The sequence below is a fragment of the Ochotona princeps genome, chromosome 7, assembly GCF_030435755.1.
Source record: "Ochotona princeps isolate mOchPri1 chromosome 7, mOchPri1.hap1, whole genome shotgun sequence".
Classification (NCBI taxonomy): Eukaryota; Metazoa; Chordata; class Mammalia; order Lagomorpha; family Ochotonidae; genus Ochotona; species Ochotona princeps.
This window is the reverse complement of record NC_080838.1, coordinates 84,476,177-84,764,534: the sequence shown is the minus strand read 5'-3', so window position 1 is coordinate 84,764,534 and position 288,358 is coordinate 84,476,177.

Here is a 288,358-nt window from a genome sequence, read left to right as displayed (position 1 = left end):
GAGGGCATATCTGGAGTCTCTGTTTCCCCCTGTCTACAGCAGCCAGGGCTGGGCCAGGTCAAAGCTGGAATCCCTAAGGGCGAGATCTCAGGGAAGCAGATAACAATGAAATGCTTCTCTGCTTTACATCTTCTTCCATTTTTGTATCATGTATTGCAGATACAGTCTATTACTTACAAATCCAGGCTACGTGTGTGATTTATTTTTGGAAAGAAACTGAATTTCAATGTGTTTTGCACCATGGATATAAACTTCCAGAATAAGGGGTCTCTTTCTTTTAAGGCTAAGAAATTCATTTTAACCAAAAAGCTATAATGAATTTTCTTCACATTTTCCTGTATTAGATTAACAGTTTTACATTTAAAGCAAGCATAGCACTAATTTTACACTGAATGTAGTTATTACTGATCCATTGAACTTTCATTGAATGTGTATGCTGTAGCAATTCTGTTAAAATTCACCTTGAGGAGCGGACTTGCCTGTTTAACTTGCCATTTCCTCAGGTTGTTCAAGGATTCCTAAGCTGAGTCATCCACGGTCAGCTGGGATGTGTACTCAGCTACCTCGCATGCCTCCACATTTCCCTACCTTACACTATGCTGAGTCTTCACTGATCTCATTATAAAAATCACCTTTACTATTTATGTATTTTAGGATACAGACACAAAAATATACATTTTAGCATCATAAATATATTAGTATTATTTTCAAAATTTTAAGAACATTTCATTGCAGATATTTCCATTGAAATAGCTAGCAGCAAATTTACATATTGCTATGATTGCAGCTGCTCTAATTTACATGCATTACTTCTAATATTTTTAAGAAATTTAAATTTCTTCCCATAGATGAAAAATGCCTACTGTATAGTACCAATTTTTCAGCTATTTTCCAAGCTTTTATGAAAGGCTATTTCCTTCCCAATGCATGTTCTAGGATAGATTGTGACCTTGTAGATCAATTTCATTTCTAAAAGTTTTACCTAATTTTTAGTTTATAGATCAGTTACATCGTAATATCTTGTTAATTTTAATCAACACTAGTTTCATTTCCATTCCTACTGCTCCGGTTAGTATTTCTGAATCTATATTGAAAGTTCTCTAGTTCATTACTCTTGACCTTTTCTTGAAAATTTCATGGAAAGGTTGACTCTTACGTTTCCGTATTCTGTATGGACAGAGGGCAGGTGTTCACCCTGAAAGTAAGCTGTTCACATTTCATATTTCAAAACCTAAGTTTGATGTCTTAATTCAATTCCTAATTGCTGCCCCCAGTTTTAGCTACCTGCTGCTTATAACCCTGAAAGGTAGTAACGATCACTCACGGAGCAGTTCCTGTCACCCTCGAGGGAGACCTGCACTGGCCTCCTGGCCCTGTTTTAGCCACTGCCCGGTCCTGCATCGTTGCATTTATTGTAAGCATTTGGACAGCAAATCATCAGGGCTGTTGTCCCTTTCTCTGTCCCCTCCCTCGCCCATCTGTAAACAGATTTAAGAATCATTGGGCCCGGCATGGTGGCCTAGCAGCTAAAGTCCTCACCTTGAACGCTCCGGGATTCCATATAGACACTGGTTTTAATCCCAGCAGCTCCACTTTCCATCCAGCTCCCTGCTTGTGGCCTGGGAAGGCAGTCAAGGATGGCCCAATGCTTTGGGATCCTGCACCCTTGTGGGAGATCTGGAGGAAGTTCCTGGTTTCCCGGCTTCAGATCAGCACAACACTGGCCGTTGTGGTCACTTGTGGAGTGAATCATTGGATGGAAGATCTTCCTCTCTGTCTCTCCTCCTCTCTGTATATCTGACTTTGTAATAAAAATAAATAAATCTTAAAAAAGAAATCATTGCAAACTCTTTGCTGGATAATATATGATACTAGAGAAACTATCTTCAGTTATTTACCTGACAATAAATTTATGAAATTTGATTTTCAGGATCATTTTTAATTTCTGATGATTAATTTTATCTCTCATTGTGTATTTCTGATAAGCTTTCCTAAATTTTGAAAATCAAAGAGGGTATCAATTGTTGTTTCAATGTGTATCAAAAGAACTGTGTCATTTTTGTTACATTTTGTTACATTATAGTACTTTTTGATGCATAATTCTAGTTATTTATTTGAGTTGTCGAGTTATAATCTTGATATATTACATTTTAATTTATAAATTATGCCCATTATAAGTATGTCATTATCATATTACACTTTGCCTTCTTTTTTTTCTTCAGCAATCTGAAATTCCACAGAAAGGAAGAGCTGAAGAAAATGATACCCCCAGAGCCTATGAAACTGTGTCACATAATGCAATGGAATTAATATATATATATATATACATATATATATATGACATATATATATATGTATATATTAAAAAAGAAAAGAAAATGATTGCATGAGGGTCTCAACATACCTACATGTGTTTATTAAATCTTCAACACTCCAAGTCTCCCTGAAGAAGTCTCACGGTCTCTCACACTGTAAGTTTTCTCACTGGACCAACAGTGGGCTCAGAGCAGCGGCTCATTCTCAAAAGCTTTGGAAAAGAAGATTGCGATGTCACTTTGTGAGTCCTCACCAACTTGGCAAATGTTTATGTCTCCTCATTCTAACCTAAGGACAGCTTAGAGGAATAGTAATTGTTTGCCAAAAGGCAATTGGAAAATTGTGACTTCGAAACAGGCTATTTCTATGCAAAGTGTTTTGGCCTTTTTAGGAGGCGCTGAATCAGGACTCCCTAATTAACTTCAATTTGCAAATCATAGTTGACTTTAATTTGCAAATTTTATATATTAATGTGAATCAAGCAAAGTTAATATTAAATGTGGCCTAATCAGGCTACAAAAATAACAGACAAGTCAACAGCCTGATACCTGTATTAATACAAAGAGCAGCTGTACCCTGGGCAGTCCCTGGGACGCACACCACGGGGGCACTGGGCACTGTGTACGGGAACAGTGCCTGCAGTCCTCTTGCAACCAATCCGCTTCACACCTGACCACCAGCCTGTCCTCTAGGGCACCTTAGGATGTGAGCCATGTTCGGTGACCATTTGTGTAATGCCTTAGCCCAATCTCTCATGAGAAGAAGTGACAGTCTCACCTTATCATCAAAATGTCATTTATATCATGAAAATGGCTTTGCCTTTCGTCAAAGTCATCTGGTACCTTTAGATAGTCAGGTTTTTCCATGGTAATAGGCAGGATTAACTATTATCCAATTATGAATATTTATGGAATAATGGGTATTTGTTAGTTTCAGGGTTGGGAATGGGAAAACACACACTAACTTGAAATGTATTTTTTTTCCTTTTTTTCTCTTGTTAAAATTATTTTTATCATTTTCTATGACAGAGCTTTGCAGAAATAGATTCCCCCCCTTTCTACCTCCCTATTTCTCTCCAGCCACCATTGTTATTAGAGTTGTATAACCCTTCAGTAACAGCTACAAGTTTAACATTCTGTTTAAGTGCATCATGGCTTATAGGCATAGACAAAGTTTTTTTTTAAAAAAATCTAGTATCGTATTGTCCAGACGTATTTCACAGTTTCATTGTGAGTCCTTTTAACTGGGAGGAGAGATACCTACTATAATGTATCTTCATTTCCTAGTATGCTGGACTCCATTATACAGTTCATCTGTGGGGACATACGTGTAAACTTATTCACTATGTATCTGTTTGTTTTGCATTTTGCATGAACTTTTCCTCATATCTGAGAAAACATGCTATTTGCCCTTTAGGGTCTAGCTTCTTCTTTTTGAAATGATGTGCTGATGAGAAAGGCCCTGCATGACGGAGGCTGTTTGGTTCTTTACTGGAATCTCTTGGATATAGCGAAGGTTTGGGGAAGTCTTGTGAAAAGGAAAACAACAGCGAAAACCCACCGAGAGGACCATGAATGAAGCACTGGAGGAAGTGCTAGGAGAAACTTTGATTAAGAACCCTGGTTACATGGGGCAGGGCACCAGCGTCAGGAGCAAAGCCCAAGGCCACAGGTGGGCAAAGGAAAAACAAAAAGTCACACTTTTAATTGGATTTAAGGTTTTCCCCAAATAGATTACAATTCCTTCATTCTGAACTCTCATAAAACTGCCTGACTCTGTCAAATAATGTGCAGTGTAGACTTCTAGGGACCAACAGCTTTAACTTCATCACAGGATCTAGTGTAATGTGCAATTTGGCAAACCACCGAATGTATGGTATTTAATCTCTGTGGAATCTCAAAGACTTAAAGTCTTATCAATAAGAAAAAAAGCACTAAACATACAGTTCGCCCTTAACTGAGAATTTTGCACTTTTATTAAAATTATATGGGGGATAGAAGCTATTCTTAGCTAAGGAACAAATGTAACCAATATCCACCTAAAACAAGACATTCTTACAGATTTATAAGGAGCTACCCAGAAGCAGAGCTCCTATGGCAGTAACAATCCGTTCAGAGTTCAAGTGAGTGCTGTGATGGGACAAGCTGTGAGGAAAAATACAAGTTGCACTCATGCATTGATTAGAAATGCGTTGTTCTTTCAAGGACCAATCTTGTCCCTGGAGACCACTAGGCCTTGGCAGTATTGGGACATCCCTCTGCTGTTTATCTCCTTCTTGGAACTGCCTGTGCCAGGGAAGAAGCTCCTCAGGGGAACAGAGACCCACACCAGGTGTGAAGCTGCATCTAGCTTACCTAAGTATATCCACATTCCAGGTCAATGTTTTCTGCTGTTAACTCATCTCCCACACGTCTACACTATATGAAAAACTAAGGATTTGATGGTATTCTGGATCATCTGAGGCTTTTATTTGCAACAAATCAAGGTTGGAGGGAATTTTGATATCTATACCTACCTATAAAACAACTCTCTCTCTCTTTCTCTCTCTCGATAGCCAAGGATGTCCTAAGAACAACGGCTTAGTTTTCAAAAACAAAGCAGGTGGGTGTTGCAGCATAGTGAGTTAACCTCCCACTTGTGCTGTAGCATCCCATATGGGCACAGTTTGGTGTCCCTGTTGCTCCACTTCTGACCCATGTCTCTGATAATATACTTGGTAAAGCAGTGGAAAACACTCCAAGCTTTTGGGCCCCTGCCACTCACATAGCAGCTCTGAAAGATGCTCTGGCTCCTGGTGTCTGGATTCAGTCTGAATTAGCCTAAATAACTAAAGCCATTTAGGTGAGTGGAGTGAACCACTAGATGGAAGACCTCTTCATTTCTGTCTCATTCTGTTTCTGTAACTTTGCCTTTCAAATAATTGTTTAAAAATTTAAAATACCTGTATTTCTTATGCCTGAAATAAGTGTTTTTGTATTTTTATTCAAGGGGGAGGTAATCCCGTAGCATATGAAACTGTATCATAAAATGAATACATTTTAAATAATTTAAAATAAATAAATAATTTCATATTTGCCCTTGCTGAATGAGTTCTTAACTTTCACTTCAATCAATATATTAACCATGAGCTATTGATAGCAAGATACTGATAACTTACAACATTAAATTCCAGTAATAACATCATGATAAAGAATGAATATAGTGCTGAATGTTGCCAGTAAGAAATGGCATTCCATGTTCTTACCACCAATTGATTATCTGGCTATTGTAAGTAGAGTAACGAAAACCCATTAAAATTGATTTAAACATGCCATGTCCTGCCTAAATAGTGTTAACTTCTGTTAAAGTTTAAGAAGAGTCTGAAAGAATTAATCACATTATTTAATAATTTTCCTGAAGATTGTTTTTTTAACTTTTCCCATTTTTTTTAAATTATACTTTTGACAATCTTTACATAGTTACTTAGGGCAAAAAGGTTCAAGGGCTACAGGAAAGTGGGTAAGACTATTATTTCCACATTTTTTTTTCCTGTATCTGTGGTAAAAGGAGAGATAAAGGGTCTCCCACCCACCCCAGGTCCCTGATATGGGGCATGCTCTGAGGGTCCTGCTCACATGGTTTTGACAGTTCAACAGTTGTGAATTGCTGCCAATCTCACACTCCAAGCACGATGAGGTTGTTGAAGAATCCACTGTTTGATGTAGTCCATCACAGAGTCTGCATTTGCCCAGTTTTTCACTGCTAGCATATGGCTGGGGTAGTGACTCACTTGTTCTGTCCTCTGTCTTTTCATGGTCAGGGTTCTGAGTCCAGCATTTTGATTGGGGGAATTCCCAAAGAAATTTTGTCTGAGGTATTCCCAGACCAGATTCTTGTATGTACTAGCAAGTACAGGGCCCAGCACAGTCCATTGCCCTGATCAGCTGGTGGTTGCAATTGCTGGATCAGCTGGTGGTTGCAATTGCTGGGTTGGTTCTGTTTCCAGCCCTGTCTTTGACTGGAACCAGTGGGTGTTGCAGTCCCAGCCTGGTTCTGCCCAGCACACACTCGGCCCTCACATAAACTAGTGGAAGCTGAAGCCTAGTTGGAGCCACCCACAATAACCCCCACCAGGCCCCCTCCATCCTGGTTTGCCAGTATGTGTGGCAGACTAGTCCAGTCTGTCCCACATCCCATTCAGCTCTCATACATGTCAATGAGTACTAAAGCCTAATTCCATCTAACCAGCTCAACTATCCAACCCTCACAGATGTTGTTGGGTGCCTCTCTGTCCAGTCACTCCTGTCCCTGTCCTAGTTTTCATGCCCTCCTGTGGGAGTGGTAACCCAAGAGGGAGGAGCCCACTGCTTCCCTCCCAGGCCACTCCCACTTCCGGATTATGCACTCTCCCCGTGGTTCTGTGGTTTAACTTAACAGAATTAGCCCCCAGTGCCAGCCTCTGTCAGCTGATGTTGCAACTAAGCCCAACCAACCCTCACCCACTCTAATTTTTGTTTGCACCAGTAGGAACAATCAGCCCACCCTGGCTTTTCCCTAGTCTAGTCCACATGAGGCACACAGGTATTGTAGCCCTGCCTAGTCTGGTCTGCCCCCATCCAGGCTCATGCTCTCTAGTGGGAGTAGCTGTCCAGCAAGGGAAACCCCCATATTCCCCCTGCCGGCCCCGCCCCCTCCCTTCCTGGTTCTCATGTGTGCTGTTGGGCGATGAGGTCACATCCGGTGCAGGTAACCTCACCTTAGCATTCCGTATTGTGCACTAGTTTTTGTTGTGACCGAACCTGGCTTGACCCACACTCTGTTCTGGTGCTCAGATTCGCCAGTGGATGACGTGAGCTGATCCAGCCTAGTCTGTCCCCGACCAATGTCAAATGTATGCCAGTGGGAAACTTTCCATGGCCTGTTCAAGGCTGTTTCCTATCATACTTCTTGCGGTTATCTGCCGGGTCTGTGTCCTGACAGAGGAGTTGCCCAGGCTCCTCCATCAGAACCTCCCCCAATGCTAGATTTTGCATATACCAGTGGTTCCATGAGCCAGCCCTACTCAGTTCACCTCCTGTCCTAGCAGGAACAGTGGTTTTTCCTGACTGGCTTTCAACCCAATCTGGTTCTTACTGTTGGATGTTTCAGCCTAACCACGGTTCGTCCATACCCACATATGGCTCACACAAGGCTCAGTAGGAAAGGCTCACCTTGCCTAATCCATCCCACAGCTACCCTGATCCTCCAGAGCACCAGACGGTGTTGGAGTCTGGCCCAGCTTGGTGCATCCAATCCCAGTCCACACTTGTGCCAAGGGAAACTACAACCATATCCTGATCAGAATGTAGCCCCTGTTCCAGCCCACATACCCCTTGGTGGGAACCTCAACCCAGCTAGGGTGTCCCCTTAGCTCCCCAACCGGGCCTGTTCCCAGCCATAGATCATGCGCATGCCAGTTGCTCTGACTCAGCTTGGCACAGCCCCTCATCTGTCCCGACCTCTGCCTTAGACACTGTAGCTTAGCATCCCTGGCTCATGCAGACCAGTAAGTGCAAGATCCTAGTTCGGTTTGACCTGTGCTCCATCCTGGTTTCTAATTTTACTTATGGGCTAAGGTTTGCTCAGTCCTGCCCGGTACATCCCATTTCATTACCAATTCACACATCGGCCAGCTGTTGGATCTACTTTGCCCATCTTGTCTGACCCAGAGTTCTGGACCACATGTTCACCAGCAGGAGCTATGACTCACCAGGGGAGTTTCCCAAATTCTTCCACTTGATCCACTCCCAGACCCAGTTCTCATTCATGCCATTGGGTTTTAGGCCAGTGCCTGGCATAGTCTGGTCTTCCAATTGGCCTTGTATGAGCTGGTGAATGTTGTAGCCCGGCCCACCCCATACCCTATTCAGGATGCACATTTGGGTGCTGCTGCCTGACCAATCCAGACTGTTGTCGGTTCCTTCACCTGTGAGTGATGTCAGGCTCCATGGTCACACCTAGCTTAGTCCATCACCACCCCATCCCTCGAACTAACCAGTGGGGCTAGAATTTCCACAGGGTTTGGCCCACACACCCCCACAGAATCTACCCCCGGATATGGTTCTCTGGCATGCTGGTTAATGTCCTGGCCTTGCCTAATGTGACCCGTCTCCTGACCCACCATCATCTCAGGTAGTAGGATATGCTCCTACTAGACAAGCCCCCAGTCTTAGGTTTTGCATGGACTGATGTGTGGTGGTCAGCATTGTTCAGTGATTACAAGTTCTTCAAACAAAAAGTTACTGTCATTGGGAAACTTTAGGATTGATTCACATCCCAGAAGCACAGTGGGTTCAACATGGAGCTAAATAAGCAGCGATTCAAAGAACCAAAACTCCAGAGCTCCCCGGCTGGGCAGTCAGCAGGCAGAGCCTGGCGCCAATTGGCATGCTGGCTGCCCAGAAACAGCTCACCACATGCACGCAATGGCTGGAGTCAGGGATCCGAGCACGGAGACGCCCCGGCCTGGGATCCACCAGCAGGCAGCAGGCTGCCCGAAGTAATCATTTTCCTGAAGATTTTAAACAAGTAATCTGAACATAGAGAATTAAGATATATGTGCACCAAATGTAGAAACACAATTATAATTCATTCCTGATTGTATTATTATATCACTTAGGTCATAATTTGGATTTTGCTCTTCACTTCCCCCAAAAAGAAGCTCTGTTCAGATCCTGACTCCTAGAAGGCAGTTCTGATCCTGACATCAGAAGTGACTCTCTTGCCAGAAGGATTTGCAGTCTCACCAGTTACAGTGAAGACACGATGAAGAAGTGAGCATCTGTTCTAATGTGTTTGGTGCCTTTCTAAGAAGCTGGTCACAGTAAGCAGAGACACCCACGCGGAGTCTCAGGTGGCAGTCAAGGCAGACTGCAGCAGCAAGGCGATCCAGGTCCGCCACTGCAAGGAACACACACAGGTCCCAGGGTGAGGGCACACTTCAGCGCGAGCATCAGAGCCCGCCCGGCCCCTCCAGCGTCTTGGTTTCAGAGCTGCTGCTTAAGCAATCATGAGCACTCCGAGTGCTGCAATCCACTCCTAGTGCTGTAATCCACCAGCTGGGATGTTTCCTTACAGCAATCCTAGCAAACTAATACATCCCCAAATCGAGAAAACCTATTTCTGCATGTATTAGCTGCTATCGATCCACTGCAGCTCATCTTCCCCTGACCGCCATTCCCACTGCTACTGCTATGAGAACACTACACTGTGTGATCTATTTTTACGGAGTACTTTTAATCCGTTAATCCTGCTAATAACCCAATCATAAACATGCTCTAACACCTCAAATCACAGGTAAGAAAACTAATGAATTATTTAAAATAAGTGAGAAAATTTAAAGCAGATTTTAATGTATATTTTATGTATAGTAATCATTGGATTTTAGTATGCCCAATTCAATTAAATAATAAAATCAACACTCTTACAATACAATGACACCAGTTTCATAAAATACTAAAATGGAGTTTATGGTAAAGCAGGAAATTAAAATATCTGGAAATGAAAATCTTAGAGGTGCAAGGACTATGAGAAAAAAATTACAAACTAATATTGAGATTAAAAAAATAATCCGAATGGTTGGAAGGAATGGTGTACAATTTTCCTCACCAATTAGCAATTTCATTAACAGATGTTTTGAGAATTTCCTGAGAACAAAATAAGTTAAACTTGGCTGAGACAATTTTCTGTACAAAGGTTTATTAGTAGAACTTGCAGTCTACTTATACAAAATTGCTAAAACTTAAAATATCTTCTAAAAAATGACCGTGTGTGGTCTTGCACACATACAGAAGTGGGTCAATAAACCAGACAGGAATATCCTCACAGGCTTAAATGTGTGTGGAAGTTCATTCGCTGGAAAAGTCTGTGGTTCAACCCAGTGGAGCGATGATAATGAAGTGCTTAGAACTTGGCGAGAATATATATATATATATCCCAGAGGGATGAAACCTAAGGACATGAGAAAGAAACCGTAGCCATTCAGATCAATGCAGGGAACGTATGCATAGTGTGTGATTTTATTTATTTATCTGCTTAAGCGGTGGAGCAGCAGAGCACAGCAGAAGGGACTGCCTCCTGCTGGTTCCTACTTCACATGTCTCCAACATACCTAGGGCTGAAGCCAGGAGCCTGAAGCTCCATGTCGGTGGCAGCAACGCAGGTACTTGAGCTATCAGCATTGCCTCCAGAACTTACATCAGAAGGGAATGGGGTTAGAATATTGCATGTGGGTGTTCCAGCAATGCCATTACCACTAGGAAATTCTCTGTAATGGTGAAATTACAGTCAAGCTGTAAATTCAGCTGTGGATATTTGGTACCTCAACTGGGATGCTGCTCTTAAGGAGGCCGCAATGCAGAGCAGAGTCCCTGGACTGAATCCATCCCCACTCTGTTTTAGAATTCTGGCTTCCTGCTCAAGTGAACCCTTAGAGGCAGCAAATGATGGATCCAGTAGTTAGATTAACACCAACCACATGGGAGGTCCAAGTGGAGGCCTAGTTTGTGATCATTTGAGGAGTGTGTGTGTGTGTGTGTGTGTGAGAGAGAGAGAGAGAGAGAGACTTGTCCTGTGAACCAATGCAAAATAAAACTTTTTTTCAAAAATAGATCTAGTAAATATGGAAAAGAGGGAATATCAGAATGCATTTTTAGTGTCACAGTGATATCCATATATATTTATTTTCTCATTATGTTAAAAATTACTCTTAGACAATCCATCATACATTATCCCAACGGTAATCTATATAACTGTTTTTCATGTTTATAGACAGTATGTCAAATGGTTGATTAATAGTTATTAAAGATTTATATCTGCTAAATGGTAGATTATAAATAACAATTGCATTTAATACATAGTAGATTAACAGTTGAGAAACTATTTTTGTTTATTAAGTATGAGGAATACTTTTATTCAGAATATTCTAGTAAGAAACTAGAAAATTTTCCCAAAAGTGCTTAAAAAACAAAAGCAATTCAAAAAGGCCAAAATTAAGGCTTTTTAATGAAAAGACATAGTCCAATTCTTGAAACCAGGGGCTTTGGGCTATATATTTGGGAGCTTACTAGCAAGGGACAGAATTCATGATCAATTAATGAAGAGATTCTAGCCTTGTTTGGCTCTCACAGTGACCAGTCACTGGGTTTCTGCTGGTGTCATCTAAATCAAGTCAGAGTCCAACAGAGTCGCCACATGTCCATGGCAGGTCTGAGCCAGAGCGCAGCAAGTGATACAAGCACAGTCCTAGGACCTCCTTGGGACTTGGGTCAGGGTTCACAGAAGCTCTCCTTGGTAAAGCTACATTGATGGATTTCCAACACTCAGCAACAACGATTCAGTAAGCTTCATGGCTGGGGGCACTACACACTCTCAACCTGCCTCATCAGTGCCAACTGATGGGACCTCCCTAAATCTCACACAATGATCTACACATGAACATGACTTCTCAGAACAAAGGCTTTTCTTCCTTTATTTTGTGGTGTTCCTGGGAAAAGGTCATACATTTATTCTGAATCCCGAGAATCATAGGGAGAAATTTCCCAAACTGAAGAGAGTCTCAGAGAGAATCCAAATGAAACAAAATGAATCATCTGTTCAGTGACCATCCCAAACTGGAATACAGTATTTGTGTCATGAAAGTTTTCCCTGAGCTTGTTAGGTAAATACAGATGGAAAAACTGAAAAATCTGTCATCCCACAAGGGAAGAGCAGCCGTAAGTTGATTTTCTCTCCAGTGGGTTATTCTGAGAGCATTTGGGGCCCTTGAGTTGGGCCCTGTGAGGTCTAATGAGGGCTTCGTAGTCCATTCAGCCCACAGTCCAGGAGGACAGGTAAGTGTTAAGTGAGTAATTTGAAATCTATTTAAATCCTACCAATTTCCATAGCCAGAGAGAGAGAGAGAGAGAGAGAGAGAGAGAGAGAGATGTCAATGGGCAGATACAGCTTGAGTGGAGTTCCACAAGTAAAGGTACACAGTCTTGTACATGGATTTGTGATGCGTTTACAGCTCCCGAGCTCTGTTGTAGTTAAGGGAAGAGAGCAAACATGGAAGGGTCATGACATTCTGGGAATATCTGTGAGTGCTTCACAGAATACAGGTGAAAAGCATAGAATCTCACCATGGGTAGAAATTTCTTGTATCGCAAAAGAACTCAACAGTTCAGAAAAACATGATGATTGCAATGATATAAAGTGAAGGTGGAAAAGCCAGCCAAAGGGGCGTTACTTGGATTGATGTTTTGCTTTCCTTTCTGTCCCTGGAGAATTTGTAGAGTTAATCAGCAGATAAGATCTCTCTCTCTCTCTCTCTCTCTCTCTCTGTCCCCCACTCCCTCAACAAACAAGAGCCTTACAGAGATTGGTTTAAGGCATTTGACCTACCATGGTGATCTCTCAGTAGGGGAGAAGGGAAAGGCTTAACCAGGCAGCAGGTGATGCTGGCTCACAGGGAACACATATGATCCCACATGTCTCTCATATTTATAGTTTCTGTGTTTGGCAAAAATGACAGAGAACAGGATTTGTGCTGAGATCTTCTCTGTGTTGGAAAACAGCAGAAATAAAAAAGTGGCTTTCTAAAATAAAGGGACAATATCTTAAGCAAAATATTTTATCTCCAGGATGAAGTGAGTTTAATCAATTGTTCAGAGCAGAAGCTTTTGGGATTGGTTTATTTCACTGAGCATAATGGCCTGTAGATGGGACCATTTTGTTGCAAATGGTAAAATTTCATTAATTTTTATGGCATATGCTCTATCTGATATAAGATAACCTTCATGGAAAATACTAGATCAACAGACAAGTAGGTAAACATGTATATAAATGTATTCATCCAGAGGAACTCTATAACTGTCATACTGAGATGTGAGGATGCTTTGCTGTATGCATCTCTACTCCCAATAGAGATGGACTCCAAATGAAAAGTTAACGGGATAACATGACTCTGCACTGTCTACCATTGTCTATAGCTACAGTGTCAGGGCGCACTTCAATAGAACGGACTCACAACTTTTGGAGGATATGCTATTATATATAATATAGGGGATCTCAGTGGGGGTTAAGTGATGGAGAGCATGGAGGGGAAATCTTCAAGCCTATGGAATTGTATTGTAAAAACTAAAGAGTAAAAAAAAGAGAGTAGGGCCTGTTGCAATAATCTAGTAGCTAAAGTCCTCACTTTGCTCACACTGGGATCTCATATAAGCGCTAGTTCGAGTCCCGGCAACCCTGCTTCACATCCAGCTCCCTGCTTGTGGCTGGGGAAAGCAGTCGAGGATAGCCCAAAGCCTTGGAATCCTGCACTTGTGTGGGAGATCTGGAAGAAGCTCCTGGCTCCTGGCTTCCAATCGGCGCAGCACCTGCTGTTGCAGTCAGTTGGGGAGTGAATAATCTGACCGAAGATTTTGCTCTGTCTTTCCTCCTCTCTATATATCTGCCTTTCCAATTAAAATAAAATAAATCTTAAAATAATAGAAGCCACAAAGATGAATGGGGTCCATGTTGACAATCTAGTGGTTTATATTACAGGTGATTTTATAAACAGTGGTATAACAGAGAGGGGTCAAAGGCTCCCATCAATGTAACAAGGTTGTTCCATTGATGCCAGTAGGGAGACAATAGAGCTGCTTCTGGATCAGGGCATCACAAGGACCCTCCCTGCCTTTCCAGATGCCCGTCTCAGTCCTAGAATCCCAAGGCTGAATTACTCTGCTTAGAGTAAGAATAAAGTTGGTCTTGAAGCAGCAAAGACTCAATTATGCTTTGCAGATTCTAAAACATTTTGTTTATTCAAACGTTTATCTTCAAATAAAATTGAAAAACAATACCAACCCACATTACAAAATAATTTGAATTGTAACTTGATGAGACCCAAAAGATCGAAAGTTTCTATCTCTCACCCCATCCAATTATCAAACACCAAACACCCCAAATAGTAATGGCACTATTAGGATAGGCACTGTTAGGATGGCCAAAGTGATTAACAAAGAGTTTCCTTATTTGCAAATTTTTATGGTTTATAAAATAATCAAAGTACAAAACCGTGGGAGATGGCCCTGGATCTCTGTCTGCTTGGTCCATGTGGGCGGTCGTAAGGACACGGCACAACATGTCCCCGAGACAGCCCTCCTGTATGGGGTGCTTGCACAGCAGGCCAATATAGCATGGGCCCCTTTCTCAACGTTTTTACAAAGAAGCTCACGTTTAATAACTTAGATCAGTCACTACTTCTCTTTAAGTCTGACTTATTTCAGTTTCACTGTGATGTCTTCCGGGGTCACTGGTGTCACAATGGCCAGAACTCCCGTAGTCTGATTGGAAACTACAATGCTGATTTTAGGAAGATATGGACTCTGTTCTTGTCCCAAGAGGAGATATTGGAGAATTACTGGCTGAGCTGCCATCATAAACCATCCTACCTGCTGCTTACCCCATGCCCTGCCAATCAAGCCAAGGCAATTCCAGAAGTTTTTGTAACAGTGGGGAAGGTGATTCTGTTCCAATGATCATTAAGAGGATTGGCAGAAATAGCTCCTCAATTGCAGCTATTTGAAAAGCTGAAGTCACTGACACCTTGCCAAACTAGGTATTAAGAGATACCACAGGCCTCTAACAAGCAGGGCCAAATGACCCAGGAAGGACTGGAGAGAGGTGTGAATCACAGGTGTATATGTGATACATGTTTGCATATGTGGGGATATGGTATATATATCTCGTGGGAGCTGCCTCTGCCTCTCACCTTAGGCTTTGTAAATTCCTGATAATGAGGTTGTTTCTGGGCTTCCTTGGATCAGCTTCAGAATTTTCATTAGCATTGCCATGGCCTGTTATAATGAAATCGATCTAGGGTTACAAGCACGCCCATTAATAAACCTAGGCTGACATGAAAAGACACCTCTACCCCATGCTGCCAAAAAGTATACTTTCTCAGTGTACATAGTGATTTCATTTGGAAAAACAAATGCAAAAGCATCTCTTTTGATCACTGGGGATGAAAAACCCTACCAAATGTCAAGCAACAGGAGTGTCACGAGACTAGAAATAAATACCATTAACTCTAGCGTTTATAGAGCTTTTCTCTGTTTCCATGGAATATTTCATTTGGCTCTTACTTGTTAGATCACATTCTCCAATCAGTCGTTAATGCTGAAGAAATGCTATCCTGGCCAGTGTGTGTGGCCAGGATAGCCAGAGGGAGTGTTCTGTGCTACGGAAGACAGTGGCTGCAGCGATGTGATGCCCTCATATTTATTGCATATTAAATATGAGAAAAGTGTTATTCTTTTATTTTACATCATATGCTGTTGTTGATTTGTGTTGAGGTTTTCATGGAATTGTGATACTCTTCAGGTCTTTGACATCCAGTTGTGGTTGTATCACATCAGGTGGGATTGTGGAATTAAGAATACATCCTTAGGTGTGGGCATTTGACACAGCCTCATGATGCCACTTGGGAGCTGGCATGGTCTGTTGGAGAGCCTGATTTCAGCTCAGCTCCTCCACTCTCAATTCCAGTGTCCTGCTGATGCGCACCCTGGGGGCAGCAGAGACTTCAAGTGGCTGGATCCCTGACACTCACATGAAAGACCCGGGCTGAGTTCCAGGCTTCTGCCTGGTCCAGCCTGGGCTTTATGGGGATTCACTGAGTGAACTGCAAAATGGGAGGTCTCCCTTGATGTCTGCCCATCTCTGTTTCTCAAAGAAATAAGTAACAGAATTCGGAAGGATGACACTGCCCGTCCCCCAGAAGCTTGTCAGCCTTCTGTGGCAGGCTGGGGGGAGGCTGACACCTGACTCCTTGATTCGTATTTCCTCAGCTTAGAATTAGGATCAACACAACATCACTATTAGAGACATTTGCCTTCATGTTAGCACTTTTGGTCTAATGTTTGCACGTAATTTATCATGAAATGTTTGAAATATCTCTAAATATCTCTAATATCACCCCCACCTCCCCACACACTCTTTACTGCTTGGTAATTGTGCATAGTTGAAAGACTTGTGAATCAATTTGCTTAGAGTTGACTCCAGTCCAGGCAGAATTGGCATCTCCCTGTGTTTGCATGAGTCCTGGAGTTCATGGCCCCGTCTCCTGCAAATGCCGCGGTGGCAAAACCATCGCTCCATGCAAGTTACAGCAAGGTGCTTGGTGACTCATCATGAGATGAAAAGAGAATCCTCCTTGGTGTCCTGTTCTTGTATTCTACAGGAGAGCATGTCAATTAGTAACATTTCCATTTTGTAACCAATAGCTTCCAACTTGCTGGAGAACGGTAAACAGGCAGCCTACAGTTGTGCAGTGTAAATCCCAGAACCCTGTGACCTTTGCCGTGGGAAAGCAAGTGTGCTGTTACATCAGCCACAGTCATCATGGCAGAGGAATTGATGTGAGGACCCGTCTCTGACACATATTCTCAGCACACATTCAGAAACACCTTTTTTTTTTTAAGATTTATGTTATTTTTATTGCAAAGTCAGTTATACAGAGAGGAGATGAGATAGAGAAGAGGATCTTCCATTAGATGATTCACTCTCCAAGTGGCTGCAATGGCCAGAGTTGAGCAGATCCAAAGCCAGGAGCCAGGAACCTCTTCCGGGTCTCCTACGCGGGTGCAGGGTTCCAAGGCTTTGGGCCGTCCTTGACTGCTTTCCCAGGCCACAAGCAGGGAGCTGGATGGGAAGTGGAGCTGCCCGGATGAGAACCGGTGTCCATATGGGATCCTGGCGTTCAAGATGAGGACTTTAGCTGCCAAGCCACTGCGCTGGGGGCACCACCTGTGTTTTGAATCACTTTGCGCAGTTAGTCCAGTTTTCCTCTAATCACTGGGTTTAACCCATTTGTGTTAGTTGGAAAGTCTAATATGAGGTTGTGCTGATCCACCCCAATCAATGCAGTTTGATTTCTTAAATGTTAAATTAGCATTTTCATACATTTCCACTTGTATGCATTCAGGCAGGAAAACAGTTCTCTCCTAGTAAACCTATGATTATTTTTCAGTTCCTTTATATCATTAATAGAAAACAATGACAGTTATTAAGTCTCTTCCTTCTCAGTCTAAAATAGTACGAATTGCACAACTCTTCTGCCATTGCGTCTTTGCTCACACATTTCCTCAGTCTTAAAATATCTTTTCTGGACATCATGGGTTTAAAATAAGCCTGCCTTGATTTCATCTGCAGTGTCCACAAATCAAATCCTTATATTCCCAAAGGGATTTACGTTACTGGGGGCAAAACTTGTAAACAAACAAAAACCAGTACTTTATCTTTCCTATTAAGTAATAACACTCACTCGATTGATTGATGCTTTTAAAATGTATATTCATAACAGTCTGGAGTCCACAGTTGAGTTTTACAATTCTAAGTATCACTGAGCCTAGTGTGTCATTCTCTCAGTTAACCCATAGATGCCGAAATCATAATTCAGAAAATCCACGGCAGGCCCCAGCCTGCGTGAGTCCTGAAAACCATTCCTTCCTCCTTCTGAATGTCTTGTTATTTCATCTATTTGAGAAAGAATTTACAATCTGGAAGGATCGTGATAAAAGGCTGTAAGGTTGAGAACTTACCTGACTCCCAAGGCATTTCCTGCCAGTTTTCAACAGAGTCAGAGACTCCAGTCCTGCCCCTCAGTGCTTCCCCACCCCGTCTTCGGAAGCAGCTTTGCTGCTCCACCAAGGCTGCCCTGGGCAACTACTGCATTACCGTGCATGAGCTCATAGGCAGGCCTGCCCCTCATTCATTTGTGCCATATCTCCTTTGGCTTCAAAGTAGACACCCGAACCTAGTCCATGTCTGCATTTCTTAGCTTCCCTGTCTTCTAAGGATATCACTTTTTAACCTTTCTGTCACCAGAATTCATCTTCAGGAAGGTACACCTGGAAAAAGAAAACAAAAAAAAGGAAAGAAAAAAGAAAAGAGAAGAAAAGGAAAGAAAAGAGGAAGAAGAGAAAAGAAAAAAGGAAGAAGAGGAGGAGGAGGAGAACGAGAAAGAAGAGGACGAAGAAGAAGAAAAACCCAACATGTATTTTAATGTAGCAGGATTTTCTATGCATTAAACCAAGACTGGTGTTTTCAGCTCACTGTGAAAGAACCAGGCTGTGGGAATTAGCTGTGCTTAAGAACTAGAACTTTAACTGTTTTAAATAACTAACAACAGGCCAATCCGAAAGTACAATATATGCTTTTTTTCCTATTTTATAAATGTATTAGACTTATATGGAAGTGATCTTAACAGAGTAGCAGCACAATAGAAAACATGAACATAACTGCAACAGGAATACTAGCACTGTGCCTAAAGTCTTCTCATGATCAATTCAGAAAAAAAAAAAAAAAAAAAAACAGATCTGCTGGCAATAAATCCCTTTGAAGGGAAGGAAAGTAAATGAGGTATTTGTAATGTGAAATATGTTTGGAAAAACAGGTTAATAAAGAATGTAATAAAACCCAAATGTTGCACTACTACATGAAACCAAAATCAGTTCACAATTCTGTTCCCAAAGGTTTTCATTAGAAACTGCTTTTGCTCAGTTCTTCTGACGATTCATTGCTTTCCTCGAGCACTGCTAGTCCCCATAAACAGGTTACTGCTCTACAACTCACAGCGGCTTTCAGCAGCAGATCCTTCCGCCGGTTTTGAGATGTGTAAATATGGACAAATGACGTATCTGAGGTATGCACAGCATTCCTGGCTCATCTGCATGGTTACCCATTTTATCACCGTTCCCTGATGCTGTTTATCCAATCATCCACCAACTGGTTTCTCTCATGTCTTCACAGTGGGACACTTTCAGGGCTCATCTACACTCTCAGGATTACTGACACCTGCAGTGGCCTAGTTGCCCACGGTTTCTGAGGACTCTACAGGTGGAGCTGTAACACAGCACCCGGGACTTCTGTCCCCTGTCCACTGCCTCCCATCCACACAGAACATCTCGGGTGCTGCGACTCTGTTCATCTCAGTCCTGGGTCCTTGTTGGATTCTTCCTCCATTGTAATACCTTTCTCCACCAGCTCCACAGGGCCAGCCTGCCTGCTCTCCGCCACCCTCTCAGTAGCTACTCAGGTGGCAGGCAGGAGCCTTCTCTTCCACAGGAATTCTCTCTTCACTGCCTCATATCATCTCCTCCAAGTTCTCCAATTAAAAAGTTGTACACCATATCTCCATCACCAGCACCTATGGTTATCTTTTGCCTAAGTTTCTAAGTCTCCTTGGAGGCAGTTCCATGCCTGATTTATTTCTTCATGACCAGCAATGTCCAAAGTGTTTAACAGACTATAAATAAGCACCTTTCATGCTGTAACAATACCTTCAACCAGTAGAATGTTTTAAGAATTCACACTAATTGCATATTGTAAAACTGAAACAGAATTGTTATTTGACTTTCCCAAGATTACAGAAAAAAAAAACTTGGAATGAAGCTTATAGTTAATCTCTACTTTGAAAGTGTAACTTGATATAGCCTCTCTGAATGCCCTAATTCTGAGGCATGCTGAGTATGGTGCTCAGGGCTCCTCAGCCAGTTGAGCTCTCTGCAATGCCCAGGACCCTGAGCTCTGGGACGGAACAACGTGCTACCTCATTGCACTAATTCTGACGCATGCTGAGTATGGTGCTGGCTCTGGGACAGAACAACGTGCTATGTCATTGCACTAATTTTGACGCATGCTGAGTATGGTGCTCAGTGCTCCTGTCAGTTGAGCTCCCTGCAATGCCCAGGACCCTGAGCTCTGGGACAGAACAACATGTTATGTCATCTTTCTCTGTGCTGTTTTGGATCTCCTCTTCTTCTGAGTTATTTCTGAGACTTCATAAGCTTTTATCTACTTATGCTTTAAGGGAAAGAGTTTGGGCTTGTAAAATTATAGCAAACATAGACACCTTTATTATAGAGAGCCTTTTGAAAGTGTGAGTGACCCCACGAAGTATTGCTAAAAGCTGACCATTAATACATTAAATCTCGCTGCAATGTTTCTTAACTTTACATATCCCTCTTGCCTTCCCTTCCTCTTTCCTTTTCCTTTTAGCATGCTCCGTTCAAATCAAAATATGCATGCACAAAGCAACACCTTGGTAAACCTTCAATTCAGTGATTCTTCCTGAGCAAACAATGTCATAATAGATTCTGGGAACAAATAGACAAGCAAATGGCAAGCTCTGCCCCTGTGGGTGGCACCATGTGCTGAGTGTTATCACAAAGCTTAGTGCAGTGAGTGAGCCCTTCACTCACTCTGCCACACAAGAGTCAGGGAGGGCTTCTAGCAGGACTGAAAATGATCTCTTCTGTAGGTCGTTTCTGGATGGGAGTCTGTTGGAGGGTGGATTTTCCGTAGTGGAAACTTAGGGAAAGTGTATTGGTTCAAAGCAAACAGCAAGCCCACAGAATAGCCTGTGGTAAGAGCTCCTTGAATAATTAATATGCAATGTCACAATGTTTCCGTGTGCTGTCTAACCTTCCTGGAGGATAGCGCGCATGTCAAGCAGGAGGAAGAGGATGGGAGACGGGGCGTGAGAAATGCTCACAGTACAGCATCAGATTTAATAACAGGTGTGAAGGAGAAAGGTGGCTCCTCGGGGGCCCAGGGAGGATGCAGGCACGGCCAGACATACAGAATAGCAGCTGCACGTAGATGGGGTAGGGAGAGCAGGGTTCCTGAGTCCCGGTCAACCTCAGGCTGCGTAGCTGTACTGCTATGTGAATTCCTTAGACCGCGGCGATGTTTTTATAGGAATTATTCCAGCTCCAAGTGGTTAGTCACCTCTATGTGCACATATGATTAAATGTTTCAAATGGAGATACATACAGCTCCTGACTAATCCTCTGGAGATGGATGTGAAATGTTCCACACAGCAGGAAATTCTCAGAGTGAAAAATAAGCTAAGTTCTTTAATTCCCTCAATTTTCCATTGACTTAGAGCACACAGCGCAGACAAATGTGGAAAATTAAAGCTGCAAAAGGAAAATCGCAGCAGAGGTCCTGGAGCGAGATGATGTCTCAGGAGGACTGTGTTCCTGGCGTGCACGGGATGACAGCTGTGGAGCTCATCGCATGAGCACACAGCGTTCAGGCAGGTCCTGCGCTCCCCCAGCAGCTGCAAGACCTGAGCTGTTCCTCCAGGCCCCTCTGTGCAGCTCTTGGTCAGCAAGACGCCCACCTCTTAGGTGCCACCAGAAGGAAAACAGCGCACACGAAATTTGGATAATGATGGCTAGGTCATAGTAGCTCCAGAAATGCTGAGTACTCCCCTCACTGGAGGTGGCCAGGCCGGTAATCCACACTTTCTTACGAGGGATAATGCACACAGTCTTGTGCACCCAACCTGTATTGGGTGGAACCAAATAAGCTAAGGGGAATGGAATCTGCTCACCAGGACAAAATAATATCCAGTATTAAATTACATAAAAAGTCATGAGCCACCAAAATGTCTTGCTTGGTAACTTGGAAGTAAAAATGTCTTTATACTGCAGGTACTTCCAGTATGGAAAAATCGAAAGGTCCAGGACATTCACAACAGTGTCAGCCCTTGCTAGCAAGTTTGGCTGCAGCAGCCAATTGTTTTCCAACATGAGTTTGCAGATTGCTGCAAAAAAAAAAAAAAAGATGGAAGATGAATAATATTATCAAGCAGGGACGCACAGAGAGCAGTGCACTTTCGTCTACTCGTTGTTTAATTTCTGATAAAGCATTTCTGTTTTCAGTGCTGACAGCTCCATTTCTACCGGCTCTCGCTGTGAGCTCAGAGTGCTTAAAATTGCTTTGGATTGACACTTCAAGCAGCTGAGGGAAGGCAGCCCCACAGGCAGGGGACCTTGAGAAGGTGGAGGGAGGAGTCCACAGCTGCCGAGAGCCCTCCTCGCTGCCCCCACCCACCCCTGAGTGCCTGAAAATGTCTGTGCTTTCAAATTCACCTGCACTGAATTTGAAAATCTGAAGCGATAGGCAAGCACACCATTCTCCATGATGCGGGACCACCTGTTGTAGCCATTCCCTATCCAGAGCCTCACCCACAACCACTTCTCTTCCCTCACGGACTTGTCAGGAGTGGAAACTCCCGTGATGCCTGAAAGTAGATGTGCAACTTGCTGGAGGTTACTGCTGTGTAGAGAGCCGTGGTATTCTCTCTCAACTGCATAAATTAGAGCTGCCACAGAAAGTCTACCCAGTTGAGCTCTCACATTCCAGCATGGCCTATTTTTACAATCACTTCCAGAAGGAAGAGATCCCAGGTGACTTAGGAAAAAGCCTCTTTCCCTTTGAGGAGAAATGCAAATAACATAGATATCAAGGCATGTGTGGACGTCTGTCTCATTCCCCGTGCCGATCCTGTCCAGGACGGTCTCAGGGAATCACCACTAAGCTGTACCCGCCTCTCCAAAGTACCTTCCCTACCAAGACGTCCTAGAATGTTCAGGGTCTCCTCTGGGAGAAAAAGCAGGCAGCATGATACTTTAACAGGATCTCCGAGAGAGCTGGTCAGCTTTGCTCCCTCCAGGGCCGTGCACACTGCATGTCAGTCCAGTCTAGTATTCCTGCATATCGGCACTATCGTTTCTCAGGCTCTTAAGAAAATAGTTAACAATGGCTCCCTTCAGAAAGGTAATGTTGGAGCCTACTTTAAGGTCACCACCATGCTGCTTGTGCAAACCCAAGGAGGAAAAAAGTGTAAAACTGTCAATCTGTGTGGGAAGAGATGAGGTCGGTAGCCGAAGCCTCAGGAATGGTAACTGGAGAAGGCTGTCCGTACTTGCCCCTCTAAAACAGCAACCTGGCAGACATTAAAAGTCTAAAGTCATGAGCCTCAGCCATGAACAAGGGCAAAGAAACCCAGTCTCCAGGCTGCATGTCTGACTGTGGTTTAAAAAAAAGCCAGAAACAGACCTGTAGCCTTACCTCTGCTGACTGTTCAGCACATGGCGCTCAGCACGGCAGCTGACCACTAGTGCATGCTGAATGAGAAAGGGTGTTAAACGGCGCAAAGAGGGCCTCTATGATGTCACTGCTTTTTTTTTTTAAGATTTATTTATTTTTATTGCAAAATCAGGTATACAGAGAGGAGGAGAGACAGAGAGGAAGATCTTATGTCCGTTGATTCACTCTCCAAGAGGCTGCAATGGCTGGAGCTGAACCAGTCCGAAGCCAGAAACTTCTTTCCGGGTCTCCTATGCGGGTTCAGGTTCCCAAGGCTTTGGTCCATCCTCAATTACTTTCCCAGGCCTTAGGTAGGGAGCTGGATGGGAAACAGAGCTGCCAGGATTAGAACCAGTGCCTATATGGGATTCCAGCTCATTCAAGGTGAGGACTTTAGCTGCTAGGCTATTGTGCTGGGCTCTGATGTCACTGTTGATGAACAGCTGGAATCTGCATCCCCTGAGAGTGTATATTAGGTATGCCACATGGATTTTGCGATAATAAGTTTGTCATGAATACCCCCTAGTTCCACATTACGGCCAATGTAGCATATATATACTCCACCCATAAGTTAGAGAGATTAAATTAACAAGGCATTATTTGGGAAAAGCAGCTAATATTCCTAACAATTAATATATCATTATTCCAAATCTTTGGCTATCTAACCTGAAGGTGGTAGCTCCTTAAAGAGAGCATGTTCTGTAAATATACGGCAAATGATAATCACTGATACTTGGTGAGTCTTCTTTGCAAGCTAGCTATTTTATTTATTTTAAATTATTGCAGCACCAAATCATCTTTCGATCCGGGCTGTTAGGAAAAGTGAGTAAAAATGAGTTGCTTAAAATGTGTCCAAAGGTTACTCAGAAATCCCTGCTTACCAAAGGAAAAAAAAAAAGGATATTAGCAGTGAAAGTCACTGATGTACTAAGATACAAGCAAAGAGCAGAAAGAACGCTACTCCTGGGTTTTTTATTGGGGAGCAAAGACAAGTGGGATGACAGTAGTTGATGTCACTTATGTTTTTCTTAGAGCAGACAAGGGCAATAATTTTGATTTCTACTTCACAGACAGAATAATGAGATTAATTAGCTTCTGCATTATCTTGGTTTAGAAAAAGTAACTGGGGATCTTTTTAAGTGTTCTCTAATTTAGATAATAAATAAATGGCTTTTTCAATGAAAGTATAACTTCTGTTAATAATACCTAATAATTTCAAGATGATTCAGAAACCACTGATTTTTGTTTTAATGAACATAGATATTCTTTTCATTTTTACACTGGAGAACTATTATATGCCATTTAATTTCCTTTTTTATCCAGACAGAATGCACACTGAGGGCCCAGTGGCATGGCCTAGCGGCTAAAGTCCTTGCCTTGAACACCCCGGGATCCCATACGGGCGCAGGTTCTAATCCCGACAGCTCTACTTCCCATCCAGCTCCCTGCTTGTGGCCCTGGGAAAGCAGTCGAGGACGGCCCAAAGCTTTGGGACCCTGCACCCGCGTGGGAGACCTGGAAGAGGTTCCAGGTTCCGGGCTCCAGATCGACACAGCACCGGCCGTTGCGCTCACTTGGGGAGTGAATCATCGGACGGAAGATCTTCCTCTCTGTCTCTCCTCCTTTGTATATCTGACTTTGTAATAAAAATAAATAAATCTTTTAAAAAAAGAATGCACATTGAAGCAAGATTTTAAAATGTATCAGAAGGAGCTGTAACGCAAAAGATCCTGGCCAATGCTGAATTCCCTCAGAATTTGACCCACAGTCAAGTGAGGCTGGTGGCTGTCAGTTTCCCGAATGTCGGGGTGCACCAGGCTTTTAGGTAAGCAGAAGTTTTGCCTCAGCGTGCCTGGGTTGGCCCCGAGAGATTCCAGCCTATTCCAAGCAGGCTTGCTACTGCTATCCAGGAACATCAAGTCAGCGATGACTGAATGAGGAGATGCAATGGTTTGCAAACCACAATCCACACAGGGAGCTTCATCAGCGATGCTGACTCCTGATCCCAGCGTGGGGACTACATAGGCAAACTTGTCAAAGTGTGGGGTCTAGTCATTCACACTGGTTTTTGGCTTGCCAGCAGCGGAATGGAATGCTCCACGCCTGGTGTGTTCAGGATCACTGCCTTGCTAGTGGACGGCCCCTTCAGCCCCACAGCATGCCGCAGTTTCTTGGAAGACTGTAATTTTCACTTCTGTGGAAAGGTGTTTTATAATTTCAACTGTTATTATTGTTACTAATCTGAGAGTCAAGGGAAGCTGGGCAGGGGGGCTCCTTTCCGCAGAGCCACTCCTCCAAATGCCATCAAGCAGGCCTGATGGGGCGGACATACAGGTCTGCAAGTCTCGCCAGATCTCTCACGTGAGCAACAGAGTCCCAAGTACTTAAGCCAGCCTGCTCTCTCCGAGGGTGCACTTCACACGGGGCGACCCTGGAAGCAGGACAGGAGTCAAGCCCAGGTGCTCCCACTTGGGAGCAGGTGTCTCAATCAGCGCTTCACTGCCCTTACCAAATGCCCTCTCTTGAAGACGTTTTTGGGTTACTGGTTCTTTCTGAAGCACAGCAAGCATTCAAAAGGCATAGTGGCACAGCTGGCTGCCACTGGCAATCCTGCCAACAGCAGGCAAAGCTTCTAAAGCTAAGGCTGGTTTCTCTTCTATACAGTGGATGACACCCATAACTTTCCAGGAAGAATTTTTTTAAGTATTAAATTAGTTAAAATGTTTCAAGTGCCTAGATTTAGCCTGACATATTTTAAATGAATGGACACTTTAAAAATGTTTGCTCAAGAGGATTTTAGATCAATACACATTGGCAACCTTGCAAAAACAAAACTCATTTTGAAAAGATTTTTATTTATTTAAAAGGTAGGGGCAAAAAGAGGGAGAGGGAAAGAGAGGAAGAGGGTAAGAGGGTGAGAGAAGAGAGAGAGAGAGAGTCTTACATTTGTTACTTCATTTCCCAAATAGCTACATTGGCCAGGACTGAGTCAGGCCAATGAATCAGGCAGAAGCCAGGAGCTTCTTTTGGGTCTGCCAGGAGAATGTAGGGTCATCCTCTCTATTGCTTTCCCAAACATCTTAGCAGAGAGTTGGTGTGGAAGTGGAGCAACCAGGACATGGGCTTGGCTTGCTACACCATATAGATAGATACAGATACAGGTACAGATGTAGATGCAGATACACAGATACAGAAATAGAGATAGAGACAGAGATAGACTTGTTTGAAAGGCAGAGTTACATAGAGGGGGAGAGACAGAGACAGAAAGCAGTCTTCTATCCACAGGATCAATCCCACATGACTGAAGCAGCTGGATCTGCGTTGAGCCAATGTTCCGTAAAGACAGGGCAGCCTCTGCATCAGGCTTTGTAGGTGATGTCTGTGAGTGGAGGTGGTCAGTACAACATGTCACCAATGCAGATCCCAGATAAATGCCTGGGGGCTGTTATTATATCCTTGACTTCCCTGGGCTTTTGCCTCCATGCTGTTGGAACCTCTGTCCACTGCACACAGAACCAACAGGAAAGGACACGTGGGGAGACTCGGCTGCTGCACACTCTGCCTACAGATACCTGTAAGGCCGCATTGCCTATACCCTCTACCTGCTTATTGAAACACAAGTGGTACCCTGAAATAAAGGGTCACCCTTCAGTGATCCTTCATCCTTGTAGACAGAGTCTTCAGAGGCTTTCAAATCTGAAAGCACTAAACCTTGTATGCTCTGGTGAGTTCTAAAAGCAGGGCATGGGAGATTTGGGAAATGGAAGGGGTCTGAGAATAATAACATAGGTTTGAAATCTGATTTCACAGTTTTTGTCCCCATAAGCAATATTATTATAATTTTAGCTCAAGTATAACTTTTGAATGCAATTTTTTATTTTGGAAACTAGAAAATCAGGCAAATTAAATATTGCATCATAACTACAAAAATAAATGCTCTAATATAATATGATTTCTTTTGCTCTGCAACAATACTAAACATATTTTTTCAATGTCCTCTTTTCACAAGTATATGAAAACAAAAAAGAAGCTTACCCTCACAAAACGGAGTCAAAATCCAGAGGACATCTGACTATCTGTTCACAAACCTTGCAAACTAGATATTTGAGTTCTAGAAATCTATTTAAGGCAATAATAATGGCTTGTGTAATGTAATGTGTCATGTTCTAGCATTTTTAGTAAAGATGGATCAATGGCTCATGAAAAATTAAAAGCTATTTTTTCTGGTGCAGCAAAGATTTGAAAACCATTTATATACTGGGTCTTCAAAAAATTCATGGAAGATGCATAAAATTAAAAAAATCATGGATTTCAAAAATTTCTTGTACCAAAATAAAGGTGCCTTTTAAGTCATTTTCCATAAAATGTTGAAGTTTGTACTAAAATCCAAATGCCCAATAATTAGAATTTTGGTTTGACACGCAAGAATTTATGCCTTTATTAGAATATTGAATCAATTAGTGAATAAAATTTTAAATAGCTTGAAATCATATTGAACTATGAAATATATTATGGAACTCAATCTTTTCAAATGATGTATTTAAAGTAGAAAGAGTTTTGGGGGAAATGTTTGTGTCTTTTCTGTATATATGTCTTTTCCATATATTCTGAAAAAAACAAGGATTTTATGAGGAACATAAGCTTTACAGGGCTGGCAAGAGGCTGTACGTGTTGACACAATTGTCTAAAGCCCACCTTTGCACCATTCTTTCTGTAAATTGAGTACAGCCATTGACTCCATAACTGTTTAGGTTCCCACTTAGCTCCTCTCAGAGAAGTGTGTGTGTGTGTCCTTGCATCTGCATCTTCTGTGCTTTGAACTGTCAGAAAGAGAGACCACATTCCCTCATATTGGCATCAGCACAATCATAGAAGGCCCTGGTGCACTTCTTGCACAAGAGTTACCTTAGTCAACCAGTGCTGATTCACAGGTCTACAAATGTTTCCTAAATTTCTCACTCATTCTGCATTGAGAGCAAAATATGTCACAGCCAATATATCCTGGACGTCAAAAACCATGTGCATCTATTTTGGTGACGTGATCTGGCTAGTTTAGCCTACATTATTTACATGCCCAATGTTTGATAACACAGGCAACATCTGTGCTCATTGGCAGGTGCGTGTAGGCACCTCGAAGACAGACAGGTTCTAATTTGAGGTGTTGAAGCATGCGATCAATGAACCCTTCTTCTGGAAGAGTGCCACGATCTGTGCTAGCAGAGGCATTGCCAATGACAGAGTCCCTGGACAGCAAGCAGGTGCTGACAAGCCGAGTGGTTGACATGACAGATCCTTGAAAACATTGGCTCACAGTTAGCCACACTAGTATATGTTTAATCATGGTCAGACAATGAAGATGGCCTGCTCTCAGTCCTGGTTTCACTTACTCACCTAATGAGTGGATGCATTATGCTGCCCTTGCTCCTTCACTGGCTGGACCTTTCTCTCAAAGCCACAGACTCTGGAAGAGCTACCATCACCGCTGGCTGGAAACTGCTCTGATTAAACACTCCAAGCTGACTAAGATACGTCTTATCATATTACCTGCAGATGTCAATTCTGGGCATTGTATTCATTAAGGAACATTTCCTTAAAGCTCTCAGAGAAGATGGGTATATGTGGTAAGCCCAAGCAGAATGACCTAGACTTAGGAACATGGCTGCCACTGGCCTGGGTATGGAGTTAGAACTGCCAGTTTGAGGGACCAATGTTATGGCACAACAGGTCAAGCCACTGACCCTGTACTGTCATCTCACAAGGAGGCCAGTTTGAGTGCTGTCTGCAGTCCAGTTCTGAACCAGTTCCCTGCTAATGGCTTGCAAACGCAGCAAAAGGTGGTCCAAGTAGTTTGGCCCCTGCCAGCCACGTGGGAGACCAGGATGAGGCTCTTGGTCCTGGCTTTGTCCTAGCTCATCCCAGTCTGCGGTGCTTATCTGGGGAATCAGCAGATACAGGATCTCCCTCTCTCTCTCTCTCTCTCTCACATTGTCTTTCAGGTTAATAAATAGATTTCTAGAAATTAAAAGAAAGAAAGAAAGAAAGAAAGAAAGAAAGAAAGAAAGAAAGAAAGAAAGAAAGAAAGAAAGAAAGAAAGGAAGGAAGAAAACCTACATTACTTCAGTCCAGGCTTGGCCCCTAGACCTTTGCTTGCTGACATGGTTGTCAGAACTGAAGATATTACAATCTGTCTGCCTTTCCTCACTTCCAATCTTGATTGAACCAGAGGCATTCAACATCCAGTGTCTCATAGCACAGGGCACGTTGTGAACAAGCTCTGCGCACCACCCTGGAGAGGTGGTATTTAAGCCCACTATCATATTTACAAGCAGTCTTACTTATCTAGCACGCCACAGCCAGCCATGGAAGGGTTCTCTTCCTCTTCTACGGAGTCTCTGGAACCCTAGCTGCCTCCCCCTCCAACAGACAATGGCCTAAGGCATACGCTACAAAGAGGTCCTTGAAAGCAAAATACAATTAGTGGGGCTCTGCCTGACTTAGGAGACTCTGCATGGCACAGCCACATAGTACACACTAGGTTGTCGGTCAGCACAAAGACAGGGCATGCGAGGTGTTGCAAAGGCTAGGCCAGCTCTGTGAACAGCTTTCCCAAAATCTGGGTAAGGAACAACTGTGAAGTGAAAAGTGTTCACCTGTCTGAGCAATAATTGCAACAGGGAAATCAGAAGTTCAGGGTTTCTTATTTCCCTTAAACTTTCAAGCTCTTTATTTAAAAAAAAAATGTGTATCAATTATCCCTGCTCAGACCTGGTTTTCAAACTGCTCCTTCATGGAATACACTAATATCACTGTAGTTTCAGAAAAGACTTGGTAACTGTTGTTAAAAATCTCTCCCAGGAAATACATGATGTGTGTATGACAATGCTTCCTTTTTATTTTTCCAAATGCTATTATCTACATTAGAGAAGTAAAGATTTGCCAAGGAACTGAATCGAAGCCCAGATAAATAGTGATTTTTTTTAAAAGACACTAAAAATACCATCTTAGGCATGCACAGTGTGAAGTGCACGGCTTCACTGCACAGAACCTCGCTCCCACTTCCTCATGGCTGTCCTACACACATCTCTGGAAGAGCCACAGCTTCAAGGATGTAATTCCCAGGCACACATCCCGGTTCTGGACAGTTACTAATGGTGGATCCTCACTGAAGGGCTATCCTGAGCAAGGCTGAAGTTTGTGAGCTTCTATCATCTGCTAGAACACAAAATGGATCACCTGCAAGGAACCGAGGGCCAGGCGCTGTGCTCTAGTGCCTTAAGTGCACCAGGACCCCATGTGGGTGCGGGTTCTAATCCCAGAAGCCCTGCTTCCCATCCAGCTCCCCGCTTGTGGCCTGGGAAAGCAGTTGAGGACGGCCCAAAGTTTGGGACCCTGCACCCGCTTGGGAGACCTGTAGGAAGTCCCTGACTCCTGGCTTCGGATCGGCACAGCACCAGCCATTGTGGTCACTTGGGGAGTGAATCATTGGATGGAGGATCCTTCCCTCTGTATCTCCTCCTTTCTGCATATCTGACTTTGCAATAAAAAGAAATAAATCTTTTCTTAAAAAAAGTTACCAAACAATCAAATCAAGTGCCTATGTTTCTTTGTTGGCCCAGCATATTTTCATTGTTTATAAATTAGTGAGTTCATTTAGTTATTATTTATTTAATAAGATGATTTTTCAAATTCTAGAATAAAATAAAGCAGAAATCTTTAAGACTAAAAAAAAAACCACATGGCCCTTGTATGTCTAAAATTAAGCCCTTTCTTTCAGGTTTACTTTAATCTTCCACAAAATTAGGCATCAACCAGATTTCTAAGACTTTTAATTTCACAGGCTGTGAGACTGAAAGATACTAAGTAGCCATTGACCTGTTCTTCCTAAATCATCTCTACCCACATGTCTCCATGCAGGTGCACAGGCGTGTGTGTGCATCTTTCTGCGTATAGATCATCTATTGACTATGTATATGTATTTATGTACATGGCAGGGATGCTAGCAGCTGTGTGTGTCTATGCATCAACGTGTATCTTTAGCCCTCATATTTGGTTTTACTCACAAATATAGTGTCACAACATCCAAATTTAGTCTGTAAGACCAATTCCTCAGAATACATTGCTCTTTCATTTTCTAGAACTATGGCAGTTTTGTGTAATTGTAGATTTGTTGGTATTGATATTGGGAGAATCTATTGGCTGACATGTGTGTTTAGCTAGAGGAAATCCCCCTCCTCTCTGGATTGGTATTATCTGATTTGTTCTTAGGCTTGGGTTCTATGATGCCTACATTTTCACCTCAGACTGTCTGTATACCCAGCATGTTTTATCCTAATCTTAAACCATAGACTTCAACTCCTTATTTAGGAACCAAGTAATATTCAAGGAAATTTTGAGTTATAAAATAATTTTCAGGTTATTATTATTCTTTCAAAATTTTCCTCATAGCTTGCTGGTTGTTTGTGACTTAGAGGAGGTGGCTGGCAATTTGTTCCTTAAGACCTAAGACAAGAAGGGACCTCTGAGAGAAACACTGTGTAGACTTAGGGCTGTGAGAAATTCTACATCCCACAACTGCCCCATCGCAAAAATGAACCATTTGGATCACATGGTACCCAAGATCTTTTTATGTGCTATGGTCTAAGACAACAAAGGGTTTTATCCAACCTATCAGTAAGCTGCCAACTGGAATGCACACATTTGACTCCTGAAGAGAGACTCCCAACCTCCAGCACCGAAGCAGATTTGAACCACACGAAGGGTACTTCATGACATTCATGGAAAATGAAACCTAAAGCTAGGTTTATTTTGACACACGCAAACGTAATTTTCAAATCTACTTATAGTTTCTCTGATAATACACATACATAGTGAATTTTGGAAAAGTCTTCTTGTTCCCATAGTAAGAGTGAAGACAATTCCAAAGATATCAGCACTGTTAGTAATTGGGACTTGCTGAGGACTGGGCTGGGGGATGGGGATAACTCTTCCACGGCCCAGAGCTGCTTGTTAACAGATACATCTACTTTGTGATCATCATACCCCCTCTGCTATGCTCTGGTTTGACCCTAATCCTTTCAGGGAAAGTGCACAGAAAGGAAGTGTCCCCATAAGAAGTCCCCAGTTGCCCCAGTAACCAGGAAGCATTAGTCCCTGTTGTTCAAACAAAAGCACTTGCTTTCTCAAATTTTCTCAAGATTCCTCCTGATTCCTGAAACATCCACCAAAATCTGAAATTTCACCATTCTGTCTCCTCTGCCACCTGAGAATGAGTCTGCCTGAGACCCTAGATCTCCACATACCAACTTCTAACTTCAGATGAGGTAAGGTGCCACAGTGTGAGGTCTGGAATGTGCCATTGCCATTCCCAGATGTCCTTGACAGATCACAATCTAGAAACCAACATGGCAGGGGAATCAGATCCCCCAGGGTGACAGATACGAGGACATCAGGGACTTCCAGTACCCCTTCTGCAGTCATGGCTCTGTAAGCTCTGCAAAGCAGCACACTCAGAGAGTCACTAAGGATCTCTTCCTGTTAGCGAATCAGTGATCAACCCAATGGCAATAGAGCCTTTGGCAAGCATATTGTGAACACATCAGTGTTTCTCTTGGAGTGCTGCTTTTCAGAAAGAAGCTCCAGGCTCAGACTATCGGTGCTTTGGAAGTGTCTCTAAAAAGCACACCCTCAGGAGAGAAGGTGGCAGTGAAATTGCTCATCTGTTGGAAAGCAATGGGTCAAGGCAAGGAAGCCGCTGTCTTCTGTGAAACCTGTTAGCTTCCCCCAGTGACAAAGTGAGATAAAGAATAGACTGAAACTGAATTCTTGCAAGCAAAAAAGACTTTGTGGATTGTACCAGAGGACACTGAGTGTGCAGAATGCGGTTGTCTCTGACAGGTGACTCCCAGTCTGAACTCTGCGGCATCTGGATACAAAGACCTGAGGGCTGAGTGCCAGATCCACCCTGCAGAAGGTGCAGGTGACACCTCGACCAAACATATGCAACACATGCCAGCTTTGAAGTTTCGCAGGAGGTGAAGTCTTTGTCAGAAGGAAGGAAGGGGGAACCTGAAAAATTAGGTAGGAGATATTTGGGTTAAATTAGCTGCAAAATATTCAACCCAAACATTCCTTGTGCCATTCAGGCCAATGGAATCAGCCTTTCCCACTGGACAGAGGAAAAAGACTTCTCTGCTTGGAGATCCTATAGTAATGCCATCTAAACCAGGGGATTTGTGATTTAATGTAATGTCAAGTGTGAGTTCAGTCATGCCTATAGTAAGCAGACTTGTAGTGATTTTCTTCATTTACTGTAACAGGAGGGATCAGAGGGCTGGAGGGAGCGAAGTGAGATCCGGGTTTGTAATGTATGATCCGAAGAGTACTGCACTAGGAAAGTGGGGAAGTTCAAGCAAAACTCTATTTTATTTTTCAAAGTTGCTCTTCCAGCCAGAGTTGGCTGAGCCATCGTCATGGGCCTGGGATTCCCGTTGGTCCCCGGTGATGATGGCACTACAGCGAGGCAGAAGCTAGAGGCAGACCCAGCCATCCGATAAGTGATCCAATCAACAGAACAGCAGAATGAAAGCCATAGCGCATGTGTGAGAGAACGAATCACAGACAGTGGTCTTGCTAGGAGTCGAGCAATGGACAGCTAGGGAAACAGGAGATTTTCCTGCTCACCAGGATGGGATAGCTGATGCACAAAAGGTTGTTGCCACGAGGAGCTGCTCCTGGATCAGGGACATCCACTGAAACAACAGGATACAAATGTCCTACTGGTCCTTCTCTAAGGTACCACCTGCTCTTCTCCAGAGAATTTGTGCAAAAGCAGCCCTCTAGACTTCTTCATGATACCAAGAATGGAATGTGAATAGGTGCTGGCCACTGAGAACTGCAAATGCCACCACAAACAGTAGATTTGATTTGGGAGTTTAGAATCGCCAGTGATGAAACAAAAAAAAAGAAAAGCAATTTGGGCCCAAATCAATACCACAGTGGGGCCAGATGACTGGGAATGATAGGATCTCAAAAACAAAATAAGAGAGTCATGTCCACCACTATCACAGTGTCTACTGATGCATTTTCAAGATTTGATCTTCCTGTAACAACAGTCCAAAACCCTGCTGATCATTGCTCTAACTCCAGGGCAACAGAGTCTGAATCATATTAAAGTACAAGCCACAGTTGTCTCTTAAATACTTGTCACTATGCCTGGCAACGTGTCATTGAGCACAATGGGTGTAACCCTCACACTGTGAACACAGAGGAACACGGAGCATCGAGGAGCACCACTGGCAAGGTGTAACCCTCACACTGTGAACACAGAGGAACACAGAGCATCAGGGAGTCCCACTGGCAAGGTGTAACCCTCACACTGTGAACACGGAGCATCAGGGAGCACCACTGGCAAGGTGTAACCCTCACACTGTGAACACAGAGGAACACAGAGCATTAGGGAGTCCCACTGGCAAGGTGTAACCCTCACACTGTGAACACAGAGGAACACAGAGCATCAGAGAGTCCCACTGGCAAGGTGTAACCCTCACACTGTGAACACAGAGGAACACAGAGCATCAGGGAGTCCCACTGGCAAGGTGTAACCCTCACACTGTGAACACAGAGCATTAGGGAGCACCACTGGCAAGGTGTAACCCTCACACTGTGAACACAGAGCATCAGGGAGCCCCACTGGCAAGGTGTAACCCTCACACTGTGAACACAGAGGAACACAGAGCATCAGAGAGTCCCACTGGCAAGGTGTAACCCTCACACTGTGAACACAGAGGAACATAGAGCATCAGGGAGCACCACTGGACACAACACAGATTGCCTTCTGTACACCTGTGGACTGGCCAGGCCAGCACTGTGGAATTCCAAAAACTAGAACCCCACTAAGGGAGACAGATCAAAGTCAGAGTATGATAAGTCATAAAAGGTTAGAACAGGAAAGAGGAGATGAATAGCAATTGTGATTTCAGGGCACCAACAGCAGTGGAAATTATGGCTGAATCACTGGATCACTAATTCTTTCGCCAAAGCTTTCTAAGAGCTGATGAATAGTTGTGAGCTTCAGCGAGGAAAGAGCCTAGTACTTGAGTAGACTTAAAACCACCTCCTTAGGGAGGGTTTGAAGTTGTTTTCATTCTAAAGGAAAAGTAAAAGAAGGATCATTATCGCAGCATGGCAACCAGAAATACGGAGCATAGAAAGTCCACACGTGGCTCCACAGGACACCTGCTGACTTCTGAGGTAACCTGGTCTTTCTCTCCTCTGCCTCTTTCAACACTGCGCTATGGCCACCACCATCCATGCCCCTTTCAGTTTTCTGAGCTTTTATATACACTAATCCCTGCCAACTCCAAACCTCCCTTCACTTCTGGTCTTTGTGATGTGCAAGCATGCCTTCTGAATTCTTGGTATCTGCTATGGGGCTGAGGAAAACAACACAGAAATTCAGGAGAGTTGGTTCCCATGGAGCCAGGGAGTGGGTGGATCCTTCTCGAGGCAGCTCCATGTTTCAGTTCTCCTTAACCAATCGGGGCTCCTAGGGCACCTGCGATCTGCGTTTGCAGCAGCTGTGTGCCCTTGGATAGAGGCAGAGCTCTTCTCATCTGATTCCTGGCTTTTTCCTGTCCTCATGTCTGATTTCCTCACCAGGGCCCCAGACACTAACCCCCCAACATGCCATCAGCTCTTCAGTCTGTTCGCAGAAGCAGCCGAGCAAGACAGCCAATTTAAAACTAAGCATATCACACACACACAATGTAACTGGAAACACTGTAAATGGTATCAATAATGGGAAGGGGACAGGAGAAAGTTTGTAAAATCTGGACAAGGAAAGGCCCTTAGGGCTGAGAACTTGGGCACTGGAAGCACCCTTGGAACTCACTAAGATCAGCTCCACAATTTCAGAGATGAGGAAAGTAAAACTCAGTGCAATCCCATAGCTTCTGCATTATATAACTGCTGAGCAGCACAGCTGAGACGAGAACTTGTATCTCCAGAGGGTTAAACCAGAATTCTCTACACAGCGCCATTTTCTGTATAACTAGGGTTGTTCAATTTCTTCACTGGGCCTATGAGGCTAGTTTCCAGAGACTGGTTATTTGAATCTCAACATCCCCAAAGAACATATGGATATTTTATTAGAATTTAACTTTAAAAGTATTAGACTGTGCTAGACTGTTAACAACAAATGGAATCATTACATTCGTTGTTCTCAGACTGATTCCCGTGCCTGAAATTCCACATGCTTCGTGAATTACACACACATGGAAGTCAACTGTCAGTGCACAAACATGATGGGATTTATGATTCATAAGTAACCTCAGCAATCCTCCATTTCCCAAAGGCCTGACCACAGGATAAATGATCAAAATGAAATTTCTGAAGCTCCTGATTTGAGTATCCTGCTTCCGGACTGCTCTGGGTAATTCCTAAAGCCCAGCTTAATTTCTACATAGTCTGATAGCCTCTCAACCCAAGATTACTATGGGGAAATTACTGCTTTAAAGCACCCAGGAGGATCCAAGTAGCCTAAAAATGAATAAGACATTCACAAATGCCCAACACTCTCCCAGAAGCCTCGAACACAGAGGAGAAATCTGAGTTAGGATGATGTTCTGTAACCTTACGTAATACCTGCAGAGCTCACATGCCCATCCCTAAAGTACAGTCTGGAGCAAATCATCTCCGAGGACTGCCCACACTCACATGCCACAGTGCACAGGATTTTCTCCTCAATGTATTTTCCTCTCTAGTTTCATTAAATTCAGTCTCCCACTCTTTATTACTTTTGTTTACAAATCTATTTTTAAAATCATCATACGCTGTTTTTCGCTCAAGAAACATTGGCAAGTTTAATTAACTTCTTTGAAGTATTCTGGTATGAGTCGCAGCAGAAGGGGCTGTGTGCATGGCCATGGCACGACAGGTGCGTTTCTTGTCTCCTGGGAGGATCTGCTGCAGTGTCTCTCCACCTGCGTGGCAGATACGATGTGCAGGATTCTCAACGTTTACTCTTGGCTCTCAGCTGTTACATAATGCATGAGAGCTTTATATTAATAGGAGCAATTTGATAAGTATAGCAAAAACAAAATAATATGTTCTTAATCACAGAATATTTGCAATTCAGCTGTATTTTACATAAATGATGAAAAGCTTATAGATAGTTGAGAGTGTATACAAATAAAACAATTCAACCAGTCTTGCATCTTAGCTGTTTGCATATATATTCTAAAGAAATGAGGAAGGGAGCAAATTGGAGAATACGGTCAGAGAAGATGAACAAGCAGAAATGAAAAGTTAGAAAACTAAGGGTGGGAATTCACTAAAAGCATCTGATCTCATTCTTCTGTCCAAAAAGAAAAGGTAAAAAGGAAATGCATCTTCACAAGCAATAAGAACGTTAAAATTATAACTTTTTCTCATGTTTAGACTCCAATGGAGATGGATATCTGATCTAATTATCTCTTGTTTGTTCAGAGTTGACACTTGAGTGATTGTCCATAAGCGAATTTGACAAGGGGCAGCCTGGACTTGCTCATTTTCCTCTCTGAACTCTGGGAGATCCCAAAGCCTTCCAACTCTGCTGCCCTCTAATTAGCTAAATTTGCCTCCTGAAGTGTCCCATCTTCCTTCAGAGCCCGTCCCCTCAGGACACTAAAATGCAATGAGACAGTCCCCAGGAGAGATGAGATCCAGAAATTGGTTGGCCGAGGCATGGTGGAAGTGTGTTTTGTGAAAGGGGAGAAGACTGAGCGTTGTCGGCTCCTGAGTCTTCACCGTGGGGAAAAGCATGGGTGTGCTAACTTCGAAGGGGTGTCAATTCCTGACGTAGACAAATCATTGTTAAGGTGTCCATGTTTCCAATTGAAAAATTAGAAGGAAAAGAAGTGAAGGAAAGAGAGGGTTGTTAGGAATGGGGCAGGAGGGAGGCATAGTGGGAAGCTGTCATGTTCAGCTGCGTCTCAACCACCAAGCCCGATGCGTGACACAGTGTTCGTTATCACTATTATTATGGTGTTCCAGTTGGATACTGTCTCTTCTGATTGTCCTGGTAGTTTTGATGCAAATCTTCATTTTCCAGGGTCTGGTGAAATACATTTGCTTCGTTCTATCAAGAGAGAGGATACTACAGTCATATCACACCAGTAGCATTGACAAAGTCCATTTTGAGAAACACTCGAGTGGGTCTCATTTATTCATTGTAGAATTCATCACAGAATCTGGGCTGCAGCTTGTGCGCAGCAGATGTCCTGTAAGAGCAGGGAGGATGAGTGATGAATGAGTGGCAATTAATTGTCCACCTGCCATTTCTTTTCACTGAGATGACTCACTTTTTCCATCACAAGTTCAGACAATGTTTTCAGAAATCAAGACACCCTGATCTTTTGCTTGTTTTTAGAGATTTATTCTATTTATTTGACAGGGAGAATGTGAGAGAGGGAGAGGAAGAAAGACAGAGATATTCCATCCTCTAATTTACTCCTCAATTTGCTGCAAAGTCTGGGGTTGTGGCAGGCAGACTCCAGGAGCCTGTCTTGTTGATGATTGGGTGGAGTGGCCCAGGTTTTGGGGCCACCCTGCACAGTTTTCTCAGGCACCTCAATAGGGACGTGGGTGGGAAGCCGAGTAGGAAGCCCTGGAACTAGAACCCATATGAGATGCCTAACCTGTGTACCACACCACCAGGCCAGGTGGACACTTAACCTACAGGCCCACATTGATTTCTGTGTTTCATGGAATGTATTTCTTTCCACGAGCATCTGTAATGTAGACAAACTTGAAAGAAAGAAAAACCCTGCAATCTGGAAAACTTTCAAGAGCCCTTTAGAGAGTGACGGATGTCAGTAGCAGCCCAACCAGATGCAACAAATGTGACCACATCCCCATTGCCACTCTAGGATAGGAGACAGATTTTAATTTAATTTTAAAGGAAATCCATCCCAAGTCCACCTGAGCCAGAGCCACAACATGCCCCTCAGCCTGGAGTGCCAGAGCCCGAGTTCTCACCTGCGGTTCTGTAATTGTGAGAAGAAATTTCAATTCCAGCCTCGGCAGGGGCAAGAGAACTGTTTGGAAGTTTCTATCTTGGTAGTCCATACAAAGGCAGAAAATTCCTTACAAGGGGTTGGATTTCGATTTCTCATTACAAATGGGCTCCCTTGTGATAATTCCTCCGTGTAAAATGAAGACCTCTTGCAGTTTAACGTTAGAAACAGAAAAAGCATATTTTCCTGTCTCTGAAGGAAGCATCCCCTAAGACTCTCCAAGGGTTTCTCTTTCCTTTGGTTAAATGGTTTCTGTTTTCAATAAGCCTTGTTTCTCCCTTACCTCTGTTTCTGGCCTGATTATCATTTTAACAGGAAAAACACAAGTATTTCTTTGTGAAAGCAAAGAGGCATACAGCATAGATAGCTTATTCTAACAGGTGTGCTGTACCACACAATAAGAGAAACCAAATAATAATTTACTTTCAAGGAAAACCGAATCCTTTAAAAATGTCATTGACATGCCCCAGCAGTTGCTTTTGCTATATGAAAGAAGGTTTATTTGTTTAGCAGTTGCTTTTGCTATATGAAGGAAGGTTTATTTGTTGTTTATCATTACAACAGGGCACTGGGTAAGTATTATATTCCAAACGGGTAAAAAATGATTACTGGCTACTAGAAGGCATGAAATTGTTTTGTGTACAACTAAGCAGAGGTTATGTGGAAATGTATATCCTTATCTTTCTGTTTGTCTTTTTGTTGAACAGTCTTCAGAGCTAGCCTGGTCCATGTGCAAAGTGTTAGATTCCAATCACATGTAGTTGTTGAAGCCAGAGGACTTCGTAAACATCTCCAATGTTGTAAGATCTAACTGCTGACTCAGTTCTGGAAGCAAGCAAACAGACAAAAGGACTTTGTTCTTCCTTTTGGCCAACAAGTAATGATGGATGTTATTTCCATAGATAACTCTCCTTGAGGATATTTTACACAACCTGCAAAATAAGCCATTTTCTTTCTTGGTGTCCTTGAATCCCATGGTATGGTAATCACTACACTGGTATTTGCTCTAAAAACTTGGAAAAATGATCTGTATTAATGATCAATAAGCATGTGCTACACTTTTCTATCTTATTGATGAATGGCTTGCATCTGTATGAGAAACTGGAGTCAAAGAAATAAAACCAAAAGTGATATTTCTGAGTGGTCCAAGACACATCCCAGTAAGACTGGAGGAGGACACCAGTTGCTGGGCAGTGTAGCAAACAGATGATGAGGAGATCCTCGTTTCGTTCACATTTGTCAAGGTTAATCTCATATTTGCCAATTACTCTCCTCTGGCTCACATATTCAGAATGGGACAGGATGGACAGAGAGAAATTCTACATACATTCCACTAGGGTCTCTTCGTTGGGCTGCCCCAGCAGTCTAGGAGTTCAAGCCTCAGTAGCTGGCTTCAACAGTCATTAGCAAGTTCAGTAGGTGTTCTTTCTTGATAAAATAAGGTTGTGTTTCAGTCTTGTATGTAGAAAGATAATGTTCAAACACCTAAGGCAGTAATGTGCAATTAGGAAATCTAGCTACCCAATCAGCCAAAAATCAGCTCCGTAGCTGCTAAGTGACTGAAACCAGTCCTAATAAATAAGCCTGCTAGTTTAGTGTTTACAATACATTGCACTTCAGGGTCTGTCCAAAGCAATCATTACTTGATGAGTGAATTGCTATTTGCATCTTTTACTGTCCACCAAAGAGTACTTCAGTGAACATTCTGTGACAGTAATTTGCCAAAAACACTATTTGGCAACCATGAGCAAAGAGCCTGTAGTTCCCCAAAAAGTGCATTCTTCTAGTCTCTGTTGGGGAGTTCAGCACATTTTATCAGAGGATGTTTGATCACCATGTCTCACCTAATAATACCAGCCATTAGGAGCCCTAATTCGCTGCAAAGAGCTCTCAAATCACACATCGCAATAAATGGGCCCAGCTCAGGGTCTGTGGTTTAGTATCTCATTAATAAACATCTGAAGAGGCAATTGTAACCTTTAGGGAAGTGACCTGAATGGATGGCCATCTGCCAGTCAGAATGCAGGCACCATATTTTGCTTCTGGAAACCAGCTCTGCAGAACAAAATACACCATTCCCTGATCCTCACAGCAGCTGTACAGCTTTTGCTGATGCCCAGTTCTAAATGGGACCTAATAAGAAGGATGGGATGGTAGCTTTGTTTTATTTTGTGTTTGTGAAAATTAACCTACCAAAGGAAGCATCTGCTGAGGCCCTCAGAGAGCTTCTTGTGCTCAGAAATGCCCTCTGAGCGCCCCAGGTTCCTGCCTGTCATCACTTTGCCCTCCTCATCCCTCCAGCCAGTTCTTTCTGTCCGCAGTCTGAAAATAGGCAAGTGATTTGCATGTTTGGTCTTTTTGTCTACAATCAGTGGACTAGCACGTTGATAATAATGTTGCAGTGCAAGATTTTCTGCTTGCCATCTCAGAATAACTTTTCATGAACTAATCTAAGAAAGGTACAAGGGAGACATTTATGTAACACATATAATGAAACTGATACTACAGGACTGAAAGGGAAGAAGGATTTTATACTTAAAATTATCTCTAGATATATTTTATAATTTAGCTTAATGAGAATATTGCACTGTAAGTTAATATTAGAATCCATATAATGCATCTGCAAGAAGGCTCAGCTACTACAAATCATCCCAGACAGGACACTCATCAGTTTAGAAATGAGTTCGCTTCTTTGCTACAAAGCTCCAGTGATTCAGTGCAGAGCTGCAAATGGACACTCACACACAATGCTGAGTATCCCTCCTTGTCAGGCAGAACATGATCCCTACTGTTCTCTACAGAAATAATACCTGGTATCCAATGACTTGATGGAGAGTTCCAAGGTTCAAACAAAGACTTAGGAAAAAGGTCAAATTGGGTTGTTCTCTCTCAGAACTTAAAGCAGAAACGTGGGCTTCATTCAAACTTGAAGACAACCAGGCCCCCAGCTCCACTTGCAAGCACAACTGGAAGCCTCTCTAGGCTGTGAGCTCCCACAAGCTCGGTTGGTAACCAGGAGGAAGCCGTTTCCTTCAACTGGCATCACCTAGCAACTTGTCTTGCTAGAGTTTGTTATGATGAGCACCTTGAAATTTTCTCCAGGCAAAGTAGATGTCAGCATGTACTTGGCGATCTGGTGTGACCTTTCCTCTGCTGTCTTAGGCTTGCCTCTTCATCTCTGCGCTTTGACACGGACACCAGCAGGGACTGCCTTCAAGTGTCTTTCTCATTCTATTCACGTCCAACGTCTCAAATGCTGCAATGACTGTGATGTGAATACTTACGAGCATGTTTACCTGCAGCATGGAAATGTTACAGTTATGACCTATTCTTCATTTTACAAATGACGAAACTGAGGTCTAGAGAGCAGCATATTCTTAATGCAATGCAAATGCTTCCTGTAGGAATGGCCCCTCAGACCAATGTCCCATTTCCTACATATCACACACACTAGCACCTATGTTGCAGGACTCATGATGGTCAAAGCAATCCCAGCATGACTTCGTGGACTAATGTAGAGGCCAAGAACACCAGTGGGCATGACCTCTTTTTCTATATAAAGACAATTCTCTCTTGAGAAGGGGCAGGTAGTGGTGACAAGTGACTGCAGAGCTCTATTTAATCCCTGTTCGCTCACCTGTGAGCTCTGAGACCTTGGACTAGTTACTTAGCTCCTCTGGGTTTTGCTTTTCTTATCCAAGAGAAATAAGGCCTGAGAAGAGTGAAAACCTATCAGAGAGGATTATTGTAAGGATTAAATTAAGTGAAATGAACTGTCCCATGATAATCCTTTAATAGGTGGAAACAATTAATTCTAAATCATACCAGCTGTATTCTGTCACTTCTCAGAGAATGCCTTATTATATTCTGACCATAATGCATCTCTCCCCTGCACCATCTACCAGACAGAAGTCTGTACCCCACACATACTGAGCACCTAAGAGATCCTGAAACACCCTGAAGGAGACACTCCACAGGGACACCGGTGAACTGGTCTCTTTTTGGCAGTGGAGGTATGAGAGAGAAATGGAGGGAGGAGGCCAGGAGAGACAAGAAGGATCAAAATAATAAAGATGATAATCAGTGCATATTTGCCACTAATCATTAAGGTTTCATAAACTAGAAAATTCAGTTTGAAACTAAGACAAATTTAAACATACACATGTCATCACCCAGAAGCTAACATTAAGAAAAGAAACACCTGTAAAATATATTCTGGTCAATATAGACATTCATCTAGAGTAAAATTGTGAAAGGATTCTAAACACTGTTGGATAAACAAACCTACACTCACACATATGAGAGCCCAGATTCTCAGGGCACCCCTACTGCTGCCCTCTGCAGACACCCCTACTGCTGCCCTCTGTACATCCCTACTGCTGCCCTCTGCACACCCCTACTGCTGCCTCTGCACACCCCTACTGCTGCCCTCTGTACACACCTACTGCTGCCCTCTGCTCACCCCTACTGCTGCCCTCTGCACACCCCTACTGCTGCCCTCTGTACATCCCTACTGCTGCCCTCTGCACACCCCTACGGCTGCCTCTGCACACCCCTACTGCTGCCCTCTGTACACACCTACTGCTGCCCTCTGCTCACCCCTACTGCTGCCCTCTGCAGACACCCCTACTGCTGCCCTCTGCACACCCCTACTGCTGCCCTCTGTACACACCTACTGCTGCCCTCTGCACACCCCTACTGCTGCCCTCTGTACATCCCTACTGCTGCCCTCTGTACACACCTACTGCTGCCCTCTGCACACCCCTACTGCTGCCCTCTGCACACCCCTACTGCTGCCTCTGCACACCCCTACTGCTGCCCTCTGTATACCCCTACTGCTGCCCTCTGCACACCCCTACTGCTGTCCTCTGTACACCCCTACTGCTGCCCTCTGTACACCCCTAGTGCTGTCCTCTGCACACCCCTACTGCTGCCCTCTGTACACACCTACTGCTGTCCTCTGCACACCCCTACTGCTGTCCTCTGTACACCCCTACTGCTGCCCTCTGCACACCCCTACTGCTGCCCTCTGTACACACCTACTGCTGTCCTCTGCACACGCCTACTGCTGCCCTCTGCACACCCCTACTGCTGTCCTCTGTACACCCCTACTGCTGCCCTCTGTACACCCCTACTGCTGTCCTCTGCACACCCCTACTGCTGCCCTCTGCACACCCCTACTGCTGTCCTCTGCACAACCCTACTGCTGTCCTCTGCACACCCCTACTGTTGCCTCTGTACACCCCTACTGCTGCCCTCTGCACACCCCTACTGAAGCCCTCTGCACACCCCTAATGCTGCCCTCTGTACACACCTACTGTTGTCCTCTGCACACCCCTACTGCTGCCCTCTGCACACCCCTAATGCTGCCCTCTGTACACCCCTACTGCTGTCCTCTGCACACCCCTACTGAAGCCCTCTGCACACCCCTAATGCTGCCCTCTGTACACCCCTACTGCTGCCTCTGCACACCCCTACTGCTGCCCTCTGCACACCCCTACTGAAGCCCTCTGCACACCCCTAATGCTGCCCTCTGTACACCCCTACGGCTGCCTCTGCACACCCCTACTGCTGCCCTCTGCACACCCCTACTGAAGCCCTCTGCACACCCCTACTGCTGCCCTCTGCACACCCCTACTGCTGCCCTCTGTACACCCCTACTGCTGTCCTCTGCACACCCCTACTGCTGCCCTCTGTACACCCCTACTGCTGTCCTCTGTACACCCCTACTGCTGTCCTCTGTACACACCTACTGCTGCCCTCTGTACACCCCTACTGCTGCTCTCTGTACACAACTAGTGCTGCCTCTGCTCACCCCTATTGCTGCCCTCTTGCTCACCCCTACTGCTGCCCTCTGCACAGCCCTACTGCTGACTCTGCACACCCCTAATGCTGCCTCTGCTCACCCCTACTGCTGTCCTCTGCACACCCCTACTGCTGCCCTCTGCACACCCCTACTGCTGCCCTCTGTACACACCTACTGCTGCCCTCTGCACACCCCTACTGCTGCCCTCTGTACACACCTACTGCTGCCCTCTGCACACCCCTACTGCTGCCCTCTGCACACCCCTACTGCTGCCTCTGCACACCCCTACTGCTGCCCTCTGCACACCCCTACTGAAGCCCTCTGCACATCCCTACTGCTGCCCTCTGCACACCCCTACTGCTGCCCTCTGTACACACCTACTGCTGCCCTCTGTACACCCCTACTGCTGCCCTCTGTACACACCTACTGAAGCCCTCTGCACACCCCTACTGCTGCCCTCTGCACACACCTACTGCTGCCCTCTGTACACCCCTACTGAAGCCCTCTGCAGACACCTACTGCTGCCGCTGCACACCCCTACTGCTGCCCTGTATAGAGCATCACAAAGGAACAGTATGAGAAATCCTTTTTAATTGTATTTACCATGTGGAATCCCAGGGTGACACACAACTAGTTACCTTCTAGAACAACAGGATATTTTGCTAGTATATCCAACTCAAGGGATATATTTTGGCTATTCCTTCCTAAGCAGGTAGATCAGGTGCAATAAAGAGCTTATATTATGGTGTTTTGGGCCTCAGTAATTGTTGCTACCCAATCTAACAGCGGCAATCACTACAGGCCCCATGTCAACTCATGTTGGGGAATAAAGCATGCCCAGGCACCATCCTTCTCAACCAAGATCGTAGAATCTGAGATTCCCCACATCTTGATTTAGAGAAAAAACACGGTGCATGATAAGAAGTCTGGCTCAAGAAGACAAATGCTTTCTTTGACTTTGTTTTGCTTTGTTTGCCCCAGAATCACAGGCAGAGAGAGACAAACTCATCATCTACGAGCTTAACAGTTTCACGGACCTCAATGGCACATCTCTGGTACTGAGGGTTTTTTTAAAGATGCATTTATTGTTATTAGAAAGGCACATCAGATTTATGGAGAAAATGAGAGATGAAGAGAGATTCTCCATCTGCTGGCTCACTCCCCAAATGGATGCAGCAGCTGAAGCTGAGCCAATCTGAAGCCAGGAGCATCTTCCAGGTCTCCCACAGTGGTTCAGGGTCTCAAGGCTTTGGGCTGCCCTCTACTGCCTGTCTGGGCAATAAACAGTAAGTGGGGCTGCCAGAACACAAACTGCAGCCCAAATGGGATCCTAGTGCTTGCAAGGTGAGCACTGAGACTTTGAGCCATGGTGCCAGGCATTCTGCTGTTCACAGTGGTTACCAAGAACATGAGTGTCTTCAGGCTATCCTAGGGGTTTCTGGCAATGACAGATTCCTGGCCTTGCTCACTTACGCAGTGCTGAGGCATCTTACTTCTGTGTGGATACAGACCTGAGCTAGAATAAGAGTCATTCATCGATGTCCATGTTCCTCCTCTTCTGTAAGTTGCTGGATAGCAGGATTGGCTAAGTACTGGATATGTGCCATGAAGTATGGTGAATAGTTCGCATCACCTCCTTCAACCAATAGCCCATAAATAAGCTACTGGGTAAAGAAAGGGGGATATAAAGATAATAAACTTATGAAGGTGCCCAACTGAATTTTCCCCTTTTCTTTGCATCCAAATTTGTGTGAACCTTACACAACCAGCCCCCATCATTTCGTCTTCTCCTCCTGCAACCTGGAGATAAATATCATTCCTACGTTGATATAATCACTAGGTTCAAGGAACTTTGAACAATTTAGTAGTTATGACAATTCAAGATGTGCTTGTTTTGAACTGTTAAGTGACTGACTCTATTAAGACAACTTGTCTGACTATACTGTGTTTTGGTACACATTTTTAAATTGATGTATTTACTTGAAACCCAGAGTTTCAGAGAAAGGAACACACACACACACACACACACACACACACACACACACACGAGAGAGAGAGAGAGAGAGAGAGAGAGAGAGATATCTTAAAGCCATTGGTTCACTCCCCAAATAACTGTGATGGTCAGGGCTGGGCCAAACCAAAGCCATGAGAATGGATTTTCATCTAGCTCTCCTATATGGGTGAGAGGAGCCAAATATTTGGACGATCTTCTGCTGCTTTCTCAAGGCATGTTAACAGGAAGCTGGATTGGAAGCAGAGTACTCAGGACTTGAATCAACACCCATATGGGATACCGTCATTGTAGGGATAGCTTAACACACTTTGCCAAAATGCTGGCCCTCTGGTGCACAATAATCGAATTGGCAGGAAAGCAAGTTTAATTGTTTAGCACAGCATGTGTTAAACAGCACAGCCCAAAGAGGATACCTGGAAATCACACAATGCCAAAGTGGTTGCAAATCTAAAGAGACCAAGCAGTCACACTAGTAAGTTACAGGTGTAGTAAGTTAAGGTATAGAGCATCTGTGAGGTTCACTCTTAAATAAACATACTCTCAATTCCCAATCAGGAGTCAGTTCTGACTTGCAGGCAAAGATGAATCTGCGCACTGCCAATCAAGCTTGCTCTGTACCTAGTACTAACAAGCACTGTGTCCTTCCATTATGTCTGCCTGGGAAAAGAGCATTGTTGCTTCTTACCCAGAGCTGGGCTTTAATTTCCTGGAGAAATAGTGAGAGAGATAACAGGACAAAGAGATAATAAGAGAGAGAGACAAGAACAGACAATTCAAATTTTGGGTATCTGAATTTTTTTTTTGACATCTCCACTTTGACTGTATACTAACATGTTTTATAGTGGTTTAGAACGTTCAAAGTGCTATCAGATTATCAAAATCATGACATCCCAAATATACATCATCAGAGGGACAGATAATAATATGCAAAGCCTAAAGCTAAGAGTTTTGCAGAGGCTTCCTGGGTGTGGCACAGCTGTTCAAAGGCAAAGTACCAAGGGAAGCCAGGCATTTGGGCTGCTGATGTAGTGTTTCCTCTGTCACATCTCTTGTGTGGGCACAAACAGGGTATAAATGCTCTCAGCTCACAACCGTGCCACTTGAGTTCTTTGGCATAGGGGCAGTGTCAGTTCTGTGACCTCCCCATGCTCTGCCAAGTGTCGGATTAACAGAGGTAAGAACAGTGGACCCCTGCCTGTCCACCAGGAAGTCCAGGAGGTAGAGGCCCAGGCAGAGCACAGCAAGTAGCATGACGGGCCCACAGCTAGGAAAAGGTAAAGCACCAGCCAAGCATGCAGGCAGCTCAGAACTAGAAAAAGCTGCTTCACCATGACCTTGACTTGTTAGCTGCCATGAATCTAGGGAAAAGTGAGTTCTCTGGGCTGAGAAGACCTGACATAAGGACAGTGGAGTAGAGAGAGAAAGACCCTTGAGACTGGAATCAGAAGATACTCAACAGAGCCAAGGGAAAAGTGAGTTCTCTGGGCTGAGAAGACCTGACATAGGACAGTGGAGTAGAGAGAGAAAGACCCTTGAGACTGGAATCAGAAGATACTCAACAGAGCCAACAGAAGAGGGATTCAGGACTCTGAAGGGAGAAGAGAAAGAGCACGGTTGAAAAGGCGGAAGTTCTTAAAGAGAGAAACACAACTCGACTTGTGATTCACAGTAGAGTTTCTAGAGGCAGTAGGAAAGAAGAACAAATTGTAGATGGAGAGAGAGAGACTCGGGGAGGGGGATGCAAAGAGGATCGTGTGAAGAGGGCAGGCCTTGGGCTGAGATGCTGAGACCAGACCAGACAGGTGATAATGCAGGAAAGAGCCCCCTGCCTTTGGCTGTCTTCCCCTCCCATCCTGAACTTCTGTCCTTCATCTGCAACACTGCTTCAACTTTGTGTTCCTCTGTCAGTCACAGAAAGCTGCATGGCTGCTCCATTTCCCATTTATAGGTGGGCATTTCTGAGTGTCTCTCCTTGGCCAGCTGTAGAGACAGGAAAGCTCTGGGCAGTTCTACAAAAGGATTCCCTGCTGGTCAGTGTGGATTAGCTCTGGACTGCATCACGTGAGTGTTGGTTGCTCATCAAGCTCGGAGCATGCACTGTGGACACAGAGATTGTGTGCGAACAGAACAACCCTTTCCTGCACCATGCTCTCCTGAGGACATCGCAACTGGAGTTTTCTATTTCCAAGTGTGAAAGAGTTTTTCAATAAATAATCATGTAAATTTGGGAGGAAAGAAATACTGTATCTCCAGACAGAATATGGTTTATAATTCTTCATTTTCCCCAGGATTTGACTTTTGGTCCAAGTCCATTCTCTGCTTCTATAAGCACTTCCTCAAATAGATATGTTGCTGTCACCTAAACTCACCTCACATGACATAGACGACAGAAAATCTGTAAGGCATTGTGCTGGGTCATGAGGACTAAGGGTAAAACAAAGCAAAACTAAACAAAACAACAGAGAACCCCAAACAGGCATAAGCCAACAGAGAACCCCAAAGAACCCCAAAATGGTACAAACCAACAGAGTACCCCAAACCAACACTAGTCAACACAGAACCCTGAATTGATACAAACGCTTCTCCGCCTGGGTGGTGGGGAGAGAGGCTGCTGCTTTGTAGATTTCAGTTTGTAACTTCTGAATCCAGGCTCCACACAGGCAAACATGTCTTCAGTAACTTTGTGTTTGCACCTCTAAACTAACCAATGAGAACACCTAAGCTAAAACTGCTTAGCAAATTTGTTTTTGCTCTTTTTAGCTTATGAAATAGGACCAGTGCTGTGGCATACCAGGTTAAACCACTGTGTGGGATCCTGACATCCCAAATGTGCACTGGCTTGGGTCCTAGCTGCCACTAGATGTCAGAGACAGAATTGAGCTCCCTATAAATACACTGTGTAGATGTGTCAAGCCTGCATTTGGAGAGCAGTGCTCCAATGCAGCGGCACACCAACTCCAGACTCAGAGATCATGCCTTTGTCCTCCCTGTCCAGCTCAAGTGTGTGTTTTTTCAGAATGTCGGCTGGAGTTTTGCCATCCACTTTCCGAATCACCTAGCTGTCACTTTCCGCTAGTCGGTTTTACCTTGCGTTCTGTTCTCCTCCAGCACCTTTAATTATCTGCCCTGACTTGCTTGCTTGTTCCACTGTCACCTGAAATTCAGCCTGCTCAAAATCTAACCTGGTATTTTAAAAAAAAGGTTCCATGCTGTGTAACCCTACTCCTTTCAGGGCATGGCACTCTCTTGACACCTTTTCCTCTGCGTGCCACAGGGGCTGAACCCCTCATCCCTCCTGTCCTGCTAAGCCTGTCCAAGGTGTCCTTTGTTCATTTCCTCCCACACAGAAGCACTGCTTCATTCCTTGGATGCCAGGTTCTCTTCCTCCACCCTCACCCTAGCTGTTTTCCCACAGAAGCACCATCTTAGCATTGTAGTTGCCCTTGGGTTCCATGGGGGTTTTTCCATGGTTCTCATGCAGATACCAAAATCTTCAAAAGTTCCTCTATATAAAACAATGTTGTATTTGAATAGTATATATGCACATGCTCCTGTATATTTTAAATACTCTTTGCATGACTTAGAAAACCTAATACAAGGTAAATGCTGTTAATAGCCATGTGATTAGTAGAGGGACTAGTGCATTTATTCGAGTTATTGTGGGACCACCATATTTGCATCAAGACTAGCTTCATCTGACTCATTTTGCTCAGTGTTGATCCAACTCGCTTGCCTTCCTTTTTCAGAAACACTCAATAGTACAGGCTGCTCTAAGTTGCCTTGATTGAGCGGATAAATGATGAATTACTGTCAACATTTAGTTTTAAAATTTGGGATACTTTTTTCCCAAGATGTACGTGTGTGTTACTATGATTTCCCATGATAACTGATTCTATAGGTGGAGGGGATTCCCCTCTCCACCTCTCATTCTCCTCTCTCCATTCTCTGCTTCCACCACTGCTTCCCCAATATTATTACAGTAGTATTGTCTTCATCAACAGTCACTAGTCCAACATTCTACTGAAGTGTATCTTGGTATTGTAGGCAGAGTCGGTGGCAGGAAGTCCAGCATTCTATTGTCAAGTTATATTTAGCAGTTTCATAGGGAGTCCTCTTTTATTAGGGAGTAGAGATTCATACTAATATGTATAGTCACTTCTCAGTATGCTAGTCTATAGTATACAGTTCGTCTATGAGAACATAGGTATATACATGTTTACTTATATGTCCATTAATTTTGTATTGTACATGAAGTTTACCTTACATTAGAGAGAACATACGATATTTGTCTTTAGAGGGTTGGCTTATTTCAGTGAGCATAATGGTTTCTTGGGGGACCATTTTGCTGCAAATTGTAGAGTTTTATTCTATTCAGTGGCTAAGTAGTATTCTGTGGAGTAGATGTACCACTTTTTTTACCCATTCCTCTTTTGACAGGCATCTGGTTTGTTTCATGTTTTGCTACTGTGGATTATGCTGTCATAACTATAGGGTCACAGGTCACTTTTTTACATGCAGATTTCATTTGCTTTGGCTGTACTTCCAGAAGCTGAACTTGCCTCCATACTGTTCTTTCTGATAGCATAGACTTTAAAGTTAAATATCATTTTCAAATTTAGAACAGAATAATAGTTAAGCAGATCCAGAAGCAGATACTAACAATAACTTAACATTCATGCTTGTTTGGTGAACATTAGACTTCTACTGCCACCTTCTAAACTGGCAGATATGAGCATCTGAAAAAGTTTAAAAATCTGATGGAGAATATACCCTGTTTTCCTGGCACATGTTTGAATGCTGAAAGAAGTGGCAAATTGGCTCTCCAGTGCATTACATGGTGAATTCAGCTTTTTGATTGTTTCCCTTCTGTGGCAAGAGATGTCTTCCAATACTGACATTCTTTCTCATGCCTCATTCATCCTATTGTTTAGGCTTTCCACTGAATTTTTATTTACTCCGTTGTGTCCTTCCCTTATAGTAACTCTGCTTGATTTTCAGTGTTGCTGTTTCCTGTGGGACGTATTCCTTACATTTCTGCATGTGCTGCTCATTGTTGATGAGAAGCTTTCTAGCAAGTTGTTTAAGTTCCTTATCCCCAATTTCCTTGATGTATTCCTCTGTATAACTCTGAAGTTGACAAAGGCTTTTGCTCCTTTGCAGAAGAGTTTTCAGTAATATTCACTGTGCCTCTGTCTCTTCTTTTACTCTTGATCATTTCACTTGGTTAGCAGATTCTTCTCCTTAGGGCAAGTTGTTGGTGGTGCTGATCTTGCCAGAACCTGCTGGCTGACAGGTCTGAGGGTCACTGTGTCTATTTTGGGTGGGACCCATAGGATGCCAAAGTCAGCCCTATTTAACCCGTGGGACCAGTGCAACACATTGAGCTGGAAGTAAGTTTTCTCCCAGCTTAGCACATGCACAGCTCACTGCTGTCCCTCCAGGCTCACAGCGTTGGTCACACTGTACAAATTGGTGCCAATCATGGCACTGGTGGAGTTCTTTGTGTGCAGGCTGTGAGGTGTGGGGGCTACTGGAAACTATTTTTGATGGCACCTGTTGGATATCACATGAATACTGTTTTAACTCTGGGGCTAGTGCAATGCATGGAACAAGAAATGAGTTTGCTCTGGGGTTAGTGCATGCTTAGCTTCCTCTTGTCAAACTAGTTCCACAGCCTTTGCCACACTACACAATATGGAGCTCATTGTAGCACTGCTGGGGTCTGGGCTGTGAAATCCACACTGTTCTATGCTGCCTGCTTAAGGTCTGCTGCTCTGTCTCTGCCATCAGTTGGATCAAACAAATCGGCAGGGTGGTCAATCCTTTATCTTGGTTCATCTGCTGAGATAGCAGTGAACCCCCCTTCCCACCTGGCTACCAGTGGAGCTCTGGCTGCTGGTGGAGCTCAGACCATCACTTGTCCGCTGCTGCTGGGGTATCCGATTACTGCAACACCAGTCCCTTGTCTATGCTGTTTCACTGTATCCAAAATGCTCAAGGTACCCTCCACTGTTGGAACATCCTTAAATATTTCCTGGAATGTGCTATGTCTACTTCACCCTGGCTAATGATACCCAGCCTGTTTAAATATGTCCTTACCATATTCCACCATCTTAGTTCTCAAAAGAATAAAAAAAGGGAATCCAGACTGTAAAAGACTTGGTCTGAATTCTGTAGGGAGTGGCCACAGCTGACAATTAAACTGGTCCACAGCCCAAGTGAGTAACCGTGATCACAAGAGAAATTTATTCACTCAGGTTCATTATTATGACTGCTAATTAAGTTCAAGGTTTTCTTCTGTTCAACATGCTTATTTTCCTAAAGTTTGTTTCATTAGTTAAAAAGGCAGAGAGACATGGAGAAAGACAGGCAGACAGACAGAGAATGCTTCCATAGGTAACTCATCTACCAAATGCTTTCACAGCATGGCTTGAGTCAGGCTAAAGTCATGAGCCAGGAAGTCCATATGAGTTTCCCATGTAGGTGGCAGGGGGCCCAGATGCTTGGGCCTTCTTCAGCTGCCTTCCCTGGTGCATTAGCAGGGTGCCAAATCAGAGGAAAAGATGGGATTTAGAGAATCAAGATGGCAGAATAGGGTAAGGACATGTTTAAATGGATGGAAAAACATTTAATCAGGATGAAGCAGAGAGGACATATTCCAGGAAATAGGAAAGGACAGAACAGCAGCAGAGGGGTAGATGGAAACTGACAGACACAGGAAAGCAGTGGACACAACGGTGTGGTGTTGCAGTGACTGATACTCCAGTTGCATTCATTTAACAGCAATCTGAACTCTACCAGCAACCAGGTGGGAAGGGACTTTCACTAGGACCTTGGGAGGTGAACCCAGACAAAGAACTGTCCATTCTGCTGGTCCATTTAATTTGATCAGGAGCAGAGACAGAGCAGCAGATCTCAGACGGACAGTGTGAGAACAGGGTGGATTTCACAGCCCAGTCAGCCCCCTAGAGCTGACTTGGGCACCATTTTGTGTAAGGAGGCAAAGGCAAGGGAAAGGAATGAGCATACGCTGAGCTGGGACTGAACCCATTTCTGACTCAGTGAACTGCAGCAATGTGGCATTCTAAAGGTTCCACCCAAGACAGGTCTGGGTAGCCCTAAGACCTGATGGCCAGCAGATCAAGAACTCTAGTAGTGGTATGTCAGCCGCCATTTTGCACACTATAGCAATAGCTTTAGGACTGCAGGGGACAACAGTGAATTGCGCATGTGCTGAGCTCACAAAAACTCACTGAGTTCCATGGATTGCACTGGTCCTGCAGGAAAATAATACCGACTGTGGCATCGTATGGGTCAAAATAGGTCCGTGTGGCACCCAGACCTAATGTCCCACAGGTTCCAACAATATCAGCGCCACCAACAACCTAGATATATAGGACACCTGATGTCTCTCTAATCCTGGGACCTGCTCCAACCGGATGTGGGAGAAAGGTTGCAGAGACAACGGTGCAGCCTCAGCATGGTATCACAGGAGGTGGAGAATGGTGAGCCAGGAGCTGGGGCTATGGAGACCACGGTGGGAATCTGACATAAGAACCCAGACCTGGAACACGCTGGAGGTTGTGGCACAAGTGGCTGCAAGCAAAAAGTTGTGTACCAACGGCAATAAGTAAAATCGCATTGTAGACTTGTAGGTGACACAGCTTAGAAACCTGCCCCAAGAAGAAGACTCTGCTAACCAGAAGTGCAATGACCAAGAGCAAAAGAAGAAAAAAAGCACAATGAACATTACCAAAAACTCTCCTGCAAAGGAACAAAACCCTGTGCCAACCTCAGAGTTAACGGAGGAAGACATCGAGAAAATGGGGGATACAGAATTAATAAAACTCATTTTAAAGCTTCTGTTCAACAATGAGAAGCACATACAAGAGTTCAAAGAATTTAAGGAAGCAATAAAGCAAATCAAGGCTGGTATATCAGAAATTAAGAACACAGTAGAGCAAATTAAAAGTACAATGGAGAGTCTCCAAAATAGAATGAAGCAAGCAGAAGAAAGAATCTCAGAATTGGAAGATATTTCCTGTCACTAGGGGGAAGCAAACAAAAAGCTGGAAGCAGAGCTGGATCAGGCCAAAAAAAGGTATTCAAGAATTGAAAGACACTATTAAGAGACCAAATATAAGAGTTATGGGAGTCCCAGAAGGTGCAGAAAGAGAAGCTGAGTTTGCAAATGTATTTAATGAAATAATAAAGGAAAATTTCCCTAATCTAGAGAAAGAATTGGGAAACAAGATTCAGGAGGGGCGCAGAACTCCCAAAGGGCTTGATCAAAAGATATATGATAATCAAGCTCTCTTCAACTGAACATAAGGAAAAGATCCTTAAATGTGCATGTAAAAAAAAAAATCAATTGACATATAAAGGAATAAAGGAATGCCAATTAAACTCACAGGACACCTCTCACAGGAAACTCTACAGGCAAGAAGAGAATGGAGTGACATATTCCAGATTCTAAAAGAAAAAATTGTCAGCCTAGGATAACATATCCAGGAAAGCTTTCTTTGTCTTTGAAAATGAAATAAAATTCTTCCACTGTAAAGAAAAGTTAAAAGAATTTGCCTCTTTCAAACCTGCCTTACAAAGGATACTTCAAGATGTTCTCTTGACAGAGAAGAGGAATTTCAACTACCAAAACCAAAGACAAATGCAAAGAACATCCCAGTAAAATGACAACAGAAGACTAAACCAATGAACAATCCATTCCTAAAATGACAGGACCAAAGTACCATCCATACATATTAAATCCTGAATGTAAATGGCTTAAGCTCAATCAATGTCATGGATTAGTAGACCGAATTAAAAAAACAAATCCCATCTATTTATTGTCTAGAAGAGACAAACTTCACCAACAAAAATCAGTGGAAACTATATCGCATGGGTTTTGTTGTTTTCTGTTAGTTTCATCTCTTCAAAACACTTTCTTCTGATTAAGTCATTGAATGACTTGTAGATCATATAGTAGCATCATTTTCTTCAAGAAGGTTCTTGATTTTCATTTCTTCAGCTACACATTAGTCATTTAGTAGCATGTTATTTTACTTCATGGTGTTGTTAATTTCTTTTTTCTCCCTGATGTTGATTTTGTTTTGTGGCTTTTCATTTAAGGGGATATATAATAGCTGTGTAATGGAGACTGTCATATCTAGTAACATGTTATTTAACTTCATGGCATTGTAAATTTCTATTTTTCTTTCTATTGTTGATTTTGTATTATGATTTTTCATTTAAGGGGATGTACAGTAGCTCTGAAATGGAGACTAACATCCAGATGTGAGGACACAATGTAGTATGCATTTCTACCTCCAGACAAAGATGGACTTACAATGAAACTGTTTGCCATATCTTGACAATAGGATGCTGGACTCTCTGCCATTGTCCATGCCCGCAATGATGGACATATGACTGTGTATGAAGAACTATTTTTTAGTAAAGATATAGAGGAACTAGGTGGGAGGATGAAATTGGGGAGGGGGTAAGGGAAATGCCAGGAGCCTATGGAACTGTATCATAAGATGATAATAATAACAATAAAGGGAAAGAAAAAAGATGGGATTTAAATAGGGCTTTGACGTAGGATAGCTTAATCTTCTGCACTACAATGCTGGCCAATTTTTAAAATCTTTTAAAAAATCTTTTTGTAACATTTCATTTTATGACATCGTTTCATAGGCTCTGAGGTTTCCCCAACCCCTCCCCATACTCTCCCCACCATGGTGGATTACTCCACCTTATTGCAGTATTACAGTCAAATCCAGTCTTGCTTCTTTCATTGCAAGCATGTACCATACATAGAGTCCAGCATCTTATTGTCCAGATAAATTCAACAGTTTCTTGGGAAGACCATCTTGGTGTAAAAGCAGAGCTTGCAGAATATCACCCCGACCAATTAAATGCCATAACATAACATCAACTACAGTTTACAACATTATGGAGTTAATTGGCATGCTATTGAGTGACCGATATGTTTGAAAATGCAAGTTCTTAACCACATCCTGTGACTACTTCATTGACATTTCAATTTTAGTTAATACACAACCAGCTGCTATACCCTTTAAAATGGCTATAGGGTACTATTCAGCTGTCTCGTGTCTATTTTCTATACTATTCAGCTATCTTGTGTCTATTTTCATTTTTATATTTAGCAGTTTATAGTATTGAAGCATAATTTCTACTGAACTTGGCAGATTTTAGGATAGTCCAAACTGGCTTATAACTTTAACAAGGTATATGTCAGCAGTTGAGGCATAGAACAGTTTTAGGAGGGGTGTGCAGAGAAATCTTCAATACCCCAGTGAGGAGTAACTCCTTTTTGCTTCTTATTTGTCACCATCCACACCCTCATCTCTTTCTATGTGGGAATCTTAACTTATGGGGTTGGACTTGAAGTATATTTTTTAAAGCCTGGTTGTTCTTCCATGTGTGTGGCCAGCTATTGATTTCTGCTTCAGATGAGCTTGATTGAAAAGTGATTCTAGTTACTACCATTGGGCAGAAAAGCCCTTAAGGGAGTACTTCTGTTAGTTCCTTAATTGTGGCCAATTTGGTGGATGAAAGTAACTGATGTTGTAAAAGTGATAAAGCATAAAAATTGCACAACTTCTTTTTTAGGAATCGTGGTTTTCAGTGTTGTTATTGTTGCTTGTTCCCCTTCCACTCACGACACAACGTTCTCACTAACATTGCCTTCCCTGGGTGAGCGAACACCCAAAACAGCTCCAATGCACAAACACGGAGACATTTCTGCCTTAAATGTTGATATTTACAGCATACTTACATTGGTGTGTTTGCAGGAGGAGGGGGGGAAATAAAGTCAAGTCTTCCTTCTTGTTGAGGCTCTCAGCACAGTCCATAGTCATTGTTTACATCCATCTTCATTCATTCTCCCTTCTGAATCTACTACACCACTAAAGAACAGACTCTATGAGAGATACTGAAGTGTGTAGAAAGAAAAAAGAGGGAGACATGAAGGGAAGAGCATAAGGAAGGGAGTGATTTAGGGGAGGAAAAGCGGGAAGAAGGAAGGTAGGACGGAGGCATGGAGGCAGGAGGCAGGAAAAAAAGAAAGAATAAAGGGAGGGTGGGAGAGATAGAGAGACAAGAAGACGGGGAAATGGAAAGGGAGGAAAGGAATTAGAGATGAGAGAGAGAGAGAGATTGACTGAAAGACATCTTTTTCAGACAAGTATGCCTGAATAATATTGTTTTCTTAAGCTTCTCTTTCTCCCTGTCTTAATCTTGGAGGATGCTGTATCAGAGGCTCAAAGTTGCCTACTGCCAACTTTGATCAACTCCTTGCCTCTTGAGTAGGACTGCAGAACCACTTGACTGTGTGGCTCCTCAAATGCCACACGGCCGCAATGCCTCTCCTCCTCAAGATTAGTTGTAATAACACCATGACAGGTACTCATTATATTTCCTGTACTCAAGTCCCAAAACTACAGGGAAAAAGCAGGGAGAATTGGTTTCTGTTCATCACCAACATTATGCTCCTCTCTCAAGCTGTTAAGCATGCCTGGGTTCTCATGTTAACGCTTGCACTACAGAAAGATGAATGTAAAGTTTGGGGCTCTATTTTGAATTTTGTGAATCCATGTTTTTTCCTAAATAAGGAACGTCACACCTATTTGCACCAAAGTATTGTTTTAGGAATACCTGACCTTCTTTGGTATAGCACACCAACCCTAATCAGGGAATCAGAAACCAGAATTTCTTGTTTTTATTCAGTTGTGACATTTTTTAATGGATATATTTGTTTACTTAATTATGTTTGGTGATCTGATCCTATTCTAGGTAGAACCCTTCTAGCTTTTCATTTTCCTATAACAACATTAAAACTATTAACTGAAAGTTAATTCTTTTCGCTTTATTAAAGTCTTCAAATGCTGATGGTTGTCCAAGTGACAGTGTGATGAAAAGCGTTGCTATGGCAATGTAATGCTTTTGTTGCATTGACGGGAGGGTGTGAGAGAAAGGAGGTCCCTGCAGCCATCAGGAAGCACCGAGTTTTGAGTGCTCTCTGCGTTCGAAGGCAGGAAGCAACACTGCTCTTGCGTGTCCCTGGTTATCTCACCTTGGACTGCGGAGTAGCATCTTCGCTCCTACGCACAGATACACGTTTCGTTCACTGCAGAGTTTGAGCAGCCTTTCTTGCTGTTCCAGGTACTTTCCTAAGTATTAAAAAAAAACTAGGTGATCGTGTGTTCCCAGTTGATCACCCGACTTCCAGCATCTGCAGTGAGAAAATTACTATCAGGTAAATCTGACGGTGAAAAGGCACCATTTCCTCTTCACAATAACTAAAACAACAGTGGTTTCTTTTGAATGTGATGTATCTTGAAAGCCAAAATATCATTGGTTCCTATTTAATAGATTCTAACACAATAATAAAAGTTTTGTGTACAAAAATTTCTTTATTTTCCAAGTCTGGTAAAAAGAAAAAAAAAAAAACTGAACAAAAGGCAGGCATTGCAATGCTGTGTTTCCATCCATCACAGGAGAGCGTGTAACCTGTATGTGAGAATACACCACCATGCAGGTTCCAGCTGCTGTGCTTCCTAGCCATCCCAGGAGAGCGTGTAACCTGTGTCGGAGAATATACCACCATGCAGGTTCCAGTTGCTCTGGTTCTTCTCGTGTTTAACACTGGTGCGTCCTGGATTGAAACATGTGAGAGCTCAGGTACTTGAGCCCATGTCACTCAGATGGGAGACCAGGATGGAATTTCTGGCTCCTGGCTTCAGCCTGGCTCATCCTTAGCAGTTGAAAAATTAGGAGATAAATCAACATATGGAAGATCTCTCTCTGTCTCTCTTTCCCACACATTTCTCCATCACTCGTCCCTTGAAATGAATAGATACATCTTTTATTATATAACTGAAAGAGGAATGGGAAGGCAAAACATATGAACTCTTCAAAGAAATTCCAGAGTTATGACTGATCTGACATCACTTTTATGCTCCAACTCCTAAAGTCAACAGTGAACTTGCTTTCTGATTCCTTTCCACCCTGAAACCAAGACTGTTATATTGCAGGAAGTTTCAAGTCCTCAAACATGTGCTAGACCACACCTACTTGAGGATAAGCAGTGTCATCACTAAAGCTGAATAGGAAGCATGCTACTTAAAGAACCACTTTAGCAGCTTGACAATTTCAGGCTCCGGATTGCAGCTTTCTGCTGAGGCAGGTCTTGGGTGCAGAGGTGATGACTCAATATTCTACCAAGTAAAATAAAATGCTGATTCTTCTCTCTCTCTCTTTCTCTCTCTCTCTGTCTCTCAAATAACCAAGCAAATAATTATATTTAAAAATATTTCTTTTTCTGAAAAAAATGAAATCACATATATGCAGAATTCCAAAAAGTTTATGCAAAATGTGTATTATTAATAATCCATGCATGGATTTCAAAAATCTTTGTAAGAAAACAAATGTGTCTCTTAATTCCATTTGCAAGTACTTTTGAAGCACCCTCTTACTTGAAGTTTAATAAATGCTACTTGACAAAGGAAAAGAGAGTGAAAGGTATGTATATTCAGGAGTTAGCAAACGGATTACCAGGCCACACCACAAGAACCTTGCTATACCCGCCTTATCTCCTTTGCTAAAATGAAGATCAAACAGTGGGAAATGCTCTGCTTGCTGATAGAAATACAGATCTCATTCAGCAGATGAAGCAGCAATCTCAAAATGCCTTTCTTCCAATTAAGAAATATTATGTAACTAATTAATGTGTTTTCTCTTTTTAGGCATGGATAATAGGGCAGGAAGACCTGCACTGTGGTACAAGTTAAGCCACCACCTGAGGTGTTGGCATCCCATATTACCGTATTGGTTGAAGCCCAGATGCTCCGCTTACGAAGCAGTTCCCTGCTACTATGCCTGGAAAAGAAGCAGAAAACAGTACAAGTGCTTGGCCCGCCGCCATCGACCTTGGAGACCCGGATGCAGTTCCTTGCTCATGACTTCAGCCTAGCCCAGACATGACTAAGGCAGCCCTTTGGCTGATGAAACAGATGGTGAAAGAGCTCCTTCTTCCTCTCCCTCATCTCCACCTCTCTCTCTCTCTCTCTCTCTCTCTCTCTGCACCCTCTCTCTATATATATACATCCATCATATATGCACAATTTGAAAATATATGCGCTGACTGCTCTAACAATGAGTGACAAGGTGTTCCCAATGTTAAAGCAGAGCTAATCAAGTGCAAGTAAACCTTGTCATCGGTGTTGACCTACTTTCACCTTACTGCAGATCAGCCGGAATTGACAGTTTCTATTCCTCTCCTTTATACCAAACTGTCTCAGGTTTAGAACTCCCTCCACACACTGCCCTGCATTTGCAAACAATTTAATATTGCACCATGATGTCACTAGCTCACCTAATGAGAAATAAAACAATGTTTAGGTTCAGCAAGGTACCCTAAAGTTTACAGTACTCCCCTTGCACACAACAGACCCCTTTCTCATATGCAGTTTTCATTTCCTTTGGATATATTCCTAGCAGTGGGATAGCTGGATCGAATGGCAGGTTTATTTGAAATTATCTAAGCACTCTCCAAACTGATTTCCACAGGGGTTGGACTAGCCCACTCTTCCACCAGCAGTGAAGGAGGTTACATTTCTCCTCACATCCAAGCCATCAGGCGTTGTTAGTAGAGTTCTGAATGTGGGCCCACCTCACTGCAGTCAGGTGGAACCTCAGTGTGGTTTTCATTTGTGTCTCCCTGATGGCTAGGGAGCCTGAGATCTTTTCATATGTTTATTAGCCATTTAAAACTGGTCTTTTGAAAAATGTCTGTTCATTTTCTTCACTCCTTTCTTCACAGGGTTGTTTATTTCTGTCCTTGGGTTTCTAATGCTCTTTGTAAATTCTGGATATTAGCCCCTATCACTTGTGTAGTGTGCAAAGATTGTCTCCCATTCTGTTGGTTGCTTCTTCACATTTTTAGTTGTTTCCTTTGCTTTACAGAGTTTATTTTAATTTTTGTTTGTCTTTTAGTATGCAGTTCCACTTGTTTCTGTTGTCATCTGCTGATCACACTTTTGGTGTCTTTTGCAATAAGTCTTTCCGCATTCCTACATCTTGAAGAGTGCTTCCTATGTTTTCCTTTAATGAGTTTATGGTTTCTGTGTGTATATTTAGGTCCTTAATCAATTTAGAGCTCATTTTTGCATAACGTGACAGGTATGGATCTTGTTTCTTACTTCTGCAGGCTGCTATCCATTTTTTCCAACAGCATTTGTTGAAGAGATCAGACTTTTTTCCTGGACTGCTTTTGGTTCTCTTGTCAAAGAATAGTTTTCTGTCCATGTGTGGGCTCCCTTCTGGGGTTTCTATTCTGTTCCACTGATCTTTTCTTTTCTGTACCAGAGTCTTGTGATGACCACTGCTCTGCAGTATGTCTTGAGGTCTGGAATTGTGATCCTCCAACTTGGCTTCATCTTTCAGGAGAGCTTTTGCTATTTGTAGTCGCTTGTGTTTTTAGAAAAGCTTTTGCATGTTTTCTATTTCTGAGAAGAATGATTTTGGGATTTTCATTGGGATTATATTGACTCTATATATTTCTTTTGGTATTATGGACATTTTGATGGTATTGATCCTGCCAATCCAGGAACATGGCAAGTTTCTCCATTTTTCAATGTATTCTTCTATTTATTTTTTTGCTGTTTTTTTTTGTTTTGTTTTTAATGTTTTACAGTTTTCATGATTGAGGTCTTCCACATATTTAGTTAAATTAATTCTTAGGTATTTAAGATTCCTTTCCACTATTTTTAAAGTAGAATTTCTTTCTTTTAAACATTTTTAATAATACCACAATTTCTTTCTCAGCCATGGAATTATTTATGTACACTAGTCATGTGATTTGCAGGTGGGAAGAAAGGGTTACATAGATGGGGTAGGCATGGTTTCCAAGATCATGACCCTGAACTAACTGCCTAAGAATGGAAAAGAACAGAAGAGAATATACCTTAAAACAAGATTGTAGGTATTGAAGTTTTGTTTTCTATTCAGAAATCAATTTTTGGAGCAATTCAAAGTTAAAGCAATAATACCTCAAGGACAGAGGAAAGATAACTTTAATTAATATTATAAAAAGGTATACATTATTGAATACAAAGGGATTAATATTTAACTTTAATCTACCAATGAATTCATTTTCTTTCATTTTCTGTATTTTCTGGGTAATATATCTGACTCTTGAATATCTTGAAGCACAAACAGTGTGTATGGAGCTGTATGTACATGTTTGTTCTTTCACTTCTGTGATCTCAAATGCAATGCATTTGTACTATACAGTGATTTGTAGAGAAGTTACTTACGTCTTAAAATGATAATTATTAAAATACTTTTTAAAAATTTTAATTTTTATTGGAAAGACAAATTTATAGACAGAAGGAGAGGCAGATGGAAAGATCTTGCATCCGCTGGTTGGCTACCTTAGTGGCCACAATGGCCAGAGTTGAGAAGATCTAAAGCCAGGAGCCAGAAGCTTCTTCCAGGTCTCCCATGCAGATTCAGGGTTCCAAGGCACTTGGCCATCATATACTACTTTCCTAAGACACAAGCAGATTGCTGGATTGGAACTGGAGCAGCTGGAACATGAACTTGCACCCACATGGGATCCCGGCATATGGAAGGTGAGGATTTAACCACTGAGCCATAAGCCCTAAATACTTTTGTAGAAATGGAAAAGATGCTTAAATGAAATACATATATATTGTGTCAACTCATTTTTGTTGGAAAGGCAGATTTAAAGAGAGAAAGGAAAGACAAAGACAGAAAGGTCTTCCATCAGTTGACGTACACCCCAAAATGGCAGCAACAGCCAGCGCTGAGCCACTATGAAGGCAGGATTCGGTAGCCTCTTGTTGTTGCCTCAGTGACTACAGGGTCCCAAGGCTTTGGTCCCTCCTCTCTGGTCTTTCTCTAGGCCATAAACAAAGAGTTGGATGGGGAGTGGAAAAGTCAGGACACAAATCAGCACCCATATGTAATGTTGGCACTTGCAGGAGAAGATTAGACAATTAAGCCATTGTGCCAGCCCCCAAAATTGATATTTTAAGAAAATGAAAATAAAGGTCATACTGAAGTATCTTTAAACTTTCTGTGTCAGTTCTGAATGTCATTCATGCCATGGAAACTGTATAGTAATATAAGACAAGTTTTATGGCACACAAATTATGGTTGCTTCATGATTGCAGTAATTTTCAAGCCATCCTTGAAAAATACCCATTTATTTTTTGAAACAGAGTGCATGGGGCTTTAGTTCTTGGGCAAGGTAATACCCCATTTTGTCTGACAGCCTCTTATTTGGGATTATGTAGCACCGTGGGTACACGACTTAAATACATGTGCTTATTCGTATGGGAAAACAGTTTGTAAGCTATTAATGTTATAGTCTGCACTGTGATAAGACCTCTCCACATACCTGAGAAAAGAGCATATTTGGAAATTACCTGGAGGACTTTTCTTTGTATGTAATCTTTGTAGGCAGGCGATTAGTTTGTGCTGTTCACTCTGCAGGCACCTAGAGCAGTCTAGGCAGTGGGGTTTCAGGCCAGAACTCCAGCTCCAGGTTCCACGCAGATGTCTCCAGTGACCTTGGTGAAGGCAGGAGACAGTCACCACTTCTTCCTGTATTCTCAAAGGATCCTCAAATGACCAAACTGCCACCCACAGAGGACGCTAGGAATGCAGGTGCAGCCAGGACCAGAGTTTTTTGTGTGTGTCTGGATCAGGGATATTAAGTGTCTTCTCACAAGTAGGACAGATTTACTCTCACATGCAAGCAGAGAGATGTAACACTAAGGGCATTTCTTGCTCTGAGAAGTCTCTTGGTTCAAAGTTGCATATTAGAACTACATTTATGTGGCTGTCTGTATACTGGGTGGGATATTGTGTTTTTATTTCTGTGTTTGAATTTTTAATAAATATGTATTATTAAAATAAAAAAAGAACTACATGTATTTCCATCACTCTTCATATCTCCTTTCCTCAATTCCGGTAGGAATGCTGTCAGAAACCAAAGAGAATTAGTGAACCTTTATATTCAGAGTCCTGCCAGAATTTGCTACCCAGAGTTCTTCTATTGATTTTTATCAGAAACATCTTTAAAGCCATTTTATTCAATTATATAATCATGTTTCCCCAAGGCTGGGCATGCTCATCTGACTGTTACGATACCCATCCCACACTGGAGTGCTTGCTCCAGGTCCTGACTGCAGACTCCTCCCAACAGCAGCCCTAGGAAGCAGTCACAGTGGTTCACATAATTGGGTCACTGTCATGTCCGTGGGAGAGCAAGACAGCTCAGGCTGTGTCACACAGGCTAATACGCACTTAGCGTCTCTAGTTGCCAGTGAAGTTACCTTTCAAAATACAAAATCTTTCTTCTTCTCATTGCAAGAGCACTTTCTCCCTAGGTTTGTCCCTCGGTCCCCCTGAGGGAGGAAAAGGGACAAAGTCAGGATACCAATTTTCATCGCTTTGGATTTTTATGGTGACAAAATCAAGGAGATATAGCCTATACCACACCCCAACTCTGAGTTGCTGTCAGAGATGGTGCCTGCTTCTCTGCTTCTCATCAGAACGGGAGCAAGCCACCAGTCACAGCCTTCTGATGTCTGCCATTGTGAATGAGCTCCTCCCTCCCTTATTTTTTTTCTTTTTTTGCCATTTGAGTGATTCATTTGTTCTCCCTGCCACAGATAGTGCTTAAAAACTTCAACCCTCAGGAATGTCTGTCTGCTCTCCTGTTTCTATGGCAGGAGACCACTTCCTCACTTTCTCTTAAATAAATCTTGCTTTGCACACTGAAATTGCATGAAAATTTTTCCTTCTTGTGAGCGAAAGAGTAAGGTTGCTGTCATCCTTCACATCAAATTCTCCCAGCAGCTTTACCTCTACTGCTTTTTATAGGCACTGAATCAGCAACCAGCAGATAGAATAAATCTCTCTCTCTCTCTCCTAACTCTCTCACTGTCTCCTCTCTCCCATAAATTTACAAGGTTGCCCCAATAGAGTTGACTTTTCATTCCAAAAATGGCAAAGAATATTAGGGTTTCGCTTTGTTTTGTTTTGCAGAGCATTCAATCTTGTTCGGAGCTAATTACATGTAAAACTTCATGGATGAACATGTCATCATGAGAGTCAATCCATCTCACGGGCATAGTAAGGAAATTGTTCGGAAAAAGGTGACAGTGGTCAATACATACCATACCTGACATCCTTCTTCACCAACCCCTCACTACACCTCCGCCTGGTCCTCACCCACCACTGAACCTACTAATCCGCTAGAAGCTCAAGTCACGCCCACCAATCCCAGTGGCTCGCCCATGGCCCTACCTACCAATCTCTCATGGCTCACTCACGGCCCTTTCCACCAATCCCTGTGGCAAGCCCACGGCCCTATCCACCGATTCATCACACTCCTGTGACGCTTGCCCCAGTCCATAAAAAACAAAGTCCACTCCCGTGTGTGCAACCCTTTCCCCAACCTCCGTTGTCTTGCTATCCCCTCCTGAACTCCATTCCCTTGGACTCCCTTCCTGCCACTATGGCAAGGGATATCTCTCTCCCTCTCTCTGCCTCTGTTCCCGTTCCTGGGGTCCTCATCCCTGTTACAATAAAACCCTTCTGCATGACTTGCTGCATCTGATGTTCCGGCTCCTCAGTTTGGTGGAGCCCAGAAGGAAAAGAAGATGCTTTGCTTAGATTCACTGTGCCGAGGCTCCAAACACACAAACCCACAGGGTAGGGGAAAGAGGGGAGAAAGAGAACAAAATACTACAAATCCTAAATTAAATGAAATTACAGTAGTTGCAAAGAAAAGCAAATATTTAAAGTTCCTATGTTTGGTTTTCATGTTTGAGATATAAATGTTGGTAAATCATTCACCATAGAAAACAAATGTAAAAGCTTACCTCCTCTCTTCCTTTTCAACCAAATACTTTCTCACCGTTTGAACTTCAATTCCGAGAAACCAGGACACTGTAACTACGTGACAGATGTGGCCACAGAGTTACCTTTGGTATTGCAAACAGAAGCATTGTTCATTTACCATGGTAAATACACAATAGATATCAAGAGAGGAAGAACCTTGATGGCTAAGTGATTCTACCGCATAAGAACATCTTCTCAACCTTGTGCAGAGCTTTGCACATGTCCTAGGGTAGCGTATTTGACCCTCCCTCCAATTTCTTCTTGCTGAATGACACTGCTGCTGCTTTTGCTGTGACAATACTTGTTTGAAGTGTCCTAAGTAGTAGTGACTGGTGGTGCTGAGTTCTACAGTTTAATTATAACACATCTCATTAGCCACATTCAGCCTTTTCACACATGATTCCTTTGTGTTGCAGTTGATATATCTTCAAAAGGAAGCTGCCACAAAAGTTTTCAGGGACCAACACATTAGAGAATTTTGTAGGATAAGCCTGTGGTGCTTCGAGATAGCCAGCAACCTAATGACAGAACAATAGATATAGGCACACGTGAGTCCTTTGCATGTGAGAAAGACCACAGGCTGAGTGTTACTGGACAGGCTGTGTAGATTATCATCCCATGTCCTAGGGCCTCGTTACCCAGGCATCTGGTCCTGGCACTCAGGCTGACTGACATAGATTTCTGGGAGCACAACTTTTCACTTTTGACAAGCATGATTTACATGCTTCTTAGTTAGCCATTCACCACACCACTTAATCTTTAGAGATCACCTACAGATAATATTCCCAAAGCAACACCATAGGATTTTCCAAGGCCAGATGATTGAAACAATTACAGAAAAGACTTCTGCTCTGGGGTACTACTCTGTGCTTTTTTATCTCCAAACGTCATTGATACAAAAAACATATATCTCTTTTCTCCCACCTGGACTGAATTTTTTTCACATTTAGACAACTTGAATGATTAAATAATTTGAATAGTTTGGTTGAAAGACGGAATGAAGGAAAATGAAAAGACAGAGCACAGCCTCCAACTATCATATCTTACTTGGAGAAGTCTGCGTCATGTCCCAAGCCTCAGATTTATTCTGATGTGCTAAGTAAAGATGACCAGAATGCCTACTTGGTAGTGTGTTCTAAGTGTCTTAGGCCATTTTTTTTTCTTGCTGCAGCAGAATGAGGCACCTGTGCAGTTCAGATGTGTTGGAAGTCCAAGGTCAATATACTGGCTTCTGGTGAAGGTCTTCTTGGAGCATCTGAAAGAGATCTGAACTCATCTTCTTAAAAAGGCTTTGTTCCTGACACTACAGTTCATCACATTTACCGGAGCAAAGTCCCTTAAAGTTTCCACCTCCCAACACCATTGACTGGAGGTTTACGTATTCCACACATGAAGTTTGGAAGAACAGCTTCCAACCTCTGCAGTGAGATCATCCATTTGACAGTAATACAGTGTGCCTGGCAGACAGGCAATCTTGTCAGTTGTAATAATCATAATTTACAATCATTTTCCTGTAAACTGCCATAACAAATCCAAGTTACCAAGAACCATAACTGTGCATCTTACAAGTTCTTTGACATCTCTCTGCTCTGTAATTTTTTAATTCAGATTCCTTTCCAAAGTGTATTCCTTTCTAACATTTCGCCACTTACAACTAACAGATTCTTAGTGACACAATAGCATAAACTGATATGTTGAAATAAAAGGCCAAAGAAGATCCTCATGTAGGATTGTACAAAGCCTTGTCTGCAAGGTGCCATCTGGACTTGAGAATGGATTCAAGAAACGGCTAAGCAGGAACAAAGGGCATGTGGAACACCCAGACACACACTGTGAGTGTGCATTTACTAAAATACTGATCCTAAAATATCAAAAATTTGATGGACTATGTTTTATGTATCTCTCAACTGTTCTCCAGAAAAGCTTGCAGTCTTCTAATCTATGCTTCCTCACTGACTGCAGTGAGATTAGAGATCTTTCTTTGAACCTCTTTTGTTATATCACTAAAATATTAGTTAAAGAAATCAAGAAATCTTGACATGCATTTCATCAGGAACGCGGAGAGTGACCCAACCCTGCTTGCTCTTTCTAACAACGGCGCTGGACCGACACCTGTCTGGTGCCACAGAGGGGCTTGCATTCATATGGAAGTTCCTGGGTTCAAGTCCCTGTTCCTCTCCCAATTGCAACCTCTCACTAACAGGCACCTGAAAAGACAGCAGAGCCCCTGCTATCTTAGCAGCAGACCTCATTGCAGTTTAAATTTTGGGTTCTGAGATTTGGCCTGGTGCAGCTCTAGTTATTGCTTGCTTTTGAGGAGTGAATTTGTAAATAGATCTCTCTGAAATGAAAGACCATCTTTTTCTTTTTTTTTCCCTTTCTCTTTCTTTCTTCTTTATATCTCTTTACCTTTCGAAGAGAATTCAAATAAAACTAATAAAACTAAAACAGAAAAAAGTTAATGAAGTTTGAGCAGACTAATTTGAAATGTCTGCATGTGTTTGGTCAACTTCTAACAACATGTTGTTAGTTCCATGACAGAGTGCAAAGGTACTCATGTGTGTTTACTCATCCATTCATTCAAATTCTTAGCACCTCAAGTGTCTAAACACTAAGTTGAATAATGGAGTGCCTATCAGATCTTAATGCCTAGTGTTGAATAAATTAATAGAAATATAAAATATCATTAAAGTGTAAATATTTTGACATTGTAAGATATAATGCTGTAAGAATAGAGAATCATACTAATTGTCCTATTCAGGATTCATGGCATGCTGACCTCAGAGTGGATTAAGTAGAGATTATAACAAACATTGATATGAATAAGCTAGACAGATGGTAGTAGAGAAAGTTCCAGACAGAATAAGGAAGCATGGCTAGAACTAGGTTTTATCTCTGCGACTCAGTGGGAAACACTGGAGGATTTTAGGCATGACTGATGAGTCTGGCTTCCTTGTGGAGAACAAAGTTGGATCGGTGACAAAAAAAGCAAGACAGATACCGTTTGGCATGATAATACTCTACTCCTGGTGAGAGCTAGTGGCACCTTGAGTAATTGCAGTGCCTGTAGATCCAGCAGAAGCAGTCACAAGAATTTAATAAAAATATTTAATGATTCCCAAATTCTGGCTTCCTCTAATGAATCCTGGTTTTATTCATAGTGATGTAAAATTTCTCCAAAAAAAGTCTGCATAAGAAGATCCTGAATTCATGGATCCAGTCAATTCAGCACCAAATTTAATTCTATGAAAACAAAGTATCACCTTTACCTATGTCCTTGTGATCTGTTATCTGGGAGGAAGTCAGAGTCCCAAGTTGCTGAAGATGCTGTGAGTGGTCCCAGCGTTGTAAGCAGAAATGTGAAGATGAGAGAGCTGTTTATGCTTACCTTATCTCACCCCTACCACGTGTGTGCTATAGTCAGAGGGGCAGGTTCAACCCTGTGTGAGTTCCTGGGATTGTAAACCAAGAGCTCAACAAGGAACTCAACATGGGACTTGGGGAGCTAATGAATGGTGTTTGATGCCTGCATTATTTCATGGAGTCTCCAGAGGGGAATCGGACAACAGTTCTTGGCAGTTGGGTCCCTTCTCCATATTCATAGCCAGCCGTATTCCATTTCTGTGAATGTTCTACCAGAATCAACATCTCCCTCCAACTACAACCAGGCAGGCTTTTTGCTTTTGTTTTTGTTTTTGTTTTTGTGTTTGTTGGTTGTTTTTTTGTATTTTAAGAACCCTTACAATTGAGTGAGTCTCACTGAATGGCCAAGTTCTTAATCACCTTAATCATCAGGGTCATTAATCACACCTGCAAATTCCATTTTGCCATAGTAAGTAGGAAAAATGTAAACTCCAGGGACTGGAGTGTGGAAATCCATGAGGGAAGGATGTTTGATATTCCTACCACAGTTTCATGTACTACATCGGTGCTATCAGATAATCCTCTTCCCTGCCTCATCAAACTTTCTAGGGTTGCAATGAGGAGTAGGTTAGTAGTGTCAACTGATAACCATCTACAAAACATCCAACATCAATTTTATCCTCTTCCTCACCTTTAATGCAATAGATCCAGAATCAAAAACATGATTCTTCTAGTATTTTGTCTATTCAGTACCTAGACCATACTTTTTAATTTTTTAGATAACACATTTTCTAAATAAACTAATCCCTTTATATTATCTAAGTCTTTATCAGTATCAAATTATTCAACTCTTTCATAATTTCAAAATCAAATATTACACTTTTACTGTCTCCATTTTCTGATCTCATGTTTATTTATGTCATTAATGAAATATTACATAAATACAAACTTCACCCATTATGCTACCATGCCTTCATTTGCCATTCATGCCTCTCTTAGCTTGAATTCTAAGGAATACAACAATGAAATACAAACTCTAAGATCATCACCCTACACACTGATGTTCTTGCTGGCTACACTTCAATCCTCTTTTAAACAACTTTTCTGACATTTTGTGACAATATTAGTACAGCTGTACACGAATGCAGACAACTACACTCCATGTTGCCATGTCCTACTTGATCACAATCAATCTTCCACAGGCTCATGACAATGTGTGTTATGGGAGAACCATGCATGGATTTGAAATATCGTACACTGAAACAAACTTAGCTTTAATTCTATTCTCTGCACACTGTGAAGCCTTTCACGATGACTTCAGTGAATCTCTGGAGTACTCCTCATCACTCAAAGCCATCAGCAGAAACCCTCCAGAAATCCATTCCTCGTCAGTTCATCTCATCCTTCTTCACTCCCGTTGTCAAAGGGTCACTCCACACCTCCATTCCTAGTTAGAGGAAACACCTGCATTTGAGAAATGAATCTAGCCTTTATTTAGGATTCTTCAGAAAAAGGGAAAAAAAGAAAAAAAAAAAAAACCAAAACCAACAGAATACGTGCTTGGTAAGGGGCACAGTGTACACAAAGGGAGGTTTTTGAAGGATTATAATCAGTGGGGAATAGTCTAGTGGCAAAAATCTTCTCTTAGTGTCTTCAATTGATTTGATGAACAAACTACAGGCATGAGGAGTTTACTCAAAGTCAGCAGACAGTGTAAAAACATCTGAGTGTCTCACCAAATGCCTAGGGTCCAAAATTAGCCAAATCAACACATTACATTGACAATGACCTGAGTTGTCAAAAAGAGATCTGAGTATTCTTTCAGTTTTTCATAAGTTGTCTTTCCACTGGTGATGTATTAAACCTTTTAGTGTAATGTAAATCTAAACATATTGTCTCAAAACTTAAAAGTATAAGAGATAAAGGGATAAGGAAGTGGAAAGGTGGGAGGGAGGAAGAGAACATCACTATGTTGTTAGAATTATATCTATAAATCATATTGAATCTATAAAATACTACCTAGAAATTTAAATAAATGTAAAATAAATCTGTCAGCTGCACCTTCTCCTCTTCCTAATGATGTTGATTTCTCATATTCTTTCTCCCACTTCATTCAGTTTTTTGCCCCCAACTCTACATCACATTTTTTGTTGTCATGGTTACTGATAACTCAAACTCTGGAGTTCCCTTTATTTCCCTGGGATTTAACAGGAATTCAGCTCAGAATTACTATTATTCTCTCATTTCCAGTACGAGCAAGCATACTCCTCTGACTTTCCTCTATCTTCACCCTTCTTGGAGCCAAAGGCCCCGGCCCTCGGCCCTTTGCCTTCTCTGTTTGGTGAGCTCATCTCCTTGCTAGGTCTTAGAAACCAATTATACAATGATGATTCCCCAGTTTGCATTGCCATCCCATATTTCTCCTTGTATTCTACATGCCTAACAACAAGCACAAATCGATTCCTTTCCAGAAGTAGCACTTCCCTGACCGCACAGAAACTTAAAATCTGAGCAAACATTTAAAACACTGCTAATATTTGCCACTCTTGCACAAAGTAAAAATGTTACACATTGATGAAGCAAAAAGCATATCCCCCATGACAAAAACACAATGTAGTGATTATAAAGACACTTGGAGGGTGAATATTTGGTCTAGGAGGGATGCCCAAGCCTTACACTACAGTGCCTGGGTTCAAATCCCAACTTTGCTTCTGATGCTAACTTCCTGTTAATGCACACCATAAGAGGAGCCATGAAAGGGCTTATTTAGTCATGTCTCTGTCACTGATGTGGGAGACCTGGATTGAGGATTTCTGGCTTGAGGCTGAAGCCTGGCCAGCACCAACTGGAATGAACCTTTGGAAAAGATTCTTTGTGTATCTGTTTCTCTTTCTTTGACTCAAATTAATTCACTAATGTCAAAAAACTTTTTGGGATTTGGATGAACTTGAATAGGAGAGAGTATTGTGTCATCAGTGGCAATTTTCTTGTTTGTGGTGTGCATTGGTATTGATGTTGATAGGCAACTCCTTTATCTCAGAGGATACAAAAATACTGTAGCACTTACAAACTACAGGGACATGATTCATGTGTATATTTGTGTTGAAATGCACTTGTTCATTGACAAGACATGAAAAACTATTCAACAAGATGTTAAGACTTGGTGAATATAGGAAAGGTATGTCCTCATAACCATCATAACATTGTTTTCCCTGCTTTCAAAATGCTCTTTTCCAAAATGAGGATTTATAGAAAAGAATGTGCAGAATACAATCATTTCCCGTACTCAGTAGAGGTTCCTTTAGCTCTGCTTCACTCATGATGAAGTTTCCAACATCTTCCTCCTACTGCCCTGGCCTCTTTTTCTACTTTATAATTCAATCCTAGTAGTGACCTTTTCAAAAGTGTGAGTCACATCATGGTGTAAACTGCCTCTGCTACAATTATAAGACAAAGTAGACCTGACCACCAGCAAATATCTCCCTCAATCCCCACCAGCCCTACCTCTGCTGCCAATCTCTCTCATGTTCATTACACCCAACCCAAACCAGACACAATTTCTTTTTTCAAAAAAGCATGAGGCAGACTTATTCCCAAGTCGAAAGATTTCCTAAATTTGTCTAGGGCATCCCCTGGTAACAGCAGTGCTCTTCTCTGTTCTTAGCTCTTTCCATAAGCACTTTCTTCTCATTATGCCCTCCTTGTCCATCTGTTGGAAGGCACACTTCTTTCCCAGGTTCCTCTGAGCCTGGTTTTCCATTCTTTCCTCCCTGAGTTCCCACCATCAATTGAAACTTTCCATTTATGCTCTTTCTACTGCTTCTGCTACAGGAGACATCACATCAGGACTGCAAGCCCTAGAACTGTGCCTGGGATCTGAAGAAGCAGTAAGTGTTTGGGAAAGATCAATGGAACAACTAAGTGTTTCTACATTATGCTCAAGTCTACTTAGGCTGAGAAAGATTTAATAAAAGCGAGCACAGCCATGGACAGACTCTTGGCATCTCACTTAAGGCAGATGCGTTTACAATTACATGTTCCCAGGGCTCAGAGTTTCCGGGAATCTAATGGCTACAGCATCTTCATCAAGGTCAGAAAGTCCCAAGTTAATGATCTTCCAATGACTTTAGATGATGCCAGGGTTGCTTTCAGTCCATCTGTGGTCCTCAGACTCAAGATTGCTGACCATCTCATGCCCAAGTCTTCAGGAAGAGCTAGACTTTAACAAAACACAGAAGTGCACAGGGAGCCCTGTGATGCCACATTCCTCCCCATGTGCCAGATGCACATGTATGTACACATACACACACTTACACTTTTACTACACATATACATCACACACACAAATCACACACATACACACACATCAGACAAGCATCACTCTGACACACACATAACACCCTTACACAGAAGACACATCCACAGCAGTCACACACATCACTCTGACACACACACATCACCACCCTCCTCATCACACACACAAATCACATACATACCACACACATAACCAAGTATCACTCATACACACTCATACACACTCATACAGAGGCACAAATCACAACACCCATACACAGAAATCACATACATTGGGCCCGGCAGCGTGGCCTAGCGGCTAAAGTTCTCGCCTTGAATGCCAGGATCCCATATGGGCGCCGGTTCTAATCCCGGCAGCTCCACTTCCCATCCAGCTCCCTGCTTGTGCCCTGGGAAAGCAGTCGAGGACGGCCCAATGCATTGGGACACTGCACCCGCGTGGGAGATCCGGAAGAGGTTCCTGGTTCCCGGCATCAGATCAGCGCGCATCGGCCCTTTGCTGCTCACTTGGGGAGTGAATCATCAGACGGAAGATCTTCCTCTCTGTCTCTCCTCCTCTCTGTATATCTGACTTTGTAATAAAAATAAATCTTTAAAAAAAAAAAAGAAAAGAAAACACATACATACCACACACACATCAGACAAGTATCACTCACACGCATTTCACAACACAAATCAATGCACCCATAAATAGCAGACATGTACATACTACACACATATCCACAAGTATCACTCACATCCATCCATCATGGCAGCCATAAACAGAAGACACATATATACCACACACATCGCACAAGTACTCACAAGGATGCCACATTCGCACACAAATCCCACATATACCACACACAGTATGCACACACATCACACAGATCACAAAAGTGCCTCCTCACACACATATCACACACCAAGCACATTATGTCGTATAAGTGTCTCCTACAGACACACACAGACACCATCTCTCTCTTTCATGCATGCACAGACACCTACATCTGAAAACACACCTCCACTGCTTCTGCACATACGATACACACACACTTACCCCCTGAGCTCTCAGACACCCTGGGAGAGGACTGTGCTTTGCTGATTTCCGAGCCTTTCTCCACGGTAAAGCAGGGCCACCAGCAGCTCAGGCCCCTGGGAGGGTTCATGCCACAGGGAGGGGTGCTACTGTACAGGCAAGCACTTCCCGTCTGTTCCACATGGGGATATGGTTTCTGTGGGTGGGGATTTGGTTCAGAGGATGACAACGGATAATGAGGCATCAGAACCACTGAACTCCCTGAAGAGTTCCCTGAAACTGTGCTGTGGGAGGTTCTGATGGAATCTGCTGCAGAGCTGACCCTTAGCAGGGGCCTCTTCTCCTCATCAGCTGCCTCTGTTCCCCATGGGACACCAGATTCTTGCAGAATTGCTCTGCAAAGCTCCCATCAACATTCTAGGAAAACTGGTTTCCACCACACTGGGAAATGCCAATGTAATTGAAATGTCCACTGAGTTCACTAAAAGTTAAAAAGAGAAGCATTTTCTGCAAGTCCCTTCATGTCCCCAGATTTCTCTCCTCATGGCATGTCCAGACTAGGTCACAGAAATGCCCAATTTAATTGATACAGAACAATCCAGTTTTGCGCCAACACTTGTGTGGTGCAAGGGCCTATATTTCTGCCTCATGACCCTTTGTATGCATTAGGACAAACACATTATACTCTTCAAGAACAGAGGCAAGTGATTCACCCTGCAGTAGGGTGCAGGAGATCTGATCAGTGAGAACCAGTGGCAAACACAGACTGCTCATCAACGAGGTGCCTGGGGGCAGGATGGAAGTGGCAGTTCGGCCCTATAGCGAGTTCCCCGGTGCCTGAGCTGCAGTGCATTAAGCTGCTGCATCAACCTGACGCTATTTAACCTTAGAGTAAATATCTTATTCCAGGGCCACTCACCTTGCTACATGACAGCAAAGGACAAAATGAGGGCCGCGTGGGAGAATTTAGGTCCTCATTCATTATAACCACTTCCCAATCTGGAAAAAGATATTATCCACCAAAGTGCAGCTCCACTTTGGGTCTAGGATTTTGAATAGCTGAGATTCCTTTACCCTGACCTCCTGAAGTTCTTGGCTTCATGGCTTATTCATGGAATGTTTCCTAAGTGGGTTCAACATGCTGGACAGGGGCGGTCTGCTACCAGGAGGAAGTGTCAATGGCTGGTGTTTGTTTGTTTGTCTTTTCTCCCTGATGTCTAGTAAATCTACAGGACTCTTTCCTGAAGTTACATTTGTGGAAAGCTTGCCCATTGCAATGTTTTTTCTTCTCAGAAGCTTTGCTGCTATAGTTGTTTCAATCTCTCTCTCTCTCTCTCACGCACGCGCTGTATGTGAGTGTGTGTGTGTTTCCTCACTCCTGTATCTTATTCTATTACTTAAAGGAAAGAGGACTTAAAAGAGTTCCAAGCATAAATTTTACCAATTGCAAGACTCCCTTGTATCTTCCTCAACTTCAGGCCTTAGTTCAGGGAAACTGAATAATTCAGGGTGACTTGATAGACAACACTGCATCACCCTTCCTAATGGACTATTTAAAGAGATCTTGGATATCTGCTTACATCAGAGGATTTTTATTAAACAAAAATAAGAAACCAGACTTTCAGTATTAGTTATTTTTGGCTTCTATAGCTTCATTATAAAAGAATACGTTTTATGACTTTGGAGAAAGAATAAGAATACATGAAAACATTAACCTCATTCTCACTGACTCCATTTACACACATGTTGCAGGGAGGTGTACCTCCTTTGGGGCCTTGCAACACCTTGATTCTCATGCTCCTGGATGGACAGGACAGCATATGGTGACCCACAACCTCACAAACCTTCCTCTAAACAGAGGAGAAAGGCCAGTGTGTGGACGGACTGTACGGATAATAGAGCCACATTCATTCAGAATTGCTTCTCTCACCATCTCAGAACCTCAGGCACCTTCTGTTCTGCGCATTCCCTCTAGTAGCTGTGTTGAAACTGTAAGATCAACTGCCGAGCTGTCGCTTAAGCCGCTTGTCCCCTGAGCCAGAGAAGAAGAAAGCGGATGACTGCAGGAGACTGTGGTGACAGTAGAAATCATCACAACATTTTGTTTTCTTCAGGGATGGAAGAAGAACTAATGTTACTCAGAATGAATAAATAAATATAATGTCTGATCTAATAAGTGCTCTCACCTGCAGAAAGATTTTTATGTGAGGAAATGCTTAACTTTGCTCTGGGCTATTGTAAGATATAAACCAACTTTAAGGTGAAAAATTAAATTCATTTGATGAATGAACGAAAAGTATCTACTATTGGACTAATTCCCAATGGGCAGGTGTAGTGGCTGCTTCTCAAAATGGATAGTAGAGATAAAATGAGAAATTGCTGGTGGGAATCTTGTAGCAACTATTCCCAGAGTAATCAATCTAGGAAAACATTTACATCAGAAGACATGTGTCCTGAGACTTCCGAACCCCAGGCCTTCAAGTCCTCCATAGCATCCTGTTATTTGCTCTTTATTTGAGAAGGAGGGAAAGACAGAAAATTAGAGAGAGAGAGAGAGATATCTCATCCACTAGCTCATTTTCCGAATACTACATGGCTTTGGAGCTAGGAATCCAATCTGGACCATCATGTGGGTGGATGGAGACCAAAATTCAAGTATTAAAGACATCACCTACTGTGAGAGTGCTGCCAGAACTCAAGCTCAGGCAGAGCAACAGGAGCCGTGGGCACTCCCATGGTGTTCACTCTCAGGCAGAGCAACAGGAGCCGTGGGCACTCTGTGGTGTTCACTCTCAGGCAGAGCTACAGGAGCCATGGGCACTCTGTGGTGTTCACTCTGAGAGCAACAGAAGCCGTGGGCAATCCGTGGTGTTCTCTCAAGCATGCTAAAATATTTGCTGGAATTTCATGCCACTGCACCAGCACCAGCACAAATGCACATGACCCTCCATCTGCACTGATCTTCCTTTCTTCCACCCATGCTCCCCTACAAAGGCTTCTGTTACTCCTGTATGACGCTTCTCCAGCTCTCCGACCTCCAAGTTGGAAGCCATTCCAGGGAACCCAACAGTACATAGTGTGGATTATAGTTATACATGGAATCATTAAGTGTTGAGTTATTTTGGTACTTCCTGCTGGAGAATAAATGCCTCAAAATAAGGATTTTGACTTGCCTTTATCTATCTATGTATCTATCTATCTATCATCTATCTATCCATTAGATATCTATCAGATATTTCTATAAGGTAAATAGTTGGCATCTGCATAAGCTAGAGAGAGAGAGAGAGAGAGAGAGAGAGAGAGAGAGAGAGATTCAAATGCTTAAACTACAAGGAGACCCAGATAAGTATCTTTTATTTCTGGTTCACCACTTCAATTTTGCAACAGCTAGACTAAAACAAGCAGTTTGGACCTCAGTTTGACTTTCCAGCATGGAAAATAGATACCTACATTCTTAAGTAAAAATCTGGTGTCTTCCAGGGTATATGTTAAACAGAAGCTTAATAGAATATAAAGCAGAGTATAATTGAACCCAGATACTACAATCTGGGATTCAAATATCCCAAGGATATCTTGTCAATTTGTTTAATTTTCTACCCTTGTTACACAGTAAACACTCAGTCTGCTTAGGAAATAAGATGTATTTTTGTGAACATTTATCTTCACCCAGAAAACAGGGAGCATGATACCTGCTTTGGCGATAATAGCATATGCATACGACAAAGCACTACATGCAATGATTCTTAGTACCACTCTGGACACATAAGGAATGCACTGTGACTATGACACAGCACCACACGCGACAGTTCTTAGTACTGCTCTGCCAAATAAGGAATGCACTGTGAATATTGATTGCATGTTCTTTCTGAAGCTCTCCCTGAGCTTTCTCAAAGTCACCTTGCAACTCTTTCACCTCTTCTGTCCATCTTGTGTCCACATCAGGTTTGCTGCCTAGCTGACTGTTTTCCTCAGACACACTGCGGCTGCAGGGCACCGTGCTTGCTCATTGTCATCTCCAGGATGACAAGAGGTCCCAGTGCCAACCTCTTCTGGCATCTTTCTGCTGCAAAACCACCCCTTCTGATTTTAGCCTTTTCTATGTAGAGTCAATATGCTCTAAAAAGGCACTCGAGTTAGACTGTGGTACGTCAAGGCTGGGATGGAAAAGCAGTGCTGCCAGGGCATTGCTGAGAGGTGAGTTGGTGGTACCCTGAGCAGTGCCAGTGTCAGCAAACCCACACTCCTGTCGATGGGGAGCTATTCAAAACACACACCCTATACCAGCATTCCAGCACGTGATAGTTTGGAGCTGTCCCTCAGAAGGCTGTTTCCAGCATTTACAAAACTAAAGAAGATTTCTACCATAAGCTACATGTGAATTTGAAAAATGAAATTAGATTTTCTTAAAATAGGATCTTTCTCACTAGAAATTAACTATTGTTTTAAAGAAAGTGGTCCTGGTGCAATGACTCAATTGGCTAATCCTCCCCCAATATTCTCTGGGATCCCATATGGGTGCTGATTCATGTCTCAGATGCCCCACAATTCACCCATTGCCCTGCTCATGGTCCGAGAAAGCAGTAGAGAATGACCAAAAACTTGGGACACTGCTCACATGAAGGAGACCTGGAAGAAGCTCCTGGCTCCTGGCTTTAGATCGGCTCAGCTCCAGCCATTACAGCCATTGGGGGAGTGAACCAGCAGATGGCAGATCATTCTCTCTCCTTCTCTCTGTTAATCTAACTTTCCAATAAAAAGCAATTTTTAGTAAATAAATAAAAATGGAAGTTAGAACAATAATTTCCATAATAGGAAATGACAAAACCCGAATTATGCATCATGAGGAAATGTCAGTGGTAATGAGGCTGCATGAGCTTAGACGACAGGAATATAGAGCCAGACAGGTCTGGGACGCGGGCAGAGGAAGCACCAGCACCCTATTGTAAGAGGTGGGCCATGAGTTGAAACATAAGTCAGCAGTCTGAGTGAAATACTGAGATTAACATAAAACACCTGAAATGGAAGCAAATGTGTTTGTCCAAATAGGATGAACAATAGCAAAGCTAATTAGGCAAAATGAGTGTGTCCATGAGAAATTTCTGAAGCACTTTAAGTAATGACCCCTTGGGAGAAGAAAAGGACGCAGTAGAACCAACAGACAAGAGCTGAGTGAGACTGCGGACATGGACTATTCAGCAGCTCTCTTCTGATTTCTGCATGGCATTTGCATGGAATTTGCATGGAATTTGCGTGGCACCTGCCTGTGGATTTCCACACGAGTGAACCTTCAGATGATAACACATCTGTGGTTTGGGAGATGGACTTTGTGGGAAAGTCACTACAGCAGCCCACAGGGTAGTTGCAATAATGTGTTGGGTCAATCAGAGCACTGAATATATCTTAAAATTTTCTACAAAATCTAGTATATATCTTTTAGCCATTTACTAAGCATTTTTTTAACCCTGGGAACCTTGGCTTCTTCAGTGAGTTGTCTTCATTTGTTTCCAACTGGTATATTTGTTGAGATCATGAAAATGTAGCTTATTCGCCTCTGTTTTTAAACTGATTGATCTATTCATTATTCTAAAATGTCATAATCATTTGCTAATCACGTACCATAGGGCTAGTCCACTATTCATCTTAATGCCCTGAGGCTTGCTTTCATGATTCTAAAGCTCTGGGAAGAAAAGTAGGAGGAACATTGCACAGGGGCTGTGGTGGGGGCACCAGGACTGTCTTGCTCTCTGGAACCCCAGGGTCTCAGCTGTGCTCTGTGCACCTGATTCAGAGAAAATGCCATTCTTACAACAGTAGTTTTTATTACAAAAAAAGTAAGATAGGATCTGATATTTGACTAAAAACCATCGGCTTCTGCTCCAGCCCTGCTGCTTAATGTACCTGTGAGCTTTGTGCAATTGTTCAGGCTCTCAGAGCCTTGGTTTCTCATATAGCAAAGAGAGTTTACTCTTATTTAACAGGACTTACAGCATGTGGAGGGACTTCTTCACATTGGCCTGTTTTTGTTGCACCTACATTAGTCCACATTTAAATTCCCATTAGTCAGACTTATCCACCTTCCTTCTCCACTAGCTAATTGGGACTGGGAAGCTGGTCCTTTGCATTCCTGAGCTCTCTCTCCCCTCCTAAACCCATTTTGTGACCCAGTGCACCTATGTAGGTCTGGCAGAGAAAGTAGAAACACTTCTATCTGGGGTGTACTTGAGGCCCATGACACTCACTTCTTCACACCCCCCAAGTGGTGTCTCTTTAAGCATTACTAGTTGCAAAAGCTTTCCAGGAGTTGGGGCTAGGAGGGGCTCTCAGCCAGCATGTCTACCCAACATTTTCAAGATAAGGTGCAGCCTGAATCATGTTAGAGTCAATTCATTGGCATCCTGTGAGCACCGGATACGTACCTGCCCTCTCTTCTATTCTATTCTTGCAAAGACCAGAAGTGCTGGTGGCAGCTGGACAGTCCTGCATCAGGACCATGGCATCTCATGCAGCACTTTACAACCAGATACCAAGGAACACTTCGGAGGTGTTCTGACTCAGTGTGACTCATCCACTTTATGGTAGGGTAAAAGTGCTGAGCATCCAATCAAAACTCTTAGAACTAAATGTGTTATAATCCAGGCCACTACTCTGAGATATGCTCCCCCAGGCAGTGTGAGGCAGTGGCATACACAGTGCTCTGGCAGCCCTGCAGTCACAGATGCGACAGGTTGCTGTGCTGGGATGCACTTCAAGTTAGGGTTATTACATGCATTTTTATATGCAATGGTTTCAATTGAAGATGGGCTTATTGGGATGGGACTCCCTTAAAATTTAGAAGTGCCTATATTCATTTTTCTTTTTTTAAGATTTATTAATTTTTATTTGCAGTTCTTAATTTTTTGTGTGCAGCAAAGAGACTCACAGAGTTAGAGAGATAATGAGAGGACTCCAATCAAATGGTTCGATCTCTAAATTTTGACCAGGCGCCAAGAACTCAGTGCAATTCTCCCATATCAGATGGCAGAAATTCAAGAACATGACTTATGCTGACTTCTAGGGTCTGCCTCAACAGGAAGCTGGAGTTGGAAACTGAAATTGGAGCCAAGCCAAGTGCTGTTATACAGGGCACAGGTGTCTGAGCATCACCTTAACCACTATCCAAAATGCCCTCCGCTGTGTTTAAGGTTCATATGCTCCATATGAAGGCAAGCAGGGCAATGTGTTCAATAGCAAATTACAGATTTATTCATTTTTATTGGAAATGCAGATAGACAGGGAGAAGGATTAACAGAGATAAACAGAGAGAAAGATCTTCTGTCTGCTGGTTCAATCCTGGCATGTCTCCAATGTCCACAGCTAAGCCTGTTCAAAGCCAGGATGCAGGAACTTCTTCTAGGTCCCCCACGTGGGTGCAGAGTCCCAAGGCTTTGAGCTGTTCTCGATTGCCTTCCCAGACCATAAGCAGGGAACTGGATGGTAAGTGGTGCATCTGGACCATGAACTGGCATCCCGGGATCCCGGGTGTGCAGGGTAAGGATTTAGCCACCAGGCTATCATGAGAAATCATGGCAATATGTTTAAAACAAAATTTCCTTAAGTGAAAATATCCTCTAATTTATGTTTTAAAGAAATTATCTACTTTAAGAGAAATATTGCAAGAATGTGGCTAGGAGAAAAACCAATTGGATTTCTTAAGACAATGGAATGACATGGATAAGTATTTATTTTGCATACACTTGGTACGTTCAAGTATTCTGAGCGCCTTCTCTGTGCTAATCATTCAGTTCCACACAGATGCTTTGGAGGTAAGAAAACAAAAACAACAGTATGCTGTGGTGCACACAGAGAGATAAACAGGTGCAGTGTGCCTCAGTGCTTGAGGACAGCAGCCCCTCCTCCTGGAAAGAGGAAGGACTTCCCCCAGGGTGTAGCAGGCACTGATGCTGGAATTGTGTCTCTGACACAGTAGATGCTGCACAGGTAAATGGGGAAGGAAAATCCAAGGTGACACTACCGCATGCTGACTCTGTGCACACACACACACACAAGCACACACACACACAAGCATGCACATGTACCTATGCATATACATGCTTGCCTGTAAGCTTTTCAGCTGTGTGGCACAGTGAATGCTAAAATGGTTCCGAACCCACCTTTGAAGATGCAGTGTGTGCAAGGCAGAGCCTTTTTAAAAATTTTTTGGCTGCGTGATTGTCTACATTCTTCAAGCTATACCCCTGAAGGAGTCCTCGCCTAGCGTCAACAACAGCATGTCAACACCCACCTCTGGGGTGTGAGCAAAGTCGGAGTGGCTCTTCGGGGCTGTCATTCTTGGGAAGCAAACACACACCTGCCAGCAGATAACTTGTAGTGGCTCCTGCTAACTTGACAGCGCTCGCTGGAGACCCAGGACGCACCATCAAGATGTTGTGTAAGCCGAAATCCCTTCAGAAGCATGAAGAGCACAGATGCCTGCCCCTTCCGCCACCAGTCCTCCAGATGCCCCTAGTACCAAAGACAAAAGGGCAGGGAAATTTTATTTTTAAGCTTTCGTCAGTTGGAGCTCTGTCTGTAACAGTCCCATGGCTTGCACTTAGGTTTATGAACATTTGAAAAAAAAATGTGAAGAGGCTATGCCTCTTAGGGAATTTTGTGACTTTCTAAACATAATTCTTCAGGTAGCTTAGAATATATTTGAACTCAGAAAAGAGCAGATAACAATGAGGACTGGGGCCCTGCAGCATGGCCTGGCGGCTAAAGTCCTCGCCTTCAACGCGCCGGGATCCCATGTGGGCGCCGGTTCTGGTCCCGGCAGCTCCACTTCCCATCCAGCTCCCTGCTTGTGCCCTGGGAAAGCAGTCGAGGACGGCCCAATGCATTGGGACACTGCACCCGCGTGGGAGACCCGGAAGAGGTTCCTGGTTCCCGGCATCGGATCGGTGCGCATCGGCCCGTTGTGGCTCGCTTGGGGAGTGAATCATCAGACGAAAGATCTTCCTCTCTGTCTCTCCTCCTCTCTGTGTATCTGACTTTGTAATAAAATGAATAAATCTTAAAAAAAAAAAAAAAAGCCAATGAGGACTGAGTTTATGTTCAGGTTTGCCTGCCTTCCCTCTGCCTTCCAACCACCGGGACTCTGGTTTGTCTTGGGAAGTACTGACTCTTCATTGTCAGACCCTGTTTCTGGGGCCTGCTTTTGGCATCTGACAGAGTGGAGAGTATTCCCACTTGACTCGATCACAGAGTGACATGAGGACTGGCTGAGCATGGCACGCTCTGATTCTGGAGCCATTTGGAGTAGGTAGGACAAGTTCTGGCCATAGAGACCAGCTACTGTGGGGCATGAGCAAGGCTAAGCAAGGCAAGATGGCACAACGTTATTGTCAGATAAAGGAGGTATTTTTTCTGAAGTTTGTCCTTCTCAGTCCAGCGTGAGTGAATTATTTTTTATAGTTTTGCCTACCACCCTGTATTGTAGCACTTGGCCTCAGCCACAGCGCCTCCTGCCTGCAGGTGTGATTAGCAGATGGGTACCAAGACACCCATCATAGCGCTAATTTAAAACAGGAAGTCGACACACCCTGGGTTGTCCAGGAGAACCCAGGTGAAGGCCATGCATGGCCTGTTCCAAGCTGAGGGGAAGGGCATACTGACGAGCAGTGATGTCACACAGGGAAGGGCTTATGCCCCACAGTGGCTGGATCTGAAATAGCAGGGATACATGAAAAGACAGGGTAGCAGCCTCCTGGATACAGGGATACAGGAAATGACAGGACAGCAGCCTCCCAGATATGGCAGGCCATTCCATCCCAAAAGGAAAATCAGTATATAAGCCCCAGGCCCTCGTAAATTTTAATTCTTTCATTCACTGAATGAGCCAGTAAACTTGATTTTTCCTTAACGTGTCGTGAAAGGAACAGAGCCTGCACACAGCTGATCCCCACCCTGCAGAACCAGAGAAAACAGTTCCTGCCACACCGTTCAGACCCACAGTGTCCATGGAGCTTTAACATCTCTGTGTTGTCACACCAAGCCACCATCCTGTAAATTGGGAAGAGATGTAAGGACATTTGATATCCACAGAACATTTCATCCTACTGCTGTACAATGTACATTCTTTTCATAAGTGTTGTTGAACTTTCTTTCAGATCAACCATATGTTATTTCATAAAGAATGTGTCAACAAATCTGAGAAAACTGAAATCATATCTTGTATCTTTTCTGGAGGTAATAGAATGAAAGCTTGAATTCTGTAACATAAGAAATTCTACAAAATATGCAAATACCTGGAAACCAAAATCATTTGCTAATCAATGAATGGTGTATTTTAGAAGAAACAAAAAATGAAATAAAAATCCTAGAAATGAATGTAGCTGACAGCACAGTGTATCAAAATTTATGGAATGCAGCAAAAGCAGTCTTTGGAGGGAAATTCATAGCACTTGGTGCCTGTGAAAGTGACCCACAGCCACCACTTTAAGCCGCACGCCATTTTACCTTCCCCTAGTCCTGTCTTCTTCAGGGCTTACTGCTTCCCGCCCCTGCCTCATGCACTTTTTGCTTAAAATTTACTCCTTCATAATCAAATACAACCCTATGAAATCTCATTCCTAATCCTACAGGCTGGCTACCTCCAGCAACCAATGCCATGGGCTGACTGCCTCCAGTGACCCATTCCGTAGGCTAGCCACCTCTGCCAATCCCCTGGTATTTCACTGATCAGTTTGCTAGGATGACGGTCATTCCCTTTTTCTACTTGGTTTATATTAAATTTATTTTATTTCTTTTAAAACATTATTTCTGTCATCTCTTAGACATGAAATTTATTAACGTTCAATTTTATGTGTGTTCATCGTATTCCCTTCTGGTCACCAGAAACTGTGAAAGAAGCCTTCCATGTCATATGCATGGATGTGCATGTGTGTGCAGGGACATATGAACAGGTATGTATGCATGACATAAACATGTATGCAAGTATGTATTTATACCCAGTGGGCACACAGGGCACTCCAGGAAATCTCCTCTGCACTCAGGCTTTCTAAGAAAACAAGGGAAAATACAGCAGGATAACAGCATAGAACACAAAGGTCACACAGCACAGCAAGAGGGAACTTTGGTCGCTGTGTTACTTTTCTGAGCGCATTAGTCAGAATCCTCCCTAGAAGCAACTCATGGGAGATCAAAGTCTGGGACCTGCCACCTGCTAGCTGGAGGTACAGGAAGACCAGTGCCAGGACTCAGTCCATGCCTGCAGGCCTGGGGACCTCTTGTGCAAGTCCCATCTCAAGCAGAAGCAGAATGCCTTTCTTCCATGAGTCACTGAGGATGACAGAGGCTCAGAGTCCCCCGTGGTCTCATGACTAGAAGCCCTCACGCTCTGAGGGCTCAGCACCCACTCTCCACCCCCGGAAACATGTTAGAACGCTGCAGATGACACTTCTTACCCAGTGGACACACATTGCCTGGCCAATCTGACACCTAAAGTTAACTGCCAGCCAATGGGAGATAGAGACCCACCCTCGAGCAGTGGTACAAGATGCACCATCAGAGAATCAAGGTGGAGTCAGAAACAATCAGCTGCTCTCCTACTCTGTGATCTTGACGTCCATTAACCTAAGTTTCCCTTTGACCAAAACTTTGATCATATTTTCAGGAAGATTACATATTATGGAAGTTCAAAAAATTCTGGGAAAATGAAATTAAAAGAGAAGCTCATTTGGTACACACAATATTTTTCTAATAGGCGTACTGTATGCACTTATTGAAGGCTTTTGGTATTTAAATAAACTGCAAAGTATTCTTCCAGCCTTTTCTGCCTGGAGTGGGGGTCTGCCTGCCTCTCTGCCTGCTGATAACTTTTCACCAGAAAGTACATGGACACTATGAGACCCTCCAGCAACCACACACACACACACACACACACACACACAGCATGCAAGAGACAAGTCTCATTTTCTTGTATAGAAACTCTAAAAGTGTGTTTTTTCTATAATGCAGTGAAAGATTTCTGAAAGTGAGAGTTAAAGAATTAAAAGCAACTCTCTAAAGAACAATGAGTGAGAAAGTGACTGCTTTCACCCCAGGTCCCAGAATACTAAGGTCTGGCCCAGTGAGCCTGCAGGTGCAGAATTGCCATGCAGCTCACGGGAGAACAGGAACTTCTGGAGCAGAAGCAGGAGGTGTAATAGAGAAAAGAGGATGCTAAAATTCCATGTAGAACTCCAGCAGGATTCATTCTGTGAAAATCCAGCTCCTTCAACTCCTTAAAAGCGTTTCGGGTCAATCTTTGGTAAACCAAGGCTTCTGCTGGACACATGCCACAGGATGTACATAGCAGTGCAGACACTGTTGTGAACAGCTCACAGTACTGAGTACTTGCAGACAGGACCAAAAACATAGATTTGCAAGGTAGCATTTATAGCCAGTATTCACCCAGTTATTTGTTGGCATCTTGCTTCATTCGTAACAACAGTGCTGTATGTGTATCTTCATTCATTCTCTCACTGAACCAAGAACACCTGAAAAACATCATACCAGAGATAGTTACAGAATAATATTCAGCATTAAGACAACACTGAAATAGGAGTTCAGTATTAGATGAAATGTACCTAGGTATTAATTCCTTGATTCTCAAATTTAAATCTAAATAATAAGCAGCAAAACTTGGCATCTGAGTTCTTGGCTCAAATGCGAACGGGCACATCAGGACAATGGGTGACACAGAGCACACAGCCAGTCTCCTTTGCTCACCAGACGCAGTTTCTCTGATGAAGGTCCAGGCTACGTTGTGTGACTTCAGGTGGGAATTAACAACATGTGTCATTTCTACAGACAGGACACTGAAAAGGTCAAAAGCAGGTGTTCGGCTGAGCAGAGAAGATGCTGAAGCAGACCCCCACTTTCCACATGAGAGTACCTGAGTTCAGTCATGAGCTCCCAACCTCACATCCCTGCCAGTAGCTCTCCTCCAACTCATGAAGTAACAGCTCAAGTGCTGAAGTCTCTGCCACTTGCATGGGCTACACTGCAGTGCTGGATCCTGGCTTTGACCTTGCTCATCCCAGATATTGTAGATATCTGAAGAGTGAACCAATGGATGGACTCTCAAAACATTTTCAAAGGACGTGCCTCTGTGATAAGTTTGGCTGTCTATGAGATCTATTTTGGGGGAAGGGTCTCAGTTTTTATTTATCCTTAGCGGTTTTAAACTAATGATCAAATTTAAGCCAATGGAATTCTTTCTGTAATATGCCTCCAGTCTAACATTCATGGAGCCACTTTTAATGAGCTGTGATGATATGCTCTGTCACATTAAAGTTAAAGATGCAGATTCAGAAAGTTGCTAGGCAAAAAAAAAAAAGTCTTGCTTTCATTTACATTTCCTTGATTACAAAGAGCAACTCAATACAGCTTATTCCAAATGTTGGCTGCCTCTGCATGTGTGCACTGTATGCTTTTAATTAATCCATAAACTATGAGATATTTGATTCTGAGAATGAGTCCTTTTTCTCTTCCAAACAGCCAATGCTTAGCAAACTGTATAGTGTATAAAAATCAGTTGGAAAATTATTTGCTGACTATTCTACATTGTCTTTTTTAATTAGGTGATAAAAAAGAAAGAGAGTCCTCAGTAACTTTCCTGAAGACCAGCCTGTGAGAATGTGCTGCGTCAGCTGCCTCTGTGTGAATGCAGTCACCCAACTCTCCCACGTTCATTCTTGAGCTTTGCTAAAAGAAGACGACCCTGTCACTGTGGCCAGTTCATTTAACACCTCAAGGAGAAAACAAATTAAACAGAGCACTTGCGATTTTTCATTTTTAAACTTTTTTGAAAAATCCCATGTATTTTTTCCCGCAATCTATTCTCTGTTAAAACTAAGATCCAAACAACCACCAGTCAGTTTATTACACTAGAACAAGGAGCATGTATTGCTTTGATGACCCAATTTGCAAGTGGTGTGTCCACCTTAAGAAACTTTTGCAATGGGAACTGAGAACTAGCTAAGCCAGTAACAAAACTGCTTTTAACTAAGCATTGTCACCCCCAAAAGTATCAAGTAATGGTAGTAATCAAGGTTGTGCGGCTTTTGCTAGCTGCTGAACACAAGTGAAAGCTGATGGCTAGGACGAGGGTTGCCCAGGTCCTTGCTGTACACCTGGCTCTCTGGGATCCTTCCACCAGACGTCGAGTTGCAGTCATCTCATCTTCCCTCACTGATGCCCCACTGGTACAGCCACAGTTCCCCCCACAGTGTGATGATGACCACATCAGGGCAGTGGCCCAAGGATGGCCTGGTCACTGCCCTCTTCCTAGTGCTACCCTGAGGGTCTCCTCTTAGAAGGTTATTGTCTTTGTTTGAGCCATATGGGAGGTGCACCGAGTGCTTGTGTCTCTACGGGATCTGCTTGCTGCACACTGAGTGCTTGTGTCTCTACGGGATCTGCTTGCTGCACACCGAGTGCTTGTGTCTCCACGGGATCCACTTGCTGCACACTGAGTGCTTGTGTCTCCACGGGATCCACTTGCTGGGTCACAGTGACCATTTCACACCTGCTTTTGCAGGTCAAAAGATGCAGTCATGGAGCATCACCAAAGAGAATTCTCTGATTAGAGTGCGACTTCAAACTGTGACCTGGGCCTAGACGATTTGCTTTTGGGTGGTGGTCTCAAATGATATTTTTGTTATCTGCATGTTTAAATTTGATTTTTAGAGTGAGTTAAGTAGGACTGAAGCACAGCATAAGAAAAGACCCAACTCATGAACCCCAGTTTTCCTCAGATTTCTAGGTACCTGACTAATTTGTGTTTCAACATCACATACTATTGGCATGATCTGTAAAGTGGGAATGGACGAACTCAAGGGTGATTTTCAGGCTCATATCTACAGGTAGGGCCTTACTATTTACAAGTTCACTTATTTCTCCAGCTGTACATGATAAATAAACATTAAGGAGAACTTTTTTTTTCCTCAACAAGAAAGGATAGCTTCAAGCCATGGTTCAGTTGGTCAGGTTGACACCCCGATTGTTTGCCCCCCTTTTCTGCCTCCACGACTCCTTCTTCTGGGTCCCAAGTTTCATCCCTGGTGGCAGTCTGTTAGTTAACCTTGACTACCTCTGAAATAAGTAGAAATGAGGAGAACAAAGCAATGAGGCTTGGAAAACAAAAGAAAGAAGAGTGAGAGCAGGCCATGCAGCAAATATAACCAAAGAAACCTTTGAATCTTTTCTCCTGTGGACTTCCTCTCCTGCCTTCTCAGTGCCGTCACCATGCTGTTGCACTTCTCAAATTAGCCCAGGAAGGATATGCTGTCTCAGTGCAGAAATGACACCTCTAATATTTATTTTATACCCATCCACATGTCATGCTTCTGTCTGTTGAGCTAACTAAACTAGACATGCAGAGTTTCCAGCAGCTTTACTCTCAGTCTCCATCTCCTTCCAAAAAATCAAGGATGTTCAACTAAGCAGAGGAGAGTTAAAAATAAAGTCATGGAATCAGACTAAGAACCCGTTGGCCCTTGGTGGTTCCACCTGTCTTAAGTCCTGGTGATAAACCACAAGTTCCTGCATGAAATGGCTCTTGAACTGTGTCTCCTCTCAAACTTCTCAAAAACTCTGTTCTTGTTTCAGTTTCTTAGAGCCAGGCTCTTCCCCATGATACCCTAGTGGTGTAAGGTGATCGCCCTGCTCAGAACGCTTGGAGTCTCTCTTGATTCTGCACGTGGGCTGTTCTCTGTAGCCACCCCCAATCATTGGATTGCTGCAGCATGCCCAGCTCCTTGAAATCCCAGGATCAGACAGTCCAAGGCTGTGACTGTCTTCCTAGACATTGATGGCCTTGTAGGTATCAATGAATGGAATACAACAGGCACTCATTTCATACTAGCTAAGGTATTGTGGCATCCTGTTTTCCTTCAATATCAAGGTAGGTTTTACGAAGGTAGCTGATTTGCATAAGCCTGCATGCTTCAGTGCCAAGTCTTCGGCTTTCAAATGAAGTGGTCCTACACAGTCTAATGCTGTAACACAGTAAGTACATTGGTTCAACATATTTCTGTGTTACTTGTGTATATGTTAATGGTACAATTTGTATTTTCTGATTGATAATACCTATCATTTGTTCCTGAGCTCTAATTCTCTGATAGATTCTGATTCTTGGATCTTTCTTCCAAACTTTCTAATTAACTTTCATGCAGGTGATGACAAGGATTCTGTGGCTTCCAAGCAATTCTCAATTCAAATTTAAGACATGACTAATGCTGTAAGTAGTCTACAGGAATAAGGATAGGAGGTTCCATTTAAAACTGCTAGACTCTACCTCTGATAGGTTGTCAGTGCCAGGAGTAATCAGATAAAACAAGGTCAACAGTTATGCATTTAGAAATCACCCATGAAGCGAAGCGTAGCTTTGAGTCCCATGCCATTTAGTGGACGGAAATACTGAGTCTCTGATGCTGTGACTAACTGAATAAAAAAAACATTATTTTGAATAACAAACGCTAGGAAAAAATCCTGATCTTTTAACTGTGTATGATTTTCACAGAAAATAACAATTTCCAGAGAAGGAGTAAAGGCAAAAAAGAATGATAGGTAAGGCCCAGCACCATAGCATAACAGCTAAAGCCCTTGTCTTGCAGATGCGGGGACCCCATATGGGCACTGGTTTGTGTCCTGGCAGCCCTGCTTCCAATCCAGCTCCCTGCTTGTGGCCTGGGAAAGCAGTCAAGGATGGCCCAAGACTTTGTGACCCTGCAGTTGTGTGGGAGACCTGGAAGAAGCTCCAAGCTCCTAGCTTTGGATCATCTCAGCTCCAACTGTTGCAGGCGGAATCTTTCTTTGTCTCTCCTCGTCTCTCTATGTCTGACTTTCCAATAAACATGGAATTAATCTTTAAAAAAAAGAGTGAGCGATGCCCTTCTGTTCTCTCCTGTCAGCCTTGCCTGAGACCGAGTTCCAACCTTCAGCAGTACACAGCCCAGACAAGCCGACTCTGTGTAGACCACAGGCTGACATGAAGCCTCCATTCTCTCTGCTCTGCTCATCCCTATACCACCTCCTGACTCTCACTGTGCTGGAAAAATTCAGCCTTTACCTTAGTGGATGTTGCATATGTGTGGACACTTACGCAGCACATACTTTGTATCAGACAGCATTCCATGCACACCGTAAACAGCAAACCCAGTCTTCCATCAGCACTACGGCCTCTCACAACAGGCACCAAATTCAAAATCCTCCTGTTGCAGACATCCATCGTGTCATTCCTGTTTGTGTCCCAGTTGCCTTACTTCTCATCTAATGCCCTGCTGGTGGCCTGGAAAAGCAGTCAAGGACGGCCCAAGACCTTGGGACCCTGCACCCACACGGGAGACCTGGAAGAATCTCCTGGCTCCTGGCTTCGGATCAGCTCAGGTCCAGTCATTGAACCAGCAGATGGAAGATTTTTCTCTGTGTCCCCTTCTCTCTGTAAATATTATGTTCCAAATAAAAAATAAATCTTTAATAAATTACTTGAAAAGAGAAAATTACACATGTACTAAACATGTACAGACTCTTTCTTTTTAAAATTATTTATTTGTTTTTTTATTCATTATTTACTTGAAAGGCACAGCAGAGTGAGAGAGAACACGTGAAGGGACTGGGGGAGTGACAGATAAACCTTTCATTAGCAAATTCACTTTCCAAATACCTGTAATAGACAGAGTTAGTCCAGGAGAAAACCAAGAACTGGAAGTACCATCCCAGACTCTCACATGGGTGGCAGGGCCCCAATTGCTCCATCCCTCATCCTCTGCCTTCCCCGTGCACAGTAAGGAGGCTGACTCACAAGGTTAGGTAGAACCATATCCAAGCCATGCCAATTCAGATTGTCAAGTGTCTCACAGGGCAGCTTAAGTGGTTATGCCACAGCATCCTCCCTATATGAGCAACTTCTTTAGTCATGTGTCCCAACCAACATGCTGTAACGATGATTTACACAGCATTTGAATTATGTAGCATCTTATAAGGAATCCAGAGATGCAATAAATACAGGAGAATTGCACGGTTCTTTGCAAATACCGTTCCATTTGACTGAGGGGATCTGAGCATCTGAGCATGCCTTGGAGGTCCAAGCAACATCCTGGACCCATCTTCTTCACACTGCACAGGATGACCACATTTCATTGGATAACTAGGTGGCCACAAACACTGCAACATCTCTCCACAAGCTTTCAAACACTGCTTGCTTAGCACAGTGTAGACAGCAAAGTACCTGGAATGCAGGAGGCTGCTAAAAATAACAGGCGATGGCACCATGGATCCATTTCCATCATCTTCACTAATTGTGTACGTTTAGTTTTGAAGGACAACCTGCTCTCTAGCATTTACTCTTTTCTGTACTTCGGCATTTAAAATTTAACACAGGATATGTCCCAGAATAGCAATGCACTTTCTAAGGAGAGATATAAAATTCCAAGCAGTGCATTTTAACATGTCACTTCACAAAAAGCACATTACTGGAAAATCGAAAGAGAAAAACAAATCATATTCAACCTGAGGCCGCATTCCTGAAGCAAACATCTTTAGTATGCAATGCAGCACAGATTCAACTTATTATCGACTTTTTCTGTACAGGTACTTTTTTTTCTTCAACAGGGTTCTTCTGACACTGGGACTTTTCTTTCTGGCAATGAACCCTGTTCCGTAAGGGCTCAAGGTTCTTCCTGGCTACAAACGGCATGGCTTTGGGAACGACTGGACACTGGAAGTATCTGGTTCGATGTGCAGGGATTCTTCTCACATGGATTTCGGGGAGGCTGTAAGTGTTATTTGGACTGCTCCAGGCACAAACTTGCATCTATTTCTGTGTCATTTTTCAAACATATTTGTGTGATGACAGTTTGAATCCTCCGACATACCCAAGGGTAAGACTGTGATTTTTACTTAAAAAGTCATTTTGGTATATTATGTGGTTAGATTATTTCAGTTACTTTAGCACTTCTGTCCCTTTCCTCATCGTTTGTGTTCATTTTGAAGGTTTGAAGGAAATGTCTTTTGAAACAGAAAATGTGATGAATCTTCTGCTTGTCAAGCCATACACACACAGGGAGGGAGTCAGAGAGGGAGAGAGGGAGAGAGAGAGAGAGATCAGTAAACCATTATTTATTATATAATGAATTAATTACTTAGAATTGGATTTTTCCAGCTCAAAGTCTTACTTGGAGCTACTAATATCAAATGATTGATTTCCAGCTGTTGGAGAGCATGGGGGAGGGAGAGTGGTTATACACTCTACTTTTTGTATTGGATATTACATCACTCTTTAAAAGATAATGCAAGGTATAGTCAGCAAAAACAAATATATGACTTTTATCTGTGTTCCCACTGAGGAAGACTTTTGCAAATGTTACAAGTATCACTGAGTTATAAGATCATGGCAATTTAGGCAATCACATATTAGAGAGGGCAAAAATGAAGAAAAGCCACTTTTCTTGCTATGCAAGCAGTGGTCATTGTGCAGAAGTATCAGCAAAATCATGAAGAGCTGGTAGACTGTGTGAGGTGAGAGACTAGGTCCGCGCAAATGAGCAAGAATCATGGCCCTGCTGCCATTTTACTCGCCAACCAGAGGCTCATACTCTAAGTGGTATCAACATGGAGCTTCAGTTTTTTCTAGGCAAGCATCCTTCATCCCATGCCCCCTTCCTTCAGTTCCTATTTGTCTCTTTGTTTTCCCCTTTGGAGTGCCACATTAGGAAACCTGGAAACTCCATTTCCAAGACTTCTGGGTAGAAGCAGCAGGAAGAAGGACTGTGAATCTGGAGGCTGTGTGTTTTACCAGAATGTCAGGCAGGACTTCTTTCAGAAGGTACCCACACTGTTGCTATAGGAAACTGAAGTCAACTGTTGTTCTATCCAGACTACCCTGAAATGACCTCCACAAGCTACTCCCCATTTTTCATGACTGCCAGGCTTCCAGCCCTTTGGAAGGTTTTTGGGACTAATTCATGCTTAATATTCAGAGTGGGTTTAGCTCTCTTTTGTTGTTTTCTTCTAAAATTATCGGGGCCAGTATTACAGTTTAGTGGTTGAAGCCACAACTTGAGAAACCGCCATCCCAGCTGTGCAGTGATTTGTGTGCCAGCTGCATCACTTCTAACCCAGATCCTGCTACCGGTCTAAGCAGAACAGTGAAGGATTACACATGTGTCTGGCTGCACAGCAGCTACATAGGAAACCTGGATGGAGCTCCTGGCTGCTAGTTTTGGCCTGGTACAGCCCTGACCTTTATGGCAATATGTGGAATAAATGAGTTGATGGAAGGTCTCTCCTTATCTCTCTGTAATTCTAATTTTCAAACAATTAAACAAAATTTTACAATAGGATAATAAATTAACCATGCATTTGTTTATTTTAAACGCAGAATAATTAAATTTTCTATCTACTGGTTCATTCCAAAAATGCTTCAAACTTTCAGGGATGGACTTGGCCAAATGCAGAAACCAGAAACTCCATGAAGCTCTTCCACATGGACGGCAGGCATGCAAGTATGTGATCTATCAACTGCTGCCTCCCAGCATGCACTAGCTGGAGAAGAAGAGAAACGGGACTTAAACTGGCACTCCTATAGAGAAGGAAGTCATCCCAAGGGGTGCTTCAATGCCCTCCGTGCGTTAACTCCCTTGACTCACTCCTAAGAACAATGAGAGACAAACCTACAATTTTACATCCATATGTCATCGACTGAATGACCCAAAGAATTGAAAACCCTTAAGATCACTTCTTGAAGATTCCTGGATTTGTAGAATAATTCACCTCTGCCTAGTGGCAGGAAATAATTAAAACCAGTGTCATCACACTCGAATTATTTATGATAATTATTTTTCAAAATCAGAGCACAGAGATATTCAAGAACAAGAAAACAAGCTCCACGTCTTAGAATAATGAGAACCAAACCACAAACAACAATGACATAAAAAAGGCACACAAGTCATTAGTTTACTATGCTAGAATTACTATTTTTTAAAGATTTATTTATTTTTATTACAAAGTCAGATATACAGAGAGGAGGAGAGACAGAGAGGAAGATCTTCCGTCCGATGATTCACTCCCCAAGTGACCGCAACGTCCGGTGCTGCGCCTATCTGAAGCCAGGAACCTGGAACCTCTTTGGAACCTCCTCCAGGTCTCCCACACGCGGGTGCAGGGTCCCAAGGCTTTGGGCCGTCCTCGACTGCTTTCCCAGGCCACAAGCAGGGAGCTGGATGGGAAGTGGAGCTGCCGGGATTAGAACCGGCGCCCATATAGGATCCTGGCATTCAAGGCGAGAATTTTAGCCAGTAGGCCACGCTGCCGGGCCCTGGAATTACTATTCAAACATAAACGCTGGGCCAGCATGGTGGCTCAATTGACTAAATACTCACCTAATGTGAGCCAGGATCCCATATGGGCACCATTTCCAATCCAGGTTGCACTACTTCCCATCCAGCTCTGTTTGCGGCCTGGGAAAGCAGTCAATGATGGCCCAAAACCTTGGGGCCGTGCATCCAAGTGGGATACCCAGAGGACCTGCCTCCTTGCTTTGGATTGGCTCAGCTCTGGTTGTTGTGGCCACCTGGACAGTGAACCAGCAGACAGAAGTTCTTTCTCTCCGTCTCACCTTCTCTCTGTAAATATCTGCCTCTCCAATAAAAATAAATATATCTTTAAAAAAATACATGCTGTGCGGAAAAAGTTAGAAGACAAGCATAAATATCCAGGGGAACAGAAACTATAAAATGATTTCATGGATTCAGAAAGGGAAGCTGAAAGTAAAATATACAGTCCTGGAAATTAATAACTAAATACAGGAGTTAGACTTTCTAGATACAGTTAGAGAAAAAAGATTGTACAGTTAAAGAAAAAAAATAAACAATAATATACATCAGGAGTGAAACCAGAATATAGGATAAAAATAATTAAAGAGAGAATATTTGGGAACATTACAAAATAGATAACATTACCACATAGATTCAGGATGTCCACTTAATTCCACAAAGAAGGCATCGATACATCACACTGCAATCATGAAAAGCCGAAGAAACAGCAAAAATCCCTTCAAAGGAGTCATTGTTGGGTTGATGACTAATGTTTCAAAACCAAGGAGAGCCACATTATGCAGAGGGGACAGAATCAATGTTCCAGGGTCAAAAAACTGGTCACATCAAAGCTTTGTAGGCACAAGAACTTCCTGGAAAGATAAAGAGAGAACAAAAACACTTTCAGTCCAAAACAAAGAAAAATAAGAAAATGCACCTGCAGCAGCAGCTTTTTCACCAGTACACAAACTCTGACAAAAATGTTGAAAGCTACAGACTTGGATCTCAGTGACAAACAAAACAGACAAACAGGACAGGGGGTGGAAACTTGGGGTTCCACGAAATAAATGGTTCTCACACATAAAAGTAACAATGACTGCATCTGTGTTTTAAATATATGTTTACTTACAGCATAATCACCAAAAGCTCTGGGGAGTGTGTGCGTTTTGTGGCATGTGAATGGTGTGGTATGCGTTGTGATATCACAAGACGTTTGTGTGATTTTTGTGTTCAAGTGTGTGATGTGTGCATTCTTTATGACGAGGGGCTGTGTTGTTTCTGTCGGGAGAGTGTGATGTGTGCACTCTGCGATGCAGGTTGTGCGAGGAGGATCACATGGTTTATCTGCGGTGTGCATTTTCTGGGGTGTGGTATATGACATGCTAGGAGTGGTTTGCCGCAGCCATCTTTTATGGTGTGGTATTTGGGATGTGTGTGTGTTTTGTGGTGCTTATAGTATTTGGTGACATTATGTGAGATGTGGTTATGTGTTTGGCTATATGTGTCTGATATGTGTGTTCTATGCTTTGTGGCAAGTTGTGTGTATGTATGTGTGTGTGCACAAGGTATCTGCTAAGGGAAGTGACATTTGTGTATGGGTAGTACATGTGTCTGATTTGTGTGCTTTGCGGAATTGTGACACATGGTATCATGCCTGTGTGTCTTTCCACAAGCCTCAGTTCAGCATGTGCAATTCTATCTAACCATCCAATGATTTACAGACACAAAAATAAACATGAACTTCATAATTTTTTCTTAAATTTTCTTCTAATGAATCGACTGTTTTGTTAAGGAATAAAAGCTTCTTTTCAAAGCAAACATCACAGACAGATGTTAGGAATCTAAAGAAAATTAGTTCAAATTATTATTTTTGAGGATTTATTCATTTACTTCAAAGGTGTAATTACAGAGAGATGGTGGCTAAGAAAAAGAGAAAAGGAGAGAGAGAGAGAGAGAGAGATGAGAGAGATCTTCCACTACCCAAATGGCTGAAGTGAGGAAGCTGGGCCAGTCTGAAGCCAGCAGTCAAGAGCTTCTTCTAGGTTTCCCATATGGCAACAGGGACCAAAAACTGGGGCTGTCTTCTGCTGCTTTTCCAAGCACATTAGCAGGGAACTCAAGCAAAATTAGAATATTTGCAAGTAGAACCCATATACATATGGGTTGCCATCTCTACAAGTGACAGCTTTACTTACTAAGCCACAGCACCAGCCCCGTTGAAATTATTTTTTAAAATCAATGATATAGAAGAACACATGCACGTATTTCAAGATATGGACAAATCTACAAAGACAAAAAGAAAACAGTCTCAGCTGCAGTAAAACATAATGCATTTTGACAATGCTTCTCATAAAAAACTCAAAAAATAAGCAAACACAGAACACATTGGATCATCTTGGTTAGCATATGTGCTAACCCCCAAAGACAATTATTGCATACAACTGAGAAATAAATTTCTTTATAAAGCATAGGTAAAAATAAAGTGTTTTCTTATTCTTTTTGAAAACATGCATAAATCAATGCACTCAAGCAAAAAAAATGAGTACAAATAAAAACTTTGAAGACATACATACATGAACGCATTGGCAATGGAAAGCTAAGAAGTAATAAATAAAGCATTTAGATCAAGAAACCAGAAAAAAATAAATAAACATGTTGGAAAATAAAAAAATTGAAAATGGAACACTACGGAAGCAACATTGCACGGTTGATTTTTAATAAATATCACACTGCCACTACTACAAAAAACAAAACAGGGAAGGGAGTGTTAAATCAGAAACTTAAAAGTATAGTATCTAGACATTTTGTAGGAATGAAAGGGAGAAAACTCCAGGAGGACTGTTACTAAAGAGGCCTGCCTCTTTCTACAGAAGAGTGCTGCTTTTACATCAATGAATACAGCCTAGTGAAAGAAAACCTAAGCAGCCTCTGACAACTCCAGGAGAAATGAAGAAACAAAGACACTATAAAGTTTCCCTTCCCATTGAATGGTGACAGTCTTCCCTGTGTGTGTGGCTGGCCCCACATTGGGACCTGTATGTATTACAAGCCTTTTCCTCACATTTGCACCCTGTCCCCTCAACTCCTCAGCCTAGTAGAAAGCAACCAAGAGATCAACAACACCCCTAGTCCTAGAAAAAGGTTGGAATGTAAGGCTCAGCTGGTGGTGGAGGGGTGGCCTGCAGGAAGGAGGCAGATAGTGGTGGGGAGGACTGGCTGACACAATCAGGCCAGAGAACTACAATACCCAGAAGGCCCTGCCTGGACCGGAACAGATATATGAGTCTAACCAGGCCCGAGTGAACCTATCAGCACTCATATTACCTTATAAGGAAAAGTTCTTTTCCCAGGTCACTTCCTGTTTTGACCTGAGTATAAAAGCCCTGGTTCACTTTCCCCAGGTGTGAGTTTCCTTACCATGCATCTGTGCTGGCCACGTGGACCTAGCCCAGGAATGCTCCCAAAAAAGCTCACTTTGAGCCAAATCTTCCTTCTGTGTGGATTGTTTTAACTAGAGCTTGGATTAAACTTTATACAACCCATCTCCTGAGATAAATAAAGCTCATGTAAACACACTGAAGACACAAATCTCACCAATCCAGAAGTGGATAATTTGATCCTGAGTTTATGAGTTGCAAGAAAGTTCCTGGAACAGTGGTGACATGAACTCACGTCCCCTCTGGTGTTAAGACATAAAGACTGCACACTTCTTGCAAGGTAGTAGTATCAAACAGAAAATCTGAAATCAATCCAGGATTATGTGCTTTTATTTTTTTTTATTTCTTTTCTTTTTTTTTTAAAGATTTATTTATTTTATTACAAAGTCAGATATACAGAGAGGAAGATAATTATTTTCTTAAATAACATAAATGGCAGAGAGAAAGAGAGAAAGATAAATCTTCTGTTAGCTAGTTCACTTCCTAGTGGCCAACAGCTGCTGAGGCTGGGCCATTCTAGAAAGCTGGAGTCAGGATTGCAATCCAGGTATGCCTAACCCCTCAGGCACACAACAGCATGAAACTGGGAAAGGAAGTGGGAACAAAACTCTAACTCCAGGAAGTCCAACAAGGGATGCCATAGCACAAGTGGGAGTTTGTTTCCTCCACCTTGAAATCTAGTGTACATCAAAGGAAGTATCTCAGAGTTGGATGTATGAGAATGATAACACGACAGTCAGACCCTGTGAGCAGTCTGACAGGTGCAGAACCAGTCCTACCAGTTTTCCAAGTACACCTGGCAGGATTTATTTTCAGGACACTAAGCATAAACTGTTAAGGCAAGGTATGAGGAAGTGGAATAGATTCAAGAGATCCAAAAAAATCAATCATCTCTATATTTGTAACACTGCACATACATGGACACATACACACAAAGAATTCTAAAAGAAATTGGAAAAAAGGTACCTGGGCTAACCTTTGTTCCGAATAACAGAAAAACAAAAACTGAGGTCAAAAGTCATGAACAGGTTTGTAAAAGTAAAGAAACAAATAGCAGAGTGACATTCCTGTGGAAGTATGACAAAATGCAGACATGCATGGTTTAAAAACAGCAAAATAATTAATACTACTTCTCAAATATCAGTACATTTAAATGATGATGTGAAATGTGAAAACAGAATTACATGAGAGAATTTATAAAAGTGAAGAAGAGAAAGACTCAACGAAATGAGATGCAAAAACAAGTTATTAATGTGCCAGCACTGTGGCATGGCAGGCTGGGCTGTCAGCTGCCAGATCGGTTCATCTGCACTGCTCCACTTCTGGTCTGGTTCCCCGCCAACGCAGCTGAGCAGACAGCAAGACGGTCCACATGCAAGGAAACACGCCTCAGCATGGGAGCGCCCACCCCCAGGGTCCAGCTTCCTGCTACTACTCACCCTGAGTTCATGTTTGAGCCTCCCATCCACGCAGGAGACCCACAGTGACTTTCAGTTTCCTGGCTTTGGCCTGCCAAGCCCTATAGACCATGAGGGTCTAAACGTGATCCATTGAATATAAGCTCTCACCTGTTTTTCTGTATGTTTTTTTCTGTCTGCCTCAAGCAAGTGAAAATAAATACTCAGAACAATCTAAGAGCAAAGTGCATGAGAAGGAGACAACACAGGAGAAAAAGAAGTTCTTGAAGAGAATAAACAAATATAGCAAGGGAGCGAGAGTGCTGAAAGTCTAACACATAGAACGTTTTCTGGAAGAGAGTCAAAAATACACACGAACATAGCACAACTTGTACCTAATGAAATTAAAGGAGAGAATTAAGTCAAGACATATTCTAGTAAAATAGCTGCCCTTTGGAGGAGTCTTAGGGAACCCATTCACGCCGCATCATATGCAGACTGTTCTATACCAATTCGTTTAGGAGCAAATAGAGGATCTTTTACAAGATGCTCAGGGGGAGAAAATCTGAAGCAGGGTTTCACCACCAACAAAACCTATCCCTAAGCACATGAGAAGGTAAGCACTCGCAAATAGATCACAGTCGATGCACGTGCGGGATGGCAAGCGCTGGTGCCCGCCAGGCAGGACCCAGCACACCTCGAGCTGCCCGAGGCTGATGAATGCTGGGATGCCAACTGCCTCCCCTGCCTCGGGAGCTTACAGTCCCCGGATGCTGCAGGAGCTTCTTTTGCAAGCCACCTGAGTGTCTCCAGATCCTGCCAGCCTTGTTTATGTCCAGCTCTTCCACGATGCATGGCTAATGTGTCCCCTGGTCTTCCTTTGATCCTGGAGTTTAATTACCCGCTTTATGACACATCTCTCCTCTGTAACGACACTGAGTCTTCTTGTACAAGCCAGAAAAAGCACATCTGAGATAGATAAACAACGGTGCAGGATGGCTGCATCAGGTGAAAGCAGACATGCATTTGCACATGATTCGTTTAAGTTTGAACTTTATGTTTACTATTTTTTTAAAGTTTGGAATTTTCCAAATTACAATGTTGAGAGAAGACAGTGTATTTTCTAAACACACAAAACAGTGAAGGAAAGCATTCATAACAGAAGGAACTGCCGTGTGAATACCTGGAAAACAAAAGAGCTCCATTCTTCAGGGGACTTAGCAAGGACGCTCATAAGCAGAACAAACATCTTACGCAGACGCATGAAAAAGGCCAGGAAGAGTATAGAAAAGTAAGGGAAAGACGTGAGAAGCCCCTGGAGACATTTAAGATTCAAGCAAGGATATGGTGCTGTTACAGCCGCTTATAGCACCCTCCAGGAAGAGCCTGGAACTTCTTCCCCATGTAGATGCATGTGCACAAGCACTTTGGGACCTCTGCTGTGTAAGAAAAAGGTTGGCGCTTCCAGAGAAGAGGCACCTGTGGGTGACCCCGCAGGGGCTTCGGAGAAAGCCATGACAGCCAAGAACCTAGAAATGACTCTCTAAGGAAAGAAACCCAGGAGCGACACACCATACCAGTGCCTCTGTAGATGGGACTGGCAGTGAGTGCAAGAGGCGGCTGTGGGTGGCAGGAGCGAGGCGTGTGCTGCTTGCCTGCTGCTGCAGCAGGATCACTCGCTGAGACTCAAGACAGGGCCAGTCAGGAAGCGAGGAGCCACTGCTCACTGCTGAGCGCGTCATGCCCAGTCCTTACGATACATTGTTAATATTCAAGACCACAAAATTGGCCCTGCTTTATAAATGAGGTAGCTAAAATTCCAGCTGAGTCCAAGATGAGGGCGAGACACCCATTTATGTGTTATATCTGCTTGAGTTCTAAAATCATTGTTCCCAACCGCCATGCTAAGCTGTTTCCCTAGGAAATGGTGCTAATTGAGCACAAATGTGCTTACATAGCCTGCAACTTTGATAAAGCTGAGAACCCCCAAGCACGTGCTACATGTGATTTAAGAGCCAAAGCAGGATGCAGAGAGAACGCAAAGGGAGTAAGACAAGCCTTCCTTTCACAGGTTTAAACCTCTGGACTCCATGGTGAAAGGTAAGTGTAAAAGATGGACACAAGCCATGTGCCCGGGGTTCCAAGTGTTTTCGTCACAGAGCTGTCTAGGCCAGGTTCTCAGCCGAAGAAGCCAAGGGCTGATGCTAGCTATGGCAACAGAGCACTGCTTGCTGTAACAACCTGAGGCGTCCCAACTCTCTCCCACCACTGTGAAACCATGCATTCTTGTGTTCTCAGAAATACAAAACTTCCTTGGTTTAAAAGTGGATTGTTCTTTTTGTGTCTCAAGGTACATAAAACTTGTAGCTTTCTTTTTTAAAGAGTGTTTTCAGTTTCCATGCAGAAACACTTAGCTATTTACACACAGTAAGGCCAGATCTTTCCATAAATTGAAAACCACTAGCTTTCCCCATGCAAAACCTACTATAGCCCTCCCTAAAATGCAAACAAAAGCATTTAACCAAACAATACCTCTGATTATACTGCAATAATAGATGCAATTATGTCATCTCTAACTGAGGTTGGAAATTGGGATCCTTAAGATGTTGATTATTTTCACACACAACAGAAAGCAATACAACCGTGTGAAACCATGAAATATTGTGGAGACCAGTTTAGGATTGTTTACAGCTAATGGAACTATTCAGCAATATGTACACAGTGCATATTAAATGTGCAAGACCACTGCAGGCCTGTCACACAATTTCACAAATCATAACATGACTTGACACAGAAAACAGGAAGTTCAATATGTGAAAGGGTGAGAAATCACTTCGTCAGGTTTATATCTAAAAATGTGTAAGCATAAATACATTCCAACACTTCCACCTGAAGTATAAAAAGTGTGTGAAAGACAGAAGTGTGCTTTTTAGCAATATTTTTAGAATCAAGACAGAAAAAAAAAAACTACTTCGGACCAAAAGAATGAATCATTGTCAACCAATTCATGAGAGAATTAAAATTGGGGAACTAAATATGGTCACAAAACATGAAAACAATCGGTAAGTTGCACTTTGTTGTGGTTCGTCGGGATACTGCGTAACTCTGCAGTCATTTCTTCTGCACTGTAATACTCTATGGGTTAAGGATTTTCTTTTTAACATAAACATCTGAGACTTGGATAAAGGTCTGTGGAGTTCATGGCCGACTCAGCAATATCCCTGTTATCAGGAGATGCCACCAATGGAGGAGACATGTACACACATTAAAGTGCTTGATTATTAAGCCCAGAAAGGGCCCCTCTTATGCCCAGTCTTGTATCTCACAGAAACACACTGTGAAGCACAGAAGGGTTGGGGTACTGTTCATGTAGAATCAAAATAATAATAATAATAATAATAATAATAACAACAACAACGTGCAGGAATAGAGCAAGCATCTTGTGATTTGAATGTTGCTTCATAGCTCTATCTACATTCCTGTGGAACTGTGGTCTTTCAACTTGTTAACTGATGAATGCTATGGCAAGTGGCGCTTTGGGCTTGTGACTGGAGGGCATGGTTTTCCAAAATTAGACGAAAAGAAAGGTGGTGGGGGCAGGGAGGAAAAAGAAGTGGTTTGAGGAATGGAGACAGAAATGGATGGATTTTGGTTGCCTTCTCAGAATTGTACCTGTGAAATATCTGAAAACCATTCTCTTTACATTAATGAAAGTTTAATTGATTTAACTGATTTAGTTCACTTGATATGATCCACATTTATTCCATTGTTTTCTGTAGCTCAATAGTTCATTTGTTTCCAGCACTAAACATCATTCTATTGTCTATATTCTATTGTCCATATTCTATTGTCTATTGCCTATCGATCTGTTCATTGACTGAAGGAATTGTCAATAGCTTCTAAGTTGTTTTCAATCAAGAATCAATACCTATGCTTAAGTTTCTGAGTGGACATTAAGTTTTCAACTCCTTTGTACAAATACCAGGAGTCATTGCGGACATAGGGTGATAGTGTGTTCAGTTCTCAATGAAGTGGCCAGATCTATTGCAAAGCAACTGTGCATTTTACCTTTTTAAAGCAGAGAAAAGGAGCTCCTGCACTCCAGCCTTGTCAGCAGCTGGTGTTGTCAAGGATGTCAATTTCGTAATTCTAACATACATATTCAGATATCTGATTGATATTGTAATTTGAATTTCCACAAGGACATGTCTAGTGGAACATTTTTACTATAAAGTGCCCATTATATCACTTGGCTCACTTAAAAAATAAAAAGTGGGGTACCAGCATGATGACGCGGGGCTATATCCTTGCCTTGCATACTGGGGCCCCATATGGGTGCCAGTTTGTGTCCCTGCTACTCCGCTTCTCTTCCAACTCATTGCTTGTGGCGTGGAAAAGCAGTGGACAATAGCCCAAAGCCTTGGACCCTGGACCCTGGACCCACCCCTGGCTCCTGGCTTTGGTTCAGCTCAGTCTGTCTCTTATAGCCACTTGAGGAGTGACCCAGTGGATGGAAGATCTTTCTCCCTGTCTCTTCTCTCTGTAAATTTTCTTTGCTAAGATAAATAAATAAATCTCTAAAGAAATAAATGAAGTTTTCCCTGTTTTTTGTTTGTTTGTTTTCTCAATATACCTACAGAATTTGGTTGGATTTCCAGGATTTGTGAGAAAAGAGAGAAAGATATATAATTAGAGCCATTGTTTATGGAGGTGTCTTTATGCACAACAGCAACACTTGATATGTCCTAACCTCAGCCATCCTGTGTCAATTCTATGCATTTCAAATGGCACACGAAGAAAACAACACCAAAACTCAGAGGAGGTAAGGAACCCACCAGTGTTCATATGGAAGCAGCTGTCAGACTTTTAATTGAATTTGTTACCTTTACTTGAGCCACCATTCAGACCCTTTTAACTGAAATTTCCTCTAACGCAAATTTAAAACCGATGCTTAGTTGTGTCCAATAGTCAGTCATAACAGGAATACTCCTAATGGTCAAAGGGAAAACAAGTGTCCCTAAGTGATCAATAGATAAATTAAATGTAACGTACAGTAGGTTCTTATAACTTAACAAAAAGTAAAGAAGTGTTAGCACATATTAGAACATGAAAAGCATCTCAGAAATGTCCCAGAGACCTCATAATCCTTGACCCTATTTCTCTGAAGGTTGCAGAATAGCCAGTCCAGAGAGACAGATTTGCTAGTTGTCTAGAGCTGAGTGAAGCAATGAGGGATGATCACGAAGGAGTGTGAAGTCCTTTCAAAAACTATGAAATATTCAAAATCAGATGATGCTGATGGCTGCACAATCCTGTAAATAGGCTTTGATGCATGCTAATTATATCTTGATAAAGCTGTTAAAGAATCAATACTTCGGATTAGTAAGTCATGTAATCAAGCACTTAACATAGCTAAATTCCCCAAGAAAAATTTGAGCCAATCAGCCTTCTTCCAACACGGTCCCTGAGCAGAAGGAGGCTTGAAAAGTCTGAGTACTAGATTGTATCTCTGAAGTTTATGCAGTCCATTTTTCTCTTATTGTTGGTACTTTTGTGTTTCAAATAAAATGTTGCTTTCTCTAAAGCCAATGCAGACATTTACATTTAAGAAACCACATAACTTTGGCTCAATTTTAAAAATTGCGGTCCATTTCCATTTAAATCAAGTGGTACATGTAACAAGTTTTCACTAGCTTATTTTCCCTTAAGGACAATCACAATTGATGGGACATTTACTTGAGGTGAAATCAATATTTCTTTCCATCGTCTAATGTCATGACTTGACCTCGTTTTCGGGATCTGAAGCTTTGCATGTGCTGTGTCTTTCTAGGTCATGTGTCTGCATGGACACGGATTACTGGGACTTGCTTTCTGTACGCAATTTATTATCAAAGTGCCTGCACTTGATAAAGATGTTAATTCAATAGTATTCAATGCAACTGTTGATAGATATTGGTTGATGTTCATCATCCTAATGTTGGTTTTCCTGATTTGCTGTATATTTCAATTTTCTTCGGTGCTAAATTTAGGATTTAATTATAATTTATATTATTTTTAGCAATGCCTTTCTATTTGTTTTAGGCATTATAACTTTATTTTCCAAGAAACCACTGTAACATAGTCATAATACCACATAGAAGCATAATAGCCTTTAAATCTCATAATTCTTTTGTCTTAATTTTCATGCAATTGTTTTTGCTTTTAACATATTTATCTCCATATAACTTATAAAATTTCAATAAAATATTTTGCATTAGTTGTCTTTCAAAAAAAATCTTTGCTATTTGACCATTCATTTACCATTTTTCCATCATGCTCATTTCTCTTTTCAATGTGAATTTCCAGTTGGTAGCATTTTCTTTTATACCAAAAAAAAAAAAAATTTAGCTTTTATTCCAGTATCAGTACACTGGCAACAAGCATTCTCAAGTTTTCCTTTTAATCTAATAAACACTTATTTTCCCTGCCTTTTGTTGGTGTTTCATTACACAGTCGTTTGCTTTTTCTTTCTAGGCCTGCGCATGAATCCTTTGGTAGCCATTGAACCTGACAGGAAATCATCCATTGTTCACCTCATTTCTCTTCTATATGAAATGAGTAAATTATCTGTACTGATAAGATGATTACATCTTTGTCCTTTACTTTCAGATTTGGCTGTAATATACCTCGGTGACGTTTTTTGTTTTTGTTTTGCTTGAGGTCCATAAAGCTGCTTGGTTTTCTCAATTTTGAAATTTATATGAATGTGCTTCTCCTCATTGTCAGTTACACTTTTGTCTCGACCTACTCTCTTTCTTTGCCTCCTTACCTCTTTACTTTCAGTTAATCAATTGTTAGCTGCTAGATAGTGTCCACATCAGTACCAACATCTTGTCTTTTCTTTCAGTTTTGTTTTTCTCCTCTGTGTTCTCAATGGGCGAGTTCACTCATCAGTGTTCATATTCCCCAGTGAATCATTCATCAATATCAAATCTGAAGTTAGGCTCACCCACTGTACTTTCCAACACAGTTTATTTAATCTTAGAGTATGTATTTCTTAATAGTTATTATTTCTCATCTGTGGTTCCATGTAACATTTCTAATAATGGTTATATATTTTTATTCAGTTTCGCTACACAGTATAAAAGCTTCAGACACAGTGAAAAGGTCTTCTTTTTTGTTTTTTTCCATTTTATTATGATTATTATCATTTTTTCATTTATTATTATGATCACTTTATGATACGGTTCCCTAGGCCCTGGGGTTTTTCCTACTCCCTCCCCAAATTTCCCCCAACAATGAACTCCCCTTTATGAGCACAACACTATAGTCCTTCATAAACAGTCATAAGTCTATCACTGCAGGCAAGGACAATGGAAGAGCGTTCAGCAGCCTATTTTCAAGACATATCCAATAGTTTCACTAGGAGTCCATCCTTGATCCAGAAGTAGATATGCACACTGCACTGTAGTCTCACATTTGGACATGACAGTCTCCAATACACAGTCATTATATACACCCCTCCCAACTGAAAAGACATGAAACAAAATCAACAACAGGAGGAAAAACAGAAATTTACAAAACCATGAAGTTAAACAACATGTCACTGGATATGTAGTCTCCATTACAGTTATTAGACATCCCCTTAAATGAAAAGCCACAAACCAAAATCAACAACATATAAAAAAAGAAATTTACAAAGCCATCAAGTTAAATAACATGCTACTGAATTACTAATGCATTGCTGAAAAAATGAAAAATAGAATCAAGAAGCTTCTTCAATAAAATGATGCTAGTGTATGATCCAAGAGTCAGTGAAGAATTTAGTGAGAAAAAAGGTGTTTTGAAGAAATGAAACTAAAAATAAAGCATCAAAATCTGTGAGATCAGTTGCTGCTGATCTTTGTTGGTGATATTTATTTCCTGTAGTCAACAAATGGATAGCTTTGGTTTTTTTTTTTTTAAGCCAGTCTACAAATCTATGACATTTCATTGACGAGTTTAAGCCATGCAGGGTTAACAAGAATAGGTCTTAATTTGGTCCTGTCACTTAACAATGGGTTGTTCATTGATGTGGTCTTCTGTTGTTATTTTACTGGAATGTTCTTCACATTTGCCTTTGGTTTTAGTGGGTGTTATTTTTCTCTGTCAAGAGAACATCTTGAAGTATCCTTTGTAGGGCAGGTTTGGAAGAGGCATATTCTTTTTTAATTTTTTTTATTAATTACATTGCATTATGTGACACAGTTTTATAGGTACTGGGATTCCCCCCACCCTTCCCCAAAACCCCCCATGGTGGGTTCCTACACCTTGTTGCATTACCACAGTTCAAGTTCACATGAGATTCTTTCATTGCAAGCGTATACCAAGCATAGAGTCCAGCATCTTATTGTCCAGATAAGTTCAACGGCTTGTTGGGGAGACTATCTCTGGTCTGAAGGTAGAGCCGGCAGAGTATCATCCCGATCAATAAAAAGCCCCAACATAACATCAGTAACAATTTATAACGTTATGGAATTAGTTGACATAGTATTGAGTAACCACCATGTTAAAAAAAAAAAGGCAAGTTCTTTAACACATCTTGTGACTCCTTCATTGACATTTCAATTTTAGTTTATATACAACCGGGTTCTATACACCTTAAAATGGCTATAGATTGCTATTCAGCTGTCTCGTGTCTATTTTCATTTTTCTATTTAGTAGTTTATAGTGTTGAAGCATAATTTTGCTGAACTTGGCTTTTTCAGGTAGTCTAGACTGGCTTATAACTCTAACAAGGCATATGTCAACAGTTTAGGTGCAGAACAGTTTTAGGAGGGGTGTGCAGAGAAATCTTCAATACCCTAGTGAGGAGTAACCAATCTTTGTGTCCCATTTAGTAAGATATAAGCGAATCCACGCTGACCATTTCCTGTCTGATTCTAAGCTTTCCTTGTTGTTCTCTATCTGTTCTTGATTTTTTGTTTGTTTGTTTGGTTGGTTTTTTGTTTGTTTTGAGGGGTTTCTGGAGCGATCCTGATGGTCATTGCAAGAGAGGGTGGGGGCCCCAAGTTGAACCAATCAAGGACCAGAGAGCTCACCTCTCAAGTCCAGAAGGAAGTTTACTGTTCTGTTTCTGCGGACTGTTCAGGGCTCCTGGCTGTTGTTCTGAGGCCCTTGGATCCTACGAGGAAGGATTTGGACTTCTTTCATCCCATGTGGTAGATCCAAGTGGGAGTGGATGACCTCAGAGTTCTTGGCCTCCGAAGGCACTCCAATTCCCCGTAGTCTCCTCAGCAGTTGTGATATAGCCCTTGGTGCCTGTCCTGATAGTCCTTGGTGAGGATCTGGGAGTCTTCAGTGTTGGGATACAAGCCTCCTCCTGTCCACCTGCTCCACTCTGGGGTCCCCCCCTGCTCTGTGCATATGACCTCCTGTTAAAAGGTTGTCAGAATGTATAAGGAAGACATGAATTAAGAGGCATATTCTTTTAACTTTTCTTTATTGTGGAAGAATTTTATTTCATTTTCAATGTCAAAGGAAAGCTTTGCCGGTTATGTTATTCTGGGCCGGCAATTTTTTTCTTTCTCTTCTGGCCTATAGAGTTTCCTATGAGAGGTCAGCTGTGAATTTAACTGCCATTGCTCTACATATCAATTGTTTTTTTCACAAGCACATTTTAGTATCCTTTCCTTACGTTCTATTGGAGAGAACTTGATTGTCATATATTATGATGAAGGTTGCTTTTGGTCAGCCTCGTTGGGAGTTCTGTGCCCCTCCTGGATGTTGTTAAAATGTCTTCTATTTTCATTAATTGCTGTTGAATCTATTTCCATTTATTTCTTAATTGATGACATTTTGCTTCCATTAAAATTAACTGTTCGCTTTCAACTACATTTCAACATTGATAGTGTTTCTTACTTCTTGGCGAGTACCTGCGAGTCATGCCAATCCACACTACCTGTGACTGCTCTGTATGGAGACTGGCTTGTTTGGAGTTATTTCCCAGGAAGTGAGTTGAATTACTGGTGGGTCCTTTGATTTTACTGCAACCTATTTGGGTTTTGGCCTTAGATAAGGGGTATTCAAGGACTTTCTGGGATCTCATCTGAGTGTTTGGCATGACCAGAGAAGCATATCCAGGGAATCTACCCTGGAAGTATCTATCAACATTACAAGCTTTGGTATGACACTCAAATGCAGGGCTTTTGACTAAGTGCCAGTGAGTCTATGTTTAAATGAGTCTTGCATCGACCCAATCCAGAGGCCACCCACAGATGCCTGTGCCTCACAGATAGCAGCCAATTAGTAGACTGCAACTTGTGTCTAATCCTCTCTAGTGAGACCACCAAGTGGCCTGAGATCAAATCGTCTCTGCTCTCACAGGGTCATGCACACACCAGCATGCCAGGTGGTTAGAGATGATCTGCCCTGCTTGCTGTTCAATGGCCAACATTTGCTGAATGGTTTTGATCTAGTTATACGCTTATTGTGGTAGGAGACTAGGTCTAGCTCCATGTAACCTACTATGGCTAGAAAGAGAAGTCCATGAATATGGGGTTTTTTTGATAGTCATATCTTGTTCTTGCACACAAGTCCACGATATTAAAAAAATACAGCAAGGAGTTTAAATTATACATACAGGCATACTTGGTTCATACTGATGGAATACAAGGTCATGTGATTCTGGCACTTATATTTAGGGCTGGGGTTGGGGGGCCCTTTCATCCTGAAGCAATATTGGGTATTTCCGGCTGGCTCTGGTTCTAAGTCTGCCACACTATGGAACTTCAAGTTTCTGTTAATACTTATCTCGAGTGGTGGAGGTTGTACCTTGGTGTGCATGGAAGGTAAATATTAGCAGTGCAGGCGAGGAGAAGGTTTTTGAGTGCACAAAAAGAAAAGGGAGTCTGAATTTTTCACAGAATGTAGATTTAGATGGTACTGATGTGTGGGGAGCCATGCAGCTGTGTCGGATGGCATGGGTGTGTGATGAGTACTGCTCCTCGGTTAGCAAGGCTACAAGGAGTTTCTGGCTGTGAGGCAAGGCCTGGCGGAATGTCTCTGGTTACCTCATTGCCGCCTCACCCCATTGTATGGACACTCAATCACCTCCATGATGTTTCATAGAATTCTCCTGAGGGTGTTGTTGTTGTTTTTCTGCTAATGTGAAGTGATTCCTCTAACTGGTATGACACCTCAAATTGATCAATCATGTTATGATGAAAACACAGCTGTAAGTATAAAATAGTACAATTGAGCCCACAATGTCTCCAAACATCCTGTTGTGTGCCCACTTTTGTCCTGAAGTTTGCCCTAGTATAAGTAATGATTTCTGTAAGAAATGGCTTGATAATATCTTGGAACAGATGGCAATCATGAAGGTACAAAGAGTTTGTTCACCATGTGCCTTGAACTGTTACAACACATGATATGACGCATTTTAGTTTCTCACCACAGAAAGCAAAAGTATATGGGACATCTTCTAAAGGGAAACAAATGTGAAACCCCTCAAAAGGGCTTAAAATCTCAATCTTATACTGGCACTTATGTTTAGGGAAGGAAAACAGTTCATAAAAACTTCTATCTTATATTGGTACTCATATTTAGGGAAAGAAAACAGTTTATAAAGATAAAAGGAAGTTGCTTGTAAAGGCCCTCTGTAGATTGGCTGAGCTGCCTTGATCCCTTTCACTGCCCTTTAACAAAAGGACAAAAAACAATTGAATCAGCACTCGGTGAAGGTGACGGTAATTAATGCATAATTTGATTATAAGATTAAGCAAAGAATCTATGTTATATGCTTTTATAAGATCCTTTTATGATCTTTTAATTCTGTAATCTTAGTATTCTAAGCAATATTAGTTTCTTTGTGTTTAGTGAAAATTGATTTTAAGTATAAGTAAATCATTTGTCACTATGTAACCACATACACTGCCAACCATGGAGTTCCTGGCTTCAGCCAGGTGACTCCAGGTTTCAATGAGTAATGATTGTTGAAAATGTTTTCCTTAGAATTGTTTTTTGTATTCTCTTAACCATGAAGTAAAAATGAAACAATTGGATATTGTGCAAAAGCTTGCGATGAATTGTGTATAAATAAAGAAGGCAGCTTTTCTGAGTTGTCCATTATGAGCATCAAACCATAGTGTTGCATGTCTTATCTTTTCCTCTTATAGTCTCACCGATCCACGCATCCTTTGCAAGCTCTCAGTCAGCCGGAGCTGGTCTCCAGCATGATGGGGCTATGCTGCAAGCCAGGCTGGGCTGTCTTGTGACTGCTACAGCTGCTGTGTCATTTGATCAAAGCTCTTTGGAAGGCTGGTTGGAGCTGTCCAGTAGGAGACATCATGTGGCAGGTCATGACACTGCATAGGTCATCAGAGCTGTTAACAGCGGCTCAGTCCTGGCTGTCTAACCACGCTCCTGGCTCCTGGCTTTGAATTGGCTCAGCTCCAGCTGTTGCTGCAGCTTGGGGAGTGAACCATTGGATGGAAGATCTTCCTCTCTGTCTCTTCACCTCTGTATATCTGCCTTTCCAATAAAAATAAAATCTTTTAAAAGGAAATTATTTTAAAATTAAATTTTAGCATAATTAAATAAATTAGAAGTATACATGCTTATAAATGTGGATCTCTGACCTGCTTAGCACTTCAAGTCATCCATTTGCATAGTCCTATACCACAAACTAGAGGCTAAAAAATGAAGCAAAAAGGAAAACAAAGATGGTTTTGCATGTACAGTAGAAAATAAAATACTAGTACTGACACATTTGACATGCAGTCAATCTTAAACAATTTTGTTCATTCCTAAAATGTCTATGATTAGTTCTTAATTTGCTCATCTTGTTTGAGCAATGTATCTTAGGAATTGTTTTCTAATTTTTGGATTGAAATTCCATACATCATTATTCAGATGGAAAGCTGTCTTGACGTTTTGCTGCTTTCCACACAAACTAACCCATTTCTTTCAATAGAATAAAGGTATTAAACATGATGTGAAATAAATAAAACATGCAATAATTGCCTTTTGGGGAATACAATAATTCACTAAACTTAATCATTTTTGGTTGTATCCATTTTGTTGCAAAAGACAGGATTTCTTTCTTTTGATTGCTGAGTGGTATTTCAGTGTGTGTATGTGTGGTGTATACCACATTTTAGTTATTCAGATATAAGCTGATGAATCATCTTTGTCTTTCAAAACCTTTACAATTCTGGAACTTCCTGGCAAGAGTTTTGTGGAAAACCCACACTTTGTGTGTGCCTGATGTTTCTTTGTTATTTGTCTGAATGGAAGCCACCCGCCCACGTCTCTCATTACTTTGATTTTGGGGTAAGCTGGAAGCTGACTCTTTCATTGGAAGTTTGGTCTTTTTTATTTTCGCAGAACTGATGAGCTTTTGTGGGGTGTCTTTTATAGCTATGTAAATATCCAATTTCACCTTTTATTTCACCCACTAATTTTTAACAGTCATTGGCAACTCTGTTCTTCAGCAATTATTACCTTGCTATCTGAAATAAAACTCATTTTTATGTATAATATGCTTCTTTCTAGTACTTAAATATAGATAGTATTTCTAATTTGTTACCTGACACTGAAGTAAGCAACCACAGTACCTCTCCTGAGAAACAAAATTGGTAGCAAGACTTAGTTTCTTATAACACCTGAGCTTTACATTGTTAGTTAAAAGGAAAACTATTGAAATTCTGGTATTGTGTTGTGGGCATCCATTGATTTATAAGAATGATACATGTCACGATTCTCCTTTGAGAGCTATTCCTATTCTTTAATGATACGTTATCATTTCTTTTGTTTTGTCTTAAGCCATATGCCTTAATTGAAACATTTTCTCATTGGATATTTACTTTCATATTTACTGCTGTAGGTAAGACTTGTCTCATTTCACATATTACACATGTCAATCATTGCTTTCAAAATTTCTAAAGAATCTGTTGAATACTGTGTAACATTTGCACAACATTCCAACACCTGTTCACAGCATTACCTGATCAGATCAGGTAGTTAGCATTTTCATTTTGATAACTTTTCTTCAGAGTTGAATCCACAGACTGCTCTCTTCCCGTTCCTCGGCTAACATGTAGCACATCACTATAGACATAGTCACCTACTGTGCTTCAGAGCATCGGAATGCGAAAGTACACATGGTTTAAATATTTACTTATTTTTATTGGAAAAGTAGACTTACAGAAAGAAAGAGAGGGAGAGAGAAAAAAAGGAAAAGAGCTTCCATCCACTGACTCACTCCCGAAATGACCACAATTGTCACAACTATGCCAGCCTGAAGCCAAGAACCAGGAGATTCCTTCAGGTTTCCCACATAGATGCAAGGTCCAAAGACTTGAGTTATTCTGTGTTGCTTTTCCAGACCATAAGCAGGGAGCTGGATCAGAAGTGGAGCAATTGGGATTCGAACTGGTGCCCATATAAGATGCCTACCCCACTGACTAGGTATTAACCTGCTAGGCCACTACAGCAGCCCCTGAATTAAAAACTTGTAGAATATCACATATTTTCTTCACATTAAGCAAATTAATTAAATGGGCTCCAGCGTGGAGGGCTAGGTGCACAAACAGGACCCCCTCTTCCCGTCAGCCACTTCTGGCTGGTCGGGTTGGAGGTACATGGCCTAGCCTGACTGCTTCAGAGTGGCTGGGGCCATCTTGGCTCGGACCCCTAGTACACCCATCAGGCACCGGGAACCAACCGCTGGTCATCAGCCAAAGAGCTCTGGAGATTTTGGGGTGACAAATTATAACCTCAGAACATCTACGGATAAGGCCACAGTACATGTAGGTAAGAAATGAGTCCTGAGGGACACCTAACAACAGGACCACTGTACTTGCAGGTAAACAAAGGGACTGAGACCTGGTGGTTTGGAGGGGAGAAATTGGAAGATCTATATGGGTCAGACTGAATCACCAGCCCAAATGGGAGTCCTGAGATGGGCTTGTTAACACAGATCATAGCTGGCCACCCAACATTAAAGCTATGGCTGGGGCCTATCTAGCAGAGCTAGATTCTAGTACATGACTGAGTGTCTAAACGGGATGGGTACATTAGGCAGGCCACGGCACTCACTAATATATGAGAGAATCAGGTTTAGGGGTAGAATCTGAGGAGAAGTGGGCCCAACCCTGTGGAAATACAAGTCCTGTTGGTTAGCTCAAGAGTCGTGGTGGTAACGGGCTGGACTAGGTGTGAACATGGAAGCTGCCAACACTTACAGGTACTGGGGCTGAGAATAGGCTAGGAAGGTCCAAGCAGCAGCACCTGCATGTGCATCCTAAAACAGGGTGTGGGGCAGGCCAGCCCGCAACATCCTCCAGTTCATGCAAAGGCCAAGATGGAGGAGCAGGCTATGCTGGACAAGTGCCTAGCACCTGCTGGCTCATGTGATCTCTGTTTCTAGGAGTCAGCCAAGTGGAAAAATTTTGGAAACTCCCCTACGTGGTCATAGCTCCCACTGGTGAGCATGTGGTCCAGGCCTAGGGGTTGGACAAGCTGGGCAAGGTAGCCCCATCCATTGGCAAATGTGTGAGTTGGTTTTGGTAGGGGGCAGACCTGGCAGGGCCGAGTAAACCTTAGCCCATTGGCATGTCATGCTGGGCTAGGATAGCACATCCACTGGTTTACATGAGCCAGGGATGGGAGCAGACTGATCAGGGCCCGGTTGTAGCACTCGCCAATGAGAGTAGGGATCGGGGAATGGTTAGGTCAGGCCACTCTGTAGCATCTAGGGCAAGGGCTAAGACAGATGAGGGGTTATACCAGGCCAAGTTAGAACGACCGCTGAAATGCTCGAGACCTGTGGATGGGAACAGGTCTGGTTGGGGAGCAAGGAGAAACCCCAGCCAGGGTGTGATTCCCATTGGTGAGCATGAGGGCCAGGGTGGGGAGTGTGGTCTGTTCTGAATATGGCTGCAGTCTCCCTCAGCACAAGTGGGGACTAGGTCTGGGATGTGCTGGACTGGGCTAGACTCCAGCACCCATTGGTGTTCGTGAGAATCGGGGTGGGTGTAGGGTAGGCTAGGCTAGGTCCCCACCCCTGCTGAGCCATGCATGAACTGTGCCTGGGTGTGGACCAGGTTTGGCTGGGCTGTAGCACCTAACAACAAGAACTGGAATGGGTGAGGGCCAGCCAGGAAAGGCTACTGTTCCTGTTGGACAGGAGGTGGACTAAGTAGGGCTGGCCCATGAACTCACTCATGTTCACTAGATCTGGCATTGGGAGGGATCCTGATGGAAGAGCTTAGGTAACTCCTCTGTTGGGACACACTCCCTGCAGGTAAGTACAAGAACCAAGATGGAGAACAGCCCAGGTCAGGCCAAAATACAGTATCCACTGGCATACATTTGGAGCAGGTCAGGGCAGGCTAAGCTGGGTCAGCTCATATCACCTGCTGGCAAATCTGAGCATCAGAATGGAGTGTGGGTCGGGCCGAGTCGGGACACAATACCAGCCAGTTCACATTAGGACTGGGACTGGGGCCTGGCAGGGCTGGGCTAGGCTGTCGCCCCCACCAGCATGAGCTGGAATTGGGGGTGGGTCGGACCTAGCCAGGCTGCAGCACTCACTGGCAAATGCTGAGGTGATGCAGGCTGTGCCAGACTAGGCTACAGCACCCAACCAGCACACGTGAAACCCCAGGGTGGTGGAGATGAACCCAGTAGGGGGCTGCAGGGACCACCCTACTTGGCCACTACTCCCACTGGTGAGCGTGAGAGCTGGGATGGGGGCAGACCAGGCCAGGCAGGGCCACAACATCTGATGGCCTACATGTGAGCTGGATCAGGGAAATGCCAGGCTGGGCTGACTGTACCTTCTGGTACATGCATAAGACAGAGTGGGTGTGGGTGGGTTGGGCTTTGCTGCAGTATCAGCTAGCAGATGCTGGCATGGGGTCACATTCACTCAGGTGCAGGCATGGCTAGACAGATGGTGGCACCCGCTGGCACCAGTGTGGACTGGATAGTTCAGCTGGTTGAGATGAACTTGGCTTTAACGCCTGTTAAGATGTAAGAGCCGATTGGGCTATGGGACAGACGGGACCAGTCAGCTGTACATACTGGCAAGCACGGGAACCAGGGTAAGAAGCAAGTCTAGTGGGGGTTAGTGTGGGTTGATCCAGCTAGGCCGCAGCTCCCATTGGTTTGCGTGAAGACTGAGTATGTGGTGGGCAGGATCAGGCGGGACTCCAACAGTCATCAATTTGCATAAAACACAGGGCTGGAGACAGAACTGACCCAGCAATTGCAACCACCAGTGTGTAGGCTGATTTGGGTGATGGACTGTGCTGGACCCTGTATTGGCAAACACACAAGAATCAGGTCTGGGATGGCCTCAGATGAGGTTTCTTGGGCGATTCCCTACCAACTGAACTGCTGGACCCAGAACCCTAACCATGGAGAGAATTGCAGTTTCCATGGGCTGACTGTGGTGTGCATGTGTCAGAACTGGGCCTCCTCAGTGTCTCAGTGGACAGCATATCCAAATGCAAATGGAGGATAAGGCAGCACACTGGAGCCTACAGAGGACTCCTGGTACTATGGCAGAGGATGGAGGCCAGAACAAATGGACCAGCTACTCCAACCAAGTATTTGCAGTGAATTTCGGGGCCAACAGAGACTCTCAGGTGGATCATAGAAGCCAGTGGATTCTGGAGAAAAATCATCACAATTGGGAGTGGCGGGATTGATAGCAATCCAGAATTGTTGAACTATCAAAACCTCTTGAGACCTTTATGGCATCATAAATTTCTATTTTTCTTCCCGTTGTTGATTTTTATATTGTGGCTTTTCATTTATGGGGATGTATAGTAACTGTGTAATGGAGATTATCATATTCAAATGTGAGGATACAATACAGTATGCATTTCTACTTCCAGACCAAAGATGGACTCCCAATGAAGCTATTAACTATCTTGACAGTAGGATGCTCGACTCTCTGCTGGACATATGACTGTTTATGAAGAACCATATTATAATAACATAGGGGAACTCAGTGGAGGGGAGGAGATTTTTGGTGGAATAAGGGAAAACCCAATGTCTATGGAACTGTAACCTAAAATGATAATAATAATAAAAAAAATTGCAAACAAAAAATTAAATGGTATTATTAATCTTTTCCAGTTTCGTTTATTCATTATGAACTTCCAGCTGCCTATAAATTTTTAAATCAAATATTTGTAATTTTTGCTCCACTTCTGTCATAATATACTCACACTGACTATTGCATGTCCAATTGCACTAACAAAATCCTCTTGAACAATCTTAAATGGAGCAGAATCTTTGACATTTCTGATTTTAACACATACATGTCTAACCATTCCACTTTTAAGTATGCATTTGACTATTTGGATAAGACAACATGCTTTATCATGAAGTGAAATCTTGTAACCTAGATAATACCCAACATTTTATTGGCAGCTTAGCTTGCAAAAGTCACCTCTGGCTTTGAGGACCAGGACTGTGTAAGTTGCAGTAGAAGGACGACTCCAGCTCTCACTGCAGAGTATAAATTAGCATACCTCCTCAGTCTATTCAGAAGCAAAGACCCTGGCATAGGACTATTGATCAACTGTACCCGCTTCAGTTCAAGACTCCATGAGTGGTGAAAAGCTGAGGACTGTGACCTGCCTTGTATGGGATGAGGGTCCTGCATGAATGGCCGTTGCAATCCAGACAATTCAAAGGCACACGGAGAAAGGAGATGAGGTTGGGCATGGGCAAGGCAAAGCTATGACCTGAGGGAGCAGAGGATCCATACGTCTGAACTGGGTGGAGAGGTCACCCACCCCATGAAACTGATGGCTCTCTCTTCTCCTACAAAGGGCCAGGCAGAACGGCTGCTCTTGAATTCAATCACTATTCTCTGCCTTAGATATTGAGTCCTTGTTGGCAGCATCTGCTGAGTCATACCATCTGTTTATTTTGCATTGGGGCAGTGATCCCTAAATGGAATGCTTCCCTACTCTTTATGCATTGCCATGAGCCAACCATCCAAGAGAATTTATCAAAATCACTATTATTTATCACTTATTGTCAAGGATACCATCACTCACAAACTGAAGATCCATTCCAGATGAATAATTCAAGCCATATAATCCACATTTTGCATAGTTTATAACTGACTACAGTTTTATTGGCTGTCATATAGCAGCCATTTCAGTGCAGGCATGCTTACCTTACAAGTTTTGTTATGTCGGATAGATCCTCAGATCCTTACACTGTGTGGAAAACTACAAAACCTTAAGTATCACAGTTCAGTGGGAAGAGAAAAATCCTCCAAATCCAAAGACCATAACCCTGAGCCCAGCCTGCACAGAGCTTGCACTGTGTTATATTACACTACATATGTATTTTGCAGAAAGCCAGAGGCGTGGAGCTGGGTGATCAATCACAGGACCCAGAGTTGAGCAACAGGGAGAGAAAGAAAAGGGAAAAAAAATGGAGCTCAACAGCAGCAACAAGCAGGAAACTGGAATCATACCTCTGCAGGGAATATTCATGACCTCTAAAATGGACCAGAGCATCCAAATGCTGATTCAATCCTGGTAACCATCCTAGTACAATGCCAAAGAAACAGGTGATACGAGGTTTGCCAACTGGGGAAGGGAAACTAACGGGGTGTGAGATCCCCATTCTACCGTGATTCAAGATATTGCATTTTAAAAGAGAATGCATTATCTAAAACTCAGAAAAACAGAGAAAGGAAGATATTCCATTTGCTGGATCACTGCTCAGTTGCTTGCAACAGCCAGATCATGCCCAAACTAAAATCAGCAACCAGGAACTCCATCTAGGTCAGCCACTAGAGGGCAGAAGATCAAGTACTGGAGTAATCACCCGTGGCTTTCCCAGGACCATTCAAAGGAATCTGAACGGGCAGCACAGTAGCCAGGACTGGATCTGGCATTACAGTGTGGGGCATCATCACTACAAGCCATGGCTTAACCTCCTATACCGCAGCCCTGGCTTCTGCCCATTATATAACTGCAATTCTATCTTCTACTAAATTCTGAAGTAATATGACTGACTGTAATTAAAAACCTAACACTTTGATAAAAATTCAGTAACTCACCATCCACTATCAAGTAACAGTGAGTTTTAACCTTACTGACATTACTGAACCTCCACTCACGTTCTAGATTGTAACGAGAATGCAAATTCCATCGTGCTTCATCTTGCACTGTATTCTTCAATGGCCTTTAAATGAGACTCCCGTACCATATCAGAGCTGCATCATCCAAGCCTGTTTTCTTTTGGAGAAATCTTCTATCATGCAAGACTTCAGGTAACCACATGGTCTCCCTAAGGAAGGCACGAGGATCCTTGACAGACCATTTTGTTGTAGTGCTTCTTGAGATTCAAGCCAAGTTTTGGCTGTTGGTCAAGTCCAGGAAAAGACGCTGAACACATGCTCCAGGAGGGGTGGTTATTGGACCCGAACCATGTGAGTGCTCAGCTGTGGCTCAGTAGCAATGTGGGGCGATTCTTTTATGTTAGCTTTATTGAGGTGTAATTAACAAATGAAAATCATCCATGTTTAGAGTTTATAGAATGATGGCTTGATGTATTATGCACAGTGAAATGATTAAAATAAGATTATGAGGGATTATGTGTGTGTCCCTCACCCCGCACAGTGACTTATGTGGGTATGGGAAAGAATTCTATCTTGTTGGCTCTGCTGTAGTCATGCCACATGGCTGCCTTTGGTTCCTTACCCAACGGTGTGCCTTGTTCTGGAATTCCTTGAAATTGTATGAGTTACATGGACAGTAAACTTCTTCATCCTCTAAGACTATCAAGAGCTCTCAGTGACCTTCAGTCATTACTTGTTACACATTTTCATGTGGAGATAACAGAAATATGTTGATTTTATTAGAGTCTAACCATCATCACGTTGTTTACATTAGAAAAACTTGATACTCTCACATGAGATTTTATGATCAAAGGGTTAAGTTAAAACTGGCTAGTGTAAGGTAAACAATTGCTTAACATTTTTAAAGAGAAGGAAAATGTTGATGTTGATAAAAGTGTCAGTTTCGTGTAGGTGATAGAAGTGTTAGTGAAATTGTGGTGATCATTTCACAATGTGCACATGAAACATCACTTTGTACATCTTGAGGTATATAATTTTTATCTGTCAGTCAAGCATCAATCAAACTAACAAATTAAGTGTAAGCATGTAAATGAAATCCCATGACTGAGGATACTCTGATATAGAGACCTCAGTGCACATTCGGACAGGAGCAAATTTGGGAACATAATTTAAATGAATGAAATACAAGTCTTCCTATAGAATTTAACACATATTTAACTCTATGAAGAATGCCCTCCTTTCTTTTAATTTGAGTAGACTCTCCTTCCTTAACCTCATCCTCAATAGGTTCGCATTAATCTTTTAGTTCCTCGCTGTCACTCACAAGGAGTTCTCTGATAACAGATTCCCTGTTTAATGCCTCCAATGCAAACATCTCCACAGGACACTACCCTGCCTACTGTGTGGGACACATGGTGTAGGCACTCAGTTCTGAAAGTTCACCACCAAGCTCACATGTAAGGGAACAAAATTAAAAAGATTTCCCATACTCAGTGTTGAGGTGCATCTGTCCTGTCTGGCTCTTGCCACTGCTATCCAGTGTTCCTGACATGGTATCCTTGTCCCCGTTGGTGAGTGTGAAGTTCTTCTTGCAAACTACCTCTCTCTTCCTCTCGAGACAATTTTAACTGACTCAACACAACCTCTCACCCTGAACTCAAGGGCATTTTGTCAGTGAAAGGAAACCAGGACCAGTTTCTTAACATCTTCTTCGTAAAGCCCAAAAGTCTCCTTTAAGTTTCAGAGAGGATCAGCAGCCATTTCTCTGTTACCTCAAGGCATCTTCAAATCATGATCAGGTCTCATCTTTACTTTGAGACTTCTCTATGACCACGTATTCCAGAATGCACTTCCACCAGCCTTCTCTAAAGGAAGCATGCGGGGTCTGGCCTACTCATCAGCTGTCACACAGACCTCACTCTTCCGCTTGGTAGTTGCCATGCTGATGTCTGTTCACCAGGAGACCCAAGGAAGGAGCTAGATGTCCCCAATAGGTACCAACCAGTAGACTATCCATCCTAGTAGAACGATCATACTGAAGAAGATATATTATTTCAGAGATAATGAACAGACTGCAAATTAAATTATAGCAGATAAAACACTGCTCTTAGACAAAGGAAGCAATTTCCTTGGAAGAAAATGCGGACAGGCAGTTGGCCATAAATCCAGCTGCCAATGTAAGACACTGTGAAGTTAAAAGGACTTTCCAGAAGAACTTGTCACTGTGTCTTGATATAGCAAAATTCCTCTGATAATGTGGTGCTTAAATGCATTTCAGTGGTTTATTTCTTCCCTAAAACAACCACATTTACAGTTCTGCTAAGAAAATGCCAAGGTAGACAAGTGTAGTATTGTAGCTGGGTGACTCCTTCCTTTTGGACATAAGGAAAATTACAGCCACGGAACTGCTGACTCAGAAAGAAAGAGCGTATTTGAATAAATCTATGTCCACTGGCAGAACTCAGTCAGTAATTATATAAAACATCCCACACATTGTCTGATGGATTTGCAGATGGATTGAGTACTCAGAGGAATAGGAAGTTCCAAATATAAATGAAATTAAGTCTTTTTCCTTTTTTACTAAGTGAGTTAACTACACTGAAAAATTTTGAAGGTGTTGGCCATTTGTGTTAGTGAGCATGGCATGTGGAAGGTGTCAGTACACACCAGGATCTGCTCATGTCCACGTGTCAATCGACTAGACCTTCCCTTTCCTAATCTTTGGCTCCATGGCAGAAGGAAAAAACATCCATAAGTGTCATGTATAGATTTCAGCTTTATAAACTATATTTTTCATCATGAATATTATGCTATCATAGCTTGTACATAAGTTTATACATAGATTTAAGTGCTCAATTTTGAAGATTTTTTCCATTTAAGTGCTTTGTTTTAAACCATAGTTTTAAGCACATGCACAGCCTCATTTTATTATAAAATGACCACTTCTGCTGAGTTATTATTTATCTAGCCACAGCTATTTTTGTATCTGTTTATTTGTGTTTACCTGATATGTGTCTCCCAAACCATTATTGTGATTCTTTGTGAATTATTGTGGCTTCAGTGTGTCTCATAAGGGTCCATTTGCATTTATTTATACATCCTGTCAGCATTACAACATGTATATCATTACTTTAAGTTTTCTGCTCCAAAGATTTTAGAAATGGCAGGTTGTTCCATTTGTGGTATCATATTTATGTGTGTGTGTGTGCGCGCATGTGTGTAGACATTAGAGATTTCCATCTTTATATCAGTAAGAATGTTATCTTGCACATAAGTCCTATTCATCTTTCATTGAAACTGAGTGATCTCTGTTTTCTGTTTCTCAATAATGTCTTTATTGCTCTTGTTCATCACATATTTCCTTCTACCACATTCCTGAGCTTTGAAACCTCAAGTTTGATTTCTACCCACTGTGTGGCCATCTCTTTCCTGCATTCTTGCATTCATACCTTGTGTTTCTTCTTCGTATACGTATCCATTTTACGTTAGTATATTTTTACCCATTTGACAAGCAGAGGCACAAATTAAAATTGCTTGTGAGTAATCTTTTTCCAGTGAGAACACGTTCTTGGTCCTATGTGTGTTTTGTTATTTCTCTTCTTCTTCAGTGTTTCTTGTAAGGTCCTGTTGGCATGGTGACTGGGTAGTATTCCGTGTGTGGTTCCTCTGTGAACATTGCAAGAGACTTGTCATCCTCAGACCTGCCTTCACCCAAATCCTCACACTTATCGCCAGGCATGGAATCTCCTTTGGCACAAGTGCATGCCCTGTTAATAATTGGCATTGAAAGCAATTAGTTTTCCTTTACAAATATTCACAAAACAATGATTTGGTGGACAAGCTAGAAGCCTCGAGCTAATGGAACTAGGTCTGTAAATTTGCTAAACCTTGAATTCTCCCCTCCTGATATTCATAAGATGGCAGACGGGGTTTGAAAGGCGATGAATTCCCTTCACTTCACAGAGGTCCTGTCTGTGTGATCCTTAATTCTCAGGCCCACCAAGGGAAGTCTGAGAATTCTCAGCCCACAGCTGGGGCTGCCATTGGCTCTCTTACAGAGGAAGAGTTACTTTACTATCTCACTTCAAGTCTTTGCCTTGGAGACATGTGATGTAACTGGCTGTCTCTGAGAGCTTCAGTCACTCCAACATCCCTACACACTAAATGGTCTCTGCCTATTGTTTTTTTCCCTACAAGTCTTTGTTCTCAGATTCTAGAGCTTTGTCCATTTTGTTTACACTCAGGTGCATTTGAGATTTTAACCATTTACTCTGGGAAATAAAATGCAATTTACATAATGGTGGTTTGTGAATTCATCCTGAATGTTTTGAGTAAATACTGACTGTGTTTCCTAGTGTGGGTTACCCCCTAGATGCATTGCATGGAGCTGTGAAGTTGGTGTCACTGGGGGCCTAATGTGTTCCCTTCCACTTGACTTTGACATCTGTCACATAACCTGCTGTATGCCAGTGCAGTTATCAGAAGTGATAATCTTCCAGGTTTTCACACGTACCTCAAAAGTTGTCTCTTGCTTCTGCTTGGTCTCCTGTGCCCAGCAAGGCTTGGGGTCACCCGAGTTCCAGGCTGCCCCCCCTCAGAATGAGTTCATGTGGCGGCAAGTGAACACAATGGTCAGTGAGGAGCCAGTGTCAGCTGATCTCAGAAGCAGAGGCAGAAACACTTTGATCAACAAGCCTGACTTACGGGGTGATATCCAGTAACGCACCATACCCAACTTTTCCTTGAAATCTGCTTTAGTGCATCAAATGTCCCTTTCCTGCAGATGCTCCCTTTGGAATGGATACAGAGAACCTTAACATTATCAGGAAGAGAACCCCTGATTTACTCCACCAAAGCCTGCTCTGCTTATGTGAGTTCTTTCCTCATACTCTGAGTGCCAGCTGGGCATTCCTACATACTCAGGCTCCAGTGTTTCTGACTCTTCTCTTTCGATCCGTTGTCTTTCCTGCACTGGTCATTCAACATTAGTGCTAACTGAAAACATATAGTTTTCCATACAACAGTCAATAGCATTCCAGTATTTATACTTGAGAAAATATCTGATTCGGAACACCATGGAAATATCTGCAAGAATATTCAAGAAATGCATGTATTCTCCACAAAATATACATTTATGAAAACATCAGAGCAATGGGATTAGTGGCAACAAAGCACAAATAAAATCATTTTAGAAAGAGAGATCCTTACCCTGCATGGGAAAATACAGATCTGAAATTGGAGACCGGAGAATTCAGTTCTGTGGGAGAGGAAAGAATGGAGATAGGTTTAAAATAGCATGTGTTTTCTGAGAAAGACAAAATCCCCACTGGAATTAGTGACTTGGAAAGAAGGGGAGTAGCAGGCAGCTTACGACAAACATGGGAAGGGCAGAAGGCAAAGGGTGCCCTCCAGAAAGGAAGGAGGGGTGATAAAGTCAGAGCACACACTCACTAATTCCATGTAAATAACCATTCTCACTGACCACACTGATTCTGCTGATGCACCAATACAGAGGGAATTGTTCATTCACAGAGAAGAAAGGCCCCCAATTCTTGAACTTAAGATTCATACAAATTCCTGTGCTTGGGAGATACATCATGATATCATGAGAAATACTTCAAATAACAGAAAAAAACACCTTTCCAAATCCAGAGAACTTGTACATCGTCATTAAATGAGGAACTGAGTCTGACGAAATCACTCCAAAATATCAGAGAACAGAGGAAGCATATACAATATGTCTGGGCTTAATCGAGCATCCATAAACAACCAATTATTGATATAAAAATAAAGAAATGTGCTAAATTAGAAATTTAACTTTTGATAAAACAAGGTCTGAATTGAAAGATATGTGAACTCAATGAAAAATTGAAGAGAAAATATCATTTTTAATATAAACAAACTACAAAGTTGCCCAAGAGGAGGCTACAAATAGATCATAAAATACACATAAAAATAAATGTGCATAAAAGATTAGGGAAGATGTGTACAGAAGAGAACAGTAAGAGGAAGATTTACTTAGAACCACATAAGTTAAAAAAAGAGTAGTAATCTGCTTACAACAATAATCCAGCAGTTTTCAGAAATTATAGAATACATGAGTTTCAGTATTGAAATGATCCACAGATATCTAGGACACTGTCTCAAAATGGTCAGTTGCAGGCCTGGCGGGATGGCCTAGTGGCAAAGTCCTAGGTTCGCATCTACTGGGACCCCATATGAGCACTGGCTCATGTCCCAGTGCTTGTGGCCTGAGGAAGCAGTGGAGACAATCACCGCCTTGGGGCCCTGAAGCCGTTTGGGAGACTCAGAAGAAACTCCTGGCTCCTGGCTTCAGATCTGCTGAGCCCAGGTGTTTCAGTCACTTGGGGAGTAAAGCAGCAGTCAGATCTTTCTCTGCCTCTCCTTTTCTTTTTAAATCTGCTTTTCCAATACAAATAAATACATCTTTTAAAAACTGGCCAGTTCCCCACGCAGATACAGCCAAATAATCTTGGACAAAAAAACAAAAACAAAAACAAAAACAAAAACAAAAACAAAACAAAACAAAACAGAACAGACGACAATCCAGACAAATGGAAGTTCTCTTCAATAAATGCTGTTGGGACAACTGGCTAATAGCCTGCAGAAACCAAAAGATAGACCCACATCTTTCACCATACACCAAGATAAAATATAAATGGTTAAAAGACCATTTGGCTGGTATTTTCTAATTACTGTATAATATTTTGGGAATGCAAACTTTATTTGAATGTCAACTACAGTTAAGCATGTGCCGTTTGTTTTTCTTGCTCAGGTTTTGTAATTTGATGGAATGTTTTTATTATAGTTTAATAAATGTTTGCTTTATTAAAAAAAAAAAAGACCTAAACCTACATCCAGAAACCTTCAAACTTTTGGAAGAAAACGTGGGAAATACCCTGCAAGATTTAGGAGTAGGCCTTGACTTTCTAAGAGAAACACCAAAAGCACTAGCAATCAAGACCAAAATAAACAAATGGAAATACACCAAACCAAGAAGCTTCTGCACAGCAAAGGAAACAATCAACACAGTAAAAAAGCAACCCACAGAAAGGGAGATCTTGGCACACCACATAGGTGATAGAGGGCTAATCTCCAGAGTATACAAAGATCTCCAGAACAACCAAAACACTGAAACAAATAAACCACTCAAGAAACGGGTACAGGAAATGGGAAGACACTTCACAAAGGAAACCCAAATGGCAAACAAACATATGAAAAAATGCTCAAGTTCCTTGGCAATAAGGGAAATCCAAATTAAGACATCAATGAGGAACCACCTAACGCCAGTAAGAATGGCTCACATACAAAAAAAGCACCAACAACACTTGCTGGCGAGGATGTGGGGAAAAGTGAACCCTTCTCCACTGCTGGTGGGACTGCAGGTTGGTGCAGCCTTTATGGAAATCAGTGTGGAGAACACTCAAACAACTGAAAATCTGCATACCATACAATCCAGTAATAGCACTCCTAGGAATATATCCAGAACACATGTTACACGAGAAACCAACATGCACCCCTATGTTCATAGCAGCACAATCAATAATTGCAAAAACCTGGAAGCAACCAAAGTGCCCATCAACAGAAGACTGGATAAGAAAGCTATGGTTCATTACTCCATGGAATACTACTCAGATTTTAAATAAACGAAATGCAGTCCTTTGTGGCCAAATGGGCCAAACTGGAAACCATAATGCTAAGGGAAATGAGCCAATCCCAAAAGTTCAGATGCCACATGTTTGCCTTAAGATGAAATGATATCAAGCCGAAAAATAGTAACTGTAAATTATAAGATTATTTCAACCTCAAACAGCCTGTATCACATGCAGTAAGATATTGTGATGTAAGCACAATGAACCAATAATCAATGTAAGTCTGACTGCTAAAGATCTACATCAAAGAACCGTAAAGCCTAATGCACTTTTAATACCCTGTGTTATTCTGTAATGGGGCGGGACAGCAGAAAAATCTTCGACCTCCTCAGAATGTATGAGGAAGACGCTAAGTATAACCTATTTGCCTTAATTTAAGATGATATGATGTTATGTATAACATGTTATGTTATGAATGTTATATGTTGTATATAAACTAAAATTGAAATGTAAGTGAGGTGGTCACAGAAGGTGGCTAGGAACTCGCATTTACTTTTAACATATTGGTTACTCATTACTATGTCAATTAATTCCATAATGATGTAAATTTTTGCTGATGGTATGTTGGAGCTTTTAATTGATCAGGATGATACTCTGCTGGCTCTGTCTTCAGACCAGACAGGGTATACCTAAGAAGCCGTTGAACTTGACTGGACAATAAGATGCTGGTCTCTATGTTTGGTATATGCTTGCAGTGGGGGAATCTCAACTGAACTTGAGCTGTGGGTATGCAACAAGGTGGAGGAATCCACCATGGTGGGAGGGTTTGGGGAGGGGTGGGGAGAATCCCAGTATCTATGAAACTGTGTCACATAATACAATGTAATTAATGAGTTAAAAAAATTTTTAAAAAAAGAAACTGTAGAACAATTAAAAAAATAAAATAAAAAAAAGAATATATCAGGTAACTGATAGATAACAGACTCAAATCAGCATTAGACATTAGCAAAACTATAAATACATATGGGGGAATCAAGAGTGATCCTGACAACCTCTTAACAGGTGGTCATATGCACAGAGCAGGGGGAACCCCACAGGGGAGCAGGAGGACAGGAGGAAGCTTGTATCCCAACCCCGGAGACTCCCAGATCCTCACCAAGGACTATCAGGACAGGCACCAAGGGCTATATCCCAACTGCTGAGGAGACTACAGGGAATTGGAGTGCCTTTGGAGGTCATCCACTCCCACTTGGATCTACCACATGGGATGGAAGAAGCCCAGATCCTTCCTCACAGGATCTAATGTCATCAGAACAACAGCCAGGAGCGCCAAGCAGACCTCTGAAACAGAAGAAAGTAAACTTCCTTCTGGACTTGGGAGGGGCGCTTTCTCTGGTCCTTACTTAGTTCCAACTTTGGATCCCCACCCTCTCTTGCAATGACCATCAGGGTTGCTCCGGAGGCCCCCCCACCACAAAAAAAAATTAGATTAGATAGACAGAAACCAATAAGCAAAGCTTAGAACCACACAGGAAACAGTCAGTTTGGACTCACATATACCTTACGAGGTAGGACACAAAGATTAGTTACTCCTCATTAAGGTATTGAAGATTTGTCTGCACACCTCTCCTAAAACTGTTCAGCTCCTCATCTGTTGACGTATGCCTTGTTAGAGTTATTAGCCAATTCGGACTAGCCTAAAATGCCCCAAGTTCAGTAAAAATTATGCTTCAATACTATAAACTGCTAAATAGAAAAATGAAAATAGACGCGAGACAGCTGAATACTACCCTATAGCCATTTTAAGGCATATAGCAGCTGGTTGTATGTAAACTAAAACTGAAATGTCAATGAAGTAGTCACAGGATATGGTTAAGAACTTGCATTTTCTAACATATTGGTCACTCAATACCATGCCGATTAACTCCATAGTGTTGTAAATTGTTGTGGATGTTATGTTGTGGCTTTTCACTGGACGGGATGATATTCTGCCAGCTCTGCTCTCAGACCAGAGATGGTCTCCCCAAGAAACTGTTGAATTCATCTGGACAATAAGATGCTGGACTCTATGCTCGGTACATGCTTGCAATGAAGAAACCATGACTGGATTTGAACTATAATACTGTAACAAGGTGGAGGAATCCACCATGATGGGGAGGGTATGAGGAGGGGTTGGGGGAAATCCCAGAGACTATGAAATTGTGCCATAAAATGAAACGAAATTTAAAAAAAAAATGGCCAGTTCCAAGATACAATCTTGACAACTTGATTTTTAAGTCAAAAAGCATTTTTTTAAACCTCCAGGCAAAATAACTAAGTCACTTACAAAGGAAATGGAATCAAGCTGTCATGAAACTCAGCGAAAGCAACATGGAAAGGAAGACACAAGGAAAGCAATATTTTGGAGAAATTCAATAAAAGCATGAATTATTAAATTTAGTCAAGTTATCTGTCAAGCAAGAATCTGTAAAAAAACAGTTTGGAAAATGTAAGATCTTAGGAAACATCAGACCCCAGACCTTCTCCTGTGGGGTTTGCTGGAAATGAGCCCCTGCCCATATGACTCCGTTGGAGATCCTGTGAGAGCAGGGAGGATGCCATGGGGCACTGCCTACCTGGAGCAGGGAGGACGCCATGGGGCACTGCCAACCTGGAGCAGGGAGGGCGCCGTGGGGCACTGCCTAACCGGAGCAGGGAGGACGCCGTGGGGCACTGCCTAACCGGAGCAGGGAGGACGCCGTAGGGCACTGCCTAACTGGAGCAGGGAGGACGCCGTGGGGCACTGCCAACCTGGAGCAGGGAGGACGCCGTGGGGCACTGCCTACCTGGAGCAGGTCCATGGAGCGGCAGGAGTGGAAGCCCAGTCTGTCCAAGGAAACTGGCCACATGAAAGAAGGACTGGAAGGAATAGCACATTCACCTGTTGATTACTGAGTAACGGTCAGAGACTAGACAAAGCACAGAGCTAGCTGTCAAGACTAGGAAACTGAGGCAGTCAGGTAGAACAATCTTATGAAAGAACCCACTGGAACAAAAATGCATAATTCCCTAAATACAGTGAGTCATGACAATAAGTAAATAAGACCCCATAGAAAAAACAAGCAAACAAGTAAAACAATAAAAATATACAATAAAGAGTGTATAAAAGTATGTTATATATAAATAAATATAAATGAACATAACAATTTTGTAAAGGTTTTTATAGGTTATTTTGTGTACAGAAGATACTGTAGAGATGAGATACACCTAAAAGCAATGCAATCTGGAAAAACTAAAAGTAAAGGAATGGGCATATCTATTGCAGAGCAAATAGAAATGGTAACCAAGCAGGACAGCACTCCCCAGATGGAATACAAGGCAAAAACAAATAAAAAATAAAACGTTCAATGAGTGAAGATAAGGAATACTTGATGAGAGGGATCCAGAAACATTTGAAGAAACATGCTATTATTTCATTCTACTTTTACATGAACATTTTGAAGCTTCATCACATTTTAAAATCTCCAATTCATAATAAGTCAATATAAACCATTGGTGAGTATCTATGCCCCACATCCTATAGAGATCACCACACTAAAGCAGAGACTTTGAGAAGACAGAGGGTAAAGCAAACATCTCAACCCAATACAAATCAAGAAACGCAGAACAGGGTGAGACGACGGGGCGCATAAATTCCCAAATAAATTCAGTATCGTCTGTGGGGATGTGTCTAACTTTATCCTCTGAAAATAGAGACTGTAACTTCCCAAATATCTGTGCAACACATAAAAACACAGCCAGACATATATTAGGGCAAAGAAAACATGATTAAGTTCCATCAGGTTGAAGGGTAGCTAGAATTCTGTGACAACTGTTTCAGGCTATAATATTGGCTTCGTGCTCTGAGCACCAAGTAGCAGAACAGATGATGAAACCCACTGACCTCAAAGGTTTGTAGTAATATTCTTGAATTCTGAGTTCATCTTCTAACCTCTCAAGGAAGCATACACAAACACGTGTGCACATATACAGAAAGCAGATCTGTAATGTTTGAAAGGCAGACACAGACACTGAGAGATCATGTATCCTCTGCTTTCAATCCCCAGTGCCCGTAACAGCCAATGTGGCTCACAGGTTCACAGGCAAGCCAGGCACTCAGTCCCTGTCTCCCATCCAGGTAGCAGGGACTCAAGCACTCCAGCTATCCTACGCTGAACCCGGGATGCACAGCAAGCCAGGAATGGAGAACACAGCCAGGACTACAGTCTGGTCCGTGCAGCCACCCCAAGCAGCACCCTAAGTGCTATACAATGCACGATCACCTGTTACATCTAACAGCACATCCTGCTGAATCCTACAAATATCTCAAGTCTATCTCTGCTCTCCCTTTCAGACTTTCCTTTGCAGGCTAGGGTCAGACTAAAAGCTTCTCTTTATTCAAAGTTAAAGAGGTCCTCCTTCAAATATTTCCTGCATTATTCAAATTGAAGTGCTTACCTGTTTTAATAATTCCCCAAGAGGATCCCTTTCAACAAAGCACAAAACTGTTGAAAGGTTTAGCATATTGTATGCTCTATTTTACATTTTATCTTGCATGCAATTTATTTACAATTTTACGCAAGTCAGTGGTAGTTTTATTATGTTTCATTGGGAAACTAATACCACCTCATTGTGGTTTAAGTGAAAGGCCATCTTTTGGTAAATCTGAAGAACTTTGGACACCCCACCCTCAGCTGCAGGAGGGCATTAGAAAAGTGCAGTCTTGCTTGGATTCAAACATTGCAGAATCGCGGGACTCAGGCTGAGCAGACATGCAGCTCCCTTCTCCCTAGACCCCTTACTTGTCTCTCCCTCTTGAACAGTTGGCACAGTCCAGCAGCTAGCAGACAGACATTATCATCTCCCTACACATCCAGGCGTCTTCCCTTTTGTTTTAATTTTGATCAAACCAAGTTGTCAGAATTATTTCCTAAACGTATTATTAGCTTTGTTTCCCATCCTGGCTGGAACCATAAGCACAAAATCAAGAATTCAGTTCCCAAGCCTCTCTTCTAATCTATCCCTGAGAAAAATCACTCCTGGCCTGGTCTTGGAGAAGAAATTCTGCTTAGACTTCCAGAAACTCACTCAGGTCCTTAACCTGCCACCTAAAAACAGCAGAATGCATATTTTAAACTGAGCTCGATGGCTTTCCATGAAGTGCAGAGATCTTAATGTAAGCAATTTATAATTTCTGACAATTGCCAAGTCACCCAAGCTGTCATCAGATGTCAGAGCACTGCGGTCCTTTCTGGATGAAGTGAGTGTTCCTAACTCTGCACTGTGTCAGGGGACCCAGCTTCACTCAGACTCAGCCACTTGCTGCTTATCAGTTCCATTGCTGTTCTTAAACTTCACATTCTTAATTGGCTCATTGCAATATTACCCTGCTTCAGCAAGTGTACCCACAGCTGCTCTCCCTTACTGTGATGCTGGGTTTGTTAGATAGATAGGTGATAGATAGATAGATAGATGTTTGATTTAACTAATTTCCTGCTACATGACATATGTGTTGTTTCCATGACACGGCTTTTATTTAAAAAAAAAACTCATATTTGAGTTTTGGTTGTATATATGATCAAATTTGAGGGGAGCAAATAAATACATGTGGAATGTTTGATTCATATGTTAGGTGTATGACTTGCTAAGAGCAGTGAGTACCATTGATTTCCTCTGTGTTTGTGACACTCCAAACTTGCACACACAGTGTGCACAAATCATCCTTGCCCATATGTAACATTTTTCTCTGTTTCTAAAATTCAGCCACACTAATGGAAGTTTTATGTCTTGTGGTTTTTGTTTATATTGAACAAATAAACAATGGTTTTGAACACTTTTAATCTGTTTATTAGTGATTGGTATATCCACTCTTCTGGAGTGAATTTCTAAGGCTTATTTTCAAGAGGTTAATAGTTGTTGGTTAGCATGAGTTGTAGATTCTTAATCAAAGTAGTTAGTTGATCCTTTTTTCCCTCTTTGCCACAGTCCACCTAAGAATTCTGCTTGCCTCAGTGTTGTCATGAGCTTGAAAGTTTTAGTATTTTTTAAGATTTATTTATTTTTATTAGAAAGATTTATAGAGAGACATAGACACAGGAAGAAAGATCTTCACATCTGTGGCCACAACAGCCAGAGCTGAGGTGATCCAGAGCCAGGAGCTTCTTCTGGGTCTCCCACGCAGGTGCAGGGTCCCAAGGCTTTGGGTCATCCTGGACTGCTTTCCCAGGCCACACAAAGCTAACTAAAAGGGAAGTGAGGCAGCCAGCATATGAGCCAATGCCTGTATGGGATTGCATACATGCAAAGCGAGGACTTCAGTCGCTAGGCTACTGTACTGGGCCCTAAATATTCAGTTTTAAAGTTAGGTTAATAATAAATCTAGGACTAGTTTTTAGCTATGAAGTATGAAGACATCTGGGAACTTTCTATATGAATATCTAGCTTTCAGATAGTTTTTTTTTTAATCTATTTTTCTTTATTTAAAATGCAGACATAGGGAGAAAATAAGAGAGAGATTGAGACAGACACCTTCCACCCACTGGTTCACTGGACTGAGTTAAGAACCTGCAGCCCAGAACCCAAGCTGGATTTCCCCACGGGAGTGACAGAGATGTAATGACTAGGACTATCAGCTGCTGCACTGAGGAATAAGTCTTACCAGGAAAACGAAATTGGGAACACACCAGGAACTCAGCGACAGGTGTCCGATGTGGGCTGTGAGCGTCTGAGCAGCACCTTCAGAGCCCTGCGTGGAATGCCTGGCCCAGCTGGACACCTACCTGCTCAAAAGGTTCCTCTTTGCTCTCTGAAACCCACAGTTGTCATTATCCCTTCCTCTATTTTTCTCCTTCATCACACTAGAGCTTCATCCATTTTAATAAAATCTGAGATAGCCAAGCTTTGGCTGTCGATTTATCTCTAAACTTTATCTGTTTGCTGCCTCATTTTTCTGCTACACTTATTAACTCCTTTCTTCTACTTATTTCGGGTTTATTTTGTTCTGATTTTAATAGTTCTCTCAGGTAGAAAATTAGATCTTTCAAAATTTTGAACTGTTCTTATTTTATAATACAAGCATTTACAGCTATAAATACCTTTTTAGAACTGCTAAAGATACACCTCATGAATCTTGAAATGTTATGATGGTGTTATGAACTTCAGAATCTCTAATTATCTCTATTAATTTTCAAAGTGGAAGCTATTTTCCATTACACTCTGGAATGCTCAAACATTTTGAGTTATTTTAGTTATCTTGTGTTACCAGCTGAGTCATATTACGCCTAAGATTTGTGTGTCGAAGTACTAATCCCTGAACCTTGGAACATGCCTATGTTTGGAGAAAGGTCTTTGGAAAAGTAATTCAGTTAAAATGAGCCCAAGAAGGTGGGCCCTGTTCCAGTATGATTAGTGTTCTGTTAAGAAGATGAAATTTGCACTGAGAGGTATGTAGGGAAGTACAGGGAAGAAATAGCCTTCTGAAAGCCCAGGACTAGATTTGATGATATAAGAGACACATTTTATATTAATTGCTCTGTCATGCAACTTCATTTGCTTTATCTTCAACATAATTCTATGTTCAGCAACAAACTAATAAAGTCTGATTTTATAATCTGGTAGATTCCACAGCAGTGCTTTCCAATAGGTAAAATACTTCAATAGAGAAAGAATGACATTTACTTTTGAATGACACACTTATTCTAATTCCATACCTACCAATATTGGACTTAGAGATGTCTCTATGTTCAATATCCATATAGCATTCTTAAGTTTTGCAATACTGCTAGAATTAACATGTAGAAAATCTCTGGAAAGCAAGAAACAAATATGTGAAACAAATAAACAAACAAAAAAAACACACTTGCTTGTGTGGATGTGGGGGGAAGGTACACTAATTCATACTTGGTGTGAACGCAGGCCAGTACAATCACTACAGAAGTCAGTATGGGAGTGCTAAGAGAACTGAAAATTGAACTGCCGTACAACCCAGCTATCCTACTCATGGGTCTGTATCCAAAGGAAATGAATCCTGCATATGAGAAAGTGACCTGTACTCCTATATTTATAGCAGAACAATCTGCAATAGCAAAGATACGAAACAACCCAGATATCTGCCAAAACAGAAATGGATAAAGAAACTGTGGCACATATACTGTATGCCATACTACTTGGAAAACTTTTTAAAAATGAAAATTTAAGCTCAGTACAGTAGCCTACCAGCTAAAGTCCTCGCATTGCATGCACCAGGATCCCATACGGGTACCAGTTCATGTCCCAGGAGCCCCGCTTCCCATCCAGCTCCCTGCTTGTGGCCTGGGAAAGCAGTCAAAGACGGCCCAAAGCTATGGGATCCTGCACCCAAGTGGGAGACCCATAGGAATTTCCTGGCTCCTGGCTTCGGATCGGCTCTGTTCTGGCCATTACAGCTGCTTGGGGAGTGAATCAGTGGATGGAAGATATTTCTTTCTGTCTCTCTTCCTTTCCGTATAGCTCATCTTCCAATAAAAATAGATAAATCTTTTTAAAAAATGAAAATTTAGTGCTTGCAACAAAATGGTCCCAACAAGAGACCATCATGTCAGTGAAATAAACTCATTCCAAAAGGACGAATAGCATGCATTCTGTCTGACATAAGACAAACTTCATACAGAATACAAAATCAATACATATATAGGCAAACATACATACAACTATTTATCTAAACAAATTATATAATGTACATAAGTATATTATGAAGTTTTAATATGTTGCAGTATGCATCCATACTTATGAAATTTTTTTTAAAAAAATGAACTCCAAATGAAACTTAAATGCATCTTAACAATAGAATGCTGGATCATGACCTGGAACAATGAAGAATAATGGAGTACTTGCTCTAAAATTCTCTGCAGGAACTTGGAGATTCTAACACTTACAGTTGCCATGTCCATAAGTATATTGAGAGATCAGCTTTTGCTAGCTTGTTTTATAGCAGCACACCTCACTGGCTTGGACTGGCAGATGTTTATTTCACGCCTACATTGCTGTTGCTTCAGCAGAAATGCTGCTGCACATCTTTCTATCCCAGGCTGAAGGGAAGATCCCGTCGGATTCACACTGACTTTGAAAGAGGGACTGGGGCATAGAGGCTCACGCAGTGTCTGTCTAGACATATTAAACGTGGCCCTTCCCGAAGTCCACAGGAAAAAGAATTAAAAGCTGGATTTGTTTTGGTGCAGGGAACTTTGAGATATACACAGTGTTTTTCACAATATGCCTTCTTCATGACTTTTCTTGTTTTTGTTTTTGTTTTTCTTAAGACCCTTGTACAGGTTGAGACCTGAGACTGATGGGAACATGAACATATCATGAATATAACATAACATAATGTCCATGCCACCACTGGACATTGCCATGTGTCACTGACGGGCAACTTTTTTTGATAAAATAAAGAACTAGATAAATTCTCTCCCATCCCTCCATCCTGTACCCTCAAATTAATGCTAAGTGAAGTGTCCAGCACCCTGGATTGGGAACGAATGACATGGCTGCTTTAGGAACTAAGGCTGTAGTATTTTATTATGGAAAGCATTGGCTGATTGATACAAATTTGAGTGCTAGTATTAGAGTGATGCTTCAACTAATGCCTAAAATGTGAAAGTGAATTAGGAACTGGGTGATGGATAGAGATTAGAGGAGTTTTGGCAGCACATGCTAGGGAAGGGTCAGGTTATTTCAGTGGGACTGTAGGTAGAAACATGGAGAGAAAGCACCATCTTTGTTTAGATACAAAATAGGCATGGACAGAACAATGGTAGGCGCCAGGTTCAAAGATCATTCCTGTGAGGTCTAAAAGGGCATTGAGGGAGATGTTATTCCAAGCTGGAGCAATGGTGATCCCTGATACAAAGTAACAAAGAGCTTGGCTGGATTTTCTTGTGGAAGGTTGAACCTACAGACAAGGAATGGGGATCTTTAGGTGCAGAGCTAACTCACAAAGTAGTGGTGGTGAGCGGCTTGTGCTCTTTTCTGTATGATTATCCTGGAAGGAGAAGAAACTGCAGGGGCTGTTGAGCAAAATGGAGCCAGAATGTGAAAATCAGGCACCTCTCAGCCTACCAATGCTTGAAAACTGACCATGTGTTAAGAAGAGATTATCAAGTGTGTGTCTGAAAATATTTGATCAGAAGAATCCAATCGGCGTGAATCCAAATTGCTAAATCAGCAACAGATTGGGGGAGCTTGCAAACACATTGCTAGGCTTGACCTAAGGGAACAGACAAGAGAAACTGAAGAAAACCTTTCGGATTTCTGGAGTTCAAAAGAACAGCTGTAAACATTCATACTTTCTTTTCTTTATATTTTATTTTTAATTGTATGGTACAATTTCATAAGCTCTGGGATTCCTGTTATCCCCTCCCCAAATTCCCCTCCCCTAGCTGATTTGCCCCATATTGTTATAATAGTATAGTCCTTTGGAAAAGGACAGACTCATTCTCAAAAAAAAAAATATATATATATATATATCCAAGATCATCTAAGCTGCCTCCTTGACTTCAGGGCATGAGACCATTACCCCTACCTCATCAGGCCAGACTGCTGCCTATAGCCTCGACAGGGTGCCACCCAGCAGTGCCACCAGGACTACCATTGGCACTCAGCATGAAAGACCCTCACCAAAAACCATGAACTTTAACAGCAGAAATGCCATTTTGCAAGGCTTTAACTAAAAATAACAGGATCTCTGAGAAGAAAGCAGGCGAGGTCAGGACTAGCTTGTCACACGCTTGTCACACATTTGTGGTCTAACATCTGGCCCCAAAAGAGGGAAGAAACGTTAAGAAAGAGAGCCAACTCAGCGCCAACTCAGCGCCAATTCAGCGCCAACTTAGCTATTATTAGACTTCGCCTATCAAACTCCTGTAACTATGCACCTCGCTTCTGTACTGTGCTTTTTTGCCTCCCTACCCTATAAAAACCCCTAGACCCCAACCTAAGGCGCGCAAGTCTTCCAAGAGACTTTGTCGCCCCAGGTACCTGTGTATCTGAATAAACCTCTTGCTATTTGCATCCGTACAAGTGGTCTCGCTGTTCCTTGGGAGGGGCCTCCCCAGAAGGAAAGCACCCTTCGGGGGTCTTTCAAGCAGAGACAGGCCATGGCGTGATACCATCACCCCTGGAAACCCAGATGGGTGAGCATCCAAAGAGCGTGTTTCCAGAGCCCGAAGACACAATGCAGTTAATTTTGCCAGGCTTTGCCACGGCCTGGGAGGTGCATCTTCTCCTTCCTTCCTATTTCTCTCTTTCAAAGTGGAAATGTCTGTTATATACCTCACCCATCTTTTCAACATCCCAGGTTTCTTGTGGTCACAGCTGAGGAGGATCCCCTTCAGGATGAATTACACTTTTAGCGTCAGTACCATTTGATTTAGATGATATTTTGAATTGGTGCCTGAATAAATTAAGACTTATGTTGTGATGGAATGAACACACTTTTTCTTTGAGAAAAATATGCTGGGAGTAGGGACAGGAGCAAAAATATGCTGGGAGTAGGGACAGGAGCAAAATCTGTGGGAGAAATAGCAGGCTCTCACAATTCATGTTGAAAACCAAACAAAATGTGACTGGGTTTGTGGAAAGAGTTCACAAGAGGTAATTTAGGTCAAATGAGGTCATCATAGTGGTATTGTCAACCTTACAAGAAGAGAAAGACACACACTCGTGCGCACACACACACACACACACGGAAATAAGGCACCACAAGGACAAAGTACCTTCTGCAAACCAGGCTGAGAGGCTTTGCCACGAATGGGATTAGTTGACACTTTGATCTAGGACACCCAGAACCCAGGACTGTGAGAAATCCACTTGTTTGAGCAGTGAGCACTGTCAGTTCAGGTTGACCAGTAAAACAGGGCAGTGTGGTTTGCTTTAGCCAAAGAAACTGTGTTGCTTCTGAAAAGTATCGTTTACTTGTCATTGCAAAGAGCACCACGACTCCTTTCCATCTGGCAGTCAGTTGCGTATAAATGAGAGGAGAGTGGATTTAATAGCCAATCTGTAGGGTTATCAGAGGCTTAATTTGGAAAAGGCCAGAAGGCTGGACAGAAACAGGATTAAGAACTAAAAGAACTGATGGAAAAGTTCAAGTGGATTCTGACAACTTGATCAAGGAAAAGCCTTAAAAGAAAAAAAAAAGAACAAGATGACGTGCAGGCTTGGGAGAGGAGATGGTGAGTTCTGTTTTCAACAGCTGGGGTCAGCAGGGTTCCAGCTGAGGACCAAAGCCGCACAAAAAAGTACCGTCTTCATGGGACTCACACGGAAGCAATAGAAATATCAGGAAGACAGATGGGGTTGGTAATAGGTGAGACAATGAAATGAGAAAAGGTGGCATTGGTTCAAGGGTGTAGGAATCTTTCTGACAAGAACAGGAACACAGACTGATGGGATGTCATAGAATGAGAAAGAGGGAAACTCCAGAAGTTAAAAGATCAAAAATACAACTTGTGGTTATGCCACAATCATCAAATAATGTTCTACTCTATTGTAAAGGAGGATACATTATGCATTTATTAATGTTTACTTTGGTCTTAAAAGGGAATCAGAACAAAAGGGACCATCATGAAATATATCCAACTACTTGCCTTTAAAAATCAGTGTGAATGACTTAGTGCATTCGTACTTGTTTAGGTAACCTGAACACCAAACTTTGCATTTCTAAGCTGCCATAAAGCAAAGGAAACAGTTTTCATAAAGTCATTCAAAAGAAAAGTAATCAGTCACCTGGAAACAGCATAACGGTTATCAACTTAACTAATAATAAATTCTTCCCATGGGTCTTCTTTTCCAAAATATTGTGTATTCTAAACATATTATAAAACAAGTATAGTCAGTTTTACAGCTCTGATTCTCTTATCAACCTTCATTATAAACTTACAGAGCCCCAAGAAATCGCGCAATGCAGAAAAAGCATTATGTCAGTAACAGAATATTTACTGGCTGTTCATTTCTATATGTTCTTATATTTTAATGCATTCCATGTTTTGTCTGTTTGCTTGTTTTTAAGAATAAGACAGAATGTGTATTTGGGGAAGGAGGGTGTACTGACAGCCTAGAGGAGAGGGGAGATTATAAATGTAAGACAGAGACTGAATTGCTGTATCCCAAGTAGTCACTACAAAATGGTCTTAGAAAATTGGGTTGTTCATTCTTTCACCGCAAAGGAGAAATGGGTGTCTGGTGATATAAACAATGGCATTTTAGAGACACAAAAAAACGCTGGAGTAAAGCAAATCAAGTGGACTGAATGCCTCAACAAATTATTTATACTCAACTGTAGGTACCTTGTAACTGTCCAATGAACAAAATGCACAATTGCGCTCCACTTCTAAGAAATACATTGTATGGACTTCATACAGGCATTATGCCAAGTTGGGTAGTGCAAATCAATTACAGATCATAATGCCTTGATATCATTAAGAGAGACAGTAAAAACAAGATGTTTCAGACTATTCCAGGTAGAACACAGTGTACGTTTGATGGTAAATATTTCAGGTTAGTAAAAGGAACATGCCAGTTCGATGTAGTCCCATTTGCTTATTTTGGCTTTGGCTGCCTATGATTCTAGTGACATTTCTAACTCTTTCCCAATTCCTGTATCTCGGAGAGTGGTTCCTATGAATTCCACCAATTAGTTGATGGTTTCTGGGTGTAGATTTAGGTCCTTGGCCCATTTAGAGTTGATTTTTGTGCAAGGTGACAGGTTGGGGTCTTGCTTCTTACCTCTGCAGGCTGCTATCTAACTGTCCCAACAGCATTTGTTGAAGAGACCAGACATTTGCTGTGGACTCTATTCAGTTCACTTGTTGAAGATTAATTGTCTGTCCATGTGAGGGCTCCTTTCTGTGGTTTCTATTCTGCTCCATTGATCATCTTCTGTGTTTCTGTACCAGAGTCTTGCGATGACCACTGCTCTGCAGTATGTCTTGGGGTCTGGAATTGTGATCTTCCAACTTGACTTCCATTCTTCAGGAAAGCTTTTACTATTTGTAGTCTCTTGTGTTTCAGATAAACTTTTGCATCATCATTTCTATTTCTGAGAGGAATGTTGCTGGGATTTTGATAGGGATTGCACTAAATGTGAATATTACTTTTGGTAATATGGACATATTGATGGTTTTGACCCTGTTGATCCAGGAATATGGTAAGTTTCCCCATCTTTTAATATTTTCTATTTCTTTTTTTTTAAATGTTTTATAATTGACATTGTAGAGGTCTTCCACATTTTGGTTAGGTTAATTCCAAGGTATTTTATTCTTCTCTGCTATTTTAAAGGGTATTGTATTTACAATTTGTTTCTCAGACATGGAGTTATTTGTGTATACTAGTGTCATTGGTTCATGTTCATTAGTTTTGTATCCCACTAAACTGCCAAATTCTCTTATGAGTTCCAATAGTCTCTTGATTGACGGAGAAGCGTGTCATCTGTAAACATGATAATTTAAATTCCGCAGTTCCTTTTTGAATTTTTTTTTCTTAATAGCTCTGTGAAGGACTTCTGATGTTTTGCTGAATAGCAGTGGTGAAAGTAGATATCCCAGTCTAGTTCCAGTTCTTAGTGAAAAACTTCCCAGTCTCTCCCATTTAGTATGATGCTAGCATTGGGTTTTTCATGTATTGCTTTCATGGTGTTATAGAATGTTCTTTATACGCCTATCTTGCTTAAAGTTTTAAGCATGAAGTGGCATTGGATTTTATCACGTGCCTTCATATGATCACGTGAGATGATCATATGGTTTTTATTTTTCAGTTTGTTTATGTGGTGAATTACATTTATTGATTTGTGAATGTTAAACCATCCCTGCATGACAGGGTTAAACCCCACCTACTCTGGGTGAATGATCTGCCTGAGCTACTGTTGAATTTTTTATTAGTATTTTGTGAGGATCTTTGCATCTACATTCATCAGGGATATCAGTCTGTATTCCTCTTTTCTTTTGTGTCTCTATCTGACTTTGATATTAAAGTGATACTAGTTTCATAGAAAGAGTTTCGATGGATTACTGCCCTTTCCATTGTTTGGAATAGCTTGTGGAGGACTGGGGTAAGTTCCTGAAAAATGTGGTAGAATTCAGCAGTGAAACCATTTGGCCCAGGAATTTTCTTGGTTGGGAGAGATTTAGTTATTAATTCAATCTCAGTCTTTGTTATAAATCTATTTAGATTACTAATTGTCACATGATTCAGTTTTGTTAGCTTTGTATGTGACCAAAGTTTGATCTGTTTCTTCTAGGTCTTCTGGTTTATTAGCATATACTTGCTTACAATAGTTTCTAATAATTCTTTGTATGTCCAAGGTATCTGTTGTTATATTTCCTTTTTTCTCTCCAATCCTATTGATTTGTATCCTTTCCCTCAACTTGATGATTATTTGGGCTAGTGGGGAATCTATTTTTTCCATTTCCTCAAAAAGAAAGCTCTTTGATACATTGATCTTAAGAATTGTTCTTTTGATCTTAATCTATTTCCTCTTTTATTTTGGTTGTTTATTTTTTTTACTAATCTTGAATTACTTTGCAGATGTTTCTATAGTTCCTGCAAATGTGTGATTAGTTCATTTACTTGATGTTTTTTTTGTTATGACAATATTTTTTTTATTCATTAATTACATTGTATTATGTGTCACAGTTTCATAGGTACTTGGGTTCTCCCCACCCCTCCCCAAACCCTCCCACCATGGTGGATTCCTCCACCTTGTTGCATACCCACAGTTCAAGTTCAGTTGAGATTCCCTCATTGCAAACATATACCAAACATAGAGTCCAGCATCTTATTGTCCAGTCAAGTTCAACGGCTTCTTAGGTATACCCTCTCTGGTCTGAAGACAGAGCCAGCAGAGTATCATCCCGATCAATTAAAAGCTCCAACATACCATCAGCAAAAATTTACATCATTATGGAATTAATTGACATAGTAATGAGTAGCCAATATGTTAAAAATAAATGCTAGTTCTCAACCACCTTCTGTGGCCACCTCATTGACATTTCAATTTTAGTTTATACAGAACATATAACATACATTACATAACATGTTATACATAACATCATATCATCTTAAATTAAGGCGAACATGTGGTATTTAACCCATTGGGATTGGCTCATTTCCCTTAGCATTATGGTTTCCAGTTTGGCCCATTTGGCCACAAAGAACTGCATTTTGTTTTTTTTAATAGCTGAGTAGTATTCCATGGAGTAGATGAACCACAACTTTCTTATCCAGTCCTCTGCTGATGGACATTTTGGCTGCTTCCATGTTTTTGCAATTACTGATTGTGCTGCTATGAACATAGGAGTGCATGTTGGTTTCTCATAAAACAAGTGTTCTGGATATAGTCCTAGGAGTGCGATTGCTGGATCATACGGTATGTTGAATTTGAGTTGCTTGAATGTTCTCCATACTGATTTCCATAGAGGCTGTACCAGCCTGCAGCCCCACCAGCAGTGGAGTAAGGTTCCCTTATCCCTGCAACCTCGCCAGCAAGTGTTGTTGGTGCTTTTATTCATGTGGGCCAGTCTTACTGGCGTCAGGTGGTACCTCATTGATGTCTTAATTTGCATTTCCCTTATTGCCAGGGAACTTGAGCATTTTTTCATATGTTTATTTGCCATTTGGGTTTGTTCCTTTGTGAAGTGTTTGCCCATTTCCCATGCCCGTTTCTTGAGTGGCTTGTTTGTTTTGACATTTTGGTTGTTTGGTAGCTCTTTGTATATTCTGGAGATTAGCCCTCTATCACCTACGTAGTGCGCGAAGATCTTCTCCCATTCTGTGGGTTGCTTCTTTACTTTGTTGATTATTTCCCTTGCTGTACAGAAGCTTCTTAGTTTGATGAGGTCCCATTTGTTTATTTTGGTCTTGATTGCTATTGCCTTTGGTGCCCTTTTTAGGAAGTTGGGACCTACCCCTAGATCTTGCAGAGTATTTCCAACATTTTCTTCCAAAAGTTTGAAGGTTTCTGGATGTAGGTTTAGATCTTTTATCCATTTAGATTTGATCTTAGTGTATGGTGAGAGATGTGGGTCTATATTTTTGTTTCTGCAGGCTATCAACCAGTTGTCCCAACAGTATTTATTGAACAGACCTTCCCATTTGCCTGGATTGTCGTTTGTCTTTTTGTCAAAGATTATTTGGCTGTATCTATGTGGGTTCCCTTCTGGTGTTTCTATTCTGCTCCATTGATCTTCCTCTCTATCTTTGTGCCAGTACCAGGCTGTTTTGATAACCACTGCCCTATAGTGTGTCCAGAGGTCTGGAACTGTGATTCCCCCTGCTAACTTCCTGTTCTTGAGAATGGTTCTAGCTATTCGTGTTTTTTTGTGTTTCCAGATGAACTTTTGAATCATTGTTTCCAGTTCCATGAAGAATGTTTTGGGCAATTTGATTGGGATTGCGTTGAATGTATATATTGCTTTTGGCAGTATAGACATTTTAATGATATTGATTTTACCTATCCAGGAGCATGGGATGTTACTCCATCTTTTGAGGTCTTGTTCAATTTCTTTCTTAAGTAGTTTGTAGTTTTCTTCAAATAAGTCTCCTACATTTTTGGTTAGATTTATTCCCAGACATTTCATACTTTTCTCTGTTATTTTGAATGGCATCTTGCTGGTTAAATCTATTTCCATCTTGGGGCTGTTTGCATACACTATGGCTGTTGATTTTTGTTCATTAATTTTGTACCCTGCCACTCTACCAAACTCTCGTATAAGTTCTAGCAGTCTCTGTATTGAGTCTCTTGGCTCTTCTACATAAAGAATCATGTCATCTGCGTATAGTGAAAGCTTGACTTTTTCTTTTCCCATTTGGATTCCTCTGATTTCTTTTTCTTGTCTTATGGCCTCAGCGAGTACCTCTAGGACTATGTTGAATAGTAGTGGAGAAAGTGGACATCCCTATCTTGTTCCAGATCACAGTGGGAAGGGTTCCAGTTTTTCTCCATTCAGTATGATGCTGGCGTTGGGTTTTTCATATATTGCTTTGATTATGTTGTGGATTTTTCCATCTATGCTTTTCTTGGTTAGGGTTTTTAGTAGGAAGTGGTGTTGGATTTTGTCGAAAGCTTTTTCTGCATCTATTGATACTATCATGTGATTCTTGTTTTTCAGTTTTTGGATGTGGTGTATCACATTTATGGATTTCTGAATGTTGAACCATCCCTGCATTCCAGGGATGAATCCTACTTGATCTGGATGAATGATCTGTCTGATGTGTTTTTGAATTCTATTGGCTAGGATTTTGTTGAGAATCTTAGCATCAATGTTCATCAAAGAGATAGGTCTGTAGTTTTCCTTCTCTGTTGGTTCTCTGTCTGGTTTTGGGATTAAGGTAATGTTGGCTTCATAGAATGAGTTTGGAAGGGTTGCTTCCTTTTCAATTGTTTCAAGTGTTTGTAGAGGATTGGGGTTAGCTCTGTTCGGAATGTTTTGTAGAATTCTCTAGTGAAGCCGTCTGGGCCTGGGCTTTTCTTTGTTGGGAGATCTTTAATCACTGATTCAATCTCTGCTTCAGTTATGGGTTTGTTCAGGTCTTTTGTTGCCTCTGGGCTAAGTTTTGGCAGGTGGTAGAAGCCTAAGAACTTTTCCATTTCTTGGTGATCTTCTGATTTGTTGGAGTATAGTGCGTTGTAGTAATTTCTGATTATGTTCTTAATGGTTGCAGTGTCTGTTGTTATGTTGCCTTTTTCATCTTTGATGCTGTTAATTCTTGCCTTCTCTTGTTTTTTCTTTGTCAGTCAGGCCAGTGGGGTGTCTATTTTGTTTATCTTCTCAAAAAAACAGCTTTTTGATTCATTGATTTTGTGTATCTTTTTTTTTTATTTCTATCTGATTAATTTCCTCCCTTGTTTTGATGATTTCTTGTTTCCTATTGTGTGTGGGACTCTTCTGCTGCTGCTTTTCCAATTCCTGGAGGTGTGTGTTTAGTTCCTGTATTTGGCGCCTCTCTTGGGCCTTGACATGAGCTCCAATTGCGATGAATTTACCCCGTAGCACTGCTTTGGCAGTGTCCCACAAATTTTGGAATGTTGTTTCAGAGTTTTCATTGGTTTCCATAAAGTTTTTGATCTCATCTTTAATTTCTTCTCTGATCCATTGTTCGTTTAATAGCATATTGTTCAGCCTCCAAGAGTTTCTGTATTTCCTGGGCATTTTGAATTGTTCACTTCCAGTTTCATTCTGTGGTGGTCTGAGAGGGTACATGGTATGATTCCTATCTTTTTGAAGTTATTTAGGTTTGCTTTGTGTCCTATCATGTGGTCGATCCTGGAGAAGGTGCCATGCACTGCTGAAAAAAATGTATAAGCTGTGGCCTTAGGGTAAAAAGTTCTATAAATGTCTACCAAGTCCAGTTGTTCCAATGTTTGTACAAGCTCTGTTGCTTCTTTGTTGAGTTTTTGTTTTGTTGATCTGTCTATTGTTGTTAGTGGAGTGTTATGATCACCCACTATTATTGAGTGCATATCTATGTCTCCCCTTAAGTCTGTAAGTAACTGCTTCTCGTAGCTAGGCGCGTTGGGATTCGGTGCATATATGTTCACGATGGTAATTACTTCCTGATGGATCAATCCCTTCAACACTCTATAATGACCTTCCCAGTCGTTTTTGATGCTTGTAAGATTGAAGTCTATATCATCTGAAATTAAGACAGCTACCCCTGCCTTTTTTTCTCGTCCATTGGTGTGATATATCTTTTTCCACCCCTTCACTTTCAGCTTCTTGGAGTCTTTTCTTGTTAGATGTGTCTCTTGTAAGCAACAGATACTTGGGTCCTGTTTGATGATCCATTCTGTTAATCTGTGCTTTTTGATTGGTGAGTTTAGGCCATTTGTGTTAAGAGTTAAAATTGAGAGGTTGTGATTTTGCCCTGCCATACGTGTGTGTTTTTGTGGGTGTTGATATCTGTGTAATTGCCCTTCCTTGTGTGGACTTTAGTGGGGAGAGCTTCCTGTTTGCCATCTTTGCTTATGATTCGTCTCCTTTTTTTCTGGATTTAGTGCATTTCTAAGGAGATTTTGTAGAGCTGGTTTTGTGCTGGCATATTCTTCTAATTTCTCTTTGCTACGGAAGTATCTGATTTCATTCTTGATCAAATACGAATGTGATCTTTGCTGAGTACATTATTCTTGGTTGACAGTTGTTCTGATTCAGGATTTGGAAGATCTTTGTCCATTCTCTTCTTGCTTGTAAGGTCTCTTCAGAGAAATCAGCAGTGATTCTGTTTGGTTTTCCCCGGTATGTGATCTTTTCTCTGCTTCATACTTGTCTCAGGATTCTTTCTTTGTCTTCATTGGAGTGGAACTTGAGCACCATATGTCTGGGTGAAGATCTCTTTGGGTCATATCTACTGGGAGTTCTCTAACCGTCCTGGATTTGGGCAGGGTTCATGTTCCAGGTGTTTTGGAAGTTTTCCTGTATAATTTCGTCAAGTACCATTTTGGCAGTTTCAAGACACTTGTCCTGCGTCCCCAGATGCTGGAATCTCCCGGGGGGGGGGAAGGGGTGGGGAGATGAGCACCAAGGATGTTCAGGCTCTGTGCGTGCCCCTGGAGGGTTAACTCCGGGAGCCTGGACCCACTGCCTCCCCCACCCAGCTCACTCAAACCTCAGGTTCCTGCAGTTTGCCTCTGCCACTGGCGAGGACCTACGTGGCGGGTGCGGCTCCTGGTGGGTACATTGGGTGCAGTGGCTGTCGGAGGTTTCCGTGGCTCCTGCGTCTCCTGCAGCTGGGGCTGCGGCTCCTGGCAGCTTCACCCAAACATTACTCAGCAGGTCTGGAGCAGAACGTCGTCTTCCCTGCCTTTTGTTTCATTTTGTTTTGTTTCTTTCCTGGTTGCTCTTCCGAGTTGTGTGGATTTTTTTGGCTCCACACTGTCCAGGGAACTTCATGCTCCTCTCCCTGCAGCTCTATGCTGCTCCACTTACGCTTTTGTCGCGTTCTGTCCCTCTCTGTGAGCTCCCTCACAACCATCCTCCTATGTCGGCCATCTTGCGAGTCTCCCTACTTGATATTTTTTTCTAATTTCTTAACATAAGCATTTATTGAGATGAACTTTCCTTTTAACATTGCCTTGATATTTCCCATAAATTTTAACAGGTTGTTGATTCTTGCATTTGTTTCAAGGCATTTTCTCATCGAATGAACATGTGCAAAGTGAGTATGCTTGCATAGTGAAGTGACAACTTCAAGAAAACATACCCTTCACCTTCCATGATTACCCTGTGGAAAGCACACTCATTTTCTACATCTTATCAAGCCTTCAGTATACAATGCACTACTATTGATGGTTGTCCTCAGTTTATACCATTTTACCTGATTGTGGTTAAATCTAAGCACAACAAAAAAATATTTAACAAGGCTCCAAAATAAATGAGGAAAAAAATCAGATGATGTTCCTGCACCCAAAGGATCCACATCGCTGTCTACGACATAATCACAGAAAGCCATGTGACAGGGTGCAAGGGGTAATGACAGAGAGTCATATGACAGGGTGGGAGGGGTAATCAGGGTGAACCATGTGACAGGGTGGGAGGGGTAATCACAGTGAACCATGTGACAGGGTGGGAGGGGTAATCACAGTGAGTCATGTGACAGGGTGGGAGGGGCAATCACAGAGAGAAATGTGACGGGTGGAAGGGGTAATCAAAGAGAGTCATGTGACAGGGTGGAAGGGGTAATCACAGTGAGCCTTGTGACAGAGTGGGCGGGGTAATCACAATGAACCATGTGACAGGGTGGGAGGGGTAATGACAGTGAGTCATGTGACAGGGTGGGAGGAGTAATCACAGTGAGTCATGTGGTGTGGTGGGAGGGGTAAACAATGAGTCATGTGACAGGGTGGGAGGGGTAATCACAGTGTACCATGTGACAGGGTGGGAGGGGTAATGACAGTGAACCATGTGACTGGGTGGGAGGGGTAATCACAGTCAACCATGTGACTGGGTGGGAGGGGTAATCACAGAGAGTCATGTGACAGGGTGGGAGGGGTAATCACAGTGAACCATTTGTGGGATAAGATATTCACAGAGATCCACATGACAGGTTGGTGTGAGCTTACCACTGTGCTTGTTACAACAGCTCAGTGCTTACATTCCCAGATCCGCCTTTGACCTGTGAGCCCTTTTTGCAGGGCTAACAGTGTGACTGCCCAAAGACTTTAATCCCTCCTTTTCATGTGTTTTTGAGAGGCAAGAGTGACCTCACACACAAAGATTAGAGGATGGCTTTGGAAACTGCTCAGAGCTACTTATTAAAGGAAGCAGCAGAGAAAATTAAAAGTGATTTTACTAAACTCCAAAAGGGAACAAAGCGTGAAGGTTTGGAGCAAATCAAGTCTGCTGCAGCAGAAACCAAACGAGGTAGCTATTTTCAAAGAATGAATTTTCCAAAGGTGTTCAGAAGTTAAAAGTAGGTAGACTGTTAAAAAAAATTCTGAATAATTCCTTACTCCAATAAATTTCCACATAAAGTAATGCTTGCAAGGTCTTCCAAATATGAAAAGTGGAAAAGGAAAAAAAATAATTGAAATAATATGATTATGTTTTGTTCATAATCAAGTTTTGTTAGTAGTAAATGGACCCTGAGGCACATATTGTCATGAGTCAAACCATAACATTTGCAACGTTACTAAAATTGATGTATTGCTTAATTATGCCTTTACCCTCTTTTCCTATCAATTCATTAGATGCTCAGTCATTCAGTCACTAAGAGAGAGGCTGTTGAGTAGCCAGTTGACCAAGAAACATACTGGGCACTGCTAATGTGGAGACAGTGGTCTGAGGGAAAAAGGACACAACACAGAAAATTGGAGCTGACCTCAGCAGCGGACAAAGGGGCTATGTCTCTCAGCTCCACACGAAGAGCTCCTCAACCCCCAGCTCAGTGCCCCACACGTACGTGAACATTGGGACTGAGTTTGTTACTGGGTTCTTTTTAAGCTGTATTGCAGCTCTGGGTCCCATGACAATGACCCAAGATTAAACTCTGTCTGGTTACACTGAAGGTCTTGGTGTCACTCTCTGCCCCTAGCCAAGTATCCTCTGCAAGCCACCTAGCTCATCTTGCTTCATATCAATTCTCAAGAGAAAAAAAAATAAGTCACTAGGTATAAGAATTAAGTCCGTATAAAAAAAAAGGTAAAAGCAAATTGAGACCTCAACATATAGAATTAGTTGACTGAAGCAGAGTCCCAGTTTATCCCTCCACTGCCATCTGTCCAAGTGAGAGTTGGCCATTCTGCTGACTCCAGTTCCTCAGCTTGCACTTCTTGGGAGGAGAATGACCAGAGACAGAAAAGTCATAAAAGACCACGGTCAAAGATCCAATGACCAGCACTTGGGACCAACAACCCAGGTGTGTTCCTCCTCAGAGAAACACAGGGTTTGCTCGTTATTCCCATGTGCCTGTAGTTGCTTTAACCCATGCAGACTACTGGGAGAGGTAGAGGGGATGAGGTATTCTTTATTTCAATGATACTGCATTAGAACTTGAGGTTGTTGAGGCCCAGAGAAGTAGTGTTTCCTGACTCTTTTCTACTTAGCAGCAAGGTGACAGATAAAGCTTGGTTCTCCTAGCCATCAGTTAAATGCTTATCACATCACATATGTGGCAGAAATTCTAAACCCAAATGAGGCCTGACCCAATCCATCCACCCAGAGCAGAGGCCTCTTTCCTTGGAATGCAAGGAATATGCTGAAAACAGAAGCAACTGTTATTCCCTGAAATTTTATAAGCTATGAAATCCATAATTGCCATCAAAGAAAATGTCATCTTTTTGTTTTACTGCTTAATATTCAATCTTGCTCTTAAAAAGTCATGCTTACATTCTAGATTGTCGCTTCAGTCACTGTCCCTGCTCCCTGTGGGGCACATCACTTCCACACATGCCTCCCCGATCCTCTGCTGTCGCAGAAGACACATGTGCTCAGGTTGTAAATGCAACTGCAGTGTTTGTCCCCAAAGAAAGAGTCAAAAGGCCCCTTGTCAGTGTATTCAAAGGAGAGTAATGCATTTTCTTGGTGAATTTGCCAAGTCTAGGATCTGTCCTATACTGGTGAAGGAGATGAAAGGCAGGGAGGAATGATAAAAGTACCACTGAATGCTGCCACTTTGTGTAACACAAATTTCACAGTCACCACGCTTCCACATCTGATTTCTAGAAATGTTAGGGGACAGGAATACTCATGCCTGAGTAACCAGAATATTGTTCCTGTAGGCAGACTATGGGAAAATGACTGGTGTTTAAAATATTTACTCCTCCACTCGAACTTGAGCCACGTGCCTCACTTCTACCTGTGGGAAGTTAGCAGTTGCCACACAAGCGAAAGTTGGAAATGGTTTGTTCTAGCATGCTTCATGAGCACCATGATTTGACTTGCCCCTGTGGCTGCTGCCTCTCCTGCTAATGCCATTTTACAAAGCAAGGTTGAGTCAAACCCACAGCAGGAAGAAGGTTGAAACAGAAGCTTGAGTTGAATCAACATCACCAGCCACCCAGCTGAGCTCAAAGGAACCATCCCACTGTCAGCTCCGAGACATGCAGATGAAATGAGTGTCAGGGGCTCATGTTAGGGTCATTTGTTACATGGCGTGAGAGTGGCAATTACAAAAAAATCCACACGTTTGCTTGAAATGTCAAATCATAACCATAAATACATTTGAAAGGCGTGGGTTACAGCAGGCAGAAGAAGTGAAGTTAGCTAAATGTTTGACAACTGTAGTCTTCCTTGGTGCATCAGCACACCTTGGGGACAAGGCTACAGGTGAGGACCTGAGGAGTTTGATTTCATCTCCTGGATAAATTCTATTCACAACCTTTGGTTATTTTTGTTATTATTGAGTTTCTTAAATTCCTGATGTATTCTGGAGATCAACAATTTGTTGGATAAGAAGCTTACAAATATTTTCTCCCATTCTGCACGATGTCTTTATGCTCTGTTGATTGTTCCCTCTGTTGTACAGAGTCTTCTGCATCTGATTTAATCCACTTGTCTGGCTTTGCCTTTGTTTCCTGTGATGTAAGATCCAACAGGATGAATTTCTAGTGTTGCACAGCTATGGGTCTTAATGATCTAGTAGCTACTATGTGAACAAACGGAAGAAAGATGCCCCATGCCTCCACCCATGAAGTCAGGTGGTGGAAGGTGAAATGCTGGCTACTTTGTTTGATCACTAACACTGTATCTGTGCATTTAACTGCCACATTGCACCCCATAAAATGCCCAATTATTACTAATAACTGCCCCCATGGCAAGATGTCAAATACATATAGTATAATCTACAAAGGAAAGAATCAAAACCGTGAAAGTCGCAGGGCTTGGGTCCCTGCTCAGCCACATAGCTCAGTCTGAAGGCAAGAGAATCCAGTACCTCTTTCAGATTGCTCATTCTGTGCTTCTGATCCCACAGTCCAGCTGAAAGATCCAGCCACTCCTCACTGTATGATCTCCCTCAGGCTAAAGGCTTTATTCCACCCTGTCCATGGTGGCTTACAAGAGCTGACATTCATGCAAACCCTCTTATAATGTCAGCATCTTTGTGTTTAAAGGAAGAAACCATAGCTTATACGAGATCATTTTGAGTTTTAAGACTAGAAAGTGACAGTAGAATTTAGACTCAAAGAGCTGTGTTGTTTCCACCAACTAGAGCCACTGCTAAAAGAGCAGCACATACTGTAAAAATGGAGGAAAGGACCGTGAAGACAAGATCCATGCAGGGAAAGGAGCCTTGAGCCTACCTTGAACTCCAGGCCGCTGAAGATTTCGCACAAGACCAACCTCCTCGCCCAGCCCGTGGGCTGGAGTCAATCCACCGTTGCTTTGCTCCATCTGCTAGGCTCCAGGAAAAGGTTAAGAGAAGTAAATGAGAATTGCAACAAAAAAAGTTGTTGATTAAAATAATCATTTTTTTCTTAAAAAGCTATATGCTTTGTCCTCTAGAAATGCATGCTATTTCAAACACAAAAATAGTAAGAAAATGTAACTTAATTCAAACATAAAAATATCAAGAAAAAAATATGTCCCTAACAGAATTTTCTAGGAATACTCTACCCCTGTTTGTGTGTTTGGTCCTCAAAGATGAACGAAGAATTTAAAGCTCAAACTGCTGCAATGCACATGACCTTAATCCTAAATCAATGAGCCAGTCCCCAAAAACCAAGTATTGTATGTTTTCCATAATTTGTAGTAACTCATATCATGAAATTAACATTCTGACTTCACTATTGTTTATGGTCCTTGTCTACACTCTACGAACAGTATTTTTCTGCTTACCACTTCTTCAGGAATTTTTTATGTAATGGAAAATTATAAAGAAAATTGAAAGTATATTATTGTAAAAGTCAATGAGAAATAAGAAAGAGTGAGAGTAGGAATGAGAGAGGAGTGTAAAAAGGTATCATCATGGCCTAAATCTGTAAATATGAAATGCATTAATTTGTTCTCTTTTTAAAAACAAAAATTAATTAAGAAGCAACCTGTTAAGAAATTCAGGATTAGTGTCACTTGATATATACAAAGTGACTACATTAGAATAATTTTCATCCCATTAAATTTCATATTTCACAAAAGAAAATTTATTATATTGTTTAATGCAATTGCGGGTCTCATTTATCTTTAAGGGAACTATTGAGAGAAGAAAAATGCAGACAATTTCTTTTCATTCCACTTAATTTGATAGGAGCCACTAGCCCAGGAAATTAAGAGAAAGAGAACAAAGCTTCCTTGGCTCCTTGGTTGCCTCTGAGGAGTTCCAGAAACCCTTTCCCCTGGTGCAGATGAAAGCTTTTACTGGAAAATTAGTGCAGCTACTGAACAGAGCAGTGCAGGGAGACACGGATTTAAGATGTTACAAATACAACTACTTGTTTTTGTTGAATAGAAAATGCATTTTACACATGTTTAAAGTGTGAGAAACAACTAGATCTCAGAAGAGAAATGTGTTTGGTGCATGCTGTCTCTACAAGTCCAAACTGAACTTCATCACTGGACAATTTCTAGAAATTAAATCGCATATGAGTACACAAAGGAGTGTGCCCACGGAGATATACAGAATAAGAGAATTGAATATAGGAAAAGGATTCCATGAAAACACGTGTGATGCATTTCTGTTCCAGAGGCTTTATCTGGATCATGTATTTTGTGAATTATGTGTGCACTGTATTCAAATTTCCTATCATCATCAAGGAGGCAGTGGCTTGTGTCTCCAAGGAAGCATGAATTCTCCTAAGGATGTGCAGTTACATTGTAGGAGAAGAGAATAAAGGAAAGTCTCAAGTCTTGCATTGTGAATCCTCATGGAGCTTATCTATACTGAGAGACAAAATTAACAACAATGTGTTTCCTTGAACTAGAGTGTAAAAACCTGAATTAAGAAAGCAAAGCAAGCTAGAAAGCCAGCAAATGCCAGCTGTGCAGCTTGCTGTCTACTCTGCACACATCTTACTCGATGCTACTTGGAGTCTTTAAGGACAAAGGTTACACCCCTAAACCGACAGACTTAGTAGGGATCACCTTATCAGCTCCTCCTAGCTCACCTTTCCTCTCTGACCCACAGACAACTTCGCTGCTACAAGTAGAACCTGGACTTATTTGGCGAGAGCTTCTCAGGGTCTCTGCATGCTTTCTCACTACCAAGAAATTTCTGTGTTCCTTTGATGCATGGCCTCAGTGGAAGAAGGAACATCAAGTCATTAGAAACCCAAACAAGGAATTCCTCTGACATACATTGAATTGAAAGCAGAGATCTTCATGACTTACTCCAGTTCAGGATTTGCCACAGTCTCAGCTTTTGGGAAAGACAGAAAGCTCCATCAACCAGCAGACAGACCAAGATATTTTTTCATGTGTGCACTATCTTCCAAAAAGAAAACCTCAAAGCAATCTTTGATAATTTTTCCAACTTTAGCAAATGATCAAAGACATAGACTATTGGCTTAGAATGGGTGTTGCTGATAAGACCACTGCCAGCAAGTGTGCGCCCAGAGATACACAAGGGTTTGAGGCAAAATTTGAAGCAAATCATTACTGTACCATTTGCCATCATGATTTAACTATAGAATGGTTAACATGGGGAAGGCTCGTGATCATTGTTTTGATGAGTGAGTAATTCTAAATAAACTTGAAAGATAAGAATCATCACTGTGTAACTAAAATGGAACCAACGATGAGAACACATCATGAGGGAATAAAGACACTGTGACCAGACAGAAAGGAAAACAAGAAACCAGTGATGCCTCTTCTTGACACCCTGGCCAGAACTATTAGATTTATTCTTCAGAAACACAATAATCAAGTTATCTGTCCCTGGAATCCCTAGCATGAATTAGCTCCTAGATATCTCAGTTTGAAAAAGATTGTTCCTAGCATACAGATAAGCTTCTTGTTTTCAATAGCATAACCCTACACTTGTATCCTCTGCACACATGAGACACACAACCAAAATAGGGAATTTAAATCCCAAGTTCCAAACACAACTCTAATACATGTAATGAAGTTTTCTTCCATCGTAGTTACAATTCCACTTACTAAACTTTAATTCAGAATTCTTTGTGGCAAGAATGTTTTAACCATGACCCAAATAAAACGAACATGTCTGTGTTAGATGCAGGATGTACCCAAGGAAAAACAAAGACTAATGTACTAAGCTTAAGATAACTGTTCTTAAGAGACTCCAACGCCTGCTCGTGTTTTTGAGACCAGTAAATAGAAGTTCCTTTAAATATTTTGCTGTATTCTTAAAATGACATGAAAATGTCCCAAGTAGCCACGATCGAATGAGTAGAATGGGAGCTTGAGACTTTCTCTGTTGAATTAAAGTTCTTTCTCTGTTGAATTAAAGAGTGGAAATGGAATATTGGAAAGAAGTCATTCAGTGGATTGAAGGGTATTGGCAAAGGTGACTTAGGCAGGAGAAATCACTTAGGACAGATTTGCTGCATTTTCTTCTAAGACAGGCTAATGAACTAGTGAGCCTGGAATCGCAGGTAAGCATGGCACAAAAGCACAAAGCAGTCACTGCCAGTAATAAAACAACATCCCAACTAATTCCCCTGTCCCTCTTCATATCAGCCCTGGAGCAAAATGCACTCCAGGAAACAAAGCTGCTTCCGATCGTCTGTTGCCTGTGAAGAAACTTAAAGCAATTTTTAGGATACTAGTTTGGCAACATCAACCAAGTTGTGTGTGTAAGAAATGAGCTGAAAGGATACGTCATGGTAGGATGATTATGGTATTCTCAGAATTCAGTGTGGGACAGGACTACCGCTGTTTGAGTAACATGATCTAATCTTACAGAACATATTGTGATGCCCTCCATCAGAGTCAGAGCGGACATGTAGCTCTTCACTGCGGGTGGTGTAGCTTCGCTTGGGACACAGGCTTAGAGAAAATAGTGTGGCAACACATGTCAGCTGCTGGGGCCAGGGTCCAAGGAGGAAGATGGCTAAAGCCTTTTCTGTGTCTAAGAGTGTATCAGGCGGTGACAATTCCAACCTCTGCGGGAAAATCTGGTACGTGTGTTCCTCACTCTGAGATCACATGTTGCAATGGAAAATCCATTTCTTTCACTTTTATATCAGATGCTTTTGTATGGATTTTTAGTTCTCATTGACAACTTTATGACATTTATTTAAACTTCTCATGTATCTATTAAGACCATGCAAAGATACACCACAAATTCCAACTTATTGCTTATTTTAATAATAAAGCTATCCAAAGCAATACATTTAAATCATAATTTGCTAACTTTTTCAGAAAATATCTTGTAATAATGCATATAAGCCAATGTGTTGCCAACATTTGCAGAAATCAAAATGCTATCATAAAAAATAAAAAGTGTTGTTATGCAGCAAATTCACACGTACCACACCTCATCAGTTATTAAGAACTGAGCTACCAATCAAACAAGTCCATGTATTTTAAAAAAAGGAAGGAAGGAAGGAAGGAAGGAAGGAAGGAATAGAGGGAGGAAAAGAGAGAAGAGAGAAAAAAGAAAGAAAAGAATGGGAGAAAGAATGAAAGAAACAGAAAGAAAGAGTATAAAAGAAATAAAATAAAAGAACAGAAGAGCACACATGTGTATGAATTCATGTAGAGGGTCTATGAATAGAGACTGTCATATCCAGTTGTGAAGATACAATGCAGTGTGCACCTCTACTTCCAAATCAAAGATGGACTCCCAATAAAACTGTTAAATATATCTTGATAAATACGATGCTGGACTCTGCCATTCTCCATGTCTTCAATGGCTGGGTACACTTAAATAGCAGAATTATGAACATATGAATGTTTTTGAAGGACTATACTATTGTAATTATTTTGGGGAAGGCAGTGTGGGGAACAGATTAGGGAAGGGAGCAGGGAAAATCCCAGAGCCTAGGAAATTGTATCATAAAATTAAGAAACAAAAACAAAAAGGGAAATTGATACTACTATTTCTTACTATTTACTTTGTTTCTTATTATTTGTTTTTCTATGTCTATTAGTCTCCCTTCATCTAAAACAAGCAAATGAACATAAATCTCTCTCTCTCTCTCTCTCTCTCTCTTTCCTTCCTTTAGAAATAAAATAATTAATTAAAACAAAATGTAGTTCCCAGGCATAGCAACACAGAGACCGCGCAGTAGAACACAATTGGAGTTAAGCAAATGACTCATGCTGGTACTTTTGTGCTGTGTCGATTCAGTTATTAGTGCTATATCAAGACAGGCTCTAAAGGTTGTTGGCTTTGGTGTTAATGTGTGCCTTAAAACCCCTACTGTTTCTAAGGATAAATGTATTTGTAGGCTAAGTAGAAAAAAAATGCATGGTAAGTCTTATGAAAGACATTCAGTTGATAAAATTAAGTAGAGAAACCAAATTTGACACACATTAAAGTGCCATGACATTTTGTTTTAGGATAATTGATTTTATTATTTCTATTAAGTTGCAGTTTAGGAACATACAAAACCAGGAAGATAAAGAAAGGAATCTAGCTAATAGTATATTGAGTGCCAAATTGTATTTCAAACAAAAATTGTATGTCAGACTCATTTTGTTCATAAAGCAATTGCATCACATCAAAACTCAGCTATTGGTTCAAGGTAACTGAGATATCAGAATTGGGACAAAAACCTACATCTATCTGAATCCAAACACTGAAAAATAACCATCGCTCTCTTCCTAAGTGTTACAGCTCCTGTCTGAACAGAAAGACTTGGCAGGGTTACTAGAAGGATGGTACATATTTACTAAGTAATGAATGACTTTCCAATCCCCAGATCCTAACAATCATAGAAGTCTTTCACTGCCTGATTGATGAGTTCCATCTTCTTACAGACATTGAAAACAATGCATCCAAAACAACAAGGAAGGAGCCTGAACCATAGGTTAGCATGCAAAGCCTTTATGTGCAGTGCCAGCACCCCATATGGTGCCAGTTCAAGTCCTGTCAGCTCCACTGCCTATCCGGCTTCCTACAAGTGATCTCATAATACATCAGAGGATGGCCCAAGTGCCTAGATTCCTGCAATCATGTGGAAGATCTGAAAGAAGCCCCTGGCTCCTGGCTGTGGACTAGCCCAGATCTGTCTCTCCTCTTTCTGTAGCTCCTCCTTTTAAATAAAAATAAAATATAAAAAGATAGTGAAATAAAATGATATAGCAAATATATTTTATGGTTTATTTCATGGTTATAAAATATACTTGATTTCGTTTTTATGTTTATGTATAATTTATTAATTAAATAAACCAATTTATGTTTTACAATATGGTTAAATAGAATTTGTTTTTAAAATTACTTAGCACCAATGAGAGAGCAATTTTTGGATCCATATCTACTTTCATATCATTCGGACATCTGCATGGCTATCATCAATTTACACACTGTTATCTCTAAGTTGGAATCAGGGAATCATTGCTTATGCCACCACCTGCTCGGCAAATGCATATGTTGTGTAATGAGTGCAATAAATACCATCACTTCCCCTGTGCAAATCCATTTTCTAGCAACACAGTCGAAAGGTATTGAATTTTTGTATTTGTGACAAGTGCATTTGAAACACAGTGTATGCTCAGACAGGTGATGAGAGTTAAAACCAACAGAAATAATTCTCCTTGATCCTTTGTACACTTGACATGGCATGATGAAAATGACACCTCACCTATTCACTCTTCTTTCAAACCTCATGATGTCAGTTTAGTCATGATAAAAACAACATCCCACACATCCCAACACAAGAACATTCTACAAAATACCTAACCTCTCTTAGACTGTTCAGGCTGCTATTGCAATGTACCTCAGACCAGACAACTTACAAATAGCAACCATGTATTTTTCTCAGCTCTGAAGAACAAGACACCAACAAACCCGGTGTGTGCCCAGGGTGTTCTTTCTGGATACACAGAAGTTACCTCCTCCTTGTGTGCTAACAGAGTGGAAACTATAAGTAACTCCCAACCTCAGGATCGCTGGACCCATTCTTGAGGTTCCACCCTTACGACCGCTTCACGTGGTCAAGATCCCTCCTAATGGCACACAGGGTTCGCTCTCAACTGTGAACCTGGAGGCACACAGGCATTCAGAACACAGCACCAGTTTTACCCTTGGACTGTCTAGGTCATAGAAAACCAAGCCTGAGAAACTCCCCTAGCCAACAGCCTGCTAACGGCAAGTGCAATGTGATGCTCTCCATAGCATCCTGGAAGAGAAGAAAGAACATTGTGTAAAAGCCCAGGAAATACAAAACCAGTGTAGGCTCTAGCTGGTCCTCTACCACTGTTGTTCTGTTCATTGTTATAAATGTGCCTCAATAATGTAAGTTAATAACAGGGGAAAGCGGGTACAGAGTATTCGAAAACCCTATGTAATATATTAGCAATTCCTCTGTAAATCTACAGATAGTTTGAAGAATAAAAATATTTCATGCAACTTTTCATTTGGAAGACACTGAAATTTATTTCCAAGGTAATTTTATTCCAGCCTGTAATTATGAAAATCCTTTCATGTGGAAATACTTACATCAGTTTCTGTAAAACAATTCAAAAAAGCGCTCCACATAGTTTAAAAACTCTCTTAAAGCTAGAGCCTTGACGGCAGCACGGTTTTCCTTTCCCCAGCACAGCCAGCCTTGGATGTATTATTCAAGCATTGCCCATCTCGAAGGCTGGATGAAGTTGTGCTGATGATTAGCTCCTGTTCTTTTATATGTGTCACTTTTGTTTAAAAGGCAGAATGACAGAAACACAGATGTTCCCTTCTCTGGTTCACTCCTGCGCAGCAGTAGTCACGGCTAACTTTGAACCCCATCCAGGTCTCTCGAAGGACTGGCGCCTTCCTCACTGCTCCCTAGCAGGTGCACTGACTCCTCTCTTCTCGCTCTTCAGCTACGTTTACCTTATGCCATAATTTTTGCTGTGTAGATTTGTCTGTTTAAATTAATGAATTAAACTATGGTATGAAGATCCCACTATCAACCTTATACTGTTGTGGAATGCCCACACTTTCCTCCTTCCATTTTAACAAACATCCAGTGTGGAAAAACTATAAATACACCTACCCTTTAGGAAATACACAACAGTGATACTGCAACTGTGCCAGGAGGAAGATGTGTGCATTTGAGTTGTGTCCTGTGTCATTTTAATTACCAGAATAAAACACATTTTACCTTATCCTCCTGGAATATCCAAGATACCTCTGCTTTTAGTCTTCATGACAAAACGGGAAGATGTTACTAAATAGGCAGGTTGTGTTAAATTGATTACTTGTAGTAAGACAAAAAAATTCATGAAATTTACAAGGGGTTGTATCACAAAAAGAAAAATGAGTAAACCAACGACAAATTAATATGAAAGGAAGATTTTAAGACACAGTGCGGTCTTCTTTCTGGGAACTGTCTTTGCATTTTCTCTTCTCTTGCTGACAATATGAAAATACACGTTCATGTGTACTCCTTGTGCGTGTTTCTGAAAATATTAGATGATAATATTATCTGATAAGTTACATTCCAGATGCAAAAGGAAGCATGAGACTTAGAGAATCCTCTTTGTTTCTCTCAATGAAATATTTCTTTTTCTTATTTATCCTCTGAGCTGTAAGCTTTGTATAAGCCAGTTTTCCCAAGATACCAGGTGGTGAGTTAAGAGAAGAGGATGAGGAAAGTGTCTGCATTAGACGTCTGGTGCGGTAGCCTGGTGCCTAAGATCCTCATCTTGCACGCGCTGGGATCCCATTTGGATGCCAGCTCAAATTCCAGCATCCCCGCTTCCCATCCAGCTCCCTGCTTGTGCCTCAGAAAGCAGATGATGATTGCCCAAAGTCTGAGTCCCTGCACCCATGTGGGAGACCCAGAAGAGGCTCCTGGCTCCTGGCTTCATACTGGCTCAGCTCCAGCTGTGGTGGCCACTTGGGGAGTGAATCAGTGGATGGAAGATCTTTCTCTCTGTATACCTGAATTTCCAATAAAAAAATAAGTCTTTTTAAAAAGTGTCTGTGTTACTGCTACTGTTTTGAAATGTGTTGCTTGTACGTTTGATGTAGCTGGCCTTGATTAGGCTTGTTAGTATGGGGTTTCCCTGTGAGCAAAGCGTTATGAATGTAAACATACTGGTGGAAACGCAAACAAATTTTCATTTACTAATTGCAGTAATCAAGGCAAAGCTTAGAAACCATTAGCTTTGATATGGTATAAACAGAAATAATAAATGGATTAATCATCTGCTACAAAGATGTTAGGTCATGCTCACTACTCAAATATTTAATCACTATACTGTAATCTAAAATTAATGGTTATTTTTCAACATCTTTTATTAATTTGCTTATAAGGAATCAGGGGATTCAAAGATTGACAAACACTTAAGAGAAGAAAGAGCAAATATAAATCCTAGCATACTAGACATGAACAGCACTGAGAGTCTGGATTCAGAAAGCCTTGAAATTCCTCATTGTGCTCACCACCTAAGTTAATAAGAAAATGAAAGAAACACAGAGAATGTTCACAAGATATCTATGAGGAATGGTGGGGTTCCAGCCTGATGGAAGAATAAATGCCAGGGTCTCAAAGGCCCGGCAGAACTCTAGGTACAAACCAACAGGAGAATAGGATGGATTACAACCAGTGTTAGTGAGGAGGATAAACAAGAATTCCCTCACCACCCTGGAAATAACCACTTGGTAAAGGCGATTCCAGTCTCGGCTGTCCGCCTAATAAAAGCCTCCACACAGCAGCATTAGGCGAACACATGAAAGCCCGGATGTTGGAAGGTAGGACTCTGCTGGAGGAAATGGGAGACCAGCAAGGAGGCTGCTTTGCCCTTGTGGGTAGGGAGAAACTACATTTGGCAAAGCGGAATTTGTACTCCCATAAAATCCAACTTACACAGCATTCTCTGTTAAACCTCTTCGAACCTGTTTTTAACTGCAAGTGTCATTGCAAGATAAGCAAAGCAAATTGAAGATGAGACAGATTAAAAATATATCAGAGGTTGTAAGAAATGCTTCTGCTCTTTTGAGGTTTGAATACAGAGAATTTGAATTAAAACAAGTAGATTTGAAGGCGTGTACATAGCTTAGACTACACACATGCTTACTAAAGTCACTTAATAAGAGAATACCACATTAATATGGAAACTTATAATTTATACTATTTTATATCCATGATTATATAAATTATAATCATCATTAGTGATGATATGTTACCTGCCAAGTGGACTGCTCAACACCTTCGGTGCATTAACTTATCTAAGTATAAAATCCCATGAAAGGAAACGGTATAACGATATCAGTTTGTGACGGTAGAGAATTGCACACAGCCAGTAGTGGCTTTATCAGGTCTTGGGGTGTACAAAGCTCTCTGCCTGGAAACCTCACCCTGCCCGTGTTTTCCAAGAATTCTACCCCTTCTGCTGTCTTTTGGTTGTTTTGGTTTGGTTTGGTGGTTGGAAAATCCTGATCGTGAGCTGCCAAACTAAACTGCTGATAATTGGATTCTTTTTTTTTTTTTTTTTTCAAAAACCACCTTAAGCCATTTGCTTTATTAAAGAGATGTTCAGAGTATGGCAAATATCTATACATACGGCTATCTCATGGTGCTCTCACTGCAACTCACTGAAGGAGATAAATAACTAGGAAGCCTAAAGGTTGAGTGACTTGGCAAAGGCCCCTAGGTTGGTGCATTTTTAAATAAGAGCTAAAACCCAGACCCTGGCTGAGTGTTCAGATTCTCCAATGAACCCTTCATACCCCAGTACCTGCTTTGATCTCCCTCACCTCCGGAAAGCTCAATCCCTCCATTCAAGTATCTATGTCTGAACATAGTAGCTGCAGGAATCCTCATAAAACTGCAAAACATGGGCCCAGAGCAGGCTCCTGGCTTTGGATCCGCTCAGCTCCGCTGTTGCAGTTGCCTGGGGAGTGAACCAGTAGAGGGAAGTTCCTTTCTCTCTGTGTCTCTTTCTCTCTCTGTATATGTGTCTTTCCAAGGAAAGAATAAAATAAATAAGTAAATAAATCTTTTAAAAAACTGAAACACACACATTCTATTCTTTCCCCTTTTGCTGTGTGATGGCCCTTCTTACTCACAGAACCTGTTCTGTTTTCTTTCCCAGAAGAAATGTTCACCTGTCGCTGTGGACCAGCTGTGCTCCTGATGAAGGAGAAAGCACAGGGAATCAGTTGTTCATTTAGAATCTCAACATGGGGCAAGAAGCACACCACTGCAGAGAAACACAGAACTGGGCATTCATTCATTCGTCCATTCGTTTCCTCATTGCATCCAGCTCTGGTGAGCGGGAGGATCGTTAAAGATAGAAAAATAGCACGTAGTCTCTGACACCAAGAAGCGCATGACCTTTTCCCCACAAAGACCATATATTATTATTTTTTTTTACAAATATGCCCAGGTCATTGAAATGTCACATGAATTTTAACTTGGCAATCAATAGTCTACCTGTGAATGTCCCTCAGTAGTGTCCTTGGTAGCATGAAGCTGACCATCCTTGTTTTAAGTTATAAATGTTGCCTTAGGAGTGAGCAGGGAATGCTGACGAGCAACACAATCTAGAAGGAAGCAGTTCCAAATCAGTGATGGGGTTAAAAGAGAGAGGGGGTAGAGGGGGTGGAGACCCTGCATGGACATCAGTCTAGCAGGCCGCACATCTGAAATCAGAAGCAAATATTAGCAGCAACACTGATAGCTCTTAGAAATGTATTAGTCAAATGTGAGCTACTTTGAAACTTACATATAGAGTTTTAAAGACACCAGAATCCAAGACAACAGAAGTACTTTGAGACCTCTGAATTTGTAGAAGCCAATTGCACTTGCAAAGCTTTGGAAAGCTATGATTCTTTACTGAACTGCCAAAAAATATTCAGGTATTTGGGGATTAAAATTTATTTTTTATGAGTCAAAATCAAACCATTAGGTGTTTTGTACTTGTATTATCTTGTGGCAGTCTAGGTTGGTTTCATTATTTCTCACAAGCACACATACACACACAAACAAGGGGTCAGCAAAAGGCACCAAAATTAATCTACCCTTTAATCCCACTTCTCCCCAACCATTCTTAAGTACCTCCATAAAGATCTACATATATATCTGTGTGTGCATGATGATTATTGATAACATATTTTATATGTCAGTTAATCCAAAAGAATTTTTAAAATAATACAAAGCATAATAAATTACTTCCTCCTGATGGCAACTATATATTCTATGCCACTTTAAATTTGACTTGGAAAAAAGTAGTGTTCAGAGAATTCAAGCTTTAGGCAACATATATTTTGATTTTTATTAAATTGCACATCCTCAAAGGTATGTTTCCATCCTACAATCAGATTTGGTTTCCCCACTGTATTCTCTGTTAGTACTCTGTGTTTTTCTCTTACTGTATTTATTGCAATTTATGACCATTGTGTGCTAAGAATACCCCTAACAAGGTATTCTTCGCCTCATTAGGGACAATCTTCCTCCTCTGGAAGCCAGCCTAGCCATCTTCACTGAACACCTCTCCTGCTGCCTGCTTTGATGCCATCTCCCCAAGAGTCATCGCCAGAGGCTGCCCTGACACTTCACCTGCTGCTTCCTGACCTCTGGGACCCTCTGACTCCTTCCCCTGGCCTTACGTGTCTTTCAAAGACTACCATTCTATTTCTCCCTTGCCCTAACACACAGACAGCCTTCAAACCCTCAGCGTCCCTGAGAGTATGTTACATTCTTCCAGTGTAATTCAGGAGTGACACCCCCTCAACCAAGCAGCTTGCCATCTCCCTGCTTCTAACACAGCTCCTTAAAACCAAAACCAGAAAGCAAACTAAACAGTCAGGATTCCTGCTTAATACAACATCACCACAGCCATTGACAAAATCCTGCACCCTTGCTGCCCAGGGCGGTCTGAATCAGTGCTTTCCGTCTAGCATTTTGTTCAAAATGGTGGAGGAGGCTGAGAGGTGACCGCCCCACCCCCCAAACTAAGGTAACAGAGGAACTGGGTTCTCACTATGGACCCATTCACATTTTTTGTGTGACCTCGAGCTGGTTGCTGCTGTCCAGTCTTCAGCCTCACCTGGAAAATATCAACAAGATCACCTGCTCACAGGATTCTTTGGAAAAACATGAGCTGAAAGATCTTTACAAAAGATCTGTACACATTTCAGCATTATCCAAACAGGAAATGTTGTGGTAACATTTGTTGAAAGAAAAAAATATATATGTAAGCTTCATTCATTCCTGAATTGAATAATTTCAAATAAAGTATGCATTGGACCCAAGACACAAAAGCTGCAAAGCATCTGAAAATTGAAACTTATGTAGTTCCAAGTTCATGTATCAGAGAAAAGATAACTTTTGTTTTTAAATATTGTATGTGACTGCCACAAATTCAGATCGATGTTAATGCTGCACGTGAAAACTTTCATCATATCCTTACCCCGACACTGCAGCCAGGTCGCCAGCACTTTTCAGAGCTACAGTCCATTCTTAAAGGAGGTCCTGGGGCTCTCTCCCGTTGTCCTAGATCTTGTCTTTCGTCATAGGTGCTCTTCCAGTGTGGCCCTTACTGATGTCTCTCTTTAAGTCAGCCTGTTCCTTGGAGAGAATCTAGCTTCTTCCCTGGAATGCCAGGAGCATTTCCTCTGAGCCACTGGAATCACCCACAGAACGTCAACCCGTGCCCGTCAAGGTAATTGCAGCTTTTTACCATGACTTGCCCAACTTTCCCGGAGCTCCCTGGCTTGCACCCCTCCATCACACCCTCTGAGGCCACCACATTTGAACTCAAAAAGCATATGTTGCACCGGATGAGCAGTGTCTGCCTTCATTCCCCTGTGGCAGTTTAAAGACATTCAGTGGGACTCTGGAAAGCCTTTCATGGGCTATTTAAGGGGCTCACTTGTAGCTGCTTCCCAAAGTCCTTCCTCAAAATGCTCTGACCCTCCCGTCAGGTGGCTTGTTCTGTGAATTAGATCTTGGAAAGAGTGATTCTTGGAAATAATGATGACTCATTTTTTTTTTCCTTTTGAATGGTTAACATATTTCTCTCTCTCTCTCTCTCTCTCTCTCTCTCTCTCTCTCTCTCTCTCTCCCTCTCATTCTCCTTCAGTTTTACTAATTAAATAATACCTTTATCATCTATCTTTTTGTTTTCTCTACCAGCACTAAAATCTATGAAACACTGTCACATATGCCTACAGGTCATTGCACTCTGAGCTGCTGCTCCAGCCTTACCACCTGACACAGCAATTATAACCACGTTGCCTGAAGTAAGTGTTGCCGCTGGCATTGGCCATTCCGGAATTCCAGCAACCCTCTAACACTAAAATATTCTATTTCATCATACCAACTACTTCATCAAGCATGGCTTACAAGACACCATGAAGCTGCTGTAACTCCTCATTCCAAATGTCAGCTTGCTGTACACCAGGAAATAGAGCTTCAGGCAGCAAGATTGTTAACTATTATTTTACTAGGAAATAGAATCTCAGGGAACAGTGGTGGGGGCAAAAAGAACACAGCAGAAAGGAAGAAAGGCAATTTCCAGAATACCGTCTGGATTATTGCAGAGAAATTCAACTGATTTCACACACAGAGACAGCACCTTTGTGAAGTTGGATGAATGCATCTCATTACCATAAATTGAGTGCAGAAATAGAGTAAGGACTTGCACACAGATTTCCAGCCCCATGGATCAAAAGTTGATCTCATTGCGCCTTAATCCCTGACTCTCAGACTGTGAAGGAGCAGGTGTGGACACTCACTGGGGTAGTAAAGCCTGCTACAGCAGGAAATGCTTTATCAACAGAAGGTAAGCATGGTTTGGTTCCCGCTCATCAATCCAAGCCAGGAAGAAGTAGCTGTTCCAGCATCTGTAACCAGAGGGAAGCGACATGCAGAATTATGCAGCATTGTACAGCATTCTAACTGAAGCTGAGAAATGCTGGCCTTCCCTTTAGCATTGCCATTTATCACACAGATACCAAATTAGCACCATTTTTTTTTAATTTGCTTTTGGTAAAAGCAAAAATCTAGACACTTCATATCACAGAGCATTCAATCCACGTATGATTCAGACATGGTCAAGCAGGAGAGACCGTGGTGAGGAAATCCACAGGCAGCAAGGCCTTTCCTTTCTCCGGTGATGGACGGTCTACTGGTGAAGTGAGATTTCTTGACGCACTTTGGGGTTAAGCTACCCCTGGATGCACCTCTCTGTTTCTCAAAGAAATACACTCTGGCAGTCCTGGAACGCCAGACAGGGAATGTGCCTGCTGGAAGCTCATCACCCTCCTCCCATGTTACAGAGGCACAAGGGTCTCTAATCTCATAGAAGCCAAGCTATTGGATGAGAAATCTGCTGACCGCTGACTTTCATTCTTGAATTTAAAAAGTGAAAACCTCATGAGAAAATTTCTGACACTTGATTCTTCTACTCACTTGAAGCATAGAAGTATTTAGAATTGAGAGAGTACCACTTCCAAAACTAGAAACAAAAGCTACCTGTTAAGAAAGGTAAGGAGAAGGCAAGAATGAGTTCAGACATGATACACTTCTCCCCACCTCATAACCTCCAGCTTTGTATTCGCTGCCCAGGGCTGGAACAGCAAAGCGGAGCCACGAGAGTTTAAGCAGACCCATAGAAACGCTCCAATAATGAACACAGTTCACTGGGATCTTCCGCAACACAATTTAACAGACTTTGGAGCCAGGTAATGCATGCTTTTAGATAGTTATTCTCAAGCTTAGCAGGACATTAAATTTATGTAGAAAGTTAAGAAACTGGTCGATGTCTCTGAAACACAATGCAGACCTGAGGAAGGACGCATTACACATGGGGGAAGAGCTGTGGTGCATTTGAAAGAGATATTCAGTGGGAAGATAAATTTACAGGAATTATGAGATTTTTCCACAGTTCAAGAAAAAAGGAACATTAAGAGCCCTGGGGTACAGAGTAAGAGATGCCACTATGTACAACCAGCAGACTTAGAATAATTCTGCAGTGCTATCCCAGGAAAGCAGAGCTTTCTGCAAAGCCTAAACACTGTTCTATTATTAGGAAGTTTAACATTTGGGAAGTAAACATTTGGGACAGTGGTAGGGATGGGATGGTGGTAGGGATGGGAAGCAAAAGCAATGAAGTTAGCCATTCATTGCTTCAAGAAAAAGCAAAATCTCGGCAAGTGTTCAGCCTCAGAGTCAATGTTTGGACATGCGTTTGGGGAACAGGTGCTACTGAGTGCTTCATTGAAAGGGGAGAGAGAAGAGAAGAAGAATTATCTGCTGGATTTCACCAATCTCTTATTGATCAATAGATGCTCAAACAATTAGTCATATCTCACATTACCTAGGGGCCTCAGAAGTTGTTGAAGATGCAGACAGTGCGTACCCTAAGTGGTGCCTTGTTGAGGATGTGCTTAAACAAATCAATCTTTACATCTAGTAGTCAGCCCCTCCATTTTCCCCCTTCGGCCCACTCTTTGGATTGAAATTAAGAACCCCAAACTGCTGCTTGCTGGTCATTATCTCCCACAAAATACATGAATCTCTTTTGATAAGCAAGGCCTCCAGCCTATAGAAGCTGAGTTCAACAAGAAAGAATGCTAGAACCACTAACTTCAAAGGCAGGTATGGGAGCTAGCAGTGGCTGAGGGACTTCTTTGTACAGCTGTGCATTCTAATGAGTGGCACACCAGCCACAAGCGCAGAGTTGGTGCCTGAGGTCAGACCTCAGAACACAGTGCCTCAGCCACACCACACTGGTTTGCCAGCGTGCTCAGCATTTTATTTGGCCAAAAATAGCTTCTGCATGGTGAATTATGTAGTTTGACTGGTGAAATCTATGGCCAAAAGCACAACGTGATGCCATCTTTATCTTAAAATAAGCCTGGGGTATGAATAAGAACTTGATTTAGTGGACATTATTCTCACATACTCATTCCAAATCATAGTGCCTTATTCCAATTCCTGCCCTCAACTTCCAGCTAACGCATGCCCTGGTGACGGCTTAAATAACTGGGTTCCTTCAACCCATGGAGGAGATGTGGGTCCCTGGCTTCAGCTGTGCTCCTAACATGCACCTCAGGGTGAGCCAGTGGGTAAGAGCGCTCCCTTTCCCCTTTTCATAAATAAAAAAGCATTTTTAAAAATGCGTCTGGGGCAATGACAGGTCTGACATGATGCCAATGGAAAAGGCCTTCCATCTGTACACCAGGTAGTACTTGAACTTCCAGGTAGTTTGCTGGCAGTGAAGGCAATTCTGTGCTTACAATGATTATGCATCACAATTCTGGGAAATACAGGTTTCTGTATAATTGACCTGCCACTAAAAGGATGTCCACAAAAAATACTTGCTCACTCTCTTTTGCTCAGCCTCTTGTCTCTCCCTCTCTCATCTTACCACAATTCCTCCCTCCCACTCCCCAACAGCCTGTGAGGACACAGAGAAAATGCTAGAATGGCGACCCTGGAAGCAGAAGCCTCTGCAGCATGGTAGGGTCATAAGTGGTATTAATGGACTCCAGGGAGCTCCTTGCCCCTTCCACCTTGTGAAGATACAACAGGAAAAGCATTTTCTGTGACTCAGAAAGCAAACTCGCCCAAAACACTGACTCTGCTGTCACTTTGACCTTGGACCTTCCAGGCTCAAGGATTACGGGAGATAGTTCCAGTTTCTTATCCTTTTAGTATAGCAGACAAGAGAATCTGGACTAAAACAGAGCCCTTGGGTGACATGAAATTAGTGAGCTCTGATCTTGGGCTTTCAACCTCTACAGATATGAAGAAATAAATTTCTCTTTTTAACAGATGTGGTTGATGATATTTCGTGTGGCATCCCAAGCTAAATAAGACAATACTAAACACTTGCTGCTCAAAAAACCCAATTAAGATGATATCACAGGTAAAGAAGGTCAGTGAGGTGTTCCAGAGAATGGCAAGATGAGCAGGTTCTCTGTGGAACTGAGTGCTGAGTCGTGCTGCTCTGCTTGCATTAAAGACAAATTGCTTTTTATTATCTTCACTGAATGGTGTGGAGAAGGAAATGCTCTCCATTTCGGTAGCTGCATGCCAAGCTTGGAGGCCATTTATCTGCTCAGTGAAAATATCACATCTGGTAGTCGGCACAGATGTGTGATTTATGTTGCCACCTGCCTCAGTGTAGGGCAATCCGCCATAATCTTCCATGTTACATATTATTTCTGCAAAAGCTAATTCAGGTGAAAGTCAAAGAAATGAAGGTATGAAAGGAGTGACACTGCTCTACTCTGCAAGTGTGTGCTGGTGGTCCTGTCTCTTAACTGTATTGGAATGGGGTACTGATTTGGGGCTTCAACAGGGAGAGTCGCATTTGCATAAACTTGTCCCAACATCTTCCAGTTGTTAATATAATGAAATTCCAAATTTACATTCAAAGCACAGAAATCATCACAGGATTGTAGTATCCACTCTACGAGGAAAGTCCTGCTCACCCTAATTGTGTGTTGCACAGGATCATGTTATTTGTGACATCTGACTTCCACAAAGGCCAAGCCTGACATCTGATAACTCAAAATCTGAAAATCACCCACCCCCAGCATATAAATTCTACTTTGCTTGTCCAGTCCCAATCCACAGGGGACATTCAAGGCTCAATTTTATCTGAAGTGTTCTTCATACCTCCAATAGAGTGTACCTTACTGACTTTGTGAAAGGAATGCTCTTAAGGATCTCCTGGGTGAATACTGTTAGTAGTGCATTCTCAAAGCTCATTCAACGTTAATTTTCACAACATTTCTAACTTTCTGCTTTCTCTGACCACTGTCCCCAAAAATGTTTAAGACATCCTGACATCTCCTTTTGCATGCAGAGCATGCTGCAGTGCTGGCTTCTGGAAGCCACAGCAGTCAGCCTCTAGGAATAACTCCAGTGTTTGTGAAGGAATATTAAATCTTGGGTCAAAGTGTAGAGTTTTCTTCCTACAGTCCTACATTTGGAGTATCCCACCTGTGTTCCCCACTGCACATTGCCAGCCAGATCCTAGAGTGCCCTTGGTTTTCACTCTTGGCCTGCTCCTCTATAAAGCAAGGATTGCACTTTCCTGCTCAGAGCAGTGGGACTCCAGGTCTTGAGAAAGATAGGCATTATCTTGTGATGTTCCTTAATTGGATGATGCCCTCATATATTCTCCAGGCAATCTGCCTTCTGGCAAGTTAAATAAATAGTTTCATCAGAAAGGAAGCTTCAGGGGAATCAAATGATCTGGACTCTTCAAGAACACCTCTCAGATAGCACTGTGATGAGCTCAAGGATCTACCAACAGATAGCACTTTAATATAAGAACTTTGTGCATGTTCAGTTTCATTTCTAGATCTTTCCATCTCATAGTCAGAGGCTGGATTTGGTTTTCAATCTGCCACATCCTGTAGCTTAAGGGTATTAAAAAAATCTCATCTGCAGTTAACATTCAAGACCTGTGACCTTTAACACATATCATAAGCTGACAAAAAAATGTAATGATTTTGTTATCTTCTTTCCACAGTACCTTTATGAGCTGTAAAATCAGGAAATTCAATCCACAAATCATATGCTCTATTGCTGGCATAGTTAGTTAGGTGCTGCAAACACTTGTTCTCCCAAGACCTATGATCCCAATTAGCTACAAGTGAGCTCTAACAATGTCTCCCTTGCATATTCTGAGCTCCCATCACATCAGTTAGCAACTGCACTACTTTCAGTCTGTGGACAACAAACTGCAAAACCCCATATTTCTAGAACCACTTGGCCCAAATTCTCCAAAAAAGGGGGATGCTGAAGCAAAACTTAAAGCTAGTAATTTAGATCATGTAGTAGGTGTGAGGGCAAAGATTACAGTTCATGATCGATTACCAAGCTTCCCAGCATCTAAAAATATACAACCAGCCTCCTGAGCTTGTGGAATATTTCCTAAGAAATCCTTCAGAAAGATCTTGCATTGAAATAATCCATGAGTAACAAAGGGAGGAAATTTATCGGTTGGATTCTTCTATCCCCTTCTATTTCTATTCCAGTGGCCATAATTTGCCCTAAGGAAATAAAACTAGAAACACAGACATGCACACTCATGTTGTAACACCTTGAACATTTGTTGAGGAATCACTGACAGGTACATTACCAGAAAAAAAGGAAGTGGAAGAACCCAAGGAATTTGCCCTGGCCACAGGAGATGGAAAACACATGTGCTCGGTGACAGAGTCTTGTTGAACTCTGATGCAACATGCAGCCTGGAAGCTCATCACATTGATATCTATAGGTTTCCCTGCAACTGTACAAAAATGTGTAATTTTGAAAGAGGAAATTCGGTATGCTATCTTTCATTGTCTCTTACCATAAGATTGATATGCCACAGTTTATTCTCCATCACCAAGAACCTTCAGGAAAGGTCAATGGTGACAAAACAAATGCCCTGTAGAACGTTTCTGTGGGAAATGGAGGGAAGAAACGTACTCGCACTCTTGGCGCAGAGGGGCAAAGAAGATAAGCACACAAGGCAGGAGGACCTCAGTCAGCTCGCAAAAGAAGGGGAGTCTTCAAGTTTGTTCACGCATGGAGACACCGAGCACATTGCCGGAAGCTCTGGGCTCTGCGTATGTGCAAAGCTGCAGAACTCAGTCCAGTTGTGTGAACCATGAAGAACGCATGGTGAAGGCTCACACACATAGGCCCTGACCTGGTTTTGACTGGAAAATTTCACTCTCTTTTAGTTCTCAATTCCACTGGGAATTTTGGCAATCACATTTAAGTAAAGATTAAAGAAAAGTGAAAAACATTTCAAGAGTCACTTTGCTGTTTTGGCCCCTAACATACTAACATACCTCTCTAGATCCCATTAAACATACTGATAATATCACTCCTTTGTTGCCAGACATGCCACAGATAGCAGGGCTGTAATTAACTGACCCTATCCAAATAATGGATTCCTGATTTATCTGTTGAATGGTATTCATCACACGATATTTTAATGTATTCTCTGGAAGCCATTGTATACATATTATAGAACAAATATGATCAAAGTTCAACCTAAGGAAAAAAGCATGGATAATGGTCAACATGTCCTATACCACAGTGACTGAAAATCTGAAAAAGGGACAATTTTAATGAATTTCATAATTTGCTAGTTTTGTTTCTGGTAAGAGTCCATATATTTCAACAGGGAGTTGCACTGGCTATAAATGTGTCTAAAATAGGACATTTTTCTGAGTTCAATCCGACTTACTGGGTAAGGACGGCCTTCAATTACATATGCACCAGACAGCAGCTTCTGATTAGTACAAAGGTACTTCTTCCTGCCTAACATCATTTCCTAGGATATTTAACTTAAAGATTTAAATATCAGATCTCTCGAAGAAAATTCTGCTTCTTTTAACTATTTTTACCTTGTATTATGGCCTATTTTAAATGGGAGAAAAATAATGTGACCAAAGGTTTGCTATACATTGCACAAAGCTTCCCTTTGGAGAATTACAGCATAATGAACACAACAGGCTTTTCTTAAGTTCTTGAGACTTTTTTCAACTTTAGCAACATTTATACTCTCTCTATATATATATCTATATGTAGATATGCATATATCATATATATGCATTCATTCATAAATAAAAGGAAAGATGAATATATCTGTATTTATGAATGAAGGTGACTTTGTGTAGTTTTTGTTCTTTGTGAAGGATTATGTGAAATACCAGTCAGAGTGATTGGTGATGATGACAGGATGCTAGCAGTGCTGTGTTCTGTGAGCCTGGTGAGCACAGTGAGCACAGAAGGTCAGCCATGCCTGTGTTCTGTGAGCCTGGTGTCCATGTGCTCACTAGTGAGCACACAAGGTCAGCCATGCCTGTGTTCCGTGAGCCTGGTGTCCATGTGCTCACTAGTGAGCACAGAATGTCAGCCATGCCTGTGTTCTGTGAGCCTGGTGTCCATGTGCTCACTAGTGAGCACACAAGGTCAGCCATGCCTGTGTTCCGTGAGCCCAAGGTGTCCATGGTGAGCAGTGGTGACTACAGAAGGTCAGCCATGCCTGTGTTCCGTGAGCCCAAGGTGTCCATGGTGAGCAGTGGTATCTACAGGAAATCAGCTATAACGCTAAGCTCCATTTAGTCAGGCTAAGTTTTCTTGAACCAACTGTGTTTTATAGTACACTGAAACACTTCCAATCAAGACTTCTTTTGTTACCCAGATCCCCAGAACATTCTAGATACTGTCATCAAAGTATATTGCCATGAATTTTCTTGCAGACATGGAGGTTTGCATATGTGCAGCCCTACTAGCTTGACCAGTTTCTTCACAATCTTGACAGTTATTCTGATGCAGTGGACATATCCTACTGAGGACATCAGAGCGCTTCCTACCGAGGTAACCTGTCTTTCCTGTTTAGAGACATTTCTCTTTCAACAAATGATTCAATCAACTACTGCCAGGAAATTCTAAAATTCAGCAAGTGAAAAATCATTGACAGTTTCTAGGTTTTTCAAAGCGTTATCCAGATGTGACCTTAGTCTCTCCTCCTCTGTTGTTTAAGTGCAGACATGTTGGATGGATCTCAGCAAAGAAAACATAAATATAAGAGAAGACAAATTGCTGAATAATCAAACTTGATATTATAAAAATATATACTCAAAATCAGATAAGACTACCTCAAAAAGGTTTGTGTAAATGAATTTATAAATTATTTTTGTGAAAAAAAATTCTTGAGACCAGGTACAATTTTGTAAGAATATTAACTTTCATGAGCTTTTTGAAGGCCCCATCTACTTGGCTTGCTGACTGAATTCATGAGTAGACTTTTATCCCACATTGCTTTGTATTAATATGACAGAACAGATTGCAAGTGGTTCGTACATACAATTATAAGAATGGAATGATTTGTTTTTTTTTACATACTCCTCCTTCCTTAATTTTTTCCAGATTTTTGCAATAACATAATTTTAACAGATTTATGCTTTTAAAGATTTATTTATTCGTAATTTGAAAATCAGATTTACAGAGAGAAGGAGATACAGAGAGAAAGATCTTCCATCTGCTTGTTCACTCCCCAACTAGCCACAAAGGCCAGAGCTGAGCTGATCGGAAGCCAGGAGACAGGAGCTTCTTCCATGTCTCCCTTGCAGGTACAGGGTTCCAAAGCTTTGAGACACCTGCTTTCCTAGGGCACAAGCAAGGAGGTGGAAGGGAAGTAGAGCAGCCAGGACAGGAAACAGGGCCCACACGGGATCCCAAGACATGCAAGGCAAGGACTTTACCCACTAAGCTACAGAGAAAAGAAGATACAGAGAGAAAGATCTTCTGACTGCTGGTTCACTCCTCAAGTGGCTGAAACAGCTGGATCTGAACTGATCCAAAGCTAGGAGCCTCTTCTGGGTCTCCCTTGTGAGTGCAGCATCCCAAGGCTTTGTGCCTTCCTTGACTGCTTTCCCAGGCCACAAGCAGGGAGCTGGATGGGAAGCAGGTCTGCCAGTATTAGAACTGGCACCCATGTGGGATCCTGGCAGGTGCAAGGCAAGAACTTAAGCCACTAAGCTACCGCACAGGGCTCATCAGCTTGTCTGTATGTTTTAAAAGATATTTAAGTGTGTTCAGATTCAACGTTATCACTGCTAAGTGATGACATAGCTCTATAATCTTCTCCCAACTCTCTGCTTTGGGTCTCCTTTGTGATGTTTTATTGGGTTTTCGGCCTTCACCTTTCAGGATTGTGTGCATTGCTATCTGTTTCCGTGTGTGGTACATCCAAGCTTTCATAGGCTTTCCCTGGAGGGTAAGTTATCTCTACCACTGCTTTTTAGGGAGATCTTTCTTTTGCATTCAGAATTTATGAGGTCTTCTCTGGGTGTACTATACTGAGTTTATATTTTTTTCTTTCTTTTAACACTTAGATTATATTTTAGTATCCTGCTAGTCTGTAGCGTTTCTCATGGGAAATCTGCTATCACTCCAACTGAAGATACTTTAAAATCATTTCTGCCATTTTCCCTTGTGTATTTTGGAATATTTTCTTCATATTGTTATATAAATGAATAATAAACTTTATCTAAATATAGGATCTAACTTTCATATATTTCACAGATATTTTAAAGATTTATTTTCACTGGAAAGTCGGATATACGGAGAGGAGGAGAGACAGAAAGAAAGATCTTCCATCCATTGACTCACTCCCCAAGTGTTCACAACAGCTAGAGCTGAGCTGATCCAAAGCCAAAAAACCTGGAGCGTCCTCTGGGTCTCCTACACGAGTATTGGGCCCCAAGGCCTTGGACCATCGTCAGCTGCTTTGCTAAGCCACAAGCAGGTAGCTGGATGGGAAATGGGGTTACTGGGATTAGAACTGGTGCCCATATGAGATCTGGGGCATGCAAGGCAAAGACTAGCCACTAGGCTACCACACTGGGCTCTCTATTTTTGTATGATTATAAATACCCACGGTGAAGCTCTTTTCTCACTCAGCCTATTTGTGATTCTGGGTATTCCCTGTACTTGCATGTTTGTATCATTCTCCACATTAGGGAAACTTTGTTATTAATCCATTGAGTAAGTTTTCTAAGCAGACTGTCTTTCCATCCCTTCATTAATTCCTGACACATATATTTCATTGTAGAATGGCATCCCATAGATTGCAAACACTATTTTAGGTTTTTCTAACTTTTCCTTCTTTTTGTGTTTCTGAATGAGAGATCTCAAAAGATTTGTCCTCTGGATCTAACACTCTGTCTTGTGCATCACTGATTCTATTAGATTCCCACCATTTTTTTAATTTCAGATACAGAATTTCACTTTTTTTCAACATCTCTATCTTTCTGCTGAACTTGTCATCCATAACATATGCAGATTTATTATTTCCTATAACTGCTTCTCCATACTTGGAGCATCCTACAGCCATCCTTCCACATTGCTTTTTAGGCATTTTGGCAATCTCCTTGTCATCACAGTCTAACATTTACATATTATTGCATTCCTTTTGGGAAATTACATCAGTACCTTAGTTCATGTTTCTTGTATTCCTATTTTTTTAAACATGTCTGGCCACTCCTTTTAGTACCTCTCCTGAAAGCATTGTTCTTGAAAATCTCTCTTTGTGACTTGGTGGACTTTCTGGGGTTTGTTATGGATATCCAAGAGAGTGTGCTTGGTAGGTCAGGAGTGCAGAGCGACACTGAATCAGGACATTGTAAGTGTCTACTATTTATCCTCAACAGGCGCAGGAGATGCTCATGCTGGTGGAATGTTCAGAGCATCAGCCCTTGTCTTTGCCAAGTGAATCAACCAACTTGCTGCCCAAAGGAACTGCACCAAACCAGTGCACTCCTTCACACACAGGTGCATGAATTACACGCAGTCTTCACACATTCCATAGGGTTGGCACTGAGCCCTCCATGGGATCTCTCCCCTGAAACTAAGGAATTCTGAGTTGCAGGTCAGAATGAGAAAGTGCCTTAAACCAATCCACAGCTCACAGCCTTCTTGGACAGGGCCTGCTTGGGGAAGTTAGAGAACTGGGAGGTCTTGAACGAATTCATCGTCCTCCATGGCTAGCAGTGGTGACAACACTAAGGGGGAAGGCTGAGACCCACAGGTCTCAGGGCTGAGAAACCGGGCAGTGTCGCCCACTTTTGCCCCTTAGAGGACTCTGTCAAGGGGTGACCATGACCCCAACAGGCTCCCCAGAGCCCGGGATATTAGTCTCAGCCCTTCCCACACAGCTGAGGGGGAAACACATGATGCTTCCAGGTACACAGTCACCAAATCCAGGAGCCATAGTTCCGTGGACCAACGGAACAGGAGCAAAGAACGCAGAGGTCATATTCAGGAGCTCAGGGCTGTCAGCAGTTAGCGAGAAACGCAGGACAGTTTGTTGATAGATGAGGCACCCAAAGCAAAAGTCTCCACCAAGGGAAACCAACACTTCTACACAGGCCTGTTCCTCAGGGAGAAGGAATGTAACTGCGTAATAGAGACTATCATATCCAGATGTGAAGACACAATGCAGTGTGCATCTCTACTTCCAAATCAAAGATGGACTCCCAATGAAACTGTTGGACAAATCTTGACGATAGGATGCTGGACAGTCCGCCATTGTAGCAGCAATGTCAGGACACACTTAAATAGCAGAATGATTGACTTGTGCCCACTTATGAAGTACTATACTATTGTAATAATATAGGGGAAACCAATTGAGGGGCTGGATTTTGGAAAGAGGGTAGGGGAAATCCCAGATCCTATGTAATTGCACCGTAATATTAAAAATAAATCAGAAAAAAAGTTATCAAAAAAAAAGAGAAAAAAGAAACAATACAACACTCATACCTTCACAGTATTCTCCCGATTACACTGTCACAGAATCCTTTCCCTCGCTTTGGCCTAAGTGAATACCAGCTGGTGTTGCATTCTGAGTGAGAGGATTTTCAAAATATGAAAACCAAATCTGAATCTTCATCATGTGAATTTTTTGACATAGCTGGTCTTATGGGATTTTACCAGGGGTCATTTCCCACTCTTTCCTTCATGCTAACATCTGAAATACATGGAAAGCATTATTATGATAAAGTTAAAATAAGCTTGGAGGCAAAGGCTAGCCTTCATCTGTGTAACTTCCACGCAATGTGAAGCACATGGAAACTTTCAGGGGATTTACAATCTGCACCACGCATTAACCCTTCATTCATTTTTTGTCCACATGTTTGTCACTATTGCTCTAACAGAATATTTCAGCTTCAGTGACACTAAACAGAAACTACTTTATTACGCCCATACTTTCTGTGATTTGAAAATTCAGTGGAAGGATATCAGTGGTGGCTTGAATCACTGCAAAATTTGGGAAAACTCAAAGGTTGAGGGCTTTGTAAGGGTTGGGGGCCAGAACCACCCAAAGAAAGGTTCAAACATGTGGTGATCACAGAGTGTACCCAGATTAATAGAGTTACCATGCGGGGTTAGACCTCATCTCTGGCTGCAAGAATCTCATGAACAGAATTGCAGATACTGGTGTTCGATGTTTGGAAAACACAGCTTGCCACCCTATGTGCACATCATCATGTGTCTTCTAGCCTTCCATGACACGGGACAGTCACTCTATGCCCATGTTGCCAACAACAAGGATAGAGCAGGAATGATTTTCTTAAAGCAGATAAATCACTTCTTTCTTCGGGTGAAAGGGTGGTTTGCATAAACAGAAGCCAGGCAGAACAGTGAAACAGGCAACCAACTCCATGTATGAGGCTCAGTCAGCTTCTCGGTTCTGCGACTCAGCTGCTTCATCTATAAAAAAGAGTAAAGGGATCACTCATAGGGTTGGAGTGAAAATTATAAACAGCTGCTTTTAAATGCAACATGTTTTATATCTAACTACAAATATTAATACAGTACTTTATGACCACTATCTTCAGCTCATTTTAGAAATGTTTATGCCACTGCTCCTAACTGCTCACCCAAAGTTCCCTATCTACTGATTTCTGTGTGATCTGTCTGAAGAGAGTGGATTTGATGCAAGGAGAATTCTGACAGACCTCTCCATTCAGCAGACGCCTCCTCCAACAGGCTAAACTAATCAGCTACAATCTGTTTTTCAAAATTTCTCCTTACACATATCTGACCTGGAGGCAAAATGAGTTATTTGCAGATGGCAAAACAGGGAACCATGAATCCAGCAGGACAGTTCTGACTTTATCCAGAGTGTGCCCTGCGTATGTCTGTAGTTTCTCTCCACTGAGGAGAGATGTTCAAATGACTTAGAATAAAGGGGAATCTAATAAATAAATAAATAAATAAATACATGAAAATGCAGAACAATGAGGAAAGCAGAACACATTTTTAAACTCAAATTGGTAAGAACTAACCAAGCTTACCCTTGGGAAAATCCTGTAGATTCCTATACATGACCCCACACTCAATGTAATATATACATTTAGAAAATGGGGCAAGAAGTTTAATGTGATACAAAGTTAGAGGATATCAGACACTCAGCAGTAACAATATTTTTGCTGAAATAATTCACCTTAATATCCAGTAGGATGGAGTTAACTTCCGATGCGCATGAAGAAATCCCTAGGAAATCGGCCTGAGGGCCTGTCTTCAGAGGACAATGACAAACTGCAGGCAAAAGAACAAAAGAAAATGCAATGATTTTGAGTCCTATGGGGACAATAAAAAAAGGAGGCATGATTTCAGGGAGGTTAAATCTTAAAGTAAGCAATCAAAAAGGCTGAGTCTCCACTGTTGCAACATCTGCCTGACCACGGGTATGGTCATGAAGGAAGCAGAGTTTTGGAGTCTGTGAGAAATTCTGTACTATTTCTTCTTGAAACAGTCACAGAGTGGACCCAGGGCCAGCAGGGCTGCATGAGGGAGTCAAGAGAAGGACAGTCTTGTGCGTGAATTCCACTTGAGTACAGGACCACGGACGGACCCGCAATGCAATATAGCACACAGCGGAACATGCAATATGAGCATGGCCAAGACAAACAAAGAACATTGCAAAGTGCAGATCACTGCTGCAAAACAACCACAGACCACCACTGCATGGAACACACAGAGCCAGAATATCTCCAGCACAGGCTCAAGTGAAAACATAATTAACTCTGGAGATCAAGATATTTGAACTATCATGCAACGACAATAAATAGTCATTGTGATCTTACACGGTTGGGCAAAAGAATAAAAACTTAGAGGATCCCAAAAATATGTAGAAAAATATATTAGTGTGACTCTCTACCCACAAATGCAAACTCCAAATAAACACTATTTGGATTTTTAGAAGTCATTGAGTCTAGGAATGACTGATAATGACAGCAGAAAGGTCAGTGAACCTGACCATGCGATAATGCAGAGACAGAAAGGATTCCAAAAATAACAGATGCCTGTGAAAAAAACAGAGTGCAACCTAAGTGTAACCAGAGAAAGACAGAGAGAAATAAAATGGAGCAGTAAAAAAATTCTCTGTGATGGCTTTCAACCTCCATATTTGGGGATATGTATTCATACACTAGATCACCTAAGCAGTAAGATGAATACAAACACATTTACCCTGAGTCATGCACACCCAAACTATGGCTTAGGAAAGGTGGTGAAATAGACATATTCTAAGATAAAGAGAACTTGCCCCTCCATAACTGCCCTAAAAGGAATAGCAAAGGAAGTTTTCCGCGTTGAAGAATGACAACCAAAGATATTCAAATCATCAGGAGAGCCACTGGAAATTGTAATGTAAAAAATATAAAACACAAAAATCACAAATATGCATTACCCAAACATGTCAAGTATATATATATGATATATTATATTTATTTAAATACTAAATGATACCCATAATATTTTTGGATGTTTAATTATTTTCCAAATATATAAAATATAATTTATAAATTCTTAGTATTTAAAAATGTCTATGCACTTAAACCTAAAACCTAAAACTATAATGTTGTTACAGAAACATTTCATAATACAAATACATAGCGTGCAATATAATAAGTGTATAACATGAAAAAATAATATTTCTCCTCAGGATCTGAGGTAGTCTGATGATGTGACTTCCACATTCTGCCAAGATAAACAGTGACTGTATTTGTTAACTATCATCAAGTAACAAATATATATTGAATATATTGAATATGTTCAAGCTGCTGACCAAAGAGAAAGAACCCTGAATTAGTAGGTGAGTCCTACATTTACAGAAGTTTACTGCACAGAACACGGTTTCTAAGTTACAGTGAACAAGGGGCCAGTAACCCAGCCAGGTGGTCTCAATGTGTTAACAGGTGGAACTGGAACACAGGAGCAAAACAGCCAGAACAGAGAGCTCCCAGGGCAGCTCTGAACCTCAGCATAGGGAACCAATGCGTACACATGAGAATAAACTAACTAAAATAGAATAACCTTAAGAGAGACACAGGCGGAACTGAGACTCCAATTCTTCAGAAATGCTTTGCAGGCTACACAGTAGGGTCTTAATGCCTTTGACTAGAGTTCTACAGAAGTATAGTTATAGCCTAGCTAGAGAAATAAATTCATCCTTCGACCGAAGACTTCTCTGGACCTAGCCTATGAAATCTAAAAAGAAAGTATTGAAAGAATTATACGTTAATTAAGCACATGCCAAGAATAAACTCTGACAGTGTATTAATGAAACACAACACGGAAACAACATAAAATTCTCCATGCCTGGCTCCAATCAAAATTTACGAGGCATGCAAAGACATGGAATGATATACTTCACAAGCAGTAGTAAACTGATCTACAGAAACAGCCTCGAGTGACAGGGTGATGGAGTTAGCAGAGCAAAACGAGCAACTAGAAATAAGCTCCACGTGTTGATAAAGGACGTGAAAAGCAGGGGTGTGGTGGGAAGAGAAATAAGAAACATTCAAACAGAACTAAGTAAAGCTTCTCAACTGAAATGCAGAGTTGAAATTTTTTTAATGCGTGACGGGCTAGAAGAGCTTTCGGTAAAAGGTGGTGGGCCCATGAGCTTTACAGGGTTTCTCTTATTCTACAGATCTTCAGTATATAAGAATAAGTTGGATCAGGGCAGGGCGGAGCAGAGTTGAGGGGCCAACCTGACTTGAGGCTGAGTGTACATCCTTTGCAGGTTTATCAGTGTGCTTATTAAATTGTGTAGAAAAGCAGCAGGGAGACCACGAAGCCGCAATGTGTGAGGTCAGCTGTCGACATAGTGGCTCACATTCCACTTCAGAGGTCAGCATTCCCATTGGGATGCTGCTTCTAATTCCAGTTTCCTACTAACATACTCCCTGGTATAGTTCAAAAAGCTAAGTCTCAACCATGCAATGAGTGACACGGATGGAGTTCGTGGCTCCTGACTCTGCCAGTGCTGGCATTTGGAAAGCAAGCTAGCAAATGGGTGGGCTTCCAATCCCTCATGCTTTCTCTCCCCCCCCCCCAATAAATAAAAAGGATGATTTAAAATTTTAAATACATATTTAAAGAATTTATGACTGAAAATACCCAAGTGGTTGATAATCCTCAACATGCATGTCCAAGGTAACTCCACACTCTCCAAGTAGCATCAGTACCAAGAGATCCCGTCTGAACACAGCACCAACTGCTGACTGCGAGACCAGGGAAGCGCCGGAAGTGACCTGGAAGAACTGCCCATCACATTCGAGGGAACGGAAGTGTGACTGATGACTGACTTTGCATTCTGAATTAAGTAGGTGAATACTGAGACAAGAGTAACCTTGAGGCTGAGGATGAATTCAAATCAGCACAGACATCACTGGAATCTACAAGTTAAGGAAATAATCACCAGAAAGTGTTGGAGGAAAGAAATCTTAGCTCACACACACCGGAAATAATCCATGCTTCCCTCATCAGATCAGAACACGTAATAATTCATGGGGCACCAGGACAGGTAATCACCACAGCTTTCCCTCAGTAATCAGGCAAAATTAGCCATACAGCAAACACTGCGCCACTGCCTCCCAGCAATGCTTAACACAGGACCCAAAATGATTAAGAGCTTCTTAAGCAATTTAACCATATCCCAAGAATAAAGCTAATGCTTGCAGAAATAACTACTTATACAGAACCTCCATGGTAGATGGTGTGACTGACATGTAAGGCAAACGTGTGCATTAAGGCTAAAATATGAATTTTAATGCAAAGTCAATAAATTGGAATTGACAGGGAAGTGACACATTGAATAGACTAGGCAAGACAGGGGAGACATTTGTAAAAAAATAAATCAAATTTTCAGAGGTGTAAACTATAATGTCTGAAATAAAATATTCACTGACTAGGATTAGTTGTAGCTCAGGCTGCAGAATGAATAATTAAGGAACTTGCAGGAATAAAACTGCAAGGACCTACGGTGGAGCAAAGAAAATGAGACTAAAAGCAGCAGTGTGGCTTGGAAGGATTTCCTTAGCTTCCTGTGTCTGGTTGGATTTCTGAAGGGAAGCAAAGGGGAAGGGCTACAGAGAAGCACATAGCGGACTGACGGCTGGATGCCAACTGTAAACTTTCAGGAGCACAAGTTGCTTCAAGCACCAGAAACCATGGAAATTCAATTGAAGTCAAATTGCTCAAAAACAGCAGCTGCAAAAAAATATTAAGTTATTAAGGATATACTATAGAATAAAATAAAAAATTAACCAAAAATCAAGCATAGATCCTATCATAAAGCCTAAAACTAAAATTTCTGGAAGGAAGCATCGAGAAATGTGTGTGGCTTAACCGGCTCAGCAAAAGCTAAACCTCACACTATTCACAGCTTGAACTTTTCCAGACTTTAAAACAATAAAATTCTTTTTTTTTTAGATTTATTAATTTTTATTAGAAAGGCAGATTTACAGACACAGAGAGAAAGAGTTTCCATCTGCTGGTTCACTCTGCAGATGACTGCAATGGTCAGAGCTGAACCGAGCTGAAGGCAGGAGGTAGCAGCCTCTTCCAGTTCTCGTACATAGGTGCAGGGTCCCCAGTCTTTGGACTATCCTCCAATGCTTTCCCAGGCCACAAGCAGGGAGCTGAATGGGGAATGGAGCAGCTGGGGCATGAAGCAGCACCCATATGGGTTGTAGGTGGAGCAGTAGCTAAGTGAACCATTGTGTAGTCCCCAGAAGAGGAAAATCAATAAATTAACCCATTACAAATATGAAAAATCAAGATACAGAAATAATACTTTTGCAAATTAAAGACACTATAAATAGTATAATATAGAACAAATGTTTGAAAATGTATGTAAAGACAAGTGAAAATGCTTTATGTGAAGATTTATACATACACATTCATAACAGATCTTGTCGTGTAATCATGAGTAATCCAAAGGCCTCTCACAGACTGCCTAAGCAGCTAATGTCAGTTAAGTCCCTATAGTGGAATGCTATGTGCTTGTGAAAAGGAACAAATTGCAGTTGCATGTAGAACGCAGATCAATGTCAGAAACTTTATGCAGCGTAAAATAAGCAAGACTTGAGTGAATATGTAACATATGGTTCCATTTACATAAAAATAAAGAACTGTTTATTTGCTGGAAACAAAATTGCCTAGTACGAAGGGCAGAAGAGGGAAAGATCTGCACATAACACACAGAATCTCTGAGGGCGATGGGAAATGTCTGTGTTTGCACTGAGATGATCCTATGGAAACAGATGAATTGACACAGACCTCTGTGCATTCACTCACAGAAAGCGAATAGCCTCAGGGCTCTCAACACAACCTCAGGAGCAGTGTTGGAATTATAAGACACCAAATGTGACATTTGCATGCTCAGGATATTACAGAAATATGCTAAGTAACAGAAGACAATCATAAATATCTTAAGAATAAGCTTTAAAACAAAGAAGTCCAGGAGATAAAAAGTTGCTCAGGACTCAGCATTATTTGTGCCAGCACCTGAGTTTCAATCTTGACTCCTCAGGATTCCAGCTTCGTTGCCCATACCCAGCCTTTGTTAGTGTTTGGAGAGTGAACCAACAGAGATAGAAGATTTCTCTCCATCAGTAGCTTGATCCCTAGCAATGCTCTTTCTCTCTGTCTAGCTCTAGCTTTAAAATCATAACATAACAGTATTATTTCATTTAGAAACAATGGAGATGTTCAAACAGTAGAATAGACAAGAGAAAAAAATACTTGAGAAACAGATATCTAAATAACAAGTCATACAGATGCACCCCAAAGGGAAATTAAGCTTTAAAAATATGGATGAGAATTAAAGAGAATCAAAGAATGTTACACACGCCAAACCAATGCTAAATCATTGGGAAGAGTTCAACAGAAGAGGAAGAAGTAACACTGCACACAGGAAAGAAAGGAAAGAGAGGCTCGGACAAGCCGTGCTGTGCTGTAGAGTAACACAGAGAAAATACTTCAGCAACCACTGACAGAGAAAGGACACTTCCATGGGAGAATAGACCTCTCCGAATGAACACCAGAACCCAGGAAAAGCAAAGTGCTATCCCACAAGTAAGGAAGTTGACAATCGGCCAAGAACACTATATTCTAATCCTAATGATAACAAAAGAGGCACTTATATGGCAAAGTAGAAAGAAAATAAGGGAAATTTCACCAAATGAATTGTTAAGATGTGTACAACAATAAAGAAGAAAATTATTATGAAAGGAAAGCAGAAGCTGAGCAGACCACAGAAAGCGTGGAAATGGTCAAATACTGGGACGTTATTGTTTCTTGGAACTTTATAAATAGCCTTGACTTCTTAGGCTTTTCTTAGGAAATAACAGAGCATATTACACTAAGTTATCTTTTAAAGTTAGAAACATCTGCATTATCCTTCATTATTTATTTGTTAATTTTTGTCTTTGTGAGGGAGAGAGGAGAGACAGCCTGTTGCATTCCCCTACTTACTACCCAAATAGCCATAACTGCTGAAGCAAAGCCAGACTGAAGCCATGAGCTTTACTTGAGTCTTCCAGAGAGGTGACACAGGACCAAGCACTGAGCTGGCTTCTGCTATTTTTCTCCCAGAACAAGAGTGAACATTTTGGATGCCAATATCCCAGGTGTCTTCACATGCCACATCACAATACTGGCCTATAGAATGCATTTTAAGAAAAAATCCCATCCAAAATAGTATAAAACTAGTGAAAGTGCAAAAATTGTTCCAGGAATAGTGTGACAATATGGAAAGTGAACATGTGTGGAAAATTTGATTATTGTTCAATGATTCTGAATATGTTAGAATTTGGGGGCATCTAGTGGCACAAAATTGTTTAATGCGAAGCTTTGAAATTTGGAGGAACCTGTTTCGGGAAGAGAGAATATTCCATTCTGAATATCTGTGGCTGAAAAGAAAGGGTCTCCTATCCTCATTTGTCTTTTGATCTTTCTTCCCACTATAAACCTAACAGAGTGCCTTGCTGATAGCTTACTCAATGAGCTCGCAGAGAATGCTCTGAAACCACTCAGTTTCCATTCTCCACTTTATGAAAAGACAAGGTGTTTGTCAATAAATTGCAAAAAATGCAGCTAATTTTGATTATATTTCACAGCCCTAATGATTTTTGGAAAATAATCTGTTGATGATACTGACAGTATAAGGGACTTGGAACTCATTAACATCCATCACTTCAGATGTGGTTGGAGCTGTGAAGAACAGATCAGTAAGAGAGACCAGCAGACAGAGACGGAGAAGGAGAGAGCAAAAATGAGAATGACAGAAACCAAAGGAAGACTGGGATCATGAACATGGAAAATGCCTTAAATGGTGCCCCAGAGGATATGCATTTTGGGCATTTTAGGTTGGTTTTATTGTATGAAAGTTCGCTAAGCACTATTGAAAGACGAGAAATGGGTTAAGAAGAGAAGAGCAAAGACTGATATGACACTTCTTGCTGAAAAATCCCCACTAGGAGACAGGTGTTCTCACCTACTGACTGCTTGTTATGCATGACAGCACTATGCATTGCAGCAAGAGATTAGGTATAACCCATCAGTAAAGATTTGGCTCTATAGACACTGAAATAAAGCACTGAGAAAGGATTGTGCAGCTAAAAAAAAAGATAAAGAAGGTCCTTATTATTGATAATGAAACTGAACGGATCAAGGGACCAATAATGTTTATGATGCTGCATACTATATGCATGATATGGGGAAATGGAACTGCATCCTGTTACAGTGTTTTGATTTTTAAGTATGGCTGTTGGCTACTATTGCAAACAAGCTGTGTGCCAACATTCCTAATTAAGCTGTATTCCTTGATTACTGCACCTGCTTGGTACTTGCCCACCCTTAGCATTCCACCTGAGTTCTGCCGTGGATTGAAACACTAAAGTACTGAGCTTTTGGATGCAGCAAAAATCAGAGCACACCAGGGAATGAATAATAACAAACCCAATGAACATTTCCTGTAGGCATTTGTGTGAGGTGTGTTGGTAAACATTAGGTTGTGTTGCTAGAACCAAACAAAAATTAATGTCTCCCTGTCTCCCACCACAGTCTTCAATGTCCCATATATAAAGTTGTCACAACAAATATAGACATAAAACCCGAAATGATGACAGCTCAGGTTGATTTACTGTGCAAAGAGTGTGGAGTTGCTAGTGCAAGGTGTATAAGTCATGCAAAAGTTGAGGGTACCAATGAGAAAGATAGGAGCAAAGAACTGCTTCTTGGCATCGGAGGAGAAATGTGTGAGCAATTGGAGCTAGGAGAAGTTTTTCATTTTTGATACAAAGCTTTGTAATTTCACTAAATTTCTCACTATTCTTTGAATATGTTTTTATGGAAATAAACTCTTAGAAACCAATTTACATTTACATAAAAATTTATGTATACATTTATTTAAAACACTGTTACCTAGTGTTTTTTTATTATTTATTATTTTTAATTCATTAATTACATTGTACTATGTGACACAGTTTCATAGGTACTTGGATTCTCCCCACTCCTCCCCAAACCCTCCCACCATGGGTAGATTCCTCCACCTTGTTGCATAACCACAGTTCAAGATCAGTTGAGATTCCCCCATTGCAAGCTTATACCAAACATAGACTCCAGCATCTTATTGTCCAGTCAAGTTCAACGGCTTCTTAGGTATACCCTCTCTGGTCTGAAGACAGAGCCAGCAGAGTATCATCCCAGTCAATTAAAAGCTCCAACATACCATCTGCAACAATTTACATCATTATGGAATTAATTGACATAGTAATGAGTAACCAATATGTTAAAAGTAAATGCGAGTTCTTAACCACCTTCTGTGACCACCTCATTGACATTTCAATTTTAGTTTATACACAACATATAACATACATAATATAGCATGTTATACATAACATCATATCATCTTAAATTAAGGCAAACATGTGGTATTTAACCTTTTGGGATTACCTAGTGTTTTTATCAATATGAAGAGAACAGATTCCATGATCCCGTAGGCACAGCTCCAAGAGACAAATACTTTTTCCCCATACTCATTCCTCCCTTTACTCTCTTCAGCAATATTTGTACAGTCATCATTTTAATCACTCTATAATCATAGGCTTAATTGCACTAATCATAATATTCAACAAGTCAAAAGTAGAAAGCTTACAGACCATATTTCCACTATATTATAATTTTGGGCTACTATGACAATGCAAACCAAAACTGACCATTTTATTTAATAACATTCTCTTGTTTGATTAAGGTAACAAACTTTAAAGAAAACAACCATCTTTAAGTAAAAAGAACAGAATAACAGTGACTTTTTCTCCATAACACAGATAGATACGCATAGGTCACCACAGGCCAAGTGATTCAAGAGAAATGAATACAAATGCCTTCGTTGGAGCTCACTTCGAGAAAGAAGGGAAGCAGTCAGTACGTCAGTATTGTGAAGGAAATGCAGGCATCGAGGAAGCTGAGGACTCTCAAGGCTGCGTCGTGGTGGCGGACGCGTGATGCACAGGGCCACCTGTAACTGGTCTGGAAATCACTGTTCCCAGGAACATGGGATACATTGGAAGAGTGTCATCAGCAGAGGAGGTCCCCAAATCTAAAATAACCCAGCTCTGTCAATTATGAATACACAGCCTATGAAACGGAGATGCCACAGGAGATGGTGTAATTGGGAATCAATCACTAAACACCTGTCTATGTTTTCAAGTTCAAACTCTATTCACAACACCAGTTCCAAACTAGTATGTGTAATAGCACCCCTGGGGTTCATTCAGAATTCACCTGCACAGAAATAGATGTGTCAGCCCCAACTGTCCACCATCGAGTGCCTACAAGTTTTCAAGTCCATATTGCATGCTGACATTTGACAGTGATGGTATGGCACCAGTGAATCATTTTCAAAGCCTTGATTTTTTTTTTCTGTTGTTGTTTTTCCCTCGTCAGAATGTTTTGTTGCTATTCAGAAACTTCCGATTTGGAAAATGAATGTAAAAACAGTGAATAGTTGGACTTCTCTAAAGCGACTGCAAGAAGAAATCCCAGAACCCCTCCTGGTGTCTGTCACTTCTGGATACCCATGAAAGTACTCAGAGCCCTCCTACAGGGGCCTAAAGCCCTTCCACTCCCACATCATTATGCACTAAGGCACTAACCCAGATCAACCTTATGTATTCAATAAGTGACACTTAAATGCTATAAAATGACAGTGCTGAGCAGTTTCTGCATAAGCCATAGAATACCTCCTGTTTGGAGGAGGATGCCCCAAAGTGTAAATCAAACATTCTGTATACCAGATAACTGAAAGCAAGACAATTCCTCCAGACAGAAATGTCCTTGTGGTTGGGCCCCATGTTTGTCCTCACAGCCTTGCACCCCAATCAAGATCACAGCAGTTGGGTTCCTCAGTCGCTTAACAAGCCTCTTTAAAATGACAGGATGTGAAGAGAAGAAATTTGTGAATAATTTTATTCATTTAAAATATACAAATCTAAGTTTATTGTATTATAGAACCACCCATCTTTAGAAAATATGAGTCCATGAAGAAAGTAAAAATAAACCAACAAATGAATACATAGAGACAGCATACTTTCTACCCAAAAGTCTGCCAAGCTATCCAAAATCCTGAGGCAGACGTAGGTGCCTGAGAAGTCTTATTTGAAAATGCAACAAGAAAAATGGGCATAGCGTGTGCACATCTCATCCGCATGCAAGTGTGAGGGAAAGTTTTGACAAATGATCGTGTCTCTGGTCTGTTTTATGTTTTTGCATTGAAAATGATGAATTGGGAAATGCTAGCAGCTGGAACGTGGCTGCAATTGCTTGGTACCCAAGCTGCATATTTTACAGCTAATATTTGCTTTGACCTACAAGGGCAGCCTTGACCATTCTTATTCATCAACTCAACTCGTTTGGGCACTGAGATACAGATCATAAAAAGAAAAAGAGATATATTGGTAGAAAACAATATTGTTCTTTGTGTGTGTGTATGTTTGTAGGAAACATTCATAGGCATCCAAAGAGAGTTGATTAGCACAAATACCTGATAAGGGATTGACACATGAATATTGGAAAGAACGTCACAAGTCGTGTTTGGTTTCTCTCTAATGATAAATTTCCAAAAGAGAAGAATTCATCCTTATGGTATGATTATCAAGCAGTAGATAATAAACCACTCTTTTAACACATACACATGGGATTGTCCATAGTTATCACGCCTGTAATTAGGTGTTTAACAGCCATTAATGACAACATGAATAAAGATGGATCACATCAATCGAAAAAAATGAAGTATAATATGAAAAATCATAAGGGCACTCCAAGATGTTTGTAGAAAATGGAACTAGAAGATATATTTTTGTGAGAAATATATTAAGCTCATGCATAAATCTTCATGACACTTTTAAAGACCACTCATCTTGAAATTAATTGGACATAAATAGGATTGCAGACACTAACTATAAGCAATTAGAAACCATGAAAATATAACTCTGAGTTAACTTGTTATATACAGAGCTTAATGTCTTGAATCAATTTGTGTTCATAAGGTTATGCCCCTACAATCATTTTAGCCATTTTGATGTGATAAATGTGTGCTTATAATCCATTAGATAGTGAATCACTCATACGTTCTCTATTCATGCATACGCACACATGTACACATGCACATGTTCTCACACCTATCCATCTTGGCCTCCCTTTCCATCTCTGTGCCTCCACTCTCCGTCCCAGGTTTGGCATTTTTGGAAGCTGGCCCTCGCTCTCTCTTTATTTATCAACATTGAAACTCATCATTGCAGCCAACTGTTGCAACCATCCTCTCCTCACATCAAGACTCTCCTGGAACACCAGATGAGGAAGTTTTTAGTGCTTAAGTGTAACTTCACCTGCTTCTCTATTAACAATTCAGAGGAAACGGTGATTATATCTGCTTTTACCAATTGTCTTAACCATTGCATTTATTAGATGTGTTTATGTTGTTATATAATAACCTAGAGATACAGCATGGAGAAAAGAAACATGCATCAGATTTGGAAGGAAGGGGGTGGGGAGGAAAGAAGAGGTGAAAGGAAAGGAGTGGAGATGTGTTTGGGGAAGGGAGTGGAGCTGGGAAGCGAGAAAGGGAGGACGGAAGGATTGCTACCAAGCAATATGGAAAAGGAAATCTGTCTTCTCATCTCACATTTCCATTTGGCTGAGGGAAAGAAAATGATGCACCATCAGTGCCAAGAGAAAATGACTAACAGGGACGTACTGAACGTACTGTCCTCCTTACATGGCAGGAATAATGTAACGCATTTCCCTCTCTGCTAAAAGAACTTTGCACTCCTCCTTCTGCTGCTTGGTGTTTTAAATATTAAATGAGTAGATATCCATGTTTCTTTACTTTTCTAAGAATCAATGTCTGCACACAAATTGGATTTGCAAAAACAAGCCATCATTTTCTGGGGAAAATTTATGGAAGTATGTGCATTTGTAGAAAACAGAGTATGTCATCTCTAAGACAACTGCCTCACAATCTAAGAAAATAAGCATCCAACTCTTGTTTAGCTAGCTGGGCTTTCAGGCCTTTTGTTTTGCCTTTCTGTTTCAAGACTACAAAAATGTGCTGTGTGAAAATATTCCTGCCTCTCTCATCTTGGTCCACACACAAGCCTCATTCGTTCTCTCCGATGCATAAAACATTCCTGTGCCATTCATCTGACTTCAAGGGCAAGATGTTTTCATTTCACAATAAAATCAGTCGGCCTGGGGCCAGTGTCATAGCTCAGTTGGTTCATCTTCCACTTGCAAGTTCTGGTATCCCATATGGGTACTACTTCATGTCCCTACTGCTCGACTTCCCATGCAGCTTCCAGCTTGTGGCCTGGGAAAGCAGGAGAGGACAACCCAAGGCTCTGGGAGCCTGCAGCCATGTGGGAGACCCAGAAGAGGCTCCTGGCGCCTGAAACGTAACTTCAGTTCAGCTCAGATCTAGCCATTGTGGCCATTTTGGAAATGAATCAGCATATGGAAGATTTTTCTCTGTCTCTCCTCTCTGTATATCTTATTTTCCAATAAAAATAAACAAATCTTTAAAACAAAGAGCCCAAATCAGTTGGCTCCAAAAGAAGCAAGATTACCTCAGTATCTTTGGGCTACCCACATGAGCCCTTTAAAAGCATGGACACGACCACAGAACAGAATAACCAAACTTGTTGAACTTGGAAAAAAATCAAAGTCAGGCATTGTTGATGGGGTCACATGGCAGGAGCTGTGGGCTGCCACTACAAACTGAGAGCAGTGCCCAGCAGCTGGAAGAAAAACAGGAACCGACAGGTGCTAGGGAAATGTCACTAACAACCTGAGCCTGGAAGAGAAACCCAACCCAGCTAAGCAGCATGCTCTAGGACCTGAGAGCAGGCCTCCAGTTCTAAACAACTTAACCCAGCATCCTGCCGCATCTCCATCACTCAGAGCTGTGAGACTGCTCTTGCCGTCTTAAGTCACTCAGTCAGTGACAGTTTATCACACAGCAGCATAAAAGGGATGCACTGTAAATGACAAAACGGCCCAAGAAAGACTCCTTTACATGGTGCAGGATCACCCAGCAGACTAGCAGCAGGTCTGTAGAACTGAGGTTTCCCAACTCCAGGTACTTTTCCTTTCCTGCTTTTTGCTCTCTCACAGTTTCCTTTAACTCTTAACATTCCTTCAGGAGGCTTCTCTCAAACTGGGTATCTTTCTTCTCTTTCTCATCTCATAGCTGTGTTCTTGGCATGTCCCTCCTGTTTTGCAATGCCCATGTCTTAATGATTTTCCTCTGTGCTGTACCACTGCCAAGCCCCAATGAATAAATAAACAACAGGGCAGTTATGGGATCAAGCCACATATTTGGCAGGTTAAGACCCTGTTGAGACCCAGAGACAGTGGCAACAGAGGACCATTCAGGTTCATCCCATCTTGACTCCAGACCTAGGCATCTGGCATGATTCTCCACAGAGTCTTGCCTGTCCTCTTTGTCACCCTGACCTCCTTCCTACATGTTCAATGTCTACACTGGGGCTCTTGGTATATCTCACAGCACTGACAACTCCATTTCCATGACCTCTGTGGCTATGATCACACAACAGCACTTCCTCCTAAGAACAGCATGTAAACTAATAAGAGTACATATATTCATATTTACAAATTACATTGTTCTGATAATTGTCCTCAATATCTTCAATATATGGACTGAATCACACACAACTTTGGGCATATGTGCATATGAATCTTCTGATGTAAGGCAATTTTATATTTGAAAACCAAAAGCCTGTATCAGTAGGTAAAGATATGAAATATCATCCCAATCAAGTAAAAAACCCAACATAATATTTACAACCATTTACAACATTATGGCATTAATTGACATAATAAAAAAAATAAACTGGAAAAAAAAAGATATGAAATATCAATCAACATATAGAGCAAATCTAAGAGCCATGACCATATAAACCACTATGTTACTGAAGGTCACACAGAAGGTCAGTCCATTCAAGCACTGATACAAGGGTGAGTTTCTATGAATAAATGGACCATATGCCAAGGCATTTTCAATCCTAACAAATGATATTTTCATGGATTTTATTTATTATATTTTTCAATTTTCTTAAGGATTTTAACTTCAATTATATATCAAGCTGAAAAAACTCACACCAGTTGGCTTTTAGATGAGTCATTGCCACATTTGTGAATATAGGCACATACTTTAATTTTCTTGTAAGAGTTGGTAACATGCAGATTAACCAATTGAAATGTAACAAACTTGCTTTCATCAGCACATTTTAAAACAACGGTTAATCAAATAGGAAACATTCATTTTCTCTGAACAAACATACTTGCTTCATTAAGCACTATTTTGACAACTAATATGATAAATTTAAATAACAAATACAAACTTTACAAGAGCATTAACTGACAACAAATGATGCAAGAGGCATATTTTTACAAAGCGTGATTGTTTCAAGTAATATTTAGTCAGACTTATTTAAAAATGCACATGAAAGAGACTGATATAAAGTTACAAGACTACAACTTAACTTTCTAATGTTATGCTAATTGGTAATTGTTCTCATCAAGGCACAAAAATTAGAAATGGAAAGTAAAAAAAACAATAGAATGATCTGAGCTAAATGAATGGGCGGAGTAGGCAAGCACTGATGTAATCTTTAAGAAATTCTTCTGTTGAAACAAAAAGAGGCGATAGCAAGTTCACTCCCTTATTGAAATTATTTTTTTTTAATTTTATTTTAAATTCATTAATTACATTGTATTATGTGACACAGTTTCATAGGTACTGGGATTCTCCCCACCCCTCCCCAAACCCTCCCACCATGGTGGATTCCTCCACCTTGTTGCATAACCACAGTTCAAGTTCAGTTGAGATTCCCCCATTGCAAGCATATACCAAACATAGAGTCCAGCATCTTATTGTCTAGTCAAGTTCAATGGCTTCTTAGGTATACCCTCTCTGGTCTGAAGACAGAGCCAGCAGAGTATCATCCTGATCAATTAAAAGCTCCAACATACCATCAGCAAAAATTTACATCATTATGGAATTAATTGACATAGTAATGAGTAACCAATATGGTAAAAGTAAATGCGATTTCTTATCCACCTTCTGTGACCACCTCATTGACATTTCAATTTTGGTTTATACACAACATATAACATTCATAACATAACTTGTTATACATAACATCATATCAAATTAAGGCAAACATGTGGTATTTAACCTTTTGGGATTGGCTCATTTCCCTTAGCATTATGGTTTCCAGTTTGGCCCATTTAAAACATCAATGAGGTACCACCTAACGCCAGTAAGACTGGCCCACATGAATAAAAGCACCAACGACACTTGTTGGCGAGGTTGCGGGGAAAAGGGAACCCTACTCCACTGCTGGTGGGGCTGCAGGCTGGTACAGCCTCTATGGAAATCAGTATGGAGAACATTCAAACAACTCAAATACAACATACCGTATGACCCAGCAATAGCACTCCTAGGAATATATCCAGAACACTTGTTTTATGAGAAACCAACATGCACTCCTATGTTCATAGCAGCACAATCAGTAATTGCAAAAACATGGAAGCAGCCAAAATGCCCATCAACAGAGGATTGGATAAGAAAGCTATGGTTCATCTACTCCATGGAATACTACTCACCTTATTGAAATTTATATACTTTATTTTTGAGTAAACTAGATCATTTTCCGTATATCTACATCTTGAATAAATTATATCTTTTTAGCAAAATCAGCACTTTCCCTCCTATCCTGACTTCAATAAATATTATGAATAAACTTTAAGTAACGTATAACAGAAATATTCTAACTTGTGAGAGTATTAGCATGAGTATAAAATGCATAATGTTGAGGCAAAATTTTAATGTACAAATGAATTCTATCGAATTTCTTTCTAATTCTTAATGCTATTGACTTATGGAACTTAAATAGCATAGAACATTCCATTTGCTTTCTAAGTTCTCATGTCCCCAAATCAATTAGTGAACAACCGATTGCTAAATTCTCATAGATGATTTCACTTCCTTAATAACACAGAAAACGTATTTTGACAAATGTCTTTGCCAAGAGCACTACAGCTACCATTTGCAGCATCTAAGAGGCCCCAGCTGGAAAGCACTCGTCATGCTGTGATTCCTGCCAAGTCAGGCCAGACTGCGTCATAGGGATTACCGGTGATGCCGCCCCACCAGAAGAATGGATAAGAAGTGGAAGTGATGTTACTGCTGAATTCCTCCAAAGACTGTCCACCTTAGGAGGGTAGCAAGTTCTAGACTTCAACACAAGTGACCCACGGATATTTTCTGTGTATACATGTCTCCTTTTCTCTGTCTAATCAATGGATGGACCCCTAGGTAGGACTCTCAGCAGCACCATTACAAAGAGTGTAAACATGACGGGCAGATGTCTCTTCAACAACCTGATTGGATTTCCTTTGGGTTTTTACCCAGAACGGGCATGGTTAGCTCTAACAGGAGCTCTATTTTTAATTTTTTGAAGAGCCTCCTTAATATTTTCTATACTACTTATGTTAAAAGTAGATCTTGTTCATATGAGAATCATCTGAATTTTTGTATTTGGGTTCTATATAAGTACTAAATGACAGCTAGAAGTGAAGGCTTTACTATCCATTTCACATGCATAGAGTGCTTACCCACATAATTCATGTAATAGAAGCTCAGTAGGTACTTGATAAATAGATAAACAAATAGAACTCAATGTCATAAATATTCAGTCATTTGCTTTTGCATCTTTGGATCAGTTCACTCAGGTACAAAGGTAACTTTAGCAAATGGTTCCCATTTAAACCTTTTTGTCATTCTATGACAATAGTGTCTGTGTTCTAATAGTGTCTTCTAATAAATCTATAGTATTACACATTATTTTGAATTCCTATTATCTTTTCAAGAGAGTTAACTAAAATATCTACGGTTTGGGGCTGCTTCTCAGAATAATTATTTATGCAGTAATCAGACATGGAACAGTATTACAGACCACATATTGAAGGAAAATGTAAATGAAAAACACTGTATAAAAAAACAAAACGCTATGTGAGGAGTGAAGACCATAAACCATGCAAACCCCTTGACATCACTGTTCACACCCTTCCTTTAAGTGCCAGCTCATAGAAGAGAAAACACACACACTCAAGACACTTATGGAATCTTTCTTCCCTTCTGGCTCTGCTGTATCTCCAATACCAAGAACAGTGCTTGCAGAGTAGAAAGTCCCTAATAAATGTTCACTGATTTGAAGATCAACACCCAAAATCAATATACATGACAAGTAAATTAATTACAAAACTGCTTTATGTTAGTGTCATTGAACGAACCGATTTTTAAAACATAATTGAATATTCTTCATCTGTCAGCTTCTAATGCAAGAACCAGATTAATTAGCAAAGAAAAATAAAAATCAACTAAGATACATGAACACATAGAAGGAATTATTTCTCCCCCATCGAGTTCACAGGGTGACCCTGATCGTCAGACTCACTTTAAGTGACTGAATGTCAGGCAGCAGCCAAGGTCTTTCTCTGTCCAGGTGTGTCCTCCTGCAGTTCAGAGTCCTGGTGTGTATCCAGGGACGGAAAGAGCATGCTGAACACTGCAATCTCCCCCCACGGGCTGGACATCAACCACATGCTGACCACTCTCAAAAAGAGAAGCTGACAGGTAAAGAAGAACCACATAAACAAACTTTCTTATATTCATTTATTTGATTATTTTATAATACAGTTCCGTAGGCTCTGGGATTTCCCTCCTCCCGCCCCAAATCTCCTCCCCCTTCATACAATAGTATAGTCTGTCATAAACAGTCATAAGTCCATTATTCTGCTTTTCAAGTGTAATCTGACATTGTAGGCATGGACAATGGCATGGGAGTTCAGAATCCTATTGTCACAATATATTTAACAGTTTCTTTGGAAATCCACCTTTTATTTGATAGTAAAGATGCATACTTCATTGTATCTTCACGTTTGGATCCATAAAACAAATCAAAAGCAGGGAGAAAAATAGAAAATTACAACACAAAATTAAATAACATGCTGCTGAATGACCAATGTGTTGCTGAAAAAAAATGAAAAATAATTAGAAACCTTGAAGCAAATTTCCGTGGATCAGTGTGGGTCAGTGTGGAAATTATAAGAAAGAAAAAAATCTTTTTTGAATGAATGAAAATGAAAACACAAATATCACCCGTCCCCATCCCCTCAGGATGTAGCGAAAACAGTACTGAAAGGGCTATTGATCTTGTATTTGGCATGAAGGTTGCCTTACATCGGAGAGAATATATGGTGTACGTCCTTTGGGAATGACTTATTTCACTGAATATAATGGTCTCTAATTGGGGCCATTCAGTTGCAAATGGTAGAATTTCATTCTTTTTAAAGGCTGAGAAGTTTTTCATGGAGTATATGTACCACATCATTGTGGTGCAGAAGGAAAAGCCATGCCGCATGACGTCAGCATTTTATGTGGACACCAGTTCATGTCTTGCCAACCTCACTTCCCATTCAGCTCCTTGCTAACGGCTTGGGAAAGCAGCAGAGGACCGCCCGCATCCATGGATCCCTACACTTGTATGTGAGTTCCAAAGCTGCCAGCTTTTCCCTGGCCCAGTTCTGGTTGCTGTGACCACCTCTCTCTCTCTCTCTCTCTCTCTCTCTCTCTCTCTCTCTCTCTCTCTGTAACTCTTTCAAATCAATAAGTAAAACTTTAAAGAATAAACATAACCATTTCAACGATGGCACATAAATAATCCATTTGTTTTATCATATCACATGTTTTAACAACTCTGCCATTGATAATGTCTAGCATGCCTTTTGCCAACCTTTGTCTCAAATATACGAGAATGTGCAGCTGACAACAGCTCTGAGTTGCTATGTTCTCTAAAAGACATGTGTAAGTTATTTCTCCCTCTGCATATGTTGATGAATATCAATTTAATTATCAACACTCACAAACCTCTCTCATGACATAATCAAGGTTTTCCACAGATGGAGTTTTTTAAAACTCCAAGAAGTTTTATTTTATGGATTTATTTGTGTGCAATACTCCTTATCCTAGCAGCTGCGTCTGGTTTTCCTTGCCTTTGTCTCAACTCTCTTTACGCCCAGCCCTTTGACACAAGTCAACTGTATCCCTGCTTTCCTCAAGTCGAGTCAAGATTACTTCAACTCTCTTAAGATTCTCATTCGGTGTGTCGTAAAGCTGTCCCCCACCTAATTTAGGAGTCACTCTGAAAGCTGTATTTGTAACCCAACAGATGTCTAGAGAGTTAGCGTTCCCCTGGAGTCTGATGGCATACAATTTAGAACTCTTGGAAAGTGGTCCAGTGTTTATCATTTTTGCTTTGTTGGGTCCCAAGGGACTACAACAGATGCAAGAAATGCCCACTGGGTTTTCTTCTTTCTTGTTCGTTCTTTATATCCGTTTTTAATGCCAAATAATTTTACTAACAAATGACTGTCCCTTGGTAATACATGTCAAAATCGCACCTTGAATATAATTAATTCCTTCTAAAGAGGTCAAAAAGAACTGAGCAAGACATTTTAAATATACTGAACAACAGACACAAGGAAGATAATATTTCCAACATATTGATAAATCACAAGAAATGATCACCAAACATATATACATATAAATATATCTGCATATAGCTATCTACATGCCACTTCACCCAAAAAACAGGAATTCATAGGAACAAAGCAAAATTAATTTTAATGGAGGAAATTGAATTTTGCTGTGCTTTCAAATAAACACACAGAGAAAGGGAGAGTGGAGAGGAGTGTGAAAACGAAGGAGAGGGAGAAGGAGGAAGGCCAGAAAGAGGAGACAAAGGACAGTTGCCTACAATCTGAATTACAAAACTGGTCAGATATTTGAGTACAAGGTGCAGATGCCAAGAACCTAATGCCTTGTATGTGGGCTGTAGGGTTCACTTGGGATGGTATTTGTACTCATTAAATTAGGCAAGATGTAACAGACTCAATCCAGCAAGTACAATCTAATCGTTGTGAGAACCTGACACACAAGGAGACAACATTATCACATAATTATAAAACCAACTTGGCCTTATTGAATCCTAGCAAATGGCCCAAAATTCTTCACAGATTTCTTCAACTGCACAAAACAACTCATTAAACAAGAAAAGATATGATTCTTTTCACTAACCAATTATGAGACCAGCTTAATTTGGAGGTTGTCTTTTCTGCGTATCACACAGATACATTCAAACACATGCACACATATACACTCAGGTTCACACACACATGTTCACACACACTCATGTTCACACACACACTCACACAAGCACAGATTTTCCTGTGCACAGGTTGATCTACTTGCTGCATAAACTATTAACATAAAAATGAATACAATGTATCAATGATGCATTTATTTCAGAAGTTTAATATTTACCAAATAGATTTTTAAATAACAGAATGTCATAGATATTTTTAATGATTTTCGTATCACTAAATTGAATTTATGCAAGAAAATCATGTGTTGTCGGGCCCGGCGGCGTGGCCTAGCAGCTAAAGTCCTTGCCTTGAATGCTTTGGGTTCCCATATGGGCACCGGTTCTAATTCCGGCAGCTCCACTTCCCATCCACATCCCTGCTTGTGGCTTGGGAAAGCTGTCGAGGACGGCCCAATGCATTGGGACCCTGCACCCGCATGGGAGACCCAGAAGAGGTTCCTGGTTCCCAGCATTGGATCGGCGCGTACCGGCTGTTGCGATCATTTGGGGAGTGAATCATCGGACTGAAGATCTTCCTCTGTATCTCTCCTCCTCTCTGTATATCTGACTTTGTAATAAAATAAATAAATCTTTTTTTAAAAAAGAAAATCATGTGTTGTCATGGTAATGATGGTTCATTTATCCGTTTCCAGGGCTGAGAATAACTTCGGGAGCATAGCAGGTACACATCAAATTTTCTTTCTTTTAGTAAGCAATTATAAATATGTTATGGAGGATGTAATGGCATTTTGTGTTCACAAAGTTTAGGGAACTGATTTTAACCAAATTTTTACATATATACCTATGGATATTTACTCTGGATATCATAGATATTTAAAAACAAATAGCACTTTTTATTTTTAATTCATTAATTACATTGTATTATGTGACACAGTTTCATAGGTACTTGGGTTCTCCCCACCCCTCCCCAAACTCTCCCACCATGGTGGATTCCTCCACCTTGTTGCATAACCACAGTTCAAGTTCAGTTGAGATTCCCCCATTGCAAGCATATACCAAACACAGAGTCCATCATCTTGTTGTCCAGTCAAGTTCAATGGCTTCTTAGGTATACCCTCTCTGGTCTGAAGACAGAGCCAGCAGAGTATCATCCCGATCAAATAATGGAAAAAGTAATAATAAAGCAAAAATTAGTTAAGATTGGTAGGATTCTTTGCTACCTTTTGGGGGAATGACAGCATTTTGGTACAAAGGAAACAAGAAGATTCACTAAAAACTTTGTTTCCAATTATTTGACTCGAGTTCAGAAAAAAATGCCTGAAGAAGAAACTACAGTTGATAACACATTTCTAGACATCTTTCATTAGATAGTAGTGGGTGGCCCTAATACACAAGTCACACATGAAATTTAAAAGCGAATAGTATTTATTATAACAACCCAGGCTTATCAGAAACAGCCTTCTCATGTTTCTTCACCTCAGTTTGTAAATGTCATGTCTTTTGTTAATCACAGGGATTTATACAGCATAGGACATTCAATAATATCAGATCTCTGCTTTACAACATGACTGTATCTGCCATTGCTTTTTCTAAACTGAACTAGGGTCACCGCTGTCACCCAGAAGTCTCTCCCCTGCTTTAAATTAGAGATTTTGAAAATAAAGTTGGAAGCGAATCTCACGAAATAAAAACTTATCTATAACAATCCAAATATTGAATTATTGGGAACTTAAATTTGTAAGATTTATATACATAGGCAGAAGGAGAGATGGACAGACAAATCTTGCATCTGCTGGTTCACTCCATATGTCACTGCAGTGGCTGGAGCTGAGCTGGCTTCTTCCAGATCTCCCACATGGTTGCAGGGTTCCAAGACTTTGGGCCAACACAGGACATAAGCAGAGAGCTAGATGGGAAGTGGTGAAGCCGGGATATGAACTGGAACCCGTACAGAGTTCTGGCACTTGCAAAGTGAGGATTTAGCCTTTGAGCCATTGTACCAGGTCCTTCTGGGAATTCATTTCTCTTTCTGCCCATGTGTTATTGAATCAGATAATGAGTCCCTTGGAAGCTAACCTTCCAGGGAGCTTTCAAGTACATCCCCCATGTTCTTGGAAACACTACTAAAGAGGGCTATGATCATGTCACTTTTCTTCTTTATGTATAAATAACGCAAGAATGTCCTGTCATCCCTACTGCTGTGTGGCATTCTCACTGACTCAAAAGCCTAGTCGCCCACTCTGAGTTTAGAGCTCTTCCTTGGTTCCAAATCCTTCTTTTCCTATCTGAAAATGCATATTCATTTCTCTAGTCTCTACCTAGATCTTGTAAAACTCTGTGAGTCCTTAATTACCCCCAGTCAACAGCCAGTACTACTTACTCTTGTTCTTGTAAAGCCTAAACCGACATGAACTGAACTTCATTTATTTCCATTAGAGTCTGAGCTTCGTTAGGAAGTCTTGGATTTGTATATGCAAAGCACATATTCCTTTCTGCACTTGATGAAGGCTCACTAAATGCTTATGACAGCTATGGATGGTAATTTAAGCAGAATTTTAAACCCAGATACTAGTAGTGGAGCAAATGATGGTGGAATCAACAAGTGAGTCTAAAAGTCACATGATGCACCAGGTCCTCCACTCACCTGAAAATCCTACTGAGCACCTTACAATTAATCGGAAAAAACTGATCTCCCTTTATATCTTCCAATATCTGTGGGGGAATTCATTTCACAGAAACAGAAACAAACTCTCAAAAATGCAAAACAAAGCACACTTTGTTAGAGTATTCATAGCAATGGAACCAAAGGAAATGTTAAAAGAACCTGAGCCAGCAAAATTCAGACTTAGAGGAACTCTGGGAAATTAGAGTGTTTTCTTCAGGTTTTACCTTCAGGATGTTTAAGCTCCTGCTGTTCTCAGACTTTGTGCCATTATGCATTATAAAAGTTCCAGAAACACTCCTAATTGTTCCAGTTTGGATTAGGTGTAATCTTTCTACAAAGTAGAATGACTCAACTTATTCTTTCATCTGCTTTTGAGGGGAAGGAGTTCAAGAGAAGACCAGACAGAACTTGAGTAATAAAAGGTAATTGTCCTGCACATGGACTTCCTGGGCGCCAAGGACTTCCTGGGCGTCAAGGACTTCCTGGGCGTCAAGGACTTCCTGGGCGTCAAGGAGTGGTCTGCTTTTTCTTGCTGCTTCCTTAGTTCTTGTTTTTATAGTTTTAAATCTTTCATCATATTCAGGAAAAGGAATTGATCAATTTCATCAAATCTGTCTATGGAAGATAAATCAGATAAGGAATAATTTTAAACATTTAGATTTGTCAATATGGAGTTATTAATATGGTTGAGAAGTGCTCCCTGCTTATACTGTGGGAACAAACATCTGTGTTTTAATTGAAAAGAAGATGAGAGAAGAAACTCGGAAAGATTCAAATGATGCCTCCAACTGATTTATTAGATTCAGATGCATATAAATAGCTGGAGAAAGTAAATTTTGAGAAATTGTATTTGCATTCTTCTAAAGTTTGCATGCACAAAATCCATCTGACAATTTAAAAGAACCAGGTGTGCCAATATACAATATCAGAACACAAAAGAAATCTTTCAACAAACTCACAGTCTAGAGTTAGAGATACTAACTATACATAAAACTGAAGCAATGAGTACCTTCTGAGAGAAAAAGACAAGAATTAAAATTGTGAGACTAACATGCTTGATGGAACAAAATAAGAAAATCCCCCAAGAGAATTAGACGAAAAACAAAAATAAAACTTGATTCATGGGTCTGAGTGGTGGAGTACTAAATCGGGAAACATTCAGCAAGAATGAGCCAAAGCAAAGTGTGCAAAGACACTCAACCACTGTTAGCAATGGAAAGAGCGAGCGTGACATAGGAAACAATAAAAACAGTGTACAACTTGATATGATATGATATGAGCAACTTGACAAATGTAAGTTTGAAATTGTAGTTGACCAAATTTCATTAAAAAGCCATTTGTCAAGTAAGACAAACATAAACTGCCGGAGACCAGCTCCGGCTGACTGAGAGCTTGCAAAGGATGCGTGGATCAGCGAGACTGTAAGAGGAAAAGATAAGACACGGACCACTATGGCTTGATGCTCATAATGGACAACTCAGAAAAGTTGCCTTCTTTATTTATACACAAATCATCACAAACTTTTGCACAATATCCAATTGTTTCATTTTTACTTCATGGTTAAAAAATGCAAAAAACAATCCTAAAACATACTATTTACTTTAAAGAAAACATTTTTGGCAAACCATTACTCATTGAAATCTGCAGTGACCTGGCTAAAGCCAGGAATTCCACGGTTGGCAGCACATGCAGTTACATAGTAAGAAGTAGTTTACTTATACTCAAAATTAGTCTTATACTCAAAATCAATTTCTACTAAACACAAACTAAGATTGATTAAAATATTATTAAAAGATTATTGAATTAAAAGATTGTAAATGAAAGGATCTTATAAAAGCATATAACATAGGTTCTTTGCTAAATCTTATAATCAAGTCATGCATTAATTACTGTCACCTTCACCTAGTGCCGATTCAATTGTTTTTTGTTCTTTTGTTAAAGGGCAGTGAAAGGGATCAAGGCAGCTCAGCCAATCTACAGAGGGCTTTACAAGAAACTTCCTTTTATCTATATAAACTGTTTTCTTTCCCTAAATATAAGTGCCAATATAAGAGAAAAGTTTTTATAAACTGATTTCTTTCCCTAAACATAAGTGCCAATATAAGATAGAGATTTTAAACCACTTTGAGGGGGTTCACATTTGTTTCCCTTAAGAAGATGCCGCATATACTTTTGCTTTCTATGGTGAGAAACTAGAATACGTCATATCATGTGTTGTAACAGTTCGAAGCGCATGGTAAACAAACTCTTTGTACCTCCATTATTGCCATCAGTTGCAAGATATTATCAAGCCATTTCTTAAGGAAAACATTACTTATACTAGGGCAAATTCCAGGACAAAAGTGGGCACATAACAGGATGTTTGGAGACATTGTGGGCTCAATTGTACTATTGTATACTTTTAGCTGTGTGTCATAGCCTTACGTTGCTAAAGATGTTTTTATCATATCATGATTGATCAATCTGAGGTGTCATACCCGTTACAGGAATCACTTCACATTAGCAGAAAAACAACAACACCCTCAGGAGAATTCTATGAAACATCAGAGAGGTGATTGAGTGTCCATACAATGGGCTGAGGCAGCAATGAGGTGACCAGAGACATTCCGCCGGGCCTTGCCTCGCTGCTAGAAACTCCTCGTAGCCTTGCTAACCAAGGAGCAGTGATCATCACACACCCATGCCATCTGACCCAACTGCATGGCTCCCCACAATAAACTATTGTTTAAAAAATTAATTCATAGTTTAAAATAATTTTTTAAAGATTTTATTTATGTTATTACAAAGTCAGATATACAGAGAGGAGGAGAGACACAGAGGAAGATCTTCCATTCGATGATTCACTCCCCAAGTGAGCCGCAACGGGCCGGTACGCGCCGATCCGAAGCCAGGAACCAGGAACCTCTCCCGGGTCTCCCATGCAGGTGCAGGGTCCCAATGCATTGGGCCGTCCTCGACTGCTTTCCCAGGCCACAAGCAGGGATATGGATGGGAAGTGGAGCTGCCGGGATTAGAACCGGCGCCCATATGGGAACCCAAAGCGTTCAAGGCCATGCCACCGGGCCCGTTTAAAATAATTTAAGAACCAAAACCCCAGGCCCAATGTTCTACAAGTGAAGTCTTCCTCAAACAGAAGAAATTATGTGAACCCAGCCTCAATTTTCCAGTAATTTGTAGAAACAAGTTCTTTGAAATATTCTTCAAGGTGTTGATCATGACAGCTGTAGACAAAGGATTTGTAAAACTAAATGCTCCCATATGATTCTGAAAAGTAACAAACATGAAATGGAAAGTAATTAATTTAATCTGCTTAAAAATTCACTGAAATGGGGCAAATTAGTGCTTAACATAATTTGGAAGGATAATCCTAAAGTTTATATAAAAATAAAGAGTAAAGAGATGAAGAAAACCAAGGCCGCAGAGATTACATCACAAAATGTAAAAACAATGGTAGACATATTGTAATTAAGTCAGTTACATCAGCACCAAGTGAAAAATAGAACCATGGAAGAAAAAAGGAAATGAAAATTATACCACACTCTCCTATATTTTGACACAATTCTCAGCAGAGAACACTTAGAAAGGAATTATCTTCAACAAACGGTCCTGAAACACACACAGCAATCAATTTCCAATGAGCAGTCTATCCGTCTCTCCACATAGTCAGCCAACCACCCCCACCACACAGCCCTGTCTATCCCACCATTCATTGCCTGTTCACCCATCCACACTCCCTACCACTCCCTGAAGCTGTGTCCAACTATCCATCTATCCATCTACCATCTGTCCATCTATTTACCTGCTCATTCTTTAATCTATCAATACACACATGGGTGCTGCTTGCTAAGAGCAAGTGATGCAACCGTAACATTGGCATGAGGGTGGGTATTGGGTGCTGTTTGAAATGCCTGCATCTCATATCAGAGTGACTAAGTTTGAGTCTAGGCTGTGCTCCCAACCCCAACTTCCTGTAAATGCACATCCTGGCAAGACAGCAGGTGTTGCCCCAAGTACTTCAGTCCCCACAACCCATATTGGAAACTTGGATTCATTTCTTTACTTAGACATTTGGGAAGTAAAACCATATATAGGAGTATTATCCATATCTCTCTGCCTCACAAAACAAATAAATTTAAGTGCAAGAATTTTTGCCTCCAATCCTTTGTATAATGTCCCTTGACTTCTGAATGACCTTCTCAAAGTCTGTGAAAAGTAGATACTACCTGTAATACAACAGCATGGAGGTGCATGACTCAAGCAGAAACACAGAATTCGGGAAGGTTGTCTAAAGGTCAGCACATTTCCTGACTTGGTATTTCTGAGAGGTCTGAAGACATATAGGTCATTGACCTAATTTAGGCCACCGTGACCGAATGCCTGTCACAAAATGTTCACCTTGGATCTTTAATGGAACTTTTCATATAAATAAATTATCTGGATTTCTAATCAAGTTGCGGTCTAATTCAACACAAAGAAGTTAATGGCTGAGCTTCTCTACTGAGAAATACATACTTCTCTGTCCTCAGAAGAAGTGAGCAGCCAAACATGGGTCAAGCTCGGAGAACTACCTTGGGACAATGAATTCACCTTAAAAAAGACAATCTCTGCCTAACTCCACCTAATGAGGGCTTTAGCATGCTACCTTACATATGTTACTGTACACGGTTTGAGAATGGATTTGCAATAGCTTTCCCCCAAAATATTACATTGGATATCCACATGACAAAGAATATCATCACATAAAATTCTAAAGAGCCAGTTATGATATATTTTGATGTTACCATATCCTACCCTGTTAGATGATAATTCAGCTATTTCTAAACTTCTTCTGAAGTTATATAAATATTATCCTCAGAAAGTTCTGGAAAATAATTTAGAAAAGAGAAATTCACCACAATTAGCAATCGATTAAATTCACACTGAAACTCTCGGTCACCTTATATGCACAGTAACCACAGCTCCTAATATACTGACAAAACGCAGTCACAAGTCGGTAGGCAAATTCTCTTACAGGAAACAGTAGGCTGGTGGAGTTAAAATTCTGTCAGAAAGTTAAGTAGTAAGAAACTTTAAAGCACACTGCTCTTGAAGATGGACTACCATTAACCAGTGTTTTGCAAAATTTCCCTGGAGCATTTTGATTCTCTTATTAGTTATAGAAAATAGTAAGTTGTTTCAGATAAAACTCATTTCAAGGTGTTGTTTGTCTTGCAAAGTGGGATCTTCAGTTTTAACATTGCAGGAGAAAAACCAGGTTTTAAGTAGGATGTGTTATGAGAGAGCAGTACAAAACGCAGTCTCTCTGTCTCTGTCTCTCTCTCACACACACACACACACACACACACACAATGGTGACAGGTGGACTGCCTGCTGCTCTTACCATTAGGGCAGAGCCCATCATTGCTGACCCAACAGCTTGGATTCTTGTCCAGTGCTTGTCAAGCAGTATGAAGCTACTTTGTCAGTTTGCCAGAGGGGTAAAATCCCAAGTCCTTCACATATCACCAACTTCAAAATCATCCATGTTTCCATCTCAAACCACTTACACAATTAATTGGCAAACAACATCTTTATGAAAGCCAAATATCAATAATTAGCATTTGCTGAGATGTTACTGTTTAAATATGCTTTGTATAGTAATATAAATGCAAGCATATATGTATACATAGGTTTCATGAACCCCTGTGGTGTTGTGTCTGTATCAAAGTCAGAAGTACACAGCAAAATAAATTCCCTCCAACCAATACCTGGTGGTACCTGAGATTTCAACTGACCACGATTGCTCTCTCCACTCTACTACAGATCTCAGTCACTGATTTCCTACTTGCTTCCGGCTCTGTACTTTCTAGACACCCAGACAATCAAACATTTCATAGTCCATTGCCATAATCTCACTGTAAGACATTAATAAAAACAGTGATCCCTCAGAATCCATAGGAAATGGTGTGGGGATACAAATTCTCAAGTCTTTTACAGCAAATTGCATAGTATTTACATACTATATCCCACAAATATCCCTTCCTATACTTAAAATCACCCCTAGATTACTTGTCTTACCAAATATAAGATGAATTGCAAATAGTTTTTATAATGCATTGTTTAGGAATTAATGACAGAATATGTTTGTACACATTCAATTCAGATGCATTTTTGCCTTAATCTTTTCCACCCACGGCTGGTTAAATATGCCAACATGGAGCCTGAAAATACAGAAGGAAGGCTTTATGTAAGAACAATAAACCAAGACAAAAGTCAAGATCATTCTAGCCTGGTTATTAAACAATAATCTGAGTGAATTAGTGCCTGAACAAGGTGTGACCTCCAAACGCACTTGCAGTCTTGGTACTTCTGAGCAGGTGCATTTGCCACCAATTAGCTCCTCATCCTTCCTGTTCAACAGCTTTGTCAATCTGCCCTCCCTCCTGAGTAACTCATTCCTTCATTCCTACCTTGTTCCCTCTCACTAAACAGATTTATTCATTGCTTCCTAAAGGCTGTAGGCTACTATATTAGTTAAGCAAGGGTATGAAAGGCTAAGTATCGTCACGCAATATTTGCTTACTTGTTGCAAAGAGCATCTCACCAAGAACGCTACTGTAGAAGACTACTGAATATTTATGACTTTGTGCTATTTATGACAGTGTTGTACTAATCATGGTCTTTTTTACTCTAAGTATATCCCATGCCACATTGGAAACCTCGGTTAATTATTTGTTCTACATGTTAAAGAGCAACATTATTCCAACATGAAATTACAGAAAATAGTAAGTTTAGAAGTCACAAAACTCAAGGATACATCATATCAGTTTCTATGAATATATATGGATGTAAGTGGAGACACAGACAGAAGAATTGATACTGTTTCGCATATCAATTCCTTGCGTATTCTTCCTTTGTAATACAGCCGTTTTAAAGATTTACATATTTTTTATTTTGGAAAGTCAGATATCCAGAGAGGAGGAGAGAAAGATCTTCCATCCTCTGGTACACTCCCCAAGTGGCCATAGCAGCCATAGCTGAGCTGATCCAAAGCCAGGAGCCTCCTCCAGGTCTCCCACACAGATGCAGGGTCCAAAGGCCTTGGGCCATCCTCGACTGCTTTCCAAGCCATAAGCAGAAGCCAGATGAGAAGTGGAGCCACCAGGACATGGATCAGTGCCCATATGAGACCCTGGCACTTACAAGGCAAGAATTTAGCCATCATACCCAGCCTGGCCTTTCTTTTTGTTAAATAAAACAAACGATGATACTGAAATTTTATGCAGGTTGAACAAAGATCTCATTTTCTTGACTTGTGTGTATTCTGTATTCTGGGAAGCTGTGCCATGAATTTCAAGTATTTATCATAAAGGTTATTCCTTTGTATTAATATTCATAGTGACCTTGAATAATCTTAGCAATTTCCTCAAAATAAATTATCTTCTTACAACTGTAACTCATATAGCTCCTTTTGGAGCAATTATAATAATCAAGAATTTAATAAGATAATTCAAGTACTTTTTATAATTATATTTTAATTTAAAGATTAAATTGTAGGTTTGCTTACTTATTACAATGAAAGTGCAACAAGTATTCCATCTATATTAAATCCTGCAAACATCTCAGACTGTCAGACATTTGTGGGTCCTGGGACTAGACCACATTTATTCTCTTTGAGATTTTTAAAAAATATTTTTGAAGCTAAAGAGTAGTCATTAAGGACATGAAATATGAGAGTTTCCATGAATGTATTTGCCTTATTATCAGTGAATTACCAGACATGGATAAAATTTGCTTGATTTAAGATAAACAAACAGAAAAATGGGCCTTCTAATAAACCTTTTTTAGAAAAGCAGGAGGAAGAGATTGACGATAGAAAAGTGTTATAGGAGTCACTATAACTGCGAAATAAAGCATATCTTACAAACTGTGTACAAAATAGGCTATTATCAGCTCATAGGCACATGCTAAAACAAGCATGTCCAAAAGAGAGCAGAACTTGACTCATTTGGATTAAAAAAAATTTGCATCTAATAGAAACAAAGGTTTCATTACAGAAGTTTAACATGCGTTAGAATCAGTAATGAACAAATTGCAAGACTACAGAAAATCAAATCTGAAAATAGATCACAAACTTGGTAGCACCGTGTCCTATGTTCATAAATAGCAAAGGTAGAGAGTAACACAGAGCCTTGGAGAGCAGGTGTGAGGCGGACATAAACGACACGAGAGTCCTATGAATCAAATTCCTTTAAAAACATAGACACAAAGAGAAAAATCAACAAAAACGCAGAACAGAAAACTCCATGGAGTGGAGGATCTAGATCTGGATCTGCGAGCTGAACAGCATGCTGGGTATCAGCACAATTGTTGGAAGCATTAAATATCAGCATCCAATCACATGAAAGTCTTACACTTAACGTAAAAGAAAAGCGTCTTACAGAAATTCAAGCATTAAAATCACATCAATGAAGAAAAGATTAGATTGACCTCAAGCTTTCTCTTTACCAATACATGATAAATATATCTTGTTGATAATATTTAAATGAACACAAGAATTCTGTGTTAAGTAATTCATTCAAATAATTGTATAGCTATTTGTTAGTTTTCTTGGAAGGCAGAGTTAGAGAGAAGGCCAGTCAGAAACAAAGCAGAGAGGGAGTATTAGAGATATCTTTCATTTGCAGGTCACTCCCAAAACGACCCCAGTGGATGGAGCTAAACCAGACTAAAGCTGGGAGCCTCATCCAGGTTATCTCTTGAACTCAGGGGCCAAGAACATGGGCCATCTTCCACTGCCTCACTCAGGTGCAATAGCAGGGAGCTGGATCGGAAGTGGAGCAGCTGAGACAGGAATCAAGCACCTAGATGGGATGCCAACATTGCAGGTGGTGGTATTACTCACTACACCCATGTTGCACGTGGTTTTACTCACCACTTGCAGCACTGGGCTGCAAGGCCCATTTTTGTATCTGACATTTTACTTGGGTGACTCCATCTCCTAGGTGTTCACTCACATTTGGAGGTAACACAAGGGTCTAGACGTGGACATCCACAGCCCCTAGCTAGGGGCCTTAGCAGTCAATCCAATGCCCCAATCAAATGTACCAAGGAACTCCAGAGACTGTGAGAGTGATAAAAATGGAAAAGAATCAACCAGACAATGGTCCTGCCCTGTAGGAGTGCAACCTCCTTTTCTTTACACGTAGGAAAATACAGATGTGCTAGTCCAGCACACTCTCCTTAGTCTCAAAATGAAGAAGGTGCTTGGGAAAAATGATTCTGCTTTTCTTAGCAAGAAGGAAGAACTTTGCTGGAGAAGCAAATGCCAATGTCTTGCTGTAAATAACAATTTTTAAAACCTGGATCATTTTCACATATTCCCAGAGAGCCATAAAATTGGGCTTTTTGCTCCCAGAGGTCAACATGTCCTGTCCTACATGGCCCAGGTTCCAGTATCCTAACAAGATGCTGGATTCCAAGAGCAGGTTTCTTTTGCATCTTTCTTGTCACTATGTAAAACTCCCACCCATCAATGGCAGGGAGACTCCACCATACAGATATCCTGAGGTAGAACCAGCTTTGGAGGGAGCTTTGCTGCCCACTTTTACTGAGTAATTTTCCAGAAAACAAAACTAACCTCAACTACCCACCCTAGCAGAAAATAATAAATGCACTCACCAACAGCACTGGCTAATCTTTGCCATTGAGTTTAATTATAGAAGGATACATGTGTGGCACAAAATATCACTTAAATTCTGCTTATTAATTCTAATGATACATTATAAATCAGGATATATGCATTATTTTATATATTAAAAGATAAAGCATAGAATCTCAGAAAAGAGCCATTATCTAAAATTTCAAAATAACCAACAAAAACATTACTGTTTCCAAATAACTAAGTGTGAGGTTTGTCACCATTGCATTAGAGTATCAATAAAGTGTTTCTTATAATGATCATTAGAATGCAGAGCCTATAGGATCAGTTATGTGTGAAGGTACTGAGAAACTGCAGTTACCTCAGCTACAGAGGAAGGGCCCTGCTGCCAGAGGATGAAGACAAATTTTCAGTAGAGAAATGAACACAGCATACTCCATTGGGTAGTGAGCAGAAAGGACAGAAATGTCCTCACCAGTCTCACTGCTACCCCTCGCCTACACAGCAGGGCTGCTAGACAAGAAACACTATCCTAACAGAGGCCATCAGATCCAGAGACAGGGCAATCTGACAATAATGCATAATATTGGACCATGAAGAAGGGAAGATTGATGAATGTCTGAAAACCAATGTAGAATAATCATTGTAATCTTACTCAAAAATACAGAGAAATAGTTCAATGAAAATTAGAGAGCAGTATATACAACAAAGAAACAACACTCAGCAGGGATAGAGGTATGGGAAAAAAAAAGAAATATTAAAAATGATGCATTCAATTAGTCAAACGAAAAATACAGTACAATGCCTTGGCAACAGAATTAAAGACCTAAAACATATTATCTCAATATATGCAGAGTAAACACTTGATCAAATATAACATCCACTCATAATAAAAAATAAAAGCTTAAAGTGTAGGTGTAGAAGGAACATTACTCAGCACCATCAAGGCAATATAGGAACCTCACAGCTGTATGCATTCTCACTCCAACCCAGCAGCAAAGGTGGCCATTAATACAGTATTGGAAATGTGAGCCAGAATCGCTGGGCAAGAAAAAGAAATGAAAAGGGAAAAAATTATCCCTGCCTGCAGCTACAGTATCGTTTCATGCTCTTGTTCTTGAGCTAACTCCTTGTCAAATGTGTGACTTGCTGACGTTTTTCTCCTTGGTTTACTCTGTCTTCACATTCTGCCTATTTTTTCTTTTGCTATACAAAAGTTCTGAAGTTTGATAAAATCACATTTATCCATTTTTTGCTTTTTTTTCCCTGTACTTTGGTGGGCAGACTTAAAAATCTTTCATTACAATGTCCTGATTTGTTTCCTCTGTGTTTTCTTCTAATAGTTTCAAACTTCAAGTCCTGTATTTAAGTCTGTAAACCATTTTGAGTTGGCTACTGGATATGGGAAGAGATAGAAATCTTGATTAATTCTTCAGCATTTGGATACATACAAATTTTTAAATACCATTTTTAAAAGACTATCATTTGTCTCATGTAAATTCTTAGCACCTTCATCAAACATTACCTGGCTGTAGACATCTGTGTTTAAGACTCTGTTGTTCTATGGATCTGAATTTATGTCAACACAAAATTGTTTTGATTCATGTAGTTTATAATATGTTTTACAGTCAGGTAGTGTACTTTTTTCAGTTTTGTTCCTTTGCACAAGATCACAGTATCCATACAAACTTCAGTAATTTTTCATTATTTAATTTTGTGGAAAATGTCATTTAAATTACAATAGGGATTGGCACCTTTTGAGTGTATATTCTAAACTCTTATTCATGAAGACATCAGTAAGGTTGGATGAGGGGTCACCCAAGTGCTTTATTTTGACTGAATTTATCTCTTCTTAGAGACCCCATCTTCAAATACTGTCAAATAGCTTTTAATTTCGGATATACAATATGAGATGTACATCCTTTGGCAATTTTGCATTTTTAGAATATAGAAGGAACATCTAGAAGGAACATGATGCTGTGTCCGGTCTTCAGTCCTGGGCTTTAGATATTTCTCTATGGCATCCAATAAAGAAGGCCCTCAAATTAGTGTTAGTTTCCTTGCCTTAGACAGAGCAGATTTTGACAGTTTCATAAGTTGGTTCTTGCTCTTTATGATCCTAAATATGGTGGAATGGGCCATGCTTGACTACCAAGCAATATACATCCTTAATCACTTTTACTTATTTTTATTTATTTGACAGACGCAGGCAGGTAGAAAGAGAAAGATCTTCCATCCACTGGTTCACCACCCAAATACCCATGATGGCCAAATCTGGACAAGGCTGAAGCCAGGAGCCTGGAACCCAACACAGGTTTCCCTTAGGGGAGACCTGGATGCATGTAACTGACCCAACACATGCTTGTTTTATCAGAAAGCTAAAATACATAGCAGAACTGGCAAGCAAATACAGGCATTCTGACAGAGAGTGTGAACATTTCATGAAGCACTTTTACTACTAGGCAATATAACCACCCCACTCTTCAGGCTAATTCCTTTCCAGGTCAACTACTATACATGGTGTCATACAGGCAATATTAGCAGTGTATTTTATATGCTTAGTGACTGTGAGGAACAAATCAATATGAAAATCAAACCAAGGGGGATAAAAACTATATAATCAACCGATGCAGAAAGCACAAGATGTATAAGACTGTTACCAGCCACCATCCTGCATGTGATCCATCACTGACTGAAGTGCTATTTTGCTTGTAGCTGCATTTATGTTTGACAATGAGGATTTGCCCCTATGAGTGGGGCTGGGGGAAGGGTAGACACAACTGGAGTGATGGCAGAAAAGCACAGGAACTCCCTGCGCAGTTTCCAACCTCCTTCATCTGCCTGTCTCCTTCACAGCTGGTTGTATTCTGCTGTAATAGTTTGTGTTTCACCTCCGACTTGTCCATAACACATCCTGACAGTCCCAGTCCTCTGTCTCTCTCCACTGTGACTTGGTACAACCTCTGTCAACGCAGCAGCATCAGAAAACCATAGGTGCTGAACCTGAGAGTAGCTGCCAGAAGAAGAGGTCACCCCATCTGCCTGAAACAGTGACAAAGCAAGAAACAAGCCAGTAAGGTTGTCAGGACATCAACTGTTTTCTCTTCCATACTGCAGCAAACTCAAATTAGACTATCAAGAACTCAGATAATATACACACCACCACCACATATTCTAGAACATTCTTCCTTCAAGAGTTTTAAATCCCTTCGTAACTCCCAGTCATACGTAACATTTAGATCTTATTAAAGGGAGTATTAGGGACAAGTAGTGAAAATATCCAACCCATCAACATCATTTCCACATTGGAAACCCTACTTCACTAGGGACAAATGTTTTTGCAGCACAAACAGTTCCTAGGAGTCTGATGTGGAGACACTTGTCCCATTGGGTAAAGTCAAAGAATTCTATGCCCTGTCTGGGAAAAAATGCTTTTGAAGAAGAGCCAAAAACAATGTGATATCAAACTAAAATATTGTCTGGGATGCCGCTGCACCCACATGTCCATGAATGTCAACATCTGTTGACAAAGGAAGGCATGATTGGGCATACAATCCTTCACCTTGTAAAGACCTGACTACAGCTGCCAGACAACATGCTTAAAGAGGATATGTAATTGGTGCCTAGGGATAAGCACAGTGTTAGTGGATAAGGACAGTGTTAGCGTAGGTGAGAGATGAATTCTAGGTGATTCCCAGTAACGGGGTCATGAAACTTTCTGGCAAGTGTGGGGACTGAGACCTGATGATTTGGAGGGGAGTGTCCATAAGATCTACTTGGGCCAGACTGATTCACCAGCTCAATTAGCAATCCTGAGATGAGCTGTTAGCATAGAGCATCACTGACGGCCACATACCAGGCCACACCAAAGCTAGAAATGGGAGCCTGTCTGGCAGGCTAGGTACCAATACCTGACTGGATGGTGGAATAGTGGACTGATCATACTTGGCAGGTCAAAACACTAACCAGCACGTGAGAAAACTCAGACCAGGGATAAACTCTGTGGGGGAAGTGTGGGCCCAACCCTGTGGAAATACAAGTCCCGCAGGTTAGCTCGCAAGATGCGGTTGTGATGGGCTGAGCTAGGTGTGACCATGGTACCTGCCATCACTTACGGGTGGGTAAAGGAACCAACAGCAGTCTGGGCAGGTCAAGGCAGCACCACCCAAAGGTGCATCCTAAAACAGGATGTGGGATGGGCCAAGCTGCAACCGGAAAGGGGTGGACCGGGCAGGGCCAAGCAAACCCCAACTCACAAGAAAGAATAGAAATCAGGATGGAGCACAGGTCATACCGAACTAGGCTCTTACACCGACTGGTCTGCGAAAGCCAGGGATGCTAGGCCTCAGCATTCAAGGCAAAGGTTGAGACAGGTGGGGGTCTTAGCCAATTGGGTCAGAATAACCACTGGCATGTGCATAATCTAGGGCTGGGAATAGACTCAGTTGGGGAGCTGTGAGAGTAAACTCTTGCTGGGTTGAAGTTTCCACAGGACAGTATGGGGGCTGGAGTGGGGACTGCGTTCTGCTATGGATATGGCTGCAATCTCCCTTGGCATAAGTGTGAACTGGAGCTGGGCACACTGAGCCGGACTAGATGCACCATCTGGTGCTCTGGAGAATCTGAGTGAATGTAGGACAGATTAGGCTGGGTCTCTGTCCCTACTGAGCCATATGTGAGCAGTGTCTGAGTATGGAGAAGTCTAGGCTGGGCTGAAACATCCAACATCAATAACTGGAATGGATTGAAGGCCAGCAATGAGGGCTGGCCCATGGAACCACCAGTACATGCAAGATCTGGCACAGGGAGAGGTTCTAATGAAGGAGCTTGGGAAACTCCTCTGTCAGGACACAGTCCTTACAGATGAGCGCCAAAAGCATGATAGGGAGCAACCCAGACCAGGCCAGAGGAAGATACCTACCAGCATACATTTGGCATAGGTGGGGGGCAGGCCAGGCTGAACCTGTTCACAACACCCACTGGTAAATCCAAGCACCAGGATAGAGTGTGGGTCAGCCGGGTTCAATCGCGACACAAACCACATTACGGAATGCCAAGGTGGGGTGAGCCATACCAGATGTGGTTGCAGCGCCCAAATAGCACACATGAGAACCAGGGGGGAAGGGCAGAGCCGGCAGGAAGAAAGTGTGCTCCCCTGCTGGGCAACCACTCCCACTGCCAAGGGTGAGTTGGCATGGGGCAGACCAGACTAGGCAGGGCTACAACACCTGTGGGCCTCAGGTGAGCTAGATAAGCGAAGGGCCAGGTTGGACAGACTGTTCCAACTGGTGCAAGCAAAATTAGAGTAGGTGAGGGTTGGTGGGGCTTTGCCACAGCATCAGCTGGCAGAGACTGGCACTGGAAGCTTAATCTGTCAAATTAAGCTCCTGAACCACCTGGAGAGCACATAACCCAGAAGTTGGAGTGGCCTAGAAGGGAGATAGTGGGCACCTCCCTCTTGGGTTACCTCTCTTACTGGAGAGCACCAAAACCAGGACAGGCACAGGGGTGGCTAGACAGAAAGGCACCTGCCAGAATGTGTGTGGGCTGGATACTAGGGCTGGTTGGGTTGAACTAGCTTCAATGCCCATTGACATGTACGAGCACTAAATGGGATGTGGGAAAGACTGAACAAGTCTGTGGTACATATTAGCAAGCATGGGAACCAGGGAGAGGGTAGGCCTGGTGGGGGTTATGGGGAGTTGCCCCGACTAGCCTGCAGCTCCCACTGGCTTGCGTGAGGACCGAGTATGAAGTGGACAGGATCAGGCTGGACTACAACACCCATCAGTTCATGTGGAAGACAGGGCTGGAAACAGAACTGACCCAGCAATTGAAATGACCAGCATGTGCATAAGCTGACTGGGGCAACAGACTGTGCCCGACCCTGTCCTGGCAAGCACACACAAGAATCAGGTCTGGGATCACCTCAAAGTTTCTTGAGAGATCCCTCCAACTAAACTGCTGACCCCAACCACAAAGGGACTGTGTCAACCAGTAGATTCTGAATAGATTTCATCACAATTGGAATGGCGAGATTGGCAGCAATTCAGACCTGCTGAACTATCAAAACTACTTAAGCAGGACCCTCGGAGTGTGGCTCACATCAGGGACCTGGGATGGAAGGGAGGCTGGTTGGGGCTTTTCCCTTTATTTCTCCCCTGACCCCAGATACAGGGGGAAAATGATGCTATTAGTGTGGAAACAATGATATTATCCACGTTCCTGTAGCTCTTGACCCTTTGTACCCTAAGTAACTAAGTAAGATTATCAAAAAAATAAAGTAAAATGAAAAAAACAGATACAATTAGATAGCAGAATGTTCAACTTGTGAATGTTATTGAAGGACTATACTAACTTAATATAGGGAATAGTAGGGGGAGGAAGAATGAGGAAGGAAGATGGGGAGGGGGAGGGGGAAATTACACTTATGAAAACACACAATGGGAAATAATAACAGCAGAAAAATACCAGAGAAAAAATTGTGCTATCAAATACAAGGAATGTATTCTCTTTATATTGGCAACAAAATTTTTGAAAAGGTGTTTTTGGGCTTACCCATACTCATACCCAGTCTCTGGATTTGATTCCTGGCTTCATTTCTAATTGTGGATCTCTGCAAATATATATCCTGGGAAACATCAGGTGATGGCTCAGATGTGTGAGTCCCTGCCACCCATGTGGGAGACCTGAGCTGAGTCCTGGGCTCCTGGCTTTGGCCTGGACCAACCTTAGTTTTTGTAGGCACTTTGGAGACTGAAGAAGTAAATGAAAGTGCTTTCTTGTTCTCTATTCCTCTCTCTGCCTTTCAAATAAATAAAAAATAAATTTTAAAAATGAAATTTGAAAGATTTTTATTAGTACAGTCCGGAGTTTCACAATTGTTTTAATGAAGCCATGACAGAATTCATGTACTGTGTACACATATGAATGCATACCTGCCCTAGCACCAATCACCCAAGTCATGACGCGCTCAAATGTCAGGGGTATTTTTCCCTAAGTACAGCTCAATTGCTCCCAATGTTGCTTTTCCAAATGCATCACACCCAAAGTATGTTTCAGCTCAAGGTGCCCCTGGCTGCTAGGATAGCTCTAAGCACCACTCAGATTTGAAAACTTGAAAGCAACAAAAATATTAAGAAAGTGTCATTTCAACTCTGGATAACTAAAACTGAGTATTATGCTATCTGAAACTATTGCATAGACATAAGTTACAGACAGCTTTCACATTGCTTTCACACTGGCCAGGATGTTTATATCCCCTTTCTGTTGAACGTGTTGTGAGATATAAACAAATATGCCTGAAATGAATAAGATTGGGAACAGTCTATAGATCCAAGATCATTTATCCTGGCCAAATTTAATCCATTTTTTTTCGCAGTACCTGAAATTCTTCTAATGATGGGACTTGGCATTTCTACCTTGCTTTATGTCATCCCCACTATTCTTGAAATTTCAAGTTTCTACTTAAAGCAAAGTCAAGATAAAACTGGCCAGCATTGTGGCTTTGCAGGTTAAGCTGTTGCCGGCAAAGCTGACCTCCCTTATCCAAGCACTCGTTTCAGCCCTTGATGCTCCACTTCTCGATTTAGCAGATGATGGCCCAAGAGTTTGGGCCCCGGCTGCCCATGTGGGAGACCCAGATAGAGTTCCTGGATCCTGGCTTTGGCTTGGGCAAATGGTACAGTCCTGGGCACTGTGGCCAGTTGAAAGGTAAACTGACAATGAAAGCTCGCTCTCTCTCTCTCTCTCTCTCTCTCTCTCTCTCTCTCAATGCATTCCAAATACATAAATAAATCTTCATTAAAATTTAAAACCAGAACACCGTGCATAGCACAGGTACACAAGAACAGCATGAGTAAATGGCCAGGGCAGAAAACTTGGTGCACTTAAATGGAGGGAGCAGGTGGAAGACTGACTACTAGAGCAGCCAAGACACTTAGGTTTGCAGTGGGTTGGGCCCATGGGTGTTTCCCAGCAAATCCTATTGTCCCATGCTGCAAACCAAGGCCATTGGAAAGCATGCAACATGTTCAGAGTTCACGGAGAAGTATGTTCTAGATGAAAGAATGCATATATTTTCCAAAACAATACAGGGAAATAGTTATCCTTAATCTCATGTCAGCAAACTTTTCTAAGTGACTTCATACTTATGAAAAAGGACAACAGAAATTGCTGCCTCTCTATCTTCTCAGAAACACAAGTATCTCATCCCAGTAGTGCAAGGAAAGCTAACAGAACGGGACCGAGAAGGGAAAATTTCTGCCTCAGATCATCATGGGGAATTGCACACATGTACTGCTTAGAGAGACAGGGGTGGGAAAGTAATAACACACATACAAAAAAGAGAGAATAAGAGTCATTTCTTTCTTTAAAGATTTATGTTGTTATTTGAAATGTAAATGTGTGTGAGAGAGAGAGAATATTCCATCCACTGGTTCAGTCCCCAAATGGCCACAATGAAGCCAACACCAGGAGCTTCTTCCAGGTCTCTCATACATATGCAATAGCTGAAGGACTTCAGCCATCCTCAGCTGCTTTCTCAAGCTATAAGCAAAGGGGCTTGATGGGAAGTGGAGCAGTTATGGCGAGAATTAGCGCCCATAAGGGATGTCAGTTCCACAAGCAGACACTTTACCCACTACTCCACAGTCCCAGACCCAAAAGTCTAAAATAACCAAATCAGTATTGCCATGCTGTTGCTAGATCACTTAAATAACATGAAAGGCCCAAAATAAATGAATATATAGACAATATTTTAGTAAAGAATAAAGCAATAAGAAATTCTCAATAAAGTTGTTAGGATAACTAAGTGGCCATTTGGGAGAGAAAGAGTAAGATTCTCACCACTGACTCCAAGAAATACCAGTTGGTACAGGTTTTTAATCTATGGCTATTCAATACAGAAAGTATTAAATAGGAGCAACATAAGTTGTAATAGTCTCTGAGACAAGTAATTTTTGAGAAAGGCACAACATTCAGATGACATAAAAATAAAGACTGACAAATTTGCAAAAAAGAAATAATTTCTGCCTGAGTAAAAATGACTAAATGAAGAGATAAGAGATACATTGGAAGCATTTGCAGTATTTCCATAAAAGAAACATTAGCCTGCTTAACATAAAGATATTAACTTCAATAAGAAATAAACAACTCAAAAGGAATCAAACACAAGGCAGAAAATGCTTTTTGCAGAGAAGGACATGCAAATGCATTTTAAATAGAACATTAAAACTCCTAATAATAGTAAGAGAAATGCAGAGTAATGATTTCATAATAAATGTCTCCTCCGTCAGGAAGGAATCCTAAATGCTAACAGTCTCTCACACTCAGAAGTTAGTCTCTGTCACATGTGCCGCTCATGATGCCACAAAGGTGATAGACAATAGTGCTCACCATGGAAAATGCAGCTCAACATTTCACACGGCCTTTGAACACATTTCCTCATAAATGCAATAATGTATACACAGCGATAAATTATTTTATACCTCAGAGAAAAAAGATTATCTTGATCCTGACCATTTCCCTCATTGGTCCATAAATCGCCATCTACTTACTCTGCTAATTCAACATTTACAAACTAGCAATGTGTGTCTTTCTGTGTCTCCTGTATTTCCCCAAGCATAATCTCCAGCATCATCTGTTTTATTCCACAGTTCAGGATTGTATTCTCTTATGGCTGAGAAATATTCCTGATTGTGTGTGTGTGTGTGTGTGACATTTCCTTTTTCTGGTCCCCCACTTGTGGAAATGTCTCTGCTGTGTTGAATTCAGCCATGTATACCTCACAGTTTAGGTTTCTTTCATACGCTATTCCCTTTGGATATTTCCTAGAAACAGGTGGCTGGGTAATATGGTACATCTATCTTTAGTGTGTGTGTGTGTGTGTGTGTGTGTGTGTGTAAAACCCTTATACTGTTTTCTATAACAATTGTACTAATTCACGTTTTCACCAGCACTGTCAGGGTTCCCTGTTCTCCACATCACTTTTAGAATTAGTTGTTTCTTTTTTTTAATTTATTTATTATTCTTAATTCATTAATTACATTGTATTATGTGACACAGTTTCATAGATACTTGGGTTCTCCCCACCCCTCCCCAAACCCTCCCACCATGGTGGATTCCTCCACCTTGTTGCATAACCACAGTTCAAGTTCAGTTGAGATTCCCCCATTGCAAGCATATACCAAACATAGAGTCCAGTTGTTTCTTAACATTTGATAGTATTTATTCTAATGGGAGTAATATGATTCCTCATTGTGGCTTTTATTTGCATTACCTTGGTGGTTGATTACACAAACGTGTTTCACACATTTGGGGTCATTTGTATTTCTCATTTTGAAAAATATCTACTCATATCTGTTTTCCATATCATTTTCTTATGATTATATTCCAATGTAAAACTGCACAAAAATAAAATACATTAAAATAAAAGAGAAAACATAGTATTCCCTTTGCAATACACTGTAAGCAAAGGGACTGTTGGTGAGCATAACTTAATACTAGTATCACAAAGCACTAAAAGAAAGTGAATAAAATTAGATTAGCATAATTTACTAGGAATATTATTTGAAGATGATCTCAGTTAACATTTACACATTATTAAGTGATGAAAACGCTGATAGCTAATGTTTATACAACTTAAGGACACGAATAACTAGAACATATCTAAGTGTTCTCCAAACAGGAGGATTGCTTATTTTGTTGTTGAATCTCTTGAGTTCCTTATGTATTTGAGATATTAACTCCTTATCAGTTGCATAGTATGTAACTGTTTTCCTCCATTTTGACTTTCACTTCATTGATTCTTTTCTTATCTGTGCAGAATCTTCTTAGTTTGATAATACTTGATCTGTCTTTTTGTTCTTGTTATTGTTTCCTATGCTTTTGGGGTTTATGCAAAATGACATTGCCTATACCATTGTCTTGGAGTGTTTCTCCTGTGTTTTCCTCTGGCAACCTATAATTTTGGGATCTTGCATTTATTTTCAGTTTAGTTTCATGTAGAGTGTATGGTAAAGAGGTATCAGTTCAAAAATATTTTATATGTGTAAATACAATTTTCCTAACACCATTCATTGAAATCACTGGTTCCCAAGGAATGTTTTATTTTAGCACATTTGTCAAAAGTACATTGGTTGTAGGAGTGTGCATGCACTGGAGGGAGGAATGGCAAGTTCCACTTTATTCCATTGGTCAATGTTTCTGATTCAATGCCAGTACCATGCTGTTTGGTTATAATAACCATGCTGTATGTCTTAAAATCTGTGGCTATGCTATCACCAGGATTGTTTATGCTGTTCGAGATTATTTTCAGAACTTTTATGTTTTGATGAGAATTTTTAAAGTTTTTTTTTCCTAATTCTGTACATGGCATTGGTGTGCACATGAAGAGTGCACCAATCTACAAATCACTTTCAGTAGATAGACATTTAGAGTAGTTTTTAAAATCCAGGAAAATCTAACATCTTTCTTTTGGCTCTTCTTTAGTTCCTCCTATTAGTGTTTTATAATTATCATTCTAAAAGTCTTTCACATCCTTGGTAAAACTTATCCATAGATGTTTAATCTTTTGTAGCCATTGTGAATGATATTATTCTTATAACATCCCAGCAAGATCATTGTGGGTGCATAAAAAAGCTACTAAATTTTGTGTGCTGGTGTTGTGTTCTGGAACGTTCCTGAATTATAACATCTAGTGGTTTCTTCTTATGTCTTCTTTGGTTTCCCTGCATATAAAATCAGGTCATCTGAAAGTGAAGGTAATTTGACTTTCTCATTGCTGATCTTTATACCTTACATTTTTTTCTTCTTCTTAATGTCCCTGGCTAAAACTTTTGATCCATTTTTGACTATGAGAGTGGCAGGAATGAACATGCTTTTCTGGTTCCGTAGATTAGTGGAAATGATTTCAGGTGTTCTCCATTCAACAGATTACAAGGTGGAGAACTATCATATGAAGTCTTTAGTACACTGAAGTATCTTTCTTTTAAATCTAACTGCAAAATTTATTTCATTGTGAATGGATTTGGATACTGTCAAATAATTCATTCTGCATCTATTCATGTCACTGTTTTTATCATTAACTCGGATAAGTTGATATATCACATTTATTAACTTGCACACATTGATTATACCTGGAACTTTAGAATAAAGTTCATTTGTTCAGATTGGATGATTTTTTATGCATTGTTGAATTGAATTTGCTAATATTTTTGAGGATTTCAACTTCTATGTTCATCTTGAATTTGGGTTTATAATTTTTTCCCCATTGGGTTTTTTATTTCAAAATTAAGGAACTGTTATTCATGTAGTTTGGAAGTGTTCCCTCCATTTCGACTGTTTGGAACAGTTTTAGGTGACTTGTTGTTCCTTAAAGGTTTGTTGGAATTCAGCCGTTTCGTAACAGCCTGATGCACACTAGCTCAGAGCTGGAATCATCCCAGAAGCTCTGGGCCTCTGGTTATGAGACCTGACAGAGATTCACTTTATCATCAGTTACACTCCCGTCCAGGTTTCTGTGTCTGTCACTCAGCATTGGGATGATTCCACAAACATACCTATTTATCCTCAGTTTTCCAGTTTCTCCTTTTTTCATATTAGACATATCTCCTTTTCTGTCATTGATTGTACTAAGTTTTCTCCCAGTTTCCCATGATGAATATAACTGCCAGCTTGTTAATTTTGTTAATTTTAAAGGAAACGAACCACTCATTTCATTAATCGTTTTCATTCACTTAGTTTCTGCTTTATCCCCTGCTACTTGTAGTTATTTTACTTTATTTAAAGAAAATAAATTTTATGTATTTCATCAACTGCTTATTATTCACTTCTAATGTTTACAGATTGAATTGTTCTTATTTTTAAGACCTTGAAATGCATTGATACGTTACTTATTTTATGCCTTTGCATTCTAAAATTTTCAAAAGAAAAGTGGTTGTAGTTTCAAAAGAATTCCCATTAGATTGATGGCAGATTTCTCAATGAAAAGTTCACATCCTAATAGAAAAAAAAATAATTCTAAAACAGAATTCTTTACCAAGTAAAGTCCTATTTCCTAAATGATAGTTTAAAAATGTATATATATACTTTCCTAAGAGTAAAAGCTCAAATAATTTACTACAACCAAATTAAGTTTACACATGATAGTGAAGGATCTGCAACACATTAAAAAAATAAATAAAAGTAACCTTCACAAAAGAGTGTGAAGGCATGAAACCAACTAGGAAAACAAACAAAAAAAATAGAAGGGATTTTAAACGAAAATTTGCAGGACAAAGACATTATCTGTTAAAATAATCTTTAATGTAATTGAAGTAAATTCTAAAATTAAAAGCTACAGGCTAGAGAATCAATTTTTTTAAAGAAAAGATGCAATAATATTTTGCTTGCAAGAAACACACTTCACTGATAAAAATAGAAACTGATAGTGAAAGAATGAAAATAAGGAGAAGCAAGAAGGAGAAATAGGGTAAGGACACATTTAGAAAGATGAAGAATCACTAGCCAGCATGAAGAAGAGAGATCGTGTCTTGAGAAATATGAGAAGACAGGTCGATTACAGAGGAACACCTGGAGATCCAGACACAGGGACAAGCAGCAGAGACAGAGAAGCAATGTTGAAGTGACCGAACAAGCCAGTGGCAGTCGGCAATCCATAATTAGAGCTCCAACAGTGGTCAGGTGGGAAGGGTATTTCACAAGGAATTTGGGAGATCATAGGAGGTCAACCACCCATCCTGTGGATATGCTTGATTCAATCAAAAACAGAAGCAGCGTGGCAGAACCAAGGCTGGTGATACAGGAACAGGGTGGATTTCACAGCTCACCCCCACCAGCGCCATATTAAAAGGATTTGGGGTGGAGGACCAATAGCAAGCTGTGCATGTGCTCAGCCAGGATTGAGCTTGTTTCAGGAATGACTCATTGCACTGCTTCCTCAAGGCAAACAGTACCAACATGGCATCCCACATGTTCCACCCAAAATAGGTCTGGGTGACCCCCAGAGCTAAGGGACAGCAAGCCCAGACCCCCACCCATACTACATGAAGAGACATTTTGTGTACTGAGGAAAAGGCTTTGGGGACAGCCAAAGGAGCAACAGGAGCCTGTGCATGCATTGAGCCATGAGAGAACTTTCTTTCAGCTCAACACATTGCACTGCTCTCCAGGGAAAACAGTATTGATTCAGCATCCTACAGTTCCAACCAAAATAGGTCTGGATGACCTTCAGACCTAAAGGCCAGCAGGGTTCCATAAGACCAGCAGCTCTGACAACCCAGTGATTTAGGACAGCTGATGTCTCCCTAATCTCAGGCACTGCTTCAACCAGGAGAGGGAGAAAGGCTGTGCAGGCAACAGTGTGGCCACAGCACAGGATCACAGGGTGCAGAAAACAATGAACCAGAAGTTGGGGTACTAGAGATGTGGTGGAAGCCTAGCACAAGAGCCTGGCACTGAAACACACTGGAGGAGTAGCACAAGTGCCTGCAGATGAAGAACCAGATACTAAATGCAATAAGTAAAATTGAACTGTAGACCAATGGCGAACACAGCCCTAGACCCAGGCCCTAAGGAAAGGAATCTGCGAACTCAAATAGCAACAACCAAGAACAAAAGAAGAGACAGAGGCACAATGAATACTACTGAAGACTCCCCTGCAAAGGAGCAAAAGCCTTTGCCAATCTCAGAGTTAACTGAGGAAGACATCAAGGAAACGGGGGATAAAGAATTTTAAAAACTTGCTATAAAGATTCTTAGCAACATTGATCAGCACATACAGGAGTTCAAGTATTTAAGGAATATGTCACACAGGAAGCAGCAGCATTGAAACAATGTCAGCCCAGACTATTAGAAATGAAGGATACAGTGGAGAAAATTAAAAGTTCAGTGGAAAAACTCAACAATAGGGTGAGTGAGACAGAAGGAAGACTCTCAGATTTGGAAGATATTTCCTTCAACAATGTGAGAAAGATACATATTAAGGAATGAAATTAATGTGACATTGTAACTCAATATTTACCTTTAGGAGACAACACCAACATTCTTTTCTAAAATGTGTTAAGATCATCCTGAACATGCCTCACAGACCCAAGGCTCTAACCTGTTACAGATATGATACTGTCAACATTTTATTTTTTTTAAATTCATTTGCTTTTAATGGAAAGTCAGATATATCGAGGAGAGGAGAGACAGGGAGAAAGATCTTCCATCCACTGATTCATTCCCCAAAAGGCCGCAATGGCCAGAGATGAGCTAATCCAAAGTCAGGAGCCTGGAGCTTCTTCCAGGTCTTCCACATGGGTCAAGGGTGCCAAGGCTTTGGGCCGTCCTCCACTGTTTTCCCAGGCCACAAGCAGGGAGCTGGATGGGAAGCATGGCCCATGGCAAGAAACTGGCGCCCATGTGACCAAAATTTTAATTTTTATAGATTAGGCTTATGCCTCACTGCAGATTCAAAAAGCATTTTATAGATCATGAATGATGACTTATATAACTTTTTTAGTGCTTTAATGGTCAAATGTGCTTCCTGTTCTGTAAAAGGTCTGTTTAATTGGGAAATTTTTAGTTATTTTTACTAGTTTCCATGATATAGTTCTGAACGTATAGGAATTACCCACATTCCCTCTCCATTTTTATACCCCATTTGCCCTGATTATTACAATAGTATAGTCCTTCTATAACAGCAACAAGTTTAACATTCCTCTTTTTAGGTGCATGACAGTGCAGATATAGACGAAGGTTGAAAACCTAGAATCACATTGTCAAAGTGTGTTAAATTGTGTAAACTCTAAAGACAGAGTTAGAAAATGTAGTATCATTTTGTCAAGGTTTGTCAAGGTATGTCAACTGTTTCATGGGGAATCGTCATTTTATTTAGGAGTACAGATGCATACTGCAACCTATCTTCACTTCCTGGGATGCTGGTCTCCATTAGGCAGTGCCACGACGAGAATTACTGCCAGTTCAGTCTCAGCCGCTCCGCTTCTGCCACAGCTTCCTACTAACACGCTCAAGAGGAGCCAGAAGGCAGACCAAGCACTCGAGTCCCTGAAATGCAAGTGGAAAACCTGGATGGGGCCCCCGGCTCCTAATGTCAGCCTGTCCCAGCTCTGCCTAGTGCAGACACTTTGAGGTGAACCAATAGATGAAAGACCATTCTGTCTCTATCTCTATCTCTTTCCCTTTGTGTGTCTGTCTCAATCCCATTCTTTTAAGCAAATGGATAAACAGTTTTAGAAAAGGAAATATTGAAAATTTTTATTTAATTTTAAAATTGGAAAATCTTTTTGAAAACACACAACAAACATAATAAATGGGAATAAAGGTTTGTTGCTTTTTGCTATTTTTTTTTTTTATCAAAGTAGGGTTGCTGTGGGATTTGGCAAAATCCACTTTTTGTCACTGTAATAAGTGACCTGAGATAGCTGAGTTTAATAATAATAATAATAATAATAATAATAGATTTGTTTTGGATTAAAATTCTGGAGATTCACCATCAGGATCAAGCGGGGCTATTGTCTTGGCTTGTGGTAAGGAGAGTCGCTCTCTGGCTGAGGCCAAAAAAGGTGCAGAGCCACATCTCTTGGCAAGAGACATGAAGCTTGTGTCTGCCTGTCTGTAGGAGCAATATTACTGCCCAAGATCCAGCCATGGGGGCTCAAATGAAACAACGTAATCCAACCCAACACTCTCCAAATCCCACCTCTAAACACCAGAATTGCACTAATCTACCACCTCTTCGGCGCATTCAAATAAATCTTTGGGCACAAAACTCCTATCATGACAGTCCCAGAATGCTTTAAGAGAAAGGTCGTGATCCAAGAATGCCAACGCTGAAGCCACGGCAGCAGAGGCACACTCTGTGACCTGGGACTTTGCTGCCACCAAGCTCTACGTGTAGGGTCAGTCGAGATGCCACAGCGTGCGTGCTGTGAACTGTGAGAAGGAGGAAGTCTCTGAACAGTCCTACATGAACGGATCCATAGGGAGCTTCACTCAGGGAGATGAATTAATGCAGTCACCCCACTGGGAGAAATTGAAACATCATGGTCCATTCCTGAGAGAGAACAATACTACATACAGTTAAGCAGGAGGAACGTTACTAAGAAGCACAATGAATTGTAACTATTGATGCAAACTTGTAGGATTATTTTTGAGAAAAAAAATCACATCTACAAATCAAGCTAATTATTGGTAGAGGGAACCATCTAGTATCAATAACCCATGGTCAAAGGCACTGGCTTGAGTAGTTTGAAAAGAAAATTTTCTCTAGATCGTGTAGCTTTGTTTGGACAAAACAAAATATCTTTAAACAAACAACCTTCCAGGGCAGAACATTCACAATTTTTTTGTCTGTGATCTCACAACAAATGTGAATGCAAGTCAGAAGGTGCCAACTAGTATTCTAACAGCTGTTATTAGGAAAACTGCTGCCAACGCTTTTCCTACATCAGAACCACAGAGAAGGCACTTGGAGCAGAGGAAAGCAGGTTTACTGTGCAGAGTGCTGAAGGAGGCACACACCGACACTGGAACGTGGAGGTGGAGCAGGCAGCGCCTCCACTTTACTCCAGAGGGCTTCTTATTAAACCAGGAATTCGGAGTGCACAGTGAATCTATTCCTCTCCACTCACACCAAGTCAGCCGGCCTGGCGTACTGCTGAGAACATGAGTTTTGTTTCCTGGGTCTGAATCTCACCCTCCTTTATGTTTTATTTTCATAGCCTGACAAGCTATTATGCAGAGAGAACTGGGGACCTGCACCAGCCCTTTGGCAGCAGGAACTCAGGACAGATTGGGGTAGTACTTTAAGACTGATTCACTCACAGATACAGGCAGTAACTCATCCTAAATGTCCCTTAGAGGTCAGCTGCTGGGAAGTACCATGAAGTGCCCCCTGCGGGTGTGACAAAAGACGGGCTGGTCCAATTACCTCTCTGGGCTTTGCATCACCTTTATTTTGCATTGTTGAGGGATTTTATATTTTCATGCTATTTCTATGACTTTTAAAAACTAAGTCCTGCAAATTCAGAGGACCCAGACCTGGCACAGGCATCTCCATCCACAATATAACTGTTTTCATTTTACACAAGAAGTCTGTTCCAGTACAGTATTTATCTAATTGATTCTCAATAATTCTATATACAGTGCTTAGGTCCCTGGAGTTCAGGCACGGAACCCCATTGATTTCCCCATTCACTTGCAGTGAGTCTCTGAACACATAGACCTGCACCCACACACGTCTTCACACAGAGAGCTTGGCAGAGGTCGCCAATGTGCACATTTAAGAACCATAATCCTGGCAGCTGCATTGATTAACACTTGGAATGCTAATTTCAAAAGTGAAATAGGGGACTACAATTCCTGTGGTTTTAAACAAATGTTATCTAAAGAATTTGCTAACAAGATCTGAAACAATTCATACAGAAGTGTACAATTGAAAAAAAAGTCACCACTGAACACTAACAGGTTTGCCCACTGTTGAGGCTAATTCTGCCACAATTTTGATTTAAATGCTTAAAGAAAAAAATGCAATGTGTTCAGATATCAGCACAAACACAAGCATTTTATTTTGCCTTTATATAAAAGGAATTAGTCTGTACAGCTGGTTTGGAAATGCTTTGCCTCTTAAGAATAATATTTAAATGCTCAGGATATTTCGTATCTTTCTGAAAATACCATACACATGTATGTGTGTGTTTATATATAAGTACTGGAAGTTACTCCAGAATATGAATGTGTCAACTTAAAAAATAATAATTATAATTAATTACTCCATAATGCTGGCCATTAAATATCTCTCCAGAATCATTTTGTTTCAAAGCAGACCATAATGTACGTGGCCGTATATTTTGTGAGCATTCTTACAGATACGAAGTTTGTCATGGGATTTATGTATGTTTGTTTTGATAAATATTGATATTGCCAATGTGATTGTCAAAAGACTTAATCGATTTATATCCCAACATCAACAGAGCCACATCAGTGCTGGAGATAACTTTTGCTTATGTTTGAAATATGCTGGAATCGGGATGCATCGTTGTACCTCAAGGTCAGGACAACAATTTCCTGAGACATTCTGTTTCCTCTGATATCTTTCCACAAATCTGCCAGTGCCAAGAGCATATTGCTTAAAGACTTTAATTACTGAAATTGGAATGGCAACTTTTCTCTTAAAATTTTCTCCCCTGTTTTTTTTAGCTATTTCCTCTTAAAAGTTGGGTTCACATGATACCTGTATTCATGCAAACACACACACAATATGCTCATTGGCAACATGTTGTACTTTTAATTTTGGAAAAATTAAAATCCTCAAAATATCCTCCTTGCAATATGATACAGTTTCTACTATTCATGTGTCTTGCCATAACAACTTATTCGATCTGTTGGAATATGCATATATGCACTCACTTTTTGCTCAGGATTAATACATTATAATCTCAAACAACCTATTAATCATCTTCATACTTCAATTTCCACATCCACTAAGGGAACAGAATTCTACCTATAAAAGTAATTGCTAATGTAAAATTGTGAAATTTTTTAAAGATTTATTGATTTTTTTATTGGAAAGTCAGATCTACAGAAAGGAGAGAAAGAGACAAAAATCTTCTGTTCATTGATTTACTTTCCAAGTGGCCACAATGGCCAGAGCTGTGCCAATCTGAAGCCAGGAGCCAGGCGCTCTTCCGGGTCTCCCACGCAGATGCAATGTCCCAAGGCTTTGGGCCGTCCTCGACTGCTTTCCCAAGCCACAAGCAGGGAGCTGGATGGAAAGCAGGGCTGCCAGGATTAGAACCAGTGCCCATATGGGATCCCAACAGTTGCACAGTAAGGACTTTAGCCACTAGGCTACCACGACAGGTAATTAAAAAAAAAATCCTAACACTGCAAGGGTCATTTTGGTCTTATTAATAAGAATGTGGTTTTTACTGTTTTCCGTTTTTAAGTTTGCTTTTTAGCTATAGTTCATCCTTACTCTCTTAAGGTCATTTTAAGAATCCTTTTATATCTTGTTGAACATGTAGTTTTGTTTTATTAATATTTTTAATTTAATTAATTTATCTGAAAGGTGGAATCCCCAGCATCAAAATCACTCCCACATTGCCTGAATGATGTGAGGCTGGACGGTGACAATATTAGAACTCCAAGTTCCTCATTTCCACGTCACGGAACCGGTTGCAGGCGCCATCACTTGCTGTGCATTAGCAGAAAACTGGAATGCAGAGTGGAGATGGGACTAGAATCCAAAGACTTCAGGAAGCCCTGCCTTCCTAGCAGCATGACAATTAGCACACCACGTGCCAGCTCCTGAGTACATTGTTCCAACTTGCAGCCATCCTTTTGATCGGAACGATTTCTGCGTGCCTTACATTCAGGCATTTAAACATCCATGTATATAATAACATTCATATAACTAATGGGATACAATATCATCATCCCAACTCCAGAAATAATTAAACTGATGAATTACTTGATTTATCCAAGATCACACAGGAAAATACTGGCAAGTCAACCGTAGGCCTGAAAATCAAAAACCATCTGTTTGGTTTCAGGGCCCATGGGCCTAGCCAATGCAACATTCTGCCTCTGATTATTTCTGATTATGACCGATACGGTGACTGAGCAAGAGGCCCTGGCAACCACCTTCCTGCGGGAACACAAAAAGCCGAGCTTTATGGATACCAGTTCATTGTCATAAGGCCAGGGTTCTCATCTTGTAATAGGAGGAAACGGTCACCCGGAAGAGTCAGCTTGGAGATAAGCCTTGTGTTTGTGAAAGGACATTGCCCAGGCCTGCCCAGGAGCGACCATCTTCACTTCCCGTGGGCAGGCAGACTCCACCACCACACCTCCTATACCCACACCCCAGCCCTGTGGAAATACTCAGAAAGGGAGCCAGGGACAACAGCCTAGAGTCAGTCTAGGAGGCTAAGGGCTTTTCCAGTAATAGGTAGATGGTGAGGAAGAGCAGGGTGTGACTTGGAATTCAGCACTGGGCTGGCAAAGTCCAATACGGAATAAATCCTGATGGTTCCTGCCCCCAAGCAAGTACCCACAAACAGCTTCTATGAATTGTGCTGGTATTAAGAGGAGCTCTGCATCCCGGCTAGAAAGATGTGTTTCAGTAAGTAGCTTTAGCAGCCTTTTAAAGTCCTGATGTGACACCCAGGTTTGACCTGTATATGGCCCATCTTCATAGCTGAAAGGTTGCTTCATAAACCCCTCCTAATAGCTTAGCAGGACTTCAAGGACCCAAGAGTACTTTGAGACTTGATGCCAAACTGACAAAACCCCACACTCACCAGGTCATCATAGTGCCTGTCCTCAGGTTAGGCCCTGCACAGCCTCTGGACAAGCTTGAGGAAACACCACAGTCCCCTGGTTGAGCAGAGCTAGAACCCGTAATCCCCACCAGTGGCTGGTAGACGAAGCATGAGGCAGTGAGCCAACGGCAGCAGCAGACAGACCGAAGTAGGATGAGAGTTGGCACCAGCCCAGGCCGTCCTGATCCTCTTGGGCTGACAGAGTACAGGGATCTGAGCTGATGGCAGGCCGAGAACAAGGTGTGCAGGCACTCTCCGCCCTCGGCACGCACCCACTTTGTACTGAACAACATTACCAACCACAGATTTGGAACAAATCTGGATTTGGGGAATATTGTAGGACTGTATCAGGAAAAGCTACCAACACGAGACTTGGAGCAAGTGTCAACACTGAGAGCTGCCCAGGGCTGCAGCAGAAGTATGTGTAGGCTCAGAGAAAAGAGATGTTCCGAAAGACTGCCATAGATAAAACCAGATTAACATGACGACTCCTTCAACACATCAACAGTGTTAACACAGAAACCCACGGACCTCATCATCCAGAAACTTACATTTTCAGATGCTAGGATGAAGATTTAAAAATAGACATTCTAAGTAATCTCCATAAAAATCATAAGGAAGTGATTCAATATTCTAACAGAGAAATTGGAAAGATGAAAGTCACTAAGCAAAATCAAGCAAAAAAATACACTAAGTGAAATTTAAAATGCAGAAAAAAGGCATTCTAGCAGAATAGATAAAATGTAAAACAGTATTCACAAGTACTAAGGCAAACTATTTGATAGTATTCAAGTGTAAGAGGAAAAAGAAAAAGAATCATGAGGAATGAACAAACCTTGTGAAAAAGATGGCCTAGCAGGGAAACAATGATATTTAAGTTATTCAAGAGGAACTTGAGATTTCCAAACTTACCCCAAGAGGAGAGATGGGTGAGAACATGTTAAAACAGAGAAGGATTCGCAGAAGCCCAGAGGGCACAATCCCGGGTGACAGAAGTAGACAGGCTGGCAGCAGACATACCCAGGGACCTGTGCACATGGAGAACAGCAGACTGGAGCGGCACTGCAGTGACCAGGTAACCCCCCAGCAACGGGAGTGGCACTGTAGTGACCAGGTAACCCACCAGCAACGGGAGCTGCACTGTAGTGACCAGGTAACCCGCCAGCAACGGGAGCGGCACTGTAGTGACCAGGTAACCCGCCAGCAACGGGAGTGGCACTGTAGTGACCAGGTAACCCACCAGCCACGGGAGGGGCACTGCAGTGACCAGGTAACCCCCCAGCAACGGGAGTGGCACTGTAGTGACCAGGTAACCCCCCAGCAACGGGAGCGGCACTGTAGTGACCAGGTAGCCCCCCAGCAACGGGAGCGGCACTGCAGTGACCAGGTAACCCCCCAGCAACGGGAGCGGCACTGTAGTGACCAGGTAACCCACCAGCAACGGGAGTGGCACTGTAGTGACCAGGTAGCCCCCCAGCAACGGGAGGGGCACTGTAGTGACCAGGTAACCCGCCAGCAACGGGAGTGGCACTATAGTGACCAGGTAACCCACCAGCCACGGGAGGGGCACTGCAGTGACCAGGTAACCCCCCAGCAACGGGAGGGGCACTGTAGTGACCAGGTAACCCCCCAGCAACGGGAGCGGCACTGTAGTGACCAGGTAGCCCCCCAGCAACGGGAGTGGCACTGCAGTGACCAGGTAACCCCCCAGCAACGGGAGTGGCACTGTAGTGACCAGGTAACCCCCCAGCAACGGGAGCGGCACTGTAGTGACCAGGTAGCCCCCCAGCAACGGGAGGGGCACTGTAGTGACCAGGTAACCCACCAGCCACGGGAGGGGCACTGCAGTGACCAGGTAACCCCCCAGCAACGGGAGGGGCACTGTAGTGACCAGGTAACCCCCCAGCAACGGGAGGGGCACTGTAGTGACCAGGTAACCCGCCAACAACGGGAGTGGCACTGTAGTGACCAGGTAACCCGCCAGCAACAGGAGCTCTAACTAGGTCAGGTGGAAAGGGGGATCCCCAGAAACCCAGGAGGTGATTTAGGTAATAGAACTGTGGGTCGTGCTGATTTTTTTCTAGTTTTTATTTTTCAGGATGCAGTTCCATAGGCTCAGGGATTTCCCATTCTACACTCCCAATTACTGCCCCCCCCCCCAGGGTTTTCCCCTGTATTATCGCAACGTGATAGCTCAACAGCAGTCACAAGTCCATGGTTCTGCTTTGCAAGTGCATCCTGATATTGTAGGCGTAGACATTTTGGCAGGGAGTCCAGCATCCTATTGCCAAGACATATTTACCAGTTTCATCGGAAGTCCATGTTTTATTCAGCAGTAGATGTGCACACTGCAATGTATCTTTACTTCTCAGGATGTTGGTCTTCATTACACAGTTTCTCTAGTTAAACAAATATATATATAACTCTTGATCTTGTAGTTTGCATGAAGGTTGCCTCATATCAGGAGTACCACATGAGCTGAGGGATGGAATGCACGACCAGGCCCCTACCACAGCTACAGGGATACATTGAGTGCTATTCTGAGTGTGGCTGCAAAGCATCTGGGAGAAACGGAATTCTGCACACGTGATCTCCAAGGGTCTGCCATGCAATCTGACACCTTGAACACATTTTGCTGCTCCCTAGAGGAAAACATTACCAATTTAGCATATTGAAAGTTCCATCTATACTAGTGCCAGGTTACCCCCTAACCTAACTGTTAGCGTTTTCTGGCAACAAGAGAAAAGGAAATCCATGTTCCTCACAGAATAAGTTTAGCCCTGCAATGATTGGGAACCAGACTCCACTGACACCCCTGTGATCCGCACAGTCCTGGGAGCTGCTGCAACTGCCCGCGGAATAAAGGCTGGCAGACAATGGCATCCTCAAGGCTGGAGACAGACAGTCCCAGCGGAGTAGGCTGTGCAGGTCCAGGCCAGATGCAGTAAGGCTGAAACTCACCGGAGGGAATGTCCCATACACAGGAACCAGGCACTGAATGGGACCAGAAAAGTTGGCCTGAATTCATGTGGAGAACACTGCTTGAAGATAAAACCTGTGACAGAAGAAAAATCCACTAATCTGAACTGCAGTAGCCAAGGGCGAAAGAAAAGCCACAAACACCAACAACGAGTAAATGGATGTCAGCCTGCACAATGAGAAGCAGAGAGAGAGTTTAAGGAATATGTTACACAGGAGATCATGGCATTAAAACAAAATCAAACTGAAATATTAGAAATGAATTCAAGGGCCCAGTGCCATGGTTCAACAGGCTAATCGTCCACCCTACAGCACCAGCACCCTATATGAGCACCGATTCTGGTCCTGACTGCTCAACTTCCTGACTGCTCAACTTCCTATTCAGCTTTATGCTTATGGCCTGAGAAAATAGCAGGGATGGCCCAAGTCCTTGGCCCCCGCACCCATCTGAGAAACCTGCAAGACGCTCCTAGCTCCTGTTTCCGATGAACTCAGCTGTTGCTGTTCCAGCCATCTGGAGAGTGAACCAGCAGATGGAAGACCTCCCTCTGTCTCTCCTTCTTTCTGTAAATCTGCCTTCCAAATAAAAATAAATCGCTTAAAAAATAAACAATTCACTCAAGCAAATTAAAAATACTATGGGAAGTCTCAACAATAGGATGAGGTGAAAGTACCTAAGATTCCACATCATATGTGCTCTCTAATTTGAGACAACCTTTATGAAAAATACAAAAAAAAAGATATATATGTATAGTTAAACAAACGTATACAGGAACTCTCAAAAGGAGCTGTATAGGGGAGACTCGCCTACCAGAAATGAAGATACATCACAGTAGGCGTCTCTACTTCTGAATACAAGAAAGGCTCTCAATGAATCAGCTAAATATACCTTAACAATATGATATTAGACTTCCTGCTTTGGCTGTACTTAAAATGCCACAATGCACTTAAATAGCAGAATATTAAACATGTAACTGTCATTAAAGGACTACACTACTGTAATAATATGGAGTGGAATGATTGGAGGGGAAAATGGGTAGAGAAAAGACAAGGGAAAGGGGGATTCCTATACCTATAAACCTGTGTTATGGAAAAGTTAAAAAGTTTCAAAAGTTAAAAAAGGGAAATGTATCAAAATGAGATGACATGCAACTATTCACATCCCTGAAGGGCAAGGGTCACCAGTGAGAGTCAACCCACCCACATCTTCCTCAAGACACATTGTAATCTCGTGTTCCTGTGTTAAGGCAGGATTCTCAAAACTGCAAGAGAAGAAAGTAAATGGCATCTAAGAGTTCCATTTCACGTAATTTAATACATGTGGATTGTAAGAAACCTTACAATCCAGGAAGAAGTAGTGGGAGACTTCCACAGAACAAAATAAAAATCCTTGCCAAGCGTGAGTAGTGTCCAGCAGGTATCCTGCAGTGATGAGCAGGAAATTTCCAAACAAAAGCTGAGAGAATTATCACTGCCAGGCTACCAGACCTTTCTTTGAAAAAAAAGTTTATTTTTCTTATTTTAATTGTTTTTATTTTTGATTATTTCTACATAGTTGATTAGGGTGATAAAGGTCAAGGGCTAAAGGTCAGGGTGGGTGAGATCACCATTTCCACATTCTCTCTTTTCCTTCCTGCATCGGGGGACGGGGGAGATAAGAAGCCACACCCAGCCTCCCAACCATCCAAGGGTCCCTGATGTGGGGTATAGTCCGAGGGTCCTGCTCAAGAGGTTTCAATTGTTCAACAGTTCTGAATTACTGCTAATCTCCACTTCAAGCACGATGAAATCTTTCCAGAATGCCCTGGTTGATACGGTCCACCTTACAGTCTCCGTTTGCCCATACATTCACTGCCAACACTTGGCCGGGGCAGTTGATTGATTTGTTCTGTCCTCCATCCTCTGTTGTGATATGAGTTGTCCTCTGCAATCCCCAGCATACCTGCCATATCCTCCATGTGCACCCAGACGTGCCATCCACTGCTCTGTCTAAGCCAATGAGAAGGCCCAGCTCTGACCATGCACTCCAGCCTGAACTTCTCTTCATGGTTGGGCTTCTGAGCCCAGCAATTCAGCCTAGGGGATCCCCAAAGAAACTTCATCTGAGGTCATCCCAGATCTGACTCTTGTGTGTGCTTGCCAATACAGGGTCCAGCACAGTCCGTTGTCACAAGAAGTGTATGTAAATGCTGGTGGTTGTAATTGCTGGGTCAGTTCTGCCTCCAGCCCTGTCTTCTATATAAACCAATGGTTGTTGCAGCCCAGCCCAATCCTGCCCACCAGCCTTCATGCAAACTAGTGGGAGCTGCAGCCTAGTGGAAGAGACCCACAATAATCCCCACCAGACCTGCCCCCTGCCCTAGTTCCCATGCTTGCCAATACATACGCTCCACTAGTCCAGTCCCTCCTACATCCCATTAAACTCTCACACGTCAGTGGGCCTTGAAGCCTAGTTCAACCCGACCAGCCCCACTATCTAGCCCACACACGTGCTGGTGGGTTTTACTCTCTGTCTAGCCATGCCTGCCCCAGTCCTGGTTCTCATGCTCACCAATAGGAGTGGCAACCCCAGAGGGAGGTGCCCACTGTATTGCTATGGATCTACTTCCATTCCCAGACCCCGCACTTTCCAGGTGGTTCTGCAATTTAGCTTGGCATAAATTGCCTTCCATGCTAGCATATGCCAGCTGATCCTGCAGCAAAGCCCAACCACACCAATGCCACTCTGGCTTGTGCAAGCATCAGTAGGAACAGTCAACCCAGCCTGGCTTTCCCCTGATCCAGCTAATACAAGGCCAACAGGTGTTGTAACCCTGCCCAGCCTAATCTGTCCCCATACCAACTCTCATGCTCATCAGTGGAAGTGGTAATCCAACAAGGGAACCCCGTGCAACCTCCCTACCGGCTTCACCCCCTCCCCAGCTGGGTCTCATGTGTGCTGGTTGTGTGCTGTGGCCCAGTCTGGCATGACCCGCCTCACGTCAACATTTGTCAGTGGGTGCTGTAGCCTGACCTGACCTGGCCATCCCCAATTCCAGCTCACACTGGTGAGTAATACAGCCTAGCCTAGCCCAGCAAGCACACAGTCCCAGCCCTAATTTGTACTGGAATGTGTTGAGACACAACCTAGCCTGACCCATATATCATTCTGGTACTAGGATTTCCTAATGGGTGATATGAACTGGCCCAGCCTTGTTTGTGCCTGACCTATGCCAAACGTATTTCCGTGAATACATTTGCAATGCAGCGTCTTGCTTGTATGCCTGGGAAGGTAGTAGAAGGAGGACCAAGAACCTGCATCCCCACCACCATGTTGAGGACCAACATGAAGTTCCTGGCTTCTCCCTGAGCAAGAACTAGCTGTTACAGCTGTTTGAAAGTGAATTACCAGAAGGTGGGCAGGAGGAGGCTTGTATCCCAACCCTGAAGACTCCCAGATCCTCACCAAGGACTATCAGGACAGGCACCAAGGACTACATCCCAACAGCCAAGGAGAACACGGGAAATTGGAGTGCCTTCAGAGGCCTAGAATTCCGAGGTCACCCAGCCCCATTGGGATCTACCACATGGGATGGGAGATGCCCAAATCCTTCCTCGCAGGATCCAAGGTCATCAGAACAACAGCCAGGAGCCTTGAGTGGTCTGCAGAAACAGAACAGTAAACTTCCTCCGGGACTAGGGAGAGGAGCTTCTTCTGGTCCTTACTTAGTTCCAACTTTGCATCCCCACCCTCTCTTGCAGTAACCATCAGCGTCGCTCTGGAGCGCCCCCCACCCAAAAAAAAAAAAAAATAGAATACACAGAGAACAACAAGGAAAGCTTAGAACCAAACAGGAAATGCTCAGCATGGATCCCCATATACCTTACTACGTAGGACACAAAGATTAGTTACTCCTCACTAAGGTATTGAAGATTTCTCTGCACACCCCTCCTAAAACTGTTCTAGCACCTCAACTGTTGACAAAGGCCTTGTTAGATTTATAAGCCAGTTTAGACAATCCTAAAATCTGCCAAGTCCAGCAAAATTATGCGTCAACACAATAAACTGCTAAATACTAAAATGAAAACAGACGTGAGACAGCTGAATAGTACCCTATAGCCACTTTAAGGTGTATAGCAGCCGGTTCTGTGTACAAACAAAAATTGAAGTGTCAATTAAGTAGTCACAGGATGTGGTTCAGAACTTGCATTGTTTTAACATATTGATTACTCAATACCATGTCAATTAATTCCATAATGTTGCAAATTGCTGTTGATGTTGTGCTGGGGTTTCTAATTGATCGGGATGATATTCTGCCAGCTCTACCTTCAGACCAGAGATGGTCTCCCCAAGAAACCGTTGAATTTATCTGGACAATAAGATGCTGGACTCTATGCTTGGTATATGTTTGCAATTAAAGAATCTTGACTGAATTTGAAATGTAATATTGCAACAAGGTGGAGGAATCCACCATGGGGGGAGGGTACAGGGAGGGGTTGGGGGAATCCCAGAGCCTATGAAACTGTGTCACATAATGCAACGTAATAAAAAAATAAATAGATAAAGTCTATGTTAGTCATCAGCAACAATATTTGCCCCAGCTTTCAAAAGGAGGCCATTTGGTTTCTTTACCTTCAAAGTTTGCACTTCATTGGATTCCTCAAAGCTGGAATCTTTCAAAGATGGCTCTAAATTTTCATTCTGAAACAAACCAACACTGTGAGTACAAACTATAAATTATGCTAATAAAGATTTGCTTATTTGTTTGGAAGACAGGGCTTCACACAGAGAGAACTTGTGAAAACACCTGTTTGCAATAGCCAGATTAGAAAAACGTAGTTGAAATATACATATTGAAAAAAGGACTCACTTATAAAATGTAAGAAAATTATTAAAAGGAAAATACAAATATGCTTTTTAAAATGTGAAAAAGCAAGTCCATAAAAAGAAAATTCAAGTGGTTCAAAGATATATAAAGAAACTCATTAGGACAATACAGGGTAAAACCAGAATGAGACAACATCACTCCTAACACAATGGCTAAAATTAGTAAGAACTGTTAAATGTTGAAGAACAGCATAATGCTGTATTACACTCCAAATAAACTATTTATACAAAACTATGAACATAATAAAAAAAAAGAAAAAGAAAGTGAATTACCAAATAGGAAATTTCTCTATGTGGCTTTCAATCTGCTTGTTGCTCTGCCTTCCATATAAATGAATAAATAATTTTTAAATGTATGTATTCATAGTTTTTTTTTATTCAAAACACAGATTTATAAAGAGAGAGAGAGACCTTACATCACTGGTGCACTTTCTAAATGGCTGAAATGGCCAGGGCTGATCTGATCTGAAGCAAGGAGCCAGGAGCTTCTTCTGGGTCTCCCAGTGGTTCAGCAGCCCAAGGACTTGAGCCATCTTTTGCTGCCTTTCCAGTCTGTAAGTAGGGAGCCGGATCAGAGGTGGAGCAGCTGGTACTAGAACCAGTGCCCATATGGGCTGCCAATGCTGCACATGGAGGATAAGTCTGTTGGGCCACATAATTTTTAATGGAAATAAAGAAAAACAAACATGTAACTTAGTTACTGAGTTGTACAGCAGCAACTCACTTCACCTCTGAGATACAGACACACTAAGTGTGAAAGGAGGGAGCAAGAGATTCTATGCAAATGGAACCCCAAGGAAAGCTGGGGGAACCATACATTTCTCACATAAAATAGGTTTTTAAATCAAACACAGTAAAAAGACACCAGGAGCAGAATTTTTTAGAACAACAGGTTCAGTCAAGGAAGAGAAAACAGGATTTACAAATATATCTACAACCTATGTTAACACGTCCAGATACAGAAGAAAGATGTTAATAAGCCTTGAAAGAAAGACAGACTCCAAAATGATAGTATAAGATGATTTTAGCATCCCACTTTAGGAAATGGACAGGTCATTCAGACACAAAATCGATAAAGAAATGGAGAAGCTAAATTGCATCCTAGATCAATTGGACCCAACAGACACCTCCAGCATCCTCCATCTAGCAGGTGCCGACTTCACACTCTTCTCAGCAGCACACGGAGCATTTTCCAGGGCAGGTGATGAGGTACATCACAAAACAAGTCCCAGCAAATTTGAAATAATAGAAATAATGTCAAGTCTCCTTTCTGGCTGCAATGCAATAAAACCAAAAATCAATAAAAAGATAAAAAAAGAACTTTGAAAACTAGACAACTAAGGAAGAAACCAATAGGAGATTATAAAATGTGTTGGAATGAATTAAAAAAACACACACACACAGTGTGTCCAACCTCCTGGAATACAACAAAAGTAGTACTGAGAGAGAATTTTACTGTCTGCAAGATCTAAAACAAACAATTAATACCTGCACTTCTGAGAACCAGAAAAACTAGAACAAATCAAATCTAAATTTAGTAGAAGGCACAAAACAGTACGGATTAAAACAAATATATAAGGCATGGAGTTCCAAAAAATATTTTTACAAATGAAATGACAATGACCTGGTTTTTTGAAAGGACTTTCAAAACGTGATAAATTCTTAGCTAGACTAGACAAGACAAAGAGGAAATAGATTCAAATGCGTAGAATCATAGATTAAAATATTGACATTTTGAGTGACACCTCAGAAATACAAAGTACTGTTGGAGATCACTATGAACATCAAGAGACATCAACTCCAATAACCCAGAAGAAATGGTAAATTTTTGAACACAAACTTTACCAAGATTGAATCATGAGGAAATAGTATAGCACACACAGCATTAATGAAAGGCAACACTGAATCACCATAAAAATCCACCATCAAAGAAAAGTCTTGGACTAGTTGACTCAGTAATGAGTCCTATTAAGCTTCCAAATAATGTACATCAGTGTTTATTAAATTGCTAAACATGGAATAAGAGGGAATTTTTCCAAGAGCATTGAATGTGGTCAACATTATTTTGATACCAACACCGTAGAATTCCACTATAAAAAAAAAACTATAGGCCAAAATCAATGAACATATCTGCAAAATCCTCAACAAATACTAGCAAATAAAATCTGATGTGTTGTAGTGGAAAGATTTTTGCTATTTGAGATGGGATTATTCCAGGGATGCAATGATAGATCAACATAAATAAATCATTACTGTGGTACACCACATCAATAGACTAAGGACAAATATCCATTGACCATCTCAAGCAGATGTAGAAAAAGAGTTTGATAAGATTCAACATCCCTTCATGACAAAAAACACTAGGTATAGATGATAGATACCTTAATACAGTGAAATCCATATGTAACAAGCCAGTAGTTACGAGTGTAGGCTAGTACAACCACTGTGGAAATCAGTACGGAGAGTTCTTGGACAATTGCAAATAAGTCTGCCATATGACCCAGCTATCCTGCCCCTAGGTATATACCTAATAGAAATGAAATCTGCATATGAGAAGGGGATCTGTGATCCTATAGCTGCAGCAGCACAATCTACATAGCAAAGACATGGAAAGAATCCAGATGCGCATTCAAAGAAAATGGTTAAAGAAGCTGTGGTGGGCCCGGCACCATGGCCTAGCAGCTAAAGTCCTCGCCTTGAAAGCCCCGGGATCCCATATGGGCGCCGGTTCTGGTCCCGGCAGCTCCACTTCCCATCCAGCTCCCTGCTTGTGGCCTGGGAAAGCAGTTGAGGACGGCCCAATGCATTGGGACACTGCACCCGCGTGGGAGACCCGGAAGAGGTTCCAGGTTCCCGGCTTCAGATCGGCACAGCATCGGCCCGTTGCGGCTCACTTGGGGAGTGAATCATCGGACGGAAGATCTTCCTCTCTGTCTCTCCTCCTCTCTGTGTATATCTGGCTGTAATAAAATGAATAAATCTTTAAAAAAAAAAAGCTAAAAAAAAGCTGTGGTACGTCTACTCCATGGAATGTAACTCAGCTACTAAGAATGAAATTATACCATTTGCAATTAGATAGTCCCAACTGCAGACCATTATTTTCAATGAAGTAAGCCAAACCCAGAAGGACAAATACCATATGTTCTCTCCAATATAAGGGCACCATCATGCAAATTGTAACTTCAATAACCCTTTCCATACTGGGTTTTTTTGTTGTTGTTGTTGCATCCCATGTGTTTTGATGTTTTTTGTTTCACTTTCATTTCTCCCCAATACTTTCTTTTCTGCTGTTGAATACATCGCTGGATCAGGGATTACACGGTGTCATCATTTCGCCCAAGAGACTGTTTTCTTTTTGCCACACACGTGTTGGTTACTCAGTGGCATATTTTTTCATGGTTCTGTAACAGGTTGTTGTTGTCACTGTTGCTGCTGCTGTTGTTCTAATTCATACCTACTGTTGACCTTATTTCATGGTTTCTCATTTATAGGAATGCACAGTGATGGAGTAATAGAGACTACCATATCCAGATGTGGGGGTACAATGCAATATGCATTCCTACTTTCAAATGAAAGATGGATTTCCAATGAAACTGTTGGAAATGTGTAGATAATTGGATGCTGGACTGTCTGACATTGTCTGTACCAGCAATGCTGGGCACACTTGAATAACAAACTGATGGAATTATAAAGGACTATACTATTGTGGCAGCATGGGGAAAAATAGGTAGGGAAGTGGGAGTTTGGGGGGAATCCCAATTTATATTAAATTGTACCAAAATTCAAAATAAAAAATTTAACAGAAAAAGAGGATAAAAAATCGGGAAGAATTGATGGATTTCTATCTTTGCTCTAACACAGTGATTAAGATTACCACCTTCCCCCTTGTATTTGACACATTATGCTGGAGCAATTAGGCAAAGAAGAAAAAAGGCAAAAAGAAAGCAGGAAGAAAATAGAAAGAAGGAAACTAATTAGTCATTATTGATAGATGAGTGATCTTATCTAAAGGATACTCCAAAGATTCCTCCAAAAAAAAAGGCTTCAGAATTGATAAACAAGTCCAGCTAAGTAGCAGGATGCAAACCAGTGTACAGAAATCTGAATTGTGATTTATTTGGAGAAGAACAAATATACCAATTTACAATAGCTGCAAAAATAGCTGCAAACAACAGACAGGAATAAATCTAACCAAAAGGTGAACAATGTCTGTGTTAAAGATTAGAAATAAGAAGAAAGAAATTTAAGACGATACAAAGAAATACAAAGACATCCCATGTTCACAGATTAGAAAATCACAATTACTAAAATTTGCATTTTTTCAAAATCAATTTACAGTTACATTATAATCACTATTAAAATGCCAATGACATTTGTCATAGAACAAACATCACTAAAAATCTAGAAATAGTAGAGAAAAAACTCTACTAAATTTGTATGGAACCACAGATATCCAGAGTTAAATATAAGCATATAATCTTGACAAAAAAGAACGAAGTAGGAGGCTTTATGCTATCTAATTTTGTTCTTTTTCAAATAATATGAGAATGGATTTTATTCATTACATAGATAGAGTTCCAAGAAGACAACCACAAAGTGTTTGGCTAAAATATAATTTTATCCACTCTATATTTACAGGTTTAATTCAATAAAAATCATATTCTTGTGCAAGTGAAACATGGGAAGATACAAGCTCCACGGAAGTATAAACAAGGACTAAAATGGCAAGCAAATCCCCAAATGACCATTTTATTCCTACACATTATTTGTATTCTATTTTAACTGCCCCAGTGTAGAGAAATATGATAGTTATGCTAATTCACTAAGCATAATGGTTTTCATTTGCATCTATTTTGTTGCAAAAGATAAAAGTTTATTATTTCTATGGCTTAGTATTATTCCATACTGCAGGTAGGGGTGTGTGTGTGTGTGTGTGTGTGTATGTAAAAGCTCATATTTACTTTATCTGCTCATCTGTTGATAGGCATCTGGGTTGACCCTTTGTCTTAGTTACCGTGAATTGAACTGCAATCAACAAGGGGTTTACAAATGGTTCTATCATGGAATGATTTATGTACATTTAAAATATATTATTACAGGGCCCAGCGGCGTGGCCTAGCGGCTAAAGTCCTCGCCTTGAAAGCCCCGGGATCCCATATGGGTGCCGGTTCTAATCCCGGCAACTCCACTTCCCATCCAGCTCCCTGCTTGTGGCCTGGGAAAGCAGTTGAGGACAGCCCAATGCATTGGGACACTGCACCTGTGTGGGAGACCCGGAGGAGGTTCCAGGTTCCCGGCTTCAGATCGGCACAGCACAGGCCGTTGCGGCTCACTTGGGGAGTGAATCATCGGACAGAAGATCTTCCTCTCTGTCTCTCCTCCTCTCTGTATATCTGGCTGTAATAAAATGAATAAATCTTTAAAAACATATATTATTACAAAGTATGGCCAGTGTTATGACTTAATCAGCTCAGTTACCACCAGTAACGCCAGCATCCTGTATTATAGCTTCAGATGAAGTCCCTGCTGCTTCATATTCTATTCCGTTCCTTACTCATGTTTCTTGGAAAGCAGCAAGGGTAAGCCAAGAAATGGGGACCCAGATATCCATGATGGAGTTCCAGAATCTAAATTTAGGCTGTCCAAGCCCCAACTATTGCAGCCATTTGAAGGGTGTGCCAAAGGACATAACACTTATTCCTCTCTTGTTCTCTTTCTCTTTGTTACTCTTTCAAATAAATGCAATAAATCTTTAAATATGTATATATATATATAGAGAGAGAAATACATATATATAAATATAAAGAGAGAGAGAATACTCTCGACATATCATATAGCAATGATCAGAATAACATATTATTGTAATAAATAACAAAAACTATTGATCAATGAGAACAGAATGGACTCTAGAAGTATATTCACGTATCTACAGTCAACTTGTGCTCACAAAGGTACTAAGAATGTGTATTGAAGGATGAAAGCTGTTATAGCAAATAAGTCTGGAGAAATTGCACATTCACATACAGAAGGATAAAATTAGAAACCCATCTCTATTCAAAACACTGGTTCAAAATGGGTTAAATAATTAAATGTGCAATGAGAAACTTTGACACTATTAGAAGAAAACATAGAAAAAGCACTCTGGGATATTGGAATGGGCAAACATGTTCTGAATCAGATTCTGTAAGCACAGGAAATAGTAGAAAATATAAACAAATGATATTTCACCCAACGAAGGAGCTTTTGCACAGGAAAGGAAACCATCGTCAGAGAGAAGCCACATTCTAATGAACAAGAGAAAATATTTGCAAGATCCACACTGGGCAGGGAATGTTTGTCTATAATACGGAAGGAGCTACAATTCAATAGCAGAGAATAATGATATAATTAAAAATTGAACAGTAGATGAGAATAGACATTCCTCAAAAGAAGGCTTACAAGTGACCAAAAGTGCATGGAAAATGGGGCAACATCATCAGTCTTTAGGAAAATGCAAATTCAGATCACAGGAAGATACTGTTAGGATATTGTTAACACAAAGACAAAAAACCAGCAAATTTTGGTAAAGTGCAAAAATGGTGAAATGGAAGCCTTAACTGGGTTGGGTATGGCCACTTGGGCAAGTCTACCGTATCTGCCAGGACAGGACATAGACTGGTCCAGCCTGGCCACTCCTAGACTTGAGCCACATGTATGCCAGCAGGTATTGTAACCTGGTCTGCACTGAACTGCTCCTTGCTTTGCTGCTTGCACTCACCTACTGGGACTGCACCCTGACAAAGGAGTTCCCCAAGCTCCTCTACTTGGTCTCCTGTCAGTGGCAGATTTCATGCACAATGGTGGGTTCTCTGTCCAGCCTGACTTAATCTACCTCCTGCGCATGCTGGCAGGCATAGGAACCAGAGTTGGGGTCCGGTCCAATGGGTGATATCAGGAGTCACTCTGACTGAGCTGCAGCTCCTCCTGTGGTACCTAGTGTGCGTTGGACAGGGCTGGGCTAGGCCAAAACACCCATTAGTTTGCTGAGGATGGAGGGCAGAACAAATTCATCAACTACCCCAGTGAAGCTTGACAGTAAATTTCTGCACCAATAGAGACTTGGAGGTGGATTATGACAACCAATTGACCTCAGAAGCATTTCCTCGTCCTTGGAGCAGAGATACCAGCAGCATCTCAGAACTATCAAAACCACATGAACAAAACCCTCAGAAAATGCTCCACAGTGGGTATATTGGGACGACATCGGGTGGCAGTTCCTCATCGCCCAGGTAATGTGGCAGCTGGGAGGTTCTCCTCTTGTCTACCCCTCTCTCCCATATACAGGAAAAAGAAAAAGAAAGCATGTAAACAAGGGTCTCATCCACTCTCCCCTGATCCTCACACTTCCCACTCTAATCAACTATGTAAACATCATCAATAACATTTAAAAACTAAAAAAAAAAAAATCTATTTGAGGATCTGCAAGAATCAAGTTTGTAAATCAAAAACATAAATAAAGTGAACAAAATGATTAAAATAGTAAGCTGAAATAATTCATTCTTTTAGAAAAAGAAATAAAATGAAAGTCTTGCACACTATGGGTAGGAACAGAAATTAGTTTCAACCATTGTGGAAAACAGTATGGAAGTTACTTCAAAGGCTGAAGATGAAAGTCCCAAATAACCCAACTACACCATTCCTATCTAATATAATGTAAATTTCATATACATATATGTATTACCAATAGAATAATGATGAGAAATTGACATGTTCAATACAGGAACAATTTTTTTTCTCGTGAATATTTTTGAGCCACAGTTGGCTAAAAGTGTGAATGTGAAATTCCTACAAAGAGGTTTAACTGCATCAACTCTTTAAGCAAATAAAGCACTCATTTTCTGACTGATCTTATCCTCTGATTATCCCTCTCTAGTCACATCTTTATCATGTGATGGAGGTATCATCCTCTCCAATATTTACAAAATTCTTATTTGGAGTTTTTTATACTTTCTCTCTGGATTTTCACTGCTGTATACGGCATCAGTCTGCTTGCTTCCTGCTGATTCCTGATTTCATGTTACTGGTTTTCAGAACAATTTGGAGGTGTGTATCTTCTCTGTTTTATGCTTAAGGCCCCAACACTCCTTAAAGAGGCAGTTGAATAGATTCTTCGGAGGGCGCGTTGGACGGCTTTGTGAGATCAGGTTGCCAACTGCTGATTGACAGACTTTCCCCAGTGTGTACGGCAAAGAGACCTCCAGTGTGTGCTTGAAGGTGGAAACACGAAATCCGTTGAGGATGACAGTGAATTCTATTCCTTGGTAGAACTGACACACTGAGCCCCTTCCTGCTTGGCGTTTCCACATAAATCATCAAGATCTTGAATTGTTACAGTTTTGGTCAGAATCCCCTCAAGGATGCTAACTCCAAGGTAAGCAGAGTGTGTGATGCCTTACGTGGAATGTGTGGGCATTGCCAGAGAGGAGAGCCAGAATGGCCCTGGCTCCACTGTCACAAACTGGTTATTTAATTCATTACCCAAAACATCATCTTGGGGCAACTTCCCAGATCTTCTGTGCAGTTTCTCTTACCTTTGAATTCTTTGAATTGGTTCATACGTTTAAGCAGTTTTCCAGCTAGTGTTTCTGTGTACATTTCCCATTTTCTTTGATTTTTTTTTCAGTAATGCAGGAACTCTGCTTAACTTTGTTTATGATATAGGCACAATGTGTTACTATCTAGTAATAGAATTTATTATATAAGGCATTATATTGTGAAAATAAAATCTTTCAGAGTTTGGAAATGTAAAAATATATGTGGTTCATATCAGAGATACTAAAATGGGAACCACTGCATTGATGAAAGTTGTTGCAGAAACAACAGGTAGACAGAGAGACGTAGATATAGACATAGAAGGTCTGGAACAGCCAGGGAAAAGGCCAACTAGCCTATAATAGCTCAGCGTGTTCTTACTGGTCAGGCTCCCTACTTGCTTCTCCTGGGCTTTACTAACTAGGATGTAGAGTGAAATTCTTACTCACTCACTCACTGGGTTGTTGGAGATTTCCCTGCTCATCTGCCTAAAACTTTTCTATTCTTCAATTATTAAAATGCAAAGTTCTGTAAAACCATGCTTAACCACTATATTTACAAAGTTTAAATTGTGGCTTAATTTTCTCCCAAAAATACTTTATCAATTTATGACTGTTAATTCTGAAGATGTAACTGCATAAAAAGTTTGATGTTAAGCTTGTACTCAGCTAGAGAATCAAGATGGCAGAAGAGGGTAAGGACACGTTTGTGCGGACAGAAAAAACATTTAAGCAGGATGAAGCAGAGAGGACATATTTCAGGAAATAGGAAGGGACAGAACAACAGCAGAGGGGCACCTGGAGCCTGACTGACACAGGAAAGCAGTGGACACAACGGTGTGGTGTTGCAGAGACTGATACTCCAGCACGGAGATCTAAACTCCAACAGCATCCAGAATGCCACCAGCAACCAGGTGGGAAGGGACTTTCACTGGGAGCTTGGGTAGTGAACCCAGACAAAGAACTGTCTGTTCTGCTTGTCCGTTTGATTTGACCAGGAGCAGAGACAGAGCAGCAGATCTCAGACGGGCAGTGCGAGAACAGAGTGGATTTCACAGCCCAGTCAGCTCCTTAGAGCTGAATTGGGCGCCATTTTGCGAAAGGAGAAAAGGCAAGGGAAGGGACGGAGCATGCGCTGAGCTGGGAGTGAGCTCATTTCTGTCTCAGTGAACTGCAACGACGTGGCATTCTACGGGTTCCACCCAGGACAGGTCTGGGTAGCCCTCGGATCTGAAGGGGCAGCAGATCAAGAACTGTAGTGGTTGTACATCAAACGCCATTTTGGGCACTGTGGCATTAGCTTTGGGACTGCAGGGAACAATAGTGAACTACGCATGTGCTGATCTTGGGAGAACTTGCTGAGGTCTGTGATAGCACAGGTCGCACAGGAAATTAATACTGACTCTGGCAGCATACCAGTCAAAATAGGTCCGTCTGGCACCCAAACCTAAAGCCCCACAGGTTCCGACAAGATCAGCACCACCAACAACCTAATTATATAGGACACCTGGTGTCTCTCTAATCCTGGGACCTGCTCCAACCGGAAGTGGGAGAAAGGTTGCAGAGACAACAGTGCAGCCTCAGCACGGTATCACAGGAGGTGGAGAGTGGTGAGCCAAGAGCTGGGGCTATGGAGACCATGGTGGAAATCTGACGTAAGGACCCAGACCTGGAACTCGCTGGAGGTTGTGGCACAAGTGCCTGCAAGGAAAAAGTTGTGTATCAACTGCAATAAGTAAAATCGCATTGTAGCCCTGTGGGTGACACAGCTTAGAAACCTACCCCAAGGAATTCAAGACTCTGCTAACCAGAAGTACAATGAACAAGAGCAAAAGAAGAGACAAAGGCACAATGAATATTACCGAAGACTCCCCTGCAAAGGAGCAAAACCCTATGCCAACCTCAGAGTTAACTGAGGAAGACATCGAGAAAATGGGACACACAGAATCCATAAGATTCATTTTAAAGATTCTGATCAACAATGAGAAGCTCATGCAAGAGTTAAAAGAATTTAAGGAAGCAATAAAGCAAATCAAGGCTGGTATATCAGAAATTAAGAATAAAGTAGAGCAAATTAAGAGCACGGTGGAGAGTCTCCAAAATAGAATGAAGAAAGCAGAAGAAAGAATCTCAGAATTGGAAGATATTTCCTGTCACTAGGGGGAAGTAAACAAAAAGCTGGCAGCAGAGCTGGATCAGGCCAAAAAAAGTATTCAAGAATTGAAAGACACTATGAAGAGGCCAAATATCAGAGTTATGGGAGTCCCAGAAGGTGCAGAAAGAGAAGCTGAGTTTGCAAATGTATTTAATGAAATAATAAAGGAAAACTTCCCTAATCTGGAGAAAGAATTGGGAAACAAGTTCCAGGAGGGGCACAGAATTCCCAACAGGCTTGATCAAAAGCGATCTTCACCAAGACACATGATCTTCAAGCTCTCTTCAATTGAACATAAGGAAAAGATCCTTAAACGTGCACGTGAAAAAAAATCAATTGACATATAAAGGAATGCCAATTAAGCTCACAGGCGATCTCTCCCAGGAAACTCTACAGGCAAGAAGAGAATGGAGTGACATATTCCAGATTCTAAAAGAAAAAAATTGTCTGCCCAGGATAACATATCCAGCAAAGCTTTCTTTTGTCTTTGAAAACGAAATAAAATTCTTCCACTGTGAAGAAAAGCTAAAAGAATTTGCCTCTTCCAAACCTGCCCTACAAATGATACTTCAAGAAGTTCTCTTGACAGAAAAGAGGAATAGCACCTACCAAAACCAAAGGCAAATGTGAAGAACATCCCAGTAAAATGATAACAGAAGACTAAACCAATGAACAACCCATTTCTAAAATGACAGGACCAAAGTAACACCCATGTATATTAAACTCTGAATGTAAATGGCTTAATCTCATCAATCAAACGTCATAGATTAGTAGAATGGATTAAAAAACAAAACCCATCTGCTTATTGTCTGGAGGAGACACACTTCAACAAAGATCAGCGGAAACTATATCACATGGGTTTTGTTGTTTTCTGTTGTTTTCATCTCTTCAAAACACTTCCTTCTGATTAAATCATTCAATGACTCGTAGATCATGAAGTGGCATCATTTTCTTCAAGAAGGTTCTTGATTTTCATTTCCTCAGCTACACATTAGTCATTTAATAGCATGTTATTCAACTTCTTCATGTTGTTAATTTTTTTCTTCCAGATGTTGATTTTGTTTTGTGGCTCTTCATTTAAGCAGCCATGTAATGGTGACTGTCATATTTAGTAACATGTCATTTAACTTCAGGCATTGTAAATTTCTATTTTTCTTTTTATTGTTGATTTTGTATCATGACTTTTCATTTAAGGGGATGTTTAGTAGCTGTGTAATGGAAACTGTCATATCTAATAACATGTCATTTAACTTCACGGCATTGTAAATTTCTTCTTTCTATTGTTGATTTTGAATCATGACTTTTCATTTAAAGGGATGTACAGTAGCTGTGAAATGGAGACTAACATTCAGATGTGAGGATGTAGTGTGGTATGCGTTTCTACTTCCAGACAAAGATGGACTTACAATGAAACTGTTTACTATATCTTGACAATAGGATGCTGGACTCTCTGCCAGTGTCTATGCCCGCAATGATGGACATATGACTGAGTATGAAGAACTATATGTTAGTAGAGGAACTGGGGGGGGGAGGGAACTGGGGAGGGATAAGGGAATATGAAACTGTATTATAAAATAATAATAAAATGTATTAAAAAAAGTTTGTACTCAGCTGTTACATATATATGATGATTATTAATGCTGATCCCTTCACTGTTCCTGTGCCACTCTGATTTGGATTAAACTCAAAAACATGTTAGCTTGGGAGAAAAAAAAAAAAGGTTTACAGCAGCTGGTTGAGATGCCAATGAAGTAGTTACAGCATGTGGTTAAGAACTTGCATTTTCTAACATATTGGTAACTCAATACCATGTTAATTAACTTCATGATGTTGTTAATTTTGATGTTTATTCCTATTGTTGAAGTTGTGTAGTGACATCTCATTGGAGGAGATGATATTCTATCAGCTCTACTTTCAGACCAAGGATGGACTTCCAATGAAACTGTTGAATTTATCTGGACAATAAGATGCTGGACTCCACATGGTCTACGTCCACAATGAAGGAATCATGACTGGATATGAACTGTACTATTGTAACAATATGGAGGAATTCAATGTGGAGAGAGGGCTTGCGGGGAAGGGACTTGGGGAATCCCAGAGCCTATGAAACTGTGTCATAAAATGATATTTTAAAAAAATAAAGTAAGTTGCTGTGATCCAAAATAGAAATAAAGCTCAACATACTAATTAGTAGAGGTTTAGAAGGGGAGAAGAGGAAACAGCAAAACAGGAGAAAATAGAATGTTTTAGAAAGAGGAGAAAAAATACACAAAACAAGTCAATTTTTATCAAAGGAAGATATGTGCACTTTAAATGCAGGAGAGCTACTCAGGGAGGACTGACTGCAGTACCATGGGAAACGCCCCAGAGCTGCTGCTCTCACTGGGCACCTATCCACCCCACTGCAGAGATCCACGAACCACAGATTCACAAGAGCCACGTGTTGCTGATGTAACTAGCCCAGGCACCACAGCCACTTCACTGCACTGAAGGGGCAGCCTGTGAAATTCTCCAGGTACATGGGGTCCAACAAGGCCAGAGAGCCACTCTGTGCACAGCAGGCAGAAGGGGGCAGAGTGTGAGGCCATTGTTGTTTTTAAAATGGGGCACAAATTTCTGTAGTGAGAAACAGACAGGAAATGATGCCTTTCAAGATGTAAAAACTTGAACGCTGAATGGTTTTTGATACATTTTTTTTCAAGCTCTTTGACCTTCTATTGCCTATTTGTAAGATGAAGTCCATCATGCTTAATTTCTGATTCATTGTTTTGCTACAGGTCTTTTGGATAGATGCATCATACCTGCTGCGGGTTTCACACCCAGAGTGCTTACTTAATTATCACCTGCGTGACTGCAGTTTTTATTGACTATTAACAGCAATTCACACATCAGGGTCACCCCTCCCTTAGTCTTCAGGTTCATTTCAGGCACAGCCCAAAGTTTTAAGTCCAACAATGCTAAAGAGAGAACAGCTGAGAGACCTGAGACCCAGATCGACCAGAGTCCAAGCTACTGACCAAGGTTCCCCACTACTCACCTTTTGCCTGTCACTCTCCAGGGCCTAGGGTGTGCCAATGTCTGCTGCTATTGTCCAACTTGCTATTAATGGAGCAGCAGCTTGAATCTGGGATCCAGAATGCCTTGTACACCATGGTGACTGTACAGCCAGGTCCCCAGGCGCATAGGACCGCTTCATCTGTACATGGGGAGTATGTCTCTCTCAAGAAAGGGCACAATCTGTTCCTTTCTTGATTATTAATGGCCATTAACCTCCGATGCCAATACACATTAACCTGTTGTTTGGAGCCAACTGCTTCATTTTCAAACTAATGAATTTTCAAACAGCTAAGTGACATTTTTAAAGCCGTCAGAAATTACCCAGCACATGGTGTAAGGGACATCTCTGTTCTCTCCTAGCCTCTTCTGATTTTTGCTGGAGCAGAGGAGCTCCTGGGATGATAACAAACTGTGCTCCTGTCTATGCAGCAAATAGTCCACAGTTGTCACAACAGCCAGTGAAGGGTAACTATCAAAAGCCACTGTCAGCAAATTCCTCCCAAGTGAACAAGATGTGACAGGGTGGATTTGCTTCCCAGACACCATGGGAAAAAGCCCAAGCCCTGAGGTGGCTGGCTGCTGTTCTTGCAAGCCAGCCAACCCATACTCAGGTAGAATAGGCTGTGTCACAGCTGAACAAGCCCTGCTGCACCCCATACACAAGCACCCTTTTGGGTAAACCTTCTAGAAATTGAAAGCAGGGAGAAATACAAGGCAGCACACTGAGGAAGACTCCATACTCACTCAGAGCACAGCTGGGTTGCACTAGGTAAAATTTTGGAGATAAACGGCAGTTTCTCTGAGTCTTGTAGGAAAAAGTAGTAGCTTCAATGTAAAACATGAGTCAGTGGGTCAACTGAGTATCACTTAAGACCACCACTGCTAAAGAGTCAAGTTTCAGCTTGTCGTGATGCAGGGACAATCACTCCCAGCTCTAAGTGACTTGAACGGTGAAATAATTTCCACTGTTCTTGCATCCTTATTTTGAGTTGGGTGACTACCCTATTCCAACTCTCCTTCATGATGGAAGCAGATCAAAAGAAAGGCCTAGGAAGTTTCATGCATGACACTGGAGATAGCAGAGCTCATGAAACTGAAGCTACACGTGCAGCCTCCAAAACCTCCTGTAATGCCTTTGAGGATTACCACACATCTGTGCACCTGCCCAAAAAGCAGAGGGGCTTGGCAGGGGCAGGTAGGAGGTAGCCAGAATTACTGTGTCACCCTCCATAGCTCAGACAGGCTGGCTCTTATGTAACTACCAGATGAAACCTTCGTAGTATAGGATTAGTAGAAGCAGACTCATTTGGTGACACACAAGGAATCCTAAGCTACTCTCTGCAGTACAGCTGTGACTCATCAAGGCTCCCATGAAACATCCACATGAAGGCAGTGTCACGGATGAATGGCTGCAGCCAGTCCTTCCCTGAGTAACTACACAAACGATACGTTCTCTTCTGCAGACGGCAGCACAGCTCACACAGCATTTCCTCTCGCACGCTGACCTTACAGGTGAAGTCATCAACCTGTTGGCTCCACTCACAGAGGGCCAGACCCCAGGGCACCTGAACAACAGCCTTGACCTGCTGAGTTGGCACCTTGTGGCACCCTGGACGCACATGAGCCTTATCACTTTATTTTCCATAGCCTGCCATAGGCTCCCAGTCTCAGCTAGACACGAACCCAATCTTCCCAATCGCAGGGCCAATGGAACATGCTTAACCTGTGTGGAGCCAGATTCTCTCCTGAATATGTGGGTAACATCTACCCAAGGGAACTGTGTATCTCCCAGATGTACCCCTGAAAATACAAAGTTGGTGCCCAATTCATGCTCTTCCCCATACCTCCCTGATCTCTGGTTTTCCAATGTCTCCTATTAAATTCAGGATGGTGTAATATTCTTCTCTCCCCCAGGACTGTATGGAGCATCTGAAAATTAAATGACTTTGCCCAGCAGGCTGCTTCCTAAAAGTTCGTTTTCAGTGCTGCCTCATGAGTGAGTGGACTAATCCAGATCTTGGCTCATGACAGGATAATTTGTTCCCTCTGCCCCGAAGGGCCCCAAGATGGCAAGTGTAAAGTATACAGTGTCAAGCTGCTGACTGATCCCTGTGCAATCCTAAACCCAGGCTTCTCCAGGATCCTCAGAGACAGTGCCCTGCTTGCTCATGACACCAAAAACCACATAAAAAAATCAAAGGAACTGAGCATTTCAACATTTGTTTGCTGTTTTTGTAGATAAGGAAAGATACAGAGAAATATGAACGCTGCCGGCCAGAAGCCAGGGAAAACCACAATAACTTGGAGGAACTTGGAATGCAGCCCAAATGTCACATCCAAGGAATGCAGCCATGCAGAGGTCGAGCTTCGCAAAACACTGAAGGTCTGTGTGCTACTGTGGGTGCAGGAAGGTCTAAAGAACCTGTGGAAGGATTTCGGAAGATGAACTCTTGAATTACTGTTGAAAGTTGATGTAGAAAACATTTTTCCAGAGAGAACTAGGTCTCCTGCATCAGATTCCTAAAGGGATCCAGGACTCAAAGCGACGAAGGTAGGGGTAGAGGGAAGAGAAGAAATTATTCAAAAGCTGTTGGGAAGTAGACCAAAGATGAAGTTGTGCACATCAGCCTTTCCGGATTCATTCACATATCACACAGGTAGGTATTGTGGCACTACAGATTTTCCTGGATACTCTGCTTCCAACTCAGTGTCCTAGTGCTCTTAGGAAGCAGGTGATGGCCAAGCACTTGCACCCTTCTGCCCACATGGGAGACTCAGTTGGAGATGACAGCTGTTGGCTCTGGCCTGGCCCAGCCTGGATGCTGCAGGCATCTAGGGAATGAATCAGCACATGGAAGATCTCTATTTCAGTGTCACTTGGTATTTTAAAAATAAATATTTAAATCCATTACATATTTTAGAATAGTAATGTCCTGAGGTTTGAAAAGACTCAGTTTTTCAACCACATCCACTATTTTCCAATAAAATCTTTGCCCAGATTTTATAAACTCAACAATCACCCTTCTGCTAGAACAGGCTTATTTTCTTCTTTACAAATGTCTTAATTTTTTAGACTTTCAATGAATTGGAAATACCTGTGTGTTTTGTAGGGTCTGGAGCAGTATTATTTCAGCAGATTGGTGCATCATAAAGTACTTATCCCTGTAATGCAAGCATCACATTCCTTTCCTTTCTGACCCTAGTGGGGGACACTGGAACCTGCCACCTTCACCCAAGCTTCTTTGGTTGCCTAGTATTCAATCTACTCTCACTCCTATGCCCGTCCTTGTCAGCATCGTGTCATTTCTGCTTGTGTACTTTGAGACGTCATGGTATTGTCTCTGTCTGGCTTATTTCATGCAACATCCTTACGTTCAATTCTGTCCATTTTGCTGCAAACATTAGGCTTTTATTCTTTTCTGTGACTGCTTCCTTCCTTTTTTTCACGTCTTCTTACTTTATCATATTTTAATTGGAGAGAGAATAGACAGGGAGGAGGGAGGCAACATCATTATACTCTTAGCATTGTATCTATGAAGTATGTTGAATCTATCCCCCTTGTATTGACATCACATTGATGTTTAAAAAAAAGCATTAAATGAAAAATATTTTATCTTTTATTCTACAATCCACTGTTCGCAGCTGGCTCCTGAAGTGGGGAAAGGTACTCAGCCCTCACCCCGCAGGATCAACACTTGTGTTTTATGTACATTTTCTAACAATCATTTAATCTTCACATCATCCCCATGAGAAAAGTACTGCGACTCATGTCCTCACTTTACAAATGAGAACACCACGGCAGAGGCAGTGAGGATACGCTCGCTCCCAGGACTGCACAAGCCCTCAGGCAGAGCCTGGTCCATTCAGGTACTCCTGGCAGACAGAGCCTGTCACCCCAGACACACCACGCCTGGTCCATTCAGGTACTCCTGGCAGACAGAGCCTGGTCACCCCAGACACACCACGCCTGGTCCATTCAGGTGCTCCTGGCAGACAGAGCCTGGTCACCCCAGACACACCACGCCTGGTCCATTCGGGTGCTCCTGGCAGACAGAGCTGGTCACCCCAGACACACCACGCCTGGTCCATTCAGGTGCTCCTGGCAGACAGAGCCTGGTCACCCCCAGACACACCACGCCTGGTCCATTCAGGTGCTCCTGGCAGACAGAGCTGGTCACCCCAGACACACCACGCCTAGTCCATTCAGGTACTCCTGGCAGACAGAGCCTGGTCACCCCAGACACACCACACTTGGTCCATACAGGTGCTCCTGGCAGACAGAGCCTGGTCACCCCAGACACACCACGCCTGGTCCATTCGGGTGCTCCTGGCAGACAGAGCCTGGTCACCCCCAGACACACCACGCCTGGTCCATTCGGGTGCTCCTGGCAGACAGAGCCTGGTCACCCCCAGACACACCACGCCTGGTCCATTCGGGTGCTCCTGGCAGACAGAGCCTGGTCACCCCAGACACACCACGCCTGGTCCATTCAGGTGCTCCTGGCAGACAGAGCCTGGTCACCCCAGACACACCACGCCTGGTCCATTCAGGTGCTCCTGGCAGACAGAGCTGGTCACCCCAGACACACCACGCCTGGTACATTCAGGTGCTCCTGGCAGACAGAGCCTGGTCACCCCAGACACACCACGCCTGGTCCATTCAGGTGCTCCTGGCAGACAGAGCCTGGTCACCCCAGACACACCACACCTGGTCCATTCGGGTGCTCCTGGCAGACAGAGCCTGGTCACCCCAAACACACCACACTTGGTCCATACAGGTGCTCCTGGCAGACAGAGCCTGGTCACCCCCAGACACACCACGCCTGGTCCATTCGGGTGCTCCTGGCAGACAGAGCCTGGTCACCCCCAGACACACCACACCTGGTCCATTCGGGTGCTCCTGGCAGACAGAGCCTGGTCACCCCCAGACACACCACACCTGGTCCATTCGGGTGCTCCTGGCAGACAGAGCCTGGTCACCCCCAGACACACCACGCCTCTTCCTGTGGACCGTGCAGTGCCTACCATCTGATTCCTATCTGCTCTAATGAATCAGCCACATTTGTTTTTGTGGCCTGACAATCAGCAAAACGTTGTGAATGTGCCTTTCCAATGAAATGGAGCAATATTTGAAAAGCTCACCCAAGCTTGCAGTTCTTGGCTGTTCATTAGCCCACTAAGTCCCATGTTATTCCTCAGGATGTACCATGTAATTCCCACAACGAAGCCCTGACCCAACCTCTTCATTGCTCTATATTTCAAATGTCTTACATCCTGTTCTCTGTTGCACATGCTGTGATAAAAAGTGGATGGATTCCTTTTTGCAAATGATTAAAGAAGTCTTAAAAATATCATCAAGCTTATATTCTACAATTTGTCTTATAAACAAGCCTTAGATTTTTGTTCAATTATAGATAAAATGACATCTAAATCATACACATTTTAAACAGATAATTTACCTTAAAATATAATACCAAAAAATAACACTTTACAGAGAACAACATGTGCGTCTCCATACAAATAAATAATTGACTGCAAAAGACACAAAATTGTTATGAATCCCCAGGACCTGTTCAGGTTTTAGCCAGCGTCTGACCGACTCACAGGGGTGAATGTTCAAATCCTGCATGAGGATAAATCAGTGACCAGGATTCTGCAGGAAAATGCTGATTTCAAAATATGTGATCAACCTCATGGCCGCCAACTTGAATTTTCCCAGCATCTCCACTACAGTAATGTGTGCATAGCCCTCTCCCTGGGTTTGCCTGGCAACGTTGGACGAGTTCTGGTCAACACGGACCTCTTCTGGGAAGCTGAGGGCAGACATGGGCTCCTCTGCCCTGGACAAACCCACATGGGTGGTAGACTGAATTTCAGTGATGATGAGAGTGCATACAAGTCCTAAGAGCTAAAAGCCCATCCTCTAGTATCAGATAGAGAATGTGGGAACCCAGGAGAAACCAGCTCTCAGAGCTTACCCAAGAGCCAAAGGGCATACCCGCAGCAGTGGTCCTCATCGCCTGCCCTTGAACTTCTGGCCAGTCCACACAGGGCACAGGCGCACCACAGAGGGAGCGTTCACCAAATGAACCAAGCTACTGAGGTGTCCTCTGCCTTGCCTCCTGCTGCTTGCTGGCCAAGCCGAGGCCGTGAGTCGATTTGATTTCAGGACCTGTGGCTCGCCAGGCTCAGGGGAAGTCACCACGGAAGCAATTAAAATCATTCGGGCTCTGCGTCGGCCTCCACTCTCCGGATTTCACAGCCGCCCAGCTCACCTGTCTCTTAATAATTAGCTCCTGTGAGACCCAGTTCTATTAGGCAGACCCTTGCCTTAAACCTCCTCTTTAAAGACTCTCCCTGGCCTTCCCGCACAGTTTTGTTCAACTTTTATTCAAAGCGATCTGCCTGCGGCTGCTCATTTCTTTTTCTGCCTGGGCTCCAGAGTGAGCCCTGCAGGCCCTGGCTTCTTCATCAATGGAATGCACACCGATCAACAGTTTATTGCTGATGACAAAAATCTCAGTGCCTGTGATGCACTGTGGACGCGGAGGAGGCAGAGCAGCTTGAGAAAGGGCAGAATTTCCAGCAGCTGTTACAGAATCAGCGCCAATTAAGATTCCAGCTACAGAGCGCTAAGGATGCAATCTGGAGCAGTAATCGCTCTGTGCTGTGGGTTTTTGTGCCCACTTTGGGTGATAGACGCCTTTCAGGGCCTCGCTCGGGCTCCGCCAGCTCCTGCGAGGTCAGCCACTTTGTCCCACGCAGTTCTCATAAGGAAAAGCCTCCTGAAGGGAACAGGACAGGACATGAACATGGGACCCTGCACAGTGAAAATAACGGACGACTCCCGGATCCTTATTTTGCAAATCAAGAAATTAAACCCTCAAAGCTGAAAAAGATCTACCCAAGATAACAGAAATAGAATCAGAGAAAGAATGTGAGTTCAACATTTCTGATTTGTTTTCTCTTTAATCATTTCACTTCCTCCCTACAAGCTGCCTCAGCAATTGTGGACAAATGCAGGAGTGTGATTTGGTTTAAAAAAGAAAAAATGGCAGAAGACATAACTCATAAAAAGGAAAGAAAAATTAAATTTTCCTTAGGTACAATTATTTTCTCCATCACACTTGCAAAAAAAAAAAGTAGCAGGTGCATACGGCAGGAAAGAGGCAGTCTTCAGCTCGTAGCAGCAGCTCGACGTGGTGCCAACTCCTCCATGGAGAGGAACGTTGTGATTTCACAGATGTAATGACAAATGTAGAATAACATACAGTGCCTTGGCTGCAGCCTTAAACACCCCGAAACCAAGGTACTTCAGTGAGAGAATGAGCTGAAAAAAAACGGAGGGCTGTCCAATAGACGGGTGCTGCGCATCCTCTAAGAGCAGCTCTAGGGTGCCCTCGGAGGCCGGCTGGTACTTAAAAAGGAAAGAAGGAAAATACATACGTGCTTTTATTAGCATAGAGTATCTCTAGAAGTGGTAGCATGAAAGACAGTGTAATAAGAAGCAACTTATCTGAGTTCCCAACTGGAAGAAAAGTAGCAGAGGAAATTTGTATCGATTTTCTAAGTTTCTGTACCTTTTTGTTTTACCTGTACACATATTAACTGTGTAAAAGTATAAATTTACAAGGACTATGAGAGAGTAAACCCAATGGATCCTGATACAGATTTTCAAGTTGATACTGATTCTAACGATATTGTTATTACACTTTTTCATTAGTAAATGCTCTCAGTGACAAACTGGCTATTTCTTGAAATGCAGACAAACCACTTGCTTCTCTGGTTTGAATTCCTACCTTTGCTCTCTGTGACACCATCTCCTACTGCTTGGACGCTTCGTCCATCTATACAATCAGTCAACGGGTGTATCAGCAAATAACGCAGCATTTGCTGTTCCCTGTTTGTGCTTGTAAAGTATTTCCTGGATGCTCATTCCTGAGAATGAATAAACAAAAGCTGGCATACAAATACAACAGAATATTACATTTTCTACCACATGACATATTATTCATTACATCTTCTAATATTCCTGAATTCACTCTGCCAGTCTTCTGTGACAAATGTTGTCTCAAATAAACCTTCTTAAATGATTTCAGAGTAATAAAATATTTGGGGGAAATGAGGATATATAAATGTAGACACACGCAAGAAGGAGAAGGAAGGTTAAGGGGAGAGAGGAATCTCTATACCTAACAAAATATCAGGGAATAATAATAATAAATATAGACATCTATGTACATATGTAGCTAAATACATATGTATAACTATATATATAAAACACCAGTAAATTTCAAAATATTAGAAGATATCTGAAAGCTTTCTTATTTTAATGGCTAAATAATACTCCACCGCATGAATGACACATTTTTCTTTATTATTCATCCACGCACGGATCTCTGTGTTGGAACCAAATGCTGGCTGTTGTGAATCGCACTACAATGAATACGCAATGACAGACTCATCTCATTTCAGTCCTAAAGAACATTGTATCACGTGGAACAAGCTAACCACAAAAAGTACCGTGTGATCCCACTTAGATGAGATATCTAAGACATCCTCTCTGCCAGGCAGGGTCTGCAGGCAGAGAAAGCGAGAAGAAGATAACCCACAGACACGAAGTGTCAGTGACAGGAAATGCCATGAAGCTGAGCCTCGCAGCAGTGCGGCAGTCGCTCACAACGCTGCGAATCACGCACATGGAAATGTATCCAGAGCATAGAGGACAAGCACCCCATAATGTATTTTTAAAAATGAAGCAAAGAAGATATTCTGACTGCATGGGTCTTGTAGTACCTGACACAAAGATGCACAGAAACATTCATCAGAACTTTCTCTTATATAGCACGTTAAACGTAAGATGTTCAGAATAAAAAATGTGTGAAACATATGAATTATGTACCTGCAAGTTTTATTCAATGATAACACACACACTAAAGAGAAATCACCTTTTCAAGCCAGCAATTCAATTGGGCAAACTTATTTTCAGATTCCAAACAATTAAACTGCATAAGTATATCCGTTTATATAAGATGTTCATACAGTCAATCTTTTCATATTCTAAAATTTCATTATAGGTGATTATCATGTCATAACTGTATGGATTCTGGTACCATGCCCATATGGAATGCTGACATCGAAGGTGAAAGTTTCCCTGGCTATGTGACCGGTTCATGTCCCAGCTGATCCATTTTTAACCTAGCACTGTGATAATGACCTGAAAAATCAAAGATGGCCCAAGTCCTTGTGTTCCTGACACTCACATGGGAAAACCCCTGGGCTCGTGGCTTTGGCCTGCCCAGCCTCAGGCTGTAGTCGCCTTTGGGAAGAGAACCAGCTGATGGAAGAGCTCTGTCTCTCCTTCTCCTATAATTGCGTCTTTCAGATACATGCATAAATCGTTTTCCAACAATACTGAAATTTTGTTGTACTTTTAATCAGAAAAGTTCCAAGGAGAAAGTTCTTCTTGCTAATTAAATGAATGTAGTTCTGTTGACAAAATGGTCAACAATTTGATCCAAAATGTAGCAACTGCCATCATTTTCTAGGTAATTGTTCCTTTAGTTTTTTTTATTTGTTCATTTCAAAGGTAGAGATACCAGGAGAAAGTCAGGGAGACTATTTCAGAAACATAAATAGAGAGAGATCTTGCATCTACTGATTCTTTCCCCAGAAGGCTACAGTGGCAAGCCTGACCCCAGACAAGGTCAGGAGCTTCCGCTGGGTCTCCCTCATGGCTGCAAAGGCTGAAATACTTGGTCCATCCCTGCTACCTCCCCAGGGTATTAGCAGGGAGTAGGATTCCAAGTGAAGCAACTGGGACTCAAACTCATACCAGCATCTAAGGTGGTAACTAAGGCACTCTGCCACATGCTGGCTCCTATTTTAAAGCACAGTAAAATAAGCATTTTGCAGATTGAGGGCTTGGTCTTAGCAGTCTTGAAATAAAGACATTTTTCATAAAAAATTTAGAAAAAATTATTACAATATTACTATATGAATCAAAATCATTAACAGGATAAATATAATCTATAAAAACTATAATTTACTCATACACTACAATAACTAATATGTAATGAGTGAATAAAAAGATTTAAATGATGATAAACTTCTATTGACTTGTATCATGATTATGACTAAATAAGATTTACTAATTAGTAAATAAATCAATATTACAGTCTCCGACATATAGCACAGAAGTGCATAATATGAGCAACTTATATTTCTGAAGGGGCAGGTATAAGAAGTTATGCAGTTAAATTAGGTAGAAAATGATAAGTGATTTGAATATTTCAAACTCTGCTGGAATTGAAAGTAGAGAAAAGTTTACTTGTAAAACTCCCTTTTAAAACTGTTTTATCTCATTCTTGCTCTTACAAGTATCATGACGGATACTCCAATTTTCCTTTTAGAGATTCAGAACACTCAGGAAGAGACCACAGTCACATACCTAGCAAGGACGTGAACTAAAAAGCAAATGCTTTGGGGTACGATAAGATGAAATGCAGAGCTTAGAAGAAGCCTCCGTGTGTTTTCAGAGTGGAAGAGACGGAGAGGAATGTGTAAAAGCATTCCGTGTGCCAGAATGAGACTAGAAAAGAATGTGCAGCAGAAACTAAGGAGATTTCATCGAAGAAAAATCACAGATCTTTTGGAGCTGTTAGGAAACAAGATGGCATAGATTTAGGGAAAAAAAATAAAAAGAAAAAAGATGCAGTTTACCTTTGTTGCAATTGCACAGAAAAATTTAAAAGGAGTTATGACAAGAAGTGGAAAACTAAACTGAACCCCCAGGAATGCCACCGCACTGCTCGGGCACAGAGAAGCTCTTAAAGGGGTGCCTGGCTTTCCCTTCCTGGACAACAGTCCACAGCTTCCAGGCTCCAGGAGCAGCATGCGAAGAGCTGGTGAGAGCCAGGAGAAGGAGGCTCGTCCAAACGAGGTGGAACTGTCCGCCAGCTCCCACAGACAGCAGGAACAAAGGAACTCAACACATCCATCAGGCACTTCTTTCTAAATGAGAAAATGGCATCGTGGCTGTCAAAAGGCTATGATGAATTCAAGAAAGAGTAAACAATTTGTAAAAACACTGATACTCATTTTGACATATTGCTCCCCAAATCGAGCTATATATCTTGGAAAACTAATAAACGAATCTATTTAAAACATAGAATGGGTGTTGGCATCTATTAATTCATTGGCATTGAAGAGAGCTTAATGATGCCCTCCTGCTTGAGACAAAATCGATTCAGAAAATAATTCTGCTCTAATGGGGCAATAGTTCTGTTAGCCAAAATCTTAAAACTTTAATTGCTTATAATTGGTATCTGAAATATGCTGACTAAAGTGTTTGTACTGCACAAATCAAAGCCTAACCTAACTTTTTATGCAAAAGACAAAATCTTGCTTTTTGAAAAATAATTGTGAGTGTAGATGTGCAGTTTACAAAAACTGAGGTAAACTTCTACACATTCATTTGCTCATCTATCAGACTTTTCCACTGCTCATCTATCAGACTTTTCCCTGTACTGGAGATGTAAAGGAACATGACATCTGTGATCAGGAACAGACTGCCCCGAGCATGACTCGTCTAGATAAGCAGTAACAGGGAAATTCTGATGCGGCTGGGACACAGATGAGGCCTGTGGGCATTGCACCAGCCAGAATACGCCAGACACAAAAAGCCAAGCACAAGCTCCTTCCGAGAGGCAGAGCAGTGGGACACGGAGGGAGACAGTGTTTGTCAGGGGCTGGGGAGGGAGGAAGACACGGGGCAGTGAGCATCTGAGAAAGACCAATGTGGCTTGGGGTGGATGAGAAACACCTTTTACCCACAACGAGTTAATACGAAAAATGCTCTGTTTATATACATTTTGTATATTCTCTTTTATGTTATATACATACAATATTAGAATGGTTCAATATCTTAATCTAGAAATGCCATTTTTTACGCTGTAAGTCACTTTTAAAAACTCTGACTTTAAATATGTAAATGCATAGTTGAATAAAAACATAAATTTTCACTTACAAATTATCTCCCTTTTTCCTTTTTGTAAAAAAATAAATTAAAAATTAGTTCACAGAGTGATGGACTTGTGACTGCTGTTGAAGGACTGTTATAATAGAGGGGAAATTGTGGGGTGGGGGGAGAAGGAACGTGGAAGGGGGAAATTCCTGAGCCTAAGAACTATATCATGAAAAATAAAGAATTAAAATCTAAGAAGAAAGAAACTAAGGAGAAACACGTGTGTGTGTATGCGTGTTTGCTTTACAACAAATTAAACATGAGTACATATAATATATAAAAACATATACTATACCAATGGTGGTCATTCAGGCATGGTATGTTGAGTTGCCTTCTGCAGTGAGGACACCCATGTGAGTGGCGGTTCAGGACCCAGCTTCACCACTTGCACTAGCTCTCTGCTGACACAACTGGCTCCTGGCTTTAATCTGGGCCAGTCCTCAGCATTTGGGGAGGGAACCAATGAGTGAACGCTCTCTCTGAATCCTTAAAATATATTGTACAACAGTGTTTGGACTTCTTCCATCCCCTGTGGAAGTTCCAGATGGGGGTGGGTGACCTCAGAGTTCTCGGCCTCCTAAGGCACTCCAATTCCCTGTGGTCTCCTTGGCAGTTGGGATGTAGTCCTTGGTGCTCGTATTGATAGTCCGTGGTGAGGATCGGGGAGTCTTCAGGGTTGGGATTCGAGCCTCCACCTGTCTGCCTGCTCCACTCTGGAGTACCCCCCGCTCTATGCATATGACCTCCTGTTAAGAGGCTGTCAGGATCACTGCCTGTTTCATGCTGCCCCAAAGCTGAGGACACATCAGAACTCTTTATTCCTTTCGCCATCAACTACAAAAATAAGTTAAATAAAATATATTAGATAATTTATATTTGTACAAATAAAGAAAATTGTCACAAAACCAAAATATATATATATATATATTGCACAATATAACGGAGTCTTCATACATAATCACATCAACTGATTGATCCTCATTTTTGAAAGAAAACTAAAGAACAAGCAGAATACACGATTTAAACTTATTCAGCAGTGGCTTTTGGCTTTTTGTTATCATTTTTATTCCCAAAATAATGGATGTTGAATAGTCCCTATAGTTGCAGCTAATCCTTCTGGTATACACTGGGCAAATGGCAAATGGTAGGTAATTTCTTACTTAGCAAAGGCTGAGGACAGTTGCTCTTCTCTTATGTGAACTAAATTAGCACATTAAAAATGGCAGGGGTAAGGAAGGAAGGAGGGCAGGGGGAGGAAGAAAGGAAGGAAGGAGGGAGGAAGGGAGCAGAAGGAGGAGGAAGAAGAAAAGAAAAAGGAAAATAGACAACTGGAAACAAGGGAAGGATACAGATCCATAAAAATCCTTTCTTCTATAAAAGCAATAAGAATACTAGCAATAAATTTTCAAAATGAATGTTTTCAGAGCAAAAGGATACGTGGAATTTATTCTAGGACACAAACTGAGTAATAGTAAGAATAGAGCCTTTTGTAAAAGGTAATTTGATTTCTTCTGAATCTACCCCTTTCACCCACATCCACAGTGCTCCAGGAAACACGCCCACACTCCTGGTGCACATCCAGGCGTTTTAGGCCCTGTATCAGGACCACAGGCCCTCCAGATCCTCATTCTCAGCCAGCTGGCATTATTTACAAGGCTGGCCTTTCTCAGAAACCTCCATTCACAGCTTATCCAGGGCTCAGAGCTCTCCCAGTGCAAACAGCTTTTTACGTAAGCTGTTTGTTGAAAATGAAAAATAAATACATTTTTAAAATGTGACCAGAAATTATCTATCTTCAGGTGCCTGGAATAATGACAAAAATAATAAAAAGCATCAATGAAATATTGTATAATGAGACTTTCATAAGAAACTTTGAAAAAGCTTCAACATTCTAAGGATTCGTGTGGACATTTAACACTGGACATCTACCCAGGAACTAACATGCCTAGAAAACAGCTAGCTTCGAAGCACAAGCAAGCAGCAAATAAAGGCTCATACAGAGTTGTCAAGTGGCCGTGGGCATCCCCAAAGCAGGTGCCCCAACACACAGAATCCCTTGGCAAGGCTGAGAAATATCTGCCCAGCATTACTTATTTGGGATTTAAACAGTATGGAAACTTTGGAGGCCACACATGAGAAAAATTTATAATTATGAAGGAAAATCATTGAACAAACTATCAGCAAAAATGAGGAAAACAAGCAGCCCTGGCAACAGGGTAGTCTGAATGACACTGAGTTGAAGTATTATCAATTACGCAGATTTCCATAACAAGCAAAAAAAAAAAAAAAAAAAACCCAGTAGGAATCATGCTCCAAGTATCAGGTTGTATAGATGCTGGACTTATTAGAGAAGGACTTCAAATCAGCTCTTGTTAAAAAATTTAAGGACCATAAGGAAAATATATCTGAAGAGCTAAGGGAATTTGTCACAATATTGATACATTCATCACAAAATGAATGTATCAATAATATTCAGTTTCAAAACACTTGGATTACAAATGCATCTCTCCTCATATATGTACTCTTGATAATCCCAAACCATCATTCAAGTTCCTGAATGTTTCCCTGGAAAAAGAAATATGAATCTTCATCATTTTTTTCAGCATTTGAGTACAAAGCAGTCAGGGTATCAGAATCCACACTTGTAGACGTGAAAACTGGAGTTGGTTACCCACAGGATCTGGGGCAGGGAGACTCTGAAGCAACCATACACTAATGTGATGTGCTGGCGCAGCAGAGAACAGACACTTCTGCAGGCTAGGAATAGAATTATCCCACTAGTATCTTCATTGCCAGTAACCAAAGCATGCCATTTTAAGTTGCCTCGAAATGTACCCTATGGATGGTCATCTGACAATCCTGTCTTTCAAGGTTTTAGAGGTATATATGTAAATATAAATAACAGATTTCTCAGCCTGACTCAAAGAATGTGGTATATTTTAAAAAGGAAAAGAACAAGAAATGAAATAAAGTAGGAGAGAGAATGAGCAATTTTTTTCCAAGTCCTTTGAAATTGTGGCTCAAAGCCAACACTTCTAGCAGAGCCTAATGTTACAAAAATCCATAAAGCCATTAGCTGTAGTCATATTAAATATAAAAGATCGATGCCAATGCCCTGTGCTTCTTCCCTGGAAACACAGAAATGCCTCCTTGCTCCCCAGTGACCTTCAGCTTGCCGTCTGATGGCTCCTCAAAGTGGCTGTGGTGCCCACCTGTCTCAGGACTGTTAGAAAGCAGTCGGCCAGTCTGGCGGGCCTGACAGGCTCTTCGTCCTGAGGCCAACCACATCTCTCAGTGGTCATGTCAGGTCTCTGCAGCACGGGAGCCTGAGCCTTAGGGAAGATCACCTGCCCTGCCCGACGAGTCTCGTCACTGGTTCAATTACAGGCTCTGATGTCTGCTTCCTCTTCTCCCTGCTGGCCAGCCATAAGCAAGGAGGGTTTTCTTTCCTCTGAAAGCTTGGCTAGCTCAACATCGAGAAACATACAGCTGGGGTGAACTCGTCCCTCCTCTTCTAACATGTCAGTCCTCGCAGGTGGCAGGTGCTGACACCACCTCACTGTCCCAGCCCATTCTCAGATGCACCCCCACGTATTACTCAATCTGCTCGATACACGTGGAGCGCAGGGTCCTCATCTCGTCTCCATCTCCATTCTTATTATAAACATTAAAGACTTGAACTTCTAAATAAATAAAAGATAGCTGTATCATGGACATACGGAGTACAGCTACGGACCACATATGCACAGCTTTTGTTTTTGTTAATTATGTTTCCAATTGTAAATGACCTGTTTTTTGTTTTTCTGATAAATTGGAGAAAAGCATAGTGATTTTGTTTGTGGCTGTATCCAAAGCTACAAGAATTTGGAGACAATCTTGATCATTCTTGAATTATTTCTATAATTAATTTCAGTTTGAAAAGACGGTTATGTAATATGAATTCTTAACATTTGTTCAGTATTTGGGTTTAACAGACATTCAGTCTTTGCAAATATCCCCTGGGCTATGAAATCGTCATTCATTCATTCAGGAATCTAGATTTTTCTAGAAGCAGTATAACAAAACCTTAAGGTACAGACTCTACATCACCAGTGGTGATATCTTAAATGCATCATTTACCCTCTTTGTGTCTCACAATGTCTTTTCACAATAGGTTTTCTCACCAATTAACTCATGTATGTATTAATCTATTTGCATTTTCATTTATTGACAAACGTGTGATGATTTGTTTTACTCTGTGGTTTAGTCCCACTGGAAACTGCTCCATGCCCGCTCCTGCAAGAACACATGCCCTAATGTTTGGAACCTGTGAGTGTGAGGAATTTTGAAATGAGGAGATAACCTTGATGAATTCTTCTAAGAGGGAAATTACAGAGATAGCAAAGGAGAAGGCAATGTGACCATGAAGGTATAGCCTGGATGAGTCTGCACCAGAAGCCACTGCAAGGGGCAGCTCTGCCAGCATTATTTTTAGTCCCCAGGCTGTGAGAGGCAGATGGAAGGAAAGCCAGGCAGCCTAGTGACTGATCTCACTGACCGTTCCTAGAGACATCATAGGAAGAGGCTGTTGCCACCTCAATTATGTAAGAGGAGAGAAGTATGCAATGGCCCAAGGTCACATCTCTTCCCAGAAGGCTCCGAGGGTCCAGAATGCAATCACTGAGTACAAATAGTATTTGATGTGTGTCCCCCAGTCCCTGGCACAGAGTTTCTGAAACCTTGGCCTTCCCTGCATCAGGAAAGCGATAGCAGTCTGCCGTGGCCGCTAAGCAGCTTTAAATTGAGGACCAGTTGCCAGAAAGATGGAACCTTGGCAGCAAACTCAAACCCTTCAGATTCAGCCCCAACCTCTTGGCAGACAGAGGGTCACTAACAATTGATAATCAATTATGTCTGTACTGTGATATCTCCACAAAAAGCCCAAGCAGTGGGCTCTGTGGAGTCCCTTGGTTTATGAGCCCTGGATGTGTGGGACCATGGCCCATCTGTAGAGGCCACGGCAACTCTTCCACTGGCCTGCTCTGAGTTACAGCCTTCCAATACACGGTTCAACATAAGCGAAGCTCATTCTTCACTTGGCGTGAGCTGTTTCACCAGAGTGACCCAATGAGAGGAGGGGATCCTGGGACATTTCTGGTCACAGCTGATCGGAAAGAAAGGAGGGCGGCCTGAGACCTGAGCCTGGCATCTGACGGCAGATTCAACTTTGCATGACTCCACCATCACAGTGGTCACCTGCTGTCGCTCTGTGGGTGACCACATTAGTCATTCCAAACCCCAGGGGATAAACAGTGTCATTGAAATAACCTGTTGCCCTTATTAAATGACTGTCAACTGGAATATCATTTCTTAAGGAAGTTCAGGGTGCCTTGGCTTTCACCCCCTACAGCACACGAAATTCATTTCCATAGTTTGTAAGCTGCCTGGTCAGTGATGTTTTGTTATGGCGACACGACATGCAGATGGACTGTTTGGGTTTACAGGTGCCATTTAGTCATTTTGATATTGAACACCTTGTTTAAGTTCATTTACCCTGAATTTGTTAATCTAACACAGTTCCTGGGATGGAGTTATCTCCAGCAAACGCTGCAGACTTCTATCCCATTTATTTACTTTTACTTATTTAATAAGCCAACAGTCTTCGAACGGCAAAAGTTTGGTAACTCTCATACAACAAGGGCAAGACCAGAATCATGGAAATATTGTAAATAATTTTCAGTAAATTTACAAATTTACACTAGTTCAATGAGTAGAGAGAGGTTCTCGTCTGAGTGAGGGAGAAGAAGAGCCTTGAAACAACAGATGAAGAAGAGGCGAGTGAGTCAAGCTTGACTCACAGCCAGGAGAGAAGCAGCAGGAACAGCAGCAATGAAGCTCCAGGTGCTGTGACACTGTCCTCTGGAGAGGAGGGCCACAGACTTGGATATGATCACCAAGATGAATGTAGACGCTCAACATGCCAACAGGAAGCTCAGGCAAAGGAGTGTCTACTGTTTGTTGCCAGCACAGTATGTTTACATAACTCTGGGTACTTTCCCCTCCCTTATCACCATGGATTAAATATCCACCAATATTACTGCCTGGAGTCATAATAGTTACTTATTTGCTGGCACATTTAGGACATGTTGATTAATTTATTAAGAGTTGTAACAGACTACCTCCAAAACAAAGCCATCTGAGCCCAGAAGCTGTCCAAGACCACACTACGAGAGAATAAAACAACTCCTTCTGCTGCTTCATCTAAGCTACCAGGCAACTCTGGAATCCTGCTCATAAAAGCAGACTTCAGTGTTCCAAATAGAGCTTCTGTGACCAACACCCCCCCAGAAAAATCTAGACGGTATTACACACTCTGAGAAAGGCAAGAAAGATATGATAGAATTCACTCCACTGTGGTTACACATGCACATCTGAAACCACTGATTCTCTCTCGGGGATTTTGTGGACAACAATGAAGTCTGGAAATAACATGTCACTGACAAGTTCTATGTAGAGATAACAGACACACAAGGAAAATCAAAAAGTTAAGGAGCTGGCTCCTTTTTGTTATTTTCTTTTTTTTTTTTTTTACTTTCTGAACAGAACCTTAGAGTTTGTGTGTTTTTATCTTATTCTAACAGCATACACCATTTGTTCCATTACTTTTACACAGATATATTAATAAAAAAAGGAAATTTTAGGTCTGTGATCTAAGTTACATGCAGAAAGAATGTGTAGTTATATGGTGTCATCATCTCACGCTTAGTAACGAATTTCAGTATTTAGAGGATCACTAATGCTTCTGAACACTAGTGGCTGTAGTGATGAACATTACTGAAGCCACGGTCTGAGAACCAGTCCACAGCACAGGCACACTCCAGGGATCATCTCAGAGCTAGGATGTGTAGATCCTGAGGCAGCCGGAGCCTGCTCCTTGAGTACACACCCAAACCCCCTGACCCCACCACCTAAAACTAATTCACATAATAAAAATATTGGAGGCACTGGGGATATATATTGTTTGTGAAATTGAAAATCCTCTGGATATTAATGAATTTATACCTAGACCTCTATGTAAAAGTGATACACCTCAGATTTCTCATTGACTCCTGGTGTTAACATTGTTTGCCTTGAGTGAGCCATGTTCACTGAGCATGTCACCCAACACGTGGGGTGGCGGCCCCTAAGCTTCCGGTGTATCATCTGCAAACGGGAAATGCTAGAAATCCTCTGCTAGAAGCTGAACAACTCACTCAGCAATTTCCATCTTATTAGCACTAAGATTTGGCTAACCCTGTTAGTATTTCCAGACAGACAGAAATTTCTAGAAGTCCTCAACTCTCCTGTATTGCTTTCAGATTTATTAAGTCACAAGATGTGTGTTCCTGTTCAATATGTCAATTACCCAGGTAAAGGTCTTGTCCCAACCTCTCCTTGATAGGCTCTGAAATCACCTGTACGGCCCATTCTCTCCTCCACTGTTGCCAAGTGAAGAGAAAACCAGAATGTGGCAGGAGAGACAGGCAGGAGACCTGCTAGGTTTCCATAACTCATGCCTGTGCTCTTTTGCTCCTCCATTCTGCACATCTGGGACAACAATACAAGGACTGGACGTAGGCCCTGCTATGTCCCTGGCCCTGTGTTTCCTCTTCGGTTAAGGAATGTGTTGTTACTCCTGTATTTTCAGTGAGCCCATAGTTTCAGGGTAATGCCAAAAGCCACATATTATAGGTTCCCCTGTGATATCTGAGGTGATTATCTATAACTCCATGAATTATAAAAGTGAAAGAAATTAAATTTGGAGAGCTTTTTATCACCTTATCAAGGAATCAAATTGGATACAACCGCCAAGTTACTTTTCTCTCTGGACTTCAAGCAGTGAGGCTGAGTCCAAAGGAAGTTAAACTCTAGAAATGCAATGGATTGTAAATTCTGGAATTTAGAAATCTGAGTTACAGTCCTCCTCTAATATCTATCAAGATTTTTCTGTCCAAATGATCAGATCAGAAGACTAGAAAAGCTTATCAGATATGACGTGTTACAGAACAAAAAGTATGAGCTTGGCAGAAGATCCCACATTTTGCATCTTTGAGAGAGGAGAGACAGGAGAAGTGTGCGTGTGTGTGTGTGTGTGTGTGTGTGTGTTCATGCACGCGTGCGCACATGTGTCTGCGAGAGAGAGAGAGAGAAGCCTGGAGACTGAAACAGTACAAACACCCAAGGACGCCTTCCTTGTATCTAAAAGTATTTCTAATCCAAGTCAATTCTACTCCTAATTGTGTAAAATAATGCACAGGAAATGAGCAAGCTGAAGGTTATGTGGGTTCCATGAAAATAAGATACCAAAGGTCTCAGAGCTTCAGAATAACCAAGGACGGAAAGACAGAAGACCAGAGAGGGAAGATCTGAGAACCTGAGGATGCCTCTCCCTAATGAGCTCCACCAACGTCCTGGACATTCCATTTAGGAGGAACTAGTTTTAGCTCAGTGTTACTGCCAGGATGGAAGCAAGAAAAACACTATGGAGACTTTGATATTCACATGGGGCAGGAATGTCAAAACGTGGGACTAATTTGAGATATCCACGCAGCTTGACTCCCCTCAATTTGTTTTCTGTTCAGGAAGTAGCATTTGAAAAAAAAACTGTAATGTATTAGAGGAAGTTACCATAGTGTCTGTTTTGAGGAACAATCAATAGAATCTCAACAGAACTAAGATTCACACCCCAAGAGCAAGCAATGGACACCATCAGCAAGACATGGAGAGCTCTGTCCCTGAGTGGCTAATCACCGAGCAGAAGAAGGGGAATAAAACTGTATTTATCTAGCATTGTTCTTTCATATATGCTGTGTGACAGTCAAATAAAAGCTACAATGTGAATGTGTGGAACCTAATGGGCAAATATGGGAAGATGTGGAAAATGAAAGTAGACCCAAGGGGTACAAACACGGGATTTATTAGATAAGGATTTTCAAGTAAATGAGTTATAGAAGAAAAATACAGGCAAATGATTTAATGAAATTGCAACAAATGATTGAACACACAGTCTGATTAAAAACTACAATATTTAAAGCTATAAACTGAACAAATGGTCAAACAGAAAAAAGAGGGAATAGACAAAAAGAGAGAAGTAGTGCCAGAAGACATTAAAACCATGGTGGACGCTGAGCAGGGGCGCACAGCCAAACAAAAACAGGTGGCATTGAATAAGAGAATCATAGCAGAACTGATCTGGGACACAGGAGTGAGAACAGGCGATGAGAAGGGACTCAGCTGTGAGCAAGGCCCTGCGCTAAGGTCCATCTGCCTACTCCTCACCCAGACAGCAAGGGAGCAAAAGGAGACACAGGCAGAGAGGGCTGGGGGTGGGGGCTGTTGGGGCTGGGGAGGCTGGGGAGGCTGGGGTGGGGGCTGGGGAGGCTGGCCGAGCTGGGGAGGCTGGGGAGACTGGGTGTGGGGGCTGAGGGTGGGGGGCTGGCGGGGCTGGGGAGGCTGGGGAGGCTGGGGTGGGGGCTGGAGGTGGGGGGCTGGTGGGGCTGGGGAGGCTGGGGGTGGGAGGCTGGGGGCTGGCGGGGCTGGGGAGGCTGGGGGTGGGGGGCTGCGGATGGGGGGCTGAGGGCTGGGGGCTGGGGTTGGGGGCTGGGGTGGCGGTTGGCGGGGCTGGGGAGGCTGGGGAGGCTGGGGTGGGGGCTGGAGGTGGGGGGCTGGGGAGGCTGAGAGTGGGAGGCTGGGGGTGGGAGGCTGGGGAGGCTGAGAGTGGGAGGCTGGGGGCTGGGGTTGGGGGCTGGGGGTGGCAGTTGGCGGGGCTGGGGAGGCTGGGGAGGCTGGCGGGGCTGGGGAGGCTGGGGGTGGGAGGCTGGCGGGGCTGGGGGCTGGGGTTGGGGGCTGGGGGTGGCGGTTGGCGGGGCTGGGGAGGCTGGTGGGGGCTGCGGGGGGGCGGTTCCGGAGCGCTGGCACACTCTGCAGATGGAAAATGCTGCAGAAATGTTGGTGTGTCATTGCATTGCTGGTATTAATAATTAAATCAGACCAAGTGAGCATCCCAAGTGTTCACAGCTCACCTATGTCTCCATTTGCTTTGTATTTTGCATGAAGATCGCCTTATATGAGAGAGAACATTGGGAGTGAGGTAGAAGAGGGGATGGGAGGAAACGCTGTACCTACAAAACTGTATTAATTTAAAATAAGAGTTCACACTGGACGTTGGTTATTGGTGGCAGTGAACCCCTGGGGCATGGGAGAGGATGCCCATGTCTGCACCATCTCATGGAAGTTGCTGCTGGAGTTGACTGGTCCACAGTGGCAGATTTCATTTCATGACATCACGCTGATTGGAACAAAGAGCTCGCTCTGCACTCACTTGTATCTCCTCTAGGTTCCCTCCAACATCAGCATAACCTGAGTTTGCCTTATGTGGATATGGGTGACTGGTCTTAAAGCGTTTAAACATGATGCTTATTTTTATTAAATTTTTAAACAATGGAATTATAGCAAATTATACAAAATCCAGGGAGCTGTCTACTGTAAAAAGCAAAAAGGAATATGAGGGCCTGGCACAGTAGCCTAGTGACTGAAGTCCTCACCTTGCATGTACCAAGATCCCATATGGCTACCAGCTCGTATCCAGGCAGCCCTGTTTCCCATCCAACTAGCTGCTTGTGGCCTGGGAAACCAGTTGAGGACAGCCAAAAGACTTGGAATCCTGCAACTGCATGGGAGACCCCGAGGAGGCCCCTGGCTTCTGGCTTCAGATCAGCTCAGCCCCGGCCATTGCGCCCACAGTAAATCAAAGGATGAAAGATTCGCCTCTCTGTGTCTTCTCCTCTCTGTTTATCTGACTTTCTAATAATGAATAAATAAATACTAGATAAATATTTGGAAAAAAGGAATATGAGCCCAGTGCATGGTTTAGTCAAGAACTTTAATAAGATACTGCATATTATGTAAAAACATGTAATGCAGGCATGTTAAAAGAAAAGAATAAGGGCTGTTGGGTAAGGATGATGCAGAAGAGATTTACATCATCATAAAAATATTCTATAAATGATACCTGAAAAGGTATTTTTAAAGCAGTGTAATGGAAGTCCTAATTAACCACAAAGCAAAGGCAATTGGTGTCCGTCATCCAGACGGGGCTGTGAGATACACAGTGCAACGGACTGCTGGTGTTTATCATAAGGTGTTTAATGCTTTCCATTCTAAATTATCAAAGGCGAGTCTCATCACAAGGAAGCAAACTTCTATTATGTAAAATGTTGTATTTATGTACAAGCGCTAAAGTAGATTTTACATATGTGGGCCATAGCAAATGTATCCAAAAAGCACTTGAGTCTGTTGCTGGAATCTCAATGATAATAATGTACACTTGGTATTTTTACAAAATAATTGCTGGCAAGCCAACAAATACCACAAGACATGAATTGTGTCAAACAAATATCATCTCTTTAAATTCTACCAAATGACAAACCTATCTCATCTTTGGTGCACACCGAACACACCGAACTTCCCATAAAATTTCTTAGATTTGATCAATAACCATCTACTGGCGCCTACTGCTTGTCAAGCCCTTGCTAAATACTTGAAAGTTTAAAGGTCAAACCTAGGTCAAACACTAGGTCTTGCCTTCAGTAAGATTATGGAAGCTTAAGTAGCCTCCCATAGTCCCCCTTGCCTAAAACAATAGGCAGCCTGAATCTCCCCATGCTAAGGTGACCCTACAATCTAACGCAAAGCTAAACACCACAGGCATCTTTATCCTGAACTGGAAAGGTCTTCAAGAAGTGTTTTTTGCAATGATATTGCAATGATATTGGCATAATTCCCAATTGACTCTAACCACTATTCGGACTACAATGTGAGGACAATGGTTGAAATAAGAACCATGTCATGATGTTGAGTGGAACGCTAACAGCTTGTTTCAGCTACAACAGAAAGCATCTTAGCAATGGTAAAGTCATCAGTGCTTTTGCAGTCAGTATTTGTTTTAAAAAAAAAATACCACTAATGCTAAGACCATTCATACTCTTCTCCTAGAGCCTAGGGTAAAAGTTGCCTAAAAACATCTTGGTTATTATATATTCAACAGTTAAGGACAGTATACATGCAGCTATGAAACAATGAAATGATTTTCCATAGCTCTCTGTGAAAATTAGTGGAATCATGGTTACACACCCTCAAGGCTTTATTTTCTATAATAAAGGACAAAAACAGGAAATACGTTTCTCTTCATTCAAGCTCTTTTAGCTTTAACAGTTGTTCTATAGAAGCACGAACAACCATGTAGAAACGTCTTGCTAATAATTTGTTTTAGTACACTTTTAAGAAAGGAAAATATAGGTCAATAAACTCGTCTGAGCCACACCGTCTTTGTTTTTTAGAGAATTAAACCTGAATCTTACATTCAATATTAGCTTGACCTTTAAACTTCAGAGGAAAAATAACCAATTAAGTCTTCCCTCATATACTAACAAGAGTTTATAGGAAAAACCACAGAGCAACGCCCTGAGGAAACCTGTAATGAAAAGAATCCAGCTGGAGCGTGACCTATTGACTTGATTCACAAGCACCTGAAGTCACAGGAGGGAGCGTCCCCCAAACCAAAGGCGGTAGCTACACTGGAAGGGGCCTTACTTGATTTCATCTGGCAATTTATCCACTCCAGGAGGCCCTATTGCAAAGTGATTAGGAGATTTTGAAATTAAAAAGCCTGAATTTTATTCCAATCATTGCTGTTTTGTCTTCCAAGGTCAGGTCACCTAAGGTTAAGTTAGAAACTGACAACATTGGCCCTATAGAATTGTTCTGTAAATTGTAAGATAAACCATGTATCCAAGTAGCCAGAAAATGCTACAGGGAATTAGACAAATTATAATTTTCACCACATTGTATTAGAAATTCTATTTAAAATGCATTCCAATGACTGACATTGTGGCATAATGGGCTAAGCTGTCACCTATACTACCAGCATCCCATATTGGTGCTGTTTGAGACCTGGCCCCTCTACTTCCAATCCAGCTCCCTGATTCATGTGCTTGAGAAGTCAACAGGAGATAGCCCAAGTGCTTGGGTCCCTACACCTGCACAGAAGACCCAGAGGAAATTCCAGGACCCTAGCTCTGGTCTGGAGGATCTAGACAATGAATCCATTTGGGGAGTGAACCAGTGGATGAATGATATTTCTTTTTGTTGTCTTTTTGGCAGAATTTAGATTAATACAAGTCATTACAAAATTAACAAGCATATTCATTACTTGTAAAATCTTAAATGGTAGAGGCCAGTGAAGCAGAAAGTTAAGTTATTCAAATCCTGGCTGCTCTGCTTCCAAATCAAATCCCTGCCTATGCACCTGGGAAAGCAACAGAAGATGGCCCAAGTTCTTAGGTCCTGCCATCTACATGGGAACCCTGGTGGGGTTCCACCTCCTAACTTCATTCTCACCCAGCCCTGGGCATCTTATGAGTCTCCTTCACTTCTTTGTAACGTTTCCACATTTTAGGTAGACAAATACCTGTATGCAAGCATCTTAAAGTATGCACTTAGTTCAGTAAGAACTAGAATGAAAGAGCACTGTAACGTGCTGGCTCACTCTGACAATGCCCACAGTGGTTGTGCCTGGGCCAGGACCTGAGAACTCAACCCATGTCTCCCCAGTGACCGGCAAAAATGCAAATCCCTGAGCCACCAATACTGCCTCTTGAGGTTGCAGTAGCTAGAAACTGAAGTTAGCAACAGGAATCAAACTCAGGTGCTTTGATGTGGGATTCAGGCCTCTTAGCATTGCATGCCTCTTGAACATTTTTAAACTTCAATTTATACTTGTGGTGATTTTCTAGATGTCAGATAACCAATATGGCACAGGCATGGCCTTTTCCAGGTACTCTTCCCTTAGTGTCCAGAACATTTGCAAGTCAGGAGAATCCCAAAAGAGTAGCCAGTGCAGCCAGCACAGAAAGGATGCGTGAGCTCAGCACGCATTGCAGAGAAAGATTCAATCCCCACCACCAAGACGGTTCTGTCTGTGCACATCAACCTAATATCGGCTCTCGGAATCAAGCCATGCAATGGCCATGAGTCCTTCCGCTGCAGTGACCATTGTGATAATGTATGCATCCGTAACGCACTACTCTCTTTATACTCCAGAATCCATCATATAATTATACCACATGTTAGATCCATATGGCTTTGAATGTGCGTTGAGCTGTTTCCACTTTTCTGTAATTGCAAGACAGCATTCTTTGCCAGCCTCTTCACCTAGGAGATGCATTTGCATTTCAACACCCCAAGCTGAAAATAAAATGACACCGACTTAGCTCTCAGCACCCAGACCTGACTGCCCCCTTTGCTTCAAGTCTTGCCAATGCTTGACGTTATTAGACTTGTCAATTCTTGTGCTTTGCCTGGGTCAAGCTGCATCTCGTGTGCTTCCCTGATAACCTGTGAGTTTGAGAAACGTCTCACGGTTATATGTCATCTGATTTTGTTCCTCTGTGTATTGTCTAGTTACATTTTTTACCAATTTTATTGGAATTTTCTTTCTATTCATTTATTTGAATGAGTTTTTTATCCTGGCCACAAATATTTGTCGGATGTATATATTACAAATATCTCCTTTCTGAAAAACCAATATCATTTCACCATATTAGTTTTTATTGATTAATATAAGTATTGCTACCATGTTAATGTACTTGAATCTATCCATCTTCTTTTATTGAAGGTCTGTGTGGAGGAGGGTTGTTTTACTTTGTTTTGCTCCCTATTAAAGGGATGTTGGAGAAAAAAAAAATTCACCAATGTTTTCTGCCAAGTGTTGCTTGCAAGTTCTAAATCTAAAGTTGATTTGGAGGTAAGACTTAAGACTTCCTCATGTGAATGAAAATGTGTCCTGGTCCAGACAGAACAATGATACTCCTTTACTCTTCCATCCACTGGTTGTTCATCTCTGTGTTAACCTAATGCTGTTAGAAGTATTACAACTTTGGAACAATTTTTTCATCTAGAAAAGCAAGGCTACTAATTCTCCTCTTTCCCTCTAAATTATTCTAGCTAAAATTACTGGATTTTTCTTTCATTTCAAGATTTTCTGTCAAGTTCTATTTTAAAACTTCTACTACATTGCAAATTACAGAATAATTTGGAGAGAAATGACAGATTTATTATATAGACTCTAAAATACTTATCTTCAATAGATTAGCTTTCCAGGACTTTTTAATTAAGGCTTATATTTTTCCCATACATGGCTATGATAAATACATAATATGCTTTATTTCACCTTCTTTTAAATGACAATAGGAAACAGTTCCTTCTTGTAGCTCTGCAAAATGCTACCTTTTCAGATAAAGTTATTCCAAAGCTCCCGTGAGTCCATTCACTTAGGAAGACTCCTCTCTCCCTAATATGTGCTTTGGTGAATTCCTCACCTAGATCGGGCTGTCTTTGTTTTAACTTCAATGTGTTTATTTTATTTGAAGGGGTAAAATACAAAGAGATACTGGTTCACTGCTCTAAATCCTGCAATGGGCCTAAGCCAGGCATCCGGAACTCAATCCAGGTCTTTCATGTGTGTGGTGTGGACCCAGGCCTGCTGCCTCCAGTGCGCACATTAGTAGACCGCTGGAGACAGAGGTGGAGCCGGAACTCAAATCAATCCACTGGGAGATGGGATGTGGACATCCCAAAAAACAACTTAGCTACTGAACTAAACATGTACTTCAGCTAGATTGAGTGTTACCGTCCATTTCTTACCTCTGCTTCAAAGGATTCTGGTTTGACTTTGATTCTGGTTCCCTTGTTAAATATTGCACTTCGAAAAGTTTCAAAGACATTAAGAATGTGAAAAAAACAAAATGAGAGTATTTCTGTTTGTCAACCATTGGGTATCACAATTCCAACACTTTCTAAAAGTTGTTTAGGTGTTAAAACTGGATACGCACGAAGATATTTGCAACTAAATTTACAATACAGGACCTGACCAATATATTTTCCACAGCTCCCAACAAGTCCTCTTCATCGAATTATAAAAGCTTATTTATTTATGTTAGACTTTATGGTTAATGAGACAGATGGTCCTCAGTGGTGTCTCTAGCATTCCACATTACATAAAGTAACTTTAAGGTTTCTCTCCATTTTTTTGTTATTTCCCAGCAAATCATGGAAAGAACAAAATTAAAAGACTACACTGAAGTATTTTGGCTCTTCCTTCCCACCACTGGCTTTCCAAACAAGTAGTTGAGGATGCCTTTACTTTCCCTCCTATTTCAAGGGTATGGGGAGCTTGTGAATGTTTTTGTTACGTAGTAATATAAATAAGAGCTGCAAATGAAAGAAGACTCATTCTTATAATCTGGGATGAGTAAAAGTTTCTTAAACAGAATACACAATGCGCTTATTATAAATTATTAATCGGACAATATTAAAATTAAGGAACTCCGTGTATCAGAAGACACTTCCTTGAAGACTGGTGTTGGGGAGGTAATACTTGCAGCACATATATTTTATCAAACAAGGTGCGTGCGTCGTATACAAATGCTCCCACAAATTAGTTTTAAAAAGTCACAATTCCACAGAAATGTGGGCAAATATTTGAATAGGCATCTCATAGAAGAGAATATAAAAGCCTGAGAAACAAAAGAAGTACTGGATATATGAGCTAGCTCTCCAATGTGAGCGTTCCAAGTGGTGTCTTAAGCTCAGGCGGGTGGGTTCAGCTTGAATCCTCCGTCTGCTTTATATTCAAGCATTTCAGATTCCAACTAAAGTTCTGATTCTCTGGTCAAGCATTTCTTTATATATATATAGAGAGAGAGTTTAATTTCCAGAATATTACCACAGTGGAGGAAAGGAGGATATAAATCCTACCTTCAAAAATCTGGCCTTACATCATAATGTGAGACTCAATTTCCATAAATTATCAAAACAACATATGCATGATGCTCCCAACATATTAATGAGCACAAAAGGTCACACATACTACATATCAATTTACAGTTAAAATACATGTAAAGCTGATCTACGAGTTTTGACATCAGGAGAGAAAATCCCCAAGCGGGGGTGGGGGAGTGAATTTAGAGGATTTCCTTAGATTCCATCCATATTTCAGTTCTTAATCTGGACAGTAGCTACACTTCTGCATTTATGCTGTAAATTTGAAAATTGGACACTTCAGAGTTTACGGGCTTTTCCACATAAGGGTCATATGTCAGTGAGACGCTTCTTTTGGAATACATGAAAACAAATCTTACTAGGACATTGTTAGGTTGTTGAACAAAGGAATGTCCTGAGAAAAACCAGCAAAATACTCCTGGAAGGTGATAGCCCATCAGTAACCAGGAGGCATTCACTTCCAATCATTTATTTTATAC